General features: G+C 46.8%; 1 protein-coding gene across 1 annotated transcript; it reads left to right on the top strand.

The window, feature by feature from the left end:
• The first annotated feature begins 118,206 nt into the window (after positions 1–118,206).
• stard15 (StAR-related lipid transfer (START) domain containing 15) lies at positions 118,207–280,183 on the top strand. The gene is made up of 6 exons (XM_072590236.1): positions 118,207–118,696; positions 245,522–245,669; positions 248,141–248,244; positions 249,560–249,677; positions 267,119–267,171; positions 279,241–280,183. The coding sequence occupies exons 1-6, from the start codon at positions 118,535–118,537 to the stop codon at positions 279,469–279,471; spliced, it is 816 nt and encodes a 271-aa protein (XP_072446337.1). The 5' UTR covers positions 118,207–118,534; the 3' UTR covers positions 279,472–280,183.
• Positions 280,184–288,358: the final 8,175 nt, after the last annotated feature.

The raw sequence follows: 288,358 nt of genomic DNA, 5'->3' as shown, positions 1-288,358 counted from the left end.
AGGAGAGTGTGGAGGACAGTGTGGAGGAGAGTGTGGAGGACAGTGAGGAGGACAGTGTGGAGGACAGTGAGGAGGACAGTGAGGAGGACAGTGAGGAGTACAGTGTGGAGGACAGTGAGGAGGACAGTGAGGAGGAGAGTGTGGAGGACAGTGAGGAGGACAGTGAGGAGGACAGCGAGGAGGAGAGTGTGGAGGACAGTGAGGAGGACAGTGAGGAGGAGAGTGTGGAGGACAGTCAGGAGGACAGTGTGGAGGACAGTGAGGAGGACAGCGAGGAGGAGAGTGTGGAGGAAAGTGAGGAGGACAGTGAGGAGGACAGCGAGGAGGACAGTGGAGGACAGTGAGGAGGACAGTGTGGAGGACAGTGAGGAGGACAGTGTGGAGGACAGTGAGGAGGACAGTGAGGAGGACAGTGAGGAGGACAGTGGAGGACAGTGTGGAGGACAGTGAGGAGGACAGTGGAGGACAGTGTGGAGGACAGTGAGGAGGACAGTGAGGAGGACAGTGTGGAGGACAGTGAGGAGGACAGCGTGGAGGACAGTGAGGAGGACAGCGAGGAGGACAGTGTGGAGGACAGTGTGGAGGACAGTGTGGAGGACAGTGTGGAGGACAGTGAGGAGGACAGTGTGGAGGACAGTGTGGAGGACAGTGTGGAGGACAGTGAGGAGGACAGCGAGGAGGACAGTGTGGAGGACAGCGAGGAGGACAGTGAGGAGGAGAGTGTGGAGGGCAGCGAGGAGGACAGTGAGGAGGACAGTGTGGAGGACAGTGTGGAGGACAGTGAGGAGGACAGTGTAGAGGACAGTGTGGAGGACAGTGGAGGACAGTGTGGAGGACAGTGAGGAGGACAGTGAGGAGGACAGTGAGGAGGACAGTGGAGGACAGTGTGGAGGACAGTGAGGAGGACAGTGAGGAGGACAGTGAGGAGGACAGTGGAGGACAGTGTGGAGGACAGTGAGGAGGACAGTGGAGGACAGTGTGGAGGACAGTGAGGAGGACAGTGAGGAGAACAGTGTGGAGGACAGTGAGGAGGACAGCGAGGAGGACAGTGTGGAGGACAGGGTGGAGGACAGTGTGGAGGACAGCGTGGAGGACAGCGTGGAGGAGAGTGTGGAGGGCAGCGAGGAGGACAGTGTGGAGGACAGTGTGGAGGACAGTGTGGAGGAGAATGTGGAGGGCAGCGAGGAGGACAGTGAGGAGGACAGTGTGGAGGACAGTGAGGAGGACAGCGTGGAGGACAGTGAGGAGAACAGCGAGGGGGACAGTGTGGAGGACAGTGTGGAGGACAGTGTGGAGGAGAGTGTGGAGGGCAGCGAGGAGGACAGTGAGGAGGACAGTGTGGAGGACAGTGTGGAGGACAGTGTGGAGGACAGTGAGGAGGCCAGTGTGGAGGACAGTGTGGAGGACAGTGTGGAGGACAGTGAGGAGGACAGCGAGGAGGACAGTGTGGAGGACAGCGAGGAGGACAGTGAGGAGGAGAGTGTGGAGGGCAGCGAGGAGGACAGTGAGGAGGACAGTGTGGAGAACAGTGTGGAGGACAGTGAGGAGGACAGTGTGGAGGACAGTGTGGAGGACAGTGTGGAGGACAGTGAGGAGGACAGCGAGGAGGACAGTGAGGAGGACAGTGTGGAGGACAGTGAGGAGGACAGTGTGGAGGAGAGTGTGGAGGACAGTGTGGAGGACAGTGTGGAGGACAGTGAGGAGGACAGTGAGGAGGAGAGTGTGGAGGACAGCGAGGAGGACAGCGAGGAGGACAGTGAGGAGGACAGTGTGGAGGACAGTGAGGAGGACAGTGTGGAGGACAGTGTGGAGGACAGTGAGGAGGACAGTGTGGAGGACAGCGTGGAGGAGAGTGTGGAGGACAGTGTGGAGGACAGTGGAGGACAGTGAGGAGGACAGTGAGGAGGACAGTGTGGAGGACAGTGAGGAGGACAGTGGAGGGCAGTGAGGAGGACAGTGAGGAGGACAGTGAGGAGGACAGTGTGGAGGACAGTGAGGAGGACAGTGTGGAGGACAGTGAGGAGGACAGCGAGGAGGACAGTGAGGAGGATAGTGAGGAGGACAGTGAGGAGGACAGTGTGGAGGACAGCGAGGAGGACAGCGAGGAGGACAGTGAGGAGGACAGTGTGGAGGACAGTGAGGAGGACAGTGTGGAGGACAGTGTGGAGGACAGTGAGGAGGACAGTGAGGAGGACAGTGTGGAGGACAGTGAGGAGGACAGCGAGGAGAACAGTGGAGGACAGTGAGGAGGACAGTGAGGAGGACAGTGAGGAGGACAGTGGAGGACAGTGAGGAGGACAGTGAGGAGGACAGTGAGGAGGACAGTGGAGGACAGTGTGGAGGACAGTGAGGAGGACAGTGTGGAGGACAGTGAGGAGGACAGTGAGGAGGACAGTGAGGAGGACAGTGGAGGACAGTGTGGAGGACAGAGTGGAGGACAGTGTGGAGGACAGTGTGGAGGACAGTGTGGAGGACAGCGTGGAGGACAGCGTGGAGGAGAGTGTGGAGGGCAGCGAGGAGGACAGTGTGGAGGACAGTGTGGAGGACAGTGTGGAGGAGAGTGTGGAGGGCAGCGAGGAGGACAGTGTGGAGGACAGTGTGGAGGACAGTGAGGAGGACAGCGTGGAGGACAGTGAGGAGGACAGTGAGGAGGACAGTGGAGGACAGTGTGGAGGACAGTGAGGAGGACAGTGAGGAGGACAGTGTGGAGGACAGTGAGGAGGACAGCGAGGAGGACAGTGTGGAGGACAGTGTGGAGGACAGTGTGGAGGACAGCGTGGAGGACAGCGTGGAGGAGAGTGTGGAGGGCAGCGAGGAGGACAGTGTGGAGGACAGTGTGGAGGACAGTGTGGAGGAGAGTGTGGAGGGCAGCGAGGAGGACAGTGAGGAGGACAGTGTGGAGGACAGTGAGGAGGACAGCGTGGAGGACAGTGAGGAGGACAGTGAGGAGGACAGTGGAGGACAGTGTGGAGGACAGTGAGGAGGACAGTGTTGAGGACAGTGAGGAGGACAGTGAGGAGGACAGTGAGGAGGACAGTGGAGGACAGTGTGGAGGACAGTGTGGAGGACAGTGAGGAGGACAGTGAGGAGGACAGTGTGGAGGACAGCGAGGAGGACAGTGAGGAGGACAGTGTGGAGGACAGTGAGGAGGACAGTGTGGAGGAGAGGGTTGAGGACAGTGTGGAGGACAGTGAGGAGGACAGTGAGGAGGAGAGTGTGGAGGACAGCGAGGAGGACAGCGAGGAGGACAGTGAGGAGGACAGAGTGGAGGACAGTGAGGAGGACAGTGTGGAGGACGGTGTGGAGGACAGTGAGGAGGACAGTGTGGAGGAGAGTGTGGAGGACAGTGTGGAGGACAGTGGAGGACAGTGAGGAGGACAGTGAGGAGGACAGTGAGGAGGACAGTGAGGAGGACAGTGTGGAGGACAGCGAGGAGGACAGCGAGGAGGACAGTGAGGAGGACAGTGTGGAGGACAGTGAGGAGGACAGTGTGGAGGACAGTGTGGAGGACAGTGAGGAGGACAGTGAGGAGGACAGTGTGGAGGACAGTGAGGAGGACAGCGAGGAGAACAGTGGAGGACAGTGAGGAGGACAGTGAGGAGGACAGTGAGGAGGACAGTGGAGGACAGTGTGGAGGACAGTGAGGAGGACAGTGAGGAGGACAGTGGAGGACAGTGCGGAGGACAGTGAGGAGGACAGTGAGGAGGACAGTGAGGAGGACAGTGGAGGACAGTGTGGAGGACAGTGTGGAGGACAGTGTGGAGGACAGTGAGGAGGACAGTGGAGGACAGTGTGGAGGACAGTGAGGAGGACAGCGAGGAGGACAGTGGAGGACAGTGAGGAGGACAGTGTGGAGGACAGTGAGGAGGACAGTGTGGAGGACAGTGAGGAGGACAGTGTGGAGGACAGTGAGGAGGACAGTGAGGAGGACAGTGAGGAGGACAGTGAGGAGGACAGTGGAGGACAGTGTGGAGGACAGTGAGGAGGACAGTGGAGGACAGTGTGGAGGACAGTGAGGAGGACAGTGAGGAGGACAGTGTGGAGGACAGTGAGGAGGACAGCGAGGAGGACAGTGTGGAGGAAAGTGTGGGGGACAGTGTGGAGGACAGCGTGGAGGACAGCGTGGAGGAGAGTGTGGAGGGCAGCGAGGAGGACAGTGTGGAGGACAGTGTGGAGGACAGTGTGGAGGAGAGTGTGGAGGGCAGCGAGGAGGACAGTGAGGAGGACAGTGTGGAGGACAGTGAGGAGGACAGCGTGGAGGTCAGTGAGGAGGACAGCGAGGAGGACAGTGTGGAGGACAGTGTGGAGGACAGTGTGGAGGAGAGTGTGGAGGGCAGCGAGGAGGACAGTGAGGAGAAAGTGTGGAGGACAGTGTGGAGGACAGTGAGGAGGACAGTGAGGAGGACAGTGGAGGACAGTGTGGAGGACAGTGAGGAGGACAGTGAGGAGGACAGTGGAGGACAGTGTGGAGGACAGTGAGGAGGACAGTGAGGAGGACAGTGAGGAGGACAGTGGAGGACAGTGTGGAGGACAGTGTGGAGGACAGTGTGGAGGACAGTGAGGAGGACAGTGAGGAGGACAGTGGAGGACAGTGTGGAGGACAGTGTGGAGGACAGTGAGGAGGACAGCGAGGAGGACAGTGGAGGACAGTGAGGAGGACAGTGTGGAGGACAGTGAGGAGGACAGTGTGCAGGACAGTGAGGAGGACAGTGTGGAGGAGAGTGAGGAGGACAGTGAGGAGGACAGTGAGGAGGACAGCGAGGAGGACAGCGACGAGGACAGTGTGAAGGACAGTGTGGAGGAGAATGAGGAGGACAGTGAGGAGGACAGTGAGGAGGACAGTGTGGAGGACAGTGAGGAGGACAGTGTGGAGGACAGTGAGGAGGACAGTGTGGAGGACAGTGTGGAGGAGAGTGAGGAGGACAGTGTGGAGGACAGTGTGGAGGACAGTGAGGAGGACAGTGTGGAGGACAGTGAGGAGGACAGTGTGGAGGACAGTGAGGAGGACAGCGAGGAGGACAGTGACGAGGACAGTGTGGAGGACAGTGTGGAGGAGAGTGAGGAGGACAGTGAGGAGGACAGTGTGGAGGACAGTGAGGAGGAGAGTGAGGAGGACAGTGATGAGGACAGCGTGGAGGACAGTGAGGAGGACAGCGTGGAGGACAGTGAGGAGGACAGTGTGGAGGACAGTGAGGAGGACAGTGTGGAGGACAGTGTGGAGGAGAGTGTGGAGGACAGTGAGGAGGACATTGAGGAGGAGAGTGTGGAGGACAGTGAGGAGGACAGTGTGGAGGACAGTGAGGAGGACAGTGTGGAGGACAGTGAGGAGGACAGTGAGGAGGACAGTGAGGAGGACAGTGTGGAGGAGTGTGTGGAGGACAGTGTGGAGGAGTGTGTGGAGGACAGTGTGAAGGAGTGTGTGGAGGACAGTGAGGAGGACAGTGTGGAGGACAGTGAGGAGGACAGTGAGGAGGACAGTGAGGAGGACAGTGGAGAACAGTGTGGAGGACAGTGAGGAGGACAGTGGAGGACAGTGTGGAGGACAGTGTGGAGGACAGTGAGGAGGACAGTGAGGAGGACAGTGTGGAGGACAGCGAGGAGGACAGTGTGGAGGACAGTGTGGAGGACAGTGAGGAGGACAGTGAGGAGGACAGTGAGGAGGACAGTGGAGGACAGTGTGGAGGACAGTGAGGAGGACAGTGGAGGACAGTGTGGAGGACAGTGAGGAGGACAGCGTGGAGGACAGTGTGGAGGACAGTGAGGAGGACAGTGAGGAGGACAGTGAGGAGGACAGTGTGGAGGACAGCGAGGAGCCCAGCGAGGAGGACAGTGAGGAGGACAGTGTGGCGGACAGTGAGGAGGACAGTGAGGAGGACAGTGAGGAGGACAGTGTGGAGGACAGTGAGGAGGACAGTGAGGAGGACAGCGTGGAGGACAGTGAGGAGGACAGTGTGGAGGACAGTGGAGGACAGTGTGGAGGACAGTGAGGAGGACAGTGTGGAGGACAGTGAGGAGGACAGTGAGGAGGACAGTGGAGGACAGTGTGGAGGACAGTGAGGAGGACAGTGAGGAGGACAGTGGAGGACAGTGTGGAGGACAGTGAGGAGGACAGTGTGGAGGACAGTGAGGAGGACAGTGAGGAGGACAGTGAGGAGGACAGTGGAGGACAGTGTGGAGGACAGTGTGGAGGACAGTGAGGAGGACAGTGAGGAGGACAGTGAGGAGGACAGTGGAGGACAGTGTGGAGGACAGTGAGGAGGACAGTGAGGAGGACAGTGAGGAGGACAGTGAGGAGGACAGTGGAGGACAGTGTGGAGGACAGTGAGGAGGACAGTGGAGGACAGTGTGGAGGACAGTGAGGAGGACAGTGAGGAGGACAGTGTGGAGGACAGTGAGGAGGACAGTGAGGAGGACAGTGAGGAGGACAGTGAGGAGGACAGTGGAGGACAGTGTGGAGGACAGTGAGGAGGACAGTGGAGGACAGTGTGGAGGACAGTGAGGAGGACAGTGAGGAGGACAGTGTGGAGGACAGTGAGGAGGACAGCGAGGAGGACAGTGTGGAGGACAGTGTGGAGGACAGTGTGGAGGAGAGTGTGGAGGAGAGTGTGGAGGGCAGCGAGGAGGACAGTGTGGAGGATAGTGTGGAGGACAGTGTGGAGGAGAGTGTGGAGGGCAGCGAGGAGGACAGTGAGGAGGACAGTGTGGAGCACAGTGAGGAGGACAGCGTGGAGGACAGTGAGGAGGACAGCGAGGAGGACAGTGTGGAGGACAGTGTGGAGGACAGTGTGGAGGAGAGTGTGGAGGGCAGCGAGGAGGACAGTGAGGAGGACAGTGTGGAGGACAGTGTGGAGGACAGTGTGGAGGACAGTGAGGAGGACAGTGTGGAGGACAGTGTGGAGGACAGTGAGGAGGACAGCGAGGAGGACAGTGAGGAGGACAGTGTGGAGGACAGTGTGGAGGACTTTGTCGAGGAGAGTGTGGAGGACAGTGTGGAGGACAGTGTGGAGGACAGTGAGGAGGACAGTGAGGAGGAGAGTGTGGAGGACAGTGTGGAGGACAGTGTGGAGGACAGTGAGGAGGACAGTGAGGAGGACAGTGTGGAGGAGAGTGTGGAGGACAGCGTGGAGGAGAGTGTGGAGGACAGTGTGGAGGAGAGTGTGGAGGACAGTGTGGAGGACAGTGTGGAGGACAGTGAGGAGGACAGTGTGGAGGAGAGTGTGGAGGACAGCGTGGAGGAGAGTGTGGAGGACAGTGTGGAGGACAGTGTGGAGGACAGCGAGGAGGACAGTGTGGAGGACAGTGAGGAGGACAGCGTGGAGGAGTGTGTGGAGGACAGTGTGGAGGACAGTGAGGAGGACAGTGAGGAGGACAGTGTGGAGGACAGTGAGGAGGACAGTGAGGAGGACAGTGTGGAGGACAGTGAGGAGGACAGTGAGGAGGAGTGTGTGGAGGACAGTGAGGAGGACAGTGAGGAGGACAGTGTGGAGGACAGTGAGGAGGACAGTGAGGAGGAGTGTGTGGAGGACAGTGAGGAGGACAGTGAGGAGGACAGTGAGGAGGACAGTGTGGAGGACAGTGAGGAGGACAGTGTGGAGGACAGTGTGGAGGAGAGTGTGGAGGACAGTGTGGAGGACAGTGAGGAGGACAGTGTGGAGGACAGTGAGGAGGACAGTGAGGAGGAGTGTGTGGAGGACAGTGAGGAGGACAGTGAGGAGGACAGTGAGGAGGACAGTGTGGAGGACAGTGAGGAGGACAGTGTGGAGGACAGTGTGGAGGACAGTGTGGAGGACAGTGTGGAGGACAGTGAGGAGGACAGTGTGGAGGACAGTGTGGAGGACAGTGTGGAGGAGTGTGTGGAGGACAGTGTGGAGGAGTGTGTGGAGGACAGTGAGGAGGACAGTGTGGAGGACAGTGTGGAGGACAGTGAGGAGGACAGCGAGGAGGACAGTGAGGAGGACAGTGTGGAGGACAGTGAGGAGGACAGCGTGGAGGAGAGTGTGGAGGACAGTGTGGAGGACAGTGAGGAGGACAGTGTGGAGGACAGTGAGGAGGACAGCGAGGAGGACAGTGACGAGGACAGCGAGGAGGACAGCGAGAAGGACAGTGTGGAGGAGAGTGTGGAGGAGAGTGTGGAGGACAGTGAGGAGGACAGTGTGGAGGACAGTGAGTAGGACAGCGAGGAGGACTGTGACGAGGACAGTGAGGAGGACAGCGAGGAGGACAGTGACGAGGACAGCGAGGAGGACAGCGAGGAGGACAGTGTGGAGGACAGTGAGGAGGACAGCGAGGAGGACAGTGAGGAGGACAGCGTGGAGGAGAGTGTGGAGGAGAGTGTGGAGGACAGCGTGGAGAAGAGTGTGGAGGACAGTGTGGAGGACAGTGTGGAGGACAGCGAGGAGGACAGTGAGGAGGAGAGTGAGGAGGACAGTGAGGAGGAGAGTGTGGAGGACAGTGAGGAGGACAGTGTGGAGGACAGTGTGGAGGACAGTGTGGAGGACAGTGAGGAGGACAGTGAGGAGGAGAGTGAGGAGGACAGTGAGGAGGAGAATGTGGAGGACAGTGAGGAGGACAGTGTGGAGGACAGTGAGGAGGACAGTGAGGAGGACAGTGAGGAGGAGAGTGAGGAGGACAGTGAGGAGGACAGTGTGGAGGACAGTGAGGAGGACAGTGAGGAGGAGAGTGTGGAGGACAGTGAGGAGGACAGTGTGGAGGACAGTGTGGAGGAGAGTGTGGAGGAGAGTGTGGAGGAGAGTGTGGAGGACAGTGAGGAGGAGAGTGAGGAGGACAGTGAGGAGGAGAGTGTGGAGGACAGTGAGGAGGACAGTGTGGAGGACAGTGTGGAGGACAGTGAGGAGGACAGTGAGGAGGAGAGTGAGGAGGACAGTGAGGAGGAGAATGTGGAGGACAGTGAGGAGGACAGTGTGGAGGAGAGTGTGGAGGAGAGTGTGGAGGACAGTGTGGAGGACAGTGTGGAGGACAGTGAGGAGGACAGTGAGGAGGAGAGTGAGGAGGACAGTGAGGAGGAGAGTGTGGAGGACAGTGAGGAGGACAGTGTGGAGGACAGTGTGGAGGACAGTGTGGAGGACAGTGAGGAGGACAGTGAGGAGGAGAGTGAGGAGGACAGTGAGGAGGAGAATGTGGAGGACAGTGAGGAGGACAGTGTGGAGGACAGTGAGGAGGACAGTGAGGAGGACAGTGAGGAGGAGAGTGAGGAGGACAGTGAGGAGGACAGTGTGGAGGACAGTGAGAAGGACAGTGTGGAGGACAGTGAGGAGGACAGTGTGGAGGAGTGTGTGGAGGACAGTGTGGAGGAGTGTGTGGAGGACAGTGTGGAGGAGTGTGTGGAGGACAGTGAGGAGGACAGTGAGGAGGACAGTGAGGAGGACAGCGAGGAGGACAGCGAGGAGGACAGTGAGGAGGACAGTGTGGAGGAGAGTGTGGAGGACAGTGAGGAGGACAGTGTGGAGGACAGTGAGGAGGACAGTGTGGAGGAGAGTGTGGAGGACAGCGTGGAGGACAGTGAGGAGGACAGTGAGGAGGAGAGTGTGGAGGACAGTGTGGAGGACACTGAGGAGGACAGTGTGGAGGACAGTGAGGAGGACAGTGTGGAGGACAGTGAGGAGGACAGTGAGGGGGACAGTGAGGAGGACAGTGTGGAGGACAGTGTGGAGGAGAGTGGAGGACAGTGAGGAGGACAGTGTGGAGGACAGTGAGGAGGACAGTGTGGAGGAGAGTGTGGAGGACAGTGTGGAGGACAGTGTGGAGGACAGTGAGGAGGACAGTGTGGAGGACAGTGAGGAGGACAGTGTAGAGGACAGTGAGGAGGACAGTGTGGAGGACAGTGTGGAGGAGAGTGTGGAGGACAGTGTGGAGGACAGTGAGGAGGACAGTGTGGAGGACAGTGTGGAGGACAGTGTGGAGGACAGTGAGGAGGACAGTGTAGAGGACAGTGTGGAGGACAGTGTGGAGGAGAGTGTGGAGGACAGTGTGGAGGACAGTGAGGAGGACAGTGAGGAGGAGAGTGTGGAGGACAGTGTGGAGGACAGTGAGGAGGACAGTGTGGAGGACAGTGTGGAGGACAGTGTGGAGGACAGTGAGGAGGACAGTGTAGAGGACAGTGAGGAGGACAGTGTGGAGGACAGTGTGGAGGACAGTGAGGAGGACAGTGAGGAGGAGAGTGGGGAGGACAGTGTGGAGGACAGTGAGGAGGACAGTGTGGAGGACAGTGTGGAGGACAGTGAGGAGGACAGTGTGGAGGACAGTGAGGAGGAGAGTGTGGAGGACAGTGAGGAGGACAGTGAGGAGGACAGTGTGGAGGACAGTGAGGAGGACAGTGAGGAGGACAGTGTGGAGGACAGTGAGGAGGACAGTGTGGAGGACAGTGTGGAGGACAGTGTGGAGGACAGTGAGGAGGAGAGTGTGGAGGACAGTGTGGAGGACAGTGAGGAGGAGAGTGTGAAGGACAGTGTGGAGGACAGTGTGGTGGACAGTGTGGAGGACAGTGTGGAGGACAGTGAGGAGGAGAGTGTGGAGGACAGTGTGGAGGAGAGTGTGGTGGACAGTGTGGAGGACAGTGAGGAGGAGAGTGTGGAGGACAGTGTGGAGGACAGTGAGGAGGAGAGTGTGGAGGACAGTGAGGAGGACAGTGAGGAGGACAGTGGAGGACAGTGAGGAGGACAGTGAGGAAGATAGTGGAGGACAGCGAGGAGGACAGTGTGGAGGACAGTGTGGAGAACAGTGAGGAGGACAGTGGAGGACAGCGAGTAGGACAGTGAGGTGGACAGTGAGGAGGACAGTGAGGAGGACAGTGAGGAGGACAGTGTGGAGGACAGTGAGGAGGACAGTGGAGGTCAGTGTGGAGGACAGTGAGGAGGACAGTGGAGGACAGTGTGGAGGACAGTGAGGAGCACAGTGAGGAGGACAGTGTGGAGGACAGTGAGGAGGACAGTGAGGAGGACAGTGTGGAGGACAGTGAGGAGGACAGTGAGGAGGACAGCGAGGAGGACAGCGAGGAGGACAGTGTGGAGGACAGTGAGGAGGACAGTGAGGAGGACAGTGAGGAGGAGAGTGAGGAGGACAGTGAGGAGGACAGTGTGGAGGACAGTGAGAAGGACAGTGTGGAGGACAGTGAGGAGGACAGTGTGGAGGAGTGTGTGGAGGACAGTGTGGAGGAGTGTGTGGATGACAGTGTGGAGGAGTGTGTGGAGGACAGTGAGGAGGACAGTGAGGAGGACAGTGAGGAGGACAGTGTGGAGGACAGTGAGGAGGACAGTGAGGAGGACAGTGAGGAGGACAGTGTGGAGGACAGTGAGGAGGACTGTGAGGAGGACAGTGAGGAGGACAGTGTGGAGGACAGTGTGGAGGAGAGTGTGGAGGACAGTGAGGAGGACAGTGTGGAGGACAGTGAGGAGGACAGTGTGGAGGAGAGTGTGGAGGACAGCGTGGAGGACAGTGAGGAGGACAGTGAGGAGGAGAGTGTGGAGGACAGTGTGGAGGACAGTGAGGAGGACAGTGTGGAGGACAGTGAGGAGGACAGTGTGGAGGACAGTGAGGAGGACAGTGAAGGGGACAGTGAGGAGGACAGTGTGGAGGACAGTGTGGAGGAGAGTGTGGAGGACAGTGAGGAGGACAGTGTGGAGGACAGTGAGGAGGACAGTGTGGAGGACAGTGTGGAGGACAGTGTGGAGGACAGTGAGGAGGACAGTGAGGAGGAGAGTGTGGAGGACAGTGTGGAGGACAGTGAGGAGGACAGTGTGGAGGAGAGTGTGGAGGACAGTGTGGAGGACAGTGAGGAGGACAGTGTAGAGGAGAGTGAGGAGGACAGTGTGGAGGACAGTGAGGAGGACAGTGAGGAGGAGAGTGTGGAGGACAGTGAGGAGGACAGTGAGGAGGATAGTGTGGAGGACAGTGAGGAGGACAGTGAGGAGGATAGTGTGGAGGACAGTGAGGAGCACAGTGTGGAGGACAGTGTGGAGGACAGTGAGGAGGACAGTGTGGAGGACAGTGTGGAGGACAGTGAGGAGGAGAGTGTGGAGGACAGTGAGGAGGACAGCGAGGAGGACAGTGTGGAGGACAGTGTGGAGGACAGTGTGGAGGACAGTGAGGAGGACAGTGAGGAGGAGAGTGTGGAGGACAGTGAGGAGGACAGTGAGGAGGAGAGTGTGGAGGACAGTGAGGAGAACAGTGAGGAGGACAGTGTGGAGGACAGTGTGGAGGACAGTGAGGAGGACAGTGTGGAGGACAGTGAGGAGGACAGTGTGGAGGACAGTGTGGAGGACAGTGAGGAGGACAGTGAGGAGGACAGTCAGGAGGACAGTGTGGAGGACAGTGTGGAGGACAGTGAGGAGGACAGTGAGGAGGACAGTGAGGAGGACAGTGAGGAGGAGAGTGTGGAGGACAGTGTGGAGGAGAGTGTGGAGGACAGTGTGGAGGACAGTGTGGAGGACAGTGAGGAGGACAGTGTGGAGGACAGTGAGGAGGACAGTGTGGAGGACAGTGTGGAGGACAGTGGAGGACAGTGAGGAGGACAGTGAGGAGGACAGTGGAGGACAGCGAGGAGGACATTGTGGAGGACAGTGTGGAGGACAGTGAGGAGGACAGTGTGGAGGACAGTGAGGAGGACAGTGAGGAGGACAGTGAGGAGGACAGTGTGGAGGACAGTGTGGAGGACAGTGGAGGACAGTGAGGAGGACAGTGAGGAGGACAGTGGAGGACAGCGAGGAGGACAGTGTGGAGGACAGTGTGGAGAACAGTGAGGAGGACAGTGGAGGACAGCGAGGAGGACAGTGAGGTGGACAGTGAGGAGGACAGTGAGGAGGACAGTGAGGAGGACAGTGTGGAGGACAGTGAGGAGGACAGTGAGGAGGACAGTGAGGAGCACAGTGAGGAGGACAGTGTGGAGGACAGTGAGGAGGACAATGTGGAGGACAGTGAGGAGCACAGTGAGGAGGACAGTGTGGAGGACAGTGAGGAGCACAGTGAGAAGGACAGTGTGGAGGACAGTGAGGAGGACAGTGAGGAGGACAGTGTGGAGGACAGTGAGGAGGACAGTGAGGAGGACAGCGAGGAGGACAGCGAGGAGGACAGTGAGGAGGACAGTGAGGAGGACAGTGAGGAGGACAGTGAGGAGGATAGTGTGGAGGACAGTGAGGAGGACAGTGTGGAGGACAGTGTGGAGGACAGTGAGGAGGACAGTGTGGAGGACAGTGTGGAGGACAGTGAGGAGGAGAGTGTGGAGGACAGTGAGGAGGACAGTGAGGAGGACAGTGTGGAGGACAGTGTGGAGGACAGTGTGGAGGACAGTGAGGAGGAGAGTGTGGAGGACAGTGAGGAGGACAGTGAGGAGGAGAGTGTGGAGGACAGTGAGGAGAACAGTGAGGAGGACAGTGTGGAGGACAGTGTGGAGGACAGTGAGGAGGACAGTGTGGAGGACAGTGAGGAGGACAGTGTGGAGGACAGTGTGGAGGACAGTGAGGAGGACAGTGAGGAGGACAGTCAGGAGGACAGTGTGGAGGACAGTGTGGAGGACAGTGAGGAGGACAGTGAGGAGGACAGTGTGGAGGACAGTGAGGAGGAGAGTGTGGAGGACAGTGTGGAGGAGAGTGTGGAGGACAGTGTGGATGACAGTGTGGAGGACAGTGAGGAGGACAGTGTGGAGGCCAGTGAGGAGGACAGTGTGGAGGACAGTGTGGAGGACAGTGGAGGACAGTGAGGAGGACAGTGAGGAGGACAGTGGAGGACAGCGAGGAGGACATTGTGGAGGACAGTGTGGAGGACAGTGAGGAGGACAGTGTGGAGGACAGTGAGGAGGACAGTGAGGAGGACAGTGAGGAGGACAGTGTGGAGGACAGTGTGGAGGACAGTGGAGGACAGTGAGGAGGACAGTGAGGAGGACAGTGGAGGACAGCGAGGAGGACAGTGTGGAGGACAGTGTGGAGAACAGTGAGGAGGACAGTGGAGGACAGCGAGGAGGACAGCGAGGTGGACAGTGAGGAGGACAGTGAGGAGGACAGTAAGGAGGACAGTGTGGAGGACAGTGAGGAGGACAGTGAGGAGGACAGTGAGGAGCACAGTGAGGAGGACAGTGTGGAGGACAGTGAGGAGGACAGTGTGGAGGACAGTGAGGAGCACAGTGAGGAGGACAGTGTGGAGGACAGTGAGGAGCACAGTGAGGAGGACAGTGTGGAGGACAGTGAGGAGGACAGTGAGGAGGACAGTGTGGAGGACAGTGAGGAGGACAGTGAGGAGGACAGTGTGGAGGACAGTGAGGAGGACAGTGAGGAGGACAGTGTGGAGGACAGTGAGGAGGACAGTGAGGAGGACAGTGTGGAGGACAGTGTGGAGGACAGTGGAGGACAGTGAGGAGGACAGTGAGGAGGACAGTGGAGGACAGCGAGGAGGACATTGTGGAGGACAGTGTGGAGGACAGTGAGGAGGACAGTGTGGAGGACAGTGAGGAGGACAGTGAGGAGGACAGTGAGGAGGACAGTGTGGAGGACAGTGTGGAGGACAGTGGAGGACAGTGAGGAGGACAGTGAGGAGGACAGTGGAGGACAGCGAGGAGGACAGCGTGGAGGACAGTGTGGAGAACAGTGAGGAGGACAGTGGAGGACAGCGAGGAGGACAGTGAGGTGGACAGTGAGGAGGACAGTGAGGAGGACAGTGAGGAGGACAGTGTGGAGGACAGTGAGGAGGACAGTGGAGGACAGTGTGGAGGACAGTGAGGAGGACAGTGGAGGACAGTGTGGAGGACAGTGAGGAGCACAGTGAGGAGGACAGTGTGGAGGACAGTGAGGAGGACAGTGAGGAGGACAGTGTGGAGGACAGTGAGGAGGACAGTGAGGAGGACAGTGAGGAGGACAGCGAGGAGGACAGCGAGGAGGACAGCGAGGAGGACAGTGAGGAGGACAGTGTGGAGGACAGTGAGGAGGACAGTGTGGAGGATAGTGTGGAGGACAGTGAGGAGGAAAGTGAGGAGGACAGTGTGGAGGACAGTGAGGAGGACAGCGAGGAGAACAGTGGAGGACAGTGAGGAGGACAGTGAGGAGGACAGTGAGGAGGACAGTGTGGAGGACAGTGAGGAGGACAGTGAGGAGGACAGTGGAGGACAGTGTGGAGGACAGTGAGGAGGACAGTGTGGAGGACAGTGAGGAGGACAGTGAGGAGGACAGTGAGGAGGACAGTGGAGGACAGTGTGGAGGACAGTGTGGAGGACAGTGTGGAGGACAGTGAGGAGGACAGTGGAGGACAGTGTGGAGGACAGTGTGGAGGACAGTGAGGAGGACAGCGAGGAGGACAGTGGAGGACAGTGAGGAGGACAGTGTGGAGGACAGTGAGGAGGACAGTGTGGAGGACAGTGAGGAGGACAGTGAGGAGGACAGTGAGGAGGACAGTGGAGGACAGTGTGGAGGACAGTGAGGAGGACAGTGGAGGACAGTGTGGAGGACAGTGAGGAGGACAGTGAGGAGGACAGTGTGGAGGACAGTGAGGAGGACAGCGAGGAGGACAGTGTGGAGGACAGTGTGGAGGAGAGTGAGGAGGACAGCGAGGAGGACAGTGTGGAGGACAGCGTGGAGGACAGCATGGAGGAGAGTGTGGAGGGCAGCGAGGAGGACAGTGTGGAGGAGAGTGTGGAGGGCAGCGAGGAGGACAGTGAGGAGGACAGTGTGGAGGACAGTGAGGAGGACAGCGTGGAGGACAGTGAGGAGGACAGCGAGGAGGACAGTGTGGAGGACAGTGAGGAGGAGAGTGTGGAGGACAGTGTGGAGGACAGTGAGGAGGACAGTGTGGAGGACAGTGTGGAGGACAGTGTGGAGGACAGTGAGGAGGACAGTGTAGAGGAGAGTGAGGAGGACAGTGTGGAGGACAGTGTGGAGGACAGTGTGGAGGACAGTGAGGAGGACAGTGAGGAGGAGAGTGTGGAGGACAGTGAGGAGGACAGTGAGGAGGACAGTGTGGAGGACAGTGAGGAGGACAGTGAGGAGGATAGTGTGGAGGACAGTGAGGAGGACAGTGTGGAGGACAGTGTGGAGGACAGTGTGGAGGACAGTGTGGAGGACAGTGAGGAGGAGAGTGTGGAGGACAGTGAGGAGGACAGTGAGGAGGACAGCGTGGAGGACAGTGTGGAGGACAGTGTGGAGGACAGTGAGGAGGACAGTGAGGAGGAGAGTGTGGAGGACAGTGAGGAGGACAGTGAGGAGGAGAGTGTGGAGGACAGTGAGGAGAACAGTGAGGAGGACAGTGTGGAGGACAGTGAGGAGGAGAGTGTGGAGGACAGTGTGGAGGAGAGTGTGGAGGACAGTGTGGAGGACAGTGTGGAGGACAGTGAGGAGGACAGTGTGGAGGACAGTGTGGAGGACAGTGGAGGACAGTGAGGAGGACAGTGAGGAGGACAGTGGAGGACAGCGAGGAGGACATTGTGGAGGACAGTGTGGAGGACAGTGAGGTGGACAGTGTGGAGGACTGTGAGGAGGACAGTGTGGAGGACAGTGGAGGACAGTGAGGAGGACAGTGAGGAGGACAGTGGAGGACAGCGAGGAGGACAGTGTGGAGGACAGTGTGGAGAACAGTGAGGAGGACAGTGGAGGACAGCGAGGAGGACAGTGAGGTGGACAGTGAGGAGGACAGTGAGGAGGACAGTGAGGAGGACAGTGTGGAGGACAGTGAGGAGGACAGTGAGGAGGACAGTGTGGAGGACAGTGAGGAGGACAGTGTGGAGGACAGTGAGGAGGACAGTGTGGAGGACAGTGAGGAGCACAGTGAGGAGGACAGTGTGGAGGACAGTGAGGAGCACAGTGAGGAGGACAGTGTGGAGGACAGTGTGGAGGACAGTGAGGAGGACAGTGTGGAGGACAGTGAGGAGGACAGTGAGGAGGACAGTGTGGAGGACAGTGAGGAGGACAGTGAGGAGGACAGTGTGGAGGACAGTGAGGAGGACAGTGAGGAGGACAGTGTGGAGGACAGTGTGGAGGACAGTGGAGGACAGTGAGGAGGACAGTGAGGAGGACAGTGGAGGACAGCGAGGAGGACATTGTGGAGGACAGTGTGGAGGACAGTGAGGAGGACAGTGTGGAGGATAGTGAGGAGGACAGTGAGGAGGACAGTGAGGAGGACAGTGTGGAGGACAGTGTGGAGGACAGTGGAGGACAGTGAGGAGGACAGTGAGGAGGACAGTGTGGAGAACAGTGAGGAGGACAGTGGAGGACAGCGAGGAGGACAGTGAGGTGGACAGTGAGGAGGACAGTGAGGAGGACAGTGAGGAGGACAGTGTGGAGGACAGTGAGGAGGACAGTGAGGAGGACAGTGTGGAGGACAGTGAGGAGGACAGTGTGGAGGACAGTGAGGAGGACAGTGTGGAGGACAGTGAGGAGCACAGTGAGGAGGACAGTGTGGAGGACAGTGAGGAGCACAGTGAGGAGGACAGTGTGGAGGACAGTGTGGAGGACAGTGAGGAGGACAGTGTGGAGGACAGTGAGGAGGACAGTGAGGAGGACAGTGGAGGACAGCGAGGAGGACATTGTGGAGGACAGTGTGGAGGACAGTGAGGAGGACAGTGTGGAGGATAGTGAGGAGGACAGTGAGGAGGACAGTGAGGAGGACAGTGTGGAGGACAGTGTGGAGGACAGTGGAGGACAGCGAGGAGGACAGTGTGGAGGACAGTGTGGAGAACAGTGAGGAGGACAGTGGAGGACAGCGAGGAGGACAGTGAGGTGGACAGTGTGGAGGACAGTGAGGAGGACAGTGAGGAGGACAGTGTGGAGGACAGTGAGGAGGACAGTGTGGAGGACAGTGAGGAGGACAGTGTGGAGGACAGTGAGGAGCACAGTGAGGAGGACAGTGTGGAGGACAGTGAGGAGCACAGTGAGGAGGACAGTGTGGAGGACAGTGTGGAGGACAGTGAGGAGGACAGTGTGGAGGACAGTGAGGAGGACAGTGAGGAGGACAGTGTGGAGGACAGTGAGGAGGACAGTGAGGAGGACAGTGTGGAGGACAGTGAGGAGGACAGTGAGGAGGACAGTGTGGAGGACAGTGTGGAGGACAGTGGAGGACAGTGAGGAGGACAGTGAGGAGGACAGTGGAGGACAGCGAGGAGGACATTGTGGAGGACAGTGTGGAGGACAGTGAGGAGGACAGTGTGGAGGATAGTGAGGAGGACAGTGAGGAGGACAGTGAGGAGGACAGTGTGGAGGACAGTGTGGAGGACAGTGGAGGACAGTGAGGAGGACAGTGAGGAGGACAGTGGAGGACAGCGAGGAGGACAGTTGTGGAGGACAGTGTGGAGAACAGTGAGGAGGACAGTGGAGGAGAGCGAGGAGGACAGTGAGGTGGACAGTGAGGAGGACAGTGAGGAGGACAGTGAGGAGGACAGTGTGGAGGACAGTGAGGAGGACAGTGGAGGACAGTGTGAAGGACAGTGAGGAGGACAGTGGAGGACAGTGTGGAGGACAGTGAGGAGCACAGTGAGGAGGACAGTGTGGAGGACAGTGAGGAGGACAGTGAGGAGGACAGTGTGGAGGACAGTGAGGAGGACAGTGAGGAGGACAGCGAGGAGGACAGCGAGGAGGACAGTGAGGAGGACAGTGAGGAGGAGAGTGTGGAGGACAGTGAGGAGGACAGTGAGGAGGACAGTGAGGAGGAGAGTGTGGAGGACAGTGTGGAGGAGAGTGTGGAGGACAGCGCGGAGGAGAGTGTGGAGGACAGTGTGGAGGACAGTGTGGAGGACAGTGGAGGACAGCGAGGAGGACAGTGAGGTGGACAGTGAGGAGGACAGTGAGGAGGACAGTGAGGAGGACAGTGTGGAGGAGAGTGTGGAGGACAGTGTGGAGGACAGTGAGGAGGAGAGTGTGGAGGACAGTGAGGAGGACAGTGTGGAGGACAGTGAGGAGGAGAGTGTGGAGGACAGTGTGGAGGAGAGTGTGGAGGACAGTGTGGAGGACAGTGTGGAGGACAGTGAGGAGGACAGTGTGGAGGACAGTGAGGAGGACAGTGTGGAGGACAGTGTGGAGGACAGTGGAGGACAGTGAGGAGGACAGTGAGGAGGACAGTGGAGGACAGCGAGGAGGACATTGTGGAGGACAGTGTGGAGGACAGTGAGGTGGACAGTGTGGAGGACAGTGAGGAGGACAGTGTGGAGGACAGTGGAGGACAGTGAGGAGGACAGTGTGGAGGACAGTGTGGAGGACAGTGAGGTGGACAGTGTGGAGGACAGTGAGGAGGACAGTGTGGAGGACAGTGGAGGACAGTGAGGAGGACAGTGAGGAGGACAGTGGAGGACAGCGAGGAGGACAGTGTGGAGGACAGTGTGGAGAACAGTGAGGAGGACAGTGGAGGACAGCGAGGAGGACAGTGAGGTGGACAGTGAGGAGGACAGTGAGGAGGACAGTGAGGAGGACAGTGTGGAGGACAGTGAGGAGGACAGTGGAGGACAGTGTGGAGGACAGTGAGGAGGACAGTGGAGGACAGTGTGGAGGACAGTGAGGAGCACAGTGAGGAGGACAGTGTGGAGGACAGTGAGGAGGACAGTGAGGAGGACAGTGTGGAGGACAGTGAGGAGGACAGTGAGGAGGACAGTGAGGAGGACAGCGAGGAGGACAGCGAGGAGGACAGTGAGGAGGACAGTGAGGAGGACAGTGTGGAGGACAGTGAGGAGGACAGTGTGGAGGATAGTGTGGAGGACAGTGAGGAGGAAAGTGAGGAGGACAGTGTGGAGGACAGTGAGGAGGACAGCGAGGAGAACAGTGGAGGACAGTGAGGAGGACAGTGAGGAGGACAGTGAGGAGGACAGTGTGGAGGACAGTGAGGAGGACAGTGAGGAGGACAGTGGAGGACAGTGTGGAGGACAGTGAGGAGGACAGTGTGGAGGACAGTGAGGAGGACAGTGAGGAGGACAGTGAGGAGGACAGTGGAGGACAGTGTGGAGGACAGTGTGGAGGACACTGTGGAGGACAGTGAGGAGGACAGTGGAGGACAGTGTGGAGGACAGTGTGGAGGACAGTGAGGAGGACAGCGAGGAGGACAGTGGAGGACAGTGAGGAGGACAGTGTGGAGGACAGTGAGGAGGACAGTGTGGAGGACAGTGAGGAGGACAGTGAGGAGGACAGTGAGGAGGACAGTGGAGGACAGTGTGGAGGACAGTGAGGAGGACAGTGGAGGACAGTGTGGAGGACAGTGAGGAGGACAGTGAGGAGGACAGTGTGGAGGACAGTGAGGAGGACAGCGAGGAGGACAGTGTGGAGGACAGTGTGGAGGAGAGTGAGGAGGACAGCGAGGAGGACAGTGTGGAGGACAGCGTGGAGGACAGCATGGAGGAGAGTGTGGAGGGCAGCGAGGAGGACAGTGTGGAGGAGAGTGTGGAGGGCAGCGAGGAGGACAGTGAGGAGGACAGTGTGGAGGACAGTGAGGAGGACAGCGTGGAGGACAGTGAGGAGGACAGCGAGGAGGACAGTGTGGAGGACAGTGAGGAGGAGAGTGTGGAGGACAGTGTGGAGGACAGTGAGGAGGACAGTGTGGAGGACAGTGTGGAGGACAGTGTGGAGGACAGTGAGGAGGACAGTGTAGAGGAGAGTGAGGAGGACAGTGTGGAGGACAGTGTGGAGGACAGTGTGGAGGACAGTGAGGAGGACAGTGAGGAGGAGAGTGTGGAGGACAGTGAGGAGGACAGTGAGGAGGACAGTGTGGAGGACAGTGAGGAGGACAGTGAGGAGGATAGTGTGGAGGACAGTGAGGAGGACAGTGTGGAGGACAGTGTGGAGGACAGTGAGGAGGACAGTGTGGAGGACAGTGTGGAGGACAGTGAGGAGGAGAGTGTGGAGGACAGTGAGGAGGACAGTGAGGAGGACAGCGTGGAGGACAGTGTGGAGGACAGTGTGGAGGACAGTGAGGAGGACAGTGAGGAGGAGAGTGTGGAGGACAGTGAGGAGGACAGTGAGGAGGAGAGTGTGGAGGACAGTGAGGAGAACAGTGAGGAGGACAGTGTGGAGGACAGTGAGGAGGAGAGTGTGGAGGACAGTGTGGAGGAGAGTGTGGAGGACAGTGTGGAGGACAGTGTGGAGGACAGTGAGGAGGACAGTGTGGAGGACAGTGTGGAGGACAGTGGAGGACAGTGAGGAGGACAGTGAGGAGGACAGTGGAGGACAGCGAGGAGGACATTGTGGAGGACAGTGTGGAGGACAGTGAGGTGGACAGTGTGGAGGACTGTGAGGAGGACAGTGTGGAGGACAGTGGAGGACAGTGAGGAGGACAGTGAGGAGGACAGTGGAGGACAGCGAGGAGGACAGTGTGGAGGACAGTGTGGAGAACAGTGAGGAGGACAGTGGAGGACAGCGAGGAGGACAGTGAGGTGGACAGTGAGGAGGACAGTGAGGAGGACAGTGAGGAGGACAGTGTGGAGGACAGTGAGGAGGACAGTGAGGAGGACAGTGTGGAGGACAGTGAGGAGGACAGTGTGGAGGACAGTGAGGAGGACAGTGTGGAGGACAGTGAGGAGCACAGTGAGGAGGACAGTGTGGAGGACAGTGAGGAGCACAGTGAGGAGGACAGTGTGGAGGACAGTGTGGAGGACAGTGAGGAGGACAGTGTGGAGGACAGTGAGGAGGACAGTGAGGAGGACAGTGTGGAGGACAGTGAGGAGGACAGTGAGGAGGACAGTGTGGAGGACAGTGAGGAGGACAGTGAGGAGGACAGTGTGGAGGACAGTGTGGAGGACAGTGGAGGACAGTGAGGAGGACAGTGAGGAGGACAGTGGAGGACAGCGAGGAGGACATTGTGGAGGACAGTGTGGAGGACAGTGAGGAGGACAGTGTGGAGGATAGTGAGGAGGACAGTGAGGAGGACAGTGAGGAGGACAGTGTGGAGGACAGTGTGGAGGACAGTGGAGGACAGTGAGGAGGACAGTGAGGAGGACAGTGTGGAGAACAGTGAGGAGGACAGTGGAGGACAGCGAGGAGGACAGTGAGGTGGACAGTGAGGAGGACAGTGAGGAGGACAGTGAGGAGGACAGTGTGGAGGACAGTGAGGAGGACAGTGAGGAGGACAGTGTGGAGGACAGTGAGGAGGACAGTGTGGAGGACAGTGAGGAGCACAGTGAGGAGGACAGTGTGGAGGACAGTGAGGAGCACAGTGAGGAGGACAGTGTGGAGGACAGTGTGGAGGACAGTGAGGAGGACAGTGTGGAGGACAGTGAGGAGGACAGTGAGGAGGACAGTGGAGGACAGCGAGGAGGACATTGTGGAGGACAGTGTGGAGGACAGTGAGGAGGACAGTGTGGAGGATAGTGAGGAGGACAGTGAGGAGGACAGTGAGGAGGACAGTGTGGAGGACAGTGTGGAGGACAGTGGAGGACAGCGAGGAGGACAGTGTGGAGGACAGTGTGGAGAACAGTGAGGAGGACAGTGGAGGACAGCGAGGAGGACAGTGAGGTGGACAGTGAGGAGGACAGTGAGGAGGACAGTGAGGAGGACAGTGTGGAGGACAGTGAGGAGGACAGTGAGGAGGACAGTGTGGAGGACAGTGAGGAGGACAGTGTGGAGGACAGTGAGGAGCACAGTGAGGAGGACAGTGTGGAGGACAGTGAGGAGCACAGTGAGGAGGACAGTGTGGAGGACAGTGTGGAGGACAGTGAGGAGGACAGTGTGGAGGACAGTGAGGAGGACAGTGAGGAGGACAGTGTGGAGGACAGTGAGGAGGACAGTGAGGAGGACAGTGTGGAGGACAGTGAGGAGGACAGTGAGGAGGACAGTGTGGAGGACAGTGTGGAGGACAGTGGAGGACAGTGAGGAGGACAGTGAGGAGGACAGTGGAGGACAGCGAGGAGGACATTGTGGAGGACAGTGTGGAGGACAGTGAGGAGGACAGTGTGGAGGATAGTGAGGAGGACAGTGAGGAGGACAGTGAGGAGGACAGTGTGGAGGACAGTGTGGAGGACAGTGGAGGACAGTGAGGAGGACAGTGAGGAGGACAGTGGAGGACAGCGAGGAGGACAGTTGTGGAGGACAGTGTGGAGAACAGTGAGGAGGACAGTGGAGGAGAGCGAGGAGGACAGTGAGGTGGACAGTGAGGAGGACAGTGAGGAGGACAGTGAGGAGGACAGTGTGGAGGACAGTGAGGAGGACAGTGGAGGACAGTGTGAAGGACAGTGAGGAGGACAGTGGAGGACAGTGTGGAGGACAGTGAGGAGCACAGTGAGGAGGACAGTGTGGAGGACAATGAGGAGGACAGTGAGGAGGACAGTGTGGAGGACAGTGAGGAGGACAGTGAGGAGGACAGCGAGGAGGACAGCGAGGAGGACAGTGAGGAGGACAGTGAGGAGGAGAGTGTGGAGGACAGTGAGGAGGACAGTGAGGAGGACAGTGAGGAGGAGAGTGTGGAGGACAGTGTGGAGGAGAGTGTGGAGGACAGCGCGGAGGAGAGTGTGGAGGACAGTGTGGAGGACAGTGTGGAGGACAGTGGAGGACAGCGAGGAGGACAGTGAGGTGGACAGTGAGGAGGACAGTGAGGAGGACAGTGAGGAGGACAGTGTGGAGGAGAGTGTGGAGGACAGTGTGGAGGACAGTGAGGAGGAGAGTGTGGAGGACAGTGAGGAGGACAGTGTGGAGGACAGTGAGGAGGAGAGTGTGGAGGACAGTGTGGAGGAGAGTGTGGAGGACAGTGTGGAGGACAGTGTGGAGGACAGTGAGGAGGACAGTGTGGAGGACAGTGAGGAGGACAGTGTGGAGGACAGTGTGGAGGACAGTGGAGGACAGTGAGGAGGACAGTGAGGAGGACAGTGGAGGACAGCGAGGAGGACATTGTGGAGGACAGTGTGGAGGACAGTGAGGTGGACAGTGTGGAGGACAGTGAGGAGGACAGTGTGGAGGACAGTGGAGGACAGTGAGGAGGACAGTGTGGAGGACAGTGTGGAGGACAGTGAGGTGGACAGTGTGGAGGACAGTGAGGAGGACAGTGTGGAGGACAGTGGAGGACAGTGAGGAGGACAGTGAGGAGGACAGTGGAGGACAGCGAGGAGGACAGTGTGGAGGACAGTGTGGAGAACAGTGAGGAGGACAGTGGAGGACAGCGAGGAGGACAGTGAGGTGGACAGTGAGGAGGACAGTGAGGAGGACAGTGGAGGACAGCGAGGAGGACATTGTGGAGGACAGTGTGGAGGACAGTGAGGAGGACAGTGTGGAGGACAGTGAGGAGGACAGTGAGGAGGACAGTGAGGAGGACAGTGTGGAGGACAGTGTGGAGGACAGTGGAGGACAGTGAGGAGGACAGTGAGGAGGACAGTGGAGGACAGCGAGGAGGACAGTGTGGAGGACAGTGTGGAGAACAGTGAGGAGGACAGTGGAGGACAGCGAGGAGGACAGTGAGGTGGACAGTGAGGAGGACAGTGAGGAGGACAGTGAGGAGGACAGTGTGGAGGACAGTGAGGAGGACAGTGGAGGACAGTGTGGAGGACAGTGAGGAGGACAGTGGAGGACAGTGTGGAGGACAGTGAGGAGCACAGTGAGGAGGACAGTGTGGAGGACAGTGAGGAGGACAGTGAGGAGGACAGTGTGGAGGACAGTGAGGAGGACAGTGAGGAGGACAGTGAGGAGGACAGCGAGGAGGACAGCGAGGAGGACAGTGAGGAGGACAGTGTGGAGGACAGTGTGGAGAACAGTGGAGGACAGTGAGGAGGACAGTGAGGAGGACAGTGAGGAGGACAGTGTGGAGGACAGTGAGGAGGACAGTGAGGAGGACAGTGGAGGACAGTGTGGAGGACAGTGAGGAGGACAGTGTGGAGGACAGTGAGGAGGACAGTGAGGAGGACAGTGAGGAGGACAGTGGAGGACAGTGTGGAGGACAGTGTGGAGGACAGTGTGGAGGACAGTGAGGAGGACAGTGGAGGACAGTGTGGAGGACAGTGTGGAGGACATTGAGGAGGACAGCGAGGAGGACAGTGGAGGACAGTGAGGAGGACAGTGTGGAGGACAGTGAGGAGGACAGTGTGGAGGACAGTGAGGAGGACAGTGAGGAGGACAGTGAGGAGGACAGTGAGGAGGACAGTGGAGGACAGTGTGGAGGACAGTGAGGAGGACAGTGGAGGACAGTGTGGAGGACAGTGAGGAGGACAGTGAGGAGGACAGTGTGGAGGACAGTGAGGAGGACAGCGAGGAGGACAGTGTGGAGGACAGTATGGAGGAGAGTGAGGAGGACAGCGAGGAGGACAGTGTGGAGGACAGCGTGGAGGACAGCATGGAGGAGAGTGTGGAGGGCAGCGAGGAGGACAGTGTGGAGGATAGTGTGGAGGACAGTGTGGAGGAGAGTGTGGAGGGCAGCGAGGAGGACAGTGAGGAGGACAGTGTGGAGGACAGTGAGGAGGACAGCGTGGAGGACAGTGAGGAGGACAGCGAGGAGGACAGTGTGGAGGACAGTGAGGAGGAGAGTGTGGAGGACAGTGTGGAGGACAGTGAGGAGGACAGTGTGGAGGACAGTGTGGAGGACAGTGTGGAGGACAGTGAGGAGGACAGTGTAGAGGAGAGTGAGGAGAACAGTGTGGAGGACAGTGTGGAGGACAGTGTGGAGGACAGTGAGGAGGACAGTGAGGAGGAGAGTGTGGAGGACAGTGAGGAGGACAGTGAGGAGGACAGTGTGGAGGACAGTGAGGAGGACAGTGAGGAGGATAGTGTGGAGGACAGTGAGGAGGACAGTGTGGAGGACAGTGTGGAGGACAGTGAGGAGGACAGTGTGGAGGACAGTGTGGAGGACAGTGAGGAGGAGAGTGTGGAGGACAGTGAGGAGGACAGTGAGGAGGACAGCGTGGAGGACAGTGTGGAGGACAGTGTGGAGGACAGTGAGGAGGACAGTGAGGAGGAGAGTGTGGAGGACAGTGAGGAGGACAGTGAGGAGGAGAGTGTGGAGGACAGTGAGGAGAACAGTGAGGAGGACAGTGTGGAGGACAGTGTGGAGGACAGTGAGGAGGACAGTGTGGAGGACAGTGAGGAGGACAGTGTGGAGGACAGTGTGGAGGACAGTGAGGAGGACAGTGAGGAGGACAGTCAGGAGGACAGTGTGGAGGACAGTGTGGAGGACAGTGAGGAGGACAGTGAGGAGGACAGTGAGGAGGACAGTGTGGAGGACAGTGAGGAGGAGAGTGTGGAGGACAGTGTGGAGGAGAGTGTGGAGGACAGTGTGGAGGACAGTGTGGAGGACAGTGAGGAGGACAGTGTGGAGGACAGTGAGGAGGACAGTGTGGAGGACAGTGTGGAGGACAGTGGAGGACAGTGAGGAGGACAGTGAGGAGGACAGTGGAGGACAGCGAGGAGGACATTGTGGAGGACAGTGTGGAGGACAGTGAGGTGGACAGTGTGGAGGACAGTGAGGAGGACAGTGTGGAGGACAGTGGAGGACAGTGAGGAGGACAGTGAGGAGGACAGTGGAGGACAGCGAGGAGGACAGTGTGGAGGACAGTGTGGAGAACAGTGAGGAGGACAGTGGAGGACAGCGAGGAGGACAGTGAGGTGGACAGTGAGGAGGACAGTGAGGAGGACAGTGAGGAGGACAGTGTGGAGGACAGTGAGGAGGACAGTGAGGAGGACAGTGTGGAGGACAGTGAGGAGGACAGTGTGGAGGACAGTGAGGAGGACAGTGTGGAGGACAGTGAGGAGCACAGTGAGGAGGACAGTGTGGAGGACAGTGAGGAGCACAGTGAGGAGGACAGTGTGGAGGACAGTGTGGAGGACAGTGAGGAGGACAGTGTGGAGGACAGTGAGGAGGACAGTGAGGAGGACAGTGTGGAGGACAGTGAGGAGGACAGTGAGGAGGACAGTGTGGAGGACAGTGAGGAGGACAGTGAGGAGGACAGTGTGGAGGACAGTGTGGAGGACAGTGGAGGACAGTGAGGAGGACAGTGAGGAGGACAGTGGAGGACAGCGAGGAGGACATTGTGGAGGACAGTGTGGAGGACAGTGAGGAGGACAGTGTGGAGGATAGTGAGGAGGACAGTGAGGAGGACAGTGTGGAGGACAGTGTGGAGGACAGTGGAGGACAGTGAGGAGGACAGTGAGGAGGACAGTGGAGGACAGCGAGGAGGACAGTGTGGAGGACAGTGTGGAGAACAGTGAGGAGGACAGTGGAGGAGAGCGAGGAGGACAGTGAGGTGGACAGTGAGGAGGACAGTGAGGAGGACAGTGAGGAGGACAGTGTGGAGGACAGTGAGGAGGACAGTGGAGGACAGTGTGGAGGACAGTGAGGAGGACAGTGGAGGACAGTGTGGAGGACAGTGAGGAGCACAGTGAGGAGGACATTGTGGAGGACAGTGAGGAGGACAGTGAGGAGGACAGTGTGGAGGACAGTGAGGAGCACAGTGAGGAGGACAGTGTGGAGGACAGTGAGGAGGACAGTGAGGAGGACAGTGTGGAGGACAGTGAGGAGGACAGTGAGGAGGACAGTGAGGAGGACAGCGAGGAGGACAGCGAGGAGGACAGTGAGGAGGACAGTGAGGAGGACAGTGTGGAGGACAGTGAGGAGGACAGTGGAGGACAGTGTGGAGGACAGTGAGGAGCACAGTGAGGAGGACAGTGTGGAGGACAGTGAGGAGGACAGTGAGGAGGACAGTGTGGAGGACAGTGAGGAGGACAGTGAGGAGGACAGTGAGGAGGACAGCGAGGAGGACAGCGAGGAGGACAGTGAGGAGGACAGTGAGGAGGACAGTGTGGAGGACAGTGAGGAGGACAGTGTGGAGGACAGTGAGGAGGAAAGTGTGGAGGACAGTGAGGAGGACAGCGAGGAGAACAGTGGAGGACAGTGAGGAGGACAGTGAGGAGGACAGTGAGGAGGACAGTGTGGAGGACAGTGAGGAGGACAGTGAGGAGGACAGTGGAGGACAGTGTGGAGGACAGTGAGGAGGACAGTGTGGAGGACAGTGAGGAGGACAGTGAGGAGGACAGTGAGGAGGACAGTGGAGGACAGTGTGGAGGACAGTGTGGAGGACAGTGTGGAGGACAGTGAGGAGGACAGTGGAGGACAGTGTGGAGGACAGTGTGGAGGACAGTGAGGAGGACAGCGAGGAGGACAGTGGAGGACAGTGAGGAGGACAGTGTGGAGGACAGTGAGGAGGACAGTGTGGAGGACAGTGAGGAGGACAGTGAGGAGGACAGTGAGGAGGACAGTGAGGAGGACAGTGGAGGACAGTGTGGAGGACAGTGAGGAGGACAGTGGAGGACAGTGTGGAGGACAGTGAGGAGGACAGTGAGGAGGACAGTGTGGAGGACAGTGAGGAGGACAGCGAGGAGGACAGTGTGGAGGACAGTATGGAGGAGAGTGAGGAGGACAGCGAGGAGGACAGTGTGGAGGACAGCGTGGAGGACAGCATGGAGGAGAGTGTGGAGGGCAGCGAGGAGGACAGTGTGGAGGATAGTGTGGAGGACAGTGTGGAGGAGAGTGTGGAGGGCAGCGAGGAGGACAGTGAGGAGGACAGTGTGGAGGACAGTGAGGAGGACAGCGTGGAGGACAGTGAGGAGGACAGCGAGGAGGACAGTGTGGAGGACAGTGAGGAGGAGAGTGTGGAGGACAGTGTGGAGGACAGTGAGGAGGACAGTGTGGAGGACAGTGTGGAGGACAGTGTGGAGGACAGTGAGGAGGACAGTGTAGAGGAGAGTGAGGAGAACAGTGTGGAGGACAGTGTGGAGGACAGTGTGGAGGACAGTGAGGAGGACAGTGAGGAGGAGAGTGTGGAGGACAGTGAGGAGGACAGTGAGGAGGACAGTGTGGAGGACAGTGAGGAGGACAGTGAGGAGGATAGTGTGGAGGACAGTGAGGAGGACAGTGTGGAGGACAGTGTGGAGGACAGTGAGGAGGACAGTGTGGAGGACAGTGTGGAGGACAGTGAGGAGGAGAGTGTGGAGGACAGTGAGGAGGACAGTGAGGAGGACAGCGTGGAGGACAGTGTGGAGGACAGTGTGGAGGACAGTGAGGAGGACAGTGAGGAGGAGAGTGTGGAGGACAGTGAGGAGGACAGTGAGGAGGAGAGTGTGGAGGACAGTGAGGAGAACAGTGAGGAGGACAGTGTGGAGGACAGTGTGGAGGACAGTGAGGAGGACAGTGTGGAGGACAGTGAGGAGGACAGTGTGGAGGACAGTGTGGAGGACAGTGAGGAGGACAGTGAGGAGGACAGTCAGGAGGACAGTGTGGAGGACAGTGTGGAGGACAGTGAGGAGGACAGTGAGGAGGACAGTGAGGAGGACAGTGTGGAGGACAGTGAGGAGGAGAGTGTGGAGGACAGTGTGGAGGAGAGTGTGGAGGACAGTGTGGAGGACAGTGTGGAGGACAGTGAGGAGGACAGTGTGGAGGACAGTGAGGAGGACAGTGTGGAGGACAGTGTGGAGGACAGTGGAGGACAGTGAGGAGGACAGTGAGGAGGACAGTGGAGGACAGCGAGGAGGACATTGTGGAGGACAGTGTGGAGGACAGTGAGGTGGACAGTGTGGAGGACAGTGAGGAGGACAGTGTGGAGGACAGTGGAGGACAGTGAGGAGGACAGTGAGGAGGACAGTGGAGGACAGCGAGGAGGACAGTGTGGAGGACAGTGTGGAGAACAGTGAGGAGGACAGTGGAGGACAGCGAGGAGGACAGTGAGGTGGACAGTGAGGAGGACAGTGAGGAGGACAGTGAGGAGGACAGTGTGGAGGACAGTGAGGAGGACAGTGTGGAGGACAGTGAGGAGGACAGTGTGGAGGACAGTGAGGAGCACAGTGAGGAGGACAGTGTGGAGGACAGTGAGGAGCACAGTGAGGAGGACAGTGTGGAGGACAGTGTGGAGGACAGTGAGGAGGACAGTGTGGAGGACAGTGAGGAGGACAGTGAGGAGGACAGTGTGGAGGACAGTGAGGAGGACAGTGAGGAGGACAGTGTGGAGGACAGTGTGGAGGACAGTGGAGGACAGTGAGGAGGACAGTGAGGAGGACAGTGGAGGACAGCGAGGAGGACATTGTGGAGGACAGTGTGGAGGACAGTGAGGAGGACAGTGTGGAGGATAGTGAGGAGGACAGTGAGGAGGACAGTGAGGAGGACAGTGTGGAGGACAGTGTGGAGGACAGTGGAGGACAGTGAGGAGGACAGTGAGGAGGACAGTGGAGGACAGCGAGGAGGACAGTGTGGAGGACAGTGTGGAGAACAGTGAGGAGGACAGTGGAGGAGAGCGAGGAGGACAGTGAGGTGGACAGTGAGGAGGACAGTGAGGAGGACAGTGAGGAGGACAGTGTGGAGGACAGTGAGGAGGACAGTGGAGGACAGTGTGGAGGACAGTGAGGAGGACAGTGGAGGACAGTGTGGAGGACAGTGAGGAGCACAGTGAGGAGGACAGTGTGGAGGACAGTGAGGAGGACAGTGAGGAGGACAGTGTGGAGGACAGTGAGGAGGACAGTGAGGAGGACAGCGAGGAGGACAGCGAGGAGGACAGTGAGGAGGACAGTGAGGAGGAGAGTGTGGAGGACAGTGAGGAGGACAGTGAGGAGGACAGTGAGGAGGAGAGTGTGGAGGACAGTGTGGAGGAGAGTGTGGAGGACAGTGTGGAGGACAGTGTGGAGGACAGTGGAGGACAGCGAGGAGGACAGTGAGGTGGACAGTGAGGAGGACAGTGAGGAGGACAGTGAGGAGGACAGTGAGGAGGACAGTGTGGAGGACAGTGTGGAGGAGAGTGTGGAGGACAGTGTGGAGGACAGTGAGGAGGAGAGTGTGGAGGACAGTGAGGAGGACAGTGAGGAGGAGAGTGTGGAGGACAGTGTGGAGGAGTGTGTGGAGGACAGTGTGGAGGACAGTGTGGAGGACAGTGAGGAGGACAGTGAGGAGGACAGTGTGGAGGACAGTGAGGAGGACAGTGTGGAGGACAGTGTGGAGGACAGTGGAGGACAGTGAGGAGGACAGTGAGGAGGACAGTGGAGGACAGCGAGGAGGACATTGTGGAGGACAGTGTGGAGGACAGTGAGGTGGACAGTGTGGAGGACAGTGTGGAGGACAGTGTGGAGGACAGTGGAGGACAGTGAGGAGGACAGTGTGGAGGACAGTGTGGAGGACAGTGAGGAGGACAGTGTGGAGGACAGTGAGGAGGACAGTGAGGAGGAGAGTGTGGAGGACAGTGTGGAGGAGAGTGTGGAGGACAGTGTGGAGGACAGTGTGGAGGACAGTGAGGAGGAAAGTGTGGAGGACAGCGAGGAGGACAGTGTGGAGGACAGTGTGGAGGACAGCGTGGAGGACAGTGAGGAGGACAGTGAGGAGGACAGTGTGGAGGACAGTGTGGAGGACAGTGGAGGACAGTGAGGAGGACAGTGAGGAGGACAGTGGAGGACAGCGAGGAGGACAGTGTGGAGGACAGTGTGGAGAACAGTGAGGAGGACAGTGGAGGACAGGGAGGAGGACAGTGAGGTGGACAGTGAGGAGGACAGTGAGGAGGACAGTGAGGAGGACAGTGTGGAGGACAGTGAGGAGGACAGTGAGGAGGACAGTGTGGAGAACAGTGAGGAGGACAGTGTGGAGGACAGTGGAGGACAGTGTCGAGGACAGTGTGGAGGACAGTGAGGAGGACAGTGTGGAGGACAGTGGAGGACAGTGAGGAGGACAGTGAGGAGGACAGTGTGGAGGACAGTGTGGAGGACAGTGGAGGACAGTGTCGAGGACAGTGTGGAGGAGAGTGTGGAGGACAGTGGAGGACAGTGAGGAGGACAGTGTGGAGGACAGTGTGGAGGACAGTGTGGAGGACAGTGAGGAGGACAGTGTGGAGGACAGTGTGGAGGACAGTGGAGGACAGTGAGGAGGACAGTGTGGAGGACAATGAGGAGGACAGTGGAGGACAGTGTGGAGGACAGTGAGGAGGACAGTGGAGGACAGTGTGGAGGACAGTGAGGAGGACAGTGAGGAGGACAGTGTGGAGGACAGTGAGGAGGACAGTGAGGAGGACAGTGTGGAGGACAGTGAGGAGGACAGCGAGGAGGACAGTGAGGAGGACAGTGAGGAGGACAGTGAGGAGAACAGTGTGGATGACAGTGAGGAGGACAGCGAGGAGGACAGTGAGGAGGACAGTGAGGAAGACAGTGTGGAGGACAGTGAGGAGGACAGCGAGGAGAACAGTGGAGGACAGTGAGGAGGACAGTGAGGAGGACCGTGGAGGACAGTGTGGAGGAGAGTGAGGAGGACAGTGAGGAGGACAGTGGAGGACAGTGTGGAGGACAGTGAGGAGGACAGTGTGGAGGACAGTGAGGAGGACAGTGAGGAGGACAGTGAGGAGGACAGTGTGGAGGACAGTGTGGAGGACAGTGAGGAGGACAGTGAGGAGGACAGTGTGGAGGACAGTGGAGGACAGTGTGGAGGACAGTGAGGAGGACAGCGAGGAGGACAGTGGAGGACAGTGAGGAGGACAGTGTGGAGGACAGTGAGGAGGACAGTGTGGACGACAGTGAGGAGGACAGTGAGGAGGACAGTGAGGAGGACAGTGGAGGACAGTGTGGAGGACAGTGAGGAGGACAGTGGAGGACAGTGTGGAGGACAGTGAGGAGGACAGTGAGGAGGACAGTGTGGAGGACAGTGAGGAGGACAGCGAGGAGGACAGTGTGGAGGACAGTGTGGAGGACAGTGTGGAGGACAGCGTGGAGGACAGCGTGGAGGAGAGTGAGGAGGACAGTGTGGAGGACAGTGAGGAGGACAGTGAGGAGGACAGTGTGGAGGACAGTGGAGGACAGTGAGGAGGACAGTGTGGAGGACAGTGTGGAGGACATTGTGGAGGACAGTGAGGAGGACAGTGTGGAGGACAGTGAGGAGGACAGTGTGGAGGACAGTGTGGAGGACAGTGTGGAGGAGTGTGTGGAGGACAGTGTGGAGGAGAGTGAGGAGGACAGTGTGGAGGACAGTGTGGAGGAGAGTGTGGAGGAGAGTGTGGAGGACAGTGAGGAGGACAGTGAGGAGGACAGTGAGGAGGACAGTGTGGAGGACAGTGTGGAGGACAGTGAGGAGGACAGTGAGGAGGACAGTGTGGAGGACAGTGTGGAGGACAGTGTGGAGAACAGTGAGGAGGAGAGTGTGGAGGACAGTGTGGAGGACAGTGAGGAGGACAGTGTGGATGACAGTGTGGAGGACAGTGAGGAGGACAGTGAGGAGGACAGTGAGGAGGACAGTGAGGAGGACAGTGTGGAGGACAGTGAGGAGGAGAGTGTGGAGGACAGTGTGGAGGAGAGTGTGGAGGACAGTGTGGAGGACAGTGTGGAGGACAGTGAGGAGGACAGTGTGGAGGACAGCGAGGAGGACAGTGAGGAGGACAGTGTGGAGGACAGTGAGGAGGACAGTGTGGAGGACAGTGAGGAGGACAGTGAGGAGGACAGTGAGGAGGACAGTGTGGAGGACAGTGGAGGACAGTGAGGAGGACAGTGAGGAGGACAGTGGAGGACAGCGAGGAGGACAGTGTGGAGGACAGTGTGGAGAACAGTGAGGAGGACAGTGGAGGACAGCGAGGAGGACAGTGAGGTGGACAGTGAGGAGGACAGTGAGGAGGACAGTGAGGAGGACAGTGTGGAGGACAGTGAGGAGGACAGCGAGGAGGACAGTGTGGAGAACAGTGAGGAGGACAGTGTGGAGGACAGTGAGGAGGACAGTGAGGAGGACAGTGTGGAGAAAAGTGAGGAGGACAGTGTGGAGGACAGTGGAGGACAGTGTGGAGGACAGTGTGGAGGACATTGAGGAGGACAGTGTGGAGGACAGTGGAGGACAGTGTGGAGGACAGTGAGGAGTACAGTGTGGAGGACAGTGGAGGACAGTGTGGAGGACAGTGAGGAGGACAGTGTGGAGGACAGTGAGGAGGACAGTGGAGGACAGTGTGGAGGACAGTGAGGAGGACAGTGGAGGACAGTGTGGAGGACAGTGAGGAGGACAGTGAGGAGGACAGTGTGGAGGACAGTGAGGAGGACAGTGTCGAGGACAGTGAGGAGGACAGTGAGGAGGACAGTGTGGAGGACAGCGAGGAGGTCAGCGAGGAGGACAGTGAGGAGGACAGTGAGGAGGACAGTGTGGAGGACAGTGTGGAGGACAGTGAGGAGGACAGCGTTGAGGACAGTGTGGAGGAGAGTGTGGAGGACAGTGAGGAGGACAGCGAGGAGAACAGTGGAGGACAGTGAGGAGGACAGTGAGGAGGACAGTGAGGAGGACAGTGGAGGACAGTGTGGAGGACAGTGAGGAGGACAGTGAGGAGGACAGTGGAGGACAGTGTGGAGGACAGTGTGGAGGACAGTGAGGAGGACAGTGTGGAGGACAGTGTGGAGGACAGTGTGGAGGAGTGTGTGGAGGACAGTGTGGAGGAGAGTGAGGAGGACAGTGTGGAGGACAGTGAGGAGGACAGCGTTGAGGACAGTGTGGAGGAGAGTGTGGAGGACAGCGTGGAGGAGAGTGAGGAGGACAGTGTGGAGGACAGTGAGGAGGACAGTGAGGAGGACAGTGTGGAGGACAGTGGAGGACAGTGAGGAGGACAGTGTGGAGGACAGTGTGGAGGACATTGTGGAGGACAGTGAGGAGGACAGTGTGGAGGACAGTGAGGAGGACAGTGTGGAGGACAGTGTGGAGGACAGTGTGGAGGAGTGTGTGGAGGACAGTGTGGAGGAGAGTGAGGAGGACAGTGTGGAGGACAGTGTGGAGGAGAGTGTGGAGGAGAGTGTGGAGGACAGTGAGGAGGACAGTGAGGAGGACAGTGAGGAGGACAGTGTGGAGGACAGTGTGGAGGACAGTGAGGAGGACAGTGAGGAGGACAGTGTGGAGGACAGTGTGGAGGACAGTGTGGAGAACAGTGAGGAGGAGAGTGTGGAGGACAGTGTGGAGGACAGTGAGGAGGACAGTGTGGATGACAGTGTGGAGGACAGTGAGGAGGACAGTGAGGAGGACAGTGAGGAGGACAGTGAGGAGGACAGTGTGGAGGACAGTGAGGAGGAGAGTGTGGAGGACAGTGTGGAGGAGAGTGTGGAGGACAGTGTGGAGGACAGTGTGGAGGACAGTGAGGAGGACAGTGTGGAGGACAGCGAGGAGGACAGTGAGGAGGACAGTGTGGAGGACAGTGAGGAGGACAGTGTGGAGGACAGTGAGGAGGACAGTGAGGAGGACAGTGAGGAGGACAGTGTGGAGGACAGTGGAGGACAGTGAGGAGGACAGTGAGGAGGACAGTGGAGGACAGCGAGGAGGACAGTGTGGAGGACAGTGTGGAGAACAGTGAGGAGGACAGTGGAGGACAGCGAGGAGGACAGTGAGGTGGACAGTGAGGAGGACAGTGAGGAGGACAGTGAGGAGGACAGTGTGGAGGACAGTGAGGAGGACAGCGAGGAGGACAGTGTGGAGAACAGTGAGGAGGACAGTGTGGAGGACAGTGAGGAGGACAGTGAGGAGGACAGTGTGGAGAAAAGTGAGGAGGACAGTGTGGAGGACAGTGGAGGACAGTGTGGAGGACAGTGTGGAGGACATTGAGGAGGACAGTGTGGAGGACAGTGGAGGACAGTGTGGAGGACAGTGAGGAGTACAGTGTGGAGGACAGTGGAGGACAGTGTGGAGGACAGTGAGGAGGACAGTGTGGAGGACAGTGAGGAGGACAGTGGAGGACAGTGTGGAGGACAGTGAGGAGGACAGTGGAGGACAGTGTGGAGGACAGTGAGGAGGACAGTGAGGAGGACAGTGTGGAGGACAGTGAGGAGGACAGTGTCGAGGACAGTGAGGAGGACAGTGAGGAGGACAGTGTGGAGGACAGCGAGGAGGTCAGCGAGGAGGACAGTGAGGAGGACAGTGAGGAGGACAGTGTGGAGGACAGTGTGGAGGACAGTGAGGAGGACAGCGTTGAGGACAGTGTGGAGGAGAGTGTGGAGGACAGTGAGGAGGACAGCGAGGAGAACAGTGGAGGACAGTGAGGAGGACAGTGAGGAGGACAGTGAGGAGGACAGTGGAGGACAGTGTGGAGGACAGTGAGGAGGACAGTGAGGAGGACAGTGGAGGACAGTGTGGAGGACAGTGAGGAGGACAGTGTGGAGGACAGTGAGGAGGACAGTGAGGAGGACAGTGAGGAGGACAGTGGAGGACAGTGTGGAGGACACTGTGGAGGACAGTGAGTAGGACAGTGAGGAGGACAGTGAGGAGGACAGTAGAGGACAGTGTGGAGGACAGTGTGGAGGACAGTGAGGAGGACAGCGAGGAGGTCAGTGGAGGACAGTGAGGAGGACAGTGTGGAGGACAGTGAGGAGGACAGTGAGGAGGACAGTGAGGAGGACAGTGAGGAGGACAGTGTGGAGGACAGTGAGGAGGACAGTGAGGAGGACAGCGAGGAGGACAGTGTGGAGGACAGTGAGGAGGACAGTGAGGAGGACAGTGTGGAGGACAGTGAGGAGGACAGTGAGGAGGACAGTGAGGAGGACAGTGAGGAGGACAGTGTGGAGGACAGTGTGGAGGACAGTGAGGAGGACAGTGTGGAGGACAGTGAGGAGGACAGTGAGGAGGACAGTGTGGAGGACAGTGAGGAGGACAGTGAGGAGGACAGTGTGGAGGACAGTGAGGAGGACAGCGGGGAGGACAGTGTGGAGGACAGTGTGGAGGACAGTGTGGAGGACAGCGTGGAGGAGTGTGTGGAGGAGAGTGTGGAGGGCAGCGAGGAGGACAGTGTGGAGGACAGTGTGGAGGACAGTGTGGAGGAGAGTGTGGAGGGCAGCGAGGAGGACAGTGAGGAGGACAGTGTGGAGGACAGTGAGGAGGACAGCTTGGAGGACAGTGAGGAGGACAGCGAGGAGGACAGTGTGGAGGACATTGTGGAGGACAGTGTCGAGGACAGTGTGGAGGACAGTGAGGAGGACAGTGTGGAGGACAGTGGAGGACAGTGTGGAGGACAGTGAGGAGGACAGTGTGGAGGACAGTGTGGAGGACAGTGGAGGACAGTGTCGAGGACAGTGTGGAGGAGAGTGTGGAGGACAGTGGAGGACAGTGAGGAGGACAGTGTGGAGGACAGTGTGGAGGACAGTGTGGAGGACAGTGTGGAGGACAGTGTGGAGGACAGTGGAGGACAGTGAGGAGGACAGTGTGGAGGACAATGAGGAGGACAGTGGAGGACAGTGTGGAGGACAGTGAGGAGGACAGTGAGGAGGACAGTGAGGAGGACAGTGAGGAGGACACTGTGGAGGACAGCGAGGAGGACAGCGAGGAGGACAGTGAGGAGGACAGTGAGGAGAACAGTGTGGATGACAGTGGGACAGTGTGGAGGACAGTGTGGAGGACAGTGTGGAGGACAGCGTGGAGGAGAGTGTGGAGGGCAGCGAGGAGGACAGTGTGGAGGACAGTGTGGAGGACAGTGTGGAGGAGAGTGTGGAGGGCAGCGAGGAGGACAGTGAGGAGGACAGTGTGGAGGACAGTGAGGAGGACAGTTTGGAGGACAGTGAGGAGGACAGCGAGGAGGACAGTGTGGAGGACATTGTGGAGGACAGTGTGGAGGAGAGTGTGGAGGGCAGCGAGGAGGACAGTGAGGAGGACAGTGTGGAGGACAGTGTGGAGGACAGTGAGGAGGACAGTGTGGAGGACAGTGTGGAGGACAGTGAGGAGGACAGCGAGGAGGACAGTGAGGAGGACAGTGTGGAGGACAGTGAGGTGGACAGTGTGGAGGAGAGTGTAGAGGACAGTGTGGAGGACAGTGTGGAGGACAGTGAGGAGGACAGTGTGGAGGACAGTGTGGAGGACAGTGTGGAGGACAGTGAGGAGGAGACTGTGGAGGACAGTGTGGAGGAGAGTGTGGAGGACAGTGTGGAGGAGAGTGTGGAGGACAGTGTGGAGGACAGTGTGGAGGACAGTGTGGAGGAGAGTGTGGAGGACAGTGTGGAGGACAGTGTGGAGGACAGTGTGGAGGAGAGTGAGGAGGACAGTGAGGAGGACAGTGAGGAGGAGAGTGTGGAGGACAGTGTGGAGGACAGTGTGGAGGACAGTGTGGAGGAGAGTGTGGAGGACAGCGTGCAGGAGAGTGTGGAGGACAGTGTGGAGGACAGTGAGGAGGACAGTGAGGAGGACAGTGAGGAGGACAGTGAGGAGGAGTGTGTGGAGGACAGTGTGGAGGACAGCGTGGAGGACAGCGAGGAGGACAGTGTGGAGGACAGTGAGTAGGACAGCGTGGAGGACAGTGTGGAGGACAGTGTGAAGGACAGTGTGGAGGAGTGTGTGGAGGACAGTGAGGAGGACAGTGTGGAGGACAGTGAGGAGGACAGTGAGGAGGACAGTGTGGAGGACAGTGAGGAGGACAGTGAGGAGGACAGTGAGGAGGACATTGAGGAGGACAGTGTGGAGGACAGTGTGGTGGACAGTGAGGAGGAGAGTGTGGAGGACAGTGTGGAGGACAGTGAGGAGGACAGTGTGGAGGACAGTGAGGAGGACAGTGTGGAGGAGAGTGTGGAGGAGTGTGTGGAGGACAGTGAGGAGGACAGTGTGGAGGACAGTGAGGAGGACAGTGAGGAGGACAGTGTGGAGGACAGTGAGGAGGACAGTGAGGAGGACAGTGAGGAGGACAGTGTGGAGGACAGTGTGGAGGACAGTGAGGAGGACAGTGAGGAGGACAGTGAGGAGGACAGTGTGGAGGACAGTGTGGAGGACAGTGAGGAGGACAGTGTGGAGGACAGTGAGGAGGACAGTGAGGAGGACAGTGTGGAGAAAAGTGAGGAGGACAGTGTGGAGGACAGTGGAGGACAGTGTGGAGGACAGTGTGGAGGACATTGAGGAGGACAGTGTGGAGGACAGTGGAGGACAGTGAGGAGTACAGTGTGGAGGACAGTGGAGGACAGTGTGGAGGACAGTGAGGAGGACAGTGTGGAGGAGAGTGAGGAGGACAGTGGAGGACAGTGTGGAGGACAGTGAGGAGGACAGTGGAGGACAGTGTGGAGGACAGTGAGGAGGACAGTGAGGAGGACAGTGTGGAGGACAGTGAGGAGGACAGTGTGGAGGACAGTGTGGAGGACAGTGAGGAGGATAGTGTGGAGGACAGTGAGGAGGACAGTGAGGAGGACAGTGTGGAGGACAGCGAGGAGGACAGCGAGGAGGACAGTGAGGAGGACAGTGAGGAGGACAGTGTGGAGGACAGTGTGGAGGACAGTGAGGAGGACAGCGTTGAGGACAGTGTGGAGGAGAGTGTGGAGGACAGTGAGGAGGACAGCGAGGAGAACAGTGGAGGACAGTGAGGAGGACAGTGAGGAGGACAGTGAGGAGGACAGTGGAGGACAGTGTGGAGGACAGTGAGGAGGACAGTGAGGAGGACAGTGGAGGACAGTGTGGAGGACAGTGAGGAGGACAGTGTGGAGGACAGTGAGGAGGACAGTGAGGAGGACAGTGAGGAGGACAGTGGAGGACAGTGTGGAGGACAGTGTGGAGGACAGTGAGGAGGACATTGAGGAGGACAGTGAGGAGGACAGTGTGGAGGACAGTGTGGAGGACAGTGAGGAGGACAGCGAGGAGGTCAGTGGAGGACAGTGAGGAGGACAGTGTGGAGGACAGTGAGGAGGACAGTGAGGAGGACAGTGAGGAGGACAGTGAGGAGGACAGTGTGGAGGACAGTGAGGAGGACAGTGGAGGACAGTGTGGAGGACAGTGAGGAGGACAGTGAGGAGGACAGTGTGGAGGACAGTGAGGAGGACAGCGAGGAGGACAGTGTGGAGGACAGTGTGGAGGACAGTGTGGAGGACAGCGTGGAGGAGTGTGTGGAGGAGAGTGTGGAGGGCAGCGAGGAGGACAGTGTGGAGGACAGTGTGGAGGACAGTGTGGAGGAGAGTGTGGAGGGCAGCGAGGAGGACAGTGAGGAGGACAGTGTGGAGGACAGTGAGGAGGACAGCTTGGAGGACAGTGAGGAGGACAGCGAGGAGGACAGTGTGGAGGACATTGTGGAGGACAGTGTCGAGGACAGTGTGGAGGACAGTGAGGAGGACAGTGTGGAGGACAGTGGAGGACAGTGTGGAGGACAGTGAGGAGGACAGTGTGGAGGACAGTGTGGAGGACAGTGGAGGACAGTGTCGAGGACAGTGTGGAGGAGAGTGTGGAGGACAGTGGAGGACAGTGAGGAGGACAGTGTGGAGGACAGTGTGGAGGACAGTGTGGAGGACAGTGAGGAGGACAGTGTGGAGGACAGTGTGGAGGACAGTGGAGGACAGTGAGGAGGACAGTGTGGAGGACAATGAGGAGGACAGTGGAGGACAGTGTGGAGGACAGTGAGGAGGACAGTGGAGGACAGTGTGGAGGACAGTGAGGAGGACAGTGAGGAGGACAGTGTGGAGGACAGTGAGGAGGACAGTGAGGAGGACAGTGTGGAGGACAGTGAGGAGGACAGCGAGGAGGACAGTGAGGAGGACAGTGAGGAGGACAGTGAGGAGGACAGTGAGGAGGACACTGTGGAGGACAGCGAGGAGGACAGCGAGGAGGACAGTGAGGAGGACAGTGAGGAGAACAGTGTGGATGACAGTGGGACAGTGTGGAGGACAGTGTGGAGGACAGTGTGGAGGACAGCGTGGAGGACAGCGTGGAGGAGAGTGTGGAGGGCAGCGAGGAGGACAGTGTGGAGGACAGTGTGGAGGACAGTGTGGAGGAGAGTGTGGAGGGCAGCGAGGAGGACAGTGAGGAGGACAGTGTGGAGGACAGTGAGGAGGACAGTTTGGAGGACAGTGAGGAGGACAGCGAGGAGGACAGTGTGGAGGACATTGTGGAGGACAGTGTGGAGGAGAGTGTGGAGGGCAGCGAGGAGGACAGTGAGGAGGACAGTGTGGAGGACAGTGTGGAGGACAGTGAGGAGGACAGTGTGGAGGACAGTGTGGAGGACAGTGAGGAGGACAGCGAGGAGGACAGTGAGGAGGACAGTGTGGAGGACAGTGAGGTGGACAGTGTGGAGGAGAGTGTAGAGGACAGTGTGGAGGACAGTGTGGAGGACAGTGAGGAGGACAGTGTGGAGGACAGTGTGGAGGACAGTGTGGAGGACAGTGAGGAGGACAGTGAGGAGGAGAGTGTGGAGGACAGTGTGGAGGACAGTGTGGAGGACAGTGTGGAGGAGAGTGTGGAGGACAGCGTGCAGGAGAGTGTGGAGGACAGTGTGGAGGACAGTGTGGAGGACAGTGAGGAGGACAGTGAGAAGGACAGTGAGGAGGAGTGTGTGGAGGACAGTGTGGAGGACAGCGTGGAGGACAGCGAGGAGGACAGTGTGGAGGACAGTGAGTAGGACAGCGTGGAGGACAGTGTGGAGGACAGTGTGAAGGACAGTGTGGAGGAGTGTGTGGAGGACAGTGAGGAGGACAGTGTGGAGGACAGTGAGGAGGACAGTGAGGAGGACAGTGTGGAGGACAGTGAGGAGGACAGTGAGGAGGACAGTGAGGAGGACAGTGTGGAGGACAGTGAGGAGGACAGTGAGGAGGACAGTGTGGAGGACAGTGTGGTGGACAGTGAGGAGGAGAGTGTGGAGGACAGTGTGGAGGACAGTGAGGAGGACAGTGTGGAGGACAGTGAGGAGGACAGTGTGGAGGAGAGTGTGGAGGAGTGTGTGGAGGACAGTGAGGAGGACAGTGTGGAGGACAGTGAGGAGGACAGTGTGGAGGACAGTGAGGAGGACAGTGAGGAGGACAGTGTGGAGGACAGTGAGGAGGACAGTGTGGAGGACAGTGAGGAGGACAGTGAGGAGGACAGTGAGGAGGACAGTGTGGAGGACAGTGTGGAGGACAGTGAGGAGGACAGTGTGGAGGACAGTGTGGAGGAGAGTGTGGAGGAGAGTGTGGAGGACAGTGTGGAGGACAGTGTGGAGGACAGCGAGGAGGACAGTGAGGAGGACAGTGTGGAGGACAGTGAGGAGGACAGTGTGGAGGACAGTGTGGAGGACAGTGAGGAGGACAGTGAGGAGGACAGTGAGGAGGACAGTGGAGGACAGTGAGGAGGACAGTGAGGAGGACAGTGGAGGACAGCGAGGAGGACAGTGTGGAGGACAGTGTGGAGAACAGTGAGGAGGACAGTGGAGGACAGCGAGGAGGACAGTGAGGTGGACAGTGAGGAGGACAGTGAGGAGGACAGTGAGGAGGACAGTGAGGAGGACAGTGTGGAGGACAGTGAGGAGGACAGTGAGGAGGACAGTGAGGAGGACAGTGGAGGACAGTGTGGAGGACAGTGTGGAGGACAGTGTGGAGGACAGTGAGGAGGACAGTGAGGAGGACAGTGGAGGACAGTGTGGAGGACAGTGTGGAGGACAGTGAGGAGGACAGCGAGGAGGTCAGTGGAGGACAGTGAGGAGGACAGTGTGGAGGACAGTGTGGAGGACAGTGGAGGACAGTGTGGAGGACAGTGAGGAGGACAGTGAGGAGGACAGTGGAGGACAGTGTGGAGGACAGTGAGGAGGACAGTGGAGGACAGTGTGGAGGACAGTGAGGAGGACAGTGAGGAGGACAGTGGAGGACAGTGTGGAGGACAGTGAGGAGGACAGTGAGGAGGACAGTGGAGGACAGTGTGGAGGACAGTGAGGAGGACAGTGAGGAGGACAGTGAGGAGGACAGTGGAGGACAGTGTGGAGGACAGTGTGGAGGACAGTGTGGAGGACAGTGAGGAGGACAGTGAGGAGGACAGTGAGGAGGACAGTGGAGGACAGTGTGGAGGACAGTGAGGAGGACAGTGGAGGACAGTGTGGAGGACAGTGAGGAGGACAGTGAGGAGGACAGCGAGGAGGACAGTGTGGAGGACAGTGTGGAGGACAGTGTGGAGGACTGCGTGGAGGACAGCGTGGAGGAGAGTGTGGAGGGCAGCGAGGAGGACAGTGTGGAGGACAGTGTGGAGGACAGTGTGGAGGAGAGTGTGGAGGGCAGCGAGGAGGACAGTGAGGAGGACAGTGTGGAGGACAGTGAGGAGGACAGCTTGGAGGACAGTGAGGAGGACAGCGAGGAGGACAGTGTGGAGGACATTGTGGAGGACAGTGTGGAGGAGAGTGTGGAGGGCAGCGAGGAGGACAGCGAGGAGGACAGTGTGGAGGACAGTGTGGAGGACAGTGTGGAGGACAGTGAGGAGGACAGTGTGGAGGACAGTGTGGAGGACAGTGAGGAGGACAGTGAGGAGGACAGCGAGGAGGACAGTGAGGAGGACAGTGTGGAGGACAGTGAGGAGGACAGTGTGGAGGAGAGTGTAGAGGACAGTGTGGAGGACAGTGTGGAGGACAGTGAGGAGGACAGTGAGGAGGAGAGTGTGGAGGACAGTGTGGAGGAGAGTGTGGAGGACAGCGTGGAGGAGAGTGTGGAGGACAGTGTGGAGGACAGTGTGGAGGACAGTGATGAGGACAGTGAGGAGGACAGTGAGGAGGAGTGTGTGGAGGACAGTGTGGAGGACAGCGTGGAGGACAGCGAGGAGGACAGTGTGGAGGACAGTGAGGAGGACAGCGTGGAGGACAGTGTGGAGGTCAGTGTGGAGGACAGTGTGGAGGAGTGTGTGGAGGACAGTGAGGAGGACAGTGTGGAGGACAGTGAGGAGGACAGTGAGGAGGACAGTGTGGAGGACAGTGAGGAGGACAGTGAGGAGGACAGTGTGGAGGACAGTGAGGAGGACAGTGTGGAGGACAGTGAGGAGCACAGTGAGGAGGACAGTGTGGAGGACAGTGTGGAGGACAGTGTGGAGGACAGTGAGGAGGACAGTGTGGAGGACAGTGTGGAGTACAGTGTGGAGGACAGTGAGGAGGACAGTGAGGAGGACAGTGAGGAGGACAGTGAGGAGGACAGTGTGGAGGACAGTGAGGAGGAGAGTGTGGAGGACAGTGAGGAGGACAGTGTGGAGGACAGTGTGGAGGACAGTGTGGAGGACAGTGAGGAGGAGAGTGTGGAGGACAGTGTGGAGGACAGTGAGGAGGACAGTGTGGAGGACAGTGTGGAGGACAGTGAGGAGGACAGTGTGGAGGACAGTGAGGAGGACAGTGAGGAGGACAGTGAGGAGGACAGTGTGGAGAAAAGTGGAGGACAGTGAGGAGGACAGTGAGGAGGACAGTGGAGGACAGCGAGGAGGATAGTGTGGAGGACAGTGTGGAGAACAGTGAGGAGGACAGTGGAGGACAGCGAGGAGGACAGTGAGGTGGACAGTGAGGAGGACAGTGAGGAGGACAGTGAGGAGGACAGTGTGGAGGACAGTGAGGAGGACAGCGAGGAGGACAGTGTGGAGAACAGTGAGGAGGACAGTGTGGAGGACAGTGAGGAGGACAGTGAGGAGGACAGTGTGGAGAACAGTGAGGAGGACAGTGTGGAGGACAGTGGAGGACAGTGTGGAGGACATTGAGGAGGACAGTGTGGAGGACAGTGGAGGACAGTGTGGAGGACAGTGAGGAGGACAGTGTGGAGGACAGTGGAGGACAGTGTGGAGGACAGTGAGGAGGACAGTGTGGAGGACAGTGTGGAGGACAGTGGAGGACAGTGAGGAGGACAGTGAGGAGGACAGTGTGGAGGACAGTGAGGAGGACAGTGGAGGACAGTGTGGAGGACAGTGAGGAGGACAGTGGAGGACAGTGTGGAGGACAGTGAGGAGGACAGTGAGGAGGACAGTGTGGAGGACGGTGAGGAGGACAGTGAGGAGGACAGTGTGGAGGACAGTGAGGAGGACAGCGAGGAGAACAGTGGAGGACAGTGAGGAGGACAGTGAGGAGGACAGTGAGGAGGACAGTGGAGGACAGTGTGGAGGACAGTGAGGAGGACAGTGAGGAGGACAGTGGAGGACAGTGTGGAGGACAGTGAGGAGGACAGTGTGGAGGACAGTGAGGAGGACAGCGAGGAGGACAGTGTGGAGGACAGTGTGGAGGACAGTGTGGAGGACAGCGTGGAGGACAGCGTGGAGGAGAGTGTGGAGGGCAGCGAGGAGGACAGTGTGGAGGACAGTGTGGAGGACAGTGTGGAGGAGAGTGTGGAGGGCAGCGAGGAGGACAGTGTGGAGGACAGTGAGGAGGACAGCGTTGAGGACAGTGAGGAGGACAGTGTGGAGGACAGTGAGGAGGACAGCGAGGAGAACAGTGGAGGACAGTGAGGAGGACAGTGAGGAGGACAGTGAGGAGGACAGTGGAGGACAGTGTGGAGGACAGTGAGGAGGACAGTGAGGAGGACAGTGGAGGACAGTGTGGAGGACAGTGAGGAGGACAGTGTGGAGGACAGTGAGGAGGACAGCGAGGAGGACAGTGTGGAGGACAGTGTGGAGGACAGTGTGGAGGACAGCGTGGAGGACAGCGTGGAGGAGAGTGTGGAGGGCAGCGAGGAGGACAGTGTGGAGGACAGTGTGGAGGACAGTGTGGAGGAGAGTGTGGAGGGCAGCGAGGAGGACAGTGTGGAGGACAGTGAGGAGGACAGCTTGGAGGAGAGTGTAGAGGACAGTGTGGAGGACAGTGTGGAGGACAGTGAGGAGGACAGTGAGGAGGAGAGTGTGGAGGACAGTGTGGAGGACAGTGAGGAGGACAGTGAGGAGGACAGTGAGGAGGACAGTGAGGAGGACAGTGAGGAGGACAGTGTGGAGGACAGTGAGGAGGACAGTGAGGAGGACAGTGGAGGACAGTGTGGAGGACAGTGTGGAGGACAGTGTGGAGGACAGTGTGGAGGACAGTGAGGAGGACAGTGAGGAGGACAGTGGAGGACAGTGTGGAGGACAGTGTGGAGGACAGTGAGGAGGACAGTGAGGAGGACAGTGGAGGACAGTGTGGAGGACAGTGTGGAGGACAGTGAGGAGGACAGCGAGGAGGTCAGTGGAGGACAGTGAGGAGGACAGTGTGGAGGACAGTGAGGAGGACAGTGAGGAGGACAGTGAGGAGGACAGTGGAGGACAGTGTGGAGGACAGTGAGGAGGACAGTGGAGGACAGTGTGGAGGACAGTGAGGAGGACAGTGAGGAGGACAGCGAGGAGGACAGTGTGGAGGACAGTGTGGAGGACAGTGTGGAGGACAGCGTGGAGGACAGCGTGGAGGAGAGTGTGGAGGGCAGCGAGGAGGACAGTGTGGAGGACAGTGTGGAGGAGAGTGTGGAGGGCAGCGAGGAGGACAGTGAGGAGGACAGTGTGGAGGACAGTGAGGAGGACAGCTTGGAGGACAGTGAGGAGGACAGCGAGGAGGACAGTGTGGAGGACATTGTGGAGGACAGTGTGGAGGAGAGTGTGGAGGGCAGCGAGGAGGACAGTGAGGAGGACAGTGTGGAGGACAGTGTGGAGGACAGTGTGGAGGACAGTGAGGAGGACAGTGTGGAGGACAGTGTGGAGGACAGTGTGGAGGACAGTGAGGAGGACAGCGAGGAGGACAGTGAGGAGGACAGTGTGGAGGACAGTGAGGAGGACAGTGTGGAGGAGAGTGTAGAGGACAGTGTGGAGGACAGTGTGGAGGACAGTGAGGAGGACAGTGAGGAGGAGAGTGTGGAGGACAGTGTGGAGGAGAGTGTGGAGGGCAGCGAGGAGGACAGTGAGGAGGACAGTGTGGAGGACAGTGTGGAGGACAGTGTGGAGGACAGTGAGGAGGACAGTGTGGAGGACAGTGTGGAGGACAGTGTGGAGGACAGTGAGGAGGACAGCGAGGAGGACAGTGAGGAGGACAGTGTGGAGGACAGTGAGGAGGACAGTGTGGAGGAGAGTGTAGAGGACAGTGTGGAGGACAGTGTGGAGGACAGTGATGAGGACAGTGAGGAGGACAGTGAGGAGGAGTGTGTGGAGGACAGTGTGGAGGACAGCGTGGAGGACAGCGAGGAGGACAGTGTGGAGGACAGTGAGGAGGACAGCGTGGAGGACAGTGTGGAGGTCAGTGTGGAGGACAGTGTGGAGGAGTGTGTGGAGGACAGTGAGGAGGACAGTGTGGAGGACAGTGAGGAGGACAGTGAGGAGGACAGTGTGGAGGACAGTGAGGAGGACAGTGAGGAGGACAGTGTGGAGGACAGTGAGGAGGACAGTGTGGAGGACAGTGAGGAGCACAGTGAGGAGGACAGTGAGGAGGACAGTGTGGAGGACAGCGTGGAGGACAGTGTGGAGGACAGTGTGGAGGACAGTGTGGAGGACAGTGTGGAGGACAGTGTGGAGTACAGTGTGGAGGACAGTGAGGAGGACAGTGTGGAGGACAGTGAGGAGGACAGTGTGGAGGACAGTGAGGAGGAGAGTGTGGAGGACAGTGAGGAGGACAGTGTGGAGGACAGTGTGGAGGACAGTGTGGAGGACAGTGAGGAGGAGAGTGTGGAGGACAGTGTTGGAGGACAGTGAGGAGGACAGTGTGGAGGACAGTGTGGAGGACAGTGAGGAGGACAGTGTGGAGGACAGTGAGGAGGACAGTGAGGAGGACAGTGAGGAGGACAGTGAGGAGGACAGTGGAGGACAGCGAGGAGGACAGTGTGGAGGACAGTGTGGAGAACAGTGAGGAGGACAGTGGAGGACAGCGAGGAGGACAGTGAGGTGGACAGTGAGGAGGACAGTGAGGAGGACAGTGAGGAGGACAGTGTGGAGGACAGTGAGGAGGACAGCGAGGAGGACAGTGTGGAGAACAGTGAGGAGGACAGTGTGGAGGACAGTGAGGAGGACAGTGAGGAGGACAGTGTGGAGAACAGTGAGGAGGACAGTGTGGAGGACAGTGAGGAGGACGGTGTGGAGGACATTGAGGAGGACAGTGTGGAGGACAGTGGAGGACAGTGTGGAGGACAGTGAGGAGGACAGTGTGGAGGACAGTGGAGGACAGTGTGGAGGACAGTGGAGGACAGTGTGTAGGACAGTGAGGAGGACAGTGTGGAGGACAGTGGAGGACAGTGAGGAGGACAGTGTGGAGGACAGTGTGGAGGACAGTGTGGAGGACAGTGGAGGACAGTGAGGAGGACAGTGAGGAGGACAGTGTGGAGGACAGTGAGAAGGACAGTGGAGGACAGTGTGGAGGACAGTGAGGAGGACAGTGGAGGACAGTGTGGAGGACAGTGAGGAGGACAGTGAGGAGGACAGTGTGGAGGACAGTGAGGAGGACAGTGAGGAGCACAGTGTGGAGGACAGTGAGGAGGACAGCGAGGAGGACAGCGAGGAGGACAGTGTGGAGGACAGTGAGGAGGACAGTGTGGAGGACAGTGTGGAGGACAGTGAGGAGGACAGTGTGGAGGACAGTGAGGAGGACAGTGAGGAGGACAGTGTGGTGGACAGCAAGGAGGACAGCGAGGAGGACAGTGAGGAGGACAGTGAGGAGAACAGTGTGGAGGACAGTGAGGAGGACAGCGTTGAGGACAGTGTGGAGGAGAGTGTGGAGGACAGTGAGGAGGACAGTGAGGAGGAGAGTGTGGAGGACAGTGTGGAGGAGAGTGTGGAGGACAGCGTGGAGGAGAGTGTGGAGGACAGTGTGGAGGACAGTGTGGAGGACAGTGATGAGGACAGTGAGGAGGACAGTGAGGAGGAGTGTGTGGAGGACAGTGTTGAGGACAGCGTGGAGGACAGCGAGGAGGACAGTGTGGAGGACAGTGAGGAGGACAGCGTGGAGGACAGTGTGGAGGTCAGTGTGGAGGACAGTGTGGAGGAGTGTGTGGAGGACAGTGAGGAGGACAGTGTGGAGGACAGTGAGGAGGACAGTGAGGAGGACAGTGTGGAGGACAGTGAGGAGGACAGTGAGGAGGACAGTGTGGAGGACAGTGAGGAGGACAGTGTGGAGGACAGTGAGGAGCACAGTGAGGAGGACAGTGAGGAGGACAGTGTGGAGGACAGTGTGGAGGACAGTGAGGAGGACAGTGTGGAGTACAGTGTGGAGGACAGTGAGGAGGACAGTGAGGAGGACAGTGAGGAGGACAGTGAGGAGGACAGTGTGGAGGACAGTGAGGAGGACAGTGTGGAGGACAGTGAGGAGGAGAGTGTGGAGGACAGTGAGGAGGACAGTGTGGAGGACAGTGTGGAGGACAGTGTGGAGGACAGTGAGGAGGAGAGTGTGGAGGACAGTGTGGAGGACAGTGAGGAGGACAGTGTGGAGGACAGTGTGGAGGACAGTGAGGAGGACAGTGTGGAGGACAGTGAGGAGGACAGTGAGGAGGACAGTGAGGAGGACAGTGGAGGACAGCGAGGAGGACAGTGTGGAGGACAGTGTGGAGAACAGTGAGGAGGACAGTGGAGGACAGCGAGGAGGACAGTGAGGTGGACAGTGAGGAGGACAGTGAGGAGGACAGTGAGGAGGACAGTGAGGAGGACAGTGTGGAGGACAGTGAGGAGGACAGCGAGGAGGACAGTGTGGAGAACAGTGAGGAGGACAGTGTGGAGGACAGTGAGGAGGACAGTGAGGAGGACAGTGTGGAGAACAGTGGAGGACAGTGTGGAGGACAGTGTGGAGGACATTGAGGAGGACAGTGTGGAGGACAGTGGAGGACAGTGTGGAGGACAGTGAGGAGGACAGTGTGGAGGACAGTGGAGGACAGTGTGGAGGACAGTGAGGAGGACAGTGTGGAGGACAGTGTGGAGGACAGTGGAGGACAGTGAGGAGGACAGTGAGGAGGACAGTGTGGAGGACAGTGAGAAGGACAGTGGAGGACAGTGTGGAGGACAGTGAGGAGGACAGTGGAGGACAGTGTGGAGGACAGTGAGGAGGACAGTGAGGAGGACAGTGTGGAGGACAGTGAGGAGGACAGTGAGGAGGACAGTGTGCAGGACAGTGAGGAGGACAGCGAGGAGGACAGCGAGGAGGACAGTGTGGAGGACAGTGAGGAGGACAGTGTGGAGGACAGTGTGGAGGACAGTGAGGAGGACAGTGAGGAGGACAGTGTGGAGGACAGTGGAGGACAGTGTGGAGGACAGTGTGGAGGACATTGAGGAGGACAGTGTGGAGGACAGTGGAGGACAGTGTGGAGGAGAGTGAGGAGGACAGTGTGGAGGACAGTGGAGGACAGTGTGGAGGACAGTGAGGAGGACAGTGTGGAGGACAGTGTGGAGGACAGTGGAGGACAGTGAGGAGGACAGTGAGGAGGACAGTGTGGAGGACAGTGAGAAGGACAGTGGAGGACAGTGTGGAGGACAGTGAGGAGGACAGTGGAGGACAGTGTGGAGGACAGTGAGGAGGACAGTGAGGAGGACAGTGTGGAGGACAGTGAGGAGGACAGTGAGGAGGACAGTGTGCAGGACAGTGAGGAGGACAGCGAGGAGGACAGCGAGGAGGACAGTGTGGAGGACAGTGAGGAGGACAGTGTGGAGGACAGTGTGGAGGACAGTGAGGAGGACAGTGTGGAGGACAGTGAGGAGAACAGTGAGAAGGACAGTGTGGTGGACAGCGAGGAGGAGAGCGAGGAGGACAGTGAGGAGGACAGTGAGGAGGACAGTGTGGAGGACAGTGAGGAGGACAGCGTTGAGGACAGTGTGGAGGAGAGTGTGGAGGACAGTGAGGAGGACAGCGAGGAGAACAGTGGAGGACAGTGAGGAGGACAGTGAGGAGGACAGTGAGGAGGACAGTGGAGGACAGTGTGGAGGACAGTGAGGAGGACAGTGAGGAGGACAGTGGAGGACAGTGTGGAGGACAGTGAGGAGGACAGTGTGGAGGACAGTGAGGAGGACAGTGAGGAGGACAGTGTGGAGGACAGTGAGGAGGACAGCGAGGAGGACAGTGTGGAGGACAGTGTGGAGGACAGTGTGGAGTACAGCGTGGAGGACAGCGTGGAGGAGAGTGTGGAGGGCAGCGAGGAGGACAGTGTGGAGGACAGTGTGGAGGAGAGTGTGGAGGGCAGCGAGGAGGACAGTGAGGAGGACAGTGTGGAGGACAGTGAGGAGGACAGCTTGGAGGAGAGTGTAGAGGACAGTGTGGAGGACAGTGTGGAGGACAGTGAGGAGGACAGTGAGGAGGAGAGTGTGGAGGACAGTGTGGAGGAGAGTGTGGAGGACAGCGTGGAGGAGAGTGTGGAGGACAGTGTGGAGGACAGTGAGGAGGACAGTGTGGAGGACAGTGTGGAGGACAGTGAGGAGGACAGTGAGGAGGACAGTGAGGAGGACAGCGAGGAGGACAGTGTGGAGAACAGTGAGGAGGACAGTGTCGAGGACAGTGAGGAGGACAGTGAGGAGGACAGTGTGGAGGACAGTGTGGAGGAGAGTGTGGAGGACAGTGAGGAGGACAGTGAGGAGGACAGTGTGGAGGACAGTGAGGAGGACAGTGAGGAGGACAGTGAGGAGGACAGTGTGGAGGACAGCGAGGAGGGCAGTGTGGAGGAGAGTGTGGAGGACAGTGTGGAGGACAGTGAGGAGGACAGCGAGGAGGACAGTGACGAGGACAGTGAGGAGGACAGTGAGGAGTACAGTGTGGAGGAGAGTGTGGAGGACAGTGTGGAGGACAGTGAGGAGGACAGTGAGGAGGACAGTGTGGAGGAGAGTGTGGAGGACAGTGTGGAGGACAGTGAGGAGGACAGTGTGGAGGACAGTGAGGAGGGCAGCGAGGAGGACAGTGACGAGGACAGTGTGGAGGACAGTGTGGAGGAGAGTGAGGAGGACAGTGAGGAGGACAGTGTGGAGGACAGTGAGGAGAAGAGTGAGGAGGACAGTGAGGAGGACAGTGATCAGGAGAGTGAGGAGGACAGTGTGGAGGACAGTGAGGAGGACAGTGTGGAGGACAGTGAGGAGGACAGTGAGGAGGAGAGTGTGGAGGACAGTGAGGAGGACAGTGTGGAGGACAGTGAGGAGGACAGCGTGGAGGACAGCGAGGAGGACAGTGTGGAGGACAGTGAGGAGGACAGCGTGGAGGAGACTGTGGAGGAGAGTGTGGAGGACAGTGTGGAGGACAGTGAGGAGGACAGCGAGGAGGACAGTGACGAGGACAGTGTGGAGGACAGTGTGGAGGAGAGTGAGGAGGACAGTGAGGAGGACAGTGTGGAGGACAGTGAGGAGGAGAGTGAGGAGGACAGTGAGGAGGACAGTGTGGAGGACAGTGAGGAGGACAGTGAGGAGGAGAGTGAGGAGGACAGTGAGGAGGACAGTGAGGAGGACAGTGAGGAGGACAGTGTGGAGGACAGTGTGGAGGACAGTGAGGAGGAGAGTGTGGAGGACAGTGTGGAGGACAGTGAGGAGGAGTGTGTGGAGGACAGTGTGGAGGAGTGTGTGGAGGACAGTGAGGAGGACAGTGTGGAGGACAGTGAGGAGGACAGTGAGGAGGAGAGTGTGGAGGACAGTGAGGAGGACAGTGAGGAGGACAGTGTGGAGGACAGTGAGGAGGACAGTGTGGAGGACAGTGAGGAGGACAGTGAGGAGGACAGTGAGGAGGACAGTGTGGAGGACAGTGTGGAGGACAGTGAGGAGGAGAGTGTGGAGGACAGTGTGGAGGACAGTGAGGAGGACAGTGAGTAGGACAGTGAGGAGGACAGTGGAGGACAGTGTGGAGGACAGTGAGGAGGACAGTGAGGAGGACAGTGAGGAGGACAGTGGAGGACAGTGTGGAGGACAGTGTGGAGGACAGTGAGGAGGACAGCGAGGAGGACAGTGGAGGACAGTGAGGAGGACAGTGTGGAGGACAGTGAGGAGGACAGTGAGGAGGACAGTGAGGAGGACAGTGAGGAGGACAGTAGGAGGACAGCGAAGAGGAGAGTGTGGAGGACAGTGAGGAGGACAGTGAGGAGGACAGTGTGGAGGACAGTGAGGAGGACAGTGAGGAGGACAGTGAGGAGGACAGTGTGGAGGACAGTGTGGAGGACAGCGAGGAGGACAGTGAGGAGGACAGTGAGGAGGAGAGTGTGGAGGACAGTGTGGAGGAGAGTGTGGAGGACAGCGTGGAGGAGAGTGTGGAGGACAGTGTGGAGGACAGTGAGGAGGACAGTGTGGAGGACAGTGTGGAGGACAGTGAGGAGGACAGTGAGGAGGACAGTGAGGAGGACAGCGAGGAGGACAGTGTGGAGAACAGTGAGGAGGACAGTGTCGAGGACAGTGAGGAGGACAGTGAGGAGGACAGTGTGGAGGACAGTGTGGAGGAGAGTGTGGAGGACAGTGAGGAGGACAGTGAGGAGGACAGTGTGGAGGACAGTGAGGAGGACAGTGAGGAGGACAGTGAGGAGGACAGTGTGGAGGACAGCGAGGAGGACAGTGTGGAGGACAGTGAGGAGGACAGTGTGGAGGACAGTGAGGAGGACAGCGAGGAGGACAGTGACGAGGACAGTGAGGAGGACAGTGAGGAGTACAGTGTGGAGGAGAGTGTGGAGGACAGTGTGGAGGACAGTGAGGAGGACAGTGAGGAGGACAGTGTGGAGGAGAGTGTGGAGGACAGTGTGGAGGACAGTGAGGAGGACAGTGTGGAGGACAGTGAGGAGGGCAGCGAGGAGGACAGTGACGAGGACAGTGTGGAGGACAGTGTGGAGGAGAGTGAGGAGGACAGTGAGGAGGACAGTGTGGAGGACAGTGAGGAGAAGAGTGAGGAGGACAGTGAGGAGGACAGTGATCAGGAGAGTGAGGAGGACAGTGTGGAGGACAGTGAGGAGGACAGTGTGGAGGACAGTGAGGAGGACAGTGAGGAGGAGAGTGTGGAGGACAGTGAGGAGGACAGTGTGGAGGACAGTGAGGAGGACAGCGTGGAGGACAGCGAGGAGGACAGTGTGGAGGACAGTGAGGAGGACAGCGTGGAGGAGACTGTGGAGGAGAGTGTGGAGGACAGTGTGGAGGACAGTGAGGAGGACAGCGAGGAGGACAGTGACGAGGACAGTGTGGAGGACAGTGTGGAGGAGAGTGAGGAGGACAGTGAGGAGGACAGTGTGGAGGACAGTGAGGAGGAGAGTGAGGAGGACAGTGAGGAGGACAGTGTGGAGGACAGTGAGGAGGACAGTGAGGAGGAGAGTGAGGAGGACAGTGAGGAGGACAGTGAGGAGGACAGTGAGGAGGACAGTGTGGAGGACAGTGAGGAGGAGAGTGTGGAGGACAGTGTGGAGGACAGTGAGGAGGAGTGTGTGGAGGACAGTGTGGAGGAGTGTGTGGAGGACAGTGAGGAGGACAGTGTGGAGGACAGTGAGGAGGACAGTGAGGAGGAGAGTGTGGAGGACAGTGAGGAGGACAGTGAGGAGGACAGTGTGGAGGACAGTGAGGAGGACAGTGTGGAGGACAGTGAGGAGGACAGTGAGGAGGACAGTGAGGAGGACAGTGTGGAGGACAGTGTGGAGGACAGTGAGGAGGAGAGTGTGGAGGACAGTGTGGAGGACAGTGAGGAGGACAGTGAGTAGGACAGTGAGGAGGACAGTGGAGGACAGTGTGGAGGACAGTGAGGAGGACAGTGAGGAGGACAGTGAGGAGGACAGTGGAGGACAGTGTGGAGGACAGTGTGGAGGACAGTGAGGAGGACAGCGAGGAGGACAGTGGAGGACAGTGAGGAGGACAGTGTGGAGGACAGTGAGGAGGACAGTGAGGAGGACAGTGAGGAGGACAGTAGGAGGACAGCGAAGAGGAGAGTGTGGAGGACAGTGAGGAGGACAGTGAGGAGGACAGTGTGGAGGACAGTGAGGAGGACAGTGAGGAGGACAGTGAGGAGGACAGTGTGGAGGACAGTGTGGAGGACAGCGAGGAGGACAGTGAGGCGGACAGTGAGGAGGACAGTGAGGAGGACAGTGTGGAGGACAGTGTGGAGGACAGTGAGGAGGACAGTGAGGAGGACAGTGTGGAGGACAGTGAGGAGGACAGCGAGGAGAACAGTGGAGGACAGTGAGGAGGACAGTGAGGAGGACAGTGAGGAGGACAGTGGAGGACAGTGTGGAGGACAGTGAGGAGGACAGTGGAGGACAGTGTGGAGGACAGTGAGGAGGACAGTGTGGAGGACAGTGAGGAGGACAGTGAGGAGGACAGTGAGGAGGACAGTGGAGGACAGTGTGGAGGACAGTGTGGAGGACAGTGAGGAGGACAGTGAGGAGGACAGTGAGGAGGACAGTGGAGGACAGTGTGGAGGACAGTGTGGAGGACAGTGAGGAGGACAGCGAGGAGGACAGTGGAGGACAGTGCGGAGGACAGTGTGGAGGACCGTGAGGAGGACAGTGTGGAGGACAGTGAGGAGGACAGTGAGGAGGACAGTGAGGAGGACAGTGGAGGACAGTGTGGAGGACAGTGAGGAGGACAGTGGAGGACAGTGTGGAGGACAGTGAGGAGGACAGTGAGGAGGACAGTGTGGAGGACAGTGAGGAGGACAGCGAGGAGGACAGTGTGGAGGACAGTGTGGATGACAGTGTGGAGGACAGCGTGGAGGACAGCGAGGAGGACAGTGTGGAGGACAGTGTGGAGGACAGTGTGGAGGAGTGTGTGGAGGGCAGCGAGGAGGACAGTGTGGAGGACAGTGTGGAGGACAGTGTGGAGGACAGCGTGGAGGACAGCGAGGAGGACAGTGTGGAGGACAGTGTGGAGGACAGTGTGGAGGACAGTGAGGAGGACAGTGTGGAGGACAGTGAGGAGGACAGTGAGGAGGACAGTGTGGTGGACAGCAAGGAGGACAGCGAGGAGGACAGTGAGGAGGACAGTGAGGAGAACAGTGTGGAGGACAGTGAGGAGGACAGCGTTGAGGACAGTGTGGAGGACAGTGAGGAGAACAGTGTGGAGGACAGTGAGGAGGACAGCGTGGAGGAGAGTGTGGAGGACAGTGAGGAGGACAGTGAGGAGGAGAGTGTGGAGGACAGTGTGGAGGAGAGTGTGGAGGACAGCGTGGAGGAGAGTGTGGAGGACAGTGTGGAGGACAGTGTGGAGGACAGTGATGAGGACAGTGAGGAGGACAGTGAGGAGGAGTGTGTGGAGGACAGTGTTGAGGACAGCGTGGAGGACAGCGAGGAGGACAGTGTGGAGGACAGTGAGGAGGACAGCGTGGAGGACAGTGTGGAGGTCAGTGTGGAGGACAGTGTGGAGGAGTGTGTGGAGGACAGTGAGGAGGACAGTGTGGAGGACAGTGAGGAGGACAGTGAGGAGGACAGTGTGGAGGACAGTGAGGAGGACAGTGAGGAGGACAGTGTGGAGGACAGTGAGGAGGACAGTGTGGAGGACAGTGAGGAGCACAGTGAGGAGGACAGTGAGGAGGACAGTGTGGAGGACAGTGTGGAGGACAGTGTGGAGGACAGTGTGGAGTACAGTGTGGAGGACAGTGAGGAGGACAGTGAGGAGGACAGTGTGGAGGACAGTGTGGAGGACAGTGAGGAGGAGAGTGTGGAGGACAGTGTGGAGGACAGTGAGGAGGACAGTGTGGAGGACAGTGTGGAGGACAGTGAGGAGGACAGTGTGGAGGACAGTGAGGAGGACAGTGGAGGACAGCGAGGAGGACAGTGAGGTGGACAGTGAGGAGGACAGTGAGGAGGACAGTGAGGAGGACAGTGTGGAGGACAGTGAGGAGGACAGCGAGGAGGACAGTGTGGAGAACAGTGAGGAGGACAGTGTGGAGGACAGTGAGGAGGACAGTGAGGAGGACAGTGTGGAGAACAGTGGAGGACAGTGTGGAGGACAGTGTGGAGGACATTGAGGAGGACAATGTGGAGGACAGTGGAGGACAGTGTGGAGGACAGTGAGGAGGACAGTGTGGAGGACAGTGGAGGACAGTGTGGAGGACAGTGAGGAGGACAGTGTGGAGGACAGTGTGGAGGACAGTGGAGGACAGTGAGGAGGACAGTGAGGAGGACAGTGTGGAGGACAGTGAGAAGGACAGTGGAGGACAGTGTGGAGGACAGTGAGGAGGACAGTGGAGGACAGTGTGGAGGACAGTGAGGAGGACAGTGAGGAGGACAGTGTGGAGGACAGTGAGGAGGACAGTGAGGAGGACAGTGTGCAGGACAGTGAGGAGGACAGCGAGGAGGACAGCGAGGAGGACAGTGTGGAGGACAGTGAGGAGGACAGTGTGGAGGACAGTGTGGAGGACAGTGAGGAGGACAGTGAGGAGGACAGTGTGGAGGACAGTGGAGGACAGTGTGGAGGACAGTGTGGAGGACATTGAGGAGGACAGTGTGGAGGACAGTGGAGGACAGTGTGGAGGAGAGTGAGGAGGACAGTGTGGAGGACAGTGGAGGACAGTGTGGAGGACAGTGAGGAGGACAGTGTGGAGGACAGTGTGGAGGACAGTGGAGGACAGTGAGGAGGACAGTGAGGAGGACAGTGTGGAGGACAGTGAGAAGGACAGTGGAGGACAGTGTGGAGGACAGTGAGGAGGACAGTGGAGGACAGTGTGGAGGACAGTGAGGAGGACAGTGAGGAGGACAGTGTGGAGGACAGTGAGGAGGACAGTGAGGAGGACAGTGTGCAGGACAGTGAGGAGGACAGCGAGGAGGACAGCGAGGAGGACAGTGTGGAGGACAGTGAGGAGGACAGTGTGGAGGACAGTGTGGAGGACAGTGAGGAGGACAGTGTGGAGGACAGTGAGGAGGACAGTGAGAAGGACAGTGTGGTGGACAGCGAGGAGGAGAGCGAGGAGGACAGTGAGGAGGACAGTGAGGAGGACAGTGTGGAGGACAGTGAGGAGGACAGCGTTGAGGACAGTGTGGAGGAGAGTGTGGAGGACAGTGAGGAGGACAGCGAGGAGAACAGTGGAGGACAGTGAGGAGGACAGTGAGGAGGACAGTGAGGAGGACAGTGGAGGACAGTGTGGAGGACAGTGAGGAGGACAGTGAGGAGGACAGTGGAGGACAGTGTGGAGGACAGTGAGGAGGACAGTGTGGAGGACAGTGAGGAGGACAGTGAGGAGGACAGTGTGGAGGACAGTGAGGAGGACAGCGAGGAGGACAGTGTGGAGGACAGTGTGGAGGACAGTGTGGAGTACAGCGTGGAGGACAGCGTGGAGGAGAGTGTGGAGGGCAGCGAGGAGGACAGTGAGGAGGACAGTGTGGAGGACAGTGAGGAGGACAGCTTGGAGGAGAGTGTAGAGGACAGTGTGGAGGACAGTGTGGAGGACAGTGAGGAGGACAGTGAGGAGGAGAGTGTGGAGGACAGTGTGGAGGAGAGTGTGGAGGACAGCGTGGAGGAGAGTGTGGAGGACAGTGTGGAGGACAGTGAGGAGGACAGTGTGGAGGACAGTGTGGAGGACAGTGAGGAGGACAGTGAGGAGGACAGTGAGGAGGACAGCGAGGAGGACAGTGTGGAGAACAGTGAGGAGGACAGTGTCGAGGACAGTGAGGAGGACAGTGAGGAGGACAGTGTGGAGGACAGTGTGGAGGAGAGTGTGGAGGACAGTGAGGAGGACAGTGAGGAGGACAGTGAGGAGGACAGTGAGGAGGACAGTGAGGAGGACAGTGTGGAGGACAGCGAGGAGGACAGTGTGGAGGACAGTGAGGAGGACAGTGTGGAGGACAGTGAGGAGGACAGCGAGGAGGACAGTGACGAGGACAGTGAGGAGGACAGTGAGGAGTACGGTGTGGAGGAGAGTGTGGAGGACAGTGTGGAGGACAGTGAGGAGGACAGTGAGGAGGACAGTGTGGAGGAGAGTGTGGAGGACAGTGTGGAGGACAGTGAGGAGGACAGTGTGGAGGACAGTGAGGAGGGCAGCGAGGAGGACAGTGACGAGGACAGTGTGGAGGACAGTGTGGAGGAGAGTGAGGAGGACAGTGAGGAGGACAGTGTGGAGGACAGTGAGGAGAAGAGTGAGGAGGACAGTGAGGAGGACAGTGATCAGGAGAGTGAGGAGGACAGTGTGGAGGACAGTGAGGAGGACAGTGTGGAGGACAGTGAGGAGGACAGTGAGGAGGAGAGTGTGGAGGACAGTGAGGAGGACAGTGTGGAGGACAGTGAGGAGGACAGCGTGGAGGACAGCGAGGAGGACAGTGTGGAGGACAGTGAGGAGGACAGCGTGGAGGAGACTGTGGAGGAGAGTGTGGAGGACAGTGTGGAGGACAGTGAGGAGGACAGCGAGGAGGACAGTGACGAGGACAGTGTGGAGGACAGTGTGGAGGAGAGTGAGGAGGACAGTGAGGAGGACAGTGTGGAGGACAGTGAGGAGGAGAGTGAGGAGGACAGTGAGGAGGACAGTGTGGAGGACAGTGAGGAGGACAGTGAGGAGGAGAGTGAGGAGGACAGTGAGGAGGACAGTGAGGAGGACAGTGAGGAGGACAGTGTGGAGGACAGTGTGGAGGACAGTGAGGAGGAGAGTGTGGAGGACAGTGAGGAGGAGTGTGTGGAGGACAGTATGGAGGAGTGTGTGGAGGACAGTGAGGAGGACAGTGTGGAGGACAGTGAGGAGGACAGTGAGGAGGAGAGTGTGGAGGACAGTGAGGAGGACAGTGAGGAGGACAGTGTGGAGGACAGTGAGGAGGACAGTGTGGAGGACAGTGAGGAGGACAGTGAGGAGGACAGTGAGGAGGACAGTGTGGAGGACAGTGTGGAGGACAGTGAGGAGGAGAGTGTGGAGGACAGTGTGGAGGACAGTGAGGAGGACAGTGAGGAGGACAGTGGAGGACAGTGTGGAGGACAGTGTGGAGGACAGTGAGGAGGACCGTGAGGAGGACAGTGAGGAGGACAGTGGAGGACAGTGTGGAGGACAGTGTGGAGGACAGTGAGGAGGACAGCGAGGAGGACAGTGGAGGACAGTGAGGAGGACAGTGTGGAGGACAGTGAGGAGGACAGTGAGGAGGACAGTGAGGAGGACAGTGAGGAGGACAGTAGGAGGACAGCGAGGAGGAGAGTGTGGAGGACAGTGAGGAGGACAGTGAGGAGGACAGTGTGGAGGACAGTGAGGAGGACAGTGAGGAGGACAGTGAGGACGACAGTGTGGAGGACAGTGTGGAGGACAGCGAGGAGGACAGTGAGGAGGACAGTGAGGAGGACAGTGTGGAGGACAGTGTGGAGGACAGTGAGGAGGACAGTGAGGAGGACAGTGTGGAGGACAGTGAGGAGGACAGCGAGGAGAACAGTGGAGGACAGTGAGGAGGACAGTGAGGAGGACAGTGAGGAGGACAGTGGAGGACAGTGTGGAGGACAGTGAGGAGGACAGTGGAGGACAGTGTGGAGGACAGTGAGGAGGACAGTGTGGCGGACAGTGAGGAGGACAGTGAGGAGGACAGTGAGGAGGACAGTGGAGGACAGTGTGGAGGACAGTGTGGAGGACAGTGAGGAGGACAGTGAGGAGGACAGTGAGGAGGACAGTGGAGGACAGTGTGGAGGACAGTGAGGAGGACAGCGAGGAGGACAGTGGAGGACAGTGAGGAGGACAGTGTGGAGGACCGTGAGGAGGACAGTGTGGAGGACAGTGAGGAGGACAGTGAGGAGGACAGTGAGGAGGACAGTGGAGGACAGTGTGGAGGACAGTGAGGAGGACAGTGGAGGACAGTGTGGAGGACAGTGAGGAGGACAGTGAGGAGGACAGTGTGGAGGACAGTGAGGAGGACAGCGAGGAGGACAGTGTGGAGGACAGTGTGGAGGACAGTGTGGAGGACAGCGTGGAGGACAGCGAGGAGGACAGTGTGGAGGACAGTGTGGAGGACAGTGTGGAGGAGTGTGTGGAGGGCAGCGAGGAGGACAGTGTGGAGGACAGTGTGGAGGGCAGTGTTGAGGAGAGTGTGGAGGGCAGCGAGGAGGACAGTGAGGAGGACAGTGTGGAGGACAGTGAGGAGGACAGCGTGGAGGACAGTGAGGAGGACAGCGAGGAGGACAGTGTGGAGGACAGTGTGGAGGACAGTGTGGAGGAGAGTGTGGAGGGCAGCGAGGAGGACAGTGAGGAGGACAGTGTGGAGGACAGTGTGGAGGAGAGTGTGGAGGACAGTGAGGAGGACAGTGTGGAGGACAGCGAGGAGGACAGCGAGGAGGACAGCGAGGAGGACAGCGTGGAGGACTGTGTGGAGGAGAGTGTGGAGGACAGTGTGGAGGACAGCGTGGAGGAGAGTGTGGAGGACAGTGAGGAGGACAGTGTGGAGGACAGCGTGGAGGACAGTGTGGAGGACAGTGAGGATGGCAGTGTGGAGGACATTGAGGAGGACAGTGAGGAGGACAGCGAGTAGGACAGTGTGGAGGACAGCGTGGAGGACAGTGTGGAGGACAGCGTGGAGGACAGCGTGGAGGACAGTGTGGAGGACAGTGTGGAGGACAGCGTGGAGGACAGCGTGGAGGAGATTGTGGAGGGCAGCGAGGAGGACAGTGTGGAGGACAGTGTGGAGGAGAGTGTGGAGGACAGTGAGGTGGACAGTGTGGAGGACAGTGAGGTGGACAGTGTGGAGGAGAGTGTGGAGGACAGTGTGGAGGACAGTGAGGAGGACAGTGAGGAGGACAGTGAGGAGGTCAGTGTGGAGGAGAGTGTGGAGGACAGTGAGGTGGACAGTGTGGAGGACAGTGAGGTGGACAGTGTGGAGGAGAGTGTGGAGGACAGTGTGGAGGACAGCGAGGAGGACAGTGTGGAGGACAGCGTGGAGGACAGCGAGGAGGACAGTGAGGAGGACAGTGAGGAGGACAGCGAGGAGGACAGTGAGGAGGACAGTGTGGAGGACAGTGTGGAGGACAGTGAGGAGGACAGTGTGGAGGACAGTGAGGAGGACAGTGTGGAGGACAGTGAGGAGGACAGTGAGGAGGACAGCGAGGAGGACAGCGAGGAGGACAGTGTGGAGGACAGTGTGGAGGAGAGTGAGGAGGACAGCGAGGAGGACAGTGTGGAGGACAGTGTGGAGGAGAGTGAGGAGGACAGCGTGGAGGACAGTGAGGAGGACAGTGAGGAGGAGAGTGTGGTGGAGAGTGAGGAGGACAGCGTGGAGGACAGTGAGGAGGACAGCGAGGAGGAGAGTGTGGAGGACAGTGAGGAGGACAGTGTGGAGGACAGTGTGGAGGACAGTGAGGAGGACAGTGTGGAGGACAGTGAGGAGGACAGTGTGGAGGAGAGTGAGGAGGACAGCGAGGAGGACAGTGTGGAGGACAGTGAGGAGGACAGTGTGGAGGACAGTGTGGAGGACAGCGTGGAGGAGAGTGAGGAGGACAGCGAGGAGGACAGTGTGGAGGAGAGCGAGGAGAACAGTGTGGAGGACAGTGTGGAGGACAGCGAGGAGGACAGTGTGGAGGACAGTGTGGAGGACAGTGTGGAGGAGAGCGAGGAGAACAGTGTGGAGGACAGTGTGGAGGACAGTGTGGAGGACAGTGTGGAGGACAGCGAGGAGGACAGCGTGGAGGAGAGTGAGGAGGACAGCGAGGAGGACAGTGTGGAGGACATTGTGGAGGACAGTGAGGAGGACAGTGTGGAGGACAGCGAGGAGGACAGCGTGGAGGAGAGTGAGGAGGACAGCGAGGAGGACAGTGTGGAGGACATTGTGGAGGAGAGTGTGGAGGACAGCGTGGAGGACAGTGTGGAGGAGAGTGTGGAGGACAGCGTGGAGGACAGTGAGGAGGAGAGTGTGGAGTACAGTGAGGAGGACAGTGAGGAGGACAGCGAGGAGGACAGCGAGGAGGACAGTGTGGAGGAGAGTGTGGAGTACAGTGAGGAAGACAGTGAGGAGGATAGTGAGGAGGACAGTGAGGAGGATAGTGTGGAGGACAGTGGAGGACAGCGAGGAGGAGAGTGTGGAGGACAGCGAGGAGTACAGTGTGGAGGACAGTGAGGAGGACAGTGTGGAGGACAGTGAGGAGGACAGTGAGGAGGACAGTTTGGAGGACAGTGAGGAGGACAGTGTGGAGGACAGTGAGGAGGACAGTGAGGAGGACAGTGTGGAGGACAGTGAGGAGGACAGTGTGGAGGACAGTGTGGAGGACAGTGAGGAGGACAGTGGAGGACAGCGAGGAGGACAGTGAGGAGGAGAGTGTGGAGGACAGTGAGGAGGATAGTGTGGAGGACAGTGGAGGACAGTGAGGAGGACAGTGTGGAGGACAGTGAGGAGGACAGTGAGGAGGATAGTGTGGAGGACAGTGGAGGACAGTGAGGAGGATAGTGTGGAGGACAGTGGAGGACAGTGTGGAGGACAGTGTGGAGGACAGTGTGGAGGACAGTGGAGGACAGTGTGGAGGACAGTGTGGAGGACAGTGAGGAGGATAGTGTGGAGGACAGCGTGGAGGATAGTGTGGAGGACAGTGGAGGACAGTGAGGAGGATAGTGTGGAGGACAGTGGAGGACAGTGAGGAGGATATTGTGGAGGACAGTGGAGGACAGTGTGGAGGACAGTGTGGAGGACAGTGTGGAGGACAGTGTGGAGGACAGTGGAGTACAGTGTGGAGGACAGTGAGGAGGAGAGTGAGGAGGACAGTGAGGAGGACAGTGTGGAGGACAGTGAGGAGGACAGTGGAGGACAGTGAGGAGGACAGTGTGGAGGACAGTGGAGGACAGTGTGGAGGAGAGTGAGGAGGAGAGTGAGGAGGACAGTGAGGAGGACAGTGTGGAGGACATTGAGGAGGAGAGTGAGGAGGACAGTGAGGAGGACAGTGTGGAGGACAGTGAGGAGGACAGTGTGGAGGACAGTGAGGAGGATAGTGTGGAGGACAGTGTGGAGGACAGTGTGGAGGACAGTGGAGGACAGTGAGGAGGACAGTGTGGAGGACAGTGTGGAGGACAGTGGAGGACAGTGAGGAGGACAGTGGAGGACAGTGAGGAGGACAGTGTGGAGGACAGCGTGGAGGACAGTGGAGGACAGTGAGGAGGACATTGAGGAGGACAGTGTGGAGGACAGTGTGGAGGACAGTGTGGAGGACAGTGTGGAGGACAGTGTGGAGGACAGTGGAGGACAGCGAGGAGGAGAGTGTGGAGGACAGTGAGGAGGAGAGTGTGGAGGACAGCGTGGAGGACAGTGTGGAGGACAGTGAGGAGGACAGTGAGGAGGACAGTGAGGAGGACAGTGTGGAGGACAGTGAGGAGTACTGTGTGGAGGACAGTGTGGAGGACAGTGTGGAGGACAGTGAGGTGGACAGTGAGGAGGACAGTGAGGAGGACAGTGTGGAGGACAGTGAGGAGGACAGCGTTGAGGACAGTGTGGAGGACAGTGAGGAGGACAGTGAGGAGGACAGTGAGGAGGACAGTGTGGAGGACAGTGAGGAGGACAGTGTGGAGGACAGTGTGGAGGACAGTGAGGAGGACAGTGTGGAGGACAGTGTGGAGGACAGTGTGGAGGACAGCGAGGAGGACAGTGTGGAGGACAGTGTGGAGGACAGTGTGGAGGACAGTGTGGAGGACAGTGAGGAGGACAGTGTGGAGGACAGTGTGGAGGACAGTGTGGAGGACAGTGTGGAGGAGAGTGTGGAGGACAGTGTGGAGGACAGTGAGGAGGAGAGTGTGGAGGACAGTGTGGAGGACAGTGAGGAGGACAGTGTGGAGGACAGCGAGGAGGACAGTGTGGAGGAGAGTGTGGAGGACAGTGTGGAGGACAGTGAGGAGGAGAGTGTGGAGGACAGTGTGGAGGACAGTGAGGAGGACAGTGTGGAGGACAGCGAGGAGGACAGTGTGGAGGACAGTGTGGAGGACAGTGTGGAGGACAGTGTGGAGGACAGTGAGGAGGACAGTGTGGAGGACTCGCGAACAGAAAACAGAAAACATAAGTACAAAAGCTTTTGGTCGGAAAGATGGAATAAGTGGATGCTGAAATAACTCCACAGAGACTGACATCCCTTCATCAAGTTGCCCTTTATTTATACGTGGGTGGGCCTTGAGACTGATCCTAGATTAGAGTGTTGCTGGAAAAGTTCAGCAGGTCAGGCAGCATCCATGGAGCAGGAAAATCGACATTTCAGGCAAAAGCCTTTCATCAGTTCCCTTCCAGCTAACTGTCAGAGACTACTACTGAGACTTGGTTGAGGGAAGGGCATGATTGGCAATGAAATATCTCAGGGTATAGATGCTTCAGGTGGGATAGAGAGGTAGGTAAAAGGGTGGAAGAGTTGTGTTACTGGTCAGAGAGGAGATCCCAGCTGTGCTGAAGGAGGGCACTGTGGAGGACTCGAGCAGCGAGGCAGTATGGGCAGAGCTCAGAAATAGGAAGGGTGTGGTAACAATGTTAAGGCTGTACCATAGGCCTCCCAACAGCAAACATGAGATAGAGGTACAAACATGTAGAGAAATCATAGAAAGGTTCAGGAACAACTGGGTGGTGGTGATGGGAGATTTTAATTTTCTCAACATTGACTGGGATTCACTTAGTGTGAGAGGTCTAGCTGGATCAAAATTTGTAAGGAGCATCCGGGAGGGTTTTCTGGAGTAGTATGTAAATAGTCCAACTTGGAAGGGGGCCATACTAGACCTGGTGTTGGGGAATGAGCCCGGCCAGGTGTTTGAAGTTTCAGGAGGGGATTACTTTGGGAATAGTCATCACAATTCCATAAGTTTTAGAATACTCATGGACAAAGAAAAGACAAGAATGGTCCTAAAGGAAGAGGGCTAAATTGGGGGATGGCAAATGATAACAAAATTCAACAGGAGCTAAGGAATGTGGATTGGGAGCAGCTGTTTGAAGGGAAATCCACATTCAATATGTGTGAAGCTTTTAAAGAGAGGTTGGTTAGAGTGCAGGACAGACATGGCCCTGTGAAAATGACGGATAGAGATGGAAAGATTAGGGAACCATGGATAACAGGTAAAATTGTGAGACTAGCTATGAGGAAAAGGAAGCATATATAAAGTCTTGGTGACTGAAAACAGACGAAATTTTGCAAGAATATCAGGAACATAGGACGAATCTGAAATGAGGAATTAAGACGGCCAAAAGGGGTTATGAAATATCTTTATCAAACAAGGTGAAGGGAAATGCCAAAGCCTTTTATTTGGATATAAGGAGCAAGAAGATAACTAGAGAAAGGGTTCATTCAAGGACAAAGGAGGAAGGTTATGGAGTCAGAGAAAATAGTTGAGATTCTTAATGAATACTTTGCATTGGTATTCACTGAGGAGTGGGACATGGCGGATGTTGAGGTGAGGGATAGATGTTTCATTACTCCAGGTCAAGTCAGCATAAGGAGAGAGGAAGTATTGGGTATTCTAAAAGGTATTAAGGTGGACAAATCCCCAGGACAGGATGGGATCTATCCCAGGTTATTGAGGGAAGCAAGAGAGGAAATAGCTGGGGCCTTAACAGATATCTTTGCAGCATCCCTGCACATGAGTGAGGTCATAGAGTCATAGTCACAGAGTCATAAAGATGTACAGCACGGAAACAGACCCTTCGGTCCAACTCGTCTATCCCAACCCAATCTACTCCAACCTGCCAGCACCCAACCCATATCTCTCCAAACCTGTCTTATTCAAATACCCATCCAGATGCCTTTTAAATGTTGCAATTGTACCAGCCTCCACCACTTCCTCTGGCAGCCCATTCCATACACGTACCGCACTCTGCGTGAAAAAGTTGCTCCTTAGGTCTCTTTTATATCTTTCCCCTCTCACCCTAAACCTATGCCCTCTAGTTCTTGACTCCCCCACCCCAGGGAAAAGACTTTGTCTATATATCCTATCCATGCCCCTCACAATTTTATAAACCTCTGTAAGGTCACCCCTCAGCCTCCAAAGCTCCAGGGAAAACAGTCCCATCCTATTTAACCTCTCCCTATAGCTAAAATCCTCCAAACCTGGCAACATCCTTGTAAATCTTTTCTGAACCCATTCAAGTTTCACAACATCCTTCCGATAGGAAGGAGACCAGAATTGCATGCAATATTTCAAAAGTGGCCTAACCAATGTTCTCTACAGATGCAACATGACCTCTCAACTCTGTACTCAATGTTCTGACCAATAAAGGAAAGTATACCAAATACCTTCTTTACTATTCTATCTACCTGCAACGTCACTTGCAAGAAGCTATGATCCTGCACGACAAGGTCTCTCTGTTCAGTAATACTCCCGAGGACCTTACCATTAAGTGCATAAGTCCTGCTAAGATTTGCTTTCCCAAAATGCAGGACCTCGCTTTTATCTAAATTAAACTCCATTGGCCACTTCTCTGCCCATTGGCCCATCTGGTCAAGATTCTGTTATAATCTGAGGTAACCCTCTTCACTGTCCACTACACCTCCAATTTTGGTGTCATCTGCAAACTTACTAACTGTACCTCTTATGCTCGCATCCAAATCATTATATAAATGACAAAGAATTGTGGACCCAGCATCAATCCTTGTGGCACACCACTGGTCACAGACCTCCAATCTGAAAAACAACCCTCAACCACCACTCTCTACCTTTTCTCCTTTGAGCCAGTTCTGTATCCAAATGGCTAGTTCTCCCTGTATTCTGTGAGATCTAACCTTGCTAACCAGTCTCCCATGGGGAACCTTGTCGAATGCCTTACTGAAGTCCATATAGATCACATCTACCACTCTGGCCTCATCAATCCTCTTTGTTATTTCTTCCAAAAACTCAATCGAGTTTGTGAGACATAACTTCCCACGCACATAGCCATGTTGACTATCCCTAATCAGTCCTTGCCTTTCCAAATAAATTTGCATCCTGTCCCCCAGAATTCCCTCCAACAATGTGGTCACCACCAACATCAGGCTTACTGGTCTATTGTTCCCTGGTTTGTCCTTACCACCTTTCTTAATTAGTGGCAGCACATTAGCCACCCTCCAGTCTTCCAGCACCTCTCCTGTAATCATCGATGATACAAGTATCTCAGCAAGAGGCCCAGCAATCACTTCCCACGGGGAAATCTTGCTGAGGTATTTGAATCATCATTGATACTATAAATAGACTGGAGAATTGCTCATGTTGTCCCTTTGTTTAAGAAAGGTAGCAGGGATAATCCAGGTAACTACAGACCTGTCAGCCTGATGTCAGTGGTGGGGAAGCTGCTGGAGAAGATAGTGAGGGATAGGATCTATTTACATTTGAAAGAAAATGGGCTTATCAATGATAGGCAACATGGTTTTGTGCAGGGAAGGTCATGTCTTACCAACTTAATAGAATTCTTTGAGGAAGTGACAAAGTTGATTCATGAGGAAAGATCTGTAGCTGTCATATACATGGACTTCAGTAAGATGTTTGATGAGCTTCCCCATGGTAGGCTGATGGAGAAAGTGAAGTTTCATGGGTCCAGAGTGTACTAGCCAAATGGATCAAGAACAGGCTGGGCAACAGGAGATAGACAGTAGTAGTGGAAGGGAGTTTCTCAAATGGAGAACTGTGACAAGTGGTGTTCCACAGGGATCCGTGCTGGGACCACTGTGGTTTATGATATACATAAATGATCAGGAGGAACGTAAGGGGGTCTCTTAGCAAGTTTGCAGAGGACACTATGATTGGTGGAGTAGCAGATAATGAAGGGGACGTTCAGAGAATGTAAAAGCATATAGATAGATTGGGGTTGGGCAGAGAAATGGCAGATGGAGTTCAAACCGGGCAAATGTGAGGTGATGCATTTTGGAAAATCCAATTCAAGACTGAACTATATGGTAAATGGAAAAGCCCTGGGGAAAATTGATGTACAGAGTGTTCAGGTCCATCGTTCCCTGAAGTTGGCAACACAGGTTGACAGAGTGGTCAAGAAGGCATATTGCATGCTTTCCTTCATCAGACAGGGTATTGATTACAAGAGTTGGCTTGTTATGTTACAGTTATACAAGACTTTGGTTTGGCCAAATTTGGAATACTGTGTACAGTTCTAGCTGCCACATTACCAAAAGGATGAGGATGCTTTGGAGACGGTGCAAAGGAGGTTCACCAGGCTGTTGCCTGATATGAAGGGTGCTAGCTATGAAGAGAGGTTGAGTAGATTAAGACTATTTGCCTTAGACAAATGGAGGTTGAGAAGGTCCTAATTGAGGTCGACAAGATCTTGAGAGGTATAGATAGGGTAGATAGTAAGAAACGTTTTCCCAGAGTGGTGCAGTCAGTTACTAGGGTTCACAAGTCCAAGGTGAGAAGGGAAAAGCTTAAAGGAGATATGTGTGGCACATTCTCTATGCAGAGAGTGGTGGGTGCCTGGAATGTGTTGCCAGTGGAGGTGGTAGAGATGGGCACAATAGTGTCATTTAAGATCGATAGATACATAAATGGGTAGGGAATGAATGGAGTGGGGGATACAGATCCTTAGAAAATAGGCGACAGGTTTAGATAGCGGATTGGGACAGGCACGGGCTTGGAGGACCGAAGGGCATGTTCCTGTGCTGTGATCTTCTTTGTTCTTTGTTCTTTGAACAGAATGTTTGACTTTCCTGTTTATATCTGTCAGTCAAGACTCCCTGATTGGACCAGATTCATAGACCCAGTCAAGGTTGAGAGTCTGAGCAACCTGTTCCAGCTTCTAATTTGTACTTTCTTGTATATTTTTATATGCTATGCCAACAGTTACAGTCGGTCCTTGCTGCAGTAAATGCCAAGATATAAATATTATATAAATATCCAGGATAAGCCCTTGCCTTTTTCAACTTTGCCTTTTGTTTTAGGACAGCCAGTATTCCCAGTGCAGAGCGGGATCAGCCAGTATTCCCAGTGCAGAGCGGGATCAGCCAATATTCTCAGTGCAGAGTGGGATCAGCCAGTATTCCCAGTGCAGAGCGGGATCAGCCATTATTCCCAGTGCAGAGCGGGATCAGCCAGCATTCCCAGTGCAGAACGAGGACAGCCAGAGTGCCCAGACTGAGGGTGATTGTTGGATTAGGGATGAGTGTGGGCAGTTAGCAGCTTGCAAGCCCAGTCAGACCCATGTAGAAGCCCCCCCCCGCTGCGCTGACCTACTGCAGGTACTTTCCAAAAAGACTGTCATATTTTTCTTTTTAACTTTATTTCTTATATTTCTAACTTTTATATATATACTGTAAATAATTGTAAGATGATGTAAATGTTTTTTCTTTATTTCTCTATATTGCATCTAACATTCTGTACCTCGGTACTTTGTACCTAAAATGGCACAGAGTGGGGTGACTTTATAAACTTTTCACTGTATTCCTGTACTTCTGTACTTGAGTACACATAACAATAAACTTAATATGATAGTTGTGTTCCTCTGCAACCTCACACTATAGAAAATCATCTTATGGAAAACCGCTAGAGAGCATTGAACTGTAGAAGATCACTTATAGAAAGTAGCTATAGTTGTTCAGTAGAAAGTTCATGTTATCCAAACAACGTTCACAATTCATCAATCGTGTCATAGCCAAGTCACGTTAATGAAACACCCATTATAGCAGATCAATCTAAACTTTAAACGGCTGATCTTGATATTGAAACTAACACAATAATAAACTGGCCCCAAATCAAGTGCCCTGTCTCCTCCTACATGAATACCTTCTAATGGGATATTTTACCTGAATAACACTTACTTTAAAAATGCTATCAATTAATGATTCACAGTTTTATTCAAATATTACCATTGAGAATTATCTACACTGATTCAATTTGATTGAATGAGCTTAATCTTTGATCTATTAAAACACTCATTGATGAAGTATAAGAGTGCGGCGCAAATTGTAGCTGGAATTGAGAATGATTTGTGAACTTAGGATGTTTAACAGGCCTCTCTCAGCCAATCCACTATCGTCTTTAAACCCTCCCCCAAACACCAGGACCCAGCAAGGTCCAATAGACAAGCTGCAAGACCAGAATCCTCTTCTAAACTCACAGTCTGTGGAATCTGCTCATTATTCTCTCATTCTCAGCTGTCTCCATAAACCTCATGCTAAAAGAGTGAACTTGTCAATGTTTGATAAAACTACATAGGGAAATACTCAGGGCTTTCACATCGAGAGATGGGTGATGCTTGAATTCTGGGTCAGAGGTCACAGTCTCGTGACACATGGTGGTTAATTTAGGCCTGAGCTGAGGAGAAATGTCTTTACTCAGAGAGTGGGGAGCCTGTGGAATTCTATGCCAGAGAAAGTAGTTGACGCCCAAATCCTGAATGTTTTCAAGGAAGAGTCAAATATTGTTCTTAGAGTTAAAGGGATCGATGAGTATGGGGAGGAAACAGGAGCATGATATTGAGGCATGATCATAATGAATGGTCCAGCAGACTGGACTGGCCTACTCCTGTTTCTAGTTTCTGTGTTTCTTCATTGGAGTAGATTTAAATACAGATGCACTGCAGCGATTCAAGAAGGCAGCTCACCATCACCCTCTCAAGAGCAATTAGGGACAGTCAGTAAATGTTGGTCAACCAGCGATGCCCACATCCCCCAAATTAATTTTTAAAAATTCACAAAATCAGAAAATGACAGAACAGAGAAAGAGGACATAGACTGCATCATGCCTGTGCCAACTCTTCGAAAAAGTCAATGTTCCTCTTCTTTATCTGTAGCCCTGCATTATTTCCTTCTCAAGTATTCATTTATTTGCCTCTTCAAAGTTATTATTGAATCTGTCTCAGTGGTTCGACTGTATCAATCATATCTGTATTGAATTGCATTTGCCAATCCTCAGCCCACTTACCCATCTGATCAAGGTCCCTCTGTAATTTTTGATATGCTTCCTCACTATTATTTTTCTACATCATCCACAACTTAATAATCATGCCTTGAATATTCACATTCAGATTATTTATGTAAATAACAAATAACAAAGTTTCCAGCACCAACCCCTCTGGCACACTAGGAGAAGGTGAGGACTGCAGATGCTGGAGATCAGAGTCCAGAGTGTGGTGCTGGAAAAGCGCAGCAGGTCAGGCAGCATCTGAGGAGCAGGAGAATCAACATTTCGGGCATAAGCCAGATGATCCTGATGAAGGGCTCACGCCCGAAACATTGATTCTCCTGCTCCTTGGATGCTGCCTGATCTGCTGTGCTTTTCCAGCACCACACTCTCGACCCTGTGGCACACCACCAGTCACAGGCCTCCAGTCCAAGACACAACCTGTAACCATCATCCTCTGCTTCCTACCATCGAGCCAATTTTGAATCCAATTAGCTAGTTCTCCCTGTATCCCATGCAATTTAAACTTCATGACTAGCCTCCCATGTAGGACCTTGTCAAAGGCCTTACTACACATTCCTGATGAAGGACCTATGCTCGAAACATCGATTCTCCTGCTCCTCAGATGCTGCCTGACTGCTGTGCTTTTCCAGCGCCACACTCTTCTACTCTGATCTCCGGCATCTGCAGTCGTCATTTTTTCTAACAGTCCACAGAGATAACATCCACTGCCCTACCCTCATCTATCCTCTTGGTTACCTTTTCAAAAAACTCTAAAAGATTTCTCAGACATGAATTCCCACTCAAAATTCCATGCTGACTATCCCTAGTCAGACCTTGATTCTCCAACTGTTTGTTGATCTTATCCCTCAGTGTCCTCTCCAACAACGGCTCTTCAAGGTGAGATGCCTTCTTGAAACTCTGGACTTTTATTGGACTGTATATTTTATGTAAGTTCTTTCTTATTCATTCATGACGTGTGGGCATCACTGGCATTTATTGACCATCCCTAATTGCCAGAAATGTAAACCAGATTGCTGTGGGTCTGGAGTCACATGTAGGCTAGACGAGGTAAGTTCTGCATTTTTCTTTCTGACAGTCATTAGTGACCCAGATGGCTTTTTCAGAAATCAAACAAGGCCTTTGAGGAACAAAAAGCAGAAAGAATGTAAAAAATAAATTAGGAGGGCTACAAGGGGTCATGAAATGTCCTTGGTAAGTTTTACCTCAAATCATTTTATATGTATGTTGGGATCAAGAGGGTAACTAATGAAGGGGTAGATCCACTCAAAAACAAAGGAGAGAATTTATATATGAAATCAGAGGAAGTGGTTGAGATCTTTAATGAATACTTTGCATCAGTAATCATTAAGGAGAAAGACACGGATGATGGTGAATTTAGAGAGAGATATGTTAATATTCTAGGGCATATCAGTGTAAAGAAGGAGCAGATGTTGGGAGTCTTGAAAAACGTTAAGGTGGGTAACTTGGCAGGACCTGTTGAGATCTATCCCAGGGTACTGAGGGAGGCAAGGGAAAAGGATTGACAGAGATCTTTATATCCTCTTGACCCCTAGGTGAGGTCCCACTGGACTGGGGATGAACAAATGTTCAGTTTGTTCAAGTATTGTTCTGTATTTAATAATTAACAATGGTTCTATGGTCATCATTAAACTCTTAATTCCAGATTTTTAAAATTGAGTTCAAATTCTCCCATCTACCATGGCAAGATTCGAACCAAGGTACCCAGAACATTACCTCGGTCTCTGGATTAATAGTCTAGTATCAATACCATGAAACTAGTGCCTCTCATGATCTGAATAAAAGTTGTCCTGTTCCTTCAGTCTAGGGTTGGCCAATGATTTAAGAAATTAAAAGATTTGCTACATCTCTCGGTGAATTCTTATTTATACATCAGACAGAGGTACTCCCAACTGTTGTAAAAAACAGGAGTTTTACCAGTCCAGAATTAAAAAGATGCAGTGCAGTTTTGTAAACTGTCAAGTTGTAAGTAATCCTCAAGACATGATTAAACCAGTAGCTCTGATTCCTGTAATAGTTCTTGAAGAACAATTCAGTCATATACTGGTGAATTGTGAAGGGCGACGAGTTGAAATGAATAGATCCTCATCATTGTAGATGTGATGACTCACTTTAAGGCTGTTCCCTTAAGAATAATCAAGGTTAAACTGGAAGTGATAAGTCTCCCACAGTTTTTCACTCATTATACTCTACCGATAAAAGGATCAAACTTTATATTGAAACTGTTTCAAGATACTATTAGTAGTTGACATGATTCGGAGAACCTGGTTATTGTGTGATTTTTAAATTATTAGTTGAGGGATTAAACAATTGTAATGAGCTGCATACCACAGACCCAAGATGCTTTGGAGAGGTAGAACAAATGCCCAAAACCGTGATCAAAACCTATTGTTATGAATCTCTAAAGGATTGGGACAAAGGATTACATTTTTTCTTATTTAGAATGAGAGATTCTGCAAATGAATCTACTGGCTTCAGTTAATTTGAATTAGTTTATGACCATGACATAAGAGGACCATTAAAACTGATTTGAGGTAAGTTGCTAAACCAAAACAAAACAAGTTCTCAACATCAGAGAATGTGATGACAGTTCTCAAAAGGATTACAGGAGCATGTAGAATTGCACGGAAACATTTTAAAACTTCCCAAAACAAAATGAAAGAATTGGTAGATAAACATGCAACAATCAAAATGTTTAATGATTTGGAGGTACTGGTGTTGAACTAGGGTGTACAAAGTTTAAAAATAAAATCACACAACACCAAGTTATAGTCCATCAGGTTTATTTGGAAGCACTAGCTTTCAGAGCGCCACTGCTTCACCTGATGACAACCACCTGATGAAGGACCGGCGCTCCAAAAGCTAATGCTTCGAAATAAACCTGTCGGACTGTAACCTGATGTTGTGTGATTTTTAACAGAATGTTTAAAGAGGAGATGAAATTTTGGTACAGTCATCTTTATAAGGTGAGCCATTTAAATCACAATTCAGTGATTCCTGCAAAGTAATTGAAAGGGTTAGTCAGGTGACATATTTAATTGATACTCTTGATCAAAGGAAAAAGAATTGGATGTGACACAATCAATTGTGTCATATGAACATGTTAAAACAGTACTGTCATTGTTAAGACAATAAGAATGTACAGGAGTGTTGAGTAGTGAGTGTACTCGAGGAGGATATCAGAAAAAGGATAAGAGCCAAAGAGAATTGGATAATGTCCAAATTAAATATTCTACTATTAGATTAACAATTTTGTTGATATTAGAAATTTATAGAGTCATAAGATCCTCCAGCATAGAGACAGGCCCTTTAGTCAAAAATTGGTCAATGCCGACTAAAATGTACATCATTATTAACCCCATTTCCTTGCACTTGGCCCATATCCTCCGAAGGCGAAAGTGAGGACTGCAGATGCCAGAGATTAGAGTCTAGATTAGAGTGGTGCTGGAAGAGCACAGCAGTTCAGGCAGCATCCGAGGAGCAGTATTTGCTGGCAGCTCATTTCATACGCGTGCACTGTCTGTGTAAAAAAGTTGTCCCTCAGGTTCCCTTTTATTCTTTCCCCTCTAGCCTTAAACTGATGCTCTCTAATCCTCAATTCCCTAACCCTGGAAAAAAGACTGAGTGCATTCACTCTATCCATGCCTCTCATGATCTTATACACCTCTTTAAAAGTTGCCCCTCAGTCTCCTACACTCTAAAGAAAACAGTCCTAGCTTGGCCCTATAAATCAGACCATTGAGTCCGGGCAACACCCTTATAAATTTCTTCTGCACTGTTTAATAACATCCTTCCTATAACAAGGTGACCAAAACTGAACACAATACTCCAAATGTGGCCTCACCAATGTCTTGTATAACTGCAACATAACTTCTCAATTTCTATACACAGTGCGCTGACTGATGAAGGCCAGTGTGCCAAAAACCTTCTTCATTGCCCTGTCTACCTGCGACTCCACTTTCACAGAACTGTGAACCTGAACTCCAAGATCCCTCTATTCCACTACACTCCTTAAGGACCTACCATTCACCATGAAACTTCTACCTTGATTTGACTTTCCAAAATGCAAGACTTCACACTTATCCATATTGAATTTAATTTGCCATTTCTCGGCCCTCTTCCCCAGCTGATCATGAACCTGCTGCAATTTCTGATAACCCTCCTCACTGTCCGCAATGCCTCTCATTTTAGTGTCATCCGCAAACTTATGAATCATGCCTTGTACATTCTTATCCAAATCATTGATACAGATAACAAACAGCAATGGGCCCAGCACTGACCCGTGAGGCATTCCACTAGTCACAGGCTTCCAGTCTGACAATCTGCTATTACTTTCTGCTTCCTACCATCAAGCCACTTTTGTAGCTAATTTTCCAGCTCACCATAGATTCCATGACAGACACTCTGTTTTAATATCTGGAAAAAGGTCAGAGAAATATAATGAGATTGCTCAGAAAATACAGAGTATTTTATGAAGATACACTTAGATGTACCACATTAACTAAATACGATATGGATGTAGGTAATTCCATGCATGTTAGAGAATCAACTGATTGAACAAAGTCAAAGTAATTGAAGTTCTCTTGTAGAATTCACTCCTAAAACAGTTAGTTTAATTAGATTCTGTGCCAACTATAGGAAAATGAATGCAGTCACAAAGATGGATTCAGACTCTATTCCCAGACTAGAAGATTGTATTGATAGGGCTGGTAGTGCATCATTCTTATCAAAAACTAATTTGTTAAAAGGATAATGACAACAAAAGCTAAGGAAATTTCTGCATTTGTCACACCTAATGGATTGTACCAATGTCATGTTTTGCCATTTGGATTTAAGAAAGTATCAATCACATTGCAAAGATTAATGAATAGCACTATAGCTGAAGTATTTAATTGTGTAGTTTACTTGGATGACAATGTAGTGCCGAATAATACATGGAAGGGATGTTTGGAACAGTTAGAAAACCTCTTTACACAATTACAGTCAGCTGGTTGGTGTAAATTGAGCAAAAAGGGAGTTTGCAAAAGCCATGTAACTGGGACATGGTGTGGGATAAGGACAAGTGTAACCCAGAATGGCAAAAGCAGACGTTATAATTGTCTTTCTCACTATTAAAACAAAATAGGAGCTAATAGGATTCTTGGGAACGTTTGGATTTTATCAATAGTTTGTCTTTAATTTTAGTATAGTTGCTTTGCCTTTGAGTAATTTACTGCATAAACAAAGGAAGGTGATCTGACCTACAGAATGCCAAGCAGCCTTTGACAAGCTAAGAGCAATTTTAATGAATAAACCTGTTTTAATTGCACCTAACTTTGACAAACTATTTGAAATAGTAGCAGACAATAGCGACTTTGGGATTAGAGCAGTACTCTTACTGGATGACAACGCTGAAATGCAAAAGCCCATGGCTTACTTTTTGAAGAAATTGAACCAATTTTAACAAAGATATTGCATTATTGAGTAAGCAGCATTAGTGTCTTTATCAGCTCTTCAACACTTTGATGTTTTGCGTTAGAAGTGGATGCTTTGAAACTGTTATTTTGACAGACCATAATTCCCTGAGATTTATTGATTATTTAGAAAAGAAACACCAAGATTGTTCAGATGGAGCTTAGATCGACAGCGATTTAACAAAGAAATTGTAAATATTTCCCAAAAAGAAATTGTCATTGCTGATGCCTCATCTTTAATGTAAATTTAGGAATGTGACCAAAAAAGTTGAAAAATGAATAAGAATCTAATGCGAGGAAGAAAGTCTGTGATTTTTGTGTTATTAACCTCATCATGAAATGCATTTTCTTTAAAAATGCTGTTTCATGTTTCTGAGAGTGGAGGCATTTTGGAACCCTTGCTGATATTAAATTATTTTAATTTTGTTCTTTTATCAGTTTTGAATTATGAACGGGAAATAACTAACAGACTTGGGGACAGATTCAGTTAAAAAGAAAAGAACAGCCCAGGTTGACAGGCTGAGGCTCAATTAAAATATTCTAACAGTCATAGCAACAATCACCAGGCCCTCCCACCCACACCCACACACCCACACCCCCACCTCCTGAGAGTAAGTGTTGTGTTTAACCAGATTGCAGAATTTGGCTAGTAATGAGGTCAGTACCTGGGAGTTGGTTTGAGCAGATTTGGAGTAGACCCTATGTTCAAGGAGGTGACATTTGTTGTTGGTGATTCAGGCCTCGGGGAGAGTCAATCAGTTTTTTCAGGGTGGAATCAAAATTAAAGTTGTTTTTTTTTAACAATGTTTTCTGGGAGATGGTTCTAGAATACTGCTGAGATGGTCTGAAAGCTCCTTGCCTGATCTGACACAGCAGTGTCCAGAAACCCAAGGAGAAGTAAACTGGGTTGAAGTGCTTTTGTTTCAGTGATCTGAGAATGTGATCCTGATCAACGATTCAGCGGAAACATAAAAGGAATCCACATTTATGCCTGTGAGCAACGCATTGTGAAAGTCATTTCAGTAATCTGGTCAGTTTTATTATTTACTTTTATTTATCCCGTCACTGTATTTTGTTTTGTATGAATGGGGCTGAAAACAAAAGGTTTTAGTTTAAAGCTAAAGTTTTAAAGCTAAAGATAAAAGTTAATCAGCTCATTGTGCAGTTTAATTGTCTCTCAGTTAATATTTGTATTTCATAAATTGATAAGTTTTTTCTTTGAGATACAAAACCTGAGTCTGGAAATTAATTATTCCCAAGGTTTGGGTTTGGTTATTCAAAAGTCTAGTTAGGAATTATTGGATTCATTATTTAGGGATATTGGATAGTTTAATGTTATGTTGCGAAGACCAGAGGTCAAAGGCTACTTTGGTTTGTCTGGCTATCTCCATGTTGTAATACTTAACCTATCAATATCTCTCTCTAACTGATCAGACTGAGTTTTGGTTTTCGGAAGAGTAAGTTGTGTTTCACCGATTTGCTGGTGTTCTTCAAAGATGTATCAAGCAAAGGTAATGGGGGTAATCTGGATTTCCGGAAGACATTTCACAAGATGCCACACACAAGGTACAATCATGTGAGGTTAGGGTCAATGTATTTCCTTAGATAGAGGATGTGCCAATCAACAGAAAGCAGAGAGTCAGGATAAATGGGTGTTTTGCTGGTTGAAAAGTTATAACTAGTGGAACACCATAGGGTTCACTACCAACTATACAATCTATAATAATGGCTTGATTGCAGAGATAGAAGGTACTGTAGCCAAATTTACAGATTACACTAAAATAAATGGAAAAGTAAGTTGCAATGAAGAAATAAGAAATTTACAAATAGGCCAAATGTGTGAATTAGCCAAATGTGGTGCATGAATTTTAATGTGCATAAGTGTGAGGTTATTCACTTTGGTCAGAGTATTACAAAGGCAACTTGTTATCTAAATGTAAGAGAAATTTCAGAGTCCTTCAGTGCAGAGAGATCCATGTGTCCTCATTCATGAATCACAGGAAACTAGAATGCAGGTACAGCAGGCCATAAGGAGGGCAAATTGAATTTTGGCATTTATTGTTAATGGAATAAAGCATAAAAGCAGGGAGTTGTTGTTGCAACTGTCCAAGGTGTTAGTGAGACCACCCTGGAGTATTATGTGGTTTTGGTCCCCAAACTTGAGGAGGGATATAGTTACATTGGAGACAGTTCAGACAAGGTCGTTTTAATATGGAACATTTTGTGAACAAAATTGAATTGAACTATAAACCAAATTCCCTTGGTCTGCCTCACTTGAAGTGTTCTTAATACATAAACTGGTCGAAACATCTAAAGCACGGACAACATTGACATCCCTGAGTGGTCTTTGCTTTGAAGGGTTTGGAAAACCTCCAAAGTTGAACCCCATCAACCTTGAACATTCGAACAGATGGCCTCCTTCCTTTTCCATGTGGTTGACGATGCCCTCCAATGCATCTCCTCTACTTCACGCACCACTGCCCTTGATCCCCACCCCTCCCAACGCAACAAGGGCAGAACCCCCAGGTCCTCACCTTCCACTCCACCAACCTCGGCATACATCACATCATCCTCCGCCACCTTCAAACAGACCCCATCTCCAAAATTATATTTCCCTCCCCACTCCTATCAGCGTTCTGGAGAGACCATTCCATGCACGACTCTCTGGACTCCCCCCCACCCCACCACCAGACCACACCCCACTTGTGGCACCTTTCCCTGCCCACTGCAGGAAGTGCAAAACCTGCACCCACACCACTACCCTCACCTCCATCCAAGGCCCCAAGGGATCTTTCACATCCATCACAAATTCACCTGTACCTTTACCAATGTCATCTACTGCATCGTTGCACCCGGTGTGGTCTCCTCTACATCGGGGAGACAGAAAGCCTTCTTACGGATCAATCCAGAGAACATCTCTGGGACAGCCGCATCTACTAACCCCATCACCCCATGGCTGAACACCTCAACTGCCCCTCCCACTCCATCAAGGAGATGCAGGTCCTAGGCCTCCTCCACCGCCAAACTGTTACCATCCAATGCCAGGAGGAAGAGTGTCTCATATCTCGCCTTGGAATCCTGCAAAAATACAGGATAAATGTGGACTTCAGCAGCTTCCTCATTTCCCCTCCCCCCACACTATCCCAGTCCCAAGCCTCCAACTCGGCACCACCCTCCTGATCTGTCCATCACTCCCCCCGACCTATCGCCTTCTCCCTCACCTTCATTCACTTATCGCTTTCTCAGCTACCTTTGCCCAAACCACACCTCCCTCTCTTTTATCTCTCAACCCCCAGCCCACAAGCCTCATTCCTGATGAAGGGCTAATGTTTGAAACATCGATTCTCCTGTTCCTCAGATGCTGCCTGACCTGCTGCGCTTTTCCAGCAACACATTCTTGACCCTGATCTCCAGCATCTGCAGACCTCACTTCCTTCCACTCGAACATCCAGCCTGATTCTGATCTCCAAGGGAAACTGCCCCTCATTACTGCCAGGTGGGTGAGTAAAAGGGGGTAAAGGTTTCCCACCAGTGATTAGCCAAATATTTCTTACACGAGGAGGTTTATGGTCTGATGTATTATGGTCTTATAGATAACAGTTAATTGCATAAAATGGCTTTATTTCTTTGTTTGATGAGCCTCTAAGATGGTTAAGCTCAACAAACAAAATCTCTATTTGTCTTAAACCCAGGGGCACTTGCAACATTCCATCTCATAATTTTCAGTGATTGAAACATTTCTTAAGGTTTTTACAGACACTAAATACCTGTCAAAGTATATGCCATTACTTTCTTTTCATTATTAATTCCACTAACTCACTCTCTAGAGAACCAGCTCTCACTTTAGAGTGAGCAGTCACAGAGATAAGATGGGATAAATGGCTTTTCCTTTTGAAAAGTTATTTGAATGATAACAGGAATAAACCTCAAAACAATTCCCATTCAGCCACTGGTATATTCATTCAATTTGATTTAATTGAATTGATTTATTATTGTTGTCACATGTACCTAGGTAAAGTGGAAAGTTTTATTTTGCATGCAGTACAGCCTGATCTTACCATACAGAGTGCACTAGGGTAATAGAACAGAGCAAGGAATGCAGTTGCAGAGAAGGTACACAAAGAGTGAGGTCAACATTAAATTTGAAATTTGAGAGGTCCTTTTATAAGTTAATATAAGTAGGGAAGAAGCTGTCCTTCAATCTATTAGTTTGCGTGTTTAAACTTTTGCACCTTCCACCTGACGGAAGAGGGTGGGAGAGAGTATAACTGGGTTGACTCGGGTCTATGAATATGTTGACTGCCTTTCTGAGGCAGCAAGCAGTGTAGGTGGAGTCAATGGATGGAAGGTTGGTTTGCATGATGAACCAAGCTGTGTTCACAACTCTCTGTAGCTTCTTACAGTCATGGGCAGAGCAGTTGCCAGACCAAGCTGTGATACACCCAGATACATATGAAAAAGGAAGGCTTCTGAAAAGGCTTCAACCAACATGTGGAATGTGAAAATATCTCCATTACAATTCTGCACTGGAGTGTTGAGTTCACTTTTGGGCTTTTGGCACTTGCTGTGTCTTTCCTACTCGGTTTGAATCACATTGTAGTAGGAATTAGGAAAAGGTTTGATAAAATTGATGGTGACAAAATGTTTTTGTTTGTGAAAAAGACCAGGACTATCGCATCAACATCAGGTAATCACAAATAAATCCAGTGAGAAATTCAAGAGGAGAGTGGTGAGAATGGAAACCTGCTCCCACAGCAGAGTGATGGAGCTGAATAATATTGAGACAATTCAGAGAAGCTGGTAAGGCATATGAAAGACGAAAAGAATGTGCTGACTGGGTGCGATGCAGTCAGGTCAGATGAGGTGCTGGTGGAACTAAAATACAGGTTTATTGCAGTTAGACAGAATGGCCAGTTTCTGGACTGTATCATACCGTGTTACTCTAATCTTTAATAATGAAATTGTCATGGAGTTATGTCTTAACTGGCCTCACAATCACAGATTAGAATTATATCATTGTATTTTTGATCATAAGTGGTGCGAAGAATTTCAGACTGAACAGAAAATGTCTCAATAACTCGATGTTCAGTCCAGCAAATCAGAATCTCAGCACACTGTCCCCAGCTGGACATGGAAGGTACAGTATTATACAGCATAATGCTGTCAGGCATATGACCAAGAACAAGAGAGGAAAGGGAGAGGGAGTAAAGGGTAAATGAATTCTTCTGAATTCCAATGAATATAATCCCAGTCTACTCAGTCTCTCCCATAACCCACTACCTCAACTCCGGAATCAACCCAGTGAACCTCCTCTGCACCCCCGTCCAGTGCCAGTACATCCTCTCTCAAGTAAGGAGACTAAAACTGCACGCATTACTCCAGGTGTGGCCTCACCAGCACCCTGTACAGCTGCAACATAACTTCCCTGCTTTTAAACTCAATCCCTTTAGCAATGAAAGACAAAATTCCATTTGCCTTCCTAATTACTCGTTTTACCTACAGACCAACACCTGCCAAAATGTATGACTTCACATTTACTAACATTGTAGTCCATCTGCCAGAACTTTGCCCACTCACTCAATGTGTCTATGTTCCTCTGCAAAGTTTCACAGTTGTCTGCACACTTTGCTCTACCACTCATCTTAGTGTCATTGGCAAACTCTACACGTGATACCCAACTACAAACCATGTTTATAAATTGTAAATAATTGTGGTCCCAACACCAATCCCTGAGGGGTCCCGTAGTCACTGATTGCCAGCCAGTGTATTATGTTCCACATTGGTCTGAGGAGCTCTCTCACAAGTCAGCAGACAGATTTGGAGAGGGGAGCTCCTGTCTATATCTGGGACAGATCAAGGAACTTGGAAGGAGCCTGTGAACTCTCAGTGTGTAAGAGTCAAGGCAGCTTCCCAGGAAACCTGGCACAGAGCTCCAGAATTTGACTTTGACGGTCACAAACAATGGAATAGAATCATTTCCTCCTGATGATCCCTGCAGAAGGAAAGTGGATTCAGTCTACAGTAATGATGGCAGATAATGCAACAGTCTGACCTGTTTCCCTCTCCCTGTCACATGGGTCTGCAAAGGGGGCTGTGATATAAACAGTTGTGACCTGGAATAGCTAACATCAGCTACATCCTGAATGTATTTATGGGTCAAGACTTGTCACACTGACCATCATTGCTCCTTGTCATGAGCTATTGATGAGCCCAAGTCCTTGACCAGCAACTGGCACAATGTAAAATAATGGATTGAAAATCACTCATCTTCTGCAACACCCACCTACTTACAAATCTACATGTCCACGCACACACACACACACACACACACACACACACTCTCTCACACGCACACACACACACATACACTCTCACACACACACACACACAGACTCTCACACACACTCTCACACTCTCACACACACACATACTCACACACACACTCTCACACACATACTCTCACACACACACACACTCACACACACACACTCACACACACACTTACACACACACACACACACACACACACACACATAGAATCCCTACAGTGTAACCCAACAAGTCCACACCAACCCTCTGAAGAATATCTCACCCAAACACATTACTCTACGTTTAACCTTGACTGATGCACCTAACCTGCACATCTTTGTGAGGCTCAGGGAAGAAACCAAAGTCAGTGGGCACGGTGGCACAGTGGTTAGCACTGTGGCCTCACAGCACCAGAGACCTGGGTTCAACTCCCGCTTCGGGCAACTGTCTGTGTGGAGTTTTCACATTCGCCTGTGTCTGCGGGGTTTCCTTATACAGTCCAAAGATGTGCAGGTTTGGTGAATTGGCCATGCTAAATTGCCTGTAGTGTGAGGTGAAGGGGTAAATGTAGGGGAATGGGTCTGGGTGGGTTGTTCTTCGGAGGGTCGGTGTGGACTTGATGGCCAAAGGGCCTGTTTCCACACTGTGAGTAATCTAATCATATCCAGAGAGAAAGCCATGCAGGCACAGAGAGAATGTGCAAACTCCATACAGGCAGCTCCCTGAGGCCGGACTCAAACCCAGGACCCTGGTTCACTGAGGCAGCAGTACTAACCACTAAGCCACCATGCCATCCCAGTGTCTACAGCCACGCACACAAAGTCACACGCACTTACAGAAATTCAGGTGATAAAACCCAACAGGTGAAAGTGAGGACTGCAGATGCTGGAGATCAGAGCTGAAAATGTGTTGCTGGAAAAGCGCAGCAGGTCAGGCAGCATCCAAGGAGCAGGAGAATCAACGTTTCGGGCATGAGCCTGAAGCCCTGAAGAAGGGCTCATGCCCGAAACGTCGATTCTCCTGCTCCTTGGATGCTGCCTGACCTGCTGCGCTTTTCCAGCAACATATTTTCAGATAAAACCCAACAGTCATTATCTTCAAAAGTTATCTAGTGATGAATATTTAGAGCTCCAAGAGCTGCACTCTCAGCTTTCAGCACAAGAGGGCAGCAATGTCTCAGTATTCCACTGACAGTCCACTGCTGGGCCAGTTGAGATTTACAGCAAGTTGTTTATTTTGGTTCGGGCTTTCACAAATTCAGTTATTCTTCATCTGCTGTTGTCTCACATTTTCTATTAGTTTTTAAAATGTTCAAGTTGTCAAAGAAACTGAATGTTAGTCAGTGAATCATTTTCAAAATAAAATGTTTGAAATAATTCCACAGAGGCCGGTATCCTGTCACACGTTCACCCTTTATTTACACATAGAGAGAGAGCTTGACACTGGTACAGCCTCGTCAGAGCGAACTCCCAGAGAGGGCAGAACACCTGCCATTCCTGTTAATATCTGTCAGCCAGGGCTCCCTGATTTGAGCAGATTAACAGCCCCATTCAGAGAACTCAGATTCTTTGAGATCTACCCGACTGACCTTTTTGCAATCACTGACTGAGACCAAGGACATAGTCCAGTTCTTTTTCAAGTCGCTCCTCCTGGGGTTTTTTAGCACCTGTTTTAGGTTCTTCCAACTCTGCCTCTGATATGGACGGCATGTAATATACAGTAGCTCGCCTTTTGTGTCCCAGACATCTCAGAGGAAATTCATTCTTTTCTACGAGCAGTGAGGCAGTAACATCCTCTCTGTCCATCTCAGATTCTAAGGTTTCTTTAAGATGAGATAGAGAGAGAGCTCACGGGTCCTGCCAGACTTTTTGACTGAACTGAGAAGTCAGACATGTTTTGCTCCCGCACCGTTTGTGAGTTTGCAGTTTTCCTATGATCCACGTTCTTGTTCAGGACCCTGCTACCACCTAACTTTATACATCACTGGACCTGACATTATATTGACCATGCCTCTGACTCATATAAGGCCATTCCTGTGGTTCCTACACCAATCTTTATCCCCTGAAGTAAACTCTCACTCAGAGAAGCTTGCATCCAGTATTGGTGTTCCTGATGTCATTTCACCCTCTGCCCCATGTCCAGGAAGATCAGATTTAACCTGGTGTGGAATCTTCTCGCATTAGCCACTCAGTTGGAGCTATTCCTGTAGTTGTATGAGGGGTGGCCCAATAATCAAATAGGAACTGGGACTGTATTGAATGTAGCTGTAGGCTGTTTCTTTAAGCCTGCCTTCAGTGTTTGGACTGTTCTTTTCACAAGGCCATTTGATGATGGATTGAATGGAGCTGTCTAATGCCATTCAACTATTTGAAATATGCAAGTTTGCTGATGGTAAACAATGTCCCATTATCTGTGACCAACATGTTTGGGAGTCCGTGTACTGCAAAAGATGCATGGAACTTCTCTATCATTGTTCCTGTGTTTGGCAAATTAACTCTATGCACGTTCAACCATTTTGAATGGATGTCCAAAACATCTGGAACAATGAGCCCATGAAAGGAGCTGTATAGTCAATGTGTAACTGAGTCCCGGGTTTACCCTGAATGTGTGGGGGTTTCTGGCCTTGTTGCTCCTCTGGTCATGAGCCACCAATGTGGCTATGTCTGTATCCAATCCTGGCCACCAGACATAATTTTTCACCAACATCTTCATTTTGGAAACCTCTGGATGACCCTGGGTGGAGTTCAGCCAGTATTTGGTGGTGACCTTTGCTTGGGACAATGACTCTTTCACCCCATAATAATATGCCAGTATCTTCCGTGATCTGGTCTCTCCAGGTCCAGAAAGATTTCAAATCTGGGGGTGACGGCTGTTTGGTTTCCCCATCACCTCCAGCTTTTTCAGTTTAGCCAATACCAGATCTTTCCGTGTTCAAAGTCTGATATTGTCAGCTGTGACTGGAACTGTGTTCAGAAAATGTAAAGCCGTTACGGACTCTTCCAGGGGTGGTACCCCCAGGGGTGTATCTGCCAGTGGGAGGCAGCTCAACACATCCACATTCGCTTCTTGGTCTCCCGGACGGCATTCCAATTGTAATTATTTACATACTTAGTATTACACCCCATCATTGAATTCAGCCTGAAGCTAAGGGTACCACTGCCTTAGCCTCTTTAAGTAGACATGGTAGTGGTTTGTGGTCCATTATTATCACAAATTTACACCCGTAAAGGTATTGACGGAAATCCCCGACTCCAAATAAGATTGCCAAACCTTCCTTCTTTACCTGAGTGTGTTTACGCACTGCATTAGGGCGGCACTGTGGCTTAGTGGTTAGCACTGCTGCCTCACAGCGCCAGAGACCTGGGTCCAATTACCTCAGGCGACTGTCTGTGTGGAGTTTGCACATTCTCCCCGTGTCTGCGTGGGTTTCCTCCGGGTGCTCTGGTTTCCTCCCACAGTCCAAAGATGTGCAGGTCAGGTGAATTGGCCGTGTTAGGTGAAGGGGTAAATGTAGGGGAATGGGTCTGGGTGGGTTACTGTTCGGAGGGTCGGTGTGGACTTGTTGGACCGAAGGGCCTGTTTCCACACTGTAAGTAATCTAATCTAATCTAATCTAATCTAATCATTAGTCAATGTCCTGGGTGCATATGCTATCAAACTTTCCTCTGTATTGGTCCACCCATGAACTAAAATTACCCGCTGCTGTACAAGGAGACATCCAATTAGTGTAACCCAGTCTTGACAACACAATAACCCAAGTAGGTCACTTGGGGTGCCTGGATCACACATTTTTCCTTCTAAGGTGTACATCCACCTGGGAGAAACATTCTATGAGAAACATGTGTTACAGAGAGAGCATGTGTATGGGGTATGACATAGAGAAGATATCCATATGGGATGTGTTATATGTGTGTGTTATCAAGAGAGCATGTGTATGGAGGTATGTTATGGAGAGGGTATCGCTTTCAGGTAAGTAGGTATCTTTCGAGGGATATCTCTTGCTATTTTCAGGTAATCAGGGACATCCAACTATAGGTCAAGAAAGAGAGAATGAATTCGCTGTTGTGAGATATTGTGTTATGAGATATTTTGTTTGGGTGATCTTTATTAACTCACTCACCAGCTTGCTTAATCCATTAATACCTGGTTCCCATTCATTCATTCATAACCCTTTATTAACCCATTATTTACAATAACATGGTTTCAACCATGCATTCATAAAACAGTGGTTCTGTTTGGACAGATGCATGAGTAGGTGGGGAGCAGAGGTACACACCCAAACTTAAAAACAATCCTTTCAAACCCATTACTGCATTTCCACACCTTATCAGCAAACAGAACAATACCATCTCCATCAAGTCTCAATGAAGCATTATAATCTTCATCAGCCTTGACCAACCATCTCCTGAACCTGAATGGATAAAGTACCCATCAAATACCTTTTACCTGGGTCATGATCCCTTTAAGAAACTAACTAACAAAACAGTGCTTGCATGAAATTGCATGAATGAATGAAACTCATACCAGCAAATCATAAATAAATCTCACCACACAGCTGCAGTAATCAGTTTAATATCCTTGATTCTTTTATCACGATTTCTAACTTATTTAGAGCATATAGGCCTAGTATTTTTAGTAACATTTATTAATTTAAAAGACAAAACAACAGACACCTTGTGATTATGCAAGCAAACCAGACAGACATTTTAATCCCATTAGAATTAATCCATCAGGATTGTTGTTCCAGCAGCAGGAAGTGTGGGACCATCGAGCAGAAGGCTGTCAGAGAGGTAATGAGGTCACATATTTGGGCAGTTACCGACCAGGGATATACAATGGGGCACAGGTTTCTGGTACAGAGCCTGTCCCTGTTTCTCAGAGGGGAAGGGGGAAGAGGAGCAGAACTTTACTCATTGGAGAGTCCATAGTTAAGGGGACAAAGAACAAAGAACAAAGAAAATTTACAGCCCAGGAACAGGCCTTTCGGCCCTCCAAGCCTGAGCCGATCCAAATCCACTGTCTAAACCTATCGCCCATTTCCTAAGCATCTGTATACCTCTGCTCCCCACGTACTAATGCACCTGTCCAGATACAACTTAAATGAATCTACCACCTCTGCTGGCAACACGTTCCAGACACACACCACCCTCTGTGTGTGAAGTACTTGCCACGTGTATCCCCCTTAAACTTTTCAGCTCTCACCTTGAAAGTGCGACCTCTCGTTATTGAATCCCTCACCCTGGGAAAAAGCTTGTCTCTATCCACCCTGTCTATACCCTTCATAATTTTGTAAACCTCAATCAGGTCCCTCCTCAATCTCCTTTTTCTAATGAAAATAAACCTGACCTACTCAACCTCTCTTCATAGCTAGCACCTTCCATACCAGGCAACATCCTCGTAAACATTCTCTGCACCCTCTCAAAAGCGTCCACATCCTTTTGGTAATGTGGCGACCAGAACAGTACACAGTATTCTAAATGTGGCCGAACCAATGTCTTGTACAAATTTAACATGACCTGCCAGCTCTTATACTCAATACCCCGTCCAATGAAGGCAAGCATACCATATGCCTTCTTGACCACTCTATCCACCTGTGCAACAACCTTCAGGGTACAATGGACCTGCATTCCCAGATCTTTCTGCTCATCAACTTTTCACAAGTCTCTTCCATTTACTGTATAATTCACTCTAGAATTAGCCTTCCTAAAATGCATCACCTCACATTTGCCTGGATTGGACTCCATCTGCCACTTTTCCGCCCAACTCTCCAGTCTATCTATATCCTCCTGTATTCTCTGACAGTCCCTTATGCTTTCTGCCACTCCATCAATCTTCATGTCATCTGCAAACTTGCTGATCATACCAACAGTACCCTCTTCCAGATCATTTATGTATATCACAAACAACAGTGGCCCCAACACTGACCCCTGTGGAACACCACTGGTCACCTTTCTCCATTTCGAGAAACTCCCTTCAACTACTACTCTCTGTCTCCTGTTGCTCAACCAGTTCTTTATCCACCTAGCTAGAACACCCTGCACACCATGTGACTTCACTTTCGCCATTAGTTTACCATTGGGAACGTTATCAAACACCTTACTAAAGTCCATGTATATGACATCAACAGCCCTTCCTTTATCTATCAACTTGGTCACTTCCTCAAACAACTGTATTAAGTTGGTAAGGCACGATCTCCCTCACACAAAACATGTTGCCTATCACTGATAAGCCCATTCTTTTCCAAATATAAATAGATTTTATCCCTCAGTATGTTCTCCAGCAACTTTCCCACCACTGTCATCAGGCTCACTGCTCTGTAGTTACTTGGAATATCCCTACTGCCCTTCTTGTACAGGGGGACAATATGAGCAACCTTCCAGTCCTCCGGCACCTCACCTGTGTTTAAGAATGCCACATTGATATCGGTCAGAGCCCCAGCTATTTCCTCTCTTGCCTCCCTGGAATAGATCCCATCCGGTCCTGGGGATTTGTCCACCTTAATAACCTCTAGCCTACCCAACACATCTTCCCTACTTATGTCAACATGATCCAAAATCATCAAACTTCTATCTCTAATCTCAACATCCATCATGTCCCTCCCCTCAGTGAACCCTGATGCAAAGTAATCGTTCAGAATCTCACCCATTCTCTCAGGTTTGACATACAGCCTTCCTTTATTATGCTTTAGTGGACCAATCATTTCTCTAGTTACCCACTTGCTTCTTACATAAGAATAAAAGGCTTTGGGATTCTCCTTAATTCTGCTCGTTAAAGCTATTTCATGATCCCGGTTAGCCCGCTTGATTCCTTGTTTAAGACTGCTCCTACTCTTCCGATACTCTTCCAGGGCCCTTTCTGTTCTTAGCTGCCTGGACCTTATGTATGCTTCCCTTTTCCTCTTGGCTAGTCGCACAATTTCCCCTGTCATCCACAGTTCACGAATCTAGGGACAGATAGGAGGTTCTGTTGGAACAAGAGAGACTCACAATTGGTGTGTTGCCTCCCAGGTTCCAGGGTTCGTGATGTCTCTGATTGTGTTTTCGGAATCCCTAAGGGGGAGAGGGAGTAGCCCCAAGTCGTGGTCCACATAGGCACCAAAGACATAGATGGGGATTTAAGGCAGAAATTCAGGGAGCTAGGGTGGAAGCTTAGAGATAAATTAAACAGAGTTGTTATCTCTAGTTTGTTGCTTGTGCCACTTGCCAGTGAAGCAAGGAACAAGGAGAGTGCGGACCTGAACTCGTGGCTGCAGGGATGGTGCAGGAGGCAGGGTTTTGGATTTTTGGATAATTGGAGCTCTTTCTGGGGAAGTGGGGCCTCTTAAAACAAGATGGTCTTCACCTGAACCGGAGGGGGTGCCAATACCCTGTCGGGGAGGAGGGGGAATTTGCTAATGCTCTTCGGGGGGGGTGGGGGGGTTTAAGCTAATGCACAGGGGGGTTAGGAACTTGAATTGTAGTTCAGGTGTACAGGAGGTTGAGGGTAGTAAGGTCAGGAATAGGTTTACAAGGTCACAACAGGCCTCTGGAAATCAGGATGTTGGTTTGAAAAGTGCGTACTTCAATGCCAGGAGCATCCGGAATAAGGTGGGTGAACTTGCAGCATGGGTTGGTACCTGGGATTTCGATGTTGTGGCCATTTTAGAGACATGGCTAGAGCAGGGACAGGAATGGTTGTTGCAAATTCCAGGATGTAGGTGTTTCAGTAAGAACAGGGATGATGGTAAAAGAGGGGGGCATGTGGCATTGTTAATCAAGGGTAGTATTACAGCAGCTGAGATAACATTTGAGGACTCATCCACTGAGGTAGCTTGAGCTGAGGTTAGAAACAGGAAAGGAGAGGTCGCCCTGTTGGGAGTTTTCGATACGCCTCTGAATTGTTCCAGGGATATAGAGGAAAGGATAGCAAAGATGATTCTCAATAGGAGCAAGAGTAACAGAGTAGTTGTTATGGGGGACTTTAACTTCCCCAATATTGACTGGGAGTACTACAGTTCAAGTAGTTTAGATGGATCAGTTCTTGCTCAATGTATGCAGGAGGGTTTTCTGACACAATATGTAGACAGGCCAACAAGGGGCGACGCCATATTGGATTTGGTACTGGGGGGAATGAACCCCGCCAGGTGTTAGATTTGGGGGTAAGTGAGCACTTTGGCGATAGTGACCACAATTTGGTTATGTTTACAATAGCAATGGGAAGCATCGGTATACACCACAGGGAAAGAGGTATAACTGGGGAAAGGCAATTATAATGCGGTTCGGCAAGATTTAGGATGGATAAGGAAACTGCAAGGGATGGACAAACTTGAAATGTGGAGCTCATTCAAGGAACACATACTGCGGGTCTTTGATGAATATATCCCTATCAGGGAGGTAGTTGTCGAGCGAGGGAGCCATGGTTTACTAAAGAAGTTGAATCTCTTGTCAAGAGGAAAATTAAGGCTTATGTAAGGATGAGGCTTGAAGGCTCAGTCGGGGGCTTGAAAGTTATAACTTAGCCGGAAAAAATCTAAAGAGAGAGCTAAGAAGAGCCAGAAGGGGACATGAGAAGTTATCAGCAGAAAAATCCTAAGGTTTTCTATAGGTTTATCAGGAATGAAAGAATGACTAGAGTAAGATTATGCCCAATCAAAGATAGTTGTGGAAAGTTGTATGTGGAATCTAAGGACAAAGGGGAAGCACTTAATGAATACTTTCGTCAGTATTCACATTGGAAAGGACAAATGTTAGTGAGAATACGGAGATACAGGCTACTAAATTAGGTCAGATTGTGGTTGATTTGAAGGAGCTTTTAGCAATTTTGGAAGATCTGAAAGCAGGTAAGTCCCCTGGACCAGATGCAATTTCTCCTCAGATTCTCTGGGAAGGCAGGGTGGAGATTGCAGCGCTTTTGGCTTTGATCATTATGTCTTCATTGTCGACTGGAATAGTACCAGAAGACTGGAGGATAGCAGATGTTGTTCCCTTGTTTAAGAAGGGGAGTTGGGACAACCCTGATAATTATAGGCCAGTGAGCCTTACTTCAGTTGTGAGTAAGGTGTTGGAAAAGGTTGTAAGAGATAAGATTTATAATCGTCTGGAAAGGAATAATTTGATTAGAGATAGTCAACACGGTTTTGTGAAGGGTAGGTTGCGCCCCACTAACTTTATTGAATTCTTCGATAAAGTGATAAAGCAGGTGGATGAAGGTAAATCGGTTGATGTGGTGTATATGGATTTCAGTAAGGCATTTGATAAGGTTTCATACGGTAGGCTATTGTACAAAATACGGAGTTTTGGGATTGAAAGTGATTTAACAGTTTGGATCAGTAATTGGGCTAGCTGAAAGAAGACAGAGGGTGGTGATTGATGGAAAATGTTCATCCTGGAGTTCAGTTACTAGTGGTGTGCCGCAAGGATCTGTTTTGGGTCCACAGCTGTTTGTGATTTTTATAAATGACCTGGATGAGGGCATAGAAGGATGGGTTAGTAAATTTGCAGATGACACTAAGGTAAGCAGAGTTGTGGATAGTGCCGAAGGATATTGTGGGTTACAGAGGGACATAGATAAGATGCAGAGCTGGGCAAGTGGAGTTTAATGTGGAAAAGTGTGAGGTAGCTCACTTCGGAAAAAATAACAGGAATGCAGAATACTGGGCTAATGGTACATTTACTGGCAGTGCAGATGAACAAAGAGATCTTGATGTCTAGGAGCATAAATCCCTGAAAGTTGCCACCCAGTTTGATCAAGTTGTTAAGAAGAAATATGGTGTCTTGGTATTTATTGGTAGGCGGAATGGAGTTTTGGAGCCATGAGGTCATACTTCAGCTGTTCAAGACACTGGTGCGGCCGCACCTGGAGTATTGTGTACAGTTCTGGTCACCGTATTATAGGAAGGATGTGGATGCTTTGGAAAGTGTTCACAGGAGATTTACCAGGATGTTGCCTGGAATGGAAGGAAGATCTATCAAGGAAGGGCTGAGGGACTTGAGGCAATTTTTGTTGGAGAGAAGAAGGTTGTGAGGTGACTTAATCGAGATGTATAAAATAATCAGAGGGTTAGATAGGGTGGACAGTGAGAGCCTTTTTCCTTGGATGGTGAAGGCAAACATGAGGGGACATAACTTTAAATTGAGGGGTGACAGATTTAGGACAGATATCAGGGATAGTTTCTTAACTCAGAGAGTAGTTGGAGCGTGGAACAGCCTGCTTGCAACAGTAGTAGACTCGCCGATGGTAAGGGCATTGAAATGGGCATTGGGCATACATGTGGATAATAATGGAACAGTGTAGGATGGATGGGCATCAGATTATTTTCACAGGTCAGTTCAACATCAAGTGCAGTAAGGCCTGCACAGTGCTGTAATGTTCTATGTTCTATGGAAGTAACAGCCAGCACTTAACACATGTTTTAACCCATTGCTTGTCTCCCAGGAAAGGTGCCCTTCAAACCTATATGTACTATCGAATGGAATTTTAATCTGTGTAAGAATTGTGTATAAAGGGGCCCTTGTAAGAAATGTATTTCAGGATTCTAATGTTGCCTCAAAGTTGTGCTCTGGTTGCTGAATAAAGAGGCTATTTTCACCACTCAGTGATGTCAGTTGTTATTTGAACATGATCCCACACTGTGGACCGCATGTCATTTTCATCAAGCACTCCCTGGGTTTTGTAGGTTAATACTGGCTGATACTTTTTTTTAATACAGTCCAAAGTCTCTATGTGCTCCTTATTGGTTTTCTCAGTTATTAGCACATCATCCAGATAACTGGTGACCTCGGATGGCCATTATAAAATGTTCTCCAAGGTCTGTTGAAAATTTGCACAGGAAGATGATACCCCAAATGGCAGCCTTGTATATTGGTACAAACCCTATGGGTATTAATTGTGGACATACGTCTGGGAATGCTCATATAACCGCAGTTGCAGGTACACATGGCTCATGTCCATGTTTGTGTAGGACAGCTCCCCCTGCCAGCTTTGTACATAAATGCGCAATGTGAGAGATTGGTGATTTATTCAGCTGTGAGAAGCAGTTTACCATAAATTTAAAATCCCCATAAAGGTGAACTGACCCGTAAGGTTTCACAATCAATACGACTGGTACTGTCCATTCCACAAACTCGGCTGGTTTGATGATTCCTTCACTTTCCCAATCTCCTAATTTCTGCCTCTGCCTTTGCACGTGAGGCAAATAGCTCTTGCAGAATCCTGGAATTGCTCGTTGGTCAACATGCAAGGTGGCCTTGGCCCCTTTGATAAGCGATTTTCTTTATAAACAGGTCATCACTTTGTGGTGGGAGGGGAATTTATAGAGAGAGCTTCTCTTTTGGGAGTTACAGTGAAATAATCTGTATAGGGGTGTGTTATAGAGAGAGCATGTGTATGGTGGTATGTTAGTGAGAGTGTATCTGTATGGAGGTGTGTTACTGAGAGGGTATCTATGAGGGTGCGTTACAGAGAGGGTATCTGTGTGGGAGGGGTGTTACAGAGAGGGTATCTGTGTGTGTGTGTGTGTGTGTGTGTGTGTGTTACAGAGAGGGTATCTGTGTGTGTGTGTGTTACAGAGAGGGTATCTGTGTGTGTGTGTGTGTTACAGAGAGGGTATCTATGCGGGTGTGTTACAGAGAGGGTATCTGTATGGAGGTGTGTTACAGAGAGGGTATCTGTGTGGGGGGGGTGTTACAGAGAGGGTATCTGTGTGGGGGGGTGTTATTGAGAGGGTATCTGTGGGGGGTGTTAGAGAGGGTATCTGTGTGGGGGCGTGTTATTGAGAGGGTATCTGTTTGGGGGGGTGTTATTGAGAGGGTATCCGTGTGGGGGTGAGTTATTGCGAGGGTATCTATAGGGGGTGTTAGAGAGGGTAACTGTGTGGGGGCATGTTACAGAGAGGGTATCTGTGGGGGGTGTTACAGAGAGGGAATCTGTGTGGGGGTGTTATTGAGAGGGTATCTGTGGGGGGTGTTACAGAGAGGGAATCTGTGTGGGGGTGTTATTGAGAGGGTATCTGTGGGGTGTGTTACAGAGAGGGAATCTGTGTGGGGGTGTTATTGAGAGGGTATCTGTGGGGGGTGTTACAGAGAGGGAATCTGTGTGGGGTCATGTTATTGAGAGGGTATCTGTGTGGGGGTGTTACAGAGAGGGTATCTGTGTGGGGGTGTTATTGAGAGGGTATCTGTGGGGGGGTGTTACAGAGAGGGTATCTCTTTAGGGCAGGTGGGTATCTTTGGAGGGATATTGCTTGCTATTTTCAGGCAGTCAGGAACATGCAACTGCAGATCAAGAAAGAGAGAACGAAAAACCATGTCATTTTCATAAAACAGCCTCCCTGAGTTTTGCAAGTTAACACTGGCAGAAGTGTTTTTCTTAATTCAGTTACAATTTACTCTTTTAGAAACCCAAATTGTCTAACAAAACACAATCCCACAATTCTTTCTGATATCAATATGTATATCCCACATCAGACCTGTGCTCACTAATAATTGGCTTCTCCTTCAATAACACTTCCATCTTAAAACTCACAGGTTGTGTTGAATCCTTCCTTATCTCACTCATTGCCTTCAGCTCACATTCCCCTGAGATTTCCACGCTGCCTCAAAGCCAAATCAAAACCAGAATCAGGAACAAAAACTGAAGTTGCTGGAAAAGCTCAGCAGGCCTGGCAGCATCTGTGAAGGGAACCAGAGTTAATGCTTCAGATCCAGTGACCCTTCCTCAGAGCTGATAGTAGCTCGGAAAATGTGGAGAAAATGCAGAAGATAAGGTGGGGAGGGGATAAGGAGTAAATGATAGGTGACTGGGGATCGAGCATAAACAGAGAGAAGATCAGTTAGACAGACAGAGGAGTGGATAACAGTCTGCCTGGGAAAGTGAATGGCCAATGGGCCGACGAGGAGTGAATAGCGAGAAGAAACCACATTATTTATCTTTTAGGCTAAAAATTAAAATGGAGACTATAACTGAAGTGCCAGGAGAGTTTTGCAAATTAAAAATCAAATGTTACATATTTTTTGAGCTAAGCATTGCAATTTTGCTATTTGAAACAGTGAAATGGAGAATTTGAGACTGAGCAGCACCAAGAATCTGTGAGTTAAAGAAATTAAGAAGAATGTGGGGGGTAGTCTTATGGAAAAATATAAAATTATGAAGGGAATAGATAAGATAGAAGTAGAGAGAACATTTCCACTGGCAGCTGAAGCTCAAACAAGAGGGCATAGCCTCAGGATTAGAGGGAGCAGGTTTAGGATTGAATTGAGAAGGAACTTTTTCACCCAGAGGGTTGTGAATCTATGGAATTCCCAGCCCAGGGAAATAGTTGATGCTACTTCAGTAAACATTTATAAAGATAAGGTAGATATGTTTTGAACAATAAATGAATTAAGGGTGACGGTGAGAACACGGTAAGTGGATCTGAGTCCGTGAAAACATTAGCCATGATCTTGTTGAATGGTGGAGCAGGCTTGAAGGTTTTCACTATGGACATCCAATCCCTCTACACCTCCATCTGCCATGACCAGGGCCTCCAAGCCCTCCGTTTCTTCATCTCCCAACGTTCCCAACAGTACCCTTCCGCTGACACTCTCATTCGTTTGGCTGAACTGGTCCTCACCCTTAACAATTTCTTCTTCGAATCCTCCCACTTCCTCCAGACCAAAGAGGTAGCCATGGGCACCCATATGGGCCCCAGCTATGCCTGTCACTTTGTCAGCTACGTAGAACAGTCCATCTTCCGTAGTTACACCAGCACCACTCCCCACCTCTTCCTCCGCTATATTGATGACTGCATTGGCACCACCTCGTGCTCCCGCGAGGAGGTTGAGCAATTCAACAACTTCACCAACACATTCCACCCTGACCGTAAATTTACCTGGACCATCTCTGAAACCTCCCTCCCCTTCCTGGACCTCTCCATCTCCATTAATGACGACCGACTTGACACTGACATTTTTTACAAACCCACCGACTCCCACAGCTACATGGATTACACCTCTTCCCACCCTACCTCTTGCAAAAATGCCATCCCGTATTCCCAATTCCTCTGCCTCCACCGTATCTGCTCCCAGGAGGACCAGTTCCACCACAGAACACACCAGATGGCCTCCTTCTTTAGAGACCGCAATTTCCCTTCCCATGTGGTTAAAGATGCCCTCCAATGCATCTCGTCTACATCCCGCACCTCCGCCCTCAGACCCCACCCCTCCAACCGTAACAAGGACAGAACGCCCCGGTGCTCACCTTCCACCCTACAAACCTTCGCTTTAAACCAAATCATCTGCCGACATTTCCGCCACCTCCAAAAGGACCCCACCACCAGGGATATATTTCCCTCCCCACCTCTTTCCGCCTTCCGCAAAGACTGTTCCCTCCGTGACTACCTGGTCAGGTCCATGGCCCCCAACAAACCACCCCCCCCCCTTTCCTGGCACCCTCCCCTGCCACCGCAGGAATTGCAAAACCCGTGTCTACACCTCCTCCCTCACCTCCATCTAAGGCCCCAAAGGAGCCTTCCACATCCATCAAAGCTTTACCTGCAAATCCATCAATATCATTTATTGCATCCATTGCTCCTAATGCGATCTCCTCTACATTGGGGAGACTGGACGTCTACTCAAAGAGCACTTTAGGGAACATCTCCAGGACACCCGCACCAATCAACCTCACCGCCCTGTGGTCCAACATTTTAACTCCCCCTCCCACTCTGCTGAGGACATGGAGGTCCTGGGCCTCCTTCACCACTGCTCCCTCACCACCCGACGCCTGGAGGAAGAACGCCTCATCTTCCGCCTCGGAACACTTCAACCCGAGAGCATCAATGTGGATTTCACCAGTTTCTTCATTTCCTCTCCCCCCACCTCACCTCAGTTCCAGCCTTCCAGCTAGCATTGTCCCCATATCCTGTCCTACCTGCCTTTCCACCTATCCACTCCACCCTCCTCTCTGACCTAGAACCTTCATCCCCACCCCCATTCACCCATTCTACTCTTTGCTACCTTCTCCCACCTTCATCTCTGACCTATTACCTCCATCCCCACCCCCATTCACCTCTTGTACTCTATACTACTTTCTCCCCACCCCCACCCTGCTCTCACTTATCTCTCCACCCTGCAGGCTTCCTGCCTCTATTCCTGATGAAGGGCTTTTGCCCAAAACATTGATTTTTCTGCTTCTTGGATGCTGCCTGACCTGCTGTGTTTTTCCAGCACCACTCTAATTCAGGCTCCAAGGGCCAGACAGCCTACTCCTGTTCTTATGTTCTGATATAAATTCTGCCTGACAACAGCCCTCTGATTGGTTGAGCCGGAGAACATAGAGCGTAGAACATTACAGCACAGTACAGGCCCTTCGGCCCTCAATGTTGTGCAGACCAGTCATAACACTCTGAAGCCCATCTAACCTACACTATCCCATGTATGTCCATATGCTTGTCCAATGACGACTTAACTGTACTTAAAGTTGGCGAATCTACTACCATTGCAGGCAAAGCATTCCATTCCCTTAGTACTCTCTGAGTAAAGAGACTACCTCTGACATCTGTCCTGTATCTATCACCCCTCAATTTAGAGCTATGCCCCCTCGTGCTCACTGTCACCATACTTGGAAAAAGGCTCTCCCTGGTAAAAACAATGACTGCAGACGCTGGAAACCAGAATCTGGATTAGTGGTGCAGTTCAGGCAGTTCAGGCAGCATCCAAGTAGCTTCGAAATCGACGTTTCAAGCAAAAGCCCTTCATCAGGAATAAAGGCAGAGAGCCTGAAGCGTGGAGAGATAAGCTAGAGGAGGGTGGGGGTGGGGAGAGAGTAGCATAGAGTACAATGGGTGAGTGGGGGAGGGGATGAAGGTGATAGGTCAAGGAGGAGAGGGTGGAGTGGACAGGTGGAAAAGGAGATAGGCAGGTCAGACAAGTCCGGACAAGTCAAGGACACAGTAACTGAGCTGGAAGTTTGAAACTAGGATGAGGTGGGGGAAGGGGAAATGAGGAAACTATTGAAGTCCACATTGATGCCCTGGGGTTGAAGTGTTCCGAGGTGGAAGATGAGGCGTTCTTCCTCCAGGCGTCTGGTGGTGAGGGAGCGGCGGTGAAGGAGGCCCAGGACCTCCATGTCCTCGGCAGAGTGGGAGGGGGAGTTGAAATGTTGGGCCATGGGGCGGTTTGGTTGATTGGTGCGGGTGTCCCGGAGATGTTCCCTAAAGCACTCTGCTAGGAGGCGCCCAGTCTCCCCAATGTAGAGGAGTCCGCATCGGGAGCAACGGATACAATAAATGATATTAGTGGATGTGCAAGTAAAACTTTGATGGATGTGGAAGGCTCCTTTAGGGCCTTGGATAGAGGTGAGGGAGGAGGTGTGGGTGCAGGTTTTGCAATTCCTGCGGTGGCAGGGGAAAGTGCCAGGACGGGAGGGTGGGTTGTTTGGGGCGTGGACCTGACCAGGTAGTCGCGGAGGGAACGGTCTTTGTGGAAGGCGGAAAGGGGTGGGGAGGGAAATATATCCCTGGTAGTGGGGTCTGTTTGGAGGTGGCGGAAATGTCGGCGGATGATTTGGTTTATGCGAAGGTTGGTAGGGTGGAAGGTGAGCACCAGGGGCGTTCTGTCCTTGTTATGGTTGGAGGGGTGGGGTCTGAGGGCGGAGGTGCGGGATGTGGACGAGATGCGTTGGAGGGCATCTTTAACCACGTGGGAAGGGAAATTGCGGTCTCTAAAGAAGGAGGCCATCTGGTGTGTTCTGTGGTGGAACTGGTCCTCCTGGGAGCAGATCCAGCGGAGGCGGAGGAATTGGGAATACGGGATGGCATTTTTGCAGGAGGTAGGTTGGGAAGAGGTGTAATCCAGGTAGCTGTGGGAGTCGGTGCGTTTGTAAAAAATGTCAGTGTCAAGTCGGTCGTCATTAATGGAGATGGAGAGGTCCAAGAAGGGGAGGGAGGTGTCAGAGATGGTCCAGGTAAATTTAAGGTCAGGGTGGAATGTGTTGGTGAAGTTGATGAATTGCTCAACCTCCTCGCGGGAGCATGAGGTGGCGCCAATGCAGTCATCAATGTAGCGGAGGAAGAGGTGGGGAGTGGTGCCGGTGTAATTACGGAAGATCAACTGTTCTACGTAGCCAACAAAGAGACAGACATAGCTGGGGCCCATACGTGTGGCCATGGCTACCCCTTTGGTCTGGAGGAAGTGGGAGGATTCAAAGGAGAAATTGTTAAGGGTGAGGACCAGTTCGGCCAAACGAATGAGAGTGTCGGTAGAAGGGTACTGTTGGGGGCGTCTGGAGATGAAGAAATAGAGGGCTTGGAGGCCCTGGTCATGGCGGATGGAGGTGTAGAGGGACTGGGTATCCATGGTGAAGATGAGGCGTTGGGGGCCAGGGAAACGGAAGTCTTGGAGGAGGTGGAGGGCGTGGGTGGTGTCTCGAACGTATGTGGGGAGTTCCTGGACTAGGGGGGATAGGACAGTGTCGAGGTAGGTAGAGATGAATTCAGTGGGGCAGGAGCATGCTGAGACAATGGGTCGGCCAGGGTGGTCAGGCTTGTGGATCTTGGGAAGGAGGTAGAATCGGGCAGTGCGGGGTTCCCGGACTATGAGGTTGGAAGCTGTGGGTGGGAGATCTCCTGAGGTGATGAGGTTCTGTATGGTCTGGGAGATGATGGTTTGGTGATTGGGAGTGGGGTCATGGTTGAGGGGGCAGTAGGAAGAGGTGTCCTCGAGTTGACGTTTGGCTTCAGCGATGTAGAGGTCAGTGCGCCAGACTACCACTGCGCCCCCTTTATCCGCTGGCTTGATGGTGAGGTTGGGATTGGAGCAGAGGGATTGGAGGGCTGCGTGTTGTGAGGGTGAGAGGTTGGAGTAGGGGAGGGAGGTAGACAGGTTGAGGCGGTTAATGTCCCGGCGGCAGTTGGAAATGAAGAGGTCGAGGGCAGGTAATAGGCCAGCGCGGGGTGTCCAGGTGGATGCAGTGTGTTGGAGGTGGGCGAAGGGGTCCTCGGAAGGTGGGCGGGAGTCCTGATTGTGAAAGTAAGCTCGGAGGCGGAGGCGACGGAAGAAGTGTTCGATGTCACGTCGTGTATTAAATTCATTGATGCGTGGACGGAGGGGGATGAAGGTGAGTCCTTTGCTGAGGACTGATCGTTCGTCCTCAGTGAGTGGGAGGTCTGGGGGGATGGTGAAAACTCGGCAGGGCCGGGAGCTGGGATCTGGTGTGGGTGTGGAGCTGGGAGTGGGGTCGGAGCCAGTACCTGGAGTGGGTGTGATGGTGGGGGGAATGGGGGTGGAGGCATGAGCAGGGGTAGTGTTCCCCTTGGGGTTCTGGGGGGTGGGGAGAGTGACAGTGGGGTCTGTGGGGGGCGTGTCAGCAGAATGCAGGTGAGTGGCGCTGGTGGGGGTGGAAGTGGTGGTGACCACGGCAGTAGGGGTGGCGGGAGTCACTGAGCGTGTGGCATCAGCGATGATGTGAGGGGCGGAAGTGGCTGTGGGAGTGGCCATGATGGGGGCGGAAGTGACATCATCAATCAGCGTTGGGGTGGTAGCTGCATCAGCCGCATGGCTAATGGTGGAATAGGTTCCGAGGCCAGGGGAATCTTCTGGAATGTTTGAGGAGCGCTGGTTATGGAGGTGGGTGGATAAAAGTTTGTTGTACTTACAGGTTTTGATGTTTGAGATGGAATTGAAATACTGTTTGTTGAGAGTATGAATTCTCCTGAGGATGTCGTACAGAGTGGGTCCTTTGCAATTCTGAGAGAGTGTGGCCCTCAGCTGAGGTAGGGCTGACTGTAGAGAGGTTAGGTGCCGGCGCATTGCTGCAAGCGTGGAGCGGAGGATCTTGAAGGAGAACTGTTGTTGGTGTTGAATTTGTATTCTGTACTGTTTGTCCTGTTCGGGTCCAAACTCTGCTGGTTTAAAGGTGGAAAAGGCTCTCCCTGTCCACCCTATCTAACCCTCTGATTATCTTATATGTCTCTGTTAAGTCACCTCTCAACCTTCTCTCTAACGAAAACAGCCTCAAGTCCCTCAGCCTTTCCTCATAAGACCTTCTCTCCAGATCAGGCAACGTCCTGGTAAATCTCCTCTGCACCCTTTCCAAAGCTTCCACAGATCATGAGGGCAGTGCTAGCTGGAAGGTTGGAACTGGGGTGAGGTGGGGGGAAGGGGAAATGAAGAAACTGGTGAGTGCTGAAGTATTGTGGATGTCAGGGCAAAAGAGATAACTTTCTAGAACCTGCAAACAGAAAGCTTCCATCTCTCTCTCTCTCTTTACCTATCACTCTCTATCTGTCTTTATATCTCTGTCTCTCACACTCTCTACCCTCTATCACACTCCCCTCATCTTTCTCTTACCTCCTGCCCCTCTTTCTCTCCAAAACCCCCGTCTCTCTCTTTCTCTCTCTCCTTCTCTCTCTCTTTCCCTTTCTCTTTCTCTTTCTCTTTTTCACTCTTACTATGTGAAAAAAAAGTAGAAAAACCAAGGAAACTTAAAAGAAAGAATTCTAAAGAATTGTAATTCTACCTGATCAACCTTTGGGAACGAGCATTCCCAAATAGCCAACAGCATGTCATTATTAATAAAATCAAAATGTGTGTGAGAAAAAAAATCCATTTTGTGGTCCAGAGTTTAGATCTCGGAATTTTATTTACCCAGTCTATGTTCTTTATCTACCCATAGTTTCTGTGTTAAATCACTTAGTCTTATGTTTGTCTCGGTTATGATTGTACGTATTTGAGGGTTCAAAGGTGAATAGTTTAAGTTGCTTAAATTAGAAATCCTCTCTTTTCACTGCACTTGTTAAATTTGTGTAGTTACTTCTTCTGTTGCTGAAGGAACCTGGAATGAATTTCAATCTTTAAAACTGTGCATAGGTGAGCACTTTAAATGGCATAACCTTCATGGCTATGGACCTTATGCTGGAAAGTGTAAATTTAGTGTAGCTTTGATGATACAGTCTCAATGGACTGAAGGGCCTCTTTTCTATTGTATGAATCTATGATGAATTGCCTTTGTCCTGAGTAGCAGGTAATCAGCAACACTAGTTATTTTGGTGATCCTGCTAGCCTTTTATACATTTGTATCCTTTGAGGCAGTTTCTGAGACAGTGGATCATTGGTGCACTCAGCCCAGTTAAAATGTGACAACATGCAAATCTCAGAATTAATCTCAAACCCTCTGAAGACCTCTCAAATTTGCTGTTTTTATGTTTTGATTCATTCTTTGAAGTGACCACCAATGAATAAGCTTTCAATGCTTTCTCCTGGTGTCTCTTTATACAACTCGACGCTCCTGTGAGCTGTGACTTTTGTTCTTGATTTTTGAATATTATTTGTTTTAGTGAAGAAAGGGACTGGGAATTGAAAGATGTGATGGCTGTGTTTGCCTGAACAAAAGCTTCATTGGTTAATTCATACAGCACAAAAGGAAAAGCCGTGATTTCAACTCCTCCATATCTCTGCAGCAGTTCCTCATTGCAATGACTATGGCTCAATGATCTTCAGCTTATTTTAATTTCATTTGTGGGATGTCAGAGTCACTGGCTTGCCAGCATTTATTGTCCATCCCTAATTGCCCATAGGGCAGTTAACAGCCAACCACATTGCTGTGGGTGTGGAGTCACTTGGAGATGAGGATGGCAAATATCCTTCTCTAAAGGACATTAGTGAACCAGATGAAACTTGACAATTTGCTTTTTTTACATCGTTACCATTAGCCTTTAATTCCAAAATTTTACTGAAAATTCCAAAATTCCAAAATTTTATTGAATTCAAATTTCATCATCTGCCCTTCCAACCTCCATACACATTACCCTGAGGTTTTATTAGCCCAGTGATATTACCACAATGGAATCCTTTTCCTTTCTTCATCAATGACCTTCTGTCTACGGGGTAAACCCTCCTGCTTAATTTAAACCAGAAACACAGAAAGGATTTATCCTATGCAGAAATCTGTGAAATTCAAGAGACCAAGAACTAGTTAAAGTAAAAATTAACAACTTTATTTCTAGAGTATAACATAGAATAATTTACTCACAACTATTTACACTTCCTTTCTCCAACCTATCTTTATCTTGCCTTCAAGAATACTAGTCTGATAAAATTCCCAATTAAGATTTACAGGAAAATTAAAATTTTAAAACCAGCCAGCAGTCAAATCTTCTCTTTGTCTTCGTCGGTAGATTGGCTCCCCAGGTCAGTGTTGAGGTTTTTCTCTGTGCAAACTCCTTCTCTAGACAGGTACCTCTTAGAGAGGTATGACTAGCAGTCTACAGCTGTTGGTCTGGTGGCAGTTCTCATCCCAACTGTTCAATTTTCCCTGGTCTTATACCCCAAAGAATCAGGTTGTGTCATTGGCTTTTAAGATTGTCAATATACTCAATTCACACTTTATTGGAATTTGGTATTTTTTCAGAGTATAATTTAAACTGATTGGCCAAATTTGAATCTGTTTTATTATTTCCAGGCAACCTGCTACTCCAGCAGCTGGAGCACATGTTACATTGTGTCTTTTACTCTCTTAAAGTTATAGTACACCCACATCTTCACAATACTGATGACTGCACAATGTTCAGCACCATTCACATCTCTTCAGACACTGAAGCAATCCATGTTCAAACACAATGCTATCTGGATAATGTTCAGGTTTAGGTGGAAAAGTGGTAAGTACATTCTCACCAAACAAATACCAGTCAATAACCGTCTCTGATAAGAGATTATCTAGCCATGGCCCCTTGACATTCAATGATATTACTATCACTGAATCACTTACCATCAAAATCCTGTTTTTTTTTCATTTACAGGGACTAAACTGGATTAGTCATTTAAACAGAATGGTTACAAGACCAGGTGAAAGGAGGGGAGTCCTACAACAAGTAACTCACTTCTCAATCCCCCCAAAGTATGTCCACCATCTACAAGGCACAATTCATTAAATCATCAGAATGTAAACAGGCCCTTTGAAAAACCAACTAAGACCAACCTACACCAATCCCATTTACCAGTACTCGATCCATAGCCTACTGTGGCCTAAAATTTTAATTGCTTACCCAGTTGCTTCTTAAATGTTGTGAGAGTTCCTCCCTCCACCACTCTCTCAGACAGCGCGCTCTATATTTCTACCACTCTCTGGGAGAAAACAAAATTCCTCAGATCTCTTCTAAACTACTTACCCCTCACATTAAACATATATCCTCTTAGACACTATGGGGAAGAGATTGTCATAGTCCAGTCTGATTATGCCTCTTATAATTTTGTACTTCTCAATCAGATTCCCCTTCGCCCATCCTCAGCCTCCTTTGCTTCAATTTTGCATCCCACGCAATATCCTGGTAAATCTCTCCTGCACCCTCTCCAGTGCAATCACATCCTTCTGACAGTGTGACAACCAGAACTGTGCACAGTATTCCATCTGTGACCTTAGCAGCGCCAGAGATCCGGGTTCAATTCCCGCCTCAGGTGACTAACTGTGTGGAGTTTGCACGTTCTCCCCGTGTCTGCGTGGGTTTCCTCCGGGTGCTCCGGTTTCCTCCCACAGTCCAAAGATGTGCAGGTCAGGTGAATTGGCCATGCTAAATTGCCCATAGTGTTAGGTAAGGGGTAAATGTAGGGGTATGGGTGGGTTACGCTTCGGCGGGGCGGTGTGGACTTGTTGGGCCGAAGGGCCTGTTTCCACACTGTAAGTAATCTAATCTGGGTATGCAGGTCCACAGTTCCCTAAAAGTGGTAACATGGGTGGCCAAGGTAATTAATTGGGCATATGGCAGGCTTGCATTCATCAGCTAGGTCGTGGAGTACAAGAGTTAGCAAACCATGTTTCAGTGATATAAAACCCTTGTCAGGCTGCATTTGGAGTGTTGTGTGCAGCTTTGGTCACCACACTACCAGAAGGATGTGGAAGCTTTGGAGAGAGTGCAGAGAAATCTCACCAGGATGTTGCCTGGTCTCAAGGGCATTGGCTATGAGGAAAGATTAATAAGATTAGGATTGTTTTTACTTGAAAGACAGAGGCTGAGAGGAGACCAGATAGAGGTCTACAATATTATCAGAGGCCTGGAAAGGGTAGATAGTCAGAAGTTTGAAGTTTCAATTACAAGGGAGCTCAGGTTCCAGGTGAGAGAGGGGGAAAGTTTAAGGGAGATGTACGAGGGAAGGTTTTCACACAGAGTGGTTGGAGCCTGGAACGCACTGCCAGAAGAGGTTGTGGGAGCAGGTACATTGGTGACATTTGCAAGGCATCTGGATGGTTACATGATTAGGGAGGGAATAGAGGGATATGGACTGAATAAGAGCAGAAGGTTTGTTTTTCAATTTAGTTAGGGCACAATGATTGGCACAGGCTTGGAGGGCCGAAGGATCTGTTCCCATGCCATACTTCTCTTGTTTACTTTGTTCTTGTTCTATTTTTTAAAAGCTATTTCCTTGGCTGTAAAGAGTTTTGGGAGTTTTGAGGTTGTGAAAGATTCTGTATTTTGTAGCTTTTGAAAAGAATATTGCTGCTTTTAGTTTGTAGAATCATTGATACATTTGTCTGTCCAACTGGCTTCTCATTCCAAAAGAGTCTTAACAAATAGCTTGATGGCATTTTAATGACATGACAAATACTACATCAGTGCAAGTATTTATTTTGTTTTCCACAGTTTAATCTATCTTAAATAGGACAGTTGAATTGACCGAGCCCTGTATTTTACCAATATCATGCCCATCAACATCATACCTTTGATTTATTATTAATCCTTCAGCACGATCATATTCCACATTTGACGACAATGGGTCAAATTCAGCAAACGATCATCAAAAGAACCACATTTGATCTTTTAAATGTTTTTCAGCACATCTGATCCATGGTAACAACAGATTCTATCACATTACCACCTGGTACACAGCAGTCTGTGAGAATTACAGCAAAGCAGGTGATGCTCTGATCTTACTGTTTATTTGAGTCTCACTTAAATTGCTAGAGCATATGAACTGATATAGAGCAGGCCATTTGAGGCAGTTGGCTTTTTCCTCATAGCTCCCTGTCCAAACCATGGTGAACAAACCCTCTGTTTACACATAACGTTTGTATGTGTTTGGCAATCTGCCAACTAGGGAACAATTCCCTCCTGTGACTGGCTGAATAAGCAGCAGCTAAGGATGGGGCTATCTGAAGGGGCTACCGACCTGACCCTGAATTCAGAGCCAGGATCTATATCGAAAGAAAATAGAAGCAGGAATAGACCATTCGACCCTTTGAGCCTGCTCCACTATTCAATGTGATCATGGCTGATCATCTGACTCAGTCCTCTGTTCCTGCTTTCTTTCTTTATCCTTTGATCCCTTTAGCTAAGAATTCTATCTATCGTCTGTTTTGATTGGATTTATAATTGTCACATCTACCAAGATACAGTGAAAAGTATTGTTTTGCATTTTTTTCCAGACAAATCATATCTTATGTAAATACATCAGGGTAGTACTGGAATGCCCTGCCAGTATCAGTGGTGGACTCTCCCTCTTTATGGTCATTCAAGCAGGCATTTGATAAGCATATGGAGGTTATTGGGCAAGTGTAGGTTAGGTAGGCTTCAGTCGGCGCAACATCGAGGGCCGAAGGGCCTGTACTGCGCTGTATTTTTCTATGTTCTATGTTCTATGCAGCATATAATGTTATGCTACAGAGAAGGTGCAGAGAAAGACCAACTCTAATATGTGAGACATTTGTTCATAAGTCTGATAACAGTGGGAGGGGTCTTTGATTATGTTGGCTGCTTTCTTAAAAGCATTCATCTTTTTGGCGTCAATGGTAGTGAATTCCACCAACTCACCACTCTGCAGGAGAAGATTCTTCTCTTCAGCTCAGTCTTAAATGAGTATAAAAATATCTTTATACTGTGACGCCTAGTCCTGAACTCCCCTGCCATCAGGAACACCCTTCCTATGTTTACCCTGTCTAATCCTGTTAGAATTTTATAGGTTTCTGAGATCCCCCCTCATGCTATTTAACAAATTGAAGTCTTCCACTTCAGAGGCTGATTCATTATGGCCTGTTCTTGGAAAAGATGACATGTTTTGAGATTTAAGCTGCATTCTGCAGGACACGGAGGAAGTTCTAGGATTTTAACCCAGCGACAGTGAAAGAATGGTATAGTCCAAACTGGAATGGTCTGCCACTCGGATTGGAATTTGCAGATCTTGCTGCTCCCATGGGAATGCTGCATTTTTTTAGTCAGTGCAATTAGAAGTGGACCCCTGTAGCTTTATAAAATAACTCTGCTTCATGCCAGTTTAACTTATTTTAAATATGTGGTGACTGTGTTATTCGCTGATCCCAGTTTTCTCAATTTGACAAATCCAATTGAAAAGGTCTTCAACCTGCATCAGGATCTGGTGCTGAAGCATCAAGTCATTGGTTCAGAATCCCAAGGTTGGTGACACAATCACATTATTGCAAGCAAGATTTTAAAATCAATTTCAAACATCAACATAATTTACATGGAAAGATTAAACAGATCCCTTTCACCTCTCTGTGACACCCAGCAGAGTCTCCATCACCCTCAGCCTATTCCATCAGCTGTTTCTGCTGCCAAGAGTCCAAACTAAATATTCAATCAAGTCAACCCCTGAATCAGCTGTCACTGGGAGAATCCTGAAATCTGAGTGATTCCAAATGTAACCAGGAGAGGGAAACCTAGTTTTGAGTTCCATTACATTCCCGAGTGAAACAGCATGACTTGCAATCATAAAGAAACTTTAAGATAATAAACTGCCCAAGGCATTGTACAGAAACATGAAGATACAGAATATTAATGAGTTACATGAGGAGACATCAGAGCAGATCACCCAAACTTGGATCAAAGAGCAATTTAAGGAGCAGCTTTTCTCAAATTGTTACAGAGATTTGATCAGTGAGATTGTATATATTATTCATCCCTAATTATCCTGGAGAAGGTGATGATGAGCTGCCTTCTGGAACCGCTGCTGGAATGAAGGTAAACCCATAATGCTGTTACAGAGGGATTTCCAGGATTTTGACCAAGCAGGTGTCAGGTTATTGCTGAGCAATGCTGCTTGATAGCTCTGTTGATGATACTTTCCATTGCAATACTGATGATATATCATGACAACACCATGACACTGTCACCCTTTTGCTATAAATTCTGTGTCATATGGTCATGTTCCACAACCACCTGATGAAGAGGCAGCACATTGAAAGTGAGTGCTTCCAAATAAACCTGTTGGACTTTAACCTGGTGTTGTGTGATTATTAACTTTGTCCATCCCAGTCCAACACCAGCACCTCCAAATCCTGATGATTGAGAGTAGCCTGAGGGGGCAGTAATTGACCAGTTTAGAAATATCCTGCATTTTGCCTCCAGGACACACCTGGGCAATTTTCCACATTGTCAGATAAATATCAGCATTGTAGCTGTACTGGAAGAGCTTGGTTAAGGGAGCAGCAGGTTTTGCAGCACAAGTCTTCAGGACTATTACCAGCATGTTGTTAAGGCCCACAGCCTTTGACGTATACAGTGTCTCCAACCATCTTTATGTCATCATTGTCTATAGGAATAGTGCCAGAAGACTGGAGGATAGCAAATGTTGTCCCCTTGTTCAAGGAGGGGAGTAGATAGGTAATTATAGCCCAGTGAGCCTTACTTCGCTTGTGGGTAAAGTGTTGGAAAAAGTTATAAGAGATAGGATTTATAATCATCTAGAGAGGAATATGTTGATTAGGGATAATCAACATGGTTTTGTGAATGGTCGGTCATGCCTCACAAACCTGATTGAGTTCTTTGAGATGGTAATCAAACAGGTGGGTAAGCGGTTGATGTGGTGTATGTGGATTTCAGTAAGGCATTTGATAAGGTTCCCCACGGTAGGCTATTGCACACAATACGAAGGCATGGGATTGATGGTGATTTGGGGGTTGGATCACAAATTTGCAAGCTAAAAGAAGACAGAGGGTGGCAGAGGGTTGATAGGAAATGTTCATCCTGGAGTTCAGTTACTAGTGGTGTCCCGCAAGAATCTGTTTTGGGGCCACTGCTTTTTGTCATTTTTATAAATGACCTGGATGAGGGCGTAGAAGGATGGGTTAGTAAATTTGCAGATGACACAAAGGTTGGTGTAGTTGTGGATAGTGCTGAAGGATGTCACACATTACAGAAGGACATAGACAATAGACAATAGACAATAGGTGCAGGAGTAGGTCATTCTGCCCCTCGAGCCTGTACCACCATTGAATATGATCATGGCTGATCATCCTTAATCAGTATCCTGTTCCTGCCTTATCTCCATAACCCTTGATTCCACAATCCTTGAGAGCTCTATCCAACTCTTTCTTAAATGAATCCTTTAATAATCTTATATGTCTCAATCAAATTCCCTCTCAGTTTTCTAAACTCAAGGGAAGACAAGCCCAGTCGCTCCAGTCTTTCAGTGTAAGGTAATCCCACCATTCCAGGAATTGACCTCGTGAACCTAGGCTGCACTCCCTCAATAGCCAGAATGTCTTTCCTCAAATTTGGAGACCAGAACTGCACACAGTACTCCAGGTGTGGTCTCACCAGGGCCCTGTACAGTTGCAGAAGAACCTCTTTGCTTCTATACTCCATCCCTCTTGTTATGAAGGCCAACATGCTATTAGCCTTCTTCACTACATGCTGTACCTGCACGCTTACATTCATTGACTGGTGTACAAGAACACCCATATCTCTATGTACTGCCCCTTTTCCTAAATTGATTCCATTTAGGTAGTAATCTGCCTTCCTGTTCTTGCCACCAAAGTGGATAACCATACATTTATCCACATTAAACTGCATCTGCCATGCATCTGACCACTCACCTAACCTGTCCAGGTCACCCTATAATCTCCTAACATCTCATCACATTTCACGCTGCCACCCAGCTTAGTATCATCAGCAAATTTGCTAATGTTATTACTAATACCATCTTCTATATCATTAACATACATTGTAAAAAGCTGCGGTCCCAGTACTGATCCCTGCAGTACCCCACTGGTCACTGCCTGCCATTCCAAACTGGAACCGTTTATCACTACTCTTTGATTCCTATCAGCCAACGAACTTTCAATCCAAGTTAGTACTTTGCCCCTAATACCATGCGCCCTAATTTTGCTCACTAAGCTGCAGATAAGCTGCAGAACTGGGCTGAGAGCTGGCAAATGGAGTTTAATGGAGAAAAGTGTGAGTTAATTTACTTTGGAAGGAGCAACAGGAATAAAGAGTACTGGGCTAATGGTAAGATTCTTGGTAGTGGAGATGAGCAGAGAGATCTTGGTGTCCATGTACATGGATCCCTGAAAGTTGCCACCCAGGTTGAAGGGGTTGTTAAGAAGGCATATGGTGTGCTAGATTTTATTCGGAGAGGGATTGAATTTCGAAGCCACAAGGTCATGCTGCTGTCCAAAACTCTGGTGCGGCCGCACTTGGAGTATTGTGTACTGTTCTGGTCACCGCATTATAAGAAGGATGTGGAAGCTTTGGAAAGGGTTCAAAGGATATTTACTAGGATGTTGTCTGGTATGGAGGGAAGGTCTTATGAGGATTGCCTGAGGGACTTGGTGCTGTTTCCATTAGAGTGAAGAAGGTTGAGAGGTGACTTAATTGAGACATATAAGATAATCAGAGGGTTAAATCAGGTGGATAGTGAGAGCTCTTTTCCTTGGATGGTGAAGGCTAGCAGAAGGGTTCATAGGTTTAAACTGAGTGTTATGACACAGGGTAAACCCCTCTGCTAATTTAAACCAGCAACACTGAAATGATTCACACTGTGCTACAATCTGTTAACATTCGAGAGACAAAGGACTATCCCAGAGATCACTGTTTAAAGTAAAACATAACAACTTTATTCTTTAAGTCCAACAGAGAATATGAAAAACCAACAGTTATTTTACAACTCCTTTCTTTAAACCTATCTTTCACCTCCCACTCTACAATACTCTTCCAATAAAAATGTCCTGATTAAGATTTACAAAGAAAATTCAACTTTCAAAACAGTCACCTGTCAAATCTTCTCTTTGTATCTTCCTCCACAGATTTTTCTCTGTTGACTTTTTGTTGTTCTGCTGCATAAATCCTTATAGACTGGTACCTTTAAGATTAGATTACTTACAGTGTGGAAACAGGCCCTTCAGCCTAACAAGTCCACACCGACCCACCAAAGCACAACCCACCCCCCTACACCTAACACTACAGGCAATGTAGCATGGCCAATTCACCTGACCTGCACATTTTTGGACTATGGGAGGAAACCCACACAGACACAGGGAGAATGTGCAAACTCAACACAGTCAGTCGCCTGAGGCAGGAATTGAACCTGGGTCTACTGGCACTGTGAGGTAGCAGTACTAACCACTGTACCACCAAGCTGTGCTGTTGGTAGTCTTTACTTGTTGGTGGCTTCATAGTTCTCCCTCAACTGTTCAAAAATGTCCAGTTTAATACCCCAAAACACCAGATTGTTTCATTGGTTTCAATATTATTAAAATACTAAATTCAAAGTTGATTGGATTTTGGTATCTTGAGGCACAGTTTAAACTGATTAGACAAATTTGAATTTGTTTTTGTCTTATGATAACCCATCTGCTTCTAGCTGTTTTAACCAAATGTTACATTGTTACCTTGTTCAGAACACCTTGTGCTGTGTCAGGTAGGCCTTGCTAGCTTTTCAACTCTCTTAAAGGTACAGGACCTCTTCACCATCTTAACACCTCTCCCCCAAAGGAAAACATGAGCTATCATAATGAAAAGATGGCTTCATTCTTTTCCTCTATTCCTTTACAATATCATGACATACTTATGACTGTAATCTAAGTTCACATTAACATCTTCCTACATAAATATAAAACAAATGAATAACTACCATCCTTATCTTTATCAGTTCAATCCAGGATAACACTTTTGCGATTACATTCTTATGATCAGCAACATGTACGATATACATGTAAATTCAAAGTCTGTGACATAAGATTCCAATGAGATAGTCTCATATTCTTGTCTTTAAAGCATTCTAAGAATGTAAGCAAGTTGTGATCTGTGTACACAACCATCACTGACACACTATTCATGATATTCACATTAAAATGTTGTAAGGCCAGTAATCGTGGGGTATTTCCTCTGGTGGATGTTGAGTTTCTTCGAAAAGTAACTAACTGGCATTTCAATCCCATCATCATCTTCCCAAAGCAGAACATCTCCAACTCCTATGTCACTGGCATTGATGGCAACTTTAAAAGGTTTTGACAAGTTTGGTGTAGCTAAAAGTGATTTGGTGGGTTAATATTGCTTTCAAATGGTCGAATGCCTCCTGGCATTGTTCTATCCACCAAAACTTTGTGTTCTTCTTCAGAAAATTGGTTAATGATGCCACTACACTGCTGAAGTTTAGAACAAATTTCCGATAGGATCTGCTTAGTCCTAAGAATCGAAGCACCTCTTTCTTCAAGGTTGGTGTGGAAATTCCTCGATGGTCTTTGTCTTTGCGTTCCGTGGGGTCAACCTTCCATGACCAAAGCTATGTTCCAAAAATGTCACCTCTGCTTTCATGAATTCTGTTTTGTTTAAGTTTATTATCAGTTTTGCTTCTCATAGTCATTCAAAGAGCTCTGCCCGCTCTACCATGTGATCTTTCCAGGACTTACTAAAGATCACAACATCGTCCAAATAGAGTGCACAGTTTGTTAACCCAGTCACAACTGTGTTCCTGAGTCTTTAGAATGTGGTGGGTGTGTTATTCATTCCAAAGGGCAGCACTTTAAACTGATATAGCCCATTTGAGGTTACAAATGAGAAATTTCTTTCACCGTCTCTGATAAAGGTACCTGCCAGTAACCACACATTAAGTTCAACTTGGTGATGTAACTGGCTTGTCTGACTTTCTCGATACAGTTCTCCAACCTCAGAATTGGATATGAGTCAGATTTTGTAATGGTATTAACCTTCTGATAATCCACGCAAAACTGTTGAGTCCCATCCGGTTTGCGAACTAAGACAATTGGCGAACTCCACTCTCTCTGGCTTGGTTCAATGATGTTCTTGTCAAGCATGACCTCTACCTCCATCTGGACCTGTCTGGCTTTGAAAGGATTAAACTGATAGGGGTGTTGTTGTATTGGAGCAGTATTCTCTACATCTACTTCATATACAATAACATTAGTCCTCCCCATCTGATTCTTACATATGTCCTTATACTGCAGTAACAGCCTTTCAACTGCGTTCTATGGTCCTGAGACAGATCGCTTACTAACCTATCCCACTCCTCAAGGACTTCTTCTTTTTTAATCTATTTTGGGGCACATCAACATCCACATCATCAGGATTTGATTCCTCACTCTGCAGGGCAGTAACTAACACCTGTTTCTCCAGTTCTTCCTCTCTCGATTAATACAGTTTCAACATGTTCCCATGACATACTCAATACCATTTTGTTTTCTATCTGGCATCTTTACTGGATATTTCACCTGACTCAACTTTTTCTCAATTTGATAGAGACCACTAAACCTGGTTACTGTACTAACATATACTGGATTAGTGGTGCTGGAAGAGCACAGCAGTTCAGGCAGCATCCAACGAGCAGCGAAATCAACATTTCGGGCAAAAGCCCTTCATTTATTCCTGATGATGGGCTTTTGCCCGAAACGTTGATTTCGCTGCTCGTTGGATGCTGCCTGAACTGCTGTGCTCTTCCAGCACCACTAATCCAGTATTTGATTTTCAGCATCTGCAGTCATTGTTTTTACCTTACTGTACTAACATGCCAACCCCTCAGGAAAACGTCTGAGTCTCAGAGTTTTTATCTGCTACCTGCTTCATTCTACGCTGTGTCCTCTTTAGGTGCTGTTCAGCAAACTCACCTACTCGATTTAGTCTCTTGCTCATCTGTAAAACATAATCTAAGTGTGAGATCTCTGACTTTGGTTCTGTCCATTTTTCTTTAATTAATTTCAAAGGGCCTCTTATTTCATTTTATTTAAGCGACTGCTGGACACGCAGTGAACTGAGGGGTGCGTAGGTTAGGTTATTTTATTTTAGATTAGGAATAATCATCAGCACAACATTGTGGGCCAAAGGCCCTCTCCTGTGTTGTATTTTTCTATATTCTATGTTCATGCCTGAATATTAACTTGACAGGAGTGAACTGAGCAGATTTATTTGGGGCATGTCTAATGGTAAACAATACGAATGTGATACCTTAATCTCAATCATTCGGTAATCCTGACAGTATGCTCTCAACATGATCTTCAAGGTCTGATGCCATCTAAAGCTCCCTGGGATTCAGGATGATACCCACTGGATTTAAAGTGCTGAATACCTAAGCTATCCATAATCTTCTTAAACAGCCTAGCAGTAAAATTTGACTTGGTTCGACTGAATCTCTCTGTGTAGCCCGTACAATGTGGAGAAAGCTACTAACTCACCTACTACCTTTTTTACCTTGATACTCCGTGATGAAATTGCCTCCAGAAATCGGGTAGACACATCCATTGTGGTTAACAAGTATTGGTTCTTAGTTTTAGTTCTTGAGAGGGGACCTTCACCATCAATTATAACCCACATGAAAGTTTCTTCAAATGCAGGAATTGGCAACAAAAGTGTTGGTTTTATTACCACCTATGACTTACCTACCATTTGGCATGTATGACTCATATGCCAGAGGTTAACCATATCCTTGTACATTACAGGCCAATAAAGATCTTTTCATACGTTAGCCTGAGTCTTTTGTACTCTAGGTGACCTCCTACAGGTAGTTCATGTGCTACCCATAGAACTTCCTGTCTGTGTGCTATCAGCAACACAATCTGGTGCACTTCAGGTCATTTCTCTTCTGCACTAACTTGCCGTGATCTCCATTTCTGTCTTAGGATTCTATCTTTCAGAGAATAACCATCTGCCTCTTTTTCAGAGTATGCATCCATATATATATATTTTTTCTATTGTCTTGTCTTTCTGTTGCAAGTCTCTGAGCCTTTCAGGAATAAACACTTCTGTCTGACCCTCTGCCTGTTCAGGGTTTTCCTACACCATTACATCAAACAGGGTGTTTGCTTACTGAACTTCAACTCCTTCATTTTTCTCTTTAGTTTTTGCTTCATGCTATTACTTATGATAGTGGGATCTGGTTACTACACAGCCTGGGAAAATACCAGGATATTTTTCTTTTAACTCCTCAGTTTCTTGGTCTTCCTTGTGCTTCTCCAGAACAAGGGGTGTCACTCTCACCTTGGATGCTGCTAAATTATTCCCAAGAACAAACTGAATTCTTGGAACTGACACTCGGTCAATCACTCGCACTGTAATTTCCCCAGTCTTGAGTTGGCACTCCAACCTGATTTTACAGAGGGGAACACTAAATTTCTGTCCATCTATCCCACAAATTACCATAATCTCGAGTAACAGATCAGGACGAGTACAGATACTTTCATCCCTTACTATCAGCAACTGGTTAGATCCTATATCTCTCAAAGTTATAACTTCTTGCCCTTCTCCCCCTGTTCTTTCTGAGTAAACTTTACCCGCAGAGGCGAATTCTTTGTAGAGATCAGGCATTAATTCCATACCCAGCCCCTGCCGAGGCTGTGAACTCTCCTGCAGCTCCTCAGCTCTTCTTGGCATCTCCTTTACTATCTTCACAAATGTCACTGGCTTAGCCTCTTTTCCCACATCTTTTTCCACAGTGCCTTTCTTTAATAACCAGCACTGTGACTTTGCGTGTTCCACTTTACCACAGGGGAAACACCTGAGGCCTTTCACCTCTTTCCCACCCTCTTGGGCTTCTTTTTTAATCTGTTGCAAATTCTTACCAGTTTTCTCCAGTCTTTGTTTTGTAGTGTAGGATCTCCCTTTCTCCCAACTTCTATCCCTCACAGGACAAAATTCTGGCCAGAATCTTGACTATGTTTAATTCTTTTGAGCTCAACATAAGTCTGACCTGGCTCCTTCTTTATGTTTCTGTCTATATGCTTCTGCTACCAATTCATAAGCACTTAAAATCGCCTGTTTAACCTCTTCATAGTCTCTTGATTCCTCATTTGACAGCGCGGTGAATACCTCACTCTCTCTGACACCAGTTTAATCTGAACTAGCATTACCCATGAATCCTTGGACCTCCATCTGCCTAGCCAATGTTTCAAATGAAATAAAGAAGGCTTCAACATCTTTCTCATCAAAATGTTGCAGATATATATTACTATCTTCTCTTATAATCTCCAACCTGTTAATTTGACTTTGCTGACAAAATCACAACTTCTCAAGTTCAGATTCTTTCCCTCTTTGCTCAGCTAAGAACCTTCTCTCTCTTTGCTTATCTTCTAACTCCATTTTCCTCAATTGTAATTTAAGTTTTTCTACCTCTACTGTACTTGTCTATTTCTCTAATACACCTATGTGTTTGAGTAATTCCCTTACAATTTCAGCTTTGTTGTTGTCTTTGGTTAAATCCAAATCTAACTTCTTTGCTGATTCTAAAAGTATGGTAGTTTCCTTTCCTTCTAAACTTTCTTGGCAAACTTAAGTATCATTTTCAAACCCTGGAACCTCTTTTGCAATTTTAAGAGCCATTTCGCTCACTTTTAATATTGCCAACCACAAGTCACTGAAATTAAATAAATTGTCTCACCTAAATTTTATTTAAAGATCTAGAACACTAACCGGCAAGTGTTTAAATCTACTGGGCTTTTTTGTACTGCAAATCGATTCAAATCTGTCGATATCTCAGACTGGATCTGTCTAAACCTGTTCAAATAGCTAACAAAAACCCCCAAGCTGTTACAACGTGAGGTAAACCCCTCAGCTAATTTAAACCAGCAACACAGAAAAGATTCATCCTGTGCTGTAATCTGTTAGAATTCGCGAGGCAAAGAATTACCCCAGAGGTCACTATTTAAAGTAAAAGTTAACGATTTTATTCTTTCAGTCCAATAGAGAATATTAAATACCAACAACTATTTTACACTTTCTTTCTTTCAAAACCAGTTAGCTGTAGAATCTTCTCTTTGTATCTTCCTCTGCAGATTTTCCTCTGTCGTCTTTTTGACGTTCTGCTGAACAAATTTCTTTTTGCCTGGTACCTTTCAGAGAGCTGTTCTACTGGCTGTCTGTACTTGTTGGTGGCTTCACAGTTCTCCCACATCTGTTCAAAATGTCCAGTTTTATACCCCAAAACATCCTAAGGGACAGGATGTACATGTATTAGGAAAGGCAAGGACTGATTAGGGGGATAGGGTGGGAGTGAGGGTGAGGTTGGGGTGAGGGTGGGAGTGTGGTGTGGAAGTGGGGGTGAGGGTTGGGGTGAGTGTGAGGGTGGGGCTGAGTGATGCTGAGGGCGGGGTGAGGCCGTTCTGTCCTTCTCTCTGTGCTATCATATTGCCACGGGGCAGGCGGCTCCGCTGATAGGTTCCTGCCTGATGCCTGCCCCCTGCCTAGTGCCGTTCCCGGAGCCTGAGCCACTGCAGTCCCCGGAGAGAGAGCGGCTGGGAGCGGGAACCCGGGTCCCTGGCAGTGCCGTCCCTGAAGCCCGGGCCGCTCACCCGCAGCGGGACAACTCTGAAACTGAAAGGAAACTGATGCAGAGACGGAGCGGAAAACAAAGTCAGCAATCTGAATCACCATCAGCCGGGATCGAGGGCGGGCTCTGAGTGGATCCCTGACTGTGTGGCCGCATATTTGGGATCTGGAGGGATCATGTCGAGTGGTGAGATCGTCCAGGTCCCCGATGATTCCCATTTCAGCTCGTTCCGGGAGCAATGCGAGCGTCAGGAAGGCTGGCTGGTCCAGTACAACAAGGGAGGTACCACCGTGTGGAACCGGCAGCCCGAGGAGAACAGGACTGTCCAGAAACTGAAGGTAAGGAGGGCACCACGCTGGCCATTCAGCCCCTCCAGCCGCATTTGCCCCGACACCAGCTTCCCCCAGAGCTCTGGCCGCAGCTGGATGCTGAAAACTATATCACATTAAAGACTCGGGTTTTAGTTCGGAGGCAGGGTCAGTATTTGTCCCCTGACCAACATTGGGTCTTTATCGCTGTTTGTGGGACCGTGTTGTGTAAAATGGCTTGCTGCGTGTCCTGCATCACAGTAATTCAGCAAGTACTTCACTGCAAGGTGCTATGTCAATGCAGGTGTATTTTGCAATATACAATGAACTACAGGCAGTGCTGTCTGTGCGCAGTGTTAAAACTCATTTACTTTCATTTCAATCGTCAGCCGCTTTAGAAAGGACCGTAATTCCGCTCTCTCTCTCTCTTAATAATCGGAAAAATCAAACAATTCTACCATGAGAAATATTGGGAATAGAGTTCATTTCTATGGCCTTTTTGGCACTTTCAATTTGATGGGATTTAGTTCTGTAAGAGAGCTGATTTTGTTGAAAGGTCTTTGGGGGAAATACGAGCATGCTGTTTTCATTAGACACAAAACGCAACAATGCGGCCTCATGTGGAACCGAGCCGAACGTGTTCAGTGTCTGGTACTCAGACCAGTTGGAGTACTGTGTACCTGTCTGGTCTCCATACTATCAGAGCTGTAACAGCTGTGCATAAGTTGGAAACAATGACTTCTACAGTTCATGCCATTAAAAATATTGTGATAATCAGTTTGAGTGAACAGGCTTTTGTCTCTCAAAGAGAAAGCTGAGGGGTACCTGATCAAGAGCCTTAAGATTGTGCACAGCAATGATCCCCTTTCCAATGTAAATGTCCTGGAATTTGCAATTAATGTATTGGAAACAGTTCAGAGGAGATTTATTTGGTTGATACCTGAAATGGGAGAAAGTGGGGACGATAGATGCTGGAGATCAGAGTCAAAGAGTGTGGTGCTGGAAAAGCACAGCCAGTCAGGCAGCATCCGAGGAGCAGGAGAATCAATGTTCGAGCATAAGTTCTTCATTGGGAAGAACCTGTGATGAAGCATTCTGATGAAGAACTTATGCTCGAAACATTGATTGTCCTGCTCCTCTGATGCTGACTGACCAGCTGTGCTTTTCCAGCACCATACTCTTCTATACCTGGAATGAACAGGTTGTCTTATGTGGAAAAGATGGACGGATTGCATTATATTGGAGAGTAAGAGGTGAGTTGACAGACATGGATAAGGTTATCATGGGAACTTAACCAGGCAGACAGGGAAAGCTGGTCTGGGAGCGTGATTGGAGGGACAACGTTAATGTTTTGAGTATGATCCTCTCTGATGCTCCCTTAGTTAGAGTTAAAGGAGCCTAACACCCCAACCTACAATTGAGAAAACACAGCTGAAGAGAGGAATATAAAGCAAGAATTTGAAAGAATTATAGACAACATAAAAGACATAGACAGATCAGTCCAATTAGGGAAAGCATCATTTTACACTGCAAGTTGTTAGGATCTGAATGTGCTCAAATCAAATTCAATGGCAGCAGTGAAAGAGAATTGGATAAATGTTTAAAATGGAAAAAAAAATTGTAGGGCAGTGAAGAAAAAATAGGGATGTGGGATTAATTGTAAAGATCCTTCAAAGAACTAGTTAGGCCAAAAATGCTCAGTTATTAATAGAGAATGCAATCATTATAAAATATTATCTAGTGTATTGGAATTAACTAGTACAAGATGATCAGTTAAATCTCATTCTGCTGTTTGTATATTTTTGTGACAGAAGCATAAACATTAGTTCAGTGGTTAGCACTACTGCCTCACAGCACCAGGTCCCAGGTTTGATTCCAGCCTCGGGCGACTGTCTGTGTGGAGTTTGCACATTCTCCCCGTGTCTGCGTGGGTTTCCTCTGGGTACTCTAGTTTCCTTCCACAGTCCAAAGATGTGCAGGTCAGGTGAATTGGCCACACTAAATTGTCCATAGTGTTAGGTGCATTAGTCAGGGGGAAATTGGTCTGGGTGGGTTACTCTTCAGAGGGTCAGTGTGGACTTGTTAGGCCGAAGGGCCTGTTTCCACACTGTAGGGAATTAATCTAATCATTAAATTGGAAACAATGGTGAATACGAAGCACTGAAACCAAACTACTCGCTGTTTTACAAAACCAAAAATGTTTACCTGTTAAAAAAAACCCAAAAGAACTGCGGATTTTGTAAATCAGAAACAAAAATCTAAATTGCTGAAAAAGCTCAGTAGGTCTGGCAGCACCTTTGGAGAGAAATCAGAGTTAATGTTTTGGGTTGAGTGACTTGTCCTCAGAATTAATAGTAGTTAGGAAAATGGCAACCATTAAAACCATATAGACCAATGGCTACCTGTGGCTATTTTCCCAGCTGTATTTACCAACTGTTTCATTAATGTTGAATGTCAATGACTTTTGAACTGATCAAAATTAAAATAGGCAAGAAAATATTAGCCTTCTGTTTTGTTATTGCACTTTCTTCCTCACTTCAAAATATTGAGAGATTTTATTTTTATCATCACAGTGAGTTTCAAATTTCAATTAACAAGAATTACATGGATTAGGATAAGACACTTAGCTTCCATGGCTCTCCCTGTATCAAGTCACAGGATCATATAGAATCCTTACAATATGGAAACAGGCCATTCAGTCCATCAAGTCCACACTGATGGTCTTCACCCAGACACACATCCCTACTCTATCCTTAAAACCCTGCAATTCCCATGGCAGTTGTATTTAGCCTACTCATCCCTGAGCACAATGGATAATGTCCCATGGCCAATCCATCTAACCAGCACATCTTTGGATTGTGGGAGGAAACTGGAGCTGACACAGGGAGAATGTGCAAACCCCACACAGACAGTCACCCAAGGCTAGAATTAAACCCATGTCCCTAGCAATGTGAAGCAGCAGAGCTAACCACTGAGTCACACTCCTCAGGATCTGACAGCGGAGGAGCTGGCCATTCCACCCTCTATGCATGCGCTGGATCTCTAAAAGAGCTAGCCAATCAGTGCCAGTTTCTCCTTAATAGAGACAAAACAAAATGCAGATGTTGGAATCCAAAATAGCCTGTTTCCCTTTATTAGCAGTCGTGCAGATATTCCCACCTCAATATTATCAGTTACCCTTTCAATGTTTATATTCTCTTTGTTGTGATGAAAGTCATTTCTAATCATAACAATGAGATGTGTGAGAAGCTTCTTCATGATGTTCACTTTAGTTCTTTAGCAAATGATTGAAATTTCTGTCCTCTCGTTAACAATTCTTCCACTGTTCGAGACAATTTATCAAGGTTTCCGTTTCAAAATGCTTCATGATGTTCCTCCTGCAGGATGTTTGAGGTAGGGGTGACCACCGATACTCCTGCCGACTTCGTGTGCAGGAAATGCAGTCAGATCCTGATCCTCACCGAACGAGTTAGGGAACTGGAACTGGAGCTGGATGAGCTGAGGATTATTCGAGAGGCTGAGAGGGTGATCGATAGAAGCTACAGGGACATAGTTACGCCGGAGAACAGAGGTAGCTGGGTAACAGTTAGAGGTGGGAAGGGGAAGAAGCAGGCAGTGCAGGGATCCCCTGTGGTCGTTCCCCTAAAAAATAAGTATACAGCTTTGGAAACTGTTGGGGGGGACAGCCTTGCAGGTGTAAGCTGCAGTGAAGGGGTCTGTGGCTCTGAGATTCAGAAGGGAAAGGGGGAGAAGAGGAGAACGCTAGTTATAGGGGACTCTCTAGTTAGAGGGACGGACAGGCGGTTCTGTGGACATGGGCGAGACTCTCGGATGGTTTGTTGCCTCCCAGGTGCTAGGGTCCGAGACGTCTCGGACCGTGTCTTCAGAATCCTTAAGGGGGAGGTTGTGCAGCCAGAAGTCGTGGTACACATTGGCACCAACGACATAGGTAGGAAGAGGGGTGGGGAGGTCATTCAAGAGCTCAAGGAGTTAGGCTGGAAGCTAAAAGCTAGGACAGACAGAGTCGTCATCTCTGGGTTGTTGCCGGTGCCACGTGACAGAGAGGCAAAGAATAGGGAGAGAGTGCAGTTGAACACGTGGCTGCAAGGATGGTGTAGGAGGGAGGGCTTCAGATATTTGGACAATTGGACTGCATTCTGGGGAAGGTGGGACCTGTATAAACAGGACGGGTTGCACCTGAACCAGAAGGGCACCAATATCCTGGGGGGTAGGTTTGCTATCACTCTTCGGGGGGGTTTAAACTAATTTGGCAGGGGGATGGGATCCGGACTTGTAGTCCAGCAAGTAAGCTAGCTGTGTGTCAGGATGTCCAAGACTGTAGGGAGGCTGTGGAGAAGGTAGCACTGACAGGGACTACTTGCGGACACAGAGATGGGCTCAAGTGTGTATACTTCAATGCAAGGAGTATCAGAAATAAGGTGGGTGAACTTAAGGCGTGGATCGGTACCTGGGACTACGATGTTGTGGCCATCACGGAAACATGGATAGATGAGGGACAGGAATGGCTGTTGGAGGTTCCTGGTTACAGATGTTTCAGTAAGATTAGGGAGGGTGGTAAAAAAGGAGGGGGGGTGGCATTGCTAATTAGAAATGGTATAACGGCTGCAGAAAGGAAGTTTGAGGGGGATCTGCCTCTGGAGGTAGTATGGGCTGAAGTCAGAAATAGGAAAGGTGCAGTCACCTTGTTGGGTGTTTATTATAGGCCCCCCAATAGCAGCAGAGATGTGGAGAAACAGATTGGGAAACAGATTTTGGAAAGGTGCAGAAGCCACAGGGTCGTAGTCATGGGCGACTTCAACTTCCCAAATATTGATTGGAAGCTCTTTAGATCAAGTAGATTGGATGGGGCGGTGTTTGTGCAGTGTGTCCAGGAAGCTTTTCTAACGCAGTATGTAGATTGTCCAACCAGAGGGGAGGCCATATTGGATTTGGTACTCGGTAACGAACCGGGACAAGTGGTGGGCTTGTTAGTGGGTGAACATTTTGGTGATGGCGACCACAATTCTGTGACTTTCACCTTGGTTATGGAGAGAGATAGGTGCGCACAACAAGGAAGTTTTTACAATTGGGGGAAGGGAAATTACGATGCTGTAAGACAGGATTTGAGGAGCATACGTTGGGAGCATAGGCTGTCAGGGAAGGATGTGGTGGAAATGTGGGACTTTTTCAAGGAGCAGATACGACGTGTCCTTGATATGTATGTACCGATCAGGCAGGAAAGAAATGGTCGTGTGAGGGAGCCTTGGTTGACGAGGGAGGTTGAATGTCTAGTAAAGAGGAAGAAGGAGGCTTACATAAGGTTGAGGAAACAAGGTTCAGACAGAGCAGTGGAGGGATACAGGATAGCCAGAAGGGACCTGAAGAAAGGGATTAGGAGAGCTAAGAGAGGGCATGAAAAATCCCTGGCGGATAGGATCAAGGATAACCCCAAGGCATTCTATGCGTATGTGAGAAACCTGAGAATGACGAGAACGAGGGTAGGTCCGATCAAGGACAGTGGTGGGAGACTGTGTATTGAGTCGGAAGAGATAGGAGAGGTCTTGAACAAGTACTTCTCTTCAGTATTTACGAACGAGAGGGACCGTATTGTTGAAGAGGAGAGTGTGAAACGGACTGATAAGCTAGAAGAGATACCTGTTAGGAAGGAAGATGTGTTGGACATTTTGAACAACTTGAGGATAGACAAGTCCCCCGGACCTGACGGGATATATCCTAGGATTATGTGGGAAGCAAGAGAGGAAATTGCAGTACCGTTGGCAATGATCTTCTCGTCTTCACTGGCAACAGGGGTGGTACCAGGGGACTGGAGAGTAGCGAATGTTGTGCCCCTGTTCAAAAAAGGGAATAGGGATAACCCCGGGAATTACAGGCCAGTTAGTCTTACTTCTGTGGTAGGCAAAGTAATGGAAAGGGTACTGAGGGATAGGATTTACGAGTATCTGGAAAGACACTGCTTGATTAGGGACAGCCAGCACGGATTTGTGAAGGGTAGGTCTTGCCTTACAAGTCTCATTGAATTCTTCGAGGAGGTGACCAAGCATGTGGATGAGGGTAGAGCAGTTGATGTAGTGTACATGGATTTTAGTAAGGCATTTGATAAGGTTCCCCATGGTAGGCTTATGCGGAAAGTCAGGAGGCATGGGATAGAGGGAAATTTGGCCAATTGGATAGAAAACTGGCTAACCGGTCGAAGTCAGAGAGTGGTGGTAGATGGTAAATATTCAGCATGGAGTCCAGTTACAAGTGGAGTTCAGCAGGGATCAGTTCTGGGTCCTCTGCTGTTTGTAATTTTTATTAATGACTTAGATGAGGGAGTCGAAGGGTGGGTCAGTAAATTTGCAGATGATACAAAGATAGGTGGAGTTGTGGACAGTGAGGAGGGCTGTTGTCGGCTGCAGAGGGACTTAGATATGATGCAGAGCTGGGCTGAGGAGTGGCAGATGGAGTTCAACCCTGCCAAGTGTGAGGTTGTCCATTTTGGAAGAACAAATAAGAATGCGGAATACAAGGTTAATGGTAGGGTTCTTGGTCAGGTGGAGGAACAGAGGGATCTTGGGGTCTATGTACATAGATCTTTGAAGGTTGCCACTCAGGTGGATAGAGTTTGTAAGAAGGCCTATGGAGTATTATCGTTCATTAGCAGAGGGATTGAATTCAAGAGTCGTGAGGTGATGTTGCAGCTGTACAGGACTTTGGTTAGGCCACATTTGGAGTACTGTGTGCAGTTCTGGTCGCCTCACTTTAGGAAAGATGTGGAAGCTTTGGAGAGGGTGCAGAGAAGATTTACCAGGATGTTGCCTGGAATGGAGAGTAGGTCGTACGAGGATAGGTTGAGAGTTCTCGGCCTTTTCTCGTTGGAACGGTGAAGGATGAGGGGTGACTTGATAGAGGTTTATAAGATGATCAGAGGAATAGAGTAGACAGTCAGAAACTTTTTCCCCGGGTACAACAGAGTGTTACAAGGGGACATAAATTTAAGGTGAAGGGTGGAAGGTATAGGGGAGATGTCAGGGGTGGGTTCTTTACCCAGAGAGTGGTGGGGGCATGGAATGCGCTGCCCGAGGGCGTGGTAGAGTCAGATTCATTGGCGACCTTTAAGCGGCATTTGGATAGGTACATGGATGGGTGCTTAATCTAGGTTAGAAGTTCGGCACAACATCGTGGGCCGAAGGGCCTGTTCTGTGCTGTACTGTTCTATGTTCTATGTTCTATGTTCTATGTTCTATGTTCTATGTTCTCTGTTCTCTGTTCTCTGTTCTCTGTTCTCTGTTCTCTGTTCTCTGTTCTCTGTTCTATGTTCTATGTTCTATGTTCTATGATTTTGAGCAATGGATTTATAAACTTTGGTACTGGATTTATCTGAAATGTAATCTTGTTTCCTGTGTCCTTCAGTGGCTCACATACCCACATGGATGCTTTGCAGTTCAGACGGTTCACATGTCTTGGTGAGCTTTTGGGAACTTTAAGCAGGGCTGACCAGTAAATGGGACAGACTTGCTAAGAGACGTTTCTGGATCCACAGAAACTGAAAGGGATTGATAATGGCTGTGTGCATTTCCATTGAAAATGATAGAGATTTTAGGTTCACAATAAAGAGCTATGGGTTTAATAACAGATGATGGGGAACCTGATAACTGCAGCACTTGTTGCTCAGAAACAGCAAGCAGTGAACTTGAGTACTGAAGTTCAGTGTGAGAAAGGAAATGGGAATACAAATGTAAAACTGAGGAACTTTAATTCAGATTTTATGATGGCTGTGTCGTAGCCTTATCAAGGTCACATTACACCTGTCTCTCCTTATACCTGTGAAGATTAAAAATGCAGGACCTGCATGTACCCAAACCAATTAGCTTTTGATTTATGGGCAGAACTGCTAAAGTCTATTTCAGAATGTTTCTTTGTCATTAGCTTTTGTAGGGGTGTCAATGTTTCCAATGTGAGTCACGTTCAGGTACCTGTGAGTTATGGACAAATGCTAGTGATCTTTCTTTTCAGTTCCAGCTCAGTCACTGGCTGAAATCCAGAGACTGAGAGTTAAGATCAGCAGCGTACACACTGCCCATTTATAACTTAGATTTGTACCTTTTAACCTTTGTAACTGTGTGCTGAGAAAAAAAAGCTTTGTGTTTTTGGAGCCCCCATATGAACATGCTAATATAAATTCTGTCAGTGATCACGTTGGGAGTTGACAGATTCAAGTCTCCAATTTTCTTCTAGCCAGTGTGTTCAACAGAATGCTTCAACGGTCAATTGACCTGAAAAATTAATTCTTAATAGATGCATTGAGACCCACTGAGTTTCTCCAGCAATTTTTGATTGAATTTTTGATTTTTAAGTCAAAAGGAAGCACAATTCTCCTCCATGTTTTAACTACATTTCCAACTAGCAAATCAAAAAATCAGCAAATGCTGCTGAACATTGGAGGTTAATGGGGGATGAACAATATTCATTGAATGAGAGTTTTGATTTGAAAAGTAACAATCAGGGACAAGTGTAGTTCCCTGACATTAAACGCTGCTGTTCTTTTGATTGAGTCGGTTTATTTGTTTTGGAAAAAAGTACAAAGAATATGATTCAAGCCAGAAATATGTTGAACTACATAACCAACATGACATAGGAGATTATTTCAATTATACCATCATGTTTAGTTCAGCACAATTATCAATGTTATCATTAAAGCATCCTGGAGTGAAAGACAGCAGAGGGTAAAGGCTGGTTAGACAGTCTCCAGGCGTATGCTTTTCAGGACAGGTTTATTTCAACACACACATCACAAAGCACCAAAAACTCTGATTACTTGTCTGTCATACACATGCAATCACTTCCCTACCCACCTATCCCTTTAATTTATTGATAACTATTACTTCTTCTCCCGGACCATTTGGAATCAGGTGTCAATATTGTAAGAAATTCTAAAGAAAGGGTTCAGCAGTAATTCCCACTTAGTTCCACATTGATAAGAAGTCATTGTGGGATAACGTACAATCAACAAAATGTTTGAATGATAAAAGATTAAGGATCAATCCCCACTAGACCCTACTAGATCAAAAGAGATGCCTAGGTAAAAACAAAGACTGCAGATACTGGAAACCAGAGTCTAGATTAGAGTGGTGCTGGAAAAGCACAGCAGGTCAGGCAGCATCTGAGGAGCAGGAAAGTCGACGTTTCGAGCAAAAGCCTTTCATCAGGAATAGAGACAGAGTGCCTGCAGAGTGGAGAGATAAATGAGAGGGGGGTGGGGGTAGGGAAAAGTAGCATAGAGTACAATAGGTGAAAGGGGGTGGGGATGAAGGTGATAGGTCAGAGAGGAGGGTGGAGTAGATAGGTGGGAAGGAAGATAGGCAGGTAGGGCAGGTTATGGGGACAGTGCTGAGCTGCAAGGCTGGAGGTGGGGGAAGGGGAAATGAGGAAACTGGTGAAATCCACATTGATGCCCTGGGGTTGAAGTGTTCCGAGTCAGAAGATGAGGCGTTCTTCCTCCAGGCGTCTGGTGGTGAGGGAGCGGCGGTGAAGGAGGCCCAGGACCTGCATGTCCTCGGCAGAGTGGGAGGGGGAGTTGAAATGTTGGGCCACAGGGCAGTGGGGTTGATTGGTGCAGGTGTCCCGGAGATGTTCCCTAATGCGTTCTGCTAGGAGGCATCCAGTCTCCCCAGTGTAGAGGAGACCACATCGGGAGCAACGGATACAATAAATGATACTTAGAACAGAACACACCAGATGGCCTCCTTCGTTAGAGACCGCAATTTCCCTTCCCACGTGGTGAAAGATGCCCTCCAACACATCTCGTCCACATCCCGTCCCTCCGCCCTCAGACCCCACCCCTCCAACCGTAACAAGGACAGAACCCCCTGGTGCTCACCTTCCACCCTACCAACCTTCGCATAAACCACATCATCTGCCGACATTTCCGCCACCTCCAAACGGACCCCACCACCAGGGATAATTTCCCTCCCCACCCCTTTCCGCCTTCCGCAAAGACCATTCCCTCCGTGACTACCTGGTCAGATCCACGCCCCCCAACAACCCACCCTCCCTTCCTGGCACCCTCCCTTGCCACCACAGAAATTGCAAAACCTGCGCCAACACCTCCTCCCTCACCTCCATCCAAGGCCCCAAAGGAGCCTTCCACATCCATCAAAGTTTTACTTGCACATCCACTAATATCATTTATTGTATCTGTTGCTCCCGATGTGGTCTCCTCTACATTGGGGAGACTGGGCGCCTCCTAGCAGAGCACTTTAGGGAACATCTCCGAGACACCCGCACCAATCAACCAAACCACCCCGTGGCCCAACATTTCAACTCCCCCTCCCACTCTGCCGAGGACATGAAGGTCCTGGGCCTCCTTCACCGCCGCTCCCTCACCACCAGACGCCTGGAGGAAGAACACCTCATCTTCCGCCTCGGAACACTTCAACCCCAGGGCACCAATGCGGACTTCACCAGTTTCCTCATTTCCCCTTCCCCCAGCTCACCCCAGCTCCAGCCTTCCACCTTAGCACTGCCCTCATGACATGTCCTAACCTGCCTATCTTCCTTTCCACCTGTCCACTCCACCCTCCTCTCAGACATCACTTTCATCCCTACCCCCATTCATCCACTGTACTCTTTGCTACTTTCTCCCTATCCCCAACCCCCTCTCATTTCTCTCTTCACTCTGCAGGCACCCTGTCTGTATTCCTGATGAAGGGCTTTTGCCTGAAACGTCGATTTTCCTGCTCCTCGGATGCTGCTGACCTGCTGTGCTTTTCCAGCACCACTTTAATCAAGACAAAAGAGATGCCTTTCTTTGCCTTTTAGATTTAAAATGTATGTACTTTATATATGGATTATTGAAACTTTCCAGGAGGTATGTTTTGATTATTTGGATAAAAATGCAGTATAAGATTACGGGGGAAAGTAAGAGATCGGCAGTAGGTAATGATGCTCATATAACGGGCAGGTACAGATATGGAATGTGAAACTCAATGGGAATAACTGCTGAACCCCTTTTTAGAATTTCTTGCAATATTTTAATCCTAACTCTATCTACCACCTCACCAAAAGTGAGAGTTTATGTTGCTGAGGTACTTTTAGCAGTTTTTTTATATTTTTCTAAACTAATAAACAACATTTACCTCCTTCTTCAAAAAGAATTATGGTGGCAGAAAGGACATTTCATGAGCTCTCATCTACTGAGGTAGTATGAACTGAGAAACTGGAAAGGAGAGGTCACCTTGTTGGGATTTGCTCTAGGCCTCCAAAAAGCTCTGGAGATGAAGAAGAAAGGATTACAAAGATGATTCTGGATAGGAACGAAAATAACAGGGCAGTTGTTATGGAGGACTTTAATTTTCCAAATATTGACTGGAAATGCTATAGTTTGAGTGTCTTAAACAGGTCAATTTTTGTCCATTGTGTCCAGGAGGACTTCCTGACACAGTATGTAGATAGGCCAACAAGAGATGAGGCCATATCGGATTTGGTACTGGCCTATGAACTGGGCCAGGTGTTAGATTTCGAGGTAGGTGAGCACTTTGATGATGGTGACCACAGTTCGGTTAAGTTTACTTTAGAAAGGGATAGGTATATACAGCAGGGCAAGAGTTACAGTATGGTAGAAGGCAAGTATGATACAGTTAGGCAAGACTTAGGATGCATAGAATGGGGAAGGAAACTACAGGGAATGGACACAATTGAAATGTGGAGCTTATTAAAGGAACAGTGACTGTGTGTCCTTGATAAGTGTGTGCCTGTCAGGCAGGGAGGAAGTGGTCGAGTGAGGGAACTGTGCTTTACTAAAGATATTGAATCTGTTGTTAAGAGGAAGAAGGAGGCTTATGTAAAAATGAGGCATGAAGGCTCAGTTAGGGCACTTGTGTTAGTTAGTCAGGAAGGACCTAAAGAGAGAGCTAAGAAGACCCAGGAGGGGACAAGAGAAATCTTTGGCAGGTAGGATCAAGGAAGATCCTAAAGTTTTCTATAGGTGTGTCAGGAATAAAAGAATGACAGGGGTAAGATTAGGGCAGTCAAGGACAGTAGTGGGAAGTTGAGAATGGAGTCCAAAGAGATGAGAGAGGTGTGAAATGAATATTTGTCATCAGTATTCACACAGGAAAAAGACAATGTTGTTAAAGAGAATACTGAGGTACAGGCTATTGGACTAGATATGTTTGAGATTCATCAGGAGGATGTGTTCGTAATTCTGGAAAGTGTGAAAGTAGATAGGTCCCCTGGGCCACATGAGATTTAACCTAGGATTCGCTGGGGAGGAGATTGCAGAGCCTTTGGCTTTGAGCTTTATGTTATCATTGTCTACAGGGATAGTGCCAGAGACTGGAGGATAGCAAATGTTGTTCCCTCGTTCAAGATAGGGAGTAAAGACAACCCTGGTAATTAAAGGCCAGTGAGCCTTATTTCAGTTGTGGGTAAACTATTGGACAGGATTAGCAGAGATATTCCTTTCTAGATGATTACAAATCCTAAGTTGATTAGAGGTAGTCAACACGGTTTTGTGAAGGGTAGGTTGTGCCACACAAACCTCAGTGGGTTCTTTGAGAAGGAGACCAAAATGGTGGTTGAGGGTAAAGCAGTTGATATGTTGTACATGGATTTCAGTAAAGCGTTTGATAAGATTCCCCACAGTAGGCTATTGCACAAAATATGTTTAGCAGTTTGGATCAGAAATTGACAAGCTGATAAAAAGACAGAGGGTGGTGGTTGATGGGAAATGTTCATCCAGGAGTTTATTTATTAGTGGTGTAACATAAGCATTTGCTTTGAGTCCACTATTGTTTGTCATTTTTATAAATTACCTGGATGAGGATGTAGAAGGATGGGTTAGTAAATTTGCGGATGATATTAAGGTCGCTGGAGTTGTGGATAATGCCAAAGGATGTTGCAGGTTACAGAGGGACATAGATAAGCTGCAGAGCTGGGCTCAGAGGTGGCAAATAGAGTTTAATGGGGAAAGGTGTGAGGTGATTCACTTTGGAAGGAGCAACATGAATACAGAGTACTGGGCTAATGGTAAGACACTTGGTAGTGTAGATGAGCAGAGAGATCTTGGTGTCCGTGTACATAGATCCCTGAAAGTTGCCACCCAGGTTAATAGGGTTGATAAGAAGGCATACAGTGTGTTAGTCTTTGGTAAAGGGATTGAGTTTCAGAGCCACAAGGTTATGCTGCAGCTGTACAAATTTCTGGTGTGGCTGCACTTGGAGTATTGCATACAGTTCTGGTTGTGACATTACAGGAAGGATGTAGAAGCATTGAAAAGGGTTTAGAGGTGATTTACTAGGATGTTGCCTGGTATGGAGGAAAGGTCTTATGAGGAAAGGCTAAGGGACTTGAGGCTGTTTTCGTTAAAGAGAGAAAGGTTAAGAGGTGACTTAATAGAGACATACAAGATAATCAGAGGATTAGATCAGTGGACAGTGAGATCCTTTTTCCTTGGATGGTGAAGGCTAGCACAAGGGGACACAACTTTAAATTGAGGGGTGATAGATAAAGGAAAGATGTCAGAGGTAGTTCCTTTACTCAGAGAGTAGAAGGGGCATAGAATGCACTGTCTGCAACAGTAGTAGACTCGCTAACTTTAAGGTCATTGAATAAACATGTGCATGATAATGGAATACTGTAGGTTAGATGGGCTTCAGATCGGTTTCACAGTTCAGCACAACATCGAGGATTGAAGGGCGTGTACTGTGCTGTAGTGTTCTATGTTCTATATTAACCCTTCATGTTCCTGGCATTTCCCCACAATAGAGATTTTAAAGCACAATGCTTCATTTCTAACTAATGTGAATACTTTATTTGCCTGAATAATCTTTTGCCTTTGGATTTTTTTGGGAGCTCAATTATTTCACTGTCCAATTAGACTTCTGCAATTTCTCCATTTCAGTGTTGGGAATAGCTGCATCTTTTTGTAAAGACATACTCAATCCATTTCCAGAAACCTGACCAACAATTTTAAATTCTGCTTTAAATCTAGTGAAAAAAATGTTTTGAAATTCACTTCTCCCACCAACATGTGCGTAAAAAAACTATAAGACTATAAGGTGAAGGAACGGAATTAGGCCATTAAGCCAATCAAATTTGCTCCGACTTCAATCATAGCTGATATGTTTCTTAACCCCTCTTTTCCTGACTTTTCCCTGTAATCCTTGATCTGCTTATTAATCAAGAACCTATCTTTGTCTATCTTAGAGACACTCAACAACTTGGCTTGCATAATCCTCTGCAGCAATGAGGTCCACAGATTAACCACCCTCTGGCTAAAGAAATTCCTCTTTATCTCCATTCTAAAGGGTCACCCTTTCGCTCTGAGACTGTGTCCTCAAGTCCTTGTCTCTCCCCATATTTACCCACCTAGTCAGAACATCCCCAAACACTATGGAGTAACTTGGCATGGCCAATCCAACTAACCGGCACATCTTTGGACTGTGGGAGGAAACCCATATAGACACAGGGAGAATGGGTAAACTCCATGCAGACTGAGTTGCCAATGCTGGAGTCAAACCAGGGTCCCTGGTGTGGTGAGGCAGCACTGTAACGACTGAATTACCATCCTGCCCTATTTGCGGAATTTAAATGATTCCTCTAGAATATTGTAGGTGGGATGATCATGGGATTGCAGGTCAGCTGATCACAAAATGGTCACAATTTTGAATTGTGGTAAGGTTTGAATTTGGATCAAAATTGATTTATCTTTGTAGTCACACTCAACAGAGTTTTATTCACATGAGTATGTGCGTCTATGTGGTATATCAGACAATTTCAAATATAAATTTATTACCAGGTGAATTATTGCATCCTTGAATTATGTACAAGTGAGATGAATCAATTTGTATAAATTCAGTACACATCCAGTAAGAGACAAAAGCAAGTTAGATCTTAAACAAAATAATTTTCAGCATGTCTTTTAATATTAACCCATTGTTTAACTCTCATTGTGACTACAAACCAAACAAAATCCGAAATTGCTGGGAAAACTCAGCATAGAACAAAGATCAGCACAGCATGATATTGTGCCAAGCATTTATCTTAGTCTAAGATCAACCTAACCTACAATCCCCTCACTTTACTGCCATCCATGTGCTTGTCTAGCAGTGGCTTAAATGTGCCTAATGTCTCTGACTCTACTACAACCACTAGCAGTGCATTCCATTCACCCACCACTCTCTGCATAAAGAATCTACCTCTGGCATCTCCCCTAAACCTTCCTCCAATCATCTTAAAGTTATTACCGCTTGGGACAGCCATTTCTACCCTGGGGTAAAGTCTCTAGCTATCTACTCTATCTATGCCTCTCATTACCTTGTATATCTCCATCAAATCACCTTCCTTCTTCTCTCCAGTGTGAAAAGCTCAAGCTCACTCAACCTCTCCAATCCAGACAGCACCCTGGTAAATCTCCTCTGCACCCTTTCTCAAGCATCTACATCTTTCCTATAACAAGGTAACCAGAACAGGACACAATATTCTAAGTGTTTTATAGAGCTGCAGCAAAATCTCACGTCTCTTAAGCTCAATCCCCCTGTTAATGAAAACCAAAACACCATATGCCTTCTTAACAACTCTGTCAACTTGGGTGACAACTTTGGGTGATCTATGTCCATGAAGCCCAAGATCCTGGTGTTCCTCCACACCAACAAGAATCCTGTCCTTATCCCTGTATTGAACATTCAAATTCAACCTTTCAAAATTAATTACCTTGCATCTGTAGAGAGAATGCAGAGTTAATGTTTTGGGACCAGTGACCTTTCTTCAGAACAAACCTGCTGACTGAATTTTCATTTAAATCCATCTGTGGAAGAAGAAACTTGGTTCCCCTTAGAACTAACTACTTCAACCAGATTCACTGGAATCAGCCAATCCTGAGTCACTTGAATCACCTACACCAATCTTGATGCGCTAGAATTATTTACTACAATTTATTGGAAGTATCTACTCCCATTCTGAATTAAATGAAATTAATTCCCTTCAATCCTGATTCAATAAAATTGCCCATTCTCAATCCTGATTTACTGGAATTACAAACTCCCAATCCCAAATCACTGCAATTATCCACTCCCAAACCTGATTCATTGGAATTGCCCTCTCCCAATTCTGATTCACTGTCGATCTTCTGGATCCAATATTTCAAAAGTGCAGTAAATCAAATACATCAATGAACATGTTAGAAATCCGCGCTGATTGCTAAAGCCATGAACTTAAATGAAAGATGGCTTTAATGCGAAGCAAACCAGGAGTTGTAATGTTTCAAAGAATGAGAGGTTTCATCTGTTTAAAAACTCTTTTAAATGGCTCTTGGACGCACCATTTGTGATTGGCTTATCAAAGTTGTGAAAAAAGCTATAGGAATTAATCTGGCACAAATTGATTTGCTGCAATTTCAAATTCACCAAAGATCCTTAGACAGTGTCTTTCAAACCCATGACCACATCCGCTTAGAAAGACAAGGGCATTAGGTACTTAGGAACATCACTACCTGCAAGTTCCCCTCCAAGCCGCTCACCACCCTGACTTGGAAATATACTGCTGTTCCTTCACAATCGTTGGGTCAAAACCCTGGAATCCCCTCCCCACTGGCATTGTGGGTCAATCCACAGCAAGTGGACTGCAGCGATTTAAGAAGGCAGCTCACCACCACCTTCTCATTGAGTGGTTGTCTGACATTGAATGTCAAAGAGCTGTGGTTAGATTGTCTCTTATTGGAGATGTTCATTGCCTGGCTTTTGTGAAATTTGTATGTTACTTGCCACTTGTCAGCCCAAGCTTGAATATTGTCCAGATCCTATTGCTTTTGAATCTGGACTGCTTCAGTATCTGCTAATTCATTATGCTGAATATAATGCACTCATTTGTAAAAATCCCTATGTCTGACCTTATAATGGAGAGAAAGTACTTACTTGATGCTGCAGCTGAAGATGTTTGGGCGTCAGACACTACCCTGAGGCACTCCTGTAGAGATGTTTTGGAGCTGAGATGACTGACCTCCAACAACAACAACAATAACCAATGTGTCAGGTATGCCTCCAACCAGCAGAGCTTACCCCGTGACATGCATTAATTCAGTTTTGCTTGGGCTCCTTGATGCCATGCTTAATTGATGCCATTAGTGACCCAGATGAGTTTTCTGACAATAAACAATAGTTTCATGGTCATCAGTAGTTTGTAATTTCAGATATATTTTATTGAATTCAAACCCAAGTTCCAAGAACATTCACTGAGTTTCTGGATTAATAGTCTAGCAATAATACAACTCGAACATTGTCTCCCCAAACAACATTGTCTCAGTATAAGCTATTCAATCATAATTTCTGCTATAACACGGTTTTGATTTGTTCCTTTGCTGATAATTATGAATTATGTGATTTACATTGTGTTCCCTCTTGCAAATTGGGCACGATTAAATTCAGCATGATGAACAGAAACCCTCCTTTTGAGCTGAACCATTATATGAAGCTATTATTTGGCTCTAAAAGATTGATTTTTGTCTGGTTCGAAATTAATTACATCAACAGAATATTTTTGTTCTGCTAAGAAATGCTTAAATAACGAAAGCTTCAAAGGGCAGCGACAAGTTAGATAAAGTCAACATCAGCAACTCTTGCAGATGTGATGTTTTGTTGGGTTTCTCTTGTTTGAATATTTCAGTGTATCACTGGTGTCAATAAAACTCTGAGCTGAATCTCTTGGGTTCTATTGCTTGCAATTGATCTGAACTTAAATCTGACTCCTCAATATTTGCACCTTATTCTTTTCCTCAAAACAGATCCTAAATCAGTCAATAGAGTTTGTGATTTGCCAGAAAATGCCTCTGCAGTTTTGATGCTAACGTAATCAGTTTTTATGATTGATAAGTGATGATGAGGATAGAATTCAGTATCAGATGTTGCAGCCTTTACGTCTGAGTCAGCATTGTGATATGCTGCATAACTGTTTCAACAGAATTCACAAGGACTCTGTTACTGATTATCATCTTGAATGATGAAGGATCTAATCACTCAGATATTCAATGTTTAAAACTGCTCTTGGTTATCTGGAAGGAATATTTTGACAGAAGGTGAGATTGTGAAATTATGTTGGTCCCAGGTTACCTGAATAAATAAGGATGTGAAAGACATTGACTGTTGTTAAATAATCCAGCAATTAATGGTAGCAGCAAGATGCACTGCAAGCTGTTAATCGCAGCAAGGTACTGGCAGTTTGCCTGGTTAGAAACAGCAGTTTGCTCCAAAACCGCCTCATGAAGTTTTTGCATTTGAATTTTTGCATTTAAATTTTAATTGCCCTTTAAATTCCACAGAATAAAATTAATCCTAGTAACAATCATCAATGATATCCTTAGATCGATGTGATCATATTTAAGGGCTGCTCATCCAAACACTGGGGTACTGAAAACAACAAATGCTGGGGATTACAGCAGGTCAGGCAGCATCCATGGGGAAAGAGCAAGCTAAAGTTCTGAATTTGGGTGACTTCTTCAGAGCCAACTAGATCTGAAGCATTCGCTCGTTCTCTCTCCATGGATGCTGGCTGAGCAGCTGTGGTCTGAAAATGTGTTGCTGGAAAAGTGCAGCAGGTCAGGCAGCATCCAAGGAGCAGGAGAATCGACGTTTCGGGCATGAGCCCTTTTTCAGGAATGGTTCCTGAAGATTCCTGAAGAAGGGCTCATGCCCGAAACGTCGATTCTCCTGCTCCTTGGATGCTGCCTGACCTGCTGTGCTTTTCCAGCAACACATTTTTAAGCTCTGATCTCCAGCATCTGCAGTAATTTGTTCCTACTAAACATCGAAGTAGATGACTTAGGAGCAGGGTCAGACCATTCAGCCATTGGAACCTACCCCATCATTCAATAAGACCATAGCTGCTTTGGTTATAGCTTCAACTCACATTCTCATCTGTCCCCATAATCTTTGACTCCTTTGTCATCATAAAACTTCTTTCCTTCTGTACTCTCCCCATTTTCGATGAAGGCCAACATTGCATTTGCCTTCCTAACTACTTACTACACCTGCTTGCTTTTGATGCCCGTTGTACAAGGACACTTGGGTTTCTTTGTACAACAACCTTTCCCCATTTATCATCATGAAAATAATAGTTTCCATTCTGTCCTATTCACAATAACTTCACATTTATCCAGCAGACACTGTATCTATCTTGTATCTGCCACTCAGTCTACTTAATTAAAGTACCTTGAAGGCTGTTTCTGTCCTCCTCACTGTTCACAATCCTATCGAACTTTGTGTTGTCAGCAAATGTCATTTTGGAAGGAAATCTGCCATCCTTACCCCTTCTGGCCTAAACGTGACTCCAGATCCACAGCAATGTGACTTTTAGCTACCCTCTTTGAAATCTGGGATGCACAATAAATGCTGGCCTTGACAGCAACCCACTCAACCTGTGAATGAAAAATAAAACCTTAGAAATATTTCATTTAGTTCTTTTATCCAATCATTGATACATATTGTGACAATCTTGTGCCCATGTCACTGGTCATGGCTATACATTCATAAAACAATCCATTTATTTGTGTTCCCTGTTTTCTAGCCCACTAGCCAATGCTCAATCCATGATGAAACATTACTCCTGATCCCATGTGTTTTGATGCTAAATAACCTCTTAAACGTGATTTATCAAAAGCTTTCTGAAAATTCAATGGTTCCACATCCACTGGCTCTCTCTTATCTATCTACTAGTGAGCCGCAAAGTGTTTCAATCAGCTGGTCAACACCATTTCCTTTTCAGAGATCCATATTGACTGTGTGTAATTTTGCTGATATGTGATTGATCAAATCGGCAAACATTACCAAGGTAGAAACAAACAGAGTTACTGTTGGCACAGATCTGAGATCAGGAGTTCATCTCTGGCTCAACGTGACCCTGAGTTTGTGAACAAATTGGCTTAATCTTAAACTCTTGAGATGGAGTTGGTAGCTGGGGAATGGATTCTGGAGTAGAACAAAACAATGACTTCAGCCTTGCCAATATATAATTGGAGGCAATATTTGTTCATTCAGGAGAGATGTCCAAGAAGGAATCTGATAATTTACTGACAGGTCCGGAAAGATCGCTAGTGAGGTAGAGCTGAGTGTTGTACATGTCAAAGCGAACAATGTATTTCAGAGGATGTGGCCAATGGGAAGGATGTCGATGAGAATTCAGAGAGGACAAGGACAGATCCTTAAGGAAACAAGAAGGAACTGCACCAGAGTAAGAAAAGAAAGTAATGGAAGTTATCCTCTGGCTACGATTAGACAGAAAAGAATGGATTGAGCTGCGTTATGAAGTTGAAGGCATGTACTGTACCTTTAAGAGAGAGTGAAAGCTGTTTTGCAGGCAACTGTCATGTGACTGACTAGCACTCAGGGAGTACTGGAACATTGAAAATATGTAATATTTAGCTGTGAAACAAATATTTGACTTTAGGTTGCCATGTTTTCACAACAGTTTAAATTTAACCAATCAGTTTAAATTATGCCCCAGGACACTAAAATCCGATAGAATTTTAATTTTACTGTTTTGATAACGTCGAACCAAGGAGACAATCCGATGTTTGGGGAATAAAAGAAGCCGGCATTTTGAGAGTTAGCCAGAGAGAAAGTGACCGACTGCCATTGTCAGAGTATCTGCTAGCAAAACACTCTCGATCAAAGGTACCTTTTTGATATGAAACATCTTTACAGCAAAAGACCGAAACTTCGTTACAGCAAAAGACCAAAGCCGACCCAGGGAGATTGACAGCCAGAGGTAGGAGGACATCAGAGACGACAGCCGCTGTTTGGTTTTGAAAATTAACTTGATGTAATTTTAATAGAGGTGTTTACGGAAACAGTATATTGTTATTGATTTATAATCATCTAAAGAGGAATCTGTTGATTAGGGTTAATCAATATGGTTTTGTGAAAGATACGTCATGCCTCACAAACCTTATTGAGTTCTTTCAGATGGTGACCAATCAGGTGGATGAGGGTAAAGTGGTTGATGTGATGTATATGGATTTCAGTAAGGCGTTTGATAAGGTTCCCTACAGTAGACTATTGCACAAAATATGGAGACATGGGATTGAGGGTGATTTAGCGATTTGGATCAGAAATTGGTTAGCTGAAAGAAAACAGAGGGTGGTGATTGATGGGAAATGTTCATCCTGGAGTTCAATTACTAGTGGTGTGTCGCAAGGATCTGTTTTGGGGCCACTGTTGTTTATTATTTTTATAAATGATCTGGATGAGAGCATAGAAGGATGGGTTAGTAAATTTGCAGATGACACTAAAATCAGTGGAGTTGCAGATAGTGCTGAAGGATGTTGCAGGTTACAGACGGACATAGATAAGGTGCAGAGCTGGGCTCAGAGGTGGCAAATGGAATTTAATGCAGAAAAATGAGAGGTTATTCACTTTGGAAGGAGCAACAGGACTAAAGAGTACTGGGCTAATGGTAAGATTCTTGGTAGTTTAGATGAGCAGAGAGATCTCGATGTCCATGTACATAGATCCCTGAAAGTTACCTCCCAGGTTGATAGGGTTGTTAAGAAGGCATATGGTGTGTTAGCGTTTATTGGAAGAGGGATTGAGTTTCGAAGCCATGAAGTCATGCTGCAGCTGTATAAAACTCTGGTGCAGCCACATTTGGAGTATTGCGTACAGTTCTGGTCACCGCATTATAGGAAGGATGTGGAAGCTTTGGAAAGGGTTCAGAGGACATTTGCCAGGATGTTTGCCTGCTATGGAGGGAAGGTCTTATGTAAAAAGACTGAGGGATGTGAGACTGTTTGTTTCAAGAGAAGAAGGTTGAGAGGTGACTTAATTGAGACATTTCAGATAATCAGAGGGTTAGATAGAGTGGACAGTGAGAGCCTTTTTCCACTGATAGTGTTGGCTAACAGGAGGGGACATAGCTTTAAATTGAACGGTGATAGATGTAGGACAGGTGTCAGAGGTAGTTTCTTTACTCAGAATAGTAGGGGAATGGAACACACTGCTGGCAGCAGTAGTAGACTCACCAACTTTAAGGGCAGTTAAATGGGAGTTGGACAAACATATGGATGATAATAGAATAATGTGGGTTAGATGGGGTTCAGATTGGTTTCACAGGTTGGTGCAACATCAAGGGCTGAAGGGGCTGTACAGCGCTGTAGTGTTCTATGTTCTATGTTATAGAGTTGAAGGCAGTTAACAAGCAATTCGAAGAAAGGAGGCTTAGGGTTGGAAGTAGTTGTTGCTTAATGTTCACTTTTAGAGTTAAAGAATAAATTGAATTTTTTCTTTAAATAGTGGAATTTGGGAGTTCTCTGTCACTCATAGTTTAACAGATTATGAGGCGAGATGAGCTTTTCTGGGTGTTTGGTTAATTAGCAGGGGGTTTCACTGCCATGTCGTAACAGGTAAGAGTAGACCCATTCACTGGACAAGGAGCATGGAGTCAAGATTAGAATGGTGCTGGAACAGCACAGCAGGTCAAGCAGCATCCAAGGAGCAGGAAAATTGACATTTCGGGCAAAAGCCCTTCATCTTGACTCTAATCTCCAGTATCTGCGGTACCCATTTCTGCCAAGGAACATGATGTGGTCACCATATCGAAGGCTGTTGACAGGTCGTAGAAACATAGAGATGTACAGCACAGAAACAGACATTTTGGTCCAACTCATCCATGCCAACCAGATATCCTAAATTAATTGAGTTCCATTTGCCAGCATTTGGCCCACATTCCATTAAACCCTTCCTATTCATATACCTATCCAGATGTCTTTTAAATATTGTAATTCTACCAGCCTCAACCGATCTCTCTGACCTCTCATTCCATACACGCACCACACTTTGCATGAAACGTTGCCCCTTTGGCCCCTTTCATTTTTTTCCCTACCTTTATGCCAATGCTCTCTAGTTTTGAACTCCCCTCACCCTATCCGTGCACTTCATGATTATATAAACTCAAGTGGATAATGAAGGAAAGTTCACATTTGCCCAAGTCACATCAGATGTTATTTGTGATTTTAATTAGATTTTGATTATGGAAATATTAAGTGCATGATGAAGGTGTGGGACAAAGTGAAATAATACGAATGGTTTTTGAGGTGAGGGACACCACTAGTGTCCCATCCAAGCACATCTGCAAAACGTGCACCCAACTCTCGCTCCTCCAAGACCGCGTTAGGGAACTGGAGCGGGAGCTGGATGAACTGCAGATCATTCGGGAGGCAAAGGCTGTGATTGATAAGTGTTGCAAGGAAGCAGTTACTTCTAGGAATGAAAAAGGCTGGGCAACTGTTAGAAGGGGGAAATAAACAGTCAATGCAGGGATCCCCTGTGGTCGTTCCCCTGAAAAACAAGTATATGGTTTTGGATTCTGTTGGAGGGGGATGGCCCTTACCAGGGGCATACACTAGGGTCTGTGATGTCTTTGATCGAGTCTTTGAGGTCCTGAAGAGAGAGGTTGACCAGCCCTATGTCGGGGTCCACGTAGGTACCAACGACAGAGGTAGAAAGAGGGATAGGGTGGTAAGGCAGGATTTCAGGGAGCTAGGGTGGAAGCTGAGAGCTAGAACAGAGTTGTTATCTCTCGTTTGTTACCTGTGCCATGTGACAACGAGGCAAAGAGTTGGGAGGGATACCAGCTGAACACATGGCTGCAGGGATGGTGCAGGAGGAAGAGTTTCAGGTACATGGATAACCAGGCCTCCTCCTGGGGAAAGTGGGACCTCTACAAACAGGTCGGTCTTCACTTGAACCAGAGGGATACTAATATCTTGAGTGGGAAATTTGCTGGTGCTGTTCAGGTGGGTTTAATCTAATTCAGCAGGGGGATGGGAACCTGAGGTATAGTTCCAGTGCACCGGAGAATGAGAGTAGGGAGGGAATGGACAGGATTTCATGGTCACAGCAATGTGCTGGCAGACAGCAAGCTGGTTTGAAGTGTGTCTACTTCAATACCAGAAGTATCTGAAATAAGGTAGGTGAGTTTGCAGCATGGATAGGTACCCGGGACTTCAATGTTGTGGCCATTTCGGAGACATGGATAGAGTAGGGTGAGGAATGGATGTTGCAGGTTCCAGGGTTTAGATCTTTCATTAAGAACAGTCAAGGTGGTAAAAGAGAAGGAGGTGTGGCCTTGTTAGTCAAGGACGGTATAACGGTGGCTGAAAGAACATTTGACAAGGACTTGTCTACTGAGGTCTTATGGGCTGACATTAGAAATAGGAGAGGAGAGGTCACAATGCTGGGAGTTTTTTATAGGCCTCTGCAGAGTTCCAGGAATGTGGAGGAGAGGGTCGGCAAAATGATTCTGGGCAGGAGTGAAAGGAACAGGGTGGTCATTATGGGGGACTTTAACTTCCCCAACATTGACTGGAAATGTGATAACTCTGGTATGTCGGATGAATCAGTTTTTGTCCAAAGTGTGCAGGAGGGTTTCCTGACACATCATATCGAAGGGTTGACAAGAGGGGAGGCCACACTGGATCTGGTGCTTGGTAGTGAACAAGGCCAGGTGCTTAATTTAGTGGTAGGTGAGCACTTTGGAGAGAGTGACCATAATTCGGTTACATTTAGTTTAGCGATGGAAAGGGATATGTATATGCCACAGGTCAAGAGTTATCGATGGGGGGAAGGGCAATTATAATGCAATTAAGCAAGACTGAGGATGCATGGAATGGGGTAGCAAAATGTAGGAGATGGGGACGGGCAAACTGTGGAGTTGGTTTAAGGAACAGATATTGCATGTCCTTGATAGATATGTCCCTGTCAGGCAGGGAGGAAGTGATAAGATAAGAGAACCGTGGTTTACTACAGAAATTGCATCTCTTGTTAAGCGGAAGAAGGAGGCTTATGTGTTGATGAGATGAGATGGTTCAGATGAGGTGATGGAGAGTTACAGATCAGCTAGAAAGGATTTAAAGAGAGTTAAGAAGAGCAAGGAGAGGACATGAGCAGTCTTCAGCAGGTAGAATAAAGGAGAACCCTAAAGCTTTATGTAGGTATATGAGGAATAAAAGGATGATTAGGATAGGAATAAGGCCAGTCAAAGACAGAAATGGGAAGTTGTGTGTGGACCCTGCGGAGATCGAAAAGGTGCTAAATGAACATTTCTCATCAGTTTTCACTCAGGAAAAGGAGAATATTGTAGAGGAGAAGAATGAGGTACGAGATTTTAGACTAGAAAGGATCAAGGTTGGTAAGGAAGAGGTGTTATGAATTCTAGAAGAAGTGAAAGTAAACAAGTCCCCTGGGTCTGATGGGATTTATCCAAGGATTCTCTGGGATGCTAGGGAGGAGGTGTTGGAGCCATTGGCTTTGGTCTTTGAGTCATCATTGTCTACAGGTTTAGTACCAGAGAACTAGATGATTGCAAGTTTTGTGCCCTTAATCAAGAAGGGCAGTAAAGATGACCCAGGTAATTATAGACCAGTGAGCCTTACTTATGTTGTAGGAAAGGTTTTGGAGAGTATTATGAGAGATAGGATTTATAATCATCTAGCAAGCAACAATTTGTTTTCAGATAGTCAGCATGGTTTCATCAAGTGCAGGTCATGTCTCACAAACCTCATTGAGTTTTTTGAGAAGGTGACCAAGCATGTAGCTGAGGGTAGGGTAGTTGACGTGGTATACATGGACTTCAGCAAAGCCTTTGATAAGGTTCCACATGGTAGGCTGTTGGAGAAAATTCAGAGGCATGAGATTGAGGGTGATTTAGCAGTTTGGATTAGAAACAGGCTTTCTGTAAGGAGGCAGCGAGTGGTGGTTGATGGAAAATATTCAGCCCGGAGTCCAGTTACTAGTGGTGTGCCACAAGAACCATTGCTGCTTGTCATTTTTATAAATGACTTGAATACAGGCATAGTTGGATGGGTTAGTAAGTTTGCAGATGACACTAAAGTCAGCAGAGTAGTGGACAGTTTGGAAGAATGTTACAGGTTGCAGGGGGACTTGGATAAACTGCAGGATTGGGCTGAGAGGTGGCAAATGGAGTTCAATGCAGATCAATGTGAGGTGATTCACTTTAGGAAGAATAACAGGAAGGCAGAATGGAAATGGTTCAATGGAAAGATTCTTGATAGTGTGGATGTGCAGAGGGATCTTGGTGTCCATGTGCATAGATCCCTGAAAGTTAATAGTGCTGTTAAGCAGACATACAATGTCTTAGGTTTTATTGGTAGAGGGATTAAATTCCAGAGCTGTGACGTCATGCTGCAACTATACAAAACGCTAGTGTGGCCGCAATTGGAATATTGTGAACAGGTCTGGTCGCCCCATTACAGGAAGGATGTGGAAGCATTGGAAAAGGTGCAGCGGAGATTTACCAGAGTATAGCCTGGTCTGGAGGGAAAGTCTTATGAGGAAAGGTTGAGAGACTTGGAGAGTCATTGGAGAGAAGAAGGCTTGGAGAGGATTTGATGGAGACATGCAAGATGATCAGAGGATTAGATAGAGTAGACAGTGAGAGTCTTTTTCCTCGGATGATGACGTCAGCTTGTATGAAGGGACATAACTACAAATTGAGGGGTGAAAGATATAAGACAGATGTCAGAGAGTGGTAAGGGTGTGTAATGCCCTGCCTGCCAATGTAGTCAACTCTGCCACATTAGGGAGATTTAAACAATCCTTGGATAAGCACATGGATGATGATGGGATAGTGTAGGGGGATGGGCTTAGATTCGTTCACAGGCCAACACAACATCAAGAGCCTGTTCTGTGCTGTAATGTTCAATTTTCTATGTTCTTTCTTCTATATTTATTATTTGTTCTTTAAATGACAGTGACACTGGCTGGGCCAGCTTTTATTGCCTCTCCCTAATTGCCCTTGAGAAGGTGAGGGTGAGATGCCTTCTTGAACTGCCACAGTCCATGCAGATTGACTCCTATTCCTTTGGAAAGAATTCAAGGATCTTGACCCAGACACACTGAAGGAATGGGAATATATTTTCAAGTCAGGAGGGTGAGTGGCTTAGAAGGGAACTTGCAGGGGTGGTGTTCCCATGTATCTGCTGCCCTTGTCCTGGTTTTGTGGTTCTGGATTTGAAAGGGAAGTTTCCTGCATTGCATCTTGTAGATGATACACATGCTTGTTACTGAGAGTGTTGGTGGGGGGAGTAGATGCTTGTGGTGCCAATCGATGGGCTGTTTTGTCCTGGATGGTGTGAAGCTTCAGGGTTGTTGGGCATTGCACAGATCCAGGGAAGTGGAGGGTAGACTATCAGACTCCTGATTTGTGTCTTGTAGATGACAGATAGGGTTTAGGCGAGTCAGGAAGTGAGTTACTCATTGTAAGATCCCTCGCCTCTGACTTGCTCTTGTAGCCATTGTATTTATTTGGTGAATCCAGTTCAGTTTCTCATCTCTGGTAAACCCAGAGTGTTGTTAGGAGAGGAATTCAGTGATGGAAATACCATTGACTGTCAAGGGGAGATGTTTAAATTCTCTAATTGGAGATGGTTATCACTGGGCTTTTCTGCATTGTGAATGTTACTTGCCACATATCTGCCTGAGACTAAAGATTGTTTGGGGTTTTTTTTTCCGTTATGGACAAAGGCTGGAGTACTGTGTCCAGTTTTGGTTTTCAAATTTAAGAAAGGGTACATTGGCATTGGAGGTAGTTCAACAGAAGTCCTTTCAGTTGGTTCCTTGGATGAAGGAGTTGATTCATCAAGAACAGCCAAATGTGTTTACTCTTGAGGGGGCTTGAAAAGCGAGATATTGAGAAAATGTTTTCACTTGTGGGAGAATCTCAAACTGGGGACATAGTTTAAGAATGAGGGGGCACTCATTTACAACTGAGATGTTAAGAAATTTCTTCTTCCAGATGAATGCCTGGAGTTCTCTACCTCTGACAGTTCTGGCAGCTTGATCACTGAAACTATTTGCAGAGGAGGTAGAGAGGGTATTAAAATATTAGGAAGCTGAGGTCTGTGAGGAACTAACAAATAAGAAATGTTCAGGCCTTGGGCAGGTCAGCCATGAGGGACCAAATGTCATATTCCAGCACTCATTTCTTATACTCCTATGTCCCCTCTGTCCCTCTGTCCCTCTGTCCCTCAGTCCCCTCCGCCCCTCGCCCCCTCCACCCCCTGTTCCCCATCCCCTCCCAAGGTGAGTATATCCTTGCGTGTACATTATTGTGAGGGTGTCCATCCTCACGTTTGTACAGTTCATATTTGTAGAATATATAGTTTGTACATTATTATAGATTTTACAATAATATTTATCAAACATTTAAAACATTCAGAAATAAATCAAAATGAAAGAAAACAAACAAGCTACTTGTTAGGATTATTAGCAAATGAAACACTTTGGAAAGTGACTTCTATATGGTCGTCAAACTGTCAAACTGCCAAATCTGACCTCATTATAAGACTGTTGCCTGGTTTCCTGCTCCTTTCACTGTCCATTGAACCAGGAGCAGTTTTATCCCCTATGGCCACACCATGTCTTATCCTTTCCATTCAATATTTTCTAACCTCAATCATTTAATACATGCAGACACAGAGTGATGTTTCTCTAGACCGGCAGGACAGCAAAGCCAGCAATATAACTCAACTGAGGTCACCATGAAGGTTCCATCTCACTTGAGACATAGTGCCCCTCAGGTTAAACCACCACCAGTCATCTCTCTGTAATGAGAGAGCAGCCCCTTGGTTCTCTGAGACTGAGATGGCTTCACTTTTTCTAACTTCAAGCTTCTGGTTAAACATTGGCCTCAGCTGGTTCAGACCAGTATTTGCAATGTCACTCTGTCCTTTGTCAATGTGGAATATTTCAATCATACAATCTCGGTCAACAGGAATGTTCCCTCCAGCACTCTGCACCTTTCTCTCCGATCCTTCCCATTTTAAATAGAGGTAAATCTTGAGCTCCACACGTGATCTCACACAGTAGCTGACAAGCTGGAAGTTTCTCCTTTCTCAAAGTTGCTATGAGTGTGAACTCGTAAAACCTGTTGTCCCTCATTTCACTGCACTGTTAGAATCAGTGTCAGTAAATCAGGAGTCTATGTTTACATTAGCCACACACTGACTGAACAGGCAGCAAACTGCACACTGTAATGACTTCACTTTGTTAAAAGTGAGGACCGATTTCCTTTTTGTTATATTTCATAAATTGCATTTTCGAAAATGTATATTCACTTACCTGGAAGTGACTGTTCCCAGACACTCACTTGATGCATTCATCTTTCTGTTCCTAAACAAGACTGACTCCCACAAACCAAAAAGAATATGACGTGATAAAAGGACCAAGAGGTTACCATTCAGTCTTACTCCAACAATGAATAAATCAAGACTGATTTTATTGGCATCTTGCACAGCTCGCTCGCACTATAACCTGTGACTCACTTGCTTGAGCTTAGCAAAGTTAAAAATCACATAACACCAACCACCTGTTGGTTATAATCCAAAAGGTTTATTTGGAAGCACTAGCTTTCAAAGCGCTGCTCCTTCATCAGGTGGTTGTGGAGTATAAGATCATTCGTCACTGAATTTACAGCAAAATTTATAGTGTGATGTAACTGAAATTATACATTGAAAAAGACCCGGATTGTTTGTTAAGTCTCTCATCTTTTAGAATGACCATGTTAGTTTCAGTTCTTTCACATGTAGATCGCAGAACATTGTAAAATTACATTAGAACATAGAACATAGAACAATACAGCAAAGAACAGGCCCTTCAAGCCCACGATGTTGTGCCGACCACTGATCCTCGTGTATGCACCCTCAAATTTCTGTGACCATATGCATGTCTAGCAGTCTCTTAAATGTCCCCAAAGACCTCGCTTCCACAACTGCTGCTGGCAACACATTCCATGCTCTCACAACTCTCTGTGTAAAGAACCCACTTCTGGCATCCCCTCTATATTTCCTCCAACCAGCTTAAAACTATAACCCCCTCGTGTTAGCCATTTCTGCCCTGGGAAATAGTCTCTGGCTATCGACTCTATCTATGCCTCTCATTATCTTGTTTACCTGAAATGAACTTTAACAATAGATGTCTGTCGACCCAGATACTGCATTGAAGGTGTGAGCTGCCCTGTGTGAGGCTGTCTGTGCCCCAATGTTCAGACTATTTCTAAAAAAGGGATTTACAGAACCTTACATGAATTCATGCAGTTTTTGATCAAAATAAAATGTAATTCTACAAGTACAAATTCACCCCACAAACATACATGTGTATATGTGCGTGTGTCTGCACGCGCGTGCGAGGGGGTATGAGTGTCTATGAGAGAGTGTGTATGTATGTGAGTATAAAGGAGTATAAGTCTGTGAGAGGGTGTGACTGTGGGAGTGTATGTGTGAGTGTATGCGGTCTGTAGGAGTGTGTGTGTGTGTGTGTGTGTGTGTGTGTGTGTGTGTAGAGTGCAGTGGGGTCCCCTGTAGTGTGATATGAACCCAAGGTCCCGGTTGAGACCATCCCCATGGGGACCGAACTTGGCTATCAGCCTCTGCTCGGCCACTTTGCGTTGTTGCCTATCCCAAAGTCCACCTTGTAGAATGGTCACCCAAAGATCTGAGGTCGAATGTTCCAGATCACTGAAGTGTTCTCCGACTGGAAGGGAACACTCCTGTCTGTTGATCGTTGTGCAATATCCATTCATCCGTTGCTGTAGCCTCTGCTCAGTCTCGACAATGTACCATGTCTCAGGACATCCATGCCTGCAGCATATGGGATACACAACATTGGCCGAGTCACATGAGTAACTGCCAAGTACACGGTGGATGGTGTACCCACATGTAATGGTGGTATCCATGTCAACAGTCGTGCAATGTCTACCGTGACAAAGTTGTATGGTGTTGTCCTGAAAGCCGGGCAGTTTGCTGCGAACAATGATCTGTTTGAGGTTTGGTGGTTGTTTAAAGGCGATCAGTGGAGGTGTGGGGAAGGTCTTGGTGAGGTGCTCATCCTCATTGATAATCTGTTGCAGGCTGTGAAGACCATGGCGTAGTTTTTCGGCTCCTGGGAAGTATTGGACAATGAAGGGTACCCTGTCGGTTGCAGCACATGTCTGAGTCCTGAGGAGGTCATTACGGTTTCTCACTGTGGCATGTCAGAGCTGGTGGTGGATGAATTGAGCATCATACCTCATTCTTATGAGGGCATCCTTGAGCACTTCCAAGTGCATGTCATGTTCTTCCTCATCTGAACAGATCCTGTGTATGCATAGGGCTTGTCCATAGGGGATGGCTGTTTTAATATGTTTTTGGTGGAAGCTGGAGAAGTGCAGCATCATGAGGTTATCAGTGGGTTTATGTAGAATGAGGTGCTGAGGTACCCATCTTTGATGGAGATGCATGTATCCAAGAATGAGACAGATACTAAAGAGTAGTCCATGGTGAGTTTGATGGCGGGATGAAACGTATTGATATCACTTTGTAGTTGTTTCAGTGACTCCTTGCCATGGGTCCAGAGGAAGAAAATGTCATCAATGTACCTGGTGTATGGAATTGGTTGGAGGTCCTGCGTAGAGAAGAAGTCTTGTTCATGAGAATGTTGGCATATCGGGGTGCAAATTTGGTCCCCATGGCTGTTCCGTGTGTCTGGATGAAGAACTGTTGTCAAAGATAAAAATGCTGTGATCAAGGATAAAACGATGAGTTGTCGGACAGTGCTCGGAGATTGGCAGTTGTTGGTGTTGAGTACCGAGACTCTTACCATGATGCCATCATTGTGGGGGATGTTGGTGTAGAATCCTGAAACTTGAGGTTGAATTCCATTTAGAAAAAAAGTGCAACTTCAAATGAAGCAATGTTAAACCAATCATGTTTTATGTTACAAACAAAAAGTAAAGAATGATGGCAGAGCAGTGGATGTTGTTTACTTGGATTTTATTAAAGCCTTCAAAGTTCCATATAGTGGACTAATTAGTAAAGTTCGGTCACATGGGATTCAGGGCGAGCTTGCCAATTGGGTATATAATTGGCTTAATGGCAGGAGACAGAGGGTGGTATTGGAGGGTTGCTTTTCAGATTAGAGCCCTGTCCCCAGTGGTGGTCCACAGGGGTCAGTTCTGGATTCTCTTTTGTTATTTATATAATTGATTTGGATGAGAATATAGAAGGCTTAGTTAGTAAGTTTGTGCATAACACTAGAATTGGTGGTATAGTAGATCAAGAGGAAAGGTTGATCAGGATCCCTTTGTAATCTTAGAAAATGGGTCAATGGGCTGAAAAATAGCAGATGGAGTTCAATCTGGATAAATGCAAGGTATTGCATTTTGGTAGGAGCAAACAAGGGTAGAGCTTATATACCGAATGGTAGGGCCTTGGGTAGTGTTATAGAACAGAGGGACCTAGGAGTGCAGATACATAAAGTTTTGAAGTTTGTATCACACTTGGGCTGCATGCGGCTCAGTGGTTAGCACTGCTGCCTCATAGCACCAGGTTCCCAGGTTCAATTCCAGCCTCTGGTCACTGTCTGTGTGGAATTTATATGTTCTCCCTATGTCTGTGTGGGTTTTCTCCCACAGTCCAAAGATGTGCAGGTTAGGTGAATTGGCCATGCTAAATTGCCTGTAGTGTTAGGTGCATTAGTCAGAGGGGAATGGGTCTGGGTGAGTTACTCTTTGGAGGGTCGGTGTGGACTGGTTGGGCCGAAGGGCCTGTTTCCACACTGTAGGGAATCTAATCATAAAGAAAGGCATTTGGCATGCTTGCCTTCAGTGCTCAGTCCTTTGAGTATACGAGTTGGAAAGTCATGTTGAGATTTTACAGGTCATTGATGAGGCCTCTTCTGAAATACTGTGTCCAGTTCTCATCACCCAGTTATAGGAAGAATATTATTAAGCTGGAGAAGGTTCAGAAAAGATTTACCTGGATGTTGCTGGGAATGGAAGGTTTGAGTTGTAAAGAAAGGCTGGCACTTTTTTCACTGGAGCATATGAGGTTGAGAGGTGACCTTGCAGAAGTTTATAAAATGGTGACAGGTATAGATAGAGTTAATAGTAATTATCTTTTCTGTGGGATGGGGAATTTCAAGACCGGGGGCACATTTATAAGGTGAGGAAAGAGATTTAAAGACATGAGGGACAAATCTTTTACAAAGAGGGTAGTTCGCATGTGGAATGAACTTCCAGAGGAAGTGGTAGATGTGGGCACAGTTACAACGTTTTGATAAGGAAAGGTTTGGAGGTATATGGGTTTAGATCAGAGTGGTGCTGGAAAAGCACAGCAGGTCAGGCAGCATTCGGGGACCAGGAAAATCGACATTCCAGGCAAAAGCCCATCATCAGGACTGCTTGACCTGCTGTGCTTTTCCAGCACCACTCTGATCTAAACTTGGGTTTCCAGCATCCGCAGTCGTCACTTTTGCCTTGGAGGTATATGAGCCAAGAGCAGGAAGGTGGGACTAGTTTAGTTTGGGATATGTTCAGCATGGACTGGTTGGACTGAAGGAAGAGCGGGAGCTTGGACCAGGAGCTTGTCAGGAAAGATGAGTCACTGATGTAAAACTTTAAGTAGCAGTGGCACCTCGGAGCGTAAAGGTTTCTGGGAAAGGAGGGACTTTTTTACGTCTCTCCAGATATATAAGTGAGTGTTTTCTATACACAAGACCCTACCCTTGTAGAGCCTCCCACCCAACCACCTCCTCTAGCCTTAAACACCAGGGACACATCAGGGAAGTGTCTCTTCTTTTTTACTTTCTGATAAGGGGATTAGCAGGGATGGCAGTGCAAGGAGAGGACTGTCCCTCCTGCATGATGTTTGAGGTGAGGGACGCCATTAGTGTCCCATCCAAGTACATCTGCAGAAAGTGCACCCAACACTCGCTCCTCCAAGACCGTGTTTGGGAACTGGAGCGGGAGCTGGATGAACTTTGAATCATTTGGGAGGCAGAGTCTGTGAGAGATAAGAGTTACAGGGAAGCAGTTCCTGCTAGGCATGAAGAAAGCTGGGTAACTGTTAGAAGGGGGAAAAACAGGCAGTGTAGGATTCCCCTGTGGTGGTGGTTCCCCTGAAAAACAAGTACACTGTTTTGGCTACTGTTGGGGGGGACAGCTAACCTGGGGCATATACTATGTTGCAGGTCTCTGGCACAGTGTCTGTCCCTGTTGCACAGAAGGGAAGGAGGGAAAGGAGGAGAGTGTTAGTCACTGGGGACTCAGTAGTTAGAGGGTCAGATAGAAGGTTTGTTGGGAACAAACGAGACTCACGGTTGGTGTGTTGCCTCCCAGGTGCCAGGATCCCTGATGTCTCGGATCATGTCTTTAGGGTCCTGAAGGGAGAGGGTGACCAGCCCCAAGTCGTGGTCCACGTAGGTACCAACGACATAGGTAGAAAGAGAGATAGGGATGTAAGGCAGGATTTCAGGGAGCTAGAGTGGAAGCTGAGAGCTAGAACAACAGCGTTGTTATCTCTGGATTGTTACTCGTGCCACGTGATAGTGAGGCGAAGAACAGGGAGAGATATCAGCTGACCACGTGGCTTCAGGAATGGTGTAGAAGGGAGGGTTTCAGGTACTTGGATAATTGGGGCTCATTCTGGGGAGGGTGGGACTTCTACAAATAGGATGGTCTACATCTGAGCCAGAGGGGTACTAATGTCATGGATGGGAAATTTGCTGGTACTATTCAGGTGGGTTTAAACTATCTCAGCAGGGAGATGGGAACCTGTGTTGTAGTTCCAGTGCACAGAAAGATGAGAGTAGGGAGGACATAGACAGGATTTCATGGTCACTGGAATGTGCTGGCAGACAGCAAGCTGGTTTCAAGTGTGTCTACTTCAACGCCAGATGTATCCAAAATAGGGTAAGTGAGGGTTGCACCCTAGGACTTTGATGTTGTGGCAATTTCAGAGATATGGATAGAGCAGGGTCAAGAATGGATGTTGCAGGTTCTACGATTTAGATCTTTCATTAAGAACAGGGAGGATGGTAAAAGAAGGGGAGGTGTGGCTTTTGTTAGTCAAGGACAGTATAACGGTGACTGAAAGAAGTTTTGATGAGAACTCGTCTACTGAGGTGGTATGGACTGAGGTTAGAAACAGGAGAAGAGAGGTCACACTGCTGGGAGTTTTTTATCGACCTTTGCAACGTTCTAGGGATGTGGAGGAGAGGATTGGCAAATGAGTTCTGGCCAGGAGTGAAAGAAATAGGGCAGTCATTATGGGAGACTTTAACTTCCCCAATATTGACTGGAAATGCTATAACTAACTCTGACATGTCGGATGGATCAGTTTTTGTCCAATGTGTGCAGAAGACTTTCCTGTTATGTCATATCAAAGGGCCACACTGGATCTGGTGCTTGGTAATGAATCAGGCCAGGTGTTTGATTTAGGGGTAGGTGAGCGCTTTGAAGAGTGGCCATAATTCGGTTACATTTAGTTTAGCGATGGAAAGGGATAGGTACATGCCACAGGGCAAGAGTTAGAGATTGGGGAAGGGCAATTATAATGCGATTAGGAAGCATAGAATGGGGTCGCAGAATGTAAGGGGGTGGGTACAATCATAATGTGGAGCTGGTTTAAGGAACAGCTATTGCATGTCTTTGGTAGGTATGTCCCTGTCAGGCAGGGAGGCAGTGATAAGATAAGGGAACCGTGGTTTACTAAAGAAATAGTATCTCTTGTTAAATGGAAGAAGGAGGCTTTTGTGACGATGAGACGAGATGCTCAGATGAGGCAATGGAGAGTTACAGATTAGCACGGAAGGATTTAAAGAGAGAGTTAAGAAGAGCAAGGAGAGGACACGAGCAGTCTTTAACAAATAGAATAAAGGAGAACCCTAAAGCTTTCTGTAGGTATGTGAGGAATAAAAGGATGACTAGAGTAAGAATAGGGCCAATCAAAGACAGAAGTGGGAAGTTTTGTGTGGACCCTGTGGAGATCAGAGAGGTACTAAATGAATATTCCTTATCTGTTTTCAGTCAGGACAAGGGGAATATTGTAGAGAAGACTGAGATAAGGGCAATTAGATATGAAAGGATTGAGGTTAGTAAGGAGGAGATGTTATCAATTCTAGAAGGAGTGAAATTAGATAAGTCCCCTGGGTCAGATCGGATTTTTCCAAGAATTCTCTGGGAAGCTAGGGAGGAGATGGTGGAGACTTTGGCCTTGATCTTTGAGTCATCATGATCTATGAGTTTAGTACCAGAGAACTGGAGGATTACAAATATTGTGCCCTTGTTCAAGAAGGGCAGTAGAGATGACCCAGGTACTTAGAGACCAGTGAGCCTTACGTCTGTTGAAGGAAAAGTTTTGGAAAGGATTATAAGGGATAAGATTTATAATCATCTAGCAAGCAACAATTTGATTTCAGGTAGTAACATGCTTTCATCAAGGGCAGGTCGTGTCTCACAAACCTCATTGAGTTTTTTGAGAAGGTGACCAAGCATGTGGATGAGGGTAGGGCAGTTGACTTGGTCTACATGGACTTCAGTAAAGCCTTTGATAAGTTTTCATACGGTAGAAAATGTGGAGGCATGGGATTGAAGGTGATTGAGTAGTTTGGATTAGAAACTAGCTTTCTGTAAGAAGGTAACGAGTGGTGGTTGATTGAAAATATTTAGCCTGGAGTTCAGTTACTAGTGGTGTGCCACAAGGATCTGTTTTTGGGGCCACTGCTGTTGTCATTTTTATAAATGACTTGGACGCAGGCGTAGGTGGATGGGTTAGTAAGTTGCAGATGATACTAAAGTCAGTGGAGTAGTGGACAGTTTGGAAGAATGCTTCAGGTTGCAGGGAGACTTGGATAAACTGCAGAATTGGGCTGAGAGGTGGCAAATGAAGTTCACTGCAGCTAAATATGAGGTGATGCACTTTGGGAAGAATAACAGGAAGGTAGAATACTGGGACAATGGAAAATTCTTGGTAGTGTCGATGTGCAGAGGGATCTTGGAGTCCATGCACATAGATCCCTGAAAGTTGCCACCCAGGTTGATAGTGCTGCTAAGAAGGCATACGGTGTGTTAGGTTTCATTGGTAGAGGGATTGAGTTCCGGAGGCGTGATGTCATGCTGTAACTATACAAAACGCCACACTTGGAATATTGTGTACAGTTCTAGTCGCCCTATTATAGGAAGGATGTGGAAGCATTGGAAAAGGTGCAAGAAGATTCACCAGGACGTTGCCTGGTCTGGAGTAAAGATCTTATGAGGAAAGGCTGAGGGACTTGGGTCTGTTCTCATTGGAGTGAAGAAGGCTAAGAGGGGATTTAGTAGAGACATACAAGATGATCAGAGAATTAGATAGAGTGAACAGTGAGAGTCTTTTTCCTAGGATGATCACATCAGCTTGTACGAGGAGGCATAGCTGTAAACTGAAGGGATTTAAGACAGATGTCAGAGGCAGGTTCTTTACTCAGAGAGTGGTAAGGGTGTGGAATGCCCTACCTGCCAATGTAGTTAACTCAGCCACATTAGGGAGATTTAAACAATCCTTAGATAAGTACATGGATGATAGTGTAGGGAGATGGGCTTAGGCTAGTTCACAGGTTGGTGCAACATTGAGGGCTGACGGGCCTGTTCTGCACCGTATTGTTCTATGTTCTATGTTCTAAGTTCTAAGGGTTTATTTCTGTGCTATATGATTCTATGACTGTAAAAGCTAGAATTTGGATTTGTTGTGTTAAATGGTTTTTTGTCAGCTGTGAAGTGTGAAATTGGACAAATGTCCTTTTTTTTATTCGGTCAGAAACAAGGGAAGTTATAGTAGGGAACAAAGAGACTGCAGACCAATTAAATATGTATATTTGTTCTGCCTTTGTGAAGGAGGATGCAGATAATATGTTGGGGTCATAGGTTGAGCAAGAGGGTAAGTCAGAATTAGTAGATAAATGGTGTTGAGGAGATTGATGGGATTGCAGACTGATAAATCCCCAGAGCCTGATAATCTCCATCCCAGTACTTTAGAAAGTGACCCAAACAATAGTAGTACTTTCATGGTCATCTTCTTAGATTCTCTGAACCCTGGAATAATTGATATGGATTGTTGGATAGCTAATCTAACCCCATTATTTGAAAAGGGAGATTGAGAGACAGTAGGGAATTATAGATCAGTTAACCTGACATCCGTAATGGTGAAGATGCTAGAGTCCATTAAAAAAGATTTAATGTCTCTGTTAGTATTGGGCAGCCTGTAGAAAACTTCCAGTAAAGTGACTGCTCCTTTCCTGTTTCTGACTTCCACCCAAACTGTCTCAGTTGACAAACCCTCCTCGATGATTTCCCTTTCTACAGTTGTGATACTATTCTTGATTAGCAATGCCAACACCTCTTTTTACTGTCCCCCCTATTCCTTTTGAAACATTTCAACCCTAGAACATCCATCAACCATTTCTGCCCCTGTGATATCCAAGTCTCCGTAATGGCCACAACATCATATTTTCAAGTACTGATCCATGCTCTGAGTTCATCACCCTTATTCCTGGTTATTGTGGAAGATAGTTATTCCACGTGTAGAGGATGGAATTTTAGCATGAGTCGAAGATTGGCTCGCTGACAGGAAACAGAAAGTAGGTGTAAGTGAGTCTTTGTCTCTGTTCACTCGTGGGATGTGAGTGTTACTGCCAGGGTAGCATTTATTGCCCATCCCTAGATGCCCTTGGAAAGGTGATGGTGAGCTGCTTCTTGAACAGCTTCAGTCATGTGCTCTCGGTTAACCCACAATATCATCAGGGAGGGAATTTCAAGATACTTAACCAGCAGCAGTGGAGAAACAATGATATATTTCCAAACCAAGATAGTAAGTAGTTTGGAGGGAAACTCTCAAGTAGTGGTATCTGCTGCCTTTGTCTTTCTAAATGGAAGCGATCTTAGATTTGGAAGATGTTGTCGAAGGGTCTTTGGTGAATTTCTGCAGTACATCTTATATATAGTACAAACTGCTGCTACTGAGTGTTGGCAGTGGAAGGAGTGGATGATCTGTCCTGGATGGTGCCAAGTTTCTTGTGTTATGGGAGCTGCACCCGTCCAGGAAAATGGGGAGTATTCCATCACACTCCTGACTTGTGCCTTATAGATAGTGGGCAGGCTGTGGGGAGGCAGGAGGTGAGTTACTCACCGCAGCATACTTAACCTCTGACCTGCTCTTGTTGTCACTATGTTTATGTGAGTAGTATGGTTGAGTTTCTGCTCAATGATAACCCCCAGGATGTTGATAATTGGGGATTCAGTGATGGTAACACAATTGAATGTCAAGGGGCAGTAATTAGATTATTTCTTTGTCATTGTCTGGCTTTTGTGTAGCGCAAACGTCATTTGCTATTTGTCAATCTAAAGTTAATGTAACAAATGGTTTACCACAGGGGTAAGTGTTGAGGCCTCAAATCTTTCCAGTTTATATCAATGACTTACATTAAGGGAGCAAAGGTATGGTTAATGCTAGTGACTCAAAGATAGCATGGCTTCATGAAGGGGCAATCATGTCTGACAGATTTATGCGAATTCTTTGAGGAGGTAATGAACAGAATAGATAATGGGGAAGCAGTGGATGTAACATGTGGAGTTTCAAAGATACTGCACATTAAACTCTTAATAAGGTAAGAGCCCTAGGTGTTGGCGGCAGTATATCAGCAATCCTTCTTTTGGAGGGTAGTGAACTCTTTACAGCAGAGAGCTGTCAAGGCTGGGTTGTTAAGTACATTCAAGGTTGAGATAGACAGATTTTTAATTAGTTAATATCGGGAAAGGCAGGAAAGAGGGATTGAGGATTATCAAATCAGCCATGATCTCATTGAATGACGAAGTGGGCTGAATGGCCTGATTCTGCTCCTACATCCTATGTTTGTATGGCCTTTAATTAAGATGCAGGTATGCAGAGGCAGATGCTTGAGGACATATCTTTCTTGACAGTTTTAAATATGTTCTAATGAGAAAGGGATCCAAAGGAAAGTATAAAGCATCCATGACCAAATCTGCACATGGTAAAATTCAGACTTGGCAAAATCCTGATGAAGGGCTTATGCCCGAAATGTTGATTCTCCTGCTCCTCGGATGCTGCCTGACCTGCTGCGCTTTTTCAGCACCACACTCTTGACTCTGATCTCCATCATCTGCAGTCCTCACTTTCTCCTAAATCTAGACATGGCTAACTCCAAGTGCCAAAATCCAGACATTAAAGAGAGTATCGAATGGAAAGAAAGGGTCTACAATTCTATAAGACTCTGATTCTTTAGAATATTGGGAAAATATTTCAAGTGAGCAAATGATCTTTAAAAGCAAAATTAAAATATCAGACAAAATGTGAAAAAACAGCAGACTGTAAGAATATTTGCAAGTATTCAAAAGGAAGAGAGAGAAACTGAAGTATATGTGCACCCTTTGTAGAATAAGTCTGGGGAAGTAATACCAGGAATAGGCAGAGAAGCTGAACAAACACTTTGTTCTTTGCAGTAAAAGGCAAAATTTTAAAAAAACTCCAAAGAATGGTTGAAAGGGAGAGAGGAACTTACAGGTACTATTAATAGATGATACGTTCAGGGAAACTAAAGAAACTAAAGGCTGACAAGGGAGCCCTTATTAACCAAAAACTTCTGGTCTGGGACAATCATGAAACCCCTTACTCTAAGGTAAAGTTAATATCAATATCTTCACCCATTGATAATATGATTTTATATTATTTTCCCAATCTATTGTGGTTAATTTTATCTTGCTAGCTTTGAAATTGCCTTTAGTTAATTTTAAGACTCTAGCTTCAGACTCAAGTTTCTCGCACTCAAACTGAACATGAATTTCAAACACATAATGAATAATTTTGTCTCAATGATCCTTTTCTTTGACATTATTCATTAATCCTGTTTCATTACTTAGTGGTTCACCTCCTAATGGTGAAAAGCAATCATTTCCAAGCTTGCAATTCATATTGTCAATCTGACCTATAGCCACAATTTGAAATTATAAAATTTAATGTAATCACCTTGGATTATTCATAATCTCAAGAGGACACAAAGTACTCTAGAGACTACAAAATATTTTTGAAGTTGCAACTTCGGGAGCACAGTACTATATTTTTGCATAGCAAGCTCTCACAAGCTGCAGTGAGGTAATGAACAGTTCATTCAGTGAAGAGCCATAGCAAAGCTCTTCTTTGAAATAATCTTTGTTTTTTTTCTATCCACCTGAGTGAGCAGGTAGGGCATTGCTTTGATCGAAAATGCAGTCACACCAAGTGTGGAGCTGCTATCCTGATGCATTTGACTGACATCCTTTAATATGTATTCAGCTGCTTGGACTTGTTCCTACAGTGTTTTGATTTAGAAACAGGAATGCTGTCTTCTGTGGGACCAATTCCATCTGCAAACATGTTATTTGTACCTCAACAACTCCCATAGACATTCAAACCGGGTGCTAAGGATTCCAGCCAAGCTTTGATGATAATGAAGCTATTGTTAACAAATGCTATTATTTACATCCACTGACCTGGTTTCTATGTCCGTTTGGTTTTGATGATCCAGTGCAGTTCGGATTGGATTAATACAAATTGAACCTGATCCACCGTGCTTATTCTTTCATGATACTTGGTTCCAGAATGAGTTAAATGCTATCAAGTGACCAGATCAATGCTTCAAGTAACATTTTCTTTGCAGTAAGAGTATCACAATAAAATGTTATTAGAATCATTACAGCATAGAAGGAGGCCATTCAACCCATCAGCTCCATCTCAACTCTCTCTATAAAAATCCAGTCAATGCCATTTCCTCATTGGATCACCATAACCCTATAAGCTTCTTTCCTTCAGGTGTTTGTCCAATTACTCTTTTGAAATTAATGATGGTCCTTGCTTTCCCACGCTCGTGAGCAGCAAGTTACAGCTCATCGACACTTGTTGGAATAGATTTTGCTTCTCACACTCTGGTTATCTGTTGCCTGTAACCTGTCCCCCCCCCGTGTTTGTCGAATTAGACAATTTCCATTTCTTTAGCTGCTGTACCTACACCTTCAATTTTCTTCAATGAACAGCAAGTGATTAGGAAAACAAGCAGAAATCTTACTGTAAAACTTAATAATTATTATCTTCTACATTTGTATCCAAAACATTAATGTACAAAACCAGCAGCAAGGGTCCAAGCACCAACCCCTGTGGTACTCTGCTGGTCACAGATTTCCATTCACAAAATAATCCTCTTTGCCTATATTGGTAAGTCGATTTTGGACCTAGTTTGCTAACTTGCCTTCTTCCATGGTGTCTTAACTTGTGAGGTCACATCTGGAGCATTGTGTACAGTTTGCTTATTTAAGAAAGGATGTTTACTCACAGTAGGAGAGACTATCAAGAAGATGCAGTTTAAAGAGATTCCTATTTAAGATAAGGAAGATTTTTTTGAGGAATGAGAGTATTTGGAATGCTCTTCTCCAGAGAGAAGTGAAGGCGAAATCACTGAATTTCCTTAAGGCTGAAGTAGGTAGATTGCTCAATGATGATGGGATTGAAGGTTATCAGCAGGATGTAGGAATGTTGAGGTGAAGCCACAATCAGCTCAACCATTAACATATTGATTGATGGAACAGAGTTTATGAGCTGAATGGCCCAAGTTTTGTTGGTATTCGATAATGTAGGGTAGGTAGTTTAATTTGATCTTCAAGTAGGATAAAAGGTCAGCACAACACAAAAGGCTGAAAGGCCTGTACTCTGTTGTACTGTTCTATGCCGTATTCATGAGATATGGGCATTGCTGGCAAGGCCAGCATTTAATGTCCTCATTAATTGCTCATAAGAGTCAACCACATTGCTGTGGGTCTGGACACACATGTAGGTCAGATCAAGTGAAGAAGACAGACCTCCTTGCCTAACCATTGAAGCTGATAGGTTTTTCCTGAAAATTCATCAGTAAAGTGATGAAAGGTGTACTCAACTGTGCTATCAAGCAGCACCTGCTCAGTGACGCCCAGTTTGGGTTCTGGCAGGACTGCTTAACTCCTGACCTCATTACAACCTTGGTTCAAACATGGGCAAAACAGCTAAACTCCAGAAGTGAGGTGCATGTGACAGCGCTTGACCTTAAGCTGCATTGGTCAAATGTTACATTAAGGATTCCTGGATAAATCTACAGGAATTCATTGGGGTGGTAGTTAGTATCCTATTACTGTCCCTTGACATGAAATTACATTACCACTATAAATTCCTTAATATCAAACCCCTGGGGGTCATCATTGACCAGAAACCAAACTGGACTAACCATGTAAGTGTAATTCCTGAAGAACCACATCACTGGCTTGGAATACTGCAGATGTAACTGACTTCCTGCTTCTTCAAGGCCTGTATACCATCTACAAGGCACAAGTCAGGAGTATGTTGGAATACTTGCCACTTGCATGGATGGGTTTAGCTCCAACAATGCTCAAGAAGCTTGACACCATCCAGAATAAAACAGACCGCTTGTGACCACATCACAAACATCTACTCTGTCTCTACCATTGACGCTCAGTAGCAGCTTCTACAAGATGCACTTCAGAAGTTTACAAATGGTCTTGAGACAACATCTTCCAAGCTTATGATCACTTCCACCTCGAAGGACAAGGGCAGCAGACACATGGGAATACCTGCAAGTTCCTCTCCAAACCACTTACCATCCTAACTTGGAAATTAGCACTTACACACTTAATGGTAAGGTCCCAGGGAGTGTTGTTGAACAAAAAGACCTTGGAGTGCAGATTTATAGCTCCTTGAAAGTGGAGTCGCAGGTAGATAGGATAGTGAAGAAGGCGTTTGGTATGTTTTCCTTTATTGGTCAGAGTATTGAGTACAGGAGTTGGGAGGTCATGTTGCGGCTGTACAGGACATTGGTTAGGCCACCGTTGGAATATTGCATGCAATTGTGGTCTCCTTCCTACTGGAAAGATGTTGTGAAACTTGAAAGAGTTCAGAAAAGATTTGCAAGGATGTTGCCAGGGTTGGAGGATTTGAGCTATAGGGAGAGGCTGAACAGGCTGGGGCTACACAAATGATGCTGAACATTGTGCAATCATCAGTGAGCAATGTCCACTTCTGACCTCATGGTGGAGGGAAGGTAAATGACGAAAGAGTTAAAGTTGGTTAGGCTTCAGACACTACCCTGAGGAACTCCTGCCGAGTTATATTGAAGCTGAGATGACTGACCTGTAACAATCTCGACCATCTTCCTGGGTGACAGGTGTAACTCCAACCAGTTAAGAGTTTACCTCCTGCTTTTTATTGATTCTAGTTTTTCTAGGGTGCCTGGATGCCACACTTGGCCAAATGCAACTTTGTATGGAGATGTCATTCAATTAGATTAGATTAGATTAGATTACTTACAGTGTGGAAACAGGCCCTTCGGCCCAACAAGTCCACACCGCCCCGCCGAAGCGCAACCCACCCTACATTTACCCCTTACCTAACACTACGGGCAATTTAGCATGGCCAATTCACCTAACCTGCACATCTTTGGACTGTGGGAGGAAACCGGAGCATCCGGAGGAAACCCACGCAGACACGGGGAGAACGTGCAAACTCCACACAGTCAGTCGCCTGAGGCGGGAATTGAACCCGGGTCTCTGGCGCTGTGAGGCAGCAGTGCTAACCACTGGAATTCAGGGGAATTCTCCCCTGGAATTCAGCTCTTTTGTCCATCTTTAAACCAGGGCTATAGTGAGGTCAGGAGCTGAGTGGCCCTAGTGGGCCCAAACTGGGTGTCACTGAGCAGGTTATTGCTGAGCAGGTGTTGCTTGATAACACTGCTAATGACACCTTCCACCACCCTCCTTTTTAAAGGTGCAGCATAACCCCATGTGTGTTTTTACTCTGTGTCTCTCCTGGGAAAGCTGAGTAAGGAGAAGGTACTGAGAAAGCTGAAAAGTCTGCAGGTGGATATATCACCTGGACTAGATGGACAACACCCCAGAGTACTGAGGAGATTATAGAAGCATAGGTGGTGATCTTTCAGGAATCACTGGAGTCAGGGAGGATCCCAGAGCACAGGAAAATGGAAAATGTGACATCATTAGGAAGGAAGGGAGGGAGGAGGAAGACAGGTAACTGTAAGCTTGTTAGCCTGACCTTGTTTGTTGGTAAGAATTTAGAATTCATTTTCAAGGAAGACATTGCATGGTGCAAGGAAGTACACGGCAAACTAGGGCAGAGTCAGCATGGCTTCGTAAAAGGGAGGGCTTTTGCCCGAAACGTCGATTTCGAAACTACTTGGATGCTGCCTGAACTGCTGTGTTCTTCCAGCACCACTAATCCAGAAAGGGAAGGTCATGTCTGACAAATCTGTTCAAGTTGTTTGAGGAAGTAATAAACAAGTTAGATCATGGAGAGTCAGTAGATTTTCAGAAGGACTTTAACAACGTGCCACACAGGAGGCTGCTAACTAAGATAAGAACCCATTGTGTTAGGAACAAGGTTCTGGCATGGATAGAGGATTAGCTGACTGGCAGATGGCAGAGAGTAAGGATAAAGAGGGCTTTTACAAGATGGCAGCCAGTGACTAATGGAGTTCCACAGGGAATAATGTTAGAACCACAAGTGTTTTATACATTAACAATCTGGACAAAGGAACTGAGGGCATTGTTGCTATATTTTCAGATGAAGCAAAGATAGACAGAGGGACAGGTAGTGCTGGGGAAGTGGGGTGGCTGCAGAAGGACTTGGACTGGCAAGGACAGTGGGCAAAGAAATAGCAGATGGAATATAAAGTGGGAAAGTGCGAGGTTATGTACGTTGGTCAGAAAAATACAAGTGTGGACTGTGTTGTTTAAATGGGGAAAGATTTTGGATAACTGAAGCACAAAGGGACTTGGGAGTCCCAGTTCAAAATTCCATAAAGATTAACAGATGGGTTCATTTTGCCTTTAGGAAGGCAAATGGAATGTTAGCATTCATTTCAACAGCAGGACTGTTCTGCTGAGGCTGTATTAACCTAAGGAATAGGCGCCGGGAGTGGGTGGGGGGGGAGGTGGTTGGTGGTGGAGGGGGTACACGATCGGGCCCCTCGAGCCTGCTTCACCATAAACCTCTGGTCTGCATTTGGAATATTGTGAGCGGTTTTGGGTTGCATATCTGAAGGAGGATTGGAGGGGGACCAAAGGAGGTTTACAACAAATTATCCTGGGATGAAGGATTAATCCTATCAGGAGCAGTGGCGGACTGTGGGTCTGTACATTTTGGAATTTAGAAATTTATGGGGGAGTTCTGATTGAAACTTACAGAATATTGAGAGGCCTGTAGGGAGTGAATGTGGAGAAAATGTTTTTACTAGTAGGAGATGCCAGTACCTAAGGGCCAAACCTTAGAATGAAGGGATGATGTTTTAGAACTGAGATGAGGAGGAATTTCTTCATCTAGAGCATAGTGAATCATTGGAACTCATTTCTGCAGAAGCCTGTGAAAATCAAATAATTGAGTATATTTAAAATAGAGATAGGTTCTAGATGGGTAAGGGGATCAAGAGTTATAAGGTGAAGGCAGGAGAATAGGATTGAAGAACATCAGCCATGATCAAATGGCAGAGTAGACTTGATGGGCCAAATGGTCTAATTGTGCTCCTATGTCTTGTGGTCTTACGGTCTTATGTAGGTTTGTGATGCAGTCATTCAATATTTCTGATCACATTCAAAGACACATTTGATTGGAATGGAACTTATTTTTCCTGGTTACACATAACAATGGCAAAATATGCTCTTTGATTGGCAGAAATTCCTTCTTTACATTTTTTATTATTCTTTCAGGGGGCATGGGCATTGCTGGCTAGGGGAACATTTATTGTCATCCCCTAATTGTGCTTGAGAAGATGTTTGTGAGCCACTTTTTAAAATCATTATCGTGCTTGTCTGACTGCATCCACAATGTTGTTTGGAATAGTGTTCTAGGTATTTAACCCAATGACTGAGACCACACAGCAATAGAATCCTAAATTTGGAAGAATTGTGGACTATGGGGGGGATTTTGAACCTGTTGATTCAAGGTATTTGTCCATGTTTATGATGTATAGCATTCTTTGTGTAGGGACTAACTCTAATTAAATCAGCATCTCTTGATTGCTCTGACAGATGTCTTACATGCTTTGTGACAGAATGCAACATTTTTCGCTGTACCTCGGTACACATGACAGTAATAAAATAAATCAAAGATAAATTAACTGCAGCAAATTTCAGGGCAATGAACGGTCTCTTGTCCCTCAACAAGAAGTGTCTGGCAAATATACAAAATACTGCATACCCTACATTGTCTGGCAATGTTCTGACAATTACACGTTGGATCCTGAACTTTCGCTTCAGTCTGTTGTCATGATAACTATTCTCTTCCATCTCAATCCAATTTGAGAGAGGTAATTACAAAATCATTGGCTTTCTATTCACTGTGCTCTGTGATGGTGGTAATTGTGTTAATCATAAAGTTTACAGAAACCGTACTGATAATTTGCATTTATTTCATAAATTAATATTGCAAAACATCTCAAAGCATTTCACAGGGGCAAAATCAGCCAACGGAAAGCTGAACATTTTGTTTGAAAGGATGGGAGCATGCGTGACTGTGCACTGTGTGCTTTAGTGTTGATATGTATGTCTGTCACTCTGGGTGTGTTTGTATTTGCGTGTTCATGTGAGTGTGTCTGAATGTGTGTGCACAAGCCTCTTGGAATTGTCGATAAAGGAGCTCACCACAAGCTTCATTCTACCATGCTGAAACCTCAAACATTTGCAGACAGGTCTTGGATTGTGAATGCAGTAATGAAAATCTGGCCCTCAAAAATCCCTAGATTGAATGTTTGCTCTCCCCATATCCAGTGTGCTCACCATTTCCTGATGTCATGGATCACATCAAATTGGCTGTATACCGATGTCTGGAATGGTGGGAATCTCAGAAGGAGTCTGAGGAGAATGATCTGCTCAGAACCTCTGACTGAAACTATGGTTGGCCAATTGCATTCTTGTTTCTGAATCGGGAGACTGTGTATTGATGCCTGAATACAGGCCTTGAGAAAAAACTTGAGGAACGATCCTCCAGCACAGTGTGTCACTGCCAGAGGTGTGTCTTATTGAATGTTAAACTGAGGCCCTGAATGATTTCAAAGGCAGACAAAAAAATTCATGGCACTATTTCATAGAAGAGCAGATGGGGTCTGTCCTTTTTCCTGGTCAATATTAATCTTTCAATCAACACCAAAAGACGATTTTTCTGGTCTGTTTGTTGGAGGTTGCAATGCACAAAGTGGATATTGTGTTTCATTCATCCAACAGTAATGGTACTTCATTGGCTGGCAAGTGTTTTTGAGAGATCCTAACGTCTTGAAAGACACTATACAAATGCAAACTTTTTTTTCTGGCAGTAATTGTTGCTGCCTTCTGTTTTTTCATCTCCAACTGAACTGAGCATTTTGAGGAAGTGGCAAAAATGATTGAGGACAGGGCAGCAGATGTTAGCATGACATTTGGCAAGATCCCTCATGACAGGCTAATACAAACGATGAAGTCACAAAGGATCCATCATGAGCTGATAAGGTGGATACAGAACTGGTTTAGTCCGAGAGAGTAAAGGTGGAAGAGTGTTTTTCTGGATGTAGGTTTGCTCACTGAGCTAGGAGAAAGTGAGGACTGCAGGTGCTGGAGACCAGAGTTGAAACATGTGGTGCTAGAAAAACACAGCAGGTCAGGCGCATCCGAGGAGCGGGAGAATCAACGTTTCGGGCATAAGCCCTCCTTCAGGAATGAGGCTGGGGTGCCAAGCGGGCTGAAATAAAAGGTAGGGGGGAGGGGATTTGGGGGAGGGGCGCTGGGAATACGATAGGTGGAAGGAGGTGAGGGTGGGGGTGATAGGCCGGAGAGGGGGTAGGGGCAGAGAGGTCGGTAAGAAGATTGCAGGTCAAGAGGGTGGTGCTGAATCAGGGGGTTGGGACTGAGACAAAATGGGGGGAGGGGAAATGAGGAAGCTGGAGAAATCTACATTCATCCTGTGTGGTTGGAAGGTTCCTAGGCGGAAGATGAGGCGCTCTTCCTCCAGGCGTCGTGTGGTCAGGGTCTGGCAATGGAGGAGGCCAAGGGCCTGCATGTCCTTGGCTGAGTGGGAGGGGGAGTTAAAGTGTTCAGCCACGGGGCGGTTGGGTTGGTTGGTGCAGGTGTCCCAGAGCTGTTCCATGAAACATTCCGCAAGTAGGAAGCCTGTCTCCCCAATGTAGAGGAGACCACATCGGGTGCAGCGGATACAGTAAATGATGTGTGTGGAGGTGCAAGTGAATTTGCGACGGATATGGAAGGATCCATTGGGGCCTTGGAGGAAGGTGAGGGGGGAGGTGTAGGCTGTTTGGAGGTGGCGGAAATGACTAAGGATGATACGATGTATCAGAGGTTGGTGGGGTGGAAGGTGAGGATCAGTGGGGTTCTGTCCTGGTGGCGAATGGAGGGGCGGAGGTGCGGAAAGTGGAGGAGATGCGATTGAGAGCATCGTCGACCACGTCGGAGGGGAGTCACTTCCTGTTCCTTTTCTCAGGGGGTGGTAGATGGAGTCTAACCCGACGTGTTTGTTGATAGAGTTCAGGTTGGAATGCCATGCTTCTAGGATTTCTCGTGCATGTCTCTGTTTGGCTTGTCCTAGGATGGATGTGATCCTCGGATGCTGCCTGAACTGCTGTGCTTATCCAGCACCACTAATCCAGAATCTGGTTTCCAGCATCTGCGGTCATTGTTTTTACCTAGGATGGATGTGTTGTCCCAATCGAAGTGGTGTCCTTCCTCACCTGCACGTAAGGATACTAGTGAGAATGGGTCATTTTGTTTTGTGGCTAGTTGGTGTTCATGTATCCTGGTGGCTCGTTTTCTGCCCGTTTGTCCAATGTAGTGTTTGTTACAGTCCTTGAACGGTATTTTGTAAATTATATCAGTTTTGCTTGTTGTCTGAATAGGGTCTCTCAAGTTCATTAGCCACTGTTTTAGTGGGTTGGTGGGTTTGTGGGCTACCATGATGCCAAGGAGTCTGAGTAGTCTGGCAGTCATTTCCGAACAGCCAATGGGAAACTTCAAACCAACGTCTACAGGAAAACAACACATACAGACCAAGTATTGAACTGCAGAAGCAATCATCCCAACACCCACAAACGAAGCTGCATCAGAACATTATTTCAATGAGCCAACACACACTGCAGTGCAGAGGAACTACGCAGAGCAGTAGACCCCATCTGCCACCCCCTGAGAAAAAGAACAGGAAATGACTTCACCGGAAATAACCACCACAGGAAATGACATCACCAACCCAAAGAAACCCAAACATATAACTAGAAAGCAGGAATTTTCAGCATTGTTTCACCTGAGGCCCACTGAAGATGTTACCTAGTAAGGTAACAAAACGTTTGGAAATGAACCTTGCAGCTCAATGAACAAACCTGTATCAAAAACCTAAACCTGAGCTACAAATCTTCTCAAAACTCGCTAAGTGTTTTTCTGACTGGAGATTCGTGACCAGTGGTGTTTCTCAGGGATCAGTGCTGGGACCTGTGAGGTTTGTAATATGTATTAAGGAGAATGTAATTGGCCTGATTAGTGAGTTTGTGAATGACAAAGATTAGGAGAGCTGCATATAGTGTGGAGGATTTCCAGAGGATACAATAGGATACAGACAGGCTGGAGACTTGGTTGAGAAATGGCAGATGCAATTTTAATCTGGAAAATTGTGAGTTGATACATTTTATGGAAGATCTAATGTAGCAGTAAATGGCAGAACCCTTAGCATCATCATACAGAGGGATCAAGGCATACAGGTCCACAGTTCCCTAAAAGTGGAAACACAAGTAGATAAGGTAGTTAAGGTATATGGCATGCTTGCCATCATCGGTCAAGGTAGAGTATAAAAATTGGCAAGTCATGTTGCAGCTGTGTAGAACTTTAATTAATATACATTTGGAATATTGTGTATAGTTCTGGTTGCCATGCTGCCAGGAAGGTTTGGAGGCTGTTGAGACGTTACAAAAGCAGTTTACCAGGATTTTACCTGGTTTGGAGGGTATTGGCTATGAGGAGAGATTGGACTAAATTGGTTTGTTTTCACTTGAACATTAGAGGTTGAGGGGTGGCCTGGTAGAAGTTTATAAAGTTATGAGAGGCATAGAGAGAATGGATCGTTGGTATCTTTTTCCCAGCATAGAAAAGGGGAAATAGGTTAAAGGTAAAAGGGAGAAAGTGTAAAGGAGATGTGAGAGGCAAGTTTATTTTTAACAGAGGGTGGTAAGTGTTTGGAATGTGCTATCAGAAGTGGTGGTGGAGGCAGATACAATAGCAATATTTAAAAGGCATCTTGACAGATGCATGAATAACCAGGAAATAGGGGGATAAGGATTGCATGGAGGCAAAAAGTCTTAGTTTCGAAAGGCAGCATATGTTGATGCAGTCTTCATGGGCTGAAGAGCCTGTTCCTGTGTTGTACTGTTCTTTGATCTTTGTTTTTTCAGGTCAGTTCCATCATTACCTACAGTTTATGGACCCTCTTCTGTATCTTGTTCATTGCTTCAGTGTCAACAAAATTGTGTCAGTCACATCTGACCCAAAATAAAACCAAGACGGGCAGATGCTGGAGATCTGGACTAAAAGCAGAAAATTCTGGAGAAACTCAGTAGGTCTGCCACCATTTGTGGGGGGAGAAACAGGATTAATGTATTGATTCCAGTGAGCCTCCTTCAGTGTATATTTGACATGATCTGTTGGTTATGGGGTTGTGTACTGTGTCAACCTGTAGCCTACTCTATTTCATTAAACTGATCCCCTGGTTCTGGACTTCCTGATCAATGGAATCAGCAGAAATTAATCCAAATTTTGAATCTTTGTTTTATTTTTTAATCTTCCATGATATTCAGTCAGAGCAAATTTTCAAAAACTAAAGATAAGAGAGTTTCTGAAGATGCTGAGTAATGATGACACCAAGATATGTAGACTCAGGCATGATGCTGCAAATCATTCTCTTGTGCTCAACCTCTTAGAAGAACTGTATTGAGGAAGGTGATTGTAGACCGTGAAGGAACTAACACATCAGCTTTTGATTAGCTCAGCCCTATCCCTGTGACAGAACAATGTAAATGATTTGTAAAGGCTTATTGAGCAATCAGCACTATCCTTGAGAGAATCCCCTCTACTCCTTTAAAAACTGATAATGCACCAGGCTTTCAAGACTAAACTGAATTCATTTCCAAAGAAGAAATATCACCAGCTGAGTTCTTGATTAAGTGATGGGTGAGGATTAAACACTGTCAAGGACACTGGGAAAACTGTCCTGCTGTTCTTTGAATGGCTCTGTCAGATCTTTTCCATCCAGCTGAGGGGCAGAATTTCTCCAGCACTTCTTGTATTTACTTAAAGAAGGAATATTGGCCTATGACCTGCTCTTCAGATTGTGAGCCAAGGAATCCTTAGTTACTCCAGAACAGTAAGTGCATTCTGGGTCAGGGCCTTGCTTTTGATTTTTATCACCATAGGTAACATTTTGTCCTTAAATAGTAATTCCTTGGGAGCACAGAACATGAAAGTTGTTAAAGTAGAAGCTCTTTGTCTTGCAGTCATCAAGACTGATAGAAACGAGAAACCAACGAAAGGTCACAACAGTTTATGCAACATGAGAACATAGAACATAGAACATTACAGCGCAGTACAGGCCCTTCGGCCCTCGATGTTGCGCCGCCCTGTCATACTAATCTGAAGCTCATCCCACCTACACTATTCGATGTACGTCCATTTGCCTGTCCAATGACGACTTAAATGCACTTAAACTTGACGAATCTGCTACCATTGCAGTCAAAGCATTCCATACCCTTGCTACTCTCTGAGTAAAGAAACTACCTCTGAAATCTGTCTTTTACCTATCTCCCCTCACTTTAAAGTTGTGTCCCCTCGTGTTTGCCATCCCCATACTTAGAAAAAGGCTCTCCCTGTCCACCCTATCTAACCCTCTGATTATCTTGTATGTCTCTATTCCTCTATGAGAAGACAATGTTGATTGGACTGCGGTTGTCATGGGTTAGGGCATCACTGCAAGGTCAGCAGGTATCCATCTGCAATTACCTTTGAACCAAGTGCCTGACTCGGCTAGAGAGTTATTTCAATTACCTTGAACTCAACTGAGTATTTTAAAAGTACTTTTCGGTAAATTCTTAACACAGTCTGGATTATTTAATAAATGTTGTCCAGGAGCAGAATCTCACCTGATATTGGGCACTATACTCTCAGTCTGGTATCATGGGCTGCTAATGCAATTGGTATGCTGCCCACTCTGACAGTCAAAGGAACATATGTTCTGATATGGACACCTGGATGTTTGCATATTCAGACGATAGGCGTGACATTAACTGTAACACTGAAACTCATATCAAATTTCACCTTGGTGTGAGTGCCCAAGCATCTCATTGGCTAATGGTAGCATCCTGTTAGTGAAGGAACCAACTCATCCATTTACTGTAAAATAACAGCAATCGTATAATGAGGTCAGCCAGGAAGAATTAGTTCCTTGATTGGGAGTGTTAATCTGGTCCAATCAGGGAGCCATGGCTAACAGATATAAATAGGAGTTAGCGAGTTTTGAGAAGATTTCTAGCTCAGGTTGAGGTTCTGGATGTAGGTTTGCTAGTTGAGCTGGAAGGTTTGTTTTCAGACGTTTCATCACCATACTAGGTAACATGTTCAGTGAGACTCCGAATGAAGCACTGGTGATGTAGCCCGCTTTCTATTTGGCTGTTTGAGTTTCCTTGGGTTGACAATGTTATTCCCGGTGGTGTCTCTAACCGGAACTCTATCAACAAACATATTAATGTGGATCCCATTTACCACCCCCGAAGTAAAAAAAACAGAAATTCCATGACCATAAGAAATAATGTCATCACAGGAAATGACATCACCAACCCCCAAGGAAACTCAAACATATAAATAGAAAGCAGGCTACACCAGTGTTGTGGGTAGAAGATTAGTTGACTAACAGGAAGCAAAGAGTGGGGATAAATGAGTGCTTTTCTGGCTGGCAATCTGTAACTGATGGTGTGCCTCAGGGATCAATGTTGGGACCACAATTATTCTCAATTTGCATTGGGAAAATTTGGAATTGGGGACCATGTATAGTGTGTCAAAGTTTGCAGATGACACTAAGTTGAGTGGTAGGGCAGTGTGCAGAAGACTGTGAAACGTGCAAAACATAAATTTTGAGTGAGTGGGCAAAGGACTGGCAGATGGAGTACACTGTTAATAAATGAAAAGTCATTAATTTTGGTTGTAATAACAGTAAAAAGAACAATTACGTAAATGGCAAAAGTTGCAGCATGCTGCTGTGCAGAGGGACCTGGGTGTCCTTGTGCATGAATCACAGAGGGTTGGTCTGCAGGTGCAACAAGTAATTAAGAAGGCAAATGGAATTTTGTCCTTCATTGCTTAAGAGATTGTCATGGGTTAAAAGCAGGGAGGTTATGTTTCAGCTGTATAGGATGCTGGTGAGGCCACACCTGAAGTACTGCATGCAGTTTTAGTCTCCTCCTCACTTGAAAAAGGATGTGCTGGCACTGGAGTGGGTGCAGAGGAAGTTCACTAGGTTGATTCCAGAATTGAGAGGGTTGGCTTATGACTCGGATTATATTCATTAGAATTCAGAAGAATGAGGGGGGGATTTTATAGAAATATATAAAATTATGAAGGGAATAGATAAGATAGATGTAGAGAGGATGTTTCCTCTGGTGGGTGAACATAGGACGATAGATCACAACCTCAAAATTAGTGGGAGCAGATTTAAGACCGCCTTGAGAAGAAACTTCTTCGCCCAGAGGGTTGTGGATCCGTGGAATTCCCTGCTCAGTGAAGTAGTTGATGTTATTTCAGTAAATGTTTTTAAAGCTAAGATGTTTTTTGAACAATAATGGAATTAAGGGTTATGGTGAGAGGGTGGGTAAGTGGAGCTGAGTCCATGAAAAGATCAGCAATGATCTTATTGAATAGCAAAGCAGGCTTGAAGGGCCAGGGGGCCTACTCCTGCTCCTGGTTATTATGTTCTTTTGCTTTTCTTATGTCAGAGGGCCTTTTCACTCTGGGAGCTGGCTCTGAGGGAGGTGGATCAGTGTCAAGTACTCTCCAAGTGTAAATAAAGGGTGGCTTGGTGACGGGATACCAGCCTCTCCGGAATTAGATCATTGGATCATTAGATCATTGGGCTGCTAATCTCATCTGTTGCACATCTTTTCCCATCTGTTTTTATCGTCAGTTTGGCGGGTTTTTATCGTCAGTTTGGCGGGTTTTTATCGTCAGTTTGACGGGTTTTTATCGTCAGTTTGGTGGGTTTTTATCGTCAGTTTGGTGGGTTTTTATCGTCAGTTTGACGGGTTTTTATCGTCAGTTTGGTGGGTTTTTATCGTCAGTTTGACGGGTTTTTATCGTCAGTTTGGTGGGTTTTTATCGTCAGTTTGGTGGGTTTTTATCGTCAGTTTGGCGGGTTTTTATCGTCAGTTTGGTGGGTTTTTATCGTCAGTTTGGTGGGTTTTTATCGTCAGTTTGGCGGGTTTTTATCGTCAGTTTGACGGGTTTTTATCGTCAGTTTGGTGGGTTTTTATCGTCAGTTTGGTGGGTTTTTATCGTCAGTTTGGTGGGTTTTTATCGTCAGTTTGACGGGTTTTTATCGTCAGTTTGGTGGGTTTTTATCGTCAGTTTGGTGGGTTTTTATCGTCAGTTTGGTGGGTTTTTATCGTCAGTTTGGTGGGTTTTTATCGTCAGTTTGGCGGGTTTTTATCGTCAGTTTGGTGGGTTTTTATCGTCAGTTTGGTGGGTTTTTATCGTCAGTTTGGTGGGTTTTTATCGTCAGTTTGACGGGTTTTTATCGTCAGTTTGGTGGGTTTTTATCGTCAGTTTGGTGGGTTTTTATCGTCAGTTTGGCGGGTTTTTATCGTCAGTTTGGTGGGTTTTTATCGTCAGTTTGACGGGTTTATATCGTCAGTTTGGTGGGTTTTTATCGTCAGTTTGGTGGGTTTTTATCGTCAGTTTGGCGGGTTTTTATCGTCAGTTTGGCGGGTTTTTATCGTCAGTTTGGCGGGTTTTTATCGTCAGTTTGGCGGGTTTTTATCGTCAGTTTGGTGGGTTTTTATCGTCAGTTTGGCGGGTTTTTATCGTCAGTTTGGTGGGTTTTTATCGTCAGTTTGGTGGGTTTTTATCGTCAGTTTGGTGGGTTTTTATCGTCAGTTTGGCGGGTTTTTATCGTCAGTTTGGTGGGTTTTTATCGTCAGTTTGGTGGGTTTTTATCGTCAGTTTGGCGGGTTTTTATCGTCAGTTTGGCGGGTTTTTATCGTCAGTTTGGTGGGTTTTTATCGTCAGTTTGGTGGGTTTTTATCGTCAGTTTGGTGGGTTTTTATCGTCAGTTTGGCGGGTTTTTATCGTCAGTTTGGCGGGTTTTTATCGTCAGTTTGGTGGGTTTTTATCGTCAGTTTGGTGGGTTTTTATCGTCAGTTTGGCGGGTTTTTATCGTCAGTTTGGTGGGTTTTTATCGTCAGTTTGGCGGGTTTTTATCGTCAGTTTGGCGGGTTTTTATCGTCAGTTTGGCGGGTTTTTATCGTCAGTTTGACGGGTTTTTATCGTCAGTTTGGTGGGTTTTTATCGTCAGTTTGGTGGGTTTTTATCGTCAGTTTGACGGGTTTTTATCGTCAGTTTGACGGGTTTTTATCGTCAGTTTGGTGGGTTTTTATCGTCAGTTTGGTGGGTTTTTATCGTCAGTTTGACGGGTTTTTATCGTCAGTTTGACGGGTTTTTATCGTCAGTTTGACGGGTTTTTATCGTCAGTTTGACGGGTTTTTATCGTCAGTTTGGTGGGTTTTTATCGTCAGTTTGACGGGTTTTTATCGTCAGTTTGACGGGTTTGTATCGTCAGTTTGGCGGGTTTTTATCGTCAGTTTGGTGGGTTTTTATCGTCAGTTTGGTGGGTTTTTATCGTCAGTTTGGTGGGTTTTTATCGTCAGTTTGGCGGGTTTTTATCGTCAGTTTGACGGGTTTTTATCGTCAGTTTGGTGGGTTTTTATCGTCAGTTTGGCGGGTTTTTATCGTCAGTTTGGCGGGTTTTTATCGTCAGTTTGGTGGGTTTTTATCGTCAGTTTGGTGGGTTTTTATCGTCAGTTTGGTGGGTTTTTATCGTCAGTTTGGCGGGTTTTTATCGTCAGTTTGGTGGGTTTTTATCGTCAGTTTGGTGGGTTTTTATCGTCAGTTTGGTGGGTTTTTATCGTCAGTTTGACGGGTTTTTATCGTCAGTTTGGTGGGTTTTTATCGTCAGTTTGGTGGGTTTTTATCGTCAGTTTGGCGGGTTTTTATCGTCAGTTTGGTGGGTTTTTATCGTCAGTTTGGTGGGTTTTTATCGTCAGTTTGGCGGGTTTTTATCGTCAGTTGGACCTTGGTGTTTCTGACCCTCTCCATGTGTTCAGGCAGAAATTTCATATGAAATAAGAGTTGCATTTTTTTGCTCATCTAAGAGATAAATGGTTTCAAAAAGAATTATGATGAAGTTTAAAATTGTTTGCTTTTTTTCTCCCTGATGCCAGTGATTTTCCAAGTGAGAGGCTGGGAATGATTTGTCTTGGTAAAAATGAGTTGTTGATGCTCTCATGCTCCATATCCATGGAGTCAACATTCCTGTATTGCAAGATACAGGATAAAGGAGCAATGATCCGATATTGTCAAGTGCCTTTGCCTCGATCCAATTAGTGACCCAGGATTAGATATTTTCTAATCACCCTGTTCAGAGATATGACTACAAATTCTGATGCAGGTGTGATTTTAACCGGGTATTCTGGTCCAGAGATGGGGCACTACCCCTGCACCACAATAACCCCACACTATCCCAGGATGATCAGTTTCTTTTGCACAAAGTGAGCCTGTGTTAGCTGTAGTCTGACTGAAACAATTAGCTCAATAAATCTGGTCAGGTTATTCATCTGTCACAGTGAAAGAATCCACAGGGCAAGCTGGAATCAGGCAAGTGACAGAACCCTCCTTTCAAGATTCCTCTGGGAAAATTACAGTGGTTCAGCCTCTTCTGACTTCAAAATGCACAGCTTCTTTCAGACTTGTTCACACATTCCTGACACATAGCTCAAACTACAGAATGTGGAGATTTCATAGTTATGTGATAAACTTTTTTCTGATGCAGAATTTCAGAAACCCAACAAAGGGATAACATTGTTGGATCTAATAAAAGAAAAGACCCAAAACAGATGAAGAATGTATCTATTTGAGAGCATCTTGAGACAAGTGATTGAAGTATAATCAGATTAATGTAATTTATTGAATAAGAGAATTCAGATGCACCTTACAAAGAAACAGATTGGGGAAGCACCAACATTGAGACAATGGCAAACAAAATGTATTGGAGAAAAATATCATCAAAGAGGAGGGAGACAAATCAAAAATGGATATAGACTGAAGAAAGCTACAGCATGGAGAGATTACCAAAATGATACAAGGCACTAGTCAGACCACAGCTGGAATATTGTGAACAGTTTTGGCCCTTTACCTGATGAAAGATATACTGGCATTGATGGCAATCTAGAGAAGGTTTGTTTTGGCTTATCTCAAGTACAGTGGGATTTCCTATAACAAGAGATTGAGTTGGTTGGACCGACAGAAAGTAGAACATAGAACAATACAGTGCAGAACAGGCCCTTCGGCCCTCGATTTTGCACGAATCTGTGAACTAATCTAAACCCATTCCTCTACACGTCATATACATTGACTTTAATAAGGCGTTTGATAAGGTTCCCCATGGTAAGCGAATGGAGACAGTGAAGTCACATGGTGTGCAGGGTGTACTAGCTGGGTGGATAAAGAACTGGTTGAGCAACAGGAGACAGAGAGTAGTAGTTGAAGGGAGTTTCTCGAAATGGAGAAAGGTGACCAGTGGTGTTTCACAGGGATCAGTGCTGGGTCCACTGGATTGTTTAAATCTCCCTAATGTGGCTGAGTTAACTACATTGGCAGGAAGGGCATTCCATGCCCTTACCACTCTCTGAGTAAAGAACCTGCCTCTGACATCTGTCTTAAATCTATCACCCCTTAATTTGTAACTGTGCCCTCTCATACACGCTGACATCATCATCGAAGGAAAGAGGAAGAGGATCTGGAAGAGGGCACTGTTGGTATGATCAGCAAGTTTTCAGATGACATGAAGATTGGTGGAGTAGCAGAAAGCATAGGGACTGTCAGAGAATACAGGAGGATACAGATAGACTGGAGAGTTGGGCGGAAAAGTGGCAGATGGATTCCAGTCCAGACAAATGTAAGGTGATGCATTTAGGCAAGTCTAATTCTAGAGCGAATTATACAATGAATGGAAGAGCCTTGGGAAAAGTTGATGGGCAGAGAGATCTGGGTGTGCAGGTCCATTGTACCCTGAAGGTTGCTGCACAGGTGGACAGAGTGGTCAAGAAGGCATATAGTATGCTTGCCTTCATTGGACGGAGTATTAAGTATAAGAGCTGGCAAGTCATGTTAACAATGTATAAGACATTGGTCTGGCCACATTTAGAATACTGTGTACAGTTCTGATCACCACATTACCAAAAGGATGTGGACGCTTTGGAGAGGGTGCAGAGAAGGTTTACGAGGATATTGCCTGGTATGGAAGATGCTAACTATGAAGAAAGGTTGAGTAGGTTAGGTTTATTTTTATTAGAAAAAAGAAGATTGAGGGGGGACCTGATTGAGGTTTACAAAATCATGAAGGGTATAGACAGGGTGGATAGAGACAAGCTTTTTCCCAGAGTGAAGGATTCAGTAACGAGAGGTCACGCTTTCAAGGTGAGAGGTGGAAAGTTTAAGGGGGATACACGTGGCAAGTACTTCACACAGAGAGTGGTGGGCGTTTGGAACACATTGCCAACAGAGGTGGTCGAGGCAGGCACGGTAGATTCATTTAAGATGCGTCTGGACAGATGCATGAGTAGGTGGGGAGCAGAGGGATACAGATGCTTAGGAATTGACTGACAGGTTTAGACAGTACGTTTGGATCAGCTCAGGCTTGGAGGGCCGAAGGGCCTGTTCCTAGGCTGTAAATTTTCTTTGCTCTTCTCTTCTTTGAAAAAGACTTTCACTGTCTACCCTATCTAATCCTCTGATCATCTTGTATGTCTCTACCAAATCCCCTCTTAGCCTTCTTCTTTCCAATGAGAACAAACCCAAGTCTCTCAGCCTTCCCTCATAAGACCTTCCCTCCAGACCAGGCAACATCCAGGTAAATCTCCTCTGCACCTTTTACAATGCTTCCACATCCTTCCTGTAATAGGGCGACCAGAACTGTACACAATATTCCAAATGCAGCCGCACTAGCATTTTGTATAGTTTCAGCATGACATCACGGCTCCAGAACTCGATCCCTCTGCCAATAAAACCTAACACACCGTATGCCCTCTTAACAGCACTATCAACGTGGGTGGCAACTTTCAGGGATCTATGCATATGAACGCCAAGATTCCTCTGCACATCCACACCATCAAGAATCTTTCCATTGTCCCAGTATTCTGCCTTCCTGTTATTCTTCCCAAAGTGAATCACCTCATATTTATCTGCAGTGAATATTTTCCATCAACCACCACTCGCTGCCTTCTTTCAGAAAAGCCAGTTTCTAATCCAAACTGCTAAATCACCCTCAATCCCATGCCTCTGCATTTTCTCCAACAGCCTACCATATGGAACCTTATTAAAGGCTTTACTGAAGTCCATGTAGACTACGTCAACTGCCTGACCCTCATCCACATGCTTGGTCAACTTCTCAAAAAACTCAATGAGGTTTGTGAGACACGACCTGCCCTTGATGAAACCATGTTGACTATCTGCAATCAAATTGTTGCTTGCTAGATGATTATAAATCCTATCTCGTATAATTCTTTCCAAAATGTTTCCTACAACAGATGTAAGGCTCACTAGACCCTAATTACCTGGGTCATCTCTCCTGCTGTCTTTGAACAAAGGCACAACATTTGAAATCCTCCAGTCCTATGGTACTAAACCTCTGCACAATGACGGCTCAAAGATCAAGGCCAAAGGCTCCAACACCTCCACCCTAGCTTCCCAGTGAGTCCTCAGATAAATCCCAGCCGGCCCAGGGGACTTGTTTACTTTCACACATTCTAGAATTGATAACACCTCTTCCTTACTAACGTCAATCCTTTCTCGTCTAATATCTCGAATCTTATTCTTCTCCTCTACAATATTCTCCTTTCCCTGAGTGAAAATCAATGAGAAATATTCATTTAGCACCTCTCCGATCTCCACAGGGTCCACACATAACCTCCCACTTCTGACTTTGACTGGCCCTATTTCTCCCCTAATCATCCTTTTATTCCTCACATGCCTATAGAAAGCTTTAGGGTTCTCCTTTATTCTCCTTGCTAAAGACTGCTCATGTCCCCTCCTTGCTCTTCTTAACTCTCTCTTTTGATCCTTACTAGCTCATCTGTAACTCTCCATCGCCTCTTCTGAACCATCTCGTGTCATCGTCACATAAGCTTCCTTCATCCACTTGACAAGATATGCAATTTCTGTAGTAAACCGCAGTTCCCTTACCTTATCACTTCCTCTCTGCCAATCAAGGATATGCCAATCAAGCTTAAACCAGCTCCACATTTTGATTGTCCCCATCTCCTGCATTTTGTGACTCCATTCTATGCATCCTAAGTCTTGCCTAATTGCATTATAATTGCCCTTCCCTCATCGATAACTCTTGCCTTGTGGATGTGCTTTCTATCGCTTAAAAAAAAGTATCCGATTTATGGTCATTGTCTCCAAAGTACTTACCTACCATAAATCAAACACCTGACCTGGTTCATTACCGAGCACCAGATCCAGTGTGGCCTCCCTTCTCATTGGCCCTTTGACGTACTGTGTCAGGAAAGCCTACTGCACACATTGGACAAAAACCGATCCATCTGACGCACTTGTTGTGAATGAGAACTTTGAGGAGCTGGGATATAGGCTTGACCAGATCAAGACTGATGAAGTTGATGTGCTGGAAATTTTTGTCCTGAGTTACCGCCCTCGATCTCTTCATAGCCAACTGCCGCCGCGACATTAACCACCTCAACTTCTCCACCCGTCTCACCCACTCCAACCTCTCACCCTCGGAACGTGCAGCCCTCCACTCCCTCCATTCCAACCCCAACGTCACTATCAAACCAACAGACAAGGGAGGTGCGGTAGTAATTTGGCGCACCGACCTTTACACCGCTGAGGCTAAATGCCAGCTCGCGGACATCTCCTCCTACTGCCCCCTTGACCATGACCCCACCTCCCACCACCAGACCATCATCTCCCAGACCATCCATAACCTCATCACCTCAGGGGATCTCCCATCCACCACCTCCAACCTCACAGTCCCACAACCCCGCACCGCCCGTTTCTACCTCCTGCCCAAAATCCACAAACCTGACTGCCCCGGCCGATCCATTGTCTCAGCCTGCTCCTGCCCCATCGAACCCATCTCTGCATACCTCCACACGGTCCTGTCCCCATTAGTCCAAGAGTTCCCCACCTACGTTCGGGACACCACCCAAGCCCTCCACCTCCTCCATGATTTTCGCTTCCCCGGTCCCCAACGCCTTATCTTCACCAGAGACATCCAGTCCCTGTACACCTCCATCCCCCATCATGAAGGACTCAAAGCCCTCCGCTTCTTCCTTTCCTGCCGACCCAACCAGTACCCTTCCACTGACACCCTCCTTCGACTGACTGAACTGGTCCTCACTCTGAACAACTTCCCTTTCCAATCCTCCGACTTCCTCCAAACCAAAGGAGTAGCCATGGGCACCCGCATGGGCCCCAGCGATGCCTGCCTCTTCGTAGGATATGTGGAACAGTCCACCTTCCGCAGCTACACTGGCACCACCCCCCACCTTTTCCTCCACTACATCGATGACTGTATCGGCGCTGCCTCATGCTCCCACAAGGAGGTTGAACAGTTCATCCACTTTACCAACACCTTCCACCCCGACCTCAAATTCACCTGGACTGTCTCAGACTCCTCCCTCCCCTTCCTAGACCTTTCCATTTCTATCTCTGGCGACCGACTCAACACAGACATTTACTATAACCCGACCGACTCCCACAGCTACCTAGACTACACCTCCTCCCACCCTGCCCCCTGTAAAAACGCCATCCCATATTCCCAATTCCTTCGTCTCCGCCGCATCTGCTCCCAGGAGGACCACTTCCAAAACCGTACAACCCAGATGGCCTCCTTCTTCAAGGACCGCAATTTCCCCCAAGACGTAGTCGACGATGCTCTCCACCGCATCTCTTCCACTTCCCGCTCCTCCGCCCTTGAGCCCCGCCCCTCCAACCGCCACAGGACAGAACCCCACTGGTCCACACCTACCACCCACCAACCTCCATGTACAGCGTATCATCCGCCGTCATTTCTGCCACCTCCAAACAGACCCCACCACCAGGAATATATTTCCCTTCCCTCCCCTATCAGCGTTCCGAAAAGACCACTCCCTCCGTGACTCCCTCGTCAGGTCCACACCCCCCACCAACCCAACCTCCACTCCTGGCACCTTCCCCTGCAACCGCAAGAAATGCAAAACTTGCGCCCACACCTCCCCCCTTACTTCCCTCCAAGGCCCCATATCCGCCACAAATTCACCTGCACCTCCACACACATCATTTATTGCATCCGCTGCACTCGATGTGGCCTCCTCTACATTGGGGAGACAGGCCACCTACTTGTGGAACGTTTCAGAGAACCCCTCTGGGACACCCGGACCAACCAACCCAACCACCCCATGGCTCAACACTTCAACTCCCCCTCCCACTCCACCAAGGACGTGCAGGTCCTTGGACTCCTCCATCGCCAGACCATAGCAACACGACGGTTGGAGGAAGAGCGCCTCATCTTCCACCTAGGAACCCTCCAACCACAAGGGATGAACTGAGATTTCTCCAGTTTCCTCATTTCCCCTCCCCCCACCTTGTCTCATCAAATCCCTCGAACTCAGCACTGCCTTGCTAACCCGCAATCTTCTTCCTGACCTCTCCGCCCCACCCCCTCTCCGGCCTATCACCCTCACCTTGACCTCCCTCCACCTATCGCATTTCCAACACCCCTCCCCCAAGTCCCTCCTCCCTACCTTTTATCTTAGCCTGCTGGACACACTTTCCTCATTCCTGAAGAAGGTCTTATGCCCGAAACGTCAATTCTCCTGTTCCTTGGATGCTGCCTGACCTGCTGCGCTTTTCCAGCAACACATTTTCAGTGCTTGAAATTTTGGCAAACATTAAGATTGATAAGTCCCCAGGGCCAGACCAGATTTATCCTAGTTTGCTCCAGGAAGCGAGACAGGCGGTTGCTAAACTGCTGGCAAAGATCTTTACTTCCTCACTCTCCACGGGTGTCATACCGGAGGATTGGAGGGGGGTGAATGTTGTTCCTCTTTTCAAGAAGGAGAATAGGGAAATCTCTGGCAATTACAGACCAGTCACTCTTACATCTGTGGTCAGCAAGGTTTTGGAAAGGATTCTGAGAGATAGGATTTATGACTATTTGGAAAAGCATAACATGATTAAAGGCAGTCAGCATGGCTTTGTGAGGGGCAGGTCATGCCTCACAAATCTTATTGAGTTATTTGAGGAGGTGACAAGACAGGTCAATGAAGGTCGAGGAGTAGATATGGTGTATATTGATGTCAGCAAGGCATTTGATAAGGTTCCCCGTGGTAGGCTCATTCATAAAGTCATGAGGTATGGGATACAGGGAGATTTGGCGATCTGGATTCAGAATTGGCTGGCTGACAGAAAGCAGAGAGTGGTTGTAGATGGAAAGTATTCTGCCTGGAGGTCAGTGTTGAGTGGTGTCCCGGAGGGCTCTGTTCTTGGGCCTCTGCTCTTTGTAGTTTTTATAAATGACTTGGATGAGGTGGTTGAGGGGTGGGTTAGTAAATTTGCCAATGACACAAAAGTTAGAGGTGCCGTTGATATTATTGAGGGCTATTGCAGGCTGCAGTGCGACACAGACAGGATGCAGAGCTGGGCTGAGAAATGGCAGATGGAGTTCAGCCTGGATAAATGTGAAGTGATGCATTTTGGAAGGTCGAACTTGAATGCTGAATACAGGATTAAAGACAGGATTCTTGGCAATGTGGAGGAACAGAGGGGTCTTGGTGTTCAAGCACATAGACCCCTCAAAGATGCCACCTAAGTGGATAGGGTTGTTAAGAAAGCATATGGTGTTTTGGCTTTCATTAACAGGGGGATCGAGTTTAAGAGCCACGAGGTTTTGCTGCAGCTCTACAAGTCCCCGGTGAGACCACACTTAGAATATTGTGTCCTGTTCTGAACACCCTACTAAAGGAAAGATACAGAAGCTTTGGAGAGAGTGCAAAAAAGGTTCCCAGGAAGAGAGGTTGACTAAGCTCGGACTTTTCTCTCTGGAGAGAAGGAGGAAGAGAGGTGACCTTATCGATGTTTACAAGGTAATGAGAGGCATGGATAGAGTCAATAGCTTTTCCCCAGGGCAGGATTGACTGGTGCGAGGGGCCACAGTTTTAAGATATCAGGAGGAAGGGAGAGAGGAGACGTCAGAGGAAGGTTCTTTAAGCAGAGAGTTGTGAATGCATGGAATGCGTTGCCAGCAGTGGTGGTGAAAGCAGAGTCATTAGAGACATTTAAGCGACTACAGGACATGCACATGGAGAGCAGTGAGTTGAGGGGTGAGTAGGTTAGGTTATTTTATTTTAGATTAGGAATAATCCTCGGCACAACATAATGGGCCGAAGGGCCAGTTTTGTGCTGTGTTTTTCAATGTTCTATGTTCTATGTACTAGTGTTAGAGCTTTTCAGTCAGTGTTAGGGAAGTTTAAGTCTCCCATAATGACCACCCTCTTCCTTCCACTCCTACCCAGAATCATTTTGCCAATACTCTCCTCCACTTCCCTGGAACTCTGCGGAGACGCCTATAAAAAAACTTCCCACAGTGTGACTTCACCCCTCCTGTTTCTAACCACAGCCCATATCACCTTAGTGGACAAGTCCTCATCAATAGTTCTTTCAGCCACCGTTATACCGTCCTTGACAAACATGGCCACACCTCCTCTGCTTTTACTGCCTCCCCTGATCTCAACCCTGGAACTTGCAACATACATTCCTGACCCTGCTCTATCCATGTCTCTGAAATGGCCACAACATCGAAGTCCCAGGTACCTATCCATGCTGCAAGCTCACCTACCTTATTCTGGATACTCCTGACATTGAAGTAGACACACTTCAAACCAGTTTGCTGTCTGCCAGCACGTTCCTGTGACTGTGAAATCCTGTCCATGCCTTCCCTATTCTCATCTTTCTGTGCATTGGAGCTACAACACAGGTTCCCATCCCCCTGTTGAGCTAGTTTAAACCCACCTGAATAGTACCAGCAAATTTCCCATTCACGATATTAGTACCCCTCTTCAATTGAAGACTGTCCTGTTTGTAGAGGTCCCACCTTCCCCAGAATGAGCCCAAAATTATCCAAGTACCTGAAAGCCTCCCTCCTGCACCATCCCTGCAGCCACGTGTTCAGCTGATTATCTCTTTCTGTTCTTCACCTCACTATCATGTGGCACGGGTAACCAACCAGAGATAACAACACTGTTTTTTCTCACTCTCAGCTTCCATCCCAACTTCCCGAAATCCCGCTTTACATCCCTATCCCTCTTTCTACCTATCTCGTTTGAAACTACATGGACCACTACTTGGGGCTGGTCACCCTCTCCCCTCAGGACCCCAAAGACACGATCCAAGACATCACCGTTCCTGGCACCTGGGAGGCAACACACCAACCGTGAGTCTCGTTTGTTCCCATCTGAGCCTCTAACTATTGAGTCCCCAATGACTAACACTCTCCTCCTTTCCCTCCTTACTTCTGTGCAACAGGGACAGGCTCTGTGCCAGAGACCTGCACCCCACTGCATGCTCCTGGGAAGTCATCCCCCTCCAACAGAATCCAAAACCGTATACTTGTTTTTCAGGGGAGCAACCACACGGGATCCCTCCACTGATTGTTTTCTCCCCCTTTGAACAGTCACCCAGCTTTCTTCGTGCCTAGTAGTAACTACTTCCCTGTAACTCTTATCTATCACAGCCTCTGCCTCCCGAATGATCCAAAGTTCATCCAGCTCCCACTCCAGTTCTCTAACACTGCCTTGTAACACGAGAGTTGTATGCACTTTCTGCAGATGTACGTGGATGGGATACTAATGGCGTCCCTCACCTCAAACATCCTGCAGGAGGAACAGTCCTCTCCCTGCACTGCCATCCCTGCTAGTCCCCTTGTCAGACTGTAAAAAAGAGAAGCTTACTTGATGTGTCCCTATACTCCTTGGAGAAACATCTACTACTGTCAGAAAGTTCACATAGATATGTTTCCCCTTGTGGGGGAGTCTAAGATCAGAAAGTGCAATCTGAGTAGAGGGTCACACAGGTGAGGAGGAATTTCCGCTCTTGGATTGTGAGTTTGTGTACTCCAGAGTGCTGTCAGGCTGTGTCATTAAGTATTTTCAATGCTGATGTCAGTAGGTTTTAAATCAGCAAGGTAATCTGGTATGGGGTAAAGGCAAGGAAGAGGTGTTGAGAATGATCAAAATATCCATGATTTCATTGGACAATAGGCAATGGGCTGAATGGTCTGCTTTACTTCTGCATAGTTAAAAATCACACAACACCTTAACTTTGTACACCCCAGTCCAACACGAGCATCTCCAAATCATGATTAGTTCTGCACGTTATCATCTGAAGTGGAAAGAATGACTGACTGCTTTAGCAATAAATAGCACCTTTGCTCATGGCTCTCTGTGATCTTGTGAAATGAGTTTCTTCTAATAATAGCTTATTAAACAGAAGAAATGGCAGCACTGGGAGGTCAATGGATAATGGAGCAGTTTCAATAATTGCTTTCAGTAATTGTTCTCCTGCTCAAGGTTACAGTAATATCCAGAGTGTATAAACGGATGTGTGTCTTCAACTAGCCAGCTTTCTATTGGTGGCTGTAATAGACATAGGGGGCGAATTTTTTATTCTGAATCTGGGATCCTGGTCTCACAGTAAAGTCTAGGACCTGACCAGCTGGCTCAGTGCTGTGATACACTTACCCTAAAACGCCCAGCTGCTGCAGGAGAGAGGTGGGTCTTACTGGAGAAACAGCACCTCAGCAAATAACTTCAATTTAAAAATCATCATAACTTTCAGACGTTCCCCCTCGTGTCAGGGGAGCTCCCTGCAAGGAGCAGCCTGGGGCCATTTGTAAATCTGACTGCAGTGATGGCCCGGGCATGCCACCACCATCCTCTGTCCTCACCACTCCCCCTTCCTCCCTCCCCTGCAACTCCTCAAATCCTTTCCTTCACCTCTGTCCCCCTAACCCCTCTCTATCCTTCATCCCCACATCCCCTTACCCCAGCCCCCTCAAACACATCCTCCTTACCCTTCTCATCACATCTCCCATTTTCTCCCCCCACCACCAGCATGCCCCTCATCCTTCCAAACCAGTCAACTCCCAGGAAGCTACTATCTCTTTCTCTCTCTCTCTCTCCCTCCCCCACAACAGGGGTCTGGCTTTCTAGCTGGGGCACTCACTCAGTGCAGAGAAGGGGCCATCAGTGACCCTCACCCCCACCACCCCAACCCCCGACTTACAGCAGCTTCCAGTTCAATTGAAATTATCACTGATGCCAGTGAACTATAACTGGAATGTATCAGGTTCCTATTAGTTCAAAAAGGAATATCTCAGCACATGAAAGATGCCGTTCCTGAAGGTCAGTGGGAAGTGGGAACTCTAATTTACGACGATTATCTCGAGCTTTGGAACACAACTTTAATGCTCCCTGGAATTTCAGCTTAAATTCTCAGAGGGTTTTGGACCAATAACTTTTGGGATCTCAGAAATTCACATGCCTCAATGATCTCAGGAAAGGCAGTTGTGTAATGATCAGGACATTTCTCAGTAAACTATTGATACGTCTGTTCACTAAAGCGATTGCAGAAGTTCATTGCATTTCAATTATGATTGCTCACTTTAGAAATGAATGAATTGTGTCAGTAAAAAGCCACAAACTTCCCATTGTAAAAAACTCTGTTTTTAGAACTCTGACAAGTCAGTTTTAATTTTCATTTCATATACTTGATTTTTAACCATATTAAACATTTCTCACTTGTTATCAAGTGTATGCTAAAATAACATACAATATTTTTCCAATGTAAAATGAGCCAATTTGAAAGCCATATGTAAGAGAGGAGGTTTTCTCTCTCTCTCTCCTGTGTGAAGAAAAATCATGCTGGATTTAAAATATTAACTCTGTTTCACTTTCAAAGCATTTGCAAAACCTCCTGAGTACCTTCCTGAAAAAGTTTCCAAAAGACATAATGGAGCATGTGAGGCTTGTTTATTGTGATTTAACTCCAGCCAATCTCATGAACAAACCAGTGCAATGTTTCTTTTGATGATCAAGATTTAGTTTACGAATATTATGTGAAAGATTCCTTTGTCTTTTACACAAAAACATAAAATCATTTTTAAAAGGAAGCACTGATGAAAATAAAGATGTTTTGAAAATCTTCCCTATTCTGTTTGTAATTTCACACATTGAATTCTGAGGGAATCAAATGGCCCTCAGTAGGCTTTAGGAACAGAATTAGGCATTCGGCCATTCAGGTCTGCACCATTCAATCGTGGCTGATATGTTTCTCAATGTATTCTCCTGCCTTCTCTTGTAACCCTCGATGCCTGATTAATCAAGAACCCATCTATCTGTCTTAAAGACACTCATTGATTTGGCCTCCACAGCCCTCTGCACGCAATGAGTTCCACAGATTCACCATCCTCTGGCTGAAATAATTCCTCTTCATCTCAGTTCCAAAGGGTCATCCCTTCACTCTGGTGCTGTGCCTTCAGTCCTAGCATTTCCTACGAGTAGAATCATCTTATTCATGTTCACTCGATCCAGGCTTCTCTGTATTCTATAAGTTTCAATCCGATTCCCCCTCAACTTTCTCAGCTCCATTCCCCCTCAACTTTCTAAGCTCCATAGACCCAGAGTCCTCAGCCTTTCCTCCTGTGAAAAGCCCTAAGATTATTCCCAGGATCATTCTTATAAACTTTCTCTGGACATACTCCAAGGTCAGCATACCCTTCCTTAGATACAGGGCCTCAAATTGTTCGCACTGTTCCAAAAAGAAACTGAAGAACAGATGCTGGAAATCAGAAACAAAAGCAGAAATTGCTGGAGAAACTCAACAGGTCTAGCAGCATCTGCGGAGAGAAAGCAGAGTGAATATTTTGGGTCCAGTGAGCCGTCTTTAATCAGTTCTGACCAGAGCCTTCTACAACTTCAACGGCACAATGCTAATGTTACATTTGCCTTCCTAACTGCCAACTGAACCTGCACGTTAAGCTTAAGAGAAACCTAAACTAGGACTCCCAAGTCCCTGTGCGCTTCAGGTTTCTGAAGTCTATCCCCATTTAGAAAATAGTTTCTGCCACTAATCTACCTACCAAAATAAATGACATCACACTTCCCCACATTGTATTTCATCTGCCACTTCTTTGTCCAGTCTCCTAGCCTATCCAAGTCCTTCTACAGCTGCCCTGCCTCCTCAACACTGGCTGTCCCTCCATCTATCTTTGTATCATCTGAAACTTAGGGTATTGTTTCTCAGTTCCTTTGTCCAGATCATTAATGGATTATGTTATAATTGTGGGCACAAGACTGACCCCTCTGAACTCTACTAGTCACTGGCTGCCAACCTGAAAAAGGCCCCTTTATCCCCACTGTCTGCCTCCTGCCAGTCAGCCAATCCTCTATCCACTACCAGTACCTTGCCCCTAACACCATGGGCTCTTATCTTACTTCGCAAAATATCTCATTAGAAAAAAGGTTTGGGGGACCTGATTAAGGTCTATGAAATCATGAAGGGTATAGACAGGGTGGATAGAGATAAGCTTTTTCCCAGGTTGAGGGATTTAATAACAAGAGGTCACACTTTCAAGGTGAGAGGTGAAAAGTTTAAGGGGGATACACACAAAGTACTTTACACAGGGTGGTAGGTGCCTGGAATGCGTTGCCAGCAGAGGTAGTAGAGGCAGACACGGTAGATCCACTTACTCATGCGTCTGGACAGATGCACGAGTAAGTGGGCAGCAGAGGGATACAGATGCTTAGGAATTGGGCGAAAAGTTTAGACAGTGGATTTGGATCGGCTGAGGCTTGGAGGGCCGAAGGGCCTGTTCCTGAGCTGTAAACTTTCTTTGTTCTTGTTCTTTTTTAGCAGTTTCCTGTACGGCACCTTGTCAATGTCCTTTATGGAAACCCAAATCAATCATGCCCATTTCATTATCAAACTTGTGACTTTCTCAAAGAATTCTAATGGATGACCTCCCTTTGACAAAGTCCTGCTGATTCAACCCTATTATACCAGGCACTTCCAAGTTTTCTGCTATTTCATCTTGAATCTGATCCATGATTGTTGTTGGAGAGGCATAGAGTCATAAAGCATGGAAACTGGCCCTTCAGCCCAACTCATCCATACTGACCAATTTTTCTGAACTGATCTAGTCCCATTTGCCTGCATTTGGCCCATATCCCTGTCAACCCTTCCTATTCATTTCCCCATCCAGATGCCTTTTAAATACTGTCATTGTGCCCAGCTCTACCCTTCCTCTGGCAGCTCATTTGTGTGACCATCCGATGTGTGAAAACGTTGTCCCTCAGGTCCCTTTTAAATCTTTCCCCTCATCTTAAACCTACCCACTTTAGTTTTGGACTCCCCCAGCCTTGGAAAAGACCTTGGCTCTCCATCTTATTTCTGCCCATTGTTATTTTAGAAACTTCCATAAGGTCACCCCTCAGCCTCCTATGCTCCAGGGAAAAAGGTCCCAGCCTTTTCAGCCTTTCCAAATAATTTAAACCTTCCAGACTTGGTAACAACCTTGTAAATATTCTTTGCACCCTTTCCAGTTTAATAACATCCTTCCAATAGCAGATGCCTTTACCAATGTCTTGTACAACTGTAACATGATGCCCCAACTCCTGCACTCAATGCTCTGATAAAAACAAGTATACCTAATATCTTCTTCATCACCCTGTCTACCACTTTCAAGGTTCCTGAACCCCTGTTCCACAATATTTCAAGGAACAGTACAAAGTGTTATGAACCATTACTAACCACTACAAGCCATTACAGAACATGTTAAAAATTGAACTATTAAATGACATTACAAAGCCAGACTACATGATACCTAGGTTCTGGAAAGGTTTTTCGTCTGTCTCACTGGGGCATTAGTTAATGTTACAGAATGTTTTAAACACAGAAACAGATTATTCAGAACTTCTTCTTTATCCAGTCCTAATAGTTCAACTCTCAATTCCCTCTTCCTTCATGTGTCTATCGATCTTCCCCTTCAACACACTAAAATAACATGTTCTGAAGAAAGGTTGGTGGACCGAGAACGTTAACTCTGCTTTCACTGCACAGATGCTGCCATACCTGCTGAGTTCCTTTAAATGCATCTGTCCTACTTACCTCAATAGTGAGTTCCACATCTCTCAACTCTCTGGGTAAAGAAATCGCAATTGAGTTCTTTATTGGATTTATTAGCGAGCAGAGCTTCATTAAACTCTTTCAGAGGAATTTATAATTATACATAAACAGATTGTTCATTTCTTTAAAGACAATATTCAACTTTATTTCCCCAGAGTTCTAAGGGAGATGGCTGAAGGGATAGTGGAGGCATTAGTGGTGACCTTTCAGGAATTGATAGAATCAGGGAAGGTCCCAGAGGATTGCAAAATCGCTGACGTGACACCCCTGTTTAAAAAGGGAGTAAGGCAAAAAACAGAAAATTACAGACCAATTAGCCTAACCTCAGACATTGGTAAGATCCTAGAATCCATTATGAAGGATGAGATTTCGAAATACCTCTGCGTAGAGCAGGGACAGGAATGGTTGTTGCAGGTTCCAGGATTTAGATGTTTCAGTAAGAACAGAGAAGATGGTAAAAGAGGGGGAAGGTTAGTCAAGGACTGTATTACGGTGGTAGAAAGGACATTTGAGGACTCACCTGAGGTAGTTTGGGCTAAGGTTAGATACAGACGTCACCCTGTTGGGAAGCCACACTATAGGCCTTCAAATAGCTCCAGAAATGGAGACGAAAGGATTGCAAAGATGATTCTGGATATGAGCGAGAGTAATAAAGTAGTTTTTATGGGGACTTTAACTTGCCAAATATTGACTGGAAATGTAATAGTTCAAGTACATTAGATGGGTCAGTTTTTGTCCAATGTGTGCAGGAGGGTTTGCTGACACAGTATGTATGTAGGTCAACAAAAGCCGAACCCACATTAGATTTGGTACTAGGTAATGAACACAGCCAGGTGTTAGATTTGGAGGTAGGTGAGTACTTTGGTGATAGTGACCACAATTCGGTTAAGTTCATTTTTGCGGTGGAAAGGGATAGGTTATAACTGGGGAAAAGGCCATTACAATGCGTTTAGGCAAAATTTAGGATGCATAGGATGGGGAAGGAAACTGCAGGGGATGGGCACAATTGAAATGTGGAGCTTGTTCCAGGATCAGCTTCTGTGGGTCCTTGAACAGTATGTTCCTGTCAGGTAGGGAGGAAGTGGTCGAGTGCGGGAGCCATGGTTTACTAAGTAAATTGAATCTCTCGTCAAGAGAAAGAAGAAGGCTTATATTAGGATGAAACATGAAGGCTCAGTTGAGAGTTACAAGCTAGCCAGGAAAGACCGAAACAGAGAACTCAGAAGAGCCAGGAGGGGACATGAGAAGTCATTGGTGGATAGAGTCAAGGAAAACCCTAAGGCTTTCTAGAGGTATATCAGGAATAAAAGAATGACTAGAGTAAGATTAGGGCCAATCAAGGACAGTGGTGGGAAGCTGTGCGTTGAACCCGAAGAGATAGGACAAGTGCAGGATGAATATTTTTCATCAGTAGTCACACTGGAAAAGACAATGTTGTTGAGGAAAATACTGAGGTACAGGCTACTAGACTAGATGGGATTGAGTTTCATAAGGAGGAAGTATTAGCAATTCTGGAAAGTCTGGTAAGTCCCCTGGGCGGGATGGGATTTATCCTCGGATTCTCTGGGAAGCCAGGGAGGAGATTGCAGAGCCTTTGGCTTTGATCTTCATGTCATCATTGTCTACAGGAATAGTACCAGAAGACTGGAGGACTGCTAATGCTGTCCCCTTGTTCAAGAAGGAGAGTAGAGACAACCCTGGTAATTATAGACCAATGAGCCTTACTTCGGTTGTGGGTAAAGTGTTGGAAAGGGCTATAAGAGATAGGATTTATAATAATCTAGAGAGGAATAAGTTGATTAGGGATAGTCAACACGGTTTTGTGAAGGGTAGGTCAGGCCTCATAAACCTTATTGACCAAACAGGTAGATGAGAATAAAGTTGTTAATGTGATGTATATGGATGTCAGTGAGGCATTTGATAAGGTTCCCCATTGTAGGCTATTGCGTAAAATACAGAGGCATGGGATTGAGGGTGATTTAACAGTTTGGATCAGAAATTGGCTATCTGAAAAAAGACAGAGGGTGGTGGTGGATGGGAAATGTTTATCCTGGAGTTCAGTTACCAGTGGTGTACTGTAAGGATCTGTTTTGGGTCCACTGCTGTTGGTCATTTTTATAAACGACCTGGATGAGGGCATGGAAGGATGGATTAGTAAATTTGCAGATGACACAAAGGTCTGTGAAGTTGTGGACTGTGTACAAGGATATTGCAGGTTATCGGCAGACCTGGATAAGCTGTAGAGCTGGGTTGAGAGGTGGCGAATGGAGTTTAATGTGGCAAAGTGTGAGGTGATTCACTCTGGAAGGAGCAACAGGAATAAACAGTACTGGGCTAATGGTAAGATTTTTGGCATTGTAGATGAGCAAAGAGATCTTGGTGTTCATGTACCTAGATCACTGAAAGTTGCCAACCATTTTGATAGGGTTGTTAAGAGTGCATATAGTGTGTAGCTTTTATTGGAAGCAGGATTGAGTTTCGGAGCCACGAGGTCATCTTGCAGCTCTAAAAAACTCTGGTGCAGCCACACTTGGAGTATTGCATACAGTTCTGGTCACCGCATTTTCGGAAGGATGTGGAAGCTTTGGAGAGGGTGCAGAGGAGATTTACCAGGATGTTGCCTGGTATGGAGGGAAGGTCTTATGAGGAAAGGCTGAGGGACTTGAGGCTGTTTTTGTTTGAGAGAAGAAGGTTGCAAGGTGACTTAATTGAGACATTTAAGATAATCAGAGGGTTAGATAATATGGACAATGCGAGCCTTTTTCCTTGGATGATGGCTAGCATGAGGGGACATAGCTTTAAATTGAGGGGTGATAGGTATAGGACAGATGTCGGGGTGGTCTCTTTCCTCAGAGAGTAGTAGGGGCATAGAACGCCTACCTACAACAGCAGTAAACTTGCCAAATTTAAGGGCATTTAAATGGTCATTGGATAAATACATGAATGAAAATGGAATAGTATAGGATAGATGGGCGTTAGATTGGTTCCACAGGTCGGCACAACATTGAGGGCTGAAGGGCCTGTACTGCGCTGTAATGTTCTATGCTCTATATACTTGGATGTGCATGGTAAAATAGGGCAAAGTCAGTATGGTTTCATCAAGGGGAGGTTATGCCTGACAAATCTGCTAGAATTCTTTGAGGAAGTAATGAGTAGGTTAAACCAAGGAGAGACAGTGATGTTGTCTACCTGGACTTCAAGAAGGCCTTTGATAGGGTGCTGCACAGGAGGCTACTAAGATAAGGGCCCATGGCATCAGAGACAAGGTGCTAGCATAGGTAGAAAGTAGAGAGTGGGGATAAAAGGGTCCTTCTCAGGAAGGCAGCTAGTGACAATTGGTGTTCTGCAAGGCTCTGTGTTGGCACCACAACCTTTTACTTTGTACATTAATGATCTAGATGAAGGACCCAAGGGTCTTCTGGCTAAGTTTGCAGATGATACAAAGATAGGTAGAGGGACAGGTAGCACTGAGGAGCCGGGGAGGCTGCAGAAGGATTTGGGCAGGTTAGGAGAATGGGCAAAGAAGTGGCAGACTGAGTACAATGTGGGAAAGTATGAAGTTATGCACTTTGGTCGGAAGAATAGAGGCATGGTCTATTTTCTAAATGGGGAGAAACTTCAGAAGTCTGAAGTGCAAAGAGACTTAGGAGTTCTAGTCCAGGATTCCCTGAAGGTAAACCTGCAGGTTGAGTCATTGTTAGAAAGGCTAATGCAATGATGGCATTTATTTTAAGACGACTTGAGTATAAAAGCAGGTATGTACTTCTGAAGCTCTATAAGGCTCTGGTCAGACCACATTTGGAATATTGTGTGCAGTCTCAGGCCCCATATCTCAGGAAGGATATACTGGACCTGGAGCGTGTTCAGAGGATGTTAATGGTCCCAGGAATGAAAAGCTTTACATATGAGGAACTTTTGAGGACTCTGGGTTGATACCCAATGGAGTTCAGAAGGATGAGGGGAATCTAAGTGAAACATACAGAATGATAAATGGCCTGGCCAGAGGAAATGTTGGGATGATGGGAACAGTGGGAACAGTGACCACAATTCTGTAAGTTTTACAATACTCGTAGATAAAGAAGAGAGTGGTCCTAAGGGAAGAGAGCTAAACGGAGTCAAGGCCAATTATATCAAAATTAGGCAGGAGCTGGGAAATATGCATTGGACACAGCTATTTGAAGGGAAGTCCACATTTGAGATGTGGGAGGCTTTCAAAGATAGGTTAAAGATAGTGTAGGATAGGCATGTCCCATTGAAGTCAAAGGATAGGAAGGGCAAGATTCGTGAACCGTGGATGACAGGAGAAATTGTATGACTAGCCAAGAGGAAAAGGGAATCGTACATAAGGTCCAGGCAGCTAAGAACAGAACGGGCGCTGGAGGAATATTGGAAGAGTAGGACAAGTCTTAAACAAGGAATCAAGCGGGCTAAAAGGGGTCATGAAATAGCTTTAGCAAGCAGAATTAAGGAAAATCCCAAAACATTTTATTCTTATATAAGAAGCAAGCGGGTAACTAGGGAAAGGATTGGTCCACTAAAGGATAATGAAGGAAGGCTGTGTGCTGAACCTGAGAGAATGGGTGAGATTCTGAATGATTACTTTGCATCAGTGTTCACTGAGGAGAGGAACATGATGAATGTTGAGATTAGAGATAGAAGTTTGATTAGTCTGGATCACGTTGGCATAATTAGGGAAGATGTGTTGGGTAGGCTAGAGATTATTAAGGTGGACGAATCCCCAGGACTGGATGGGATCTATCCCAGGTTGCTGAGGGAGGCAAGAGAGGAAATAGCTGGGGCATTGACAGATATCTTTGTGGCATTCTTAAATACAGGTAAGGTGCCGGAGGACTGGAAGGTTGCTTATGTTGTCCCCCTGTACAAGAAGGGTAGTAGGGATATTCCGGGTAACTACAGACCAATGAACCTGACGACAGTGGTGGGGAAGTTGCTGGAGAGGGTACTGAGAGATAGGATATATTTATACTTGGAAAGGAATGAGCTTATCGGTGATGGGCACCACGGTTTTGTGCGGGGGAGATCGTGCCTTACCAACTTAATAGAGTTCTTCGAGGAAGTGACAAAGTTGTTAGATGAAGAAAGGGCTGTTGATGTCATATACATGGACTTTAGTAAGGCGTTTGATAAGGTTCCTCATTGTAGACTAATGGAGAAAGTGAAGTCACATGGTGTGCAGGGTATACTAGCTAGGTAGATAAAGAACTGGTTGAGCAACAGGAGACAGAGAGTAGTAGTTGAAGGGAGTTTCTCGAAATGGAGAAAGGTGACCAGTGGTGTTCCACAGGGATAAGTGTTGGGGCCACTGTTGTTTGTAATATACATAAATGATCTGGAAGAGGGCACTGTTGGTATGATCAGTAAGTTTGCAAATGACATAAGATTGGTGGAGTAGTAGAAAGCATAAGGGACTGTCAAAGAATACAGGAAGATATAGATAGACTGGAGAGTTGGGTGGAAAAGTGGCAGATGGCTTTCAATCCAGCCAAAGTGAGGTGATGCATTTAGGCAAGTCTAATTCTACAGCAAGTTATACAATGAATGGAAGAGCCTTGAGAAAAGTTGATGGGCAGAGAGATCTGGGAGTGCAGGTCCATTGTACCCTGAAGGTTGCTGAACAGGTGGATAGAGCGGTCAAGAAGGCATATAGTATGCTTGCCTTCATTGGACGGGGTATTGAGTATAAGAGCTCGCAACCCATGTTAAAATTGTACAAGACATTGGTTCGGCTGCATTTAGAATACTGTGTACAATTCTGGACGCCACATTACCAAAAGGATGTGGACGCTTTAGAGAGGGTGCAGAGAAGGTTTACAAGGAGACCAAAGAGAAAATGCTGGAAAATCTCAGCAGGTCTGGCAGCATCTGTAAGGAGAGAAAAGAGCTGACGTTTCAAGTCTAACTGACCCTTTGTCAAAGGTTTACGAGGATGTTGCCTGGTATGGAAGGTGCTAGCTATGAAGAGGAGGTTGAGTAGGTTAGGTTTATTTTCACTAGAAAAAAGAAGATTGGGGGGGACCTGATTGAGGTTTACAAAATCATGAAGGGTATAGACAGGGTGGATAGAGACAAGCTTTTTCCCAGAGTGAAGGATTCAATAATCAGAGGTCATGCTTTCAAGGTGAGAGGTGGAAAGTTTAAGGGGGATACACGTGGCAAGTACTTCACACAGAAGGTGGTGGGCATTTGGAACGCGTTGCCAGCAGAGGTGGTAGAGGCAGGCACGGGAGATTCATTTAAGATGCGTCTGGACAGATGCATGAGTAGGTGGGGAGCAGAGGGATACAGATGCTTAGAAATTGACCGACAGGTTTAGACAGTACATTTGGATCAGCTCAGGCTTGGAGGGCCGAAGGGCCTGTTCCTGGGCTGTAAACTTTCTTTGTTCTTTGTTCTTCTTTGATGTTTCTATTGGTTGGAGAGACTAGGACCCAAGGGCACAGCCTGAGAGTAAAAGGAAGACCTTTTTAGAACGGAAATAAGGAGCAACTTCTTCAGCCAGAGAGTGGGGAATCGAAGGAATTCACTGTCACAGAAAACTGTGGAGGTCAGGTCATTAAGTATATTTAAAACGGAGATAGGTTCTTAGATATCAAGGGCATCAAAGGTTACAGGGAGAAAGCAGGATAATGGGGTTGACAGTTATCAGCCATGATTGAATGGCAAAGCAGACTAAATGGGCTGAATTGCCTAATTTCTGCTCTGATTTCTTATGGTCTTATGAACTTTATTATCGATTTCAACGATTATAGATTGTTGGGAATTAAAGACTTAGGAGAGAAAAAAGCTGAAAATGTGTTGCTGGAAAAGCGCAGCAGGTCAGGCAGCATCCAAGGAGCAGGAGAATCGACGTTTCGGGCATAAGCCCTTCTTCAGGAGGGACTGGTAGCATAGTGATTGTTGATCCAAAGTTATGAGGCATTAGATCAAATCCTGGGAGAGGCTACAGGATTTAAATTTATGACTCTATAAATGTGTAAGAACAAGCTAGTATTGTGACAGTCATTAATGTTTTGTTATTGATCATCCATGATCCTACTGAATGGTGGAGCAAGCTTGAAGGGCTGAATGGCCATACTGCTGCTCCTATCTCTTTTGATATTAAAAACCCATCTGGTTCACTTCAGGGAAGGAAATCTGCCATCCTTACCTGGTCTGGCCTACATGTGACTCCAGACCAACAGCAATGAGAGTGATACTTAACTCCCCTCTGAAATAGCCAAGTGAGATACTCAGTTCAAGGAAATTAAGTGTGGGTAATAAATGATTACCTTGCCAGTGATGTCCACGTGTTGCATTTGCGTTTTGGATTTAGGAAAGAACAGGAGCTGAGAGAATGAACAGCTGAGCTAAGGTATTGTTGAATGTTGAGCCTTTGACTGGAGCCTGAGTAAACCCCTGCTTGAAGGCATTGGACAAATAACTTGCATTTACATAACACCCTTTCATGGCCTCAAAATGTCCCAAAGTGTTTTACGGCCAAGGAAGTCCATTTGAAGTGTAATCCCTGTTGCCAGTGAGTGTCCAGCTAACTATGCATTAAATAACAAAAAGAAGACTATGGCAATATTTTGATAGTGTGGTGCTGGAAAAGCACAGCAGCCAGGCAGCATCCAAGGAGTAAGAGAATCGACGTTTCAGGCATAAGCCCTTCTTCAGGAATCTTATGCCCGAAACGTCGATTCTCCTGCTCCTTGGATGCTGCCTGGCCTGCTGCGCTTTTCCAGCACCACACTTTTCAACTCTGCTCTCCAGCACCTGCAGTTCTCACTTTCTCCCAATATTTTGATAGGTCAAACAAGAGTCTGGCTTCTCCTTCGACAATGGAGTATTAGTGTCAATACTGTGTTGCGGATTTTGAAGTGAATTTTCTCCTGGCTTGCAGTGTCCATACTTTTCATTCTTTACTGGTCAGTATGTTCTCACTTTGTTCCTTTGTAGGTAAGAATTTGCTCATTGTGGAACTCAATGGTTTAAGGTTCATTGATGGAGACGGGAGCCATGTTTCTGGGGCTTCCAGTTCCATTGGGATCCTTAAATCCTTGTACTGCTCGATGTAGGCAGACACCCTACCCCTGAGAGGTGCCCACCTTTTAATTGATAAGTCAGGGGCAGGCAGCTGGTTAGGGCACTGCCAGCAGGTGCCAAGGCTGTTGGTGGTATTACACTCATCCCATGCAAGAGCAGCAATGGTTCCTCCATACGTAGATAGCTGGGACATGAGGAAGCTTGCAGGGCTAAGGGGCACCCACCAGGGAGGGAGGGAGCACAAGTCTCTTCTTACAGCTTTCCCACTTCCTGTTATTAAGTCCCATGGCCAGGCTCAGACTGCTTTTGAATGAGACAACCTGCCCCCAACTCCCAGAATTCCACAGGCTGTACCAACAAGGTAAATCCAAAACTGATCCCATAAACTTCACGCTAACTCACCAAGCACATCTATACCCCATACCCCCATCCCCATGATCACCTCCTGAACTCCCAACAGCATCCTCCTACGCAGCCAAGCCCTGTCCCTCAAGCCACCTGACTACCGCAGATCCACCTGTCATCTTATCCACTTACCCATCCTCCCAATACCCCACCCACCTCCTCCCTCTATCCATCCAGCATCCCATCAGCCCACCTCCTTATCACCGTTCCACCATGCTGTGTTTCCACTTATTGACCTATTCACTAACATTAACATTTACCATTAAGCAGCAAGTGCCATGAGAGAATGTATCTCCTGTGACTCTATAACACTCTCGTAGAGCACTTGAGGAATGCTGCACTCTGAATTTTTGTTAGGAGTTGTTCTTTTTGTAATAATGTGTGAGGGGTTTGTAGAAGGATCAAATCTGTCAACTTCCCTTCTGAGTTCGAAAGGTCCCAGAAGTAAAGCAGAGCAGAGCATTATCTGGGAAAGGTTCATGTGAAGTGACTATCTGACAATGATTGACATTCCTCGGAAGACTCTGGACTCTTGCTCTTACATTGACTGTTCCTGTTATCTCTCCTCCTCTTGCCTCTAAATTAATCATTTCTTACCAATTTCTAGTACAGATGTTTATGATGCTTCTGTGAAATACATGCTATCAGTTTACTCTGTTCAAGATCAGTACAGAAATGTAGATTGTTCTTTCTGTGTTGGTGTTTGAGAGATATGTAGGAGGGACATGAGCACGGAGTAATTTCCTTTCCTGTCATTCAGGACTCTTTCCCTGTCTTTTGAAATGGAATGTTTGATTTTGTTTCTGTGCTCTTTCTGGAAAGTGAAATCCTGCAGGTTTTCCATATAATATGCAACATACATTGCCAATAATATCTGCCTGAGAGAAATGAATCAGACAAATATTTCATGATGTGGAATTCCATAATTTTTACTTGTTCATGAAATGTTCATGGGAATCTCTGGCATTTATTGACCTTTTCTCATTCCTGTTAACATTTAACAACAGTTTCATAGTTACCAATAGCTCAACTATTTATTGAATTCATATTGCACCAGCTGCCATGGTGGGTTTCAAGCTTACATTCTGAGAACATTAGCCTGGGTTCTGGATTGCTAGCCAGTGACATTTCCACTTTGGCACCACCTCACTCATTAATGTTTTGACAATTATATGCTGTAACTCATCATTTCTTTTCTAAAAATTAAAGATACGACCACTGATAGCTGTCTGTAAAAGATAAAATATAACAGTCTGAACTCTACTGGGAACTCAACCACAAGAATTACTTAACACGATCAAATTTGAAAAGAACGTTATTGACAGTGATGTGCGCATGTTCACAATAACTCACAATAATTTGTTTTGAAACATGCTTCACTTGTTTTACAGGCAGATGATGCAAATAAATTAGGCACAAGGTCCCAAAAGCAGCAATGAAGAAATGATTATCACTGAGGGACATACTTAGATCAGGACACTATGAGAACAATCTGTTCCATTTCAAATACAGCATCCAATTGTGCAGGCAGACATAGCCTCACATGCAAGATGGTAGGCATGACGATGCAGTTCCCACTCAGTATGAGAGGGAAGGATCAGCCTGAATCATGAACATGTAAAGACAAGGTGAGGAGGAGTTCATTAGTTCCCATCTTTTCAACATCCCTGTTAGGCTATTGATCTTATTAGCATAAGCCTACACCTCTCTCAAATAAAAAGGTAGTTAATCAGTTTCGATTCAGTCGGGAGACAAATGACAACATTTCAGAGAGTGCTGGAAAAGCTGGTAACCCTGAGAAGAACTATAAAGACATGGCATCAAGCAAGTAAACACACAAGTACAAATTTCAAAAGGATTAGTATACAGTGCAATGTGAAAATGAAAGGAATGTGCAGTTTAAAGTTCTTAAATGTGTCCTTGAAGTGTAAGGTTTTAATCTGAGACTAGGTTTGTTTCTTTAATGTTTTGTGTCTTCAGCATTAGTCAATATTTCAGCTTTCCTTTCAATTCCGTGTTCCATGCTTCTTTGTAAAATATTCGATCACTGGGCACTTTTCCTTCTTGTGAGGCAAAGAGAGAGAGAGAGAAGGTTTTCCAGTTCTGCAGTCACAGTCCATTTCTCGTGCTCCACCACAAAGAATTCCCTGAAATACAGCTGGTTTCTCTATTTCATTTTCAAGATTCATTGTTTCCAAGTTTGATAACTGAAAGTGATCTCTTTTACCTCCAGTTTGTGAAATGGATCGTACAAGTATCAATCAAAATTGAAAATGAGGGCCTTTTCATGTCTGACAGAATGAATTAGTTTCAAGATCTGTTGATAAATGTCAACTTCATAAGACAATCCATAAAACTACAAGGCATGAGAACAGAAGTAGCCCCTTCAGTCCATTGTGACAGCTGCAGTATTCGATGCAATCATGGCTGATCTGAGAATCCTCAACTCCACTTTCCTACCATTTCCTCATAATCCTTGATTCCTATTCTAATTAAAAATCTATCTCAGCCTTGAATATACCTAATTACCCAGCCCCAAAAGCTCTTGGGGTAAAGAATTCCAAGTATATATAACTCTCCAAGAAAAGAAAACAAATCCTTCTCATCTCTGTTTTAAATGTGTAGCCGTTTATTCTAAGATTATCCTCTCTGATTCCAGAGGACACAACCTGTGCTGTTCTACTCTGCCAAGTCTCTTCTGGATCTTGTATGTTTCAATAAGGTTGCTTCTTATTTTTCTGTATTCCAATGCATATAGCCCCAATCTATTCATTCTCTTCCCATAAGATAGTTCCTCCATACCCTGTTTTAGCCAAGTGAACATTCTGTGGACAGCCTCCAATGTTAATATATCTTTCCTTGGGTAAGGGGTTCCAAATTATTCACAGTATTCTAGCTGTTGTCTGACTAGCGCCTTGTATAGTTATACCAAAAACCTCCCTACTTTTAAACTCCATTTATTTTTGAAATAAAGCTGAACTTGGATGTCTTTTTTTGTGATTCATGGGCAAAGACTCCGAAATCCCTCTGTGTTGTAGCTTTCTGCAGTTTTTCTCTTTTTAAATAATATTAACTGTTCTTTTCTTCCTGCTAAAGTGCATAACCTCACATTTTCCTGCATCCATTATTTCTGTAGCTTCTACTTTTAATATCTTAGTATGATTCCATCAGCTCCAGGGGACTGACCACTCTTTCCAAAGTATTGTTTCCAAAGTATTTTTCACTAGTGATAATTATTGCATTTGTTTCTTCTTCTTTTGCCACTTGATTATTAGGTAATTTTGGGATACTATTAGTATCCCCTGCTGTGAAAACTAAGATCAAGTTTTTATTTAACTCCTTTGCCATTTCCTAGTTCTCCATTGCTAATTCCCAGCGTCACTCTCCAAGAGCCCTGTGTTTACTATGGCCTCTCTTCCTTTTTTAAGATTGAAAGAAGTTCTTGCTGTCTATCTTGACATTACTCACGAGGTTACCCTCATAGTTTATTCTTTCCCTCTCTTTTTTTCTTTGTGAGGTTATTTCGTTTGCTCCAAGTTGATTCCCTGACGCTTGCTAACCCAGGGTGGTCAGCTGACTATTGTGCCTATTTTAAGTCAGTGTTTCCCTTTGTAACTACATTTAGTCCACACAAGTCTCAGGTATTAATCTCACACAATGGATTTTAAAAATCAATGGTCTATAGTTTATTTCTTTCATGCAAGAGCAAAACTTGATGTAGAACCTGAAATGAGAACTCTCTGAACTCAGAGACAAACAAAAGAACCTTTAACATGACTGAAACAGTTGTGCTGAAAAAGAAATCTGTCAGAAGGTATGACTGAACAGATAATTGTATTTTATTATGTCTTCATAAATTGAGAAGACACAGGAATCCATTTCTCAGTCTCTCTTTAATTAATGAAGAGGGTGCATATGATTGTGCATCATTGCTCATGATAGCCAACTTAAATTTATTTAACGATTAAAATGAAGCAGGTTTTGAATTGTGCTTTAAGAAAAGGTTACTGTTACTGATGAAGTCTTTTGCATTGGAATCGGGTTTTTAATATTATTCAAATTACTATTTCTGAATTAATTTTATCTTACATCTAAAACATGGGTACTACCTTTCTTAAAGAAATCTTGGAGTAATTTTACCTAAGCACTTCAGCAAAATTGCTAAGTTCATAAAATTAACTTAATATTTTTGTATGTTATCTTTAAACTTATTGAGGTTTCTACAGCCTAGGACATCCTATATTTGTATTGAATAGAAGATGGGAATTTTATAAACTATTTTCTCACTGCCCTCCGATTGCTTCCAGTCAGCGATTTCCTGTGAGAGACAGTCACTGGTTGAAATTGTATATTTTGGAATTGGATTGAGCTGCAGTTGTCCAGTTTATTGCATAATACTCTGAACCACTTTCAGTTTCTTGAGTTTTTTTGTTGCTGCTTCAAGTTTCACCAGCTGCAGATTAATTCAGTGCGAGTAGGGACATTTTGGTGAGATTTTATTACCTGGGCACACATCATCAGAGTGTGAAGGTCAGTTCAGGATCAGGATGTTGTGTCCATGAATTTTATTTTTCTGTAATTGGCAGCAAGCCTCTGAAGCCAAGGGGCACTGCCTTTCTCCTTCTAACTGTGAAACATCCTTCAAACTATGCTGTAGGACAGCAGTTCACAGCGGGAAAAGGAAGGTCTTACATTGTAAAGTCCCTTCAGATGAAGATTTCCTGAAATACTGCATAGGCTTGAGCAACTTTTTTGGGGTTCAGAGTGGAGATCTTGTCTATAGCTCCCATAGTTGGAAATTGTATGGAATTAATTGAATGACAACTCCGTATGTCTATAATCAGAAGAAAGACTTGTTTGGACTGCCTGACATGAAAATAATTGACAAGGAGATTGAGGACTAGAGATTATAGTTGAACTGTGAGAGATAAAGTGATAAAGTCACTAGATTTCCAATCCAAAGGCTAAGCTGAATCTTTGGGAGCAAGGGTTCAAATCCCAGCATGCTGAAGGTCAATCATCTCAGCTCCAGGACATATCTGCAGGAGCTCCTCAGGGTAGTGTCCTAGGCCCAACCATCTTTAGCTGCTTCATCAATGACCTTCCCTTCATCATAAGTGGAGTTGTTCAGAAGTGGGGTTGTTCACCAATGATTGCACAACTTTCAGCACCATTTGTGACTCCTCAGACACTGAAGCAGTCCATGCAACAAGATCTGGACAATATCCAGGGTGGGCTGGCAAGTGGCAAATAATGTTCGTGCCACAAAACTGCAATAACATCTCCAAAAGAGGCAATCTAACCACTGCCCCTTGAATATCAAGGGCATCACCAATTCTAAATCCACACCCTGGGATAGGTGTTGCCATTGACGAGAAACTGAACTGGACTTACCATATACACATAGTGGCTAAAGAGCAGGTCAAAGACGAGGAATCCTGCAGCACATAACTCACCTCCTGATTCCCCAAATCCTGTCCATCAGAAGGCACCAATCAGGAATATGATGGAATACTCCCCTCTTGCCTGGATGGGTGCAGCTCCAACAATACTCAAGAGGCTTTACACCATCCAGGACAAAGCAGTCTGCTCCACAAGCACCAGTTCCACAAGCACCTGCTCTCTCCACCACCGATACTCAGTAACAACAGTGTGCCAATTATAAGATGCATTACAGAAATTCATCAGGATCTGCCAATAGTCCTTCTAAAATCTGATCTCTAACTCTTAGAAGGACAAGGGCAGCAGGTACTTGGGGATGCCATCACCTGCAATCTTCTCTCCAAGTTACTCACCACCATGGCCTGGAAATATGTCATCATTCCTTCACTGTCACTGGGTCAAAACCCTGGAATTTCCTCTTGAAGGACACTGGGGTCAACCTGCAACATATGGACCACAGCTGTTCAAGAAGGCAGTTCACCACCAACTTCAAGGACAACCAGGGTTGGGTAATAAATGCTGGCCCAGCCAGTGACACCCACATCTCTTGAGTAAATGAGCTTTTAAAATCTTATTAGTAGAATTAAATTAATTTAATAAAATCAGAGTATAAAGCTATTCTCATTAATGATAACCATGTACACTTATGTCCTTTAAGGAAATCTGCTGGTCTTTCCTGGTCTGGCTTACATGTGACACAATAATATGGCTAACTATTACCTGCCTTCTGGGGCAGTTAGGGATGGACAATAAATGCTTGCCTTGTCAACAAGAGCTATGATCCATTGGTGCACTGTAGCATTGCAAAGCTTACCGAGTCCTGCACAGGACTGACTCAATTCATTCCTTTTGAACTGCATTCACATTGTTACATAGACAGTGGATACAATCAACCCAAATCCTCTGACTAAAAACTAAAAAATATTGTCCAATTTTGTTATCTATCGTAAAAAAAACTTTGAATTCTCTACTAATGTAAACTCATACACAAAGTCTGTCACAAAATCATTAGAAAAATAAATATTTTCCAAGAATAATGTTCAAATGATATCACATTATTGATCATCCAAAATGAGCAATTTCCAAAGTGTTTGCAACCAATGATGTACAGTGATTGTTTTAAGGGAAGACATTTCAAAGTGGATAATCTGTTTGATTGATGATGGCTGAGGGATAAATAAGCTCGCTGCTCTTCCTTGAAATAGTGTAATAGAATCTGAAAGAGATAGCAGACCTGACTTGAACTACCCTCGACATTCTAGAACTACCCTTGACATTCTAGATGGTACTGCTTGTGAGCTTGAAAGGTTCTGTCTCATGAGGCTTTGTGAATGTCTGCATTTAATCTTGTGGATCGTACACACAGCTACAATTGTGTGTCAGTGATGGAGGGAGTGGATGCTTGCGAATGTGCCAATCAAGTGGGCTGCTCTGTCCTGGATGATGTCAAGATTCTGGAGTGTTGTTGGAGCTGCATCCATTTAGGCAAGTGGGGATTATTCCATCATACTCCTGACTAGTGCCTTCTTGATGGTGGACAGGCTTTGGGGAGTTAGGAGGTGAGCTAATAGCTGCAGGATTCTCAGCCTCTGGCCTGCTCTTGTACCCTCACTTCAGCTACATTGCAATATTGCATCGTCTCTCTAGTCTGCATTGAGTCTCAGCCCAGATTGTGTTGTCAGGTCTCTAGGCTTGAGTTGGGCTTGAACCTATAACCCCTTCCTTAGATAGACACTTGTCACCACTTAACCCCAGTTGACATCATTTCAGATCATTCCAGTATTTAGTTGAGCTCCTTCATTCACAGCATCAAAACTACCATGGTCTTTTTAAGTCAAATACATTCAGATTGTTTTGATTGGTGTGACTTTTCCAATGACATGATGATGAATTAAATTTGTGTGCTTGAAGAAAGGTTTGTGAGGAAATGTTCATCACTCTCCCTTATTCCCTCCCTGTTACAAAACCTTGATTAAAGTCCTTGCCAGGTAAATGTCTTTCTTTTGTTTTTCTCATCCTTTCATCTCAAATGCTCTGAGATGCCTTTCTCCATGAGCAGCACTATCACAAGATCAAATTGCAGCTGTTATTATGTCAGGAATAAACTTGAAGCCTTTGATTAGTTTAAACATTTGTGCTCCTTCAAATAAGTTAAACAGATAATAAAGTGCCCAGTGTCAGTGCTGAATCTGTGCTGGCTGTGCAGCTGTCAAGGCAATGAGACAAGAATATATTACACGCTTCCGCTCTTTCCCTTTAAAAAGCAGTAAAACTTAAAAAGAATGTAAACTGGTCAAGGCCATCTTGTATATCTGAAAATGCAGCCTCAATGTTCGGTCTCAAGTTTTTTTTTACTGGCCTTTCCTTCTGGGTCAGTAATTTGCCCTTTTTCAAGTATTTATTAAAATCACTTTTGAAAGTTAACATAAATGTGGTGACACTCTCAGGCAGTGCATTCCAATCCCCAAATTGCTGTTTGAAGAAATTTGTCCTCCTCTCACTTCGAGAAACATCATACCAATTCCCAATTGATTGTGTTGAACGATATCGGAGCTATCACCTGAAAAAGCTTTCTGTCTGGAAAAAATGAATTCATTGGGGTAATCTTGAATTAAGCTTTGAAGAGTCTCAACACGGTGGGAACAATTACACTCCAGAACAAAAGATCCTAATTTGACCTCTGGAAAAACTGGAAGGGTCCTGACATTTTAACAAAAGAGTAAAGATGGAACTTCATTAATAACTAATGTTTTTTCTGCAGTGATGTTGACTCATTGATAAATATTTCAGGACCTATTGACTGCAGAAGAGCGTTGTTACAGACCTTTCCATTCATGGAGGCTGCAAAGTCACATTAAGTTATCCAGATGCCTCATCAATGATACATAATTCTGCTGTGGCACAATACCATTCCTTGTTCTCAGATTTCATTAATATTGTGGCCACTCAATACACTGAAAACCAATCTGCCCAGCTCAGTAACAGTTGAGGTCAGTCACAGCTGACACACTGCCAGAAACCTCTTTGAATTTTAATGCAAATGAGATGAACCCTCAACCGTAATTTTTATTCTTGTTCTTAACGCTCTATCTATTATTAACGCCAGTGCTCACACATTTACCATGCCCTGTGTACAGTATAATAAGGTGGAATGATAAAGGAACATTACAGCAAAGAATAGCACAAAACACTGGTTGTTTGTGTACCCATACTTATATATGTGTACAATACAACTGAGAATGACTAACCATAAGGTGAGACTGGTATCCACCTATCACTGTCAGTGTATTGCCACTGAGAAGTCCAGTTAAAACATGTTTGTCAAATCAAAACTTGTGTTTTTGCAGTTTTAAATCTATGACCAGGAATCTTCCCTGATGTTGATATCAAACTAATGTGGCTGCATTGTGCATCATGTGATGTTCTCTAGTCAACGTGCAGCATCGCAAAGTGATGACTCCTGATGTTGAGTGTTGGTATTTATTTGTCTTCACTGATATTTTGCCTCTTGTTCATGGGGAATCTTTGTGCCACCCCAGTTCTGCAGTTTTGCTGCTGGTATCACCAAAAACATTGCTGTGATATCAATGGACCAGAAAAAGATGACAGAATTCAAGGAAGTTAAAGGATGCGAGTTTACTTAAGGCATTGATACAAACCAAAACCAAATGGTTCAGATGAGAATAAAGAAGGCAAGATTAATAAGTTTGCAGATGACACTAAATTTGGTGGCAAAGTAGATAGTGAAGAAGGTTTTCCAAGATTACAAAGGGATCTTGACAAATGGGTCAATGGGCTGAAAAATGGCAGATACAGTTCAATTTGGATAAAGCTGAGATACAATTTGATACAGCAAATGGGGCAGAACTTGGACAATTAATGTAGGGCCTGGGGTAGTGTTGTAGAAGAGAGGGATCAGGGGTTCAGGTACATAATTCTTTGAAGTTAAGTCACACATAGACAGGGTAGCTAAAAAGATGTTTAACATGCTTGACTTTAATGCTCAGTCCTTTGAGTATTGGAGTAATGAAGTCATGTTAAGGTTGTACAGGACATTGTTGAGGTCTTTTCTGGAATACTGTGTCCAGTTCTGATTGCCCAGTTATAGGAAGGATATTATTAAGCTAGAAAGGGTTCAGAAAAGATTTACCTGGGTGTTGCCAGGTATGCAAGGTTTCAGTTATAAAAAAAGGCTGGCACTTTTTCACTGGAGCATAAGAGGTTGAGAGGTGACCTTATAGAGGTTTATAAAATCATCAGGTGGATTGATAGGGTTAACGGTAGGTTTTCTTTCCCTAGTATGGGGGATTTCAAGACAAATGACCAGTAACCTGAGAAAACAGCAGCAGGGGTAGGCCATTTGACCCCTTGATCTTGCTTTTCCATTCAATATGATCATGGCTGATCATCCAACTCAATAATCTGTTCCCACTTTCACCCCATATCCATTGATCTCTTTAGTCCCAAGTGTATTCAAAAAGAATGGGTACCCAATGAACACAGTCCACTGATTTCTCAGCAACAAACCCAAACAAGCAGACAAAACACATCCAGAAACCTTAGCCACCCTCCCCTACATCAAAGACATCTTAGAAATGACTGCCAGACTATTCAGCCCACAAACCCACCAACACATTAAAACAGCAGCTAATGAACTTGAAAGATCCTATAAAAACAATGAGCAAGACTAATGTCATTTACAAAATATCGTGCAAGGACTGTAACAAACACTACATTGGACAAACAAGCAGAAAACTAGCCACCAGGATACATGAACACCAACTAGCCACAAAAAGACATGACCCTCTCTCAATAGCATGAGGAAAGACACCATTTCGATTCGGACAACACATCCATCCTAGGACAAGCCAAACAAAGACATGCATGAGAATTCATAGAAGCATGGCATTCCAATCAGAACTCTATCAACAAACGCATCAAGTTAGACATCATCTACCACCCCCTGAAAAAAGAAACAGGAAGTTACTTCAGCACAGGAAATAACTTCATGATGGGAAATGACATCACCAACCCAAAGAAAACCAAACATATAAGTAGAAAGCAGGAATTTTCAGCAGTGCTTCACCTGAGGCCCACTGAAGATGTTATCTAGAAGGGTGACGAAACATCTGGAAATGAACCTTCCAGCTCAGCAAACAAACCTACATCCAAAACCTCAACCTGAGCTATAAATCTTCTCAAGACTTGCGAACACTGTGGGAAGCTAGGGCAGTGATTGCTGGGCCTCTTACTGAGATAGTTGTATCATCGATAGTGAGGTGCTGGAAAACTGGAGGTTAGCTAACGTGGTGTCACTGTTGAAAAAAGGTGGTTAGGACAAGCCAGGGAATATAGACCAGTGAGCCTGGCATCAGTGGTGGGCAAGTTGTTGGAGGGAATCCTGAGGGACAGGATGTACATATATATGGAAAGGCTAGGACTGATTAGGGATAGTCAACATGGGTTTGTGCATGGGAAATCATATCTCACAAACTTGATTGAGTTTTTTGAAGAAGTAACAAAGAGGATTGATGAGGGCAGAGCTGTAGATGTGATATATATGGACTTCAGTAAGGCGTTCGACAAGGTTCCCCATGGGAGATTGGTGAGCAAGGTTAGATCTCATGGAATACAGGGAGAACTAGCCATTTGGATACAGAAATGGCTCAAAGGTAGAAGACAGAGATTGGGTTGGGATATCTGGTCGGCATTTGTTTTTCAGACTGGACGCCTGCGACCAGTGGATTGCCACAAGGATCAGTGCTGGGTCCACTACTTTTCATCATTGATATAAATAATTTGGATTTGAGCATAAGAGGTATAGTTAGTAAGTTTGCAGATGACACCAAAATTGGAGGTGTAGTGGACAGCGAAGAAAGTTACCTCAGATTACAACAGGATCTTGATCAGATGGGCCAATGGGCTGAGAAGTGGCAGATGAAATTTAATTCAGATAAATGTGAGGTGATGCATTTTGGGAAAACAAATCTTAGCAGGACTTATACATGTAATGGTAAGGTCCTCGGGAGTGTTGCTGAACAAAGAGACCTTGGAGTGCAGATTCATAGCTCCTTGAAAGTAGAGTCGCAGGTAGATAGGATAGTGAATAAGGTGTTTGGTATGCTTTCCTTTATTGGTCAGAGTATTGAGTACAGAAGTTGGGAGGTCATGTTGCAGCTGTACAGGACATTGGTTAGGCCACTGTTGGAATATTACATGCAATTCTGGTCTCTGTCCTATTGGAAAGATGTTGTGAAACTTGATAGGGTCCAGAAAAGATTTACAAGGATGTTGCCAAGGTTGGAGGATTTGAGCTATAGGGAGAGGTTGAAAAGGCTGGGGCTGTTTTCCCTGGAACTTCGGAGGCTGAGGGGTGACCTTATAGAGGTTTATAAAATCATGAGGGGCATGGATAGAATGAATAGACAAAGTCTTTTTCCTGGGGTCAGGGAGTCCAGAACTAGAGGCCATAGGTTTAGGGTTGGAGGGGAAAGATATAAAAGAGACCTAAGGGGCAACTTTTCACACAGACGGTGATATGTGAATGGAATGAGCTGCCAGAGGAAGTGGTGGAGGCTGGTACAATTGCAATATTTAAGAGACATTTGGATGGGTATATGAATAGGAAGGGTATGGAGGGATATGGGCCGGATGCTGGCAGGTGGGACTAGATTGGGTTGTGATATCTGGTCGGCATGGATGGGTTGGACTGAAAAGTGTGTTTCCATGCTGTACATCTCTATGACTCTATTTAAAAGCGGAGCAAAATATTTCCTCTGAGAGTCATACATAACTTCCTTCCTCAAAAGGTGGTGGGAGTAGAGTCCTTGTACAATTTTATGCCAAAGATCAATAAATTCTTGATAAACAAGGAGCAGATACGACGTGTCCTTGATATGTATGTACCGATCAGGCAGGAAAGAAATGGTCGTGTGAGGGAGCCTTGGTTGACGAGGGAGGTTGAATGTCTAGTAAAGAGGAAGAAGGAGGCTTACATAAGGTTGAGGAAACAAGGTTCAGACAGAGCAGTGGAGGGATACAGGATAGCCAGAAGGGACCTGAAGAAAGGGATTAGGAGAGCTAAGAGAGGGCATGAAAAATCCCTGGCGGATAGGATCAAGGATAACCCCAAGGCATTCTATGCGCATGTGAGAAACCTGAGAATGACGAGAACGAGGGTAGGTCCGATCAAGGACAGTGGTGGGAGACTGTGTATTGAGTCGGAAGAGATAGGAGAGGTCTTGAACAAGTACTTCTCTTCAGTATTTACGAATGAGAGGGACCGTATTGTTGAAGAGAGTGTGAAACGGACTGATAAGCTAGAAGAGATACCTGTTAGGAAGGAAGATGTGTTGGACATTTTGAACAACTTGAGGATAGACAAGTCCCCCGGGCCTGACGGGATATATCCTAGGATTATGTGGGAAGCAAGAGAGGAAATTGCAGTACCGTTGGCAATGATCTTCTCGTCTTCACTGGCAACTGGGGTGGTACCAGGGGACTGGAGAGTAGCGAATGTTGTGCCCCTGTTCAAAAAAGGGAATAGGGATAACCCCGGGAATTACAGGCCAGTTAGTCTTACTTCTGTGGTAGGCAAAGTAATGGAAAGGGTACTGAGGGATAGGATTTACGAGTATCTGGAAAGACACTGCTTGATTAGGGACAGCCAGCACGGATTTGTGAAGGGTAGGTCTTGCCTTACAAGTCTCATTGAATTCTTCGAGGAGGTGACCAAGCATGTGGATGAGGGTAGAGCAGTGGATGTAGTGTACATGGATTTTAGTAAGGCATTTGATAAGGTTCCCCATGGTAGGCTTATGCGGAAAGTCAGGAGGCATGGGATCGAGGGAAATTTGGCCAATTGGATAGAAAACTGGCTAACCGGTCGAAGTCAGAGAGTGGTGGTAGATGGTAAATATTCAGCATGGAGTCCAGTTACAAGTGGAGTTCCGCAGGGATCAGTTCTGGGTCCTCTGCTGTTTGTAATTTTTATTAATGACTTAGATGAGGGAGTCGAAGGGTGGGTCAGTAATTTTGCAGATGATACAAAGATAGGTGGAGTTGTGGACAGTGAGGAGGGCTGTTGTCGGCTGCAGAGGGACTTAGATATGATGCAGAGCTGGGCTGAGGAGTGGCAGATGGAGTTCAACCCTGCCAAGTGTGAAGTTGTCCATTTTGGAAGAACAAATAAGAATGTGGAATACAGGGTTAATGGTAGGGTTCTTGGTCAGGTGGAGGAACAGAGGGATCTTGGGGTCTATGTACATAGATCTTTGAAGGTTGCCACTCAGGTGGATAGAGTTTGTAAGAAGGCCTATGGAGTATTATCGTTCATTAGCAGAGGGATTGAATTCAAGAGTCGTGAGGTGATGTTGCAGCTGTACAGGACTTTGGTTAGGCCACATTTGGAGTACTGTGTGCAGTTCTGGTCGCCTCACTTTAGGAAAGATGTGGAAGCTTTGGAGAGGGTGCAGAGAAGTTTTACCAGGATGTTGCCTGGAATGGAGAGTAGGTCGTACGAGGATAGGTTGAGAGTTCTCGGCCTTTTCTCGTTGGAACGGTGAAGGATGAGGGGTGACTTGATAGAGGTTTATAAGATGATCAGAGGAATAGATAGAGTAGACAGTCAGAAACTTTTTCCCCGGGTACAACAGAGTGTTACAAGGGGACATAAATTTAAGGTGAAGGGTGGAAGGTATAGGGGAGATGTCAGGGGTGGGTTCTTTACCCAGAGAGTGGTGGGGGCATGGAATGCGCTGCCCGAGGGAGTGGTAGAGTCAGATTCATTGGCGACCTTTAACCGGCATTTGGATAGGTACATGGATGGGTGCTTAATCTAGGATAGAAGTTCGGCACAACATCGTGGGCCGAAGGGCCTGTTCTGTGCTGTATTGTTCTATGTTCTATGTTCTATGTTCTAAGGAGGTGTGAAAGGTTGTTGGGGATAGATGGAAAGGTTGAGTATTAGCTCAGCCATGATCTTACTGAATGGTGGAACGGGCTTGAAAGGTTGAATGGCCTATTCCTATTCCTGATTCATATATTTAGAAACTATTTCCAAACCCCACTTTCCGATATGCCCTGCTGATGGCTTCTCTGAGTGACCACCATCAGAGGACAAGAGTAGATCATTAATAGTGAAACCTAACTTCACTTGGGCCCTGTCTCCTTCCCATTCCCTGAGGATGAGGGCATGGGGCATAGTCTATCTATGTTTGTGGGCGGCAAGATGGCACAGTGGTTAGCACTGCTGCCTCACAGCGCCAGAGACCCGGGTTCATTTCCCGCCTCAGGCGACTGTGTGGAGTTTGCACATTCTCCCCGTGACTGCGTGGGTTTCCTCCCACAGTCCAAAGGTGTGCAGGTCGGGTGAATCGGCCATGCTAAATTGTCCATCGTGTTAGGTAATGGGTAAATGTAGGGGTATGGGTGGGTTGCGCTTCGGTGGGTCGGTGTGGTCTTGTTGGGCTGAAGGGCCTGTTTCCACACTGTAAAGTAATCTAATCTCTCGCTAGCACTGCTTCATAGTCGAGGTGGCTTCTTAATGTTTTTAATTTTTTTTAATTTGAAATAGTTTATTCTTTAAAAATGTGTTCACTATTTTGATAAATGTTGTCTTTCTGACATTTACTCCCCAGAACCATGTGTAAGGATTGCTGTCACTGGGGGGCTCCTTTATCATTGAGTCAACTGAACAATCATGTCTCATTGCGCCTTACTGGATCCACAATTACTCACTCCCATGTTGGCTGGAGAATTAGTTGCTCTCAGAAATTGTCCTGACCACTCTCTCTGAATTAATTTTGGTTGCTTGTTTTTAAACAATCAACATGAATTGATCTCAGCCATTATTATTGTGATGGATTTTGTACAAGCCCTGTTTATTTCTCCCTGTATTCTCTGTCCTACAATGGAAATACTGTTCAAGGATGGCTGATTAACTACACTTACAAATGATGTCTTACCTTTCATAAGGATTATTGTGATGGTAGAAAATGGTCAATCCAGAACAATTAACTGACAGTTTCCAACTGAGGGTGTTAAAGGAAGTAGGGGAGCACATTGTGGACACCTTGTCTATATCTTTCAGAGTTCCCTCGATACAGGAGTCATCCCTCTGGATTGGAAAATTGCACATGTCATTCCACTCCTTAAGAAGGGCAAAAGATGAAAAGCAGGGAATTACAGACCAGTTAGCCTAATATCTGTAGTGGGAAAATGGTTGGAGTCTATAATCAAGGACTGAGCAACTGAAAACTTTGAAAAATTCAGTTAATCATGGATTCAACAGGTAAATTATGCTTGACAAACCTCTTGAATGTTTTGAAGAGGTGACTAAGGTACTGGGCAGGGGAATGTCTGTGGACAAGATTAGGGTGGTGCTGAAAAAGCACAGCAGGTACTGGCAGCATCCGAGGAGCAGGAAAATCAACGTTTTGGGCAGAAGCCCTTCATCAGGAATGTCTGTAGACATTGTTCGAACTTCCAAAAGGTGTTTGATAAAGTCCCAAATAAGAGACCATTAACAAAGATAGAAACCCATGGAACTGCAGGAAAATTACTGACGTGGAGATAGAACTGCAGAGAGTCAGAATGGATAAAGTGTGGAGCTGAGAAAGCACAGCAGGTCAAGCAGCATCAGAGGAGGACGGGAGTCGACATTTCAGGTCAGAACTTTCATTAGGTCCTGATGAAAGATTCCTCCATGAAACATTGACTCGCCTGCTCCTCTGATGCTGCTTGGCTTGTTGTGCTTCCAGTCTTTATCCAAAAATACTGATATGGCTGGGACACTGGTGGAATAACAGGCAACAGTACGTAAGGATAATGGGCAGGTCCTCAAATTGGCAGGGTGCAAGTAGTGGTGTCCCACAAGAATCCGTGGGCCTAATTTATTCACATTCATTATTAATGACTTGGATAATGACATAGAAAGTCATATACAAGTCATTCTTCTCTAATGCACGTTTCATCAATGTGATTTAGCTGTAATGCAATTGGACAATTGGGGAACTTTTTTAATAACACAAACTCCCGTTGGCTATTACATGATTCCATCCCCAGTACTAGGTGTCGCGGTTTGTTGAGGACTGAACTCTGCTTTGACATCCTATGCTGAAAATGTGTTCCTGGAAAAGCGCAGCAGGTCAGGCAGCAACCAAGGAGCAGGAGAATCAATGTTTCGGGCATGAGCCCTTCAAACATCCCATGGTCAGTCAGTTTGCGCACTTTGAGGTGAAGTGCTTCATGAAAGGTCCAGTGCTGTTCTCAGTAATTTTAGATCCTGTATTTTGCAAATCTCACTGTGTTTTCCATGAATAACAAAGGAAAAGGTTACAAGAATATTGACAGGAAGCATCCAGGTGAAAACAAATCATGGGTGCTGACCGTAAATGAAAGGCTATAACACTTGAACAGAGGCTAGATGTTATAAAGTATTTTGAGCATAATGAAAGAGCATGTGATATTGCTTGTGCAACAGAAATAAAGGAGTCTATGCTCACCATTAGAGACAATTCAGAAAGAATTAAAGCAAACTGCGTGTTGGAATATGTCTGAGTGTTAGCAGGTCTGGGAGATCCCAAACACAGGAGCTTGAGGAGACAACAGTTTCTGAGTGTATCGCTAGAAGATCAATCAGAAAAGCAATCTAGGACCACTTTTCTCACCATAAAACAGAAAGCTTTATCAATTTATGAGGACCTAAGGAAAAAAAGCTGAAAATCCTGCAAATGTGCCTGCCTTCAGTATTAGTTGCAGCTGGTTTGCTCGATTTAAAACTGCATCACATGACATGAAGCTGCCGTTGCAGTCATTTCCTCCCATGGTGAAAAAAAATGATTGAGGAAGAAGGCTACACCTTTGATCATCCTTTTGGATGTGACAGATTTATATCAGAAGAGAATTCCCTCCAGAACCTATATTTTTAAGCATGAAGCACGTGCTCCAGGTTTAAAGGTCGCAAAGGATTGTATGACTGTGTTGTTGGGTGCCAATGCTAATGGAGACTTAAAGCTTAAGCCTGTGGTGATGTACCACTCTGCCAAGTTGCGAGCCTTGAAAGATTACCTTAGGTCCACTCGAGGCATTTATTCAGGTCAAGCAAAAGAGGTTGGATGACAAGACAATTTTTTCTTAACAGATTGTTGATGTTTTCAAGGATGTTTTAAGAAATTATTGCAGGAGAAAAAATTGGATTTCAAGATTCTCCTCATTCTGGACAATGCACCAAGCCATTCTCGTACCATTAGTGAGCTTTCTGAAAATACCAAAGTGCTTCTGAACATGAGCCATGGGTCAGGGTGCAATTGCAGCTTTTAAAGCTTATTATTAAAGGTGCACATTCAGGAAGCTGATTGCAGCTGCTGAACGGGATAATGAGGGTAGTGTTATTTAATTTTGGAAGAGCTTTAATATTAAGAATGCTATTGATATCATTGTGGAGGCCTGGGGTGATATCAGTAAGGACTGCTTGCATGCAGTTTGACGGAAGCTTCTCTCAGATTTTCTTCATGATTTTAAAGGTATTGAACTGTCAGAGGAGCTTCCAGCAATCAAAGAACATTGTGTTGCTCTTGCAAAGCGAGTTGGATTTGAAGAAGTGGAGACTGAGGATGTCGGAGACCTGCTTGAGTCCCATTGTGAAGATCTCTCCACAGCTGAACTACAACAATTTGTTGCTGCGGGAAAAATTGAAACTTGAGGTGAAGACGATGAAGTCCAGGATGCAGCACCATGAGAACATCCCACTTCTTTTTTGTCTTCTGTCCTGAGGGAATTGAGAAGCTGTTGTAGCTCCGAGCAGACAATAACTACAATGCAGAATGCAACAGGATAGCAATTTGTAGTATAAAGTCTTCTCTGGAACCCTATGAACAGTTTCTTCGTGAAAGAAGAAAGACGACAAAGCAGCAAAAACTAGATGCCTGTTTTAAACCAACTCCCAAGAAACAGGTCTGAGAACAGTGAACCACAGCCATCCACTTCTGGACTAAATATTTTTGTTCATCGTAAACCTGCACCCAGAACTGCACCTGAAAATAATGATGTTGATGATAACCCTCAGCTGATGTCTTAGTACAGTACTGTAACTCAGCAAACTCAAATCCCTTAAAGTGTTAAATTTATTGTAATATTCCATTACATTATTAGTATTGTATTAAAATATATGACTTTAACATTGACTAAGACTATGCTATCATTTGTGTTAGGCTAACTACTATTTTTGTTTTGATTTTAATTGATATTTTTGATGCTTCATTCCAACCCTGTTTTTAATTACACCCCATTATTTCTATTGTGCAATTTTCTATAACATGAGATCGCGTGAGAGTGCAACTACTGTGTTGTAGCAGAATAGATTGCATCCAGATTTGCCAATGACAAAGTTGGGCAGCATTGTAGACAGTGTAGATGATAGCATAACATTATAAAGAAATCTTGTTAGTCTAAGTAAATGGACAAAACTGTAGCAGATGGAGTTCAAAGTAAGCAAGTGTGAGGTTATCCATGTTGGACTGAAAAAGGATAGAGCAGGATACTTTCTAGATGATATAAGGTTATATGCAGTTATGTCCAAAGAGACATGGGGGTTCAGGTGCATAGATCTTTAAAACATCAAAACAGGTGCAGAAAATAATCAAGAAAGCAAATGGAATGTTGCCCTTTGTATCTGGAGAATTGGAGTATTAGGAGACTGAAGTTATGCTGCAGTTAAACAAAATCCTGGTTAGACTCCACTTAGAGTACTGTGAGCAGATCTGGCTACTATACCTTAGGGAGGATAGATTAGCCTGGTGGGAATATAACATAGGTTTAAAAGAATGACTGAAGGGGTTAAGTTATGAGGAGAGATTGTACAAATTAGGCTTGTTTTCTTACAAATTTAAACAGTTAAGTGGTGATGTGATCAAAATCTTCAAGATATTAACAGGGAAAGGTAGGGTAAAGATAAATGATTTCCTCTGATTGGGGATTCTCGATCTAGGGGGAATAGTCTGAGAATTAAGGCCAGAGAGTTCAAAAGAGACGTTTGGAAGCACTTCTACACAAAGGCTGAGAGACGTTTGGAACTCTTTTCCAGTGTGGCAGTGGATGCTGGATCAGTTATTAATTTTAAATCTGAGAGAGAGAAATGTTTGTTTAAGCAAAGTTATTCAAGGATATGGGCCAAAGGCAGGTAGATAGAGTGAGGCCACAGATCAGCCATGATCTTGTTGAATGGTAGATCAGGTAAAAGGGGCTGAATGGCCTCCTCCTGTTGTATGTAATTGGTTGAGGCAATAGTCAAAACTGAGGTGTTAAATTAATACTTTCCAACTGTCTTTACCCATGAGACAGATACTGCCCAGACCATGGTGACAGAAGAGGAACTGTTACTGGATAAGTTTAAAATTAATAATGAAGAGGTATTGGATGACATTTGATGCTAAAGTTCTAGATACAACAGGAAAACCCAGTATTGTGGTGGAACAGTGAGAAGGGGTTGCCCTAGGGAGCTGGCCCAGCACATGAAATTAATTGGATATTGCAGTGTCCCTGCTGGGAGACATGGACCTTACTGAGGTAACACTCGCAAAAGACTAAACTCAAACCTGAAGAATACAGAGGGTGCTGCAAGGCAGCTGCTTCAAACAGACCTTCCGTCAGACAATCTTCTGGAGAAGATTGAAAATCAGGTTCACGATGGTCTAAACATTGCCTCCCAGTCACAGAATAATGCACGAATTGTGGAATATTCTCAGGATAATTTTTTCTTGAGCAGTCAACATTGAAAACTAGAGTTGACATTCTCTTCAAACGTGTGCTGATGTCAGCCCCATTTTTGAGGTTATTACAATGAGATAATTCAGTCAGGAAGGTACGTATTTGGCCAATTTTATTGCAGTAAAACTGTGTTGAGGGGAATGGCCAGGAATCTTGATAAGTTGAGTGGTAAAATCAAAGACTCTCATCATCGAATAAAAATTGCATGACCTGAATTGATATCTTTTGTTATCCTTCACAGTGGTATCATTTTTTCCAGATCATCACACTTTCCAAAGTATTTAACAAAAGTGATTCTTTTTGGATGGATATTTGATGCTATTTGAAGATGACGAATGTTTCTATTGAAGAATGAATACATTTTTGTGATGCTCTGTCTCAGTCCTGTCTGGAATGTGAACATCAAATCCCATTCTTTTCATTAGTTGATGATTATGTAAATGATACTTTTGCAAAATTGTAACCTTTCTTATGTTTAATTTTGCTGTCATCACAAAATACAGAGAATGACAAGCAGAAGAGAGAAAATAACATCCATAAATATCAACATAATCAGGAGGCAGAAAGAGAGGATTAAAGGGATAGGATGAAGTCAGAGTGGATCTTAACATCCATTTTGTTATCTGTAAAGCAGGTGACATAATTGTACAGTGAACAATCCTTTCAAAACTTGATTGTGAGTTTTTGTGAAAAAAAATCTGCTACTGCTGCCAGTCGTGAGATATTTCAGTGGCCAGCTGCAGTTTCTTTGTTGGAATTCAGAACTGAGCAGCTTGGTTTGTTCACCCACCCACTGCGCACCTTGACAGCTCCCTTATGGGCAACATGCTCCCTATAATCTGAACACTGAGGAGTTAATTACTGCTGTCAAAGCCTTCACTGTGCAACAGAAGCTTCCTAAATCCCATCACATTTCCTAAAGGGCAGATCCCCACCTCCCCCCTCTCCTGCTGTCACTTTCTGCTCCTCCTGAAAGAAGGCAGCATTAATCCCAGCTCATGTTAAACAAGCCACAACCATTAACTTCTGCACAGATGTTAAGCCTGAGTTTTTAAATAGGGACCAATCACAAAATCTGTGTGAAGGCAACCTTCTGAATCATGACATCTGAAAATATGATTATCCAATGAATCATGAGGCACATCAAAGGCTGTCAGAGTATAATAAACAGGAGCAGGTGTGGGCCTTACTTATGATCCATCAAGACAACTGTACGATTCAGTGCGATCTCATCTGAGCCTCATCTCTACATGTCAGGGTTTGTTTCCAATAATATTCCATTCCCCTTGAGGCCATTCAGTCCATTGGATTAATGAGTCAGAGAAAGACAACAGTACAACAGATCACTTTTTATCTCTTTGTAAGACCAACATTCACCATTTCCTGTTCCCACCCTCCACCCCACCAGCATGCAAAGCCTTTCTCTTCAGACTGAAAGTCTCCTACCCTCAAGTTGTACATTCCAGATCATTTACCAACCTCCAACAATTACTTAGATTTAGATTAGATTACTTACAGTGTAGAAACAGGCCCTTCGACCCAACAAGTCCACACTGACCCACTGAAGCGCAACCCACCCACACATTTACCCCTTCACCGAACACTACAGGCAATTTAGCATGGCCAATTCACCTAACCTGCACATTTTTGGACTGTGGGAGGAACCCCAAGCACCCCGAGGAAACCCACGCAGACACGGGGAGAATGTGCAAACTTCACGCAGTCAGTTGCCTGAGGTGGGAAATGAACCCGGGTCTCTGGCGCTGTGAGGCAGCAGTGCCATCCATCTTCAGCCATCTTCAGTCAAAAATCTCCAACAATCACATGGATCTTCCTTTGTGGTAAGTATGACGCCAACTACCAGAGAGTGCACCAACTATGATTCCACAGAACTACAGAATTGTTAGGAGGGTGTTCAGCCCATCATGTCTGTACTGGTTTTCTGAATGCACAAAGCAGAACAACATAGAACATTGAAAAGTACAGCACACAACAGGCCCTTTGGCCCACGATGTGCTGAGGATCATTCCTAATCTAAAACAAAATAACCGAACCAACGCATACCTCAACTCACTGCTATCCATGTGCATATCCAGCAGTTACTTAAAAGTCCCTAATGATTCGCTTCCACCACCACAGCTGGCAACGCATTCCATGCATTCACAACTCTCTACGTAAAGAACCTACCTCTGATGTCCCCTCTATGCCTTTCTCCTTACACCTTAAAACTATGACCCCTCGTGGCAGTCAACCCTGCCGTGGGGAAAAGTCTCTGGCTATCAACTTTATCCATGCCTCCCATTACCTTGTACATCTCAATCAGGTCACCTCTCTTTCTCCTCCTCTCCAGAGAGAAAAGTCTGAGCTTAGTCAACCTCTTTGTTAGACAAGCCCTCCAATCCAGGCAGCATCCTGGTAAACCTTCTTTGCTCCCTCTCCAAATCTTCTGTATCTTTCTTATTGTAGGGCGACCAGAACTGGACACAATATTCTAAGTGTGGCCTGACCAGGGTTTTGTAGAGCTGCAGCAAAACCTCGTGGCTCTCATAATTGATCCCCCTGTTAATGAAAGCCAAAACACCATATGCTTTCTAAACAACCCTATCCACTTGAGTGGCAACTTTGAGGGATCAATGAACTTGAACACCAAGATCCCTCTGTTCCTCCACACTGCCAAGAATCCTGTCTTTAATCCTATATTCAGCATTCAAGTTCGACCATCACTCCACATTTATCCAGGTTGAACTCCATCTGCCATTTCTCAGCCCAGCTCTGCATCCTGTCTATGTCGCGCTGTAGCCTGCAATAGCCCTCTATACTATTGACAACACCTCCAACTTTTGTGTCATTGGCAAACTTACTAACCCACCCCTCAACCTCCTCATCCAAGGTATTTATAAAAACTACAAAGAGCAGAGGCCCAAGAACAGAGCCCTGTGGGACCCCACTCAACACTGTCCTCCAGGCAGAATACTTTCCATCAACAACCACTCTCTGCTTTCTGTCAGCCAGCCAATTCTGAATCCAGATAGCCAAATCTCCCTATCCCATGCCTCTGACGTTGTGAATGAGCCTACCATGGGGAAGCCTATCAAATGCCTTGCTGATACACGACATCCACTGCTCGACCTTCATCAACCTGTCACGTCACATCCTCAAAGAAGTCAATAAGATTTACAAGGCATGCCCTGCCCCTCACAAAGCCATGCTGGCTACCTTTAATCACACTGTGCTTTTCCAAGTACTCATAAATCCTATCCCTCAGAATTCTTTCCAAAACCTTGCTGACCACAGGTAAGACAGACTGGTCTGTAATTGCCAGGGATTTCCCTATTCCCCTTCTTGAAAAGAGGAATAACATTCACCTCCTTCCAATCCTCTGGTATGACTCCCGTGAAGAGTAAGGAAGCAAAGATCTTCGCCAGTGACTTAACAACCTCCTTTCTCACTTCCTGGAGCAACCTAGGAAAAATCTGGTCTAGTTCTAGGGATTATCAGTCTTAATGCTTGCTGAAATTTCCAGCATATCAACTTCCTCTCTCTTGATCTGTTCAAGCCCGTTTCCCAGCTCCTCAAAGTTCTAATTCGCAACAAGGTCCCTTTCCTTAGTGAAAACCAAAGCAAAAAACTCATTTAAGGCTTCTTCTATCTATTCAGACCCCACGCACAAGTTCCCTTCGCTACACCTGACCGGCCCTACCTTCTCCATGATCATTCTCTTATTCTTCATGGAAAAGTAAAATGCATTTGGGTTCTCCCTAATCCTTCCTGCCTTTTTCATGCCCTCTCCTGGCTCTCCTCAGTCCATTTCTGAGCTCCTTTCTAGCAAGCCTGTACTCCTCTAAAGCTGTGCTAGATCCTTGCTTCCTCCACCTTACGTAAGCTGCCTTCTTCCTTTTGATGAGAAGCTCCTCTGTTCTCGTCATCCAAGGCTCCTTAATCTTACCCCTTCTTACCTGTCTCAGAGGAACAAATTTGTGCATCACTCACAACAACTGCTCCTTAAACGGTTTCCACATGTCTGTTGTGCCCTTTCTGTGGAACAATTGCTCCCAGTCTGTACTTCCCAACTCCTGTCTGATCGCGTCATAATTCCCTTTTCCCGAATTAAATATCTTCCCAGGGTAACTGCTCCTTTCCCTCTCCATGGCTATGGTATATGTGAGGCAATTGTGATCACTTTCTCCAAAGTGTTCTCCCACTGTGAGATCTGACACCTGTCCTGGCTCATTGCTGAGCACCAAATCCATAATTGCCTCTCCCCTCATTGACCTGTCTACATACTGAGTAAGGAAACCTTCTTGAACACACCTGACAAAAACGGCTGCATCCAAACCATCTGCACTAAGGAGATTCTAGTTAATATTGGGAAAGTTGAAGTCACCCATAACAACAACCCTGCTTCATCTGCATTTTTCCAAAATCTGCCAGTCTGTGAGTTCTTCAATCTCCCGACTGCTTTGAGGTGGTCTGTAGAAAACCCCCAATGTGGAGGCTGTTCCCTTGCTGTTCCTAACTTCCACCCACACTGACTCAGTAGACAAACCTTCCTCGACAACCTTCATTTCTGTAGCTGTGATGCACTCTCTGATTAGCAATGCTACTCCCCCTACTCTTTTCTCCCCATCCCTGTTCTTTTTAAATGCTCTGAATCCTGAAACCTGAGGGACAGGATGTATATGTATTTGGAAAGGCAAGGACTGATTAGGGATAGTCAACATGGCTTGACTAAAGCGTGGGAAATCATGTCTCACAAACTTGATTGAGTTTTTTGAAGAAGTAACAAAGACGATTGATGAGATCAGAGCAGTAGATGTGACCTATATGAACTTCAGTAAGGCATTCGACAAGGTTCCCCATGGGAGACTGATTAGCAAGGTTAGATCTCATGGAATACAGGGAGAACTAGCCATTTGGATACAGAACTGGCTCAAAGGTAGAAGACAGAGGGTGGTAGTGGAGAGTTGTTTTTCACACTGGAGGCCTGTGACCAATGGAGTGCCACAAGGATCGGTGCTGGGCCATCTACATTTTGTCATTTACATAAATGACTTGGATGCGAACATATGAGGTACAGTTAGTAAGTTTGTAGATGACACCAAAATTGGAGGTGTAGTGGACAGCGAAATGGGTTACCTCAGATTACAACAGGATCTTGACCAGATGGGCCAATGGGCTGAGAAGTGGTAGATGGAATTTAATTCAGATAATGTGAGGTAATGCATTTTGGGAAAGCAAATCTTACCAGGACTTATACACTTAATGGTAAGGTCCTAGGGAGTGTTGCTGAACAAAGAGACCTTGGAGTGCAGGTTCATAGCTCCTTGAAAGTGGAGTCGCAGGTGGATAGAATAGTGAAGAAGGCGTTTGGTATGCTTTCCTTTATTGGCCACAGTATTGAGTACAGGAGTCGGGAGGTCATTTTGTGGCTGTACAGGACATTGGTGAGGCCACTTTTGGAATATTGCATGCAGTTCTGGTCTCCTTTCTGTCGGAAAGATGTTGTGAAACTTGAAAGGGTTCAGAAAAGATTTACAAGGATGTTGCCAGGGTTGGAGGATCTGAGCTACAGGGAGAGGCTGAACAGGCTGGGGCTGTTTTCCCTGGAGTGTCGGAGGCTGAGGGGTGACCTTATAGAGGTTTACAAAATTATGAGGGGCATGGACAGGGTAAATGGACAAAGTCTTTCCTGGGGTCGGGGAATCCAGAACTAGAGGGCCTAGGTTTAAGGTGAGAGGGGAAAGATATAAAAGAGACCTGAAAGGCAACTTTGTCACATACAGGTTGGTACATGTACGGAATGAGCTGCCAGAGGAAGTGGTGGAGGCTGGTACAATTGCAACATGTAAGAGGCATTTGGATGGGTATATGAATAGGAAGGGTTTGGAGGGATATGGGCCGGGTGCTAGCAGGTGGGACTAGATTGGGTTGGGATATCTGGTCGGCATGGATGGTTTGGACCGAAGGGTCTGTTTCCAAGCTGTACATCTCTATGGCTCTATCTAGCAACCACTCCTGCTCCTGTGATACCCATGTCTCCGTTATGGCCACAACATCATTATCCCAAGTACTGTTCCATGCTCTAAGTTCATCACTCTTATTTCTGATACTTCTTGCGTTAAAGTTGGCATCACATGAAAAACCTTCCCTATAGATTCACTACATCCTGTCACTGCCCCATCTACAACTGCCTCCCTCTCAGATATCTAACTCTGGTTCCCACCCCCCTGCCAAACTAGTTGAAACTCTCCCAAAACACATGAGCAAATCTCCTACCCGGGACAATTTGTGCCCCTCCAGTTCAGGTGCAGCCCGTCCTTCATGTACAGGTCCCACCTTCCCCAGAAGGCATCCCAATGGTCTAAGTATCTGAAGCCCTCCCTCCTGCACCAGCTGCGCAGCCACATGTTAAGCTGCATTCGCTGACTGTTCCTAATCTCATTATCTCATGGCACCGGTAGCAAACCTGAGGTCATTACTCTACTCGTCCTTCTCTTCAGCTTCCAACCTAACTCTCTGTAGTCACTTTTCAGATCCTCAACCCCTTTCCTGGCTATATCATTGGTGCCAATATAGAACATAGAACATAGAAGAATACAGCGCAGTACAGGCCCTTCGGCCCTCGATGTTGCGCCGATCCAAGCCCACCTAACCTACACTAGCCCACTATCCTCCATATGCCGATCCAATGCCCGTTTAAATGCCCATAAAGAGGGAGAGTCCACCACTGCTACAGGCAGGGCATTCCATGAACTTACGACTCGCTGAGTGAAGAACCTACCCCTAACATCAGTCCTATATCTACCCCTCCTTAATTTAAAGCTATGCCCCCTTGTAATAGCTGACTCCATACGTGGAAAAAGGTTCTCACTGTCAACCCTATCTAACCCCCTAATCATCTTGTACACCTCTATCAAGTCACCCCTAAACCTTCTTTTCTCCAATGAAAACAACCCCAAGTGCCTCAGCCTTTCCTCATACGATCTTCCTACCAGGCAACATCCTGGTAAACTTCCTCTGCACCCGTTCCAGTGCCTCCACATCCTTCCTATAGTATGGCGACCAAAACTGCACACAATATTCCAGATGCGGCCGCACCAGAGTCTTATACAACTGCAGCATGACCTCAGGACTCCGGAACTCAATTCCTCTACCAATAAAAGCCAGTACGCCATATGCCTTCTTCACTGCACTATTTACCTGGGTGTACCATGATTTCTGACTGCTCACCCTTCCCTTTCAGAACCCACTTAAAAAACAATCTCTTACCCTTCCTGGCCACCCTCGCTTCTCTCTACCCTCTCTCCTCACTGCTCTGTAAAAAAAATGGAAACCCAACTCCCAAGCTAACTCCATTTTTAAGTGGAAAAATGTACCCTTCCCAGCAGCCCTCGCTTCTCTCCGCCCATTCTTCTCATCACTCTATAAAAGATGGAGTGTCATTCTCCTGTCTTTCCCTATAACTGTGACTATTGGGCAAGAGCTTTTCAGCCCCTGAGCTACATGGACATTGGTGAGAAAGTTGGGAAAATTAGATGAGATCTGCAGAGATGAGATCCTGGACATTGAAAGCAAAGAATGCCACTCTCCTACCGAGTTAGTTTCCCATTTGTCCACCCACTGGAGAGAAACTAGATGGAGACAATTCCTGACACAGAAGTCTGAGTGGGTATCTGGAGACTTGCTCTCACCACTTGCTCCTCCAGACCTCCACCTTAGACATCTGATATTAACATCTCAGTGTGTGCTCCAAAGGCAGTGACCACCTGCACACATATCCATAAATGTTGGCACCCATCTGTGCCCCATCTGCACCTTATGGCCAATCTATTTATAAGATGATCCAGTACCTGGACTCTGCACTTTGGACCACTCTGGCACCTATTATGGTCAGCAGCTTCCAGAGCATTCTGCAGCCAAGGACAGCACCCCAACTCATGGACAGACACCAGATATATCTCAGGGCCTCTTGAATGTTCTCTTACTGATAGGTTTGGACATGGTCAGTTGGCCGATTGAGGTGATTGGAGTCAGGGCTTTGTATTCACTGTCAGTCCAGTGTAACCGGTCTGAGGAATTGTGATGGGTCAGTTGGGGAGATGTGTAGAGATCAGTCAGAGGTCTGGTCAGTCATCAATTGGGGTCGTGGCCAGTCCTCAGAGTCTGTCTATTACAGGTCAGCGGGGTGTTCCTGTGCAAGGGAAGCTGGGGAACTCCATTGTGGAAATAAGAGGCAGCATGCTGAGGCACAGAGAGTATTGTGAAGGGAATAGCTCAACTTGGAAAGGGGATAGCATGGGAAGGCAAGATGGGGGTAATTGACAGTCAGTACCACCAAATACAGCAGGTCTTGGTGCTCAGGGATAGAGTGGAGAGATGAATTGTTAAATAAGTGAGGACCTGGGAAGAGCAAAGTTAAAGGGGTTAATGGAGAGGGATTCCAAGTAAGGAAGATGCAGATCTGAAGGGTTCACCTAGATTAAGAGGCTAAGCCTGTGACTCATGCCGTGAAGCTCAGCAGCACGGTGGCTCAGTGGTTAGCACTGCTGCCTCACAGAGCCAGGGACGCGGGTTCAATCCCTGCCTTGGGCAACTGTCTGTGTGGAGTTTGCACATTCTCCCCGTGTCTGCGTGGATTTCCTCCCACAATCCAATGATGTGCAGGTTCGGTGAATTGGCCACGCTAAATTGCCCATCGTGTTTGGTGCATTAGTAAGGGTTAAATATCGGCTCTGGGTGGGTTCCTCTTCAAGGGTCATTGTGGACTTGTTGGGCTGAAGGGCCTGTTTCCCTACTCTTGGGAATCTAAGCTAAAGTATGACTGCTATTTCCTTCCATTGGGATGCAGACAGCAAGAACATAATGGAGATGGAAATTACCTCCATCACAGCCAGAGTGGGTAGTGTCGGTGTTTCATTCCGGCAGGGAGGGCCTCCAATTTTGTTGGATGTGAGACCCTCAAAGTGCAATAGCATTTAACAGTACAGGAGATAAACAACTGTGACCAGAAAATGCTGCATGTGAGGGTGAGGCATTCCTCCTGTTGGGTTCAAATCCTGTCCTAAAGCCTCTCGACCAGATCACACAGCATCAGAACCAATCACATGAAAGGCTGTGATGAATAAGCGATATTCTGGAGCCTGGAAAGATTGTATCTTGTTGGAAGGTGATGGTACTTTGACAACGTGCCTCAGCTGGCTTATGATGAAGGAATTTCTCCCTTGATAGCTGGGACCATTGGACTGTGTGTAGCTCTAAAGGTGACCAGATCGTGGGCATCCAACGTTTCAGTAGCAGCTAGACAGACATTCACTTACATAGCTGCTGGTGAAAAGTTAACATTTCTTGATGAATGTGAGAACATCTTTACAACAAAGTGCTCCCCTGATGTGCCTTCAGAAAGTGTTTGTTCTTTCCCTTCTACTCTGCCTCAGTACAGTCCCACAGTCTGTAGGGGGGGAGGGTCCTGCCCGATATTGGAGTCTGTCAGCCTGAAAGGTTTGGTCAGTCAATCCCCTGGGTGTTTGTGTCTTTTGGGCCCCAGATACTCTAAGTGCATTCTGTCCAGAGGCAAGTGCTTCCTTCTTGACTCAACCTCTGACAAGAGTAAGGGGGCAAGTAGAGTGGAGGTGGAAAACACAGCTACCCCCGGAGTGTCCTGAAAGGAGACCTTCCTGGGGACCTGTGTGTGGTTACTCCTCCAGCAGGGTGTTTCCTGACATTCCCCTGTCTCCTTGTGAAGACGGGGCACCTGGGGTGAGGTCAGGGACCCTCACCTGCTGTTGTCTTGCCATTGTGGCTTGAATGATAGAGGTGAAAGTGAGGAGTGCAGATGCTGGAGATTAGAGTCGAGAGTGTGGCGCTGGAAAAGGACGTCAGCATCTGAGGGGCAGGAGAATCGACGTTTCGGGCAAAGCCCTTCATCAGGAATGAGGCAGTCAAGAATGACAGAGTGCAGGTCTGTGTGCTGCCACCAACCTTCCCATAGATACAGCCTGGTACTCCCATGCCTGAGGCAGCAGGTTACAGTTAGTGTGGCTACAGTCCTCCTGTGTCCCTGACAAATCTGCCCGCTGCTCCTGTTTCTGGCTGCGCATTTCACTGATGTCCCAAATTATCCTTCCTGCCTGAGGCTGAGCAGGTGCCTGGTCTCAGGCAAATCTCTGAATGCTGTTTCCTAGCTGTTTCTTCCTCAGGCAGCTGCAGAGCTGTTACAGTGAGGTGCTCACTAGATTGTCCTCCCACACTCTCGAAAGCTGATGGTCCCACTGAGGATCTGGGCTGGGGGACAGTGCAGGAAGCAATCATGAGGAAGCTATGATCTCTTCCTCAGAGGTAGATGAGGGGTTAACCTGAGGGCAAGCTCCTGACAGTGAAGACTGTGTAGGTGTCACTGAAACAGAGAGAGAGAGAGAGAGAGAGAGAGAATGGGAATGCATTGGGACCAAAGGGGAGAAGATATGGCAATGATAAGAATTCAGTGATGGTGGGGTATTGAGATAACAGTACAACAGTGAACAATGTTTCTTCCTTGTTTGCCACAACATGGAGGTTTTGGAATCTCCATGGGGGAATGCTCCTGATCCTTGCTGGTGTGGAACAGGATCCTCTGCTCAGTGGATGGTGAGGAGCTGACCATCAGGCAGTCCACCATCATCCTGCTCTCTCCACCTGACTGCAGGCTGCTTTCTCCTGGATTGGGAGGGATTGAAAGAGATTGCAGCTACTACTGTGGGAACAAGTAGGGGGTTACTGAGTGAGTGGGCAGCATAAAGGGCATGCAGGGTTAGTAATGCCAGGGGTTGAAGTGGTTGAGAGTGAGTGATAGAGGATGTTGTAGATAATAGTGAGAGTGACAGAGCATGTGCCTTGGTGGGAGGTGGGTACAGTAGTGGAAATAGAGTGAGTGAGAGGTATCAGAAAGCAGATGGCCAGGTGGCAATCTCAGACCAAGCTGGCAAAGTCAGGTGCCTGGTTTCCACTGCTAATCCCTGAGGAAGAACATGGTCCTCCCTGAACCATCCCATTCACCAGGCCCGTCAGGCCCTTGCCAAAAAAACATGGTGCCAACTTTCCACTGTCTGCCTTGTGGGGGGCCATTCGCAGGAACCATACGGAGCAGCTCCAGACTGACAGTGCTTACAAAGAAGTGCTGGCTGTGTGTTAAATATAGCACCAGCAATAGGAATCCAGGCAATTCCTGGCTGTGGCAACAGGGAAAATACAACAATAGGGCACCCTCAAGGACTTGTACATAGTTAATGAGGCACGTTTTGGAAAATAGGTAAATCCCTCAAGGTCTCGCAGATAGAAGCCCTCACTACATAACTCACCAAAATAGAGACTTGGCCAACTTCTGGTAAAATTGAGCCACTTGTTTCTGTTTGAATAATTATGCAATGCCTTCTTAAATGATTTGGTTGCCCCCTGCCTGCACCACACTCCCAGGCAAGACATTCCAGACCCTAACCCCCAATGACTTCACTTTTGCTGCAGCTCCTGGTGTCACACTGAGTGACCTAGAGTTTTGCTCAGAGAATGTTCTTCCAACTTCATTAATAATGGAATAAGAATTTCTTCCATGTGTCAATTTTCCGCCTCCTCTATTAGGAAATGTAAGTTTAACCATCCTGTCATTTCTGATTAAGGTTGTTAAAATGATTCATATACTGTTATCAAAGATATTGCTTAAAATTCAAAAGAGAAAAGATCTAATCCCCACCCTCTCTATGATGTTTCTATTTCTTCAGTATTCTAATCTGCAGCATCTTCACAATTGAAATTCCTCAGGACAGGAACCACTCTCTGAAACCTTAAATGCACTCTCTTCATCTTATAGTGCAGAATTTTAAGTTGAATATTTCTGCATATATTTACTAAAATGTGTTTGTGGATAATTAGTGGAAACTTTGATCATGTCTCGCTGTGACGCATTCATTTCCTCCTTCTCAATGTTACTAGTTCTTTATCAGTGGACTCAGCAGGCTTCAGGAAGTACTCGTTTATGTTACTATAGTATGACAATGCTGGGCTCTGGGTGATTTCTTACTCTCCCACATCGATGTTCTGTCTAAATCAAGGAACTTCATTAGGAAACGGGTGACGCATCACCAGTTGGGCAGATAACTTTATGTGCCCAGAGAATAACAAACACTCACACTGTGCTTGTATAGGATTTTGATTTCACAAAATCTTTTATGTGGCCAATGGGTGAAGATGCTATGAGCAGGGAAACCCTTGGGGAAAATGAGATTGGGCTTTTACAAGGAAGCTTAGTGCAACCTGTTCTGATTCTGACAGTACTCCACTGAGCTCACCAGAAAACACTTGTACACGAGCAACTCAAAATACAGCTCAGCTTTGAAGAACACAGCAACTTAAGAAACTAAAACAGAAGAAGGCTATCAGCGCTCAAGCCTAATGCTCCACTTAGTATCATGGCTCTTCTTCTGTTCAGCTCCACTTTCCAAAGCCATCTCATCTCCTGATAACGAGGGTAGGTCCGATAAAGGACAGTAGTGGGACACTGTGTATTGAGTCGGAAGAGATAGGAGAGGTCTTGAACAAGTACTTCTCTTCAGTATTTACGAACGAGAGGGACCGTATTGTTGAAAAGGAGAGTGTGAAATGGACTGTTAAGCTAGAAGAGATACCTGTTAGGAAGGAAGATGTGTTGGACATTTTGAACAACTTGAGGATAGACAAGTCCCCCGGGCCTGACGGGATATATCCTAGGATTATGTGGGAAGCAAGAGAGGAAATTGCAGTACCGTTGGCAATGATCTTCTCTTCTTCACTGGCAACAGGGGTGGTACCAGGGGACTGGAGAGTAGCGAATGTTGTGCCCCTGTTCAAAAAAGGGAATAGGGATAACACCAGGAATTACAGGCCAGTTAGTCTTACTTCTGTGGTAGGCAAAGTAATGGAAAGGGTACTGAGGGATAGGATTTACGAGTATCTGGAAAGACACTGCTTGATTAGGGACAGCCAGCACGGATTTGTGAAGGGTAGGTCTTGCCTTACAAATCTTATTGAATTCTTCGAGGAGGTGACCAAGCATGTGGATGAGGGTAGAGCAGTGGATGTAGTGTACATGGATTTTAGTAAGGCATTTGATAAGGTTCCCCATGGTAGGCTTATGCGGAAAGTCAGGAGGCATGGGATAGAGGGAAATTTGGCCAATTGGATAGAAAACTGGCTAACCGGTCGAAGGCAGAGAGTGGTGGTAGATGGTAAATATTCAGCATGGAGTCCAGTTACAAGTGGAGTTCCGCAGGGATCAGTTCTGGATCCTCTGCTGTTTGTAATTTTTATTAATGACTTAGATGAGGGAGTCGAAGGGTGGGTCAGTAAATTTGCAGATGATACGAAGATAGGTCGAGTTGTGGACAGTGAGGAGGGCATTTGTCGTTTGCAAAGGGACTTAGATATGATGCAGAGCTGGGCTGAGGAGTGGCAGATGGAGTTCAACCCTGCCAAGTGTGAGGTTGTCCATTTTGGAAGAACAAATAAGAATGCGGAATACTGGGTTAATGGTAGGGTTCTTAGTCAGGTGGAGGAACAGAGGGATCTTGGGGTCTATGTACATAGATCTTTGAAAGTTGCCACTCAGGTGGATAGAGTTTGTAAGAAGGCCTATGGAGTATTATCGTTCATTAGCAGAGGGATTGAATTCAAGAGTCGTGAAGTGATGTTGCAGCTGTACAGGACTTTGGTTAGGCCACAGTTGGAGTACTATGTGCAGTTCTGGTCACCTCACTTTTGGAAAGATGTGGAAGCTTTGGAGAGGGTGCAGAGAAGATTTACCAGGATGTTGCCTGGAATGGAGAATAGGTCGTACAAGGATAGGTTGAAAGTTCTCGGCCTTTTCTCATTGGAACGGCGAAGGATGAGGGGTGACTTGATAGAGGTTTATAAGATGATCAGAGGAATAGATAGAGTAGACAGTCAGAAACTATTTCCCCAGGTACAACAGAGTGTTACAAGGGGACATAAGTTTAAGGTGAAGGGTGGAAGGTATAGGGGAGATGTCAGGGGTGGGTCTTTACCCAGAGAGTGGTGGGGGCATGGAATGCGCTGCCCGTGGGAGTGGTAGAGTCAGAATCATTGGCGACCTTTAAGCGGCATTTGGATAGGTACATGGATGGGTGCTTAATCTAGGATAGAAGTTCGGCACAACATCGTGGGCCGAAGGGCCTGTTCTGTGCTGTATTGTTCTATGTTCTATGTTCTATGTTCTAAAACCTCAGCCTCTAAAATGTCTTGAACACACAATAACAAGCAATTTGTTCACTGTTGTTACTTTAGGCTCATTGCCCCCCCCGCTTACCAAAAGGACGTTTCATTTTGCAGTAGGGTGCGTGTAAATGATGTTGTGGATGAGTGAGTCTGCCTATCCTGAGAACTAACAGCCATTATTGATAACCCAGATCACCTCCAGCACTACAATAGGGCTGGGGTAATTTGGAATGCAAGTAAGAAGGCTGCTTTATTCACTAACACTAAGGGTCTCACATGCAGTCTCTACATTAAATGTCCATATTCAATGGCTTCAGTTATTTTCTTTTCCATCTCAAATAGCAATCCCAATGTGCACAGTATTCCAAAGAATTAACACCAAAATCAGAAGCAAAGTGGCAAATGGAACCCTTGTACCTAAACTGCATACTGGCTCCCATTATTACCATGCCAAAATTATTTATTGATTGAAGAAATAGTTACACTGGATAGTAGTTACACTGGGTTTTTTACTATGCTAATTATAAAGCTGGTCAGCAGTATGTATCCATGGGTAAACTATAATTATTTAATTCACCATTGAGGTTGTTTTATCTTATGTTTCAAAGGTTGAACACTGACTTTGCATCAGCAGGAAAGCTCCATGCATAAATAGTCCAGCTGATGTGCATGAGGTGCACTGACTGTTACTTGTTTTATAAATGACAGAAATATGCAGATATGCCTGGTTTATCCAAACTAGTCTCCCCAATTCAAGTCATTTTTAATATTTTGTATAAGGCAGACAAATCTGGACAAGCACCTCACTGAAATAACCTTTCTTTTGAGGTTGATTTTCAAGGTTGAATTTTACTTTTCAATATGTATTTGATGAAGTATTTTCAATTCATAATTGATGAATAAATATCTTTGCTGAAATAGTAATGATGGTTGTTTAATGGTCGCATTAGAATAATTCTGAAATACAGGTTAAAAGTCAGAGGTTGTGGGTTTAAAGCACACCAAAGGCAGAAGTTACATGACACCAGGTTATAGTCAAACAAGTCTATTTGAAATCACAAGCTTTCGGAGCACTGCTCCATCGTCAGGTGAAGTGAGAGGGAAGCCCACAGGTACAGAATTTATGGGTAAAGAGATCACAAAATCATACACATGGTGTGAGTGGAGTGTTGAATGATCAGTCTCTGCAGATGACCAAGAATGTTAGACAGTGTACGTACAGTATCAATAGCTGAATAACAAGCGAAGGGTTGACCTATAATTATCTCTCTGCCCCATTGAATGAGGCAGAGAGATAATTACAAAAAATTAAAAATGAGTTGATGCTGAAGACGAACCAAAGACTTGAGTAATATGTAACAAAAAGAGAAGCTGCTGGAAAAGCCCAGCAGGTCCAGCAGCACCTGTGAAGAAAAACCAGTAGAAGGGTCACTGGACACAAAACATGAACTCTGATTTTTCTTCATAGATGCCACCAGATCCACAGAGTGCCTCCAGCAACTTCTGCACTTGCTCCTGATTTAAAACAGCCACAGTTCTCTTGGCTTTTGTTTGACTGGATCTATCCTGCATCTGTCTTCCAAGGGGGTTGTTGCAGTTTTTTGACCTCAGTGCTCAACACCAACATCTTCCCAAGCTCTAGGCACTGTCCTACAATTCACCCGTTTCATCCTCGACCACAATGTCTTCACCTTTGACAACCAGTTCTTTCTCCAGACACACAGAACTGCCATGGGGACCAAATTTGCACCCCAAATCACCAACATTTTCCAACACAAGTTTGAGCAAGGTTTCTCCACTGCACAGGACCTCTGACCAATGGTATACACCAGTTACATTGATGACATTTCCTTCCTTTGGACAAGGAATCATTGAATAGACTACATAGCGATATCAACAAGTTTCATCCCACCATCAGACTTACCACAAACTACTCTTTAGAATCTGTCCCATTCTTGGACACACACCTTTCGATCAAGGATGGACACCTCAGTACCTCATTCTATTACAAGCCCACGGGTAACCTCACAATGCTGCACTTCTCAAGCTACTTCCACCCTAAACATTTTAAGAAGCCATCCTCTACTGACAAGCCCTGCCTATACACAGGATCTGCTCAGATGAGGAGGAACATGATGGACACCTAAAGATTTTGAAGGACGCCCTCATGAGAACGGAATACTATGCTCAACTCATCGATCGCCAGTTCTGATGTGCCACGACAAAAAACCGCAACATTGTCCTCAGAAGATGGACTGAAAGAGGACCTCCAAAAGGCTCCAAATTTCCAAAGGGGCTATACTTGTGATTTCAAATAAACCTATTGGACTTTAACCTGGTATCCCGTGACTCCTGACTTTGTCCACCACAGTCTAACACTGGCACCTCACATCATGACTTCTCCTGTGACCAGAGAGAAACTAAACATTTGTGTCAGAGCTCCTGCAATTTCCTGCCTTGCCTCCCACAGCATCCTGGGATGCATTTCATCCAGGCCAAAGAATTTGTCTGTTTTTAAGCCTGACATTTTCTATGTCAAACTGTGCAACTTCCTCACAGTTCCTTTTTTGAATTCTACACCTATGTTTTCCCTTTCCAGAATGAAGATGGATTCATCCAACACCTTTCCAATATCCTGAGGCTTCACACACAAGTTGCCCCCTTGGTCTCTACTCTTTCCCTGGTTAACCTTTTCCCTTTAATGTATTTTAAAATATCTTAGGAAAAAGACACCAAATTGACACTCTTCTCACTTTCCCCCACTAAGTCTATGTTATGGCATTTCAAGTGCTCATCCAAGTATTTTTTAAAATTTGTGAGGTCTCCCACATCAACCACTCTCCCAGACAGTGAATTCCAGACACCCACCACCCTCTGGAAAAATCATCTCTTAACATAGAACATAGAACATAGAACAATACAGCGCAGTACAGGCCCTTCGGCCCTCGATGTTGCGCCGATCAAAGTCCACCTAACCTACACTAACCCACTATCCTCCATATACCTATCCAATGCCCGCTTAAATACCCATAAAGAGGGAGAGTCCACTACTGCTACTGGCAGGGCATTCCATGAACTTACGACTCGCTGAGTGAAGAACCTACCCCTAACATCAGTCCTATATCTACCCCCCCTTAATTTAAAGCTATGCCCCCTTGTAATAGCTGACTCCATACGTGGAAAAAGGTTCTCACTGTCAACCCTATCTAACCCCCTAATCATCTTGTACACCTCTATCAAATCACCCCTAAACCTTCTTTTCTCCAAAGAAAACAACCCCAAGTGCCTCAGCCTTTCCTCATAGGATCTTCCTACCATACCAGGCAACATCCTGGTAAACCTCCTCTGCACCCGTTCCAGTGCCTCCACATCCTTCCTATAGTATGGCGACCAAAACTGCACACAATATTCCAGATGCGGCCGCACCAGAGTCTTATACAACTGCAGCATGACCTCAGGACTCCGGAACTCAATTCCTCTACCAATAAAAGCCAGTACGCCATATGCCTTCTTCACTGCACTATTTACCTGGGTAGCAACTTTCAGAGATCTGTGTACATGGACACCAAGATCCCTCTGCTCTTCCACACTACCAAGTAGTCTACCATTAGCCCAGTAATCCATCTTTTTATTACTCTTACCAAAGTGAATCACTTCACACTTAGCCAAATTGAACTCCATTTGCCACCTTTCTGCCCAGCTCTGCAGCTTCCCTATATCCCTCTGTAACCTGCCATATCCTTCCTCACTGTCTACAACTCCTCCGACTTTCGTATCATCCGCAAACTTGCTCACCCAACCTTCTAACCCTTCCTCCAGGTCATTTATAAAAATGACAAACAGCAATGGTCCCAAAACAGATCCTTGCGGAACACCACTAGTGACGGCACTCCAAGATGAACCTTTGCCATCAACTACTACCCTCTGTCTTCTTCCAGAGAGCCAATTCCTAATCCAAACCTCCAACTCACCCTCAATGCCATATCTCTGTATTTTCTGCAGTAGCCTACCATGGGGGACCTTATCAAACGCCTTACTAAAATCCATATATACCACATCTACCGCTTTCCCCTCATCTACCTCCTTCGTCACCTTCTCAAAGAATTCAATAAGGTTTGTGAGGCACGACCTGCCCTTCACAAAACCATGCTGACTATCCTTGATCACATCATTCTTATCCAGATGTGCATAAATCCTATCCCTTACAATTCTCTCTAAGACTTTGCCCACAACAGAAGTGAGACTCACTGGCCTATAGTTACTAGGATTATCCCTACTCCCCTTCTTGAACAAGGGAACCACGTTTGCTAGCCTCCAGTCCTCTGGCACTACTCCTGTAGACAAAGAGGACACAAAAATCAAGGCCAATGGCTCTGCAATCTCCTCCCTTGCTTCCCAGAGAATCCTAGGATAAATGCAATCAGGCCCAGGGGACTTATCTATTTTCACCCTTGCCAGAATTTCCAACACCTCTTCTCTACATATCTCAAAGCCATCCATTCTACTTATTCGTGCCTCAGTATTCATATCGACTTAACCTTCAATATTTTGTCTAATAGCTTTCTTACCACTGATGTGAGACTCAATGTCTGTAATTCCTTGGTATATTTCTACCACCATTTTTGAAAGTGGAACATTAATTGTCCTCCAGTCCTCTGGCACCTCCTTGTGGCCAGAGAGGAATTTAAAACATTGATGTAGAAGTCCTGTAATTTCCTCCCTCATCTCCCACAGCAATCTGGGATACAACTCATTTGGACCTGAGGCTATAAGATTAAATCAACAGATAAGGTTAGAGGTGAAATAAATAATAAAAACTAAAGGCTCCATATCAGAATACAATTCTCATTTAGAAGAAAACAAATTTACAGTGCAAATAGATAAGTATGATCTGATTATCATTACAGATACATGACTCCAGGATTATAGAGATTGACATGTAAATATTAAAATATATAGGACATTTTGAAAGGATAATAAGCTGGGAAAAGGTGTAGATGTGGCTCTCTTCATGAATGATGGGGTGAGCCTGTGGAGGCCAAGTCACTAATTACATTTAAGACAAAGATAGGTAGGTTTTTGATTAGGAAACGGATCGAAAGCTACATGGAGAGGACAGAAAAACGGGATTGCCATAATTGAATGACAGAGCAGATTCAATGGGCCAAATGAACTAATTTTGCTTCTATATCTTATAGTCCTATGGTTAAAGAGGGATGATTAAACTAAGTTCAGGAAACTAAGAAGTGGAAGCAATTTGGGTAGCAGTGAGAAACAGTAAAGGCAAAAAGTCTGATGGAGGGACTCTGAACAGCAACTACATGGTATAGTGAGGTATAAAGGGAGATTTATTAGAAATGTACAGTAGGAATCATAGTCAATTTTAATCTACACATAGACAACAAAATCAGATGGACAAAAATAGGCTTAAAGATAAGTTTATAGAATATTTTTTGGATAGTTTCTTAGAAAAGCACATTTTGAACCTGACGAGAGAGCAGACTGCATTGGACCGAGAATCATGCAACAGTATAGAATTAACTTGTAATAAAGTACCACTAGGTTAGAAGCTATTACTAACAAAGTAACAGGATAAGTTCTAACAGGATAAGTTCACTGTAATCAGGCAGAGTCAATATCATGTTGTGAAAGGGAAATCATGTTTAATGAGTAATTTAGAGTTCTTTGGAGAAAAGAACATGACCAGAAGAATGAGGAAGTTTTGGAGCGAGTGCAGAAAGGGTTCACCAGAATGTTGCAAGATCTCGAGGGCTGTGGCTTTGAGGAAAGGTTGGAAAGAGCTAGGATTGTTTTCACTGGAAGGTCGTTGGCTGAGAGGAGACCTAATAGAGGTCTACAGTATTACGAGAGGCTTAGATAGGGTGGATAGTCAGAGGCTTTTACCCAGGGTTGAAGTTTCAGTAACAAGGGGGCACAGGTTCAAGGTGAGAGGGAAAAGCTTAAGGGACCAAAAGAGAGAATGCTGGAAAATCTCAGCAAGTCTGGCAGCATATGTAAGGAGAGAAAAGAGCTGACGTTTCGAGTCTAACTGACCCTTTGTCAAAGCTTCGAATCTAACTGACCCAGTCAGCTTTGACAAAGGGTCAGTTAGACTTGAAACGTCAGCTTTTCTCTCTTTACAGATGCTGCCAGTACTGCTGAAATTTTCCAGCATTTTCACTTTTGGTTTCAGATTCCAGGGCCCTGGGTTACACGGTGGCTCAGTGGTTAGCACTGCTGCCTCAGAGTGCCAGAGACCTGGATTCAATTCCCACCTCAGGCAACTGTCTGTGTGGACTTTGCACATTCTCCCTGTGTCTGTGTGAGTTTCCTCTGGGTGCTCTGGTTTCCTCCCACAGTCCAAAAATGTGCAGGTTAGGTGAATTGGCCATGCTAAATTGCCTGTAGTGTTAGGTGAAGGGGTAAATGTAGGGGAATGGATCTGGGTGGGTTGCTCGTCAGTGTGGACTTGTTGAGTTGAAGGGCCTGTTTCTACATTGTAAGTAATCTAATCTAATCATCCGCAATAATTTGCTTTTATTCAGAAGGTTTAAGGGAGATGTGCGAGGGAGGTTTTTCACGCAGAGTGTGCTAGGAGCCTGGAACGCACTACCAGAAAAGATGGTGGGAGCAAGTACGTTGGCGACATTTAAGAGACATCTGGATGGTTCCATGAATAGGGAGGGAATAGAGGGATATGGACAGAATAAGGGTAGAAGGTTTGTTTTTTAGTTTAGTTAAGGTGTGATCAGCACAGGCTTGGAGGGCCGAAGGATCTGTTCCCAGGTTTTTTTGTTCTTTTATCTGAATGATCATAAGAACTAGGAGCAGGAGTAGGCCATCTGGCCCTTTCAACGTACTCCACCATTCAATAAGTTCATGGCTGATCTTTTTATGGCCTCAGCTCCACTTACCCACCCTATCACCATATCCCTTAATTGCTTTATTGTTCAAACAAAGTCCGTCTTAGCTTTAAAAACATTTACTGAAGTAGCATCAACTACTTCCCTGGGCAGGGAATTCCACAGATCCACAACCCTCTGGGCGAAGAAGTTCCTTCTTAATTCAGTTCTAAATCTGCTCCCCCTAATTTTGAGGCTATTCCCTCTTGTCCTAGTTCCACTTGCCAGTGGAAATATCCTGGATTAGTGGTGCTGGAAGAGCACAGCAGTTCAGGCAGCATCCAAGGAGCTTCGAAATCGACGTTTCGGGCAAAAGCCCTTCATCAGGAGGGCTTTTGCCTCGTGGAAATATCCTCTCTAATTCCATCTTATCGAATCCCTTCATAATTTTATATGTTTCTATAATATCTCCGCTCATTCTCCGAAATTCCAATGAATATAATCCCAGACTACTCCATCTCTTCTCATAAACCAAGCCCCTCAACTCCAGAATCATCCAAAGGAACCTCCTCTGCATGCCCTCTCATGCCAGTGCATCCTTTCTCAAGTAATGAGACCAAAAACTGCACACAGTACTCCAGGTGTGGCCTCAGCAGCACCTTGTACGACTGTAGGATAACCTCCCTGCTTTTAAACTCAATCCCTGTAACAATGAAGGATAATGTTCCATTTGCCTTCCTAATTACCTGTCATACCTGCAGACCAACCTTCTGTGATTCATGCCCAAGGACACCGAGCTCCAACTGCATCACAGTGCTGCAGTGAAGGGGAGCTGGTGGAGGTATTGCAGTTATTTGATAAAGGTCCATCACAGGGAGTGAGTGGTATAAAAATAATGTCCATAAGCTAGTAAAGCACACACTCAAGGCTTTGTTTTAGGGGCAAGACTTTAAATTTCACTATGGCAGATAGAGAAATTGGAATTCGATAAAAATTTGGAAATAAAAAATTAGCCTAGTGACAACGATGTACTTATAATGCTGATAAAAACTTGTCAGATCCATTAATATCCTAAGTAAAAACAATGACTGCAGATGCTGGAAACCAGATTTTGGATTAGTGGTGCTGGATGAGCACAGCAGTTCAGGCAACATCCAACGAGCAGCGAAATCGACGTTTCAGGCAAAAGCCCTTCATCAGGAATAAAGGCAGTGAGCCTGAAGCATGGAGAGATAAGCTAGAGGAGGGTGGGGGTGGGGAAAAAGTAGCATAGAGTATAAGAGGTGAGTGGGGGAGGGGATGAAGGTGATAGGTCAGAGAGGAGGGTGGAATGGATGGGTGGAAAAGAAGATAGGCAGGTAGGACAGGTCATGGGGACAGCGCTGAGCTGGAAATTTGGAACTAGGGTGAGGTGGGGGAAGGGGAAATGGGGAAACTGTTGAAGTCCACAATGATGACCTGGGGTTGAAGTGTTCCGAGGTGGAAGATGAGGCATCCAGCCCACCTTCCGAGGACCCCCTTCGCCCACCTCCAACACACTGCATCTAACTGGACACCCCGCACTGGCCTATTACCTGCCCTCGACCTCTTCATTTCCAACTGCCGCCGGGACATTAACCGCCTCAACCTGTCGTCCCCCCTCCCCCACTCCAACCTCTCACCCTCACAACGCGCAGCCCTCCAATCCCTCTGCTCCAATCCCAACCTCACCATTAAGGCAACGGATAAAGGGGGGCGCAGTGGTAGTCTGGTGCACTGACCTCTACATCGCTGAAGCCAAACGCCAACGTGAGGACACCTCTTCCTACTGCCCCCTCGACCATGACCCCACCCCCCATCACCAAACCATCATCTCCCAGACCATACAGAGCCTCATCACCTCAGGAGATCCCACCCACAGCTTCCAACCTCATAGTCCGGGAACCCCGCACTGCCCGGTTCTACCTCCTTCCCAAGATCCACAAGCCTGACCACCCTGGCCGACCCATTGTCTCAGCATGGTCCTGCCCCACTGAACTCATCTCTACCTACCTCGACACTGTCCTATCCCCCCTAGTCCAGGAACTCCCCACATACGTTTGAGACACCACCCACGCCCTCCACCTCCTCCAAGACTTCCTTTTCCCCGGCCCCCAACGCCTCATCTTCACCATGGATATCCAATCCCTCGACACCTCCATCCGCCATTACCAGGGCCTCCAAGCCCTCCATTTTTTTCCTCTCCCGACGTCCCCAACAGTGCCCTTCCATCGACACTCTCATTCGTTTGGCCAAACTGGTTCTCACCCTTAATAATTTCTCCTTCGAATCCTTCCACTTCCTCCAGACCAACGGGGTAGCCATGGGCACACGTATGGGCCCCAGCTATGCCTGTCCCTTTGTTGACTACGTAGAACAGTTGATTTTCCGTAATTACACCGGCATCATTCCCCACCTCTTCCTCCGCTACATTGATGACTGCATTGGCACCACCTCATGCTCCTGCGAGGCGGTTGAGCAATTCATCAACTTCACCAACACATTCCACCCTGACCTTAAATTTACCTGGACCATCTCTGACACCTCCCTCCCCTTCCTGGACCTCTCCACCTCCATTAATGATGACCGACTTAACATTGACATTTTTTACAAACCCACCGACTCCCACAGCTACCTGGATTACACCTCTTCCCACCCTACCTCTTGCAAAAATGCCATCCTGTATTCCCAATTCCTCCGCCTCCACTGTATCTGCTCCCAGGAGGACCAGTTCCACCACAGAACACACCAGATGGCCTCCTTCTTTAGAGACTGCAATTTCCCTTCCCACGTGGTTAAAGATGCCCTCCAACGCATCTCGTCCACATCCCGCACCTCCGCCCTCAGAACCCACCCCTCCAACTGTAACAAGGACAGAACGCCCCTGGTGCTCACCTTCCACCCTACCAACCTTCGCATAAACCAAATCATCCGCCGACATTTCCGCCACCTCCAAAAAGACCCCACCACCAGGGATATATTTCCCTCCCCACCCCCTTCCGCCTTCTGCAAAGACCGTTCCCTCCGTGACTAACTGGTAAGGTCCACGCCCCCCTACAACCCACCCTCCCATCCTGGCACCTTCCCCTGCCACCGCAGGAATTGCAAAACCTGCACCCACACTTCCTCCCTCACCTCCATCCAAGGCCCTAAAGGAGCCTTCCACATCCATCAAAGTTTTACCTGCACTTCCACTAATATTATTTATTGCATCCATTGCTCCCAATGTGGTCTCCTATACACTGGGGAGACTCAACGTCTCCTAGCAGACCGCTTTAGGGAACATCTCCGGGACACCCGCACCAATCAACCACACCGCCCTGTGGCCCAACATTTCAACTCCCCCTCCCACTCTGCCGAGAATATGGAGTTCCTGGGCCTCCTTCACCGCCGCTCCCTCACCACCAGACGCCTGGAGGAAGAACGCCCTCATCTTCCGCCTCGGAACACTTCAACCCCAGGGCACCAATGTGGACTTCAACAGTTTCCTCATTTCCCCTTCCCCACCTCACTCTAGTTCCAGCTCAGCACTGTCCCCATGACTTGCCCTACCTGCCTATCTTCTTTTCCACCTATCCACTCCACCCTCCTCCCTGACCTATCATCTTCACCCCCTCCCCCACTCACCCATTGTACTCTATGCTACTTTCTCCCCACCCCCACCCTCCTCTAGCTTATCTCTCCACGCTTCAGGCTCTCTTTATTCCTGATGAAGGGCTTTTGCCTGAAACGTCGATTTTGCTGTTCCTCGGATGCTGCCTGAACTGCTGTGCTCGTCCAGCACCACTCATCCAAAACCATTAATATCCTGTAGGGCAGGAAAACTGTTGTCCTTACCTGGCCTGGGCTTATATGTGATGCCAGACCCACAGTGACTCTCAGCTGCCTGCTGGGCAATTAGCAATCTATAATAAATGCTGGCAGTGCCAGGGATTCACAAACTTCAGGAATAAATTTTAAATTATCAAAGTTTATTGCAGTAAGTAATGGTAACATATTCTCAGGAATAGAAAATGAGTTGGTGAAGAGGAAAGGGAAAGTTTGCAGAAATGAGTCATTTTCTGATTGGTGAGTTGTAATGAATGGTGTGTCATATGGATCAGTGCTGGGACCGTAACTAATTTTAATTTCTATAAATGTTCTAGATGACAGGACTGACACAATTGTTGTTAATGAGTTTTGAGAAGATTTTTAGCTCAAGTTCTGGTTCTGGATGTAGGTTTGCATGTTGAGCTGGAAGATTCGTTTTCATTGTTAAGTTGATGGCACAAAGATAGGTTAACAAATGAATTGTGAAGAAGACATAAGGAGATAACAGAGTCATATAAGAAGGTTAACTGAGTTTTCAAAAATCTGTCAAATGGGTCTAATGTAGAACTGTCCAGTTTGGCAGAAGAATTAAAAAGAAGCACATTACCTAAATGTTAAGAGATTGAAGAGCTCTGCAATACAAAGGGAACTGTGTATTTTGGTGCATGAATCATCAAATGCAGCAATAACCAGAAAAGCGAACAGAACATTATCATTTATCAAAAGGGAAATGAATACAAAAGAAGGGAGATTATGTTTCAGTTAAACAGGACACAGTGAGACTACATCTGGAGTATTGTGTACAGTATTGGTCACCTTATTTAAGGAAGGATATCACATCAAAACACCTTCTAAACTGCCACCATTTCTTTTTCAGATGAGGATTAACTGCAAAGATGTTTCAGCTGCCACCCTCTATGATGTGCTCCATGACACACATTACAGGAAGAAATGGGACACCAATATGATTGAGACCTATGACATCGGTCGGCTGACAGTCAATGCAGATGTGGGCTATTACTCCTGTAAGTAACACCAAAGACCCTTTTAAGAACATACAGCCATAAGACACAGCAGCAGAAGTAGACCATTCAGCCCAGCAAGTCTGCTGCGCCATTCAATGAGGACATGCTGATCTAATAATCCTCAACTCCACATTCCTGCCTTTCCCCCATCGTCTTTGCTTCCCTTACTGATTAAAAATCAGTCTATCTCAGTCTTGAATATACTTAACTAACCAGCTGCAACCGCCCTCTATGATAAAGATTTCCACAGATTCTCTACCGTAAGAGAAAAAAAATTCCTTGTCATCTCTGTCTTAAATATATGACCCTTTACTCTGAGATTATTCTCTCTGGTCCCAGATTCTCCCACAAGGAGAATCAACATTTCAGCATCTACCCATGTCAAATCCCCCTTGAATCTTAATAATTAAGCTCATGAAGTACTGCAAAGACAAATTGGAATTGCATAGGTTCTGACTCTGGTTCCAGACTGAGCCAGAAATTAAGTCAGGACCTGTATGCATACCTGTATAATTTGTCATATAGGTTGTTCACAGGCACAGAAATCACATGTTAATGCAGGGAGAAAGATTCACTACCACATTCAGGGAGCAGTGAGTAAACTAATAATAACCAACAGTAGATAAAGAAGTTCTTAAGCTGATGACTTCTTCATGTCAAATAATGAAAGAGTTAGCAAGAAAACTCAAGGTAACTCGACCACTCTACAACCTCATCAAACTGCCTTTGCCATTCAAACAGCAGGGGTGGGGGTTTGGGGCCACAACCTCTGCTTGTGCCTAGCTGGGTGGGGGAAGGGGGGGGTTTGGAACCACCTATTGAGGCAGCTCACCCCCAAGCGAAAGACTCAAAGCAGCAAGAACTCCTCACATGGGAAGACTTTCATCCTTAGACAGATTAGTGGGAGAGGATTAAGCATTACTCTTAAAAACTAATCCCTCTTCCACCCCTTGTTCTTAAGGCAAAATAGTGGAGATGCTGAAAACCTGATACCATCACAGAGAATGTTGGAGAAACTCAGTACAGTACATCTGGCAGCATTTGTCCAAGAGAGAGAAACAGAATTAACTTTTTCAGTCTGGCATGAGTCTTTAGAATTTATATTGTACTTCTGACGGAATTAGAGAAACAAAAGTGTGAATGGTGTACAAGCCGTGCAAAAGACAAAGTGGTCATTAGAATAAAGAAAGAACAATGCAAAATTACAACCCAGGAACAAGCCCTTCAGCCTTCCAAGCCTGAGCCAATCCAAATCTACTGTCTAAACTTGTCACCCAATTCCTAAGCATCTGGATCCCTCTGCTCCCCACCTACTCATGCATCCGTCCAGATGCATCTTAAATGAATCTACAGATGCTCAGTAGTAGCAGTGGCTACCATCTACAAAGTTCACCAAGACTCCTAAGATCTTCCAAACCCATGACAACTTCCATCTCGAAGGACAAGGGCAACATGAATGGGAACACCACCCCCTGCAAGCCACTCACTATCCTGACAGGAAATATATCACTGTTTCTTCACTGTCACTGGGTCTAAATCTTGGAATTCTCTCCGTAATGGCATTGTGGGTCAACCTACAGCACACGGCCTGCAGCTCACTGCCACCTCCTGAAGGACATTGAATTGTGGAACAGACTTGAGGGACTGAATTGCCTACTTCCATTTCTATGTTCTTAACTAGAATTGGACATTAAATGTTGGCCTAACCAGCAACAATCACATCCCATGAGTGAATGAAAAACAAAATTTAAATATTGCTTCCTATTCCTGGTAGCTAGTATACAGCTGGCTAACCTGCCAGTGGCAATGTATGGGTAGTTCAGAGCTTTAACTGGTACAATGCAAAGCTTACAACAAAGCTATATTGAGCATTCAGGATCCTGACAAAGGGGTTCGGCCCAAAACATTGACTTTCCTGCTCCTCGAATGCTGTCTGACCTGCTGTGCTCTTCCAGCTTTACATTTATTAACTCTGACCTCCTGCATCTGCAGCCCTAACTGTCTCCTATCTTCAGCATTGCTGAAAAAACACTGACACTCAACAGAACAATTCACAAAATACTAAAGTAAAGGGACACATCTTTATACTGGATGAGAAGAGAGTGCTGATTGGTTGGCAAATGGACTTTGAATGGAAAAGGTCTTGAATGAAGAATGCATTAATCAGGTGAAGGTATGGAATGTACTGCCTTAGAGCATGAAGGAGGCAGGTTCACTCAAGTGACTGGGGTCTGGAATGCAGTATCTGAGTGTGTGGTGGAGGCAGGTTCACTCAAAGAGAGAACTGCATCATATTCTCTTGGGAAGATCCATGGCCACAGAGCACAGGCTGCGGTGTAGCACTGAGAGAATTCTACTTGTAGAGATGATGACCAAGTGGCCTGTCCAGAATTGGTAATTGTAAATACAGCTCCTTAAGGTGCTATTGCAGTTTTACTGACAGTGAAATGTTCTGTGCTTGTTTCTGTTAGGGAAATGTCCAAGTCCACTGAAGAACAGAGACTTTGTTACTCTGCGTTCTTGGCTGCCTCTTGGCAATGACTACATGATTATCAACTACTCTGTGAAGCATCCAGTGAGTATCGTTCTATGAAGAAGTATTCCTGTCTAATGGGAAGTATGGTTTGTGTTTTTGCTTTTGAAAACACCTTGCATATAATGTCACAAAATATAAAATTCAGGGTTCAAGTGGAGGTCTTCCACAAAACAAAGGCTTTATCACTGCTAATAGTTCAATTAAAGGGAGAAAGCAGCATATTCTGAGCATCTTATTGTTCCATGTGTGAACAAAATGTTTACAGGCTGTGGCCCAGACTGTGGCTGAATTTGAAGTGTTTGCTCCTTCAGACCACAACCTGAGCTTGACTTTCAGACCACAGAGAGACATCCTGGCATCTTGTGGGTTCAGGAAAGCACAGACACTGATTTTCCTGTAAACCTGAGGGAAGATGGATATTATAGGAATAAACATCAAATAGAAGCAATATGACAGTAGGAGGCAGAGGTCTCATAATATTAGGCTCATGGGCTCAAAATCAAAACAATAGATGCTGAAAATGATATAAGTAAGAGTAACCACACATTGTCCTAGTGGAACAAACTGCCTCCTTCACATTGAGGATAGCTTCCATTGTGTTGTATGGCACTATCACTGTTATAAATAGAATAGACCTCAAAAGAATCAAGCAGCTCAAGACTGGCATCCATGCGGTGATGTGGGCCATCAGCAGCAGCAGAATCGTGCTCTAACAAAACCTTCAAGCTCATGGCCCAGCATATCCCCCACTCAACCATTACCATCAATCTGGGGAAAAGCCTTGGTTCAATGGAGAGTGCAGGAGGACATGCCAGGATCAGCACCAGGCATACCTAAGAAAACAATGAGGTGTCAACCTGGCGAAGGTTGAGGTATCTGCCTAGTGAAGCCACCAAACAGGACCCTATTTGCCCACCAAATGACATATGCAGTAAGAGATAGACAGTCAGTGATCTCACATCCAATGCATTAGATTTAAGCTCTGCAGTCCTACTACATCCAGTTATCAATGGTGAAGGACAATCAAACATCTCACTGGAGGAAGAGGCTCCAGAAATCCAGGCTGAATAAACTCCATTTGGTCAAATTTCTGTCTTTGAGGTTTACTGACTCTGAACGGCCGATTCTCACAGGAATGAACATTCCCAGAGATTTGCATTGAGCAAGTTACTGATGTCAGGATTTTCAACTTATTATGCAAAACAAATGATTGAATAAATTATGGGTGATAAAACATTAGACCCAGGCATTGAAGTGATTGTGTCTTTGGGAAGAGAAACCACTGCTGCACAGAAATATCTTTTCTCAGTTCGAGATTATTAACTGTTATCACTATCTATATCTTTATTTCCAGAAATATCCCCCAAAGAAGGATATTGTGCGAGCTGTCTCACTTCAGACTGGCTACTTCATCAAATCAAATGGAGCTAACAGTTGTACCTTGTACTATCTAACCCAAGTGGACCCAAGAGGTGAGTGCAGGAACAGAATACTCAAATCCTCTGCCACAAATTGATTTTGAAATTTGTCCTTCCAGTGGTTCAGTGAATAGATTTAGCAATATGCATTAAGAACATGAGGAGACCATTCAGTCCTACCATCCCAGACTGGCATTTGATACAATCATGACTGATTAGCATCTCAACTTAATTTTTAAACATACTCAATACCCAAACCTAACACAAAGCTTCTAGCTTCAGATTATAAACTCTGATTAGTTCCAGTGTCACATATCTTTTGGGTTAAGATTGGGATTGAAGTGGCATAGGGTTTGAAGGGTGAAGAAGGGTGCAGGATACAAAGAAATCAATTGGTTCATTGCAATGTTTGATTCATAACATATAAAAGATTTGACTGATACAAATAAACGAACCCATGGAGTTAAATAATTGGATGATTATCATCAATATGAAAGGTGAACAGTGGAGGGAAACATTGTGCTTCTTCTTATTCATTCATAGGATGTGGGCATCACTGGCTGGACCAGCATTTATTGCCCATCCCTAAGTGTCCAAAGACAGTTAAGAGTTAACCACATTGATGTGGGTCTGGAGTCATGTGTAGGCCAGACTACGTAAGGACCCTAAAGTCTAGATTAGAGTGGTGCTGCAAAAGCACAACAGGTCAGGCAGCATCCGAGGAGCAGGAAAATCGACTTTTCAGGCAAAAGCCCTTCATCAGGAATGAAATGGGATGCGCATTGTGAGGGTGAGAGGTTGGAGTGGGGTAGGGGGGTAGACAGGTTGAGGCAGTTAATGTCTCGGCTGCAGTTGAAAATGAAGAGATCAAGTGTGGGTAACAGGCCATCAAGGGGTATCCAGCTGGATGGAGTGTGTTGGAGGCGTTTGAAGGAGTCCTCGGAAGGTGGGCGGGGGTCCTGATTGTGAAAGTAAGCTCAGAGGCGGAGGCGGCAGAAGAGGTGTTTGACGTCACGGCATGTATTGAATTCATTGACGCATGGGCGGAGGGGGATAAAGGTGAGGCCTTTGCTGAGGACTGATCGTTCATCCTCAGTGAAGGGGAGTTTGGGGGGGGGATGGTGAAAACTTGGCAGGGCTGGGAGCTAGGACCTGGGGTAGGTGTGGAGCTGAGAATTGGGGGCAGAGCCTGTAACTGGAGTGGGCGTGATGGTAGGGGGAATGGGATGGAGTTATGAGCAGTGGTGGTGCTCCCCTCAGGGTTCTGGGAGGCGGGGATGGTGACAGTGGGATCTGTGGGGGTCCTGTCAGTATACAGATGAATGTGGTTGTTGGGTGCAGAATTGGTGGCGAACACGGCAGTGGGGGGGTTGCAGGAGTCGCTGAACGTGTGACATCACAATGACATCAGGGCCGGAAGTGATGTCATGTGTGGTGCATGTGAAATCGTGAGGGGCGGAAGTGGCTGTGGAAGCGGCCATTATGGGGGTGAAAGTTACATCATCGATCATCGTGGGGATGGTAGCTGTACCAGCTTCATGGCTAATGGCGTCTGAGCAGTTCTAGAGGCCAGGGGAACCTTCTGGAATGTTTGAGGAGTGCTGGTTATGGAGGTGGGTATATAAAAGTTTGTTGTACTTACAGTTTTTGATGTTTGAGGTGGTGTTGAAATACTGTTTGTTCAGAGTATGAATTCTTCTTAGGATATAGTACAGGAGGGGTCCTGTACAATTCTGAGAGAGTGTGGCCCTCAGTTGAGGCAGGGCTGACTATAGAGAGGTTAGGTGCTGGCACATGGCTGCGAGTGTGGAGTGGAGGATCCTGAAGGAGAACCATTGCTGGTGGTTTTGAATCTGTAGTCTGTACTGGTGGTTCTGTTCGGATCCGAACTGTGCTGGTTTGACTGTAGTCCGGAGTCCATGTGGGATCAGTTGGTTGTGGAGGCAGGCACTGAGGAAGCAACTGTGGCTGTGGTAGCAAGTCTGTTTCAGTACATGGTTGAAGAGCTTCAGGGCAGAGGAAATGACGTGGGGGTTACAGTGAGAGAGAGACTCACTGAGATCTTGTAGAGAGAGGAGGAGAACTTCTTCAAAGTAGGCATCCTTGAGTGATGGAAAAGGATAGAGCAGATCTAAAAGTTGAAGTTCTAAATTGGAGAAAGGCCAATTTTGATGGTATTAGGCAAGAACTTTCAAAAGCTGATTGGGGGCAGATGTTTGCAGGTAAAGGGACGGCTGGAAAATGGGAAGCCTTCAGAAAGAAGATAATGAGAATTCAGAGAAAGTATATTCCTGTTAGGGTGAAAGGAAAGGCTAGTGGGTATAGGGAATGCTGGATGACAAAAGGGTTTGTTTAATAAAAAGAAGGAAGTATATGTCAGGTATAGACAGGATAGATCGAGTTAATCCTTAGAAGAGTACAAAGACAGTAGAAGTATACTTAAGAGGGAAATCAGGAGGGAAAAAAGGAGACACGAGATAGCTTTGGCAAATAGAAGTAAGGTGAATTCAAAGAGTTCTTACAAATACATTAAGGACAAAAGGGTAACTAGGGAGAAAATAGGGCCCCTCAAAGATCAACAAGGTGGCCTTTGTGTGGAGCTGCAGAAAATGGGGGAGATACTAAACAAGTTTTTTGCATCAGTATTTACTGTGGAAAAGGATATAGAAGGTATAGAGTGTAGGGAAATAGATGGTGACACCTTGAAAAATGTCCATATTACAGAGGAGGAAGTGCTAGATGTCTTGAAATGCATAAAGGTGGATAAATCCCCAGGACCTGGTCAGATGTATCCTAGAACTCTGTGAGAAGCTGGGAAAGTGATTGCTGGGCCTCTTGTAAAAAGACCCTAAAGACCATTTAATGAACCAAATGGCTTTTTCCTGACAACTAGCAATGGTTTACAGTCATTAAACTTGTGTTTCCAGATTACTATTGAATTCAAATTCTAATACAAGTTATATTTGTATCATCGATAGTCACAGGTGAGGTGCCAGAAGACTGGAGGTTGGCTAATGTGGTGCCTCTGTTTAAGAAAGGTAGGAAGGACAAGCCAGGGAACTATAGACCGGTGAGCCTGATGTCCTGGTGGGCAAGTTTTTTTTAGATTAGATTAGATTACTTACAGTGTGGAAACAGGCCCTTCGGCCCAACAAGTCCACACTGCCCCGCCAAAGCGTAACCCACCCATACCCCTACATCTACATCTAGATCTACCCCTTACCTAACACTATGGGCAATTTAGAATGGCCAATTCACCTGGCCTGCACATCTTTGGACTGTAGGAGGAAACCGGAGCACCCGGAGGAAACCCACGCAGACACGGGGAGAACGTGCAAACTCCACACAGTCAGTCGCCTGAGGCGGGAATTGAACCCGGGTCTCAGGCGCTGTGAGGCAGCAGTGCTAACCAGTGTGCCACCGTGCCGCCCACTAGTTGTTGGAGGGAATCCTGAAGGACAGGTTTACACGTATTTGGAAAGGCCAGGACTGATTAGGGATAGTCGAACATGACTTTGTGCGTGGGATATCATGTCTCACAAACTTGATTGAGTTTTTTGAAGAAGTAGCAAAGAGGATTGATGAGGGTGGAGTGTTGGACGTGATCTATATGGACTTCAGTTCGTCAAGGTTCCTCATGGGAGACTGGTTAGCAAGGTTATACCTCATGGAATATAGGGAGAACCTAGCCATTTAGGTACATATTACATTACATTAGGGTGGCACGGTGGCACAGTGGTTAGCACTGCTGCCTCACAGCGCCAGAGACCCGAGTTCAATTCCCGTCTCAGTCGACTGACTGTGTGGAGTTTGCACATTCTCCCCATTTCTGCGTGGGTTTCCTCCGGGTGCTCCGGTTTCCTCCCACAGTCCAAAAATGTGCAGGTTAGGTGAATTGGCCATGCTAAATTGCCCGTAGTGTTAGGTGTAGGGGAATGGGTGTAGATGGGTGCGCTTCGACGGGTCGGTGTGGACTTGTTGGGCCGAAGGGCCTGTTTCCACGCTGTAAGTAATCTAATCTAATAACAGGCTCGAAGGTAGAAGACAGAGGGCGGTGGTGGAGAGTTGTTTTTCAGACTGGAGGCCTGTGGCCAATGGAGTGCCAAAAGGATTGGTGCTGGGTCCACTATTTTTCATCATTTATATAAATGATTTGGCTGTGAGCATAAGAGGTATAGTTTGTAAGTTTGCAGATGACACCAAAATTGGAGGTGTAGTGGACAGCGAAGGTTACCTCGAATTAAAACAGGATCTTGATCAGATGGGCCAATGGGCTGAGGAGTGGCAGATGGAGTTTAATTTAGATAAATGCGAGGTGCTACATTTTAGCAAGGTAAATCTTACCAAGACTTATACACCTAATGATAAGGTCCGAGGGAGTGTTGCTGAACAAAGAGGCTTTGGAGTGCAGTTTCATAGCTCCCTGAAAGTAGAGTTGCAGGTGAATAGGACAGTGAAGAAGGCACTTGTTATGCTTTTCGTTATTGGTCAGAGTATTGAGTACAGGAGTTGGGAGGTCATGTTGTGGATGTACAGGCCATTGGTTAGGCCACTTTTGAAATATTGCATGCAAATCTGGTCTCCTTCCTATCGGAAAGATGTTGTGAAACTTGAAAGGCTTCAGAAAAGATTTACAAAGATGTTGCCAGGGTTAGAGGGTTTGAGCTAGAGGGAGAGGCTGAACAGACTGGGGCTGTTTTCCCTGGAGCGTCGAAGGCTGAGGAGTGACCTCATAGAGGTTTATAGAATCATGAGGGGCATGGATAGGATAAATAGACAAAGTCATTTCCCTGCTAGATGATTATAAATCTTATATCTTATAATCCTTTCCAAAACTTTTCCTACAACAGAAGTAAGGCTCACTGGTCTATAATTATATGAGTCAACTCTACTGCCTTCTTGAACAAGGGCACAACATTTGCAATCCTCCAGTCCTCTGGTACCAAGTCTATAGACAATGATGACTCAAATATCAAAGCCAAAGGCTCTGTTATCTTCTCCCTAGCTTCTCAGAGAATCTTTGGATAATCCCATCCGGCCCAGGTGACTTGTCTACTTTCACTCATTCTAGAATTGATAACACCTGTTCATAACTAACCTCGATCCCTTCTAGTCTAATATCTCATACCTCATTCTTCTTCTCTACAATATTCTCCTTTTCCTGAGTGCAAACCGATGAGAAATGTTCATTTAGCACCTCTCCGATCACCACAGGGTCCACACTCAACTTTCTACTTCTGTCTTTGATTGGCCCTATTCCTACCCTAATCATCCTTTTATTCCTCATATACCTATAGAAAGCTTTAGGGTTCTCCTTTATTCTATTTGCTAAAGACTGCTCGAGGTATCGTTAGTAAGTTTGCAGATGACACCAAAATTGGAAGTGTAGTGGACAGTGAAGAAGGTTACCTCAGAGTACAATAGGATCTTGATCAGATGGGCCAATGGGCTGAGGAGTGGCAGATGGAGTTTAGATAAGTGCAAGGTGTTGTATTTTGGGAAAGAAAATCTTAACAGGACTTATACACTTAATGTTCTGGCCCTTGGGAGTGCTGCTGAACAAAGAGACCTTGGAGTGCAGGTTCAAAGCCCCTTGAAAATTGAGTCATATGTAGATAGGATAGTGAAGAAGGCGTTTGGTATGCTTTCGTTTATTGGTCAGAGCATTGAATATAGGAGTTGAGAGGTCATGTTGTGGATGTACAGGATGTTGGTTAGGCCACTTTTGAAATATTGCATGGAATTCTGGTCTCCTTCCTATCGGAAGGATGTTGTGAAACTTGAAAGGGTTCAGAAAAGATTTACAAGGATGTTGCCAGGGTTAGAGGGTTTGAGCTATAGGGAGAGGCTGAACAGACTGGGGCTGTTTTCCCTGGAGCGTCGAAGGCTGAGGAGTGACCTCATAGAGGTTTATAGAATCATGAGGGGCATGGATAGGATAAATAGACAAAGTCTTTTCCCTGGGATGGGGCAGTCCGGAACTGGAGGGCATAGATTTTGGGTGAGAGAGTAAAGATATAAAAGGGACCTAAGGGGCAACGTTTTCACGCAGAGAGTGGTGTGTTTATGGAATGAGCTGCCAGAAGAAGTGGTGGAGGCTGGTACAATTACAACATTTGAAAGGCATCTGGATGGGTATATGAATAGGAAAGGTTTGGAGGGATATGGGCCGAGTGCTGGCAAATGGGACTAGATTAGGTTGGGATATCTGGTCGGCATAGCTGAGTTCGACCGAAGGCTCTGTTTCTGCGCTGTACATCTCTATGACAATAATGTAGTCATGTGAGTTCAGCAGAACCTGCTGCCTGAACCATGAGCAGCTGAGCCCCACACTCAGGAGACAATTGCATGTCCATACCCCTCATAATCATCTACACCTAGAAGAGAATAGAATCCCCACATTGGGGGAACTGGCCATTCAGCCGAACAAGTTCACACTGACCCTCTGAAGAGCATCCCATCCAGACCTTTCCCATATGCATTTTCACAAGTAGCCTGTCTTGCCACCTTCAGGGATCTGTTGATAAACACCCAAGATCCCTTTGTTCCTCTGAACTTCTTAACATCCTGCCATTCATTAAGTACTCCCTTGTTTTGTTCCTCTGTCAAAGTGCATTACCTGACATTTATCAGGGTTAAATTCCATCTGCCACTGATATGCCCATCTGACCAACCCTAATCTTCCTGTCACCTAAATCATTCTTCATCATTGCCATACACTTGGCCTATCTTATCTTCTCCCGCACATCCTCATCTACATCAGTTGTATCTATCATAAACAAGAATGGATCCTGGTCTCCAGTCACAAAGCAACATTTTACCACCACCCTCTGTCTCTTGCCACTAAGGTGATTTTGGATCAAACTTGTTAAATTTCTCTGGATCCCATGAGCCTGTATCTTATTTATTAATCTACCATGTCAAAGGCGTTGCTTAAATCAATATAAACTACATCAACTGCACTACCCTCATTGATACACTTGGTCACCTTCATGAAAGGTTCAGCCAGATTTGTTATGCATGCCCTTCCTCTGACAAAGCCATGCTGACTATTCCTGATCAAGCCTTACCTCTCCAAGTGGAGATTAATTCTGTACTTCAGAATTTTCTCCAATAGGTTTCCTATCACTGAGGTGAGACCCATCAGTCTGTAATTCCCTGGTTTATCTCTACCACCTTTTTAAAAAAATTATGATCATTGATAATCACTTCTTTTTGATTAAAAATAATGTCAGGATGGCAGCAGCGGAGTAGCAGGGCAGTGTGTGGGCTTGTCAACTCAGGAGCCCGTAGCTCACCCACTCTGTTCGTTTTTACAGTTTTTCTTTATGTTCCCTGTTTTGAATGTTTCCAATTAGTATACTTAATATCTAAATTCATCTTACCTTCATCTTAACAGCTTCAGCTGAGACTCTGTCCTGATCCAGTGAAGGGGTGACTTCCAGTGGTCCTGAATAGTGGTCTTTTCTGGTGTGGTGGTCTCAGCCCTGTGGTGTGGTACCCTGATGTAGTGGGTTTTTCCCCAGTGTGGTGGTCCCAGCCCTGCAGTGTATGACAGGGGTGACCTCATAGAGGTTTATAGAATCATGAGGGGAATGGATAGGATAAATAGACAAAGCCTTTTCCCTGGGGTGGGGGAGTCCAGAACTGGAGGGCATAGATTTAGGGTGGGAAAGTAAAGATATAAAAGGGACCTAAGGGTCAAGTTTTTCACGCAGAGGGTGGTGCGTGTATGAAATGAGCTGCCAGAAGATGTGGTGGAGGCTGGTACAATTAGGGATAGTCAACATGGCTTGGTGAAAGGGATATCATGTCTCGCGAACTTGATTGAGTTTTTTGAAAAAGTAGCAAAGAGGATTGATGAGGGTGGAGCGGTGGACATGATCTATGTGGACTTCAGTTCGACAAGGTGCCTCATGGGAAACTGGTTAGCAAGGTTATACCTCATGGAACATAGGGAGAACTAGCCATTTGGATACCTGTATGGGTAAATGAATAGGAAGAGTTTGGAGGGATATAGGCCGGGTGCTGGCAAATGGGACTAGATTAGGTTGAGATATCTGATCGGCATGGACGAGTTGAACCAAAGGGTCTGTTTCTGTGTTGTGCGTGTCTATGGCTCTATGATTATGACTCTAACATCTCTCCTGAATGGCCTCCTGAACATTACAGTGCAGTACAGACCTTTTAGTCTTTGATGTTGTGCCGTCCTGTGAAATTAATCTGATGCCCATCTAACCTACACCGTTCCATTATTATCCATATGTATGTCCAGTGCCCATTTAATTGCCCTTAATGTGGGCGAGGCTACTACAGTTGCAGGCAGGCCATTCCACACCCCTAATATTTACTAATTCTTAGACTATGTCTCTTGTTTCCAGAATCTTCAACCAGTGGAAAGATTTTATCTTTATATACATTGTCTTTCCTTGTTAATATCCTGAAAACCTTGATTAGATCCCCCATTAAAATTCTAAATTCTACAGAATGGGGCCTAATATGTCTCATATCATAACATAGCCTCTGAAGTCCAGGTGTCATCCTTACAAACCTGCTTTGAACACTTTCCAGACTGAAAATATTCTTCCTAAGGTGTGGTGTCCAGATCTGTTGATAGTACTCCAAGTGGGCTCTAACCTGGGTTTTGTATAACATCTGTATCCTTATATCCAGAGCTTTAGATCTGAAGGCCATCATTCCATGAGCTTTCTTGACTATTTTCTGCATCTGTTTGTGGCATTTTAAAGAGCTATATCTGAACCCTCAAATTTTGTTGAACTTTGTGCTCTCTAAAACAAATACCCTGATTTATCCTTTTTCAATCTGGAATGGATAATCTCACACTTGCGCATACCAAACTCCACCTGCTACATGATGCCGCTTTCTGCAGTATTTCTCCATTGAAATAATATTCTTGTTTTTGTTCTCCCTCTGAAATGAACTACATCACATTTTTCCACATTATACTGCATTTGCCAATTTGATGGGAAAATATCTGCTTAAATTATCTGCCTTTCCCAGTTCCCCTGAATAATTCCTTTATTGCATCCACCGTGTGATTAAAAAGAGTTACAGGATTTTGACTTTATATTTTAACCTCAGCTAGAGTATTTTGTATAGTTGTGTGCACCACATTTTAGAAAAGATGTGAGAGAGTACAGAAATGAGTTACAGGAGTGGTTCCAAAAATGTGAAATTTCAGAGATGAGGATAGAGTGAAGATGTTGAGATTGATTTGGAGATGCCGGTGTTGGACTGGGGCGTACAAAGTTAAAAATCACACAAGATGTTGAGACTGTTCTCCTTGAAAAGCAAAAAGGTGAGACGAGATCTGTTTTTTCTATATTCACTGATGGGACATAGATGTCGCTGGCTGGCCAGCATTTTATTGCCCATCCCTAGTTGCCTTTGAGATGGTGATGGGGAACAGCCTTCTTGAATCGCTGCAATCTATTAGGTTGACTCACAATGCCGTTTGGGAGGGAATTTCAGGAAATTTGATGCAATGAAGCAAGAGTGATATATTTCCAAGTTTGAATGATGAGGGGAACTTGCAGGAGTGTATCAGATGGAATTGTTCGTCAGGAAGATGCAGTTTGGTGAATATCTGCAGTGCAGAAACGCATATAAGTTTTCAAAACCATGTGTGAGCTGGATATAGCAGAAAGGGAGAAACTGTTCCCAATTATAAAATCATTGGAAAGAAGAGAGCACAGATTTAAAGTGATTTGCAAAGATTTTTATTCAATGCGTACTTAGAGTCTGGGATGCACTGCCTGGAAATGTGGTGGAGACAAGTTTAACTGAAGCATTCAGGAGTGTATTAGATAGTTATTTGTATAGAAACAATGAACAGGAATATGGGGAAAAATATGGGGAATATCGGAAAAAAGCACTGAGTCATAATACTAATTTTCAGTTCCTATGCAGGCACAATGGGCTGAATGGCCTCCTTCTGCAATATAACAATGTAACAATTCTGTAATTTTATATATATATAGTATATATTCTGTAATTATATATTGTTAACATAGTTAATGGCTCATTCACGCACCAGTCATCTACCTGACCCACAAACTAATCCTATTAAAGCAGATAGCGTTCAAGGCAGTTTTGAGTTGGTTTCAGGTTTTCCAAACATTTTAACCCCCTCCCTCCATCCTCAATTTTAAAACCTACACCCAGTATCTGCTAAATACCTCTTCAAATTTGTTAATTTCACCTTGAAAACATATTTGACTTCCCACTGTCATAAAATGCTCTTGCATCTTTCTAAATATATCACAGTTTGACAGCCAGGTCCCTGGATTCCTGTCCCATGGTGCATCTGTGAGGGATAGTGGCTTCCACTCTCTGTCATTTGCCTCAGGTCCATCAGAAATTCTCATTTGTATAACCACTTGATGGAGCTAGTGGGACTGCTGATGTTGAACTTACAGGCTTACAAAGCTTTCACTTGAGTTCAGAATAACATGGAATTAGTCAAAGTGTTTAATTGATTGAAGAGAAAGTGTGGACTTCAAATGCTGGAGATGAGAGTCAAGAGTGTGGCACTGGAAAAGCACAGCAGGTCAGGCAGCATCCGAGGAGCAGGAAAACTGACGTTTCGGGCATAAGCCCTTTTTCCTATTGAAGCTCCTTGGATGCTGCCTGACCTACTGTGCTTTTACAGCACCACACTCTCGACTGTTTAATTGAGCTGAAAACAATTGTCTCCCTGCTAACAGTTTCTAAAAGCATTTAGATTCTGAGATGTCTAGGTGGAACAGATAACTAACAGGGGATTTTCAACCAAAGTATACAGGAAACCCACACACAGACCAGATCCTTAACTACAATAGCAATTACAATTTCAATGTCCACAAACGCAGCTATGTCAGGGCACAATTCAAAAGAGCCGTGACACACTGCAACACACCAGCACTACACGAGGAAAAGGAGTAATACTTACAAAAAATCTTTGCTAACAACGGATATCCCATCAGCTTCGTCTGCCGATGCTGTTCAACAAACAATGCCAAGAAGACACTGTACCTACCAATACACTGGCCACCTTACCCTGTGTGAAGAACATATCAGAATTAACAACCAGGCTGTTATGACCACTAGGTCTTATGGGAGCACACCAACCAACAGCCACATGACACCAACTATTTACCAGGACTTAGGACCCCAAACCACAGCATTTAGGACCAATATGGCATTCAAAATCCCTTGCAATAACTGCATCAAGCACGACATTGGACAAACAGGTAGAAATCTAGCCATCTGAATTCACAAACACCAACTGGCTACTAAATGGCATGATCCATTCTCCCTCATCTCCGTACACGCAGAACAAGAGGGACATCAATTCAATTATGACAAAACAACCATTCTAGGACAAGCCAACCGGAGATACCCCAAAGAGTTCTTGGAGGCCTAGTTTTCTACCAAAAAGGCCATCAACAAACACAGAGGTAGATCCAGTGTATAAACTGCTGCAGAGAAGACCCAGAAGTGACACTCACCACAACAGACCAGACACACACAAAAACCAAGCGGGACAGAACAACAGCGCCTCACGGAATTTGCCCTGATGATGTTACCCTGCATGGTATCAATAACTCAGCTGCTCAGCGAGATAACCAACAACCTCAAATGCTTTTAAGGGCTGAAGAAATTGAAGCTCTGGTGAAACTTTGAAATATATTAGATATAATTTTGTGAAATATGCAGCATAGAAATATCTGGCCAATCGCCTTGTTCTTTTTGAAATAAAGTCCACCCATCTTTCTCTAAGAGGTCTGGACCACCATGGGGATCTGGTCCACAGTTTCAGTCACTTGTTAAATTTATTCCCTCTGAGTGGGCATCACTGTAAAGGTTGGCAGAACTCCCAGTCCATTAGACCAGAATTAAATTCCTACAGTGTGGAAATAGGGCCTTCAGCCCAACAAGGCCACACCGACCTTCCGAAGACTAACCCACCCAGCCCCATTCCCCTAAATTTTCCCTAACTAATGCACCTAACCTACACATCTCTGGGCAATGTAGCGCAGCCAATTCACATAACCTGCATAAATTTGGATTGTAGGACGAAATCAGAGCAACTAAAGGAAACCCACACAGACACAGGAAGAACGTGCAAACTCCTCACAGACAGTAACCCAAGGCTGGGATCGAGCCTGGATCCCTGGCGCTGTGAGGCTGCAGTGCTAACCACTGAGCCACCATGCTGCCCCATATAGCATCAGCTATTACTTTTATGTGGAACCTTGTCAAATACATTCTTCAAATCCATAAATTACTTTTATGTGGAATCTTGTCAAATCCAATTCCTCAGCAAATAAAGGCAAATATGGCGAGGAACAATTAAACAATTCTTTGGAGGAGTCTTCCTCTCAAATATCCCATCCTTAATAACGTAGGAGCCAACTACATCAGTCTTGAACAGTAATTGATTTCAAGAACGCATTTGACAAGGTTCCACATAAAAGTAATAGCTCATACTATAGGGGGATACCGATAGATGATTGGTTGATTGGCAGAGTGTACAGCCAGCGAGTATGGATAAGTGTTTTTTTTTCTGATGGCAACATGTGATGAGTGGGGTTTGTCAGGTGTCTGTGCTGACACCTCAATGTTTTTCAATTTGCGTCAATGTATTAGCTGAGGGGAGGAAAAGACCTGGTCACTAAACTTACAGATGACACAAACCTTGGTCAGGAAGTATGTTGTGAAGTTAATGTCACAAGATGTAAACAGATACAGATGGAATAAATGATTGGGCAAAAATCTGACAGATGGAGCATTCTATCAAAAAATACAAAGTTAGTCATAGAAACATAGAAGACATGGGCAGGAGTCAGTCATTCAGTCCTTTCAGCCTGCTCCACCACTCACTACAATCATCGCTCACCATCATTCAGTCCCCTGTTCCTGCTTTCTCTCCAAACCCTTTGATCCTTTCAGTCTGAAGAACAGCCCATTAAAAAAAAGGAGGGAGGGGAATAGCAGGTAGGTATAGGCTGATTAGCCTAACTTCCATCAGTGGAAAAGTGTTGGAATCTATTATTAAGCATGCAAGAGCAGAACATTAGGAAAATCATCGTCTGATCAAGCAAGATCCACATGGCTTCATTAAAGAGAAATTGTGTTTAACTAGTTAGAATCATAGAGGTGTACAAGACAGCAACAGACCCTTCGGTCCAACTTGTCCTTGCTGACAGTTCATCACAGTTTTTTGAGAATGTCTCAACCAGGGTGGTTAGAGGTGAACCAGTAGATATGGGAAATATGAGGCTTATGTGGAAAAGTGCAAAGTTGTTCATTTTGGAAGGGAAAACAAAAGAACAGAATGTTATTTGGAGAAAAACTGCAGAAAGCTGCAACACAAGGGATTTGGGGAATTTGCTTATGAAACACAGACAGTTATCACTCAGATGCAGCAGGTAATCAGGAACAGCTAATGGAATACTCTCCTTTATTTCAGGACGATTGGAGTATAAAAGTTGGGAAGTCTCACTGCAACTGTAAAAGGTACTGGAGAGACAATATCTGGTGTACTATGGGCAGTTTTGGTTGCAGTTTATTGGAGGCAGTTCAGAGGAGGTTCATTGGAATGATCCCCGATATCCTGGAGCTTTCCTTTTTACCTTCAGGGTGAAAGTGGGTACTGCAGATGCTGGAGATCAGAGTCAAGATTAGAGTGATGCTAGCAAAACACAACAGGTCAGGCAGCATCCAAGGAGCTGGAAAATCGACATTTCGGGCAGGAGCTCTTCATCAGGAATGAGGCTGCGAGCCTCTGAGGTGGAGAGGTAAATGGGAGGGGAGTGTGGCTGGAGAGAAGGTAGTTAAGAGTGCAATAGGTGAATGGAGGTGGGGATAAAGGTGATAGGACTGAGAAGGGTGGAGTGGATAGGTGGGAATGAAGATTGGCAGGTAGGTCAGGTCATGATGGTGCTGAGCTGGAAGATTGGAACTGGGGTAAGTGGGGGTAGAGGAAATGAGGAAACTGTTGAAGTCCACATTGATGCCTTGGGGTTGAAGTGTTCCGAGGTGGAAGATGAGGCGTTCTTCCTCCAGGTGTTGGGTGATGAGGGAGTGGCGATGGAGGAGACCCAGGACCTGCATGTCCGCGGCAGAGTGGAAGGGGGAGTTGAAATGTTCGGCCACGGGGCGGTTTGGTTGATTGGTGCGGGTGTCTCGGAGATGTTCCCTAAAGCGCTCTGCTAGGAGGCGCCCAGTCTCCCCAATGTAGAGGAGACCACATCGGGAGCAACAGATACAATAGATGACATTGGTGGAAGTGCAGGTGAAACTTTGATGGATGTGGAAGGCTCCTTTGGGGCCTTGAATGGAGTTGAGGGGGGAGGTGTGGGTGATACTGCCAGACCAACTGAACTTTTCCATAACTTTGACATTGTTGATCTCCAGTGCTTTGTCTGGAATGAAAGAGCAGGCTGTATTTCCAGCCAGTGCTGCCTTTTCAGATGCTTTCATTAACATTGCCAAATCCTTGCTCACTTTCACAGACTCACAGAGTGTAGGTGATGGAACTCTGGATGAAGCTAGGTTATGTCAGTATATTGATGTTGGCTGTGTAAAGTCGGGTCTTTTTGCTGAGAGATTCTGCAAAGCTGCTAGTCTTTGTACTGAGGCTTGATGTTCCTGCCCCATCAGTATCAGGTTGGAGGTAGGTGAGATCTATAAGTGTCATGTTGGATCTGTTTCCAGGAGTTTCTCTTCCTTTTGCAATTTTGGCCGATGTGAGATGGTGGCTATTGGAAGCAGCCATTTATAGCACCGTGGGCCTTGATAGCTGATTACAAGTCGAAACATTTCAAATCTGCAAAGTTGTGATGGAAAGGGGCCCATTCCATTAGCAGTGGTTCACCAATCCTCAGAAGGAGTCACTAAACAGGAGAATCCTGCACCTGAATTGACAAATTGAGGTTGTGGTTCTGTCGCCGAGCTGGGAATTTGTGTTGCAAACATTTCGTCCCCTGTCTAGGTGACATCCTCAGTGCTTGGGAGCCTCCTGTGAAGCGCTTCTGTGATGTTTCCTCCAGCACTTCACAGGCGGTTCCCAAGCACTGACGATGTCACCGAGACAGGGGACGAAACAGTTGCAACACAAATTCCCAGCTCAGCAAACAGAACCACAACAACGAGCACCCGAGCTACAAATCTTCTCCCAAACTTTGACAAGTTGAGGCTCTTGGGCTTCTGCTCTTTGTAGTTTTTATAAATGACTTGGATGAGGAGGTTTGGGGTGGGTTAGTAAATTTGAGATGATACAAAGGTTGGAGGTGTTGTCGATAGTATAGAGGGCTACTGCAGGCTGCAGCGTGACTTAGACAGGATGCAGAGCTGGGCTGAGAAATGACAGATAGAGTTCAACCTGGATAAATGCGAAGTGATGCATTTTGGAAGGTTAAACTCGAATACCGAATATAGGATTAAAGACAGGATTCTTAGCAGTGTGGAGGAGTAGAGGGATCTGGGGTGCAAGTACATAGATCCCTCAAAGTTACCATTCAAGTGGATAGGGTTGCTAGGAAAGCATATGGTGTTTTGGCTTTCATTAACAGGGGGATCAAGTTTAAGAGTCGCGAGGTTTTGCTGCAGCTCTACAAGTCCCTGGTGAGACCACACTTGGAATACTGTGTCCAGCTCTGATCGCCCTACTATAGGAAAGATACAGAAGCTTTGGAGAGGGTGCAAAGAAGGTTTACCAGGATGCTGCCTGGACTGGAGGGCTTGCCTTATGAAGAAAGGCTGAATAAGCTCGGACTTTTCTCTCTGGAGAGAAGGAGGAAGAGAGGAGACCTGATCGAGGTGTGCAAAATAATGAGAGGAATAGATAGAGTCAATAGCCAGAGACTTTTCCCCAGGGCAGGATTGACTAGTATGGGAGAAGTCATAGTTTGCAGATATTAGGAGGAAGGTATAAAGGAGACATCAGAGGTGGGTTCTTTATGCAGAGAGTTGTGAAAGCATGGAATGTGTTGCCAGCTGACGTGGTGGAAGCGAAGTCATTGGGGACATTTAAGCGACTGCTGGACGTGCACATGGATAGCAGTGAGTTGAGGGGTGTGTAGGTTAAGTTACTATATTTTACATTACGATTAAGTCTCAGCACAACATCGTGGGCCTAAGGGCCTGTTCTGTGCTGTACGTTTCTATGTTCTATAAAAGAAAACTTTACCATTCATTTTTAATTACATTAACCCTCTCATAAAACTGTCATTTATTCACAGCCTTTCATAATATCAATAGAAGCTTTTGATCACTTTAGCCTCTTAATGTTGAGTAGATAAATACATATGTGTTGGAAAACTACAAAGAATATATACCATAAGACAAGGGAATAAAATGTCAATCAAACAAAACCTACCCTCCTCTTTGCAGCTCTATCAATCTTGCTGCAGAACTAAATGCATTAGGAACTGAAGCTCAGCCAGACATTCATAAGCAGGCTATCTGGTATATGCATCATCAAAAGCAGGATGAACAGGTGACCAGAGCAAATAGGTTATCCTTAGTGTCCTGGTCAATACTTTTCCTTATTTCGATATCACCAAAGAATAGATGATCTGATCATTATCATATTAATATTCCTGGATCTTGGCTGTGTACAATTGTCTGCTCCTTTTCCTTCAGCAGAGATGACACTTTTAAAAAACTCTACTCCTTGGCTTGCAAAGCAATTAGGATGTTCCAAGATTGTGAAAGGGTTATGGTTCTGAAGGAGCTCATTTTCATGTTATATTGAGCTCACCCTATTTGATGATGTCACATCAGTGACTTCAGCCTTCATAGGGAGCAGATATATTCTGTATCGCTCCCTACAGAAGTCTTAGTAATTATACCTGCCTGATTGTATGAGTTGTGATTGTTCCTATCAAGCAATAAGTCACCATACTAACTGAGATAAGTATCTCTTTGATTTTGACTCACCAGTGGTCTATCCTTTACCATTGGTCAATAGTTAAGACTTGGAGACAGCTTAGATAAAGGAGGATTAGTGGCAGCAAAATGCCTCCAACAACCCTGCAGAGGAGGCAGATGTAATAAGGTACCAGTCATGACAATCAGGGTAACCACTTTTCTTTCCTTACAATTTACCAATAATAAGTACATTGGGTTTGGGAAAATTGCATGACCCTGTACAGTGCCAGGGTCAAAAATGTCACAGAGTGACTGCAGCTCTATTTTGAAGGAGGGTGAGGTGCCGTAATGAGGTCATGGTCCAACTGAGTGGAGAATGCCAGCAAAGAATGAGTTTATCTTTCCTCTTCATTTACTGTCCTGCTGTGAGATGCTAATCTATGGTTACAGCTAAATCAGAATATGGGGAGAACATTTTTCAACCCATATCTTTTCTCTTTGAACCTTAAAGTTTTATTTTTCCAGCAGAAATCAAATTCATTGCCAGCAGCAAAATGGTTTTGGATGATTAAATTCCTCACGTGTTCATGTTAAATTGTTCCCTTTATATTTCACAGGTTCATTACCAAAATGGGTTGTGAATAGAGTTTCCCAGTTTGTAGCTCCCAAGGTAAGAATTTTATTTGTTCATGGGATATGGGTCCAGCATTGCCCATCCCTAATTGTCCAGAGGGTCACGTGTGGATCTGGAGTCAAAACGAGATTAGTCTGTATAAGAATGGCATATTTGCTTCCCTAAAGGTCACTGATTGATCAGATGAGGTTTTATGTCAATTAACAGTAGTTATATGGTCACCATTTGGTCAATGTTTCATTTCAGATTTTATTGAATTAAAGGGTGAACCATCTGCCATAATAAGCCTGTTGGACTATAACCTGGTGTTGTGTGATTTTTAACTTTCTACATCCCAGTCCAATACCGGTGTCTCCAAATCACATCTGCCATAGTGGGATTCCAACTCATTCCCAAAACAAGAGTCTGGGATTCTAATGATTCACCCACTGATATTATCATCACAGCACCAACTCCCATGAGAATGACTGTTGCTCAGTCAACGGCTTGAACCGATCCAAAGTGATGCCACCTGCTGAATTTAGTTTGAGACAATGAGATATTCATTATCAGAAAATTGATGTTTATTCTTCAAATAAACTAGAAGAGGCACCCTTCAGAATACACACAAAACTGACCCCTTAATAAAAGAACTTAAACCTGAAGAAAATGTCAAAACAACAACAACTCATATTTCTACAATATCTTTAACCCAGTAAGTCAACTCTTGGCATTTTGCAGGAACGTTATCAAACACAGTTCAACACTGAACTAAACACAGGTGATGAAGAGCATTGACAATCAGGTAAGTTTCAAGGACCATTTAAAAGGAGGGACAGAGGTTATAGGGAGGGAATGCCAGAACCTAGGGCTCTTGGTATCTGAATGCACAACCATGACCAGTGAAGGATTAATATTAGGAAAGCACAGAAGGCCAGAATAAAATATAAATAATATTATTATGACCCACTGCAGCACAGTGTCATAAAAATATCTCGGGCTGCACATTTCTTCTCCAAAGCCATTTGTACACAAACCCAAAGACAGACAGTGACACTACTCTCTTGGACCATCCCTAACCTTGATCACTTTGGCCACACTGCAAGGAGGTCCCTCTGGCCTGCACTGGGTAACCAACAGTCAGGAAGAAGGGTCTGAAGTGGAGCCAGAGGTCTGGGAGCAGCTCCTGAAATATTAGAAGAGTGGCAGAAACCTGATTTCAAATTTACCTCCCGTGTTAACGCAATTATATCGATGATCGGTGTTGGACTGAGGTGGACAAAGCTAACAATCACACAATGCCAGGTTATAGTCCAACAAGTTTATTTGGAAATAGTAGCTTTCAGAGTGCTGCTCCTTCATCAGGAGTATAGGGTACTTCCAAATAAACCTGCTGGACTATAACCTGGTGTTGTGTTCCTTTTACCTCTGTTAATACAAGTCATTTTCAAGTATATATAGATGTAGAAGTATATTTAGAGATAGAAGAATATATAGTTATCAAAGTATATATAGATATAGATGTTATTGTCACATGTATGTTTACAAGAAAAATACAATGAAAGGTGTGAAAGTCACCCAATCATGGCACCTGCATTAATAACAGAAGTCATAAGTACATTCATAAGTAACAATAAAAGAAAATTTAAGACAAAAGTTCATCAAAGTCCATTTAATGGCTCCTGGCCTCAGAGAAAGTTGATCAAGAGATTTTACACACAGTTGGAATGAGGCCATCAATTCATGACGAGAACTCTATACTGGGCCAAAACCCAAACACTGAGCTATCAGAAAAACTGGGCTGAAAAGGCATTGCTGGAAAAAAATGATCTGAAAAGGCACCGCCAGGAAACACTGCTGCCAAGACCACCACCTCTGGAAGGAAAACACCACGTGGAGCCATCGCAACACCAGACCAGAAGTGTTCGACAAAGATTAAGCTGGACCGCTGAGGAGATCTCTGCACTGGGAAAAACCCGCTGTATCTGGACACTACAGTGCAGGGCTGGGACCACCACACTGGGGAAAAACCCACTACATCAGGGTACCACACCACAGGGCTGAGACCACCACACCAGAAAAGACCACTATTCAGGACCACTGGAAGTCACCCCTTCACTGGATCAGGACAGAGTCTCAGCTGAAGCTGTTAAGATGAAGGTAAGATGAATTTAGATATTAAGTATACTAATTGGAAACATTCAAAACAGGGAACATAAAGAAAAACTGCAAAAACGAACAGAATGGGTGAGCTACGGGCTCCTGAGTTGATAAGCCCACACACTGCCCTGCTACTCCACTGCTGCCATCCTGACATTATTTTTATTCAAAAAGAAGTGATTATCAATGATCATAATTTTTTTAAAAAGGTGGTAGAGATAAACCAGGGAATTACCGACTGATGGATCTCACATCAGTGATAGGGAACTTATTGGAGAAAATTCTGAAGTACAGAGTTTGGGAGAAGATTTGTAGCTCGGGTACTCGTTGTTGTGGTTCTGTTCGCCGAGCTGGGAATTTGTCTTGCAAACGTTTCGTCCCCTGTCCGGTGACATCCTCAGTGCTTGGGAGCCTCCTGTGAAGCGCTTCTGTGCTGTTTCCTCCGGTATTTATAGCGGCCTGTCTCTGCCGCTTCCGGTTGTCAGTTCCAGCTGTCCGCTGTAGTGACCGGTATATTGGGTCCAGGTCGATGTGTTTGTTGATAGAGTCTGTGGATGTTTGCCATGCCTCTAGAAATTCCCTGGCTGTTCTCTGTTTGGCTTGCCCTATAATGGTAGTGTTGTCCCAGTCGAATTCATGTTGCTTGTCATCTGTGTGTGTGGCTACTAAGGATAGCTGGTCGTGTCGTTTCGTGGCTAGTTGTGGACTTGTGCCTCACAACACACTTCACATTCAACAACCAGATATACGAACAAATCAACGGAACACCCATGGGCGCACTGATCTCTGGACTCATAGCAGAAGCAGTAATGCAAAAGTTAGAACAAACAGTCTTACCGGAAATTCAACCCAAACTCTGGGTCAGATATGTGGATGACACCTTTGTAATAATTAAAAACACAGAAATAGAGAACACACACCGGATCATCAACGCCACACTCACAGGAATCCGATTCACTAGAGAGGAAGAAAAGGACAACCAACTCCCATTCCTAGACGTGATGGTACAGAGAACACCGAACGGAGAATTCACCACAAAGGTTTACAGGAAAGCCACACACACAGACCAAGTCCTAAACTATGAAAGTAACCACCCCAACACACACAAACGAAATAGCATCAAGACACTATTCAAAAGGGCCACAACACACTGCAGTATACCAGAACTGCAAAAAGAGGAAGAGGAACACCTATACAAGGTATTCGTCAAAAACGGATACACACGCAATTTCATCAACAGATGCCTCAGGGAAAGACAACGGAACGAGGACATGCCGCAACCCAAAGGACTAGCCACACTACCATACATCAGGAGCATTTCCGAACTGACAGCCAGACTACTGTGACCACTAGGACTCATAACAGCACACAAACCAACAGCCACTCTCAGACAACAACTCACCAGAACGAAGGACCCGATACCCAACATGAGCAAAACCAATGTAGTGTACAAAATCCCATGCAAGGACTGCACAAAACACTACATAGGACAAACAGGAAGACAGCTAACGATCCGTATCCATGAACACCAACTAGCCACGAAATGACACGACCAGCTATCCTTAGTAGCCACACACACAGATGACAAGCAACATGAATTCGACTGGGACAACGCTACCATTATAGAGCAAGCCAAACAGAGAACAGCCAGGGAATTCCTAGAGGCATGGCACTCATCCACAAACTCTATCAACAAACACATCGACCTGGACCCAATATACCAGCCACTACAGCGGACAGCTGGAACTGACAACCAGAAGCGGCAGAGACAGGCAACTATAAATGCCGGAGGAAACAGCTCTGAAGTACAGAATTGATCTCCACTTGGATAGGTAAGGCTTGATCAGGAATAGTCAGCATGGCTTTGTCAGAGGAAGGGCATGCATAACAAATCTGGCTGAACCTTTCATGAAGGTGACCAAGTGTATCAATGAGGGTACTACAGTTGATGTAGTTTATATTGATTTAAGCAACGCCTTTGACATGGTAGATTAATAAATAAGATACAGGCTCATGGGATCCAGAGAAATTTAACAAGTTTGATCCAAAATCACCTTAGTGGCAAGAGACAGAGGGTGGTGGTAAAATGTTGCTTTGTGACTGGAGACCAGGATCCATTCTTGTTTATGATAGATACAAATGATGTAGATGAGGATGTGCGGGAGAAGATAAGATAGGCCAAGTGTATGGCAATGATGAAGAATGATTTAGGTGACAGGAAGATTAGGGTTGGTCAGATGGGCATATCAGTGGCAGATGGAATTTAACCCTGATAAATGTCAGGTAATGCACTTTGACAGAGGAACAAAACAAGGGAGTACTTAATGAATGGCAGGATGTTAAGAAGTTCAGAGGAACAAAGGGATCTTGGGTGTTTATCAACAGATCCCTGAAGGTGGCAAGACAGGCTACTTGTGAAAATGCATATGGGAAAGGTCTGGATGGGATGCTCTTCAGAGGGTCAGTGTGAACTTGTTCGGCTGAATGGCCAGTTCCCCCAATGTGGGGATTCTATTCTCTTCTAGGTGTAGACGATTATGAGGGGCATGGACATGCAATTGTCTCCTGAGTGTGGGGCTCAGCTGCTCATGGTTCAGGCAGCAGGTTCTGCTGAACTCACATGACTACATTATTGTCATAGAGATGTACAGCGCAGAAACAGAGCCTTCGGTCGAACTCAACTATGCCGACCAGATATCCCAACCTAATCTAGTCCCATTTGCCAGCACTCGGCCCATATCCCTCCAAACTTTTCCTATTCATATACCCATCCAGATGCCTTTCAAATGTTGTAATTGTACCAGCCTCCACCACTTCTTCTGGCAGCTCATTCCATAAACACACCACTCTCTGCGTGAAAACGTTGCCCCTTAGGTCCCTTTTATATCTTTACTCTCTCACCCAAAATCTATGCCCTCCAGTTCCGGACTGCCCCATCCCAGGGAAAAGACTTTGTCTATTTATCCTATCCATGCCCCTCATGATTCTATAAACCTCTATGAGGTCACTCCTCAGCCTTCGACGCTCCAGGGAAAACAGCCCCAGTCTGTTCAGCCTCTCCCTATAGCTCAAACCCTCTAACCCTGGCAACATCCTTGTAAATCTTTTCTGAACCCTTTCAAGTTTCACAACATCCTTCCGATAGGAAGGAGACCAGAATTCCATGCAATATTTCAAAAGTGGCCTAACCAACATCCTGTACATCCACAACATGACCTCTCAACTCCTATATTCAATGCTCTGACCAATAAACGAAAGCATACCAAACGCCTTCTTCACTATCCTATCTACATATGACTCAATTTTCAAGGGGCTTTGAACCTGCACTCTAAGGTCTCTTTGTTCAGCAGCACTCCCAAGGGCCTGAACATTAAGTGTATAAGTCCTGTTAAGATTTTCTTTCCCAAAATACAACACCTTGCACTTTTCTAAACTCCATCTGCCACTCCTCAGCCCATTGGCCCATCTGATCAAGATCCTATTGTACTCTGAGGTAACCTTCTTCACTGTCCACTACACTTCCAATTTTGGTGTCATCTGCAAACTTACTAACGATACCTCGAGCAGTCTTTAGCAAATAGAATAAAGGAGAACCCTAAAGCTTTCTATAGGTATATGAGGAATAAAAGGATGATTAGGGTAGGAATAGGGCCAATCAAAGACAGAAGTAGAAAGTTGAGTGTGGACCCTGTGGAGATTGGAGAGGTGCTAAATGAACATTTCTCATCGGTTTGCACTCAGGAAAAGGAGAATATTGTAGAGAAGAATGAGGTATGAGATATTAGACTAGAAAGGATCGAGGTTAGTTATGAACAGGTGTTCATAACTAGCCATCTCATGTACCCTTTTTGCCCTTCTGATTTCCCTCAAAAGTGTACTCCTACTGCCTTTATATGCTTCCAAGGATTCACTTGATCTCTCTTGTCTATGCCTAACATATGCTTCCTTCTTTTTCTTAATCAAACCCTCAATTTCTCTAGTCATTCAGCATTCCCTATACCTACTGTCCTTTCCTTTCACCCTGACAGGAATATCCTATCTCTGGACTTTCATTATCTCATTTCTGAAGGCTTTCCATTTTCTAGCCATCCCAATACCTGCAAACATCTACCTCCAATCAGCTTTTGAAAGTTAGAACATAGAACGTAACAGTGCAATACAGGCCCTTCAGCCCTTGATATTGCACCGACCTGTGAATTTAATCTGATGCCCATCAAACCTATACTGTTCCATTATTATCCATATGTATGTCCAATGTCCATTTAAATGCAAGTCTACTTCTGTTGCAGGCAGGCTGTTCCACACCCCTACTACTCTCTGAGTAAAGAAACTACTCTTGATACCTGTCCTAAGTCTATCACCCCTCAATCTAAAGCTGTGTCCCCTTGTGTTAGCCATCACCATCTGAGGAAAAAGGCTCTCACTGTCCACCCTATCTAACCCCCTTGTTATCTTGTACATTTCGATTAAGTCACCTCTCAACCTTCTTCTCTCCAACAGAAACAGCCTCAATTCCCTCAGCCTTTCCTCATAAGACCTTCCCTCCATACCAGGTGAAAGTGAGGGCTGCAGATGCTGGAGATCAGAGCTGAAAATGTGTTGCTGGAAAAGCGCAGCAGGTCAGGCAGCATCCAAGGAACAGGAGAGCCCGAAACGTCGATTTTCCTGTTCTTTGGATGCTGCCTGACCTGCTGCGCTTTTCCAGCAACACATTTTCAGCTCTTCCCTCCATACCAGACAACATCCTGGTATATCTCCTCTGAACCCTTTCCAAAGCTTCCACATCCTTCCTATAATGCAGTGACCAGAACTGCACATAATACTCCAGGTGTGACCTTACCAGTGTCTTGTTCAGCTGAAGTATGTCCTCATGGCTCCGAACTCAATCCCCCTACCAATAAACGCCAACACACCATATGCCTTCTTAACAACCGTATCAACCTGGATGACAACTTTCAGGGATTTATGCACCTGGACGCAAAGATCTCTCTGTTCATCTATACTGCCATGAATTTTACATCTTCCGAAGTGAACCACCTCACACTTTTCCACATTAACCTCCATTTGCCACTGCTCAGCCCAGCTCTGCATCTTATCTATGTCCCTCTGTAACCCACAACATCCTTCTGCACTATCCAAAACTCTGTCGATCTTATTGTCATCCACAAATTTTCTAATCCATCCTTCTACACCCACATGCAGGTCACTTATAAAATTGACAAACAGCAGTGGTCCCAAAAACAGATCCTTGCGGCACACCACTGGTAACTGAGCTCCAGGATGAAAGATTGCCATTAATCACAACCCTCTGTCTTCTTTCAGCTGACCAATTTCTCATCCAAACCGCTAAATCACCTTCAATCCCGAAACTGCGTATTTTGGGCAATAGCCTACCGTGTGGAACCTTATCAAATACCTTCCTGAAATCCATATACACCATATCAACCAGTTTACTTTCATCCACCTGTTAATCATCTTGTCAGAGAACTCAATAAGCTTAGTGAGGAACAATCTACCCTTCACAAAACCGTGTTGACTATCCCTAATCAAATTATTTCTTTCCAGATGATTATAAATCCTATTTCTTGCAACCTTTTCCAACACCTTACCCACAACCAAAGTAAGGCTCACTGGCCTATAATTACCTGGCTTGTCCCGACTCTCCTTCTTAAACAAGGGAACAACATTTGCTATCCTCCTGTCTTCTGGTACTACTCCTGTCGACAGTGATGACATAAAGATCAAAGCCATAGGCTCAGCAATCTCCTCCCTGGCTTCCCAGAGAATCCGAGGGTAAATCCCATCTGCCAACATCCTCTCATGTCCCCTCCTGGCTCTTCTTAGCCCTCTCTTTAGACCTTTTCTGGCTAACATATGACTCTTAAGCCCCCTAACTGAGCCTTCACGTCTCATCCTCATGTAAGCCTTCTTCTTCTCTTGGCAAGTGCTTCAACTTCTTTTGTAAACCATGGATCCCTCTGTCAACAACTACCTCCCTGCCTGATAGGGATATACTGATCAAAGATCCACAGTAGCTGTTACTTGAATAAGTTCCACACTTCAAGTTTGTCCATCCCTTGCAGTTTCCTTTCCCATCCTATGCATCTGAAATCTTGCCTAATCACATCATAATTGCCTTTCCCCCAGTTGCACCTCTTTCACTGTGGTATATACCTAACCCTGCCCATTGCTATTGCAAACATAACCAAATTGTGGCCAAAGTGCTCACCTACCTCCATATCTAACACTTGGCTGGGTTCATTACTCAATACCAATACCAACATGGCATCGTCCCTTGTTAGCCTGTCTACATACTGTGTCAGAAAACCCTCCATTTAAACTACTTGTACTATAGTATTCCCAATCAACTTTGGGGAAGTTAAAGTCCCCCAGAATGACTACCCTGTTACTCTCACTCCTATCGAGAATCATCTTTGCTATCCTTTTCTCTACATCCCTGGTACAATTCAGAGACCCACAGCAAACTGCCAACAGGGTGACCTCTCCTTTCCTGTTTCTAGCCTTAACCCAAACTACCTCAGTGGATGAGTCCTCAAACATTATCTCAGCTGCTATAATGCTATTTTTGATTAACAATGCCACACCACCCCCTCTTTCACCATCTTCTCTGTTCTTACTGAAGTTCTTGTCTAATACTGTCAAAATTAGCCTTCTTCAGGTTTGGAACTTCAACTGTTAGATCTGGTCTAACCTTTTCCATCACTCTTTTAAAACTAATAGAATTGGCCACAAAGTGCTTCCCCATTCACCTGCCCTGCCTTATTTCCCAAGAGTAGGTCAAGTTTTGCACCTTCTCTAGTGGGTACATCCACATACTGAATCAGAAGATTTTCTTGTACATAGATAACAAATTCCTCTCCATCTAAACCATTAACACTATGGCAGTCCCAGTCTATGTTTGGAAAGTTAAAGTCCCCTACCATAACCACCCTATTATTCTTACAGATAACTGAATTCTCCTTACAAATTTGTTTCTCAATTTCCTGCTGACTATTAGGGGGTCTATAATACAATCCCAATAAAGTGATCATCCCTTTCTTATTTTTCATTTCCACCCAAATAACATTCCTGGATATATTTCCAGGAATATCCTCCCTTTGTACAACTGTAATGCTATCCCTTATCAAAAACGTCACTCCCCCTCCTCTTTTCCCTCCCTTTCTATCCTTCCTATTGCATTCATATGTTGGAACATTAAGCTGCCAGTCCTGTCCATCCCTGAGCCACATTTCTGTAATTGCTATGATATTCCAATCTCATGTTCTGAACCTTGCCCTGAGTTCATCTGTCTTCCCTGTTCGGTCTCTTGCATTGATATAAATGCAGTTTAATTTAGCAGTCCTACCTTGATCTCTGCTTTGTTCCTGCTTACCCTGACTATTTGGCTCATCTCTTTTCTCAACTGTACTAGTCTCAGATTGATCACTTTCCTCACTATCTCCCTGGGTCCACCCTCCCCCCACCTTTAATAATTTAAATCCTCTTGAGCAGTTCTTCCAAATCTCCCTGCCAGTATAATAGTCCCCTTCCAATTCAGGTGCAAGCTATCCTTCTTGTCCAGGTCATTTCTACCTCAGAAGAGATTCCAATGATCCAAAACTGGGAATCCTTCTCCATACATCAGCTCTCAGCCATGCATTCATCTGCTCTATCCTCTTATTCCTACCATCACTATCTCATAGCACCAGGAGTATTCCAGATATTACTCCCCTTGAGGACCTCCTTTTTAAATTCCTGTTTAACTTTATATATTCTCCCTTAAGAATCTCTTCCTTTTCACTTTCTATGTCGTTGGTACTAATGTGTGCAATGACCTCCTGCTGGTCCCTCTCCCCTTTGAGAACATTTGAGATATTCTTAAACCTGGCACCAGGGAGGCAGCACACCATTCTGATTTTTCTCTGCTGGCCGCAGAAACGTCTGTCTGCGCCTCGGACTAGAGAGTCCCCTAACACAATTGATCTCTTGGAACTCGACGTACCCCTCATTACATTAGAGCCTATTCATGCTACATTCCCTTGAAGGTCCATCACCCCCTATATTTTCCAAAATAGCATACTTTTTTGAAATGAGGCTAGCCACAGAAAACTCCTGTACTATCTCCCTACCTCTCCAACCGTTTTTAAAGTTAACCCATGTACCTAACTGTACCTGTGGCTTTACTCCCTTCCTATAACTGCCATCCATCACCCCCCATAGCTCTTGTAAATTCGTCATTGTCTCTAACTGTCACTCCAACCAACCCATTCGATCTGACAGTTTTTGCAACCAATGACATTTGTTGCAGATATAATCCTCGGTAGCTGGAAACTATTTTGAAACTCCCACATTCGATAAGAAGAGCATATCACTCTCATAAAGACAATTTTACTCCTTCCAATCTCCAGACCCAGAAAATAGCACCGTCTTATTTCTTTACAAAACTCTTCTCCAGGTTAACTTAATACTTATGGCTTGGTTCTTTAAATTTTAATCAAGAGACAGATCCCAATAAAAATATATAATCAAGAAAGAACCCACTCTACTCACTATTGTAGATTTACAGTAAGGCTATACTTAAAACTATTCACTTATCTGTTTCTATGCTGTGACCTTTCCCAAACAGGTTCCTCCAAGATCAGTTGTGAATTTTGCTGTTTAAGTTTTCCTAGACATACTCCAATGTCCAGCGATACCCTGCACATGAATTCAAACAGCAAAGGCAGTAACTGATCAGATTCACTGCTGTGTCAATTAGCAGTGTGGGTTTCTTCTCTCTCTCCCTTACGGACCATGTACTCGCTGCCTTCGTCTGTCTTCCTCCCTTTTAAAACTGCTGTTGTTTCAATTTTTTTTTCTCCAAAGTTCCAAAACAATTGCAGCAGCATATAAAACAGTAATTGCTGCTCCTGGAATTCGAGAAAATCACCTCCAACACCTAAAATACCTCAAAAAAGGAGCAGAAGTTACAACTATAAATTTTTCCCATCTTCCTTCTTGGAGATTACACAGAATCATGGTCTTTCCAGCTTTTTTGTTTTGACTGCCCTGGGATCTCCTTCTGATGCCCTTCTACAGGAGGCCAGGGTCCCATGTATCTCTATCCCTGCTCCATCAGAAGATGAGTCAGGACCTCATTGATCAACCCGGAGCCAGGACCCATCAGTCGACCCAGCATCGAAGGAGGTGCAGGACCTCTTCAGCGTGGCTGTCTCCAGTGGACAGAGGCAGTGGACATTGATGCGATGGCACTAGTGGAAGCAAGAAAGGAGCACATTGCCAGGACCCCGGGATTGATGTCAACCGACAGCGATTGGAGAAGCTTAGAGGGTGAAGGCCACGGAGAAGGAAAGATGAACGTGTGAAGCTGCTTCAGTTTAAGTAATATCAGTATCAATTAATTTATTCAGTATTTTATCATTTATATGGTTTATTCAGTCATTTATTCAATAATCCAAGATAACGTCTGAACGTGGCGACATCATCCACTTTTCATTGTACCTGGGTACAAGTAACAATACATTATATATATAAATAAATAGATAGATAAATAAACAGACAGATAGAAAAGATAAGATTGATCCATGGCCGGGATTAATAGAAAACAAAATCAAAAAATTGCAGGCAAAGCTCAGCAGGTCTGGCAACATCTGTGGAAAAGAAGGGGACATAATTTTAAAGCAAAAAGCAGGAAGTTCAGACAGATCTGTGGCAAATATTCTTCGCTCAGAGGATGATGGGAATCTGGAGGTTAGGTGAAGCGAGAAACCTCAAAATAATTAAAAAGTACTTGGATTTGCACTTGAAATGCGATGGGCCAAGAGCTGGAAAGTGGCATTGGTGTAGATTTAATGAAATTTTTTATTGGTGCAGACTTAGTGGGCTAAATGACCTCTTCTATGGTGTATGATTCAACGATTCTATGATACTAAACCTCAAACAAGACACACTCTTTGTTTTCTCTAGGCAATGAAGCGGATTTACAAAGCCTGTTTGAAATATCCTGAGTGGAAGCAGAGACACAACCCTAACTTCAAGCCCTGGGTGTATCCTGAGCAGAACACACTGCCGAGTCTCAGTCTTTCGGAACTCTCACTGCAGCACGCCTCATCACTAGAGAACATTGACGAAAGCAGCTTGTCGGAGGAGAAGGTTCACATCAGTGATGAGGAGGATAGCTATACAAAGGACTCATAACACACAGGGACAGGAGATTTTAAAAGAATGCAAGTGATAGAATCATTTATGTGGAATTAAAGACTCAGTATCCCTTTTTACATTAAGTCGCACATCTAAACCAAGTGTCAGACTAGTCTCTCTCTGCAGCAATTAAACCATATAACACAAGACTTTAAAATTATTAACAGTTCGGTGTGTCTTTATTAACAAACACTGCAGTTAGATCCAGGATTAAGATACTTTGAGTAGACACTAAAGGTTTGGCTGCATTTTCCATCCTGGTCCCTCAAAAGACAATAACCATCCTCTATCGTGTAACTCTGCGATGTAGGTTATTGGGTGTGGATGGATTGGCTTGCGATTTTGCTACATCATTGTGTTTCTTATTTTCATTCATCACAAAAGAAGCAAGCTGTTCCCATTCCCACTGAGCTTTGGCTACGTTTGGATGCTGCTTCTATTGGAGAACACCAGCAAACAGTGAAGCTAATGTCAAAAGGGATACTGCCTCTTTTAAAATCCTTACAGCCTCCATCATTCAATCAGACTCCTTCAAAGGCACCAGTTGGCAGACACATCCTCACCAAACTGCATTTTAGGATGTACAAAGATTAATGTTTTGTCTGATTCAATGACATGAACTACATGAGAAACTTTAACCCTCATTTGTATTGTTATTATTAACTGCTTCCAATTGCCAGTTTATAAAATGATAACTTAGTGGGCTGAATTGCCTGTTCTATGTTGTATGATTCTAAGCCTCAAACAAGACACACTCTTTGTTTTCTCTAGGCTATGAAGCAGATTTACAAAGCCTGTTTGAAATATCCTGAGTGGAAGCAGAGACACAACCCTAACTTCAAGCCCTGGGTGTATCCTGAGCAGAACACACTGCCGAGTCTCAGCCTTTCGGAGCTCTCACTGCAGCACGCCTCATCACCAGAGGACATTGGGTGGCACGGTGGCTCAGTGGTCAGCACTGCTGCTTCACAGCACCAGGGACCTGTGTTCAATTTTGCCCTCAGGCAGCTGTCTGTGTGGAGTTTGCACATTCTCCCTGTGTCTGTGTGGATTTCCTCTGGGTGCTCAGGTGTCTTCCCACAGTTCAAAGATGTGCAAGTTAGGTGAATTAGCCATTCTGAATTGTCCGTAGTGTTCAGGGATATATAGGTTAGATATATTAGTCACGGGAAATGTAAGATAATGGATCTGGGTGGGATACTGTTCAAAGGGGTGGTGTGGACTTGTTGGGCTGAAGGGCCTGTTTCCAAACTGTAGGAATTCTAACTTATGTTTAGGCAAGGTTTCTAAATTTCAGGTGAAACTGTTGGTATTGGTGAGATGAGAATAAACATCCTTGTGTTGTGACACAGGCCACAATATTGAGATCCTAGGCTAGTATTACATTGTCCTTATTAAAAAACTTCTTTAATCAGACCAGCAGACAGTGCTTCTTAACCAATAGGATACGGTTATATATTTAAAAGGTAGGAGTATAGCAGATAAGGCAGATGAGCTTAGAGCCTGGACTAGTACATGGAATTATAATATTGTAGCCATTATAGAAACTCAATTGGAGAAGGGCAAGATAGGCAGCTCAGTATTCCCAGGTTTAGATGTTTCAGGTGTGATAGAGGGGGATGTAAATGGGCTGGAGGAGTTGTATTCCTGATCAGGTGAGATGTTACAGCTGCACTAAGAGAGGACATCTTGGAGAGCTCATCTAGAGAGGCCTTTCAGGTAAAACTTAGGAATAAGGAAGATGTGATCACTATGATACGGTTACACAATAGACCTCCCAATAGCCAGCAGCGGACAGAGAAATAGATATGTAAGCAGATGATGGAAAGATGTAACATAACAGGGTTGCTGTTGTGGGTGATTTTAACCTCCCCAATATTGACTAGGATTCCCTTACTGCAAGGGGCTTAGATGGGGCAGAATTTGTAAGGTGTAGCCAGAAGGGTTTCTTGAAATAAGATATAGGTAGTCCAACTTGGGAAGAGGCCATACTAGACATTCTACTGGGGAATGAGCCGAGCCAAGTGATTGAAGTTTCAGTGTGGGGGAATTTTGAGAAGAGTGATCTCAGCTCCATAAGTTTTAAGATAGTTGTAGCAACAATGAGTCTGGTCCTTGGGTGGAAGTGTTAAACTGGGGAAATGCTAATTACAACAGGCAGGAAGAAAAAGAATTTTAGGTGATCCCAAGATGGAGGACAGGAAAAATTGTGGCTGTAAGTACTGCTCCTTTTTGAGATACTTTAGGTGTTAGAAGTGATTTCCTCTAATTGCAGGAGCAGCAATTACTATTTTAGACAGTTGCATTATTTTGGAACTTTGGGGTAAAAAGATCAAAACAATGGCACTTTAAAAAGGAGGGACACAAAGAAAGGCAGCGATGACATGGTCAGAGAAAGAAACCTATCCTGCTGTCTGACACAGCAATGAATCTGCACAGTTACTGCCTTTGCTGTTTGAGTTTATGTAGTTCTGGACATGTCAGGTGGGGGTGTGATAGTGATGGAAGAGATCAATCTGAAACTGGTACAGTGGAAAAAGAAGCGAGTCAAACAGTCAAGGCAGGCAGGGACAAAGTAGAGAACAAGGTAGGACAGATAAATTAAAATGCATTTACTTCAATGAAAGAGGCCTAACAGGGGGAAGGCAGATGAACTCAGGGACATGGTTAGGAACATGGGACTGGGATATCATAGCAATTACAGAGACGTGGTTCAGGGATGGAAAGGACTGGCAGCTTAATGTTAGAGGATAGAAATGCTACAGGAAAGATAGAAAGGGGGCAGGGGGCAAGAGCAGAGGGGGTGTGGCATTTTGGGTAAGGGATAGCATTACAGTTGTACTTAGGGAGGATTTTCTCGGAAATACATCCAGGGAAGTTATTTGGGTGGAACTGAGAAATTAGAAAGGGATGATCACCTTAATGGGATTGTATTATAGACCCCCCAATAGTCAGTGGGAAATTGAGAAACAAATTTGGAAGGAGATTTCAGTTATCTGTAAGAATAATAGAGTTGTTATGGTTGGGGATTATAACTTTCCAAACATAGACTGAGACTGCCATGGTGTTAAGGGTTTAGATGAAGAGAAATTTGTCACGTATGCACAATAAAACTTTTCTGATTCAGTACATGGAGGGAGCAAAACCTGACCTGCTCTTTGGAAATATGGCAGGGCAGGTGACTGAAGTGTCAGTGGGGGAGGACTTTGGGGCCAGTTACCATAATTCTGTTACGTTTAAAATAGTGATGGAAAAGGATAGACTGTATCTAAAAGTTTGGAGTAGCATGGTGGCTCACTGTTTAGCACTGCTTCCTCACAGCACCAGGGTCCCAGGTTCGAAAATCAGGAAACAGTTTCTCAAAATGAAAAGTCAGAGAGAGCTGGAAATTACTGCTTCAAATTTCAGTGGGCCCTGGGGTAACTGACTCTTTCAAATCTGAGATTGATAAATTTTCCACTGGCCAGGATATTGTTCTTTGGGAAACAAAGGCGAGTTAATTGAGTTGTCAGGTTGACAAGACTAATTGAAAAGTAGAGCAGACCCCAGGGGCTGAATGGCTTCTCCTGTTCCCAGTGTTTGTGTGGCGAGGGAAGTCCTACACTCACTGCCTGTTCCACGAGGAACTGAGTGCTGCCTATCAGGGTGATAGTTTATGTGCAACCCTATTTGGTATCTCTTATATTACCTGTGATAAAAATCACACTCACTAGTGATGCTTCTCTATCATTCAGAATCGAGAGTGTGGTGATGGAAAGGCACAACAGGTCAGGCAGCATCCACAGAGCGGGAGAATCGAAGTTTCAGGCAAAAGCCCTTAAATTCCTGGTGAAGGGCTTTTGCCCGAAATGTCAATTTTCCTGCTTCATGGATGCTGCCTGACCTGCTGTGCTGTTCCAGCACCACACTCTCGACTCTGATCTTCATCATCTGCAGTCCTCACTTTCTCCTCTATCATTCAGAGTCTAGCTTCAGACTGTGATCAATAATATTTACTGCCTGTGCCAGTGTATATAAGGTAGAGTGTGACTGGTACCTGCAGTACTGCACACCATCAAAATTAACAGCTCCATTAGGATATATGTGGGAAAATTTTTATCACACCAGATTTTGAAAAAGCTGCTTCAGTTATAAAGGGCAGGACCATATCTGGAGAATTGCTACAGTATTGGTCGCTTTATTTAAGAAAGGATGTATGTGCATTTGATGAAGTTCATGGATACATAGGAGCAGGAGGAGGCCATTTGGCCTTTGAGCCGGCTCCATCATTCATCACGATCATGGCTGATCATCTAACTCAGTAGCATAGTCCTGCTTTCTCCCCATAACCCGTGATCCCATTTGTCCCAAGTGTTATATCTAGCTGCCTCTTGAATCCATTCAATGTTTTGGCATCAACTACCATTGGTAATGAATTCCACAGGCTCACCATTCTCTGGGTGAAGAAATATCTCCTCATTTGTGTCCTAAATGGGGTTCCCAGAATCCTCAGACTGTGACCCTTGGTTCTTGACTCTTGGTTCCCACCATCAGGAACATCCTCCCTGAGTCTACCCTGTATAGTCCTGTTAGAATTTTACAAGCCTCTGTGAGGTTCCGCCTCATTTATCTGAACTCCAGCAAAAACAATCCTAACCTAGTCAATCTCTCCTCATACATCAGTCCCACCATCCCCAGAATCAGCCCTCACTGCACTCCCTTAAGAGCAAGAGCATCCTTCCTCAGAAAAGGAGACCAAACTGCACACAATATTCTAGATGTGGTCTCACCAAGGCCCTGTATAACTGCACCAACATATCCCTGCTCCTGTACTCGATCCCTCTCACAATGAAGGCCAACATCCCATTTGCCTTCTTTACCGCCTGCTGCACCTGCATACTTACCTTCAGTGACTGGTGCACAAGGATACCCAGGTCCCACTGCACACTCCCCTCTCCCAATTTACAGCCAATCAAATAGTAATCTGCCTTCCTGTTTTTGCTTCCAAAGTGAATATCCTCACATTTATCCAAATTACACTGCATCTGCTATTGATTTGCCCACTTGCCTAACCTGTTCAAATTATCATCTCTGCATCCTCATTACAGTTCACCCTCCCACCCAACTTTGTATCATCTGCAAACTTTGAGATGTTACTTTTTGTTCCCTCATCCAAATCATTAATATATACTATGAATAGCTGGGGTCCCAGCACAGATCCCAGTGGCACCCCACTAGTTACTAGTTATGTTAACTCCTATTCTTTCCTAGCACCATTTCTCTACTAACATTGATCTCTCTCAGTTCTTCCCGCTCACTAAATCTTGCATTCTCCAACATTTCTGGTGCCTGATTTGTGTTCTCTTTTGCAAGGACAGAACCAAAGTATGTATTCAGTTGCTCAGCCATTCCTTTGTCCCCGATTACACATTCCCCCAGTTCTGCCTGTGGGAGACTTGCATTTGTCTTCACCAAACACTTTCTCTTCATGTACCTATAGAAACTCTTTGTATCAGTCTTTATATTCCTTGCAAGTTTTCTTTCATATTGTATTTTCCCCTTCTTAATCAGTCCATTCGTCCTTCTTTGCTGAATTCTAAACGGTTCCTTATCCTCAAAAGTTCAGAGAAGGTTTACCAGACAAATATCTGGAGCAGGTGGTTTACCTTATGAGGAAAGGTTGGGAAAACCAGGCTGGTATAATCTGGAGGTTAGAGAGTAAAGGGTGAATTGATCATCCCTCATCAGCAGGACTCTCCTGCTCTCTCTCCCATTTGCTGGACCCCTTGGCCATATAGCCTGAGACAAATAGCCTGCTCCCTCATCTTTTCATAGATTGTCAAAATCTAGTTGCCATGTCGACAGAGTAAAAGATGATTTTTTTTCCTTTTATTTCATGCTTCAAGTCCATTACCAGAGCTTCAGTAAAGTTGCTGATAGAATATGCTGTACTGGATTTACATATACTGCATCTTTCACTGATTTCTTGTGTTAGATTTATGAAAAGGCAGCATGTGGCTCAGTAGTTAGCTCTGCTTCCTCACTGCACCAGGGACATGGGCTTGATTCCATCTTCGAGTGGCTATTCATGTGGAGTTTGCACATTCTCCCTGTGTCTGTGTGGATTTCCTCTAGGGACTCGGTTTCCTCCCACACTCCAAAGGTGTGCATGTTAGGTGGATTGCCCATGGGAAATGCAGGGTTACAGGGATAGGGTAGAGGGGTGGATCTAGGCAGGATGTTCTTCAGAGGATGAGTTTGGACTCGATAGACCAAATGGCCTGCTTCTACATTGTAGAGGTTCTATATAAAATGCTGAAGGCTCTTTACTGGTGCATGTGGAGAAAATTGTGAACTAGGGGGTCACCCATCTAAATCAGAGAGGAGGTGAATTATTTTCTCTTATAAAATGTGTCTTTGGAACTGTCTTCCTGAAAAGTCCTTCAATATTTTAAGGCAGAAGTGGATTGACTCTCGTGAACTAGCAGATGAAAGGTTATCAGGGATAGGCATGAATGTGGATTTTGAGAATATAATCAGATCAGCCATGGTCTTACATCATATAGCATAGAAACAAGGCCTTTTGGCCCACCATGTCTATGCCAACCAATAAACAGCAAACTACACTAATCCCATTTACCAGCATTTGGTTCATAGTCCATTGTACCCTGGCATTTTAAGTGCGCATCCAGATGCTTCTTTAATGTTGTGAGAGTATCTGCCTCCATTATTCTTTCAGGCAACATGTTCTATATTTCTGCCACCCTCTGGGTGAAAATATCTTTTCTCACATCCCCTCTAAACCTGTCTTATTGAATGGTGGAGCAGGCTCAAGGGATCTACTCTGACTCCTTATTTGAAAAATACACAATTTCTATTAAAGCAAACTTGAATTCAATTCTGGCATGTTGGTTCGGTGCCCAGATATTTCACTAAGATGACATTTGTGTCTTTTAACTTGACACTCCTCAGTATGAAGTCAGTCCATAAGATTATAAAGTATAGCTATTTGGCCATTTGGCCCATCATGTCTGCTCTACCATTCAATCATGACTGATACATTTCTCAACTCCTTTCTCCTGCCTTCTCCCCTTTGATTCCCATACTAATCAAGAAGCCATCTATCTCTACCTTAAATACTTTCAATGACTTGCCCTCCACAGTCTTCCACTGTCTTCAGTCACCAGTGTAATGTGAGAGCTCCTAGGATTCTCCAAAAAATATAAGATTACAATACAGTTTAGGTACAGTTAGTATCTGAAATGTAAAATATGCAAGAGTTGACGGTGGATTACAAATGGAATACAAATTGATAGCGTAAGCTTCACTTTTATTAGATTATGCTGCAAACCCAACAGGATCTTTCTTCAGAATAAACTAGCAGATACTGTGAGGTGTTACCTTGCAAAATCTAAATCTTAAAATCTAAATCAGATGGTCTGGACCTATATATTTTTAAACATATTTATCAATTTTTCCCTTTCAGGGTAACCATTTAAGATTCAATGTGTAAAATTGTTTTCTTTTTTATAAGCTAAATATCCTCAGCCATGGTTGTGCAATTTGAAGGAGTTTGAATTGTGTTCTATTTAATACACATCTTAAAACTATTATTAATACTAAGATTAGATTTTGACAATATTGTTCTGTTTTATGCAAGTGACTGAAGCCTACAGCTTTTGTGCTTAAAAGTCTTTCACCTTTAAGTGCGCTGCTAACCCTTTTTTCGTCAAAATGCTAATTAAATGGAGCAGGAGCTTGTAAAGACAAGTCAAGCATTTATCAAGGAGCTGGCAATTAACATTCAAAAGGCACTACTTAACTCTTTAGAGCACGAAATGTCTTTTGGAACTTGCATGCTAATTAACTGCCAAATTTGATGTTTCTCACTTTGATTCGATCAGAAAATATTCAACAAATTTTTACATTATGTACACATCAGGTTTTATTTTCTGATGACATTGTAAATTACATAATGAAGGAGGATTTGGATACTCTGTTGTCAAACTACTGATAAACTTGATTAGTGAAGACCAGAAATCGACTTTAAAGTATGTACGCAACCAAACATGGTGTAATGCTATCATAGATTATTTTTGTGCAAAAAAAGGCATTCAACTCTGTCATCCTGTATTCTCTATGTTTGACAACAGACAAGGTTTGGATAATAGAGCTAAGACCAGAAAGTGCTGGGGAGTTGTGAGTGCTGAGTTTCTCCAGCATCCACAGTATTTTATTCATTGAAAAGTTGGCTTTGATTCATGGCATTTGTGTAAAAGTGTTGACAGTACTGGACTACTGTGCTGTCAACAGCATTAATATGTTAGCCAGAGACTATTGTAGATTCTGTTCTTAGTTTTAAGACCTGACAATGAATGAATTTGTTTTGATATTGTGAAGCAAGCCTGAATCGGGAGAATATCCATGTTATCAGACAGTAGCAGTTTACCTGGTAGAAATTCCATTACTCTTCAAATAACAAACATTTAAAATGAAAATTCTGTGACTTTCTTTTGGAACTATAAAGCTTTGCGATTTTCATACCTACATTCTCAAGTATAATTAGAGAAATGAACAACTGAACAGCAAGTTATTTTTATCACTTTTATGACTATAAATTCTTTAATTTTGTTTAAGATCAATACTATTTTAATTGAGCAACATGTTTCATTTCTGAACAAAATTAAGTTTCTCTCAGATGGATTAAGCTTTCAGGCTAATTTATACATTTTACAAGTATTTTGATGAGGACAAACTTGCCAATCTACACTCCCTACATATACTTGTGTCAGCTTTAATGTGGCCTAGAAACAGAAATTGTGGAATTACTCAGCAGTTCAGGAGCATCGTGAAAGTTTAGTGTCAATGGCATGTTATGGTAAGGTAATTCCATGAAATACAGATG

The sequence above is a fragment of the Chiloscyllium punctatum genome, chromosome 20, assembly GCF_047496795.1.
Source record: "Chiloscyllium punctatum isolate Juve2018m chromosome 20, sChiPun1.3, whole genome shotgun sequence".
Taxonomy (NCBI): domain Eukaryota; kingdom Metazoa; phylum Chordata; class Chondrichthyes; order Orectolobiformes; family Hemiscylliidae; genus Chiloscyllium; species Chiloscyllium punctatum.
This window is presented reverse-complemented; position numbering and strand designations above follow the sequence as displayed.

Bases quoted from the DNA above. Each gene is read 5' to 3' on its own strand.
- stard15 (XM_072590236.1), top strand. From the start codon at position 118,535: ATGTCGAGTGGTGAGATCGTCCAGGTCCCCGATGATTCCCATTTCAGC. The intron at 245,670-248,140 runs GTAAGTAACACC...TGTTTCTGTTAG, and splicing joins AGATGTGGGCTATTACTCCT to GGAAATGTCCAAGTCCACTG. The intron at 249,678-267,118 runs GTGAGTGCAGGA...TATATTTCACAG, and splicing joins AACCCAAGTGGACCCAAGAG to GTTCATTACCAAAATGGGTT.